At 40.5% G+C, this 288,358-nt stretch overlaps 14 protein-coding genes across 20 annotated transcripts in view; 8 read left to right on the forward strand and 6 right to left on the reverse strand.

The window, feature by feature from the left end:
• Positions 1–14,623: 14,623 nt before the first annotated feature.
• Positions 14,624–23,096, forward strand: LOC138628847 (cilia- and flagella-associated protein 100-like). Its single transcript, XM_069712147.1, has 16 exons — positions 14,624–14,679; positions 15,772–15,829; positions 15,923–15,994; positions 16,098–16,195; positions 16,341–16,557; positions 16,662–16,726; positions 17,611–17,774; positions 17,925–18,005; positions 18,168–18,352; positions 18,477–18,561; positions 19,355–19,397; positions 19,522–19,676; positions 19,848–19,977; positions 20,136–20,338; positions 22,447–22,540; positions 22,782–23,096. The coding sequence occupies exons 2-16, from the start codon at positions 15,811–15,813 to the stop codon at positions 22,905–22,907; spliced, it is 1,737 nt and encodes a 578-aa protein (XP_069568248.1). The 5' UTR covers positions 14,624–14,679; positions 15,772–15,810; the 3' UTR covers positions 22,908–23,096.
• A 206-nt stretch (positions 23,097–23,302) lies between these two features.
• On the forward strand, positions 23,303–34,465 carry ap1ar (adaptor related protein complex 1 associated regulatory protein). Of its 2 annotated transcripts, XM_069712161.1 has the most exons (10): positions 23,303–23,503; positions 25,143–25,191; positions 25,281–25,307; positions 25,662–25,687; positions 25,794–25,890; positions 26,052–26,150; positions 27,645–27,706; positions 28,292–28,365; positions 29,019–29,141; positions 30,353–34,465. In XM_069712161.1, exons 1-10 carry the CDS (start codon positions 23,433–23,435, stop codon positions 30,622–30,624), a joined length of 900 nt encoding a protein of 299 aa, XP_069568262.1. In that variant the 5' UTR covers positions 23,303–23,432; the 3' UTR covers positions 30,625–34,465. The 2 variants fall into 2 exon arrangements, with proteins under 2 accessions (XP_069568262.1, XP_069568263.1); XM_069712162.1 differs by lacking the exon at positions 26,052–26,150.
• A 2,748-nt stretch (positions 34,466–37,213) lies between these two features.
• smad5 (SMAD family member 5) lies at positions 37,214–51,437 on the forward strand. Of its 2 annotated transcripts, none has more exons than XM_069712166.1 (7): positions 37,214–37,441; positions 41,149–42,162; positions 46,222–46,515; positions 47,692–47,799; positions 49,599–49,820; positions 49,937–50,193; positions 50,321–51,437. In XM_069712166.1, exons 2-7 carry the CDS (start codon positions 41,760–41,762, stop codon positions 50,462–50,464), a joined length of 1,428 nt encoding a protein of 475 aa, XP_069568267.1. In that variant the 5' UTR covers positions 37,214–37,441; positions 41,149–41,759; the 3' UTR covers positions 50,465–51,437. The 2 variants fall into 2 exon arrangements, with proteins under 2 accessions (XP_069568267.1, XP_069568266.1); XM_069712165.1 differs by lacking the exon at positions 37,214–37,441 and adding an exon at positions 37,897–38,033.
• A 1,012-nt stretch (positions 51,438–52,449) lies between these two features.
• On the forward strand, positions 52,450–64,539 carry syvn1 (synovial apoptosis inhibitor 1, synoviolin). The gene is made up of 16 exons (XM_069712204.1): positions 52,450–52,637; positions 55,387–55,539; positions 55,641–55,733; positions 55,905–56,057; positions 56,501–56,549; positions 57,076–57,179; positions 57,980–58,106; positions 58,576–58,675; positions 59,221–59,286; positions 59,662–59,778; positions 59,995–60,152; positions 60,711–60,860; positions 61,074–61,220; positions 62,675–62,858; positions 63,133–63,248; positions 63,617–64,539. Exons 2-16 carry the CDS (start codon positions 55,408–55,410, stop codon positions 63,817–63,819), a joined length of 1,899 nt encoding a protein of 632 aa, XP_069568305.1. The 5' UTR covers positions 52,450–52,637; positions 55,387–55,407; the 3' UTR covers positions 63,820–64,539.
• Positions 64,540–65,936: 1,397 nt separating this feature from the next.
• gpr137 (G protein-coupled receptor 137) lies at positions 65,937–69,800 on the reverse strand. Its single transcript, XM_069712209.1, has 7 exons — positions 69,289–69,800; positions 68,920–68,969; positions 68,524–68,764; positions 67,575–67,724; positions 67,287–67,412; positions 67,059–67,177; positions 65,937–66,902 (listed from the first exon to the last, which is right to left on the reverse strand). The coding sequence occupies exons 1-7, from the start codon at positions 69,667–69,669 to the stop codon at positions 66,806–66,808; spliced, it is 1,164 nt and encodes a 387-aa protein (XP_069568310.1). The 5' UTR covers positions 69,670–69,800; the 3' UTR covers positions 65,937–66,805.
• A 2,080-nt stretch (positions 69,801–71,880) lies between these two features.
• On the forward strand, positions 71,881–84,516 carry pld7 (phospholipase D family, member 7). 3 transcript variants are annotated; one of them, XM_069712172.1, is made up of 12 exons: positions 71,881–72,182; positions 72,670–72,774; positions 78,104–79,012; positions 79,228–79,409; positions 79,642–79,822; positions 79,912–80,026; positions 80,104–80,231; positions 81,335–81,538; positions 81,768–81,907; positions 82,470–82,635; positions 82,732–82,831; positions 83,507–84,516. In XM_069712172.1, exons 1-12 carry the CDS (start codon positions 72,096–72,098, stop codon positions 83,707–83,709), a joined length of 2,520 nt encoding a protein of 839 aa, XP_069568273.1. In that variant the 5' UTR covers positions 71,881–72,095; the 3' UTR covers positions 83,710–84,516. The 3 variants fall into 3 exon arrangements, with proteins under 3 accessions (XP_069568273.1, XP_069568275.1, XP_069568274.1); XM_069712173.1 differs by lacking the exon at positions 71,881–72,182 and adding an exon at positions 72,249–72,493; XM_069712174.1 differs by lacking the exon at positions 78,104–79,012.
• A 394-nt stretch (positions 84,517–84,910) lies between these two features.
• smim19 (small integral membrane protein 19) lies at positions 84,911–86,961 on the reverse strand. 2 transcript variants are annotated; one of them, XM_069712179.1, is made up of 3 exons: positions 86,691–86,961; positions 85,733–85,857; positions 84,911–85,359 (listed from the first exon to the last, which is right to left on the reverse strand). In XM_069712179.1, the coding sequence occupies exons 1-3, from the start codon at positions 86,810–86,812 to the stop codon at positions 85,304–85,306; spliced, it is 303 nt and encodes a 100-aa protein (XP_069568280.1). In that variant the 5' UTR covers positions 86,813–86,961; the 3' UTR covers positions 84,911–85,303. The 2 variants fall into 2 exon arrangements, with proteins under 2 accessions (XP_069568280.1, XP_069568279.1); XM_069712178.1 differs by having other exon boundaries at positions 86,679–86,955.
• Positions 86,962–87,598: 637 nt separating this feature from the next.
• Positions 87,599–95,948, reverse strand: fam199x (family with sequence similarity 199, X-linked). Its single transcript, XM_069712136.1, has 8 exons — positions 95,836–95,948; positions 94,667–94,835; positions 92,811–93,030; positions 92,407–92,565; positions 92,111–92,272; positions 91,226–91,409; positions 90,950–91,053; positions 87,599–90,012 (listed from the first exon to the last, which is right to left on the reverse strand). The coding sequence occupies exons 2-8, from the start codon at positions 94,831–94,833 to the stop codon at positions 89,839–89,841; spliced, it is 1,170 nt and encodes a 389-aa protein (XP_069568237.1). The 5' UTR covers positions 94,834–94,835; positions 95,836–95,948; the 3' UTR covers positions 87,599–89,838.
• A 25-nt stretch (positions 95,949–95,973) lies between these two features.
• commd5 (COMM domain containing 5) lies at positions 95,974–101,045 on the forward strand. The gene is made up of 7 exons (XM_069712137.1): positions 95,974–96,193; positions 96,568–96,728; positions 96,900–96,928; positions 97,021–97,071; positions 97,256–97,351; positions 97,651–97,726; positions 100,780–101,045. Exons 1-7 carry the CDS (start codon positions 96,073–96,075, stop codon positions 100,879–100,881), a joined length of 636 nt encoding a protein of 211 aa, XP_069568238.1. The 5' UTR covers positions 95,974–96,072; the 3' UTR covers positions 100,882–101,045.
• A 5,612-nt stretch (positions 101,046–106,657) lies between these two features.
• LOC138628855 (LON peptidase N-terminal domain and RING finger protein 3-like) lies at positions 106,658–117,059 on the forward strand. The gene is made up of 12 exons (XM_069712159.1): positions 106,658–107,463; positions 110,192–110,310; positions 110,409–110,531; positions 110,644–110,748; positions 110,864–111,059; positions 111,144–111,228; positions 111,556–111,670; positions 112,156–112,277; positions 112,768–112,926; positions 113,012–113,174; positions 113,299–113,448; positions 114,091–117,059. Exons 1-12 carry the CDS (start codon positions 106,764–106,766, stop codon positions 114,247–114,249), a joined length of 2,196 nt encoding a protein of 731 aa, XP_069568260.1. The 5' UTR covers positions 106,658–106,763; the 3' UTR covers positions 114,250–117,059.
• A 12,937-nt stretch (positions 117,060–129,996) lies between these two features.
• On the reverse strand, positions 129,997–183,914 carry LOC138628878 (capping protein-inhibiting regulator of actin dynamics). Its single transcript, XM_069712188.1, has 16 exons — positions 183,824–183,914; positions 158,027–158,109; positions 151,742–151,922; positions 149,710–149,836; positions 146,871–147,011; positions 146,706–146,765; positions 141,802–141,957; positions 140,323–140,428; positions 139,302–139,626; positions 138,716–139,202; positions 136,464–137,742; positions 136,233–136,336; positions 135,575–135,737; positions 135,292–135,410; positions 134,695–134,788; positions 129,997–132,225 (listed from the first exon to the last, which is right to left on the reverse strand). Exons 1-16 carry the CDS (start codon positions 183,886–183,888, stop codon positions 131,735–131,737), a joined length of 3,981 nt encoding a protein of 1,326 aa, XP_069568289.1. The 5' UTR covers positions 183,889–183,914; the 3' UTR covers positions 129,997–131,734.
• A 2,404-nt stretch (positions 183,915–186,318) lies between these two features.
• Positions 186,319–188,857, reverse strand: dcps (decapping enzyme, scavenger). Its single transcript, XM_069712180.1, has 6 exons — positions 188,637–188,857; positions 188,201–188,351; positions 187,949–188,094; positions 187,748–187,861; positions 187,155–187,265; positions 186,319–187,023 (listed from the first exon to the last, which is right to left on the reverse strand). The coding sequence occupies exons 1-6, from the start codon at positions 188,835–188,837 to the stop codon at positions 186,757–186,759; spliced, it is 990 nt and encodes a 329-aa protein (XP_069568281.1). The 5' UTR covers positions 188,838–188,857; the 3' UTR covers positions 186,319–186,756.
• A 294-nt stretch (positions 188,858–189,151) lies between these two features.
• On the forward strand, positions 189,152–201,466 carry ids (iduronate 2-sulfatase). Of its 2 annotated transcripts, none has more exons than XM_069712205.1 (13): positions 189,152–189,301; positions 189,806–189,942; positions 190,069–190,246; positions 190,429–190,517; positions 192,631–192,831; positions 195,940–196,110; positions 196,209–196,335; positions 196,865–197,035; positions 197,403–197,509; positions 198,728–198,835; positions 199,236–199,346; positions 199,558–199,680; positions 199,773–201,466. In XM_069712205.1, the coding sequence occupies exons 1-13, from the start codon at positions 189,226–189,228 to the stop codon at positions 199,851–199,853; spliced, it is 1,680 nt and encodes a 559-aa protein (XP_069568306.1). In that variant the 5' UTR covers positions 189,152–189,225; the 3' UTR covers positions 199,854–201,466. The 2 variants fall into 2 exon arrangements, with proteins under 2 accessions (XP_069568306.1, XP_069568307.1); XM_069712206.1 differs by having other exon boundaries at positions 189,836–189,942.
• Positions 201,467–212,197: 10,731 nt separating this feature from the next.
• The window catches only part of aff2 (AF4/FMR2 family, member 2), a 149,274-nt gene continuing 73,113 nt past the window's right edge, over positions 212,198–288,358 (reverse strand). Inside the window, exons 5-26 of the mRNA XM_069712187.1 lie at positions 284,569–284,613; positions 281,144–281,230; positions 279,807–279,843; positions 277,760–277,820; positions 272,570–272,624; positions 262,615–262,652; positions 244,706–244,823; positions 243,593–243,698; positions 243,335–243,485; positions 242,954–243,169; positions 241,650–241,854; positions 235,958–237,022; positions 235,761–235,876; positions 230,325–230,565; positions 229,742–229,875; positions 228,702–228,765; positions 227,997–228,133; positions 225,406–225,477; positions 223,898–223,991; positions 221,290–221,342; positions 219,145–219,365; positions 212,198–217,795 (exon numbers count right to left, since the gene is read on the reverse strand). Of these exons, the coding sequence (XP_069568288.1) occupies positions 217,674–217,795; positions 219,145–219,365; positions 221,290–221,342; positions 223,898–223,991; positions 225,406–225,477; positions 227,997–228,133; positions 228,702–228,765; positions 229,742–229,875; positions 230,325–230,565; positions 235,761–235,876; positions 235,958–237,022; positions 241,650–241,854; positions 242,954–243,169; positions 243,335–243,485; positions 243,593–243,698; positions 244,706–244,823; positions 262,615–262,652; positions 272,570–272,624; positions 277,760–277,820; positions 279,807–279,843; positions 281,144–281,230; positions 284,569–284,613 (3,438 nt within the window). The 3' untranslated portion in view covers positions 212,198–217,673. The remainder of the gene's footprint in view (positions 217,796–219,144; positions 219,366–221,289; positions 221,343–223,897; positions 223,992–225,405; positions 225,478–227,996; positions 228,134–228,701; positions 228,766–229,741; positions 229,876–230,324; positions 230,566–235,760; positions 235,877–235,957; positions 237,023–241,649; positions 241,855–242,953; positions 243,170–243,334; positions 243,486–243,592; positions 243,699–244,705; positions 244,824–262,614; positions 262,653–272,569; positions 272,625–277,759; positions 277,821–279,806; positions 279,844–281,143; positions 281,231–284,568; positions 284,614–288,358) is intronic.

The following is a 288,358-nucleotide window of genomic DNA, read 5'->3' on the forward strand; positions in this document are numbered from 1 at the left end:
TGGGATACTGATGTTGTTCTGGAGAATTACATGTAATTTCAGGAAATTTTAATTATGCCCACTTCAGTTTCACTTAACCAATATTATCATTTTTACCCTTCAGAGCAGCTCTGCCTCTGAGATACGTTTGTCGAACTGAACCTTCAAACTACTTGTTAATCCATTTTCCTCATGTTGAACTTTGGCTCACATTCATTAAGGGTGCGTTTATCCACAGCACCTCCATGCTCCACTTAGCACTTAGAATATTCCGCCTGATTTTGAATGTGCTCGAGCAAACATGAGCAAACGAACTTGCCCTTTATCTGGAAGACCAGGATGCTGTTTGGTATAGCTGACCATGACCTCTGACCTCCCTGTAGAGGCGGAGGCGGAGCCAAAAAGAGTCTCCCCTCAGGGTTCAAATGGCATAAAAATAGCTAAACACCTTCACTGACATACAAGCCTGTAAAAATAACTACAATTTCCAGTCATCCATGTTCAGAAGAAAAAATATTGACATAAATGTTTTCCTTCAGGGTTCTAGTTAACACCTCACAGCCCACATCGCTGTCGGGCTGTTCCTACTTTTATTAAGACTTTGTGCAAACAAATGGGGAGCAGTACCAAAAGGAAAGGAAAGGCTCGACACGAAACTCTGACCGCATTGAGACTCTGGAACTTCTATTCCAAAATTGTCCGCCGTGTGAAAGACCCTCCATTTGCCAAGAGGATTTAAGCGTGATCCTGAGGCACTGAAGAGTCCTCCAAGAACAAGATATATTCAGCCACATTCTGAAAACAGCTTAATATTTTATGTCTTGTGAAGTGCTTTTTCTTCATTGCCACTGCTGTCCACAGTCGGGGAAATTGAAGTCGCCCCATCCACCTGCAAAGGAAGCATCATCCTGAACCATTATCCACTTGTGAATGTGAGTGATTGGGAGTCATTTATGCTCTGCAGTGCCCCAGCGCCCTCTCATCGGCTTCGGTAAGCCTGCCCACCTATTACATGCAAGTACTTCACAACACTTGAGTGCCCTATGATGTACAGATGGCAAATTTCCCTCTTTCCAGACAATTCTCTGCTCTGTCACACTTACATGAAGTTTAGGTCTGGGCTGTTGAGCAAGGGAAAGTCAGCCAGAGAGGTGGGCGCAGAGTCTGTCTTTCTTTCAAAAGCCACATCAAAACTTTTGTATGAAAAGTAGAACTTTATTTTATTCTCTTGTGTCCTCAGTCAAATAAATGAAGTGACCATAATGCAGTGTCCACTTGATTACCTAATGTCCCACAACCCTGTTTTGTCTGACGTCCCAGCTGCTAAGTATAGGCATTTGCCCTCATTTTAAGGTATAGTTCAGTTTTGGGTGGACTGTGCTATTTTTTCCACTTACCTGGAGCGAAGCGAAGTCGTGGAGGCTTTTTTATGCTCCTGTGTGAAGGTGTGCTGAACAGTAAGACCAGCTTGTCTCAGCTCAGTTACTGGATAAAAACATAAATACACATCCAGCCAAAGGGTTTAATTTGTCTGTATCTATTCACTATTTTTCTTAATTGGTTCTCTGTATACAGGATGTTTGATATAACTGAATTTCTGTTTTAATGGTCAAACAAACAAGACCATAAATGTTTAATTTACCACATGTAAGTTAAACTGGAGGGGAATCCTGGAGATGTATTAAAGAGTACTCCCCCTGTCTTTGGAAGAAGCTTCACCAGGTCCCATAGAAAAGACTGTATTGTGTGTACTGAATGATGATTTGACATGGATTCTTAAGACTGCTTCGACATTTTGGAAAATATGCTAATTGGCTTTGTTTCACCCACTCTGAGAGTGTGATGCTGTCAGGAGGTGATTATATTAGCTTAGCACAAATACTGGAAGCAGCTGGCCCGGCACTCTTCAAAGCTCAGACATGTCTTCCAACACTCAGGCCAGAGATATTTTTGCTTTTAACTACGCCTTTATCTGTGCATGATGGCTGCCACACGTGTCCTGTAGCCATTTAAAACTTTGATTGGGCACGTCCTGTAGAAGCAGAGTGTGAATGTGACAGGGTCAAAAGACGCAGCAACAGCAATGGCAGGCATTTTGGAAGGCAAGTTAATAGACCAAATCCTCAATTACCTGCTGTAACAGATCTGTATTCCTCATCTTATCTAGGCATGTGTCAGAGTTTCAGCCTTCTTGTCATCTTCAGCATTCCCAGTTGCTTTTTATTCAACTGTTTTTTTCAAAATACTTTTCCTACCATGGGATACATATAACGATGCTGATATGATTAGATTACATCCTACATCAGAAAGATTGTCCAAATCTAATGTGGATTTAATGCAATACTGTTTTTTTTTAATCTGCAATATACTTAATGAAGGATTTTATATGAATACAAATAACTAAACTTAATTAAAACATTGATGTATTTATTCTTAGCACCAAAACACATGCACACACATGAGTATCCAGCATGCAGAGGAGCTGCCGTTGGCAGCAGTTTTTTTTTTTTTCATAAACACGTGGAAATGAGGCGATCACACATTTATAGATAATTTCTGGTGATGATTTTGAATCCGTCTGCAGGGGACGTGGCCGGTGGGAGATGCAAGAAGAGGCGTAAATGCTGGTGGGTGAATGTTTGCCCTGCAGCAAATGATGTGTGAGTGCACGTGTTTCTGTGCACAAGTGCATCTGCATGTGGTTTTCATGAAGATTTTACTTTTCCTGTGTAGAAAACAGCCTTTACATAAAGTTTTTAAAGCAAAATTATAAAATTAAAAAGTGGTTAAAAGCAAGATGTGATATGAAAAATACATTAAAAACTTATTAAAAAGGATCATGATTACCAACCTACCAGTGAAGGTGATAGTAAAATAAGATGGATTGACTGATTGTCATTTTGACTTCTCAAAAAGCACAAGTTCATCTGTCAATCTTCTTGACAAATTAACTTTCATTTTATTGATTTTAATCGTGGTTTGAATCCCTTCAATGACAACTTATTCTCTATGCAGTCAAAAAATTGAACAAATTCCAGTTCTCAGGATGAGGCACATAGCATTTCCTTGTGGAGGACATGATCGAAAATGTGGTCCCAGTTTGCTCCTGCTTCGCTTCCTCAGTCTTCTCCACAGCAGCACAGGCCCCCCACCAGCAGCAGCAGATGTAGCCACAACACTTTACTGAGCCGTTTTGCTGAGCTATGACAACTGCGACAGAAACAGGGTGACACCAGATAACCTTGGTGTCATTGACACCCAACATGCACACACACACAAGGACAAACTTAGCATGTCACTATGGCAACCGTGTGATCATTTTAATCTCTGCAGGCAGCATGAAGTCATGGGGCCGAGTGCGGGTGCCAGTTTTGGCGATAGTGTTCCATTATCTTGATGGCAACATTAATGCCCTTCCCAATAGTCCTGAAATAAAGCAGGTGAATGATACACGAAAGAAGTGAAATCATGTCAATATGCTATCATCATTGTTTTGCAAATACTAGATAATTTGTAGTTGTGCTTGTCCTGGCAGAAAGTCCCTTTATAAGGACATTTATACCTCAGCAAATCTTATGTTAAGAATCACAAGGCAGACTCTCCCAGCACCCCTGAGGAGTAGCCCGGAGCAAACATATTATCAGCCATTAGAGACTTCAGGATTCTTTCAAAAGGAGTGCTCCCAACCCAGAAGATGACACTAATGAATTCAGTGGCTGTGAAGGGATCCTTCCTCCAGTGTGCAAGTTTTAACTTTAAGCCAACACTTGTTTCCATGAGGTTTCATCTATTTTAAGGGGTGAGATCAAATTTATATTGTGACTGTTAGAAACAAATTACTAGCCTTGAGTAGACTACATGATTCTATTGTCACCATTTAAAAAAAATTAGTAAATGTAGTAAAACATTACGTTTTTGCAAATAAAAATCCTACTCTATTGCCTCACTCTATTCACCAGTTGAACAGAAACACTGTATTATCTTTACAAGAAGATTGGATGTCGATGTTGTGTTTACAGATTGTTTTGCTGTCGGCAAGTGGCAGCTCATAGTTTTTAGCAAGTGCCATACTTTGGTACAGAGGTTCCCAAACTTTAAAAACCATTTACCACCATGTACCAAACCACATTTCCTAAGTATAACTTTCCACTGCAGATTACAGAAAATAAAATTCACTGATTTAGCCTCAGAAAGGCTAAATAACAACAATGAGACTATTGTTTCTCTGAGTGTCCCTGTCTCTCATCAGAATTGAAAGGTTTGCCTGACTTCTCAAGTCGAGCATTGTCACTTGGCTTTCAACTGTTTTTTTGGATCTTGTAGCCATTTCAAACTTTCACTCATTCTGTTAAATTCAACAACTGAGGAGTCCGAACCCAACTTTGTCACGCCAACATTAGCATTATGCTAGGCCAGATGTGATGTCACGTCACCTTATTTCAACTTATTTCTAAATTATTTAGATGATGAAAGATTTTCTTTGATAAAATTATATGAAATAAAGATTTCTTTTCTATTTTTCCTTCCAGCCCAGCTCTTGTGAACCACCAGGTGGAGCCTCATGAGGGTCAGTAAAAAGTCCCAGTAGATAGTAGAACAGTAGTTAGCCCAGAGATTACATCTGGACTTTGACTCCTACATGGGAAACGTCTGTGTTGTAATGTTGCTCCCATCAGAGCGACACTTAAGATTCATTCCTCTGAGACAAAAAGTGTCGTGTTTTCATGTTTGCCCATTTCCCCCACAGGGTTTGTGCACATCACTGACACTGAATCACTTAAATCAGAGATAAACACTTAATCGATTAAGCATTTATTTGTGATATAAAATCTGAGATATTCCTTCAAAATATAAAATAAACAGGACATTCTCACAGTTGTGAGTGCTCTGTTAATCCTGTTTAAAATTAACCTCCCACTTATTAATATTGTCTACACATACATACATACACTACATAGGCCGGCTCCATAATTGGCTGTAAACTGCACAGTCTGGAAAAGGTGGTGGAGAGGAGGTCGCTGAAGAAACTGTTATCCATATTGGATAATCCGGACCACCCTCTCCACCACCTGCTGCAGGGACAGAGGAGCACTTTTTCCAATAGACTCCTCCAGCTCCGCTATCACAAGGACAGATACAGGAGATCATTCCTGATACAGGAGATCATTTCTGCCCACCACTATCAGACTGTATAATAAATCACCTCTGGTTAAATCCATCGCCTAACGATAACACCATTGGTTGTATGTTTGCTGCTTAAATCTTTTCACTTTTGTTAAGTTAGTTTAATTTAATATTATTCTATTTTATTGTATATATTGTGCATTTTCATATTTAATATTTAATATTTTTTACTCTGTTATTTTTATTTCTTTACCTGTGACTATAATGCTGCTGTAGCTGAAAAAAAATGTCCCCTTGTGGGATTAATAAAGTAACTATCTATCTATCTATCTATCTATCTATCTATCTATCTATCTATCTATCTATCTATCTATCTATCTATCTATCTATCTATCTATCTATCTATCTATCTATCTATCTATCTATCTATCTATCTATCTATCTATCTATCTATCTATCTATCTATCTATCTATCTATCTATCTATCTATCTATCTATCTATCTATCTATCTATCTATCTATCTATCTATCTATCTATCTATCTATCTATCTATCTATCTATCTATCTATCTATCTATCTATCTATCTATCTATCTATCTATCTATCTATCTATCTATCTATCTATCTATCTATCTATCTATCTATCTATCTATCTATCTATCTATCTATCTATCTACCTACCTACCTACCTACCTACCTACCTACCTATCTACCTATCTATCTACCTACCTACCTACCTATCTACCTATCTATCTATCTATCTATCTATCTATCTATCTATCTATCTATCTATCTATCTATCTATCTATCTATCTATCTATCTATCTATCTATCTATCTATCTATCTATCTATCTATCTATCTATCTATCTATCTATCTATCTATCTATCTATCTATCTATCTATCTATCTATCTATCTATCTATCTATCTATCTATCTATCTATCTATCTATCTATCTATCTATCTATCTATCTATCTATCTATCTACACATTCACTGTCACACTGTTACAAACATAAATGATGTAGTGTTGCATTGATGAACTTGATTCTGGGAGCTGTTGCAGTGCTGGAATAAGTTAATAATTGAAATTGGATGTTTTTCCATCGAAGCCCTCTCTTTACTGGCCTGATTGCTGGGAAGATCTTGCTTCATTTCGCCTCTCTATTGAGACAGGCGCTGTATAAATAGGCACACAGGAAATAGACTTTCACTCTCAAAGGAGCTTCTCAGGAGTGGGGCCTGGACCGATGGCCAGATTTCCAACACTGAAATATAGGCCAGAACATTACAGACATCTGGATTGTGTTTTGTGGAATCCCTTCACATTTTCAGAAGCAATAGTTGTAAGCAGAAGTTTAAAACCTTCCTTCAAGGAAACTAGACAAATTCTTAATGCAGTGAAGTTGTTTTAAAAATGTTTTTTTTTGTCCTGCAGTCAAAACATGTGTTCATTTACTATCCATTTGCTCTTCTCTGCCTCATTTACTGTGTATCATGTCGTCCATAGCTGTTATCCTCAGCAGTGTGCGCAGGTCTTCTCAGTCCCTGTGCAGCATAATGCTGTAGCAGTTATGTTGTGCATGAACAGACATGTTTTCCCCCCAAAGACGTCCATGTTATTTACGAGGCTCCAATGAATGACGATCTATCTCACAGTATCTTTCCAAATCTGATGACTGTGACGCTCCAGCATATAACTTTTTAACAAATTAAACGTTCTACATGAGACATCCTAAGAAACTTTCCTTCACTGGTTTACCTTTTCCTGGTTTTGGAGAACTACAGTATTGCATTTGAATAATGGATCTAAGAATAAACAATAAATTCTCTGATTCATTGCTCGTTAACATCTCACACTTAACGAGTACTCACTGATTGGTTTCTCATTTGTTCATCAGTATGTACTGAGGATTTAATATACCATTATTTAAACTTTTGTTAAAATTAAAACCTATAGTTCGAGACTGGTACATAAAAGAACATCCCTTCAAGCCTTTGCCAGATGAGTTCACACAATGCTGATAAAACCTATCTCTGCCACATGAATCTCACAGTATACAGTTTTTAAATGTGATTTCTGGGATGACATTCCCGGTTTGTGCCTGTGCTAGCTTGAATGGGGATACAATTATTTAATCATGCACTTCTTGTAGCGCTTCCAAATGTTACTGGACCAAATGGATAAAGTTCCAACAGATAATTGAGTCAGTTGCAGAAGTTGTGACGTCCTTTATTTGGTTTATGCACTATTTACCCTCAGTTTATAGGCACAATAGTAGCAACGGAGTAGGTGCAGCAGAATCTATCACAAAAGCATGTATGTTTTTATTTTAGAATTCCTCTCATTGGTAGACTGAAGTTTGACACTGCAAGTTTAAGGATTCAGTAAATTAATTAACCACTTTGGGCATAAAAGCCAGAAAATGTTCACTAGCTACTATTGCATTTAGTAATTAAACTTAAAACAGAAGAGATTTCTTTGGCCGCTTGAAGGCAGGTAGCATAACCAGTTTTAAACAACACAGTTGTGTTTCAGTTCTTTTTTTTTCACACTTTCTCGCTCTGCTTTGGTCTCCACCAACTCCTGACAAAAATTCCACCTACGGTCACTAGTTTCTCTTCAGTTTGTAGGTCATGTACACATTTTCTTTTACTGAAAATACTATGCTTATAAGAGCAAATGACAATGAAATTTAAGTTGAAAATATCTACAAAAATGTTCATGACGTTGACAGAAATCTCATTTTGGATTAGCCCTGTTTTTCTGAATGGAACAGGGTGATGTGTTTGGAAACACTAAGGCCATGTTTTCAGTATTTTACAATAAATGTCCCCTTTTGAAAGAAGCTTTCTAACACCTGTCCATGAGACAAAGAAACTCAGACAGTAATAACAACATTTACCGTCATGTCATGTCAAACTAATTCACACTACCACACACACAGAACATGTCCCCTCCAAAGTAATGATACTGGTAGAGGACCTTAGGCTTTTATTGTATGATTTGGTTGCAATTGTCAGCACCGTACTATTTTTTTTTAACAATTCTTTTATGCTTATCAAGTAATACATTTGTTTTAAAAAAATAAAAGGGGTCAGATTTAGCAGTGAATGGGTTAGCTGCATTATTATTCTGGCAGAAAGAGAGTGATGAAGAGGAAGAGCAAAAAAAAAATCTCAGAGGAGTAAAATGGCTGCCGAAAGGAATCTAACCCAAATCTTCCTCATTTTCTGTCCCTTGAGTGGCACAGCACTTCAAGGGAAAATAATTTGCATGCAATTGTCTTCTGATTAAATCCTAATCTATTTTTACACCTCAATGATGAAACATAAGTCCTCTTTTAAAGAGGTTTCAAGAGTACTTCCAACACCGGCACCAATGTTGACAGCCATTAACATACCACCTGATGAAACCTTAGATACTCACAAAATAAGCCCACCTGATATTCACAGCTTCAGTCTTGTCTGTGATTAAAGTCTGGAAACCCTGTTTGCATGAAGGTTTGCATAGCCACAAGAGCAAAATGAAGCAATATGAACGGTTTGAGGAAAATACTGATGAATTGAAGCTGGAGCAAGAACAAGGCCTAAAATTTAAAAACAAAAAGGTCTACATGTTGTTATGTACCAACATGGATTTACACTCTGCTCACATTGTGGAAGGGTCTCTGTTGTTTACAGCTTGAGTTTCAACACACAGCATACAGTATATGGTGGTCAATGCTCATTGGTTAAAGCGTGCTCCTATAGTTTTAAAATGAACCAAAGTCCATGGCACATCAGGATGCAACGACTGGAAACAATCTCCACTGGAGGATGGCCAAATCCTCTCGGGGCTGGTAATGCCAAGCGACCGTGAACAATGCAACCATTACAAACTGGAAGCTGGCACAAGTTCTTTGATACAGAAATCTGAGGTGGTAAAGTGCATTGATTATTTATTGTAGGTTGGTGTTTTAATGCCCTACTCCGCATCTCAATGTCTTTAAAACAACAGTGCTGAACTTCCCCAAAATGCTGCCTCAGTGACTTTTATCCTGCTTTACACTGTCCTGTGGTGACCCAACGTACCTCTGGACACATGAGCAATGGAGACAGTGGGCGGTAAATTGAGCTGAATGTCCAGAGGACACCAAAGTATCAAAGTCAGTCACATTATCTCTTTAACCCCACTGGAGGAAAAACAAATGTCAAAGTGTTGATGAAAGCATTAAAGACTATTAGTATCCTCCCAGTGTAAATTATTCCAGATTTGGAACAATTACTGGTTTTAAATGAAGGAAATTTGTGGGCCAAGGTGAAAGAGCTCATTATCCTTCGTCTTTAGGGGTTTAGTCAAAGAGGTGGATCCGATAATTCTCTGCTGTCTCAATGGCAATTAACTTTCCTGGGGTACAAAAGGTGGCAACGATACACTTAAACTGCTTTCTCATATGTTAAACTCAAGATGCCAACAGCGTTCATCAGGCAGAGACAACAGACAATATTGTAGAGTGTAGTCACAGGTCACAAAATAAAATACTGTTACATGTGCCCGACAATTGTCCCCACAATATGGCCAGAAGAAATACAAAAAGTTTCTTGTCTATTTCCTTTCAGCAGTTAATAATTTTCCTCTAAGATGTCCCTTTGTTGCCAAATAGTCACCCGGCTATCCAAATGCAGGCAGCCTTTTCTCCAGACAAGACCAGGCATCTGTCTGCTAACGAGTTTTTAATTATATGAGGATTAATTCTGCTGGGATCAAAGCCGACAAGCATGGACAAATTCCCCAAATATTCAGCTGTACATTCCCACTAACAGAAGTATGCATCATTCACAAGTTCTTAAGTTTGCAAATGGAAATGCAAATATAAAAAAGTATTAATGATTAGGGCTCACGGGACTAACAAAAAAAAGCTATTTTTATAGATAGATTGAAATATGGGTGAAGGTGTGTTATTCATGTCAGGCCTCAGCAACATGCTAAAGAAATAATTTATACAATTTCTCAGAGTGGTATGTGCTCAAATAAAGAAACAGGTGTTTTGCTTTAGGTTTCTGTTTGAAAGTTGGATTAATTGATTTCTTTACATGGTTAAAGAAGGACATCAAAACAAGCTAACAGACACACAACCATGACATCTTCCTGCCACAAATAGACATTCATCTGTAATAAGAAACATAAAATGAGACATTGTGGTTTAACAAGCAGAAGACTGACCATCAATGGCTGGTCAAAGAAACTGCACACATACACAGGCCGGAGATGTTGTTTTTATGTGTTTTCGCATGCCCATGATAACTGCCTCATGTATCCTGCATCCGTTAGGAGGGTTGTTGTGCAGGTGCAAATTAACACGTGTCCACAAGATGTGATTTATACATGAACGGCATGTCACTGCTCCTGCAAAGTGTGCCACATATGTTTGTCAGAATCGTTAGCGTGAGATCAGTAACATTTTTGAAGTTTGTGTAAAAATAAATGGAATCAAGTTCAAAACTATTACTCTCACATACATCAGAAAAATTTAGGAAAAATAGATCTGAGATGGTTTGTTACCCCGCCATCAGACAGCTGAGCGGGCTGAGCAACTTTTAACAGTAATTGGTTCATGGAGACCAATTTTCCACAGAACAATACATTAATGTCCCGATGTATCTTGTTTGCATCGTACAAATCCAGAAGTTCTATTTATCCACTCAGTTTTCTGCTTCGCACTCCAGCAGAATTTAGCAGTAACACGCAAAGGATATTGGCAAGAACGTGAACAGTTACATTCACAACACAGCCTGCTCTCGACACAGATGCATGGTTAAAGAGTAAGTGTATCTCCAGCTAGATACCCTCCAACTCTGAACACAGCTGTTACAATTAAACAAGGGAATGTCCCAAAAGACAACAGGCAGGTTGAATTAAGGAAAGACTTTTAATTACTCACTCTAAATACAAAACACTTGGGAGAAAAAACAAGCCGGTGGGCAAAAAAAAACAAAAAAAAACAGTTAAGAAGGTTTCAATCCAAGCAACACAAATAAATAAGACTTCCAGCGAAGGTTTGTGAAACAGATTCAACCACTTTACCTTCTCAGCACATGAGCAGCTAACACACCTTGAGCGCCATAACAACTGTATTAGAGAAAACAAAGATGTACTGTATCTATGCTCAGCCACAATATGGCCACCAACACTGGTTCTGGATGGCATGTTTGCATACTCAATACCTAAATAAATATTAGTGTTCAGTCTGACCACCTGACCTTTAGAAATATATTTAGTTCTTTTACTTGGGAGACTTTTCTCTTTACCAGTTAGTCGCTAACTTTGTTTTAATGTTCTGTGTACAGTTTTTCAGTAAAAACAGTTGCTGCTGGAAAAAACTCATCGTTAAATGTGCAATTTTTTAAATCAAAAACAATGAGCTGAAAGAGGACAAAAGGCCACATAGATCTGCAGATTTTGGTGATATTTACTAGCCACCACGATCCAACTCTATAACTTTGTATGTGTTAATTTATTTATTATCCACAAAAATCATGAGGGGTAATATCACAGTTTTACTGTCTTAATAGTGACAGTCACCACAAGTCAAAAAATAATAATGATGCCACACTTTTATAAAAGCTCTATATCCCTAAAATACACATTTTTAACTCATCCAAGTTCAAGGCATTGTGTATAAAATGAATGCTGTTCATTTTCATCAAAAGTTATATATATTTTTTATGATTGAGAAAAATGTAAATGTTAATGCTGTTACCTTTCATTAAACCTCCATTGCATGAAAAGAGAAGTATAAACTGAACTGGCTCTGCCGGTACAGACATTTGGAGGATTTGAATAATGTCTCAATTTCTGTGCTTTACGTCAAGCTGAAGCTTCACTCATTTCCACGGTAAATAATTATTCTGCGTAAACTGGCATTAGACATGCTTCTGAGTGCCCTATATTTAGAAAGTGCCTTTCCCAATTCACAGTGCAATAATTCATTCAATTAGACATATTGTTTGAGAGTACAAGCAAGGATAATCATAATACCAAATATAATCATTTGAGCATATTCATTCAATTTTGAGGCTTTGCCAATCATGTCCCTCCAAGTTTTATTAAATATTTACAAGTCATTCGAAATACAGTGCATCCGGAAAGTATTCACAGCACTTCACTTTTTCCACATTTTGTTATGTTACCCCATAATATCCCATAATGACAAAGTGAAAAAAGTTTGTTTAAAATTTTTGCAAATCTATTAAAAATAAAAGAACGAAAATATAGCACGTACATAAGTATTCATGGCCTTTTCTCAATACTTTGTTGAAGCACCTTTGGCAGAAATTACAGCCTCAAGTCTTTTTGATTATGATGCTACAAGCTTACATCTCTAACTTCTAATTTTGTTAAGACTCTTCTTACGAACAAGAATACACAATTTTACAAAATCATGAAAAACAAATGATCACATTTTCAATTCACTCACTTTTTCCTGACAGCTTTCTATCACACCCCAGACCTTCAGTCAGGTGAGCTCAGAACTTTAGCCACATGATAACAACTGGTTATACATGAATGGTAAAAGGTGGTCCACAAAGTTAATGTGATGACCCAAGTAAATTCCTGTGTTTGATTCACTGAAGAAGACTGTGGGGTGTGGTTGAAAGTTATTGGAAAAAAGAGACCTTGAATTGAGATAATTTTAAAACAAATAAACTGTGTTCACAATGACAAGACTGAATCTTCATGTACAAATTATTAAAAGTATTGTCAGTTATCAGTGTGAACATAGTTCATGCCATGTGCCCGTAATGATGTGTATAGAGGACAAGTATTCAGGGGCCTTACTTAGTAATCATTTGATACTAAGAGGTATTGGTTATTAATAACAGGATTTTATAACTACAAAGCCCATCGATTAATGACAAACTTTGATTTGTGCTTTTATAATGTGACCAGAAGCTTTGCAAACTGCTGTAAAAATTGCTTATTGATTCTGGGAAGAAAAAAAAAACAATCCCTGAGATTTTAAAATAAATTAAGTTCAGGGAGATATACAAAAACAGCCACACGTCATAAAATGCTGTCTGAGTTTGAAGCTGTGCAATCCACTCATATGGACTCAGCAGCTGCCTGCGTGGCAGCTCCAACTCAGCTTCAATGTTTGTTTCAAGACGGGGGGGTCAGGGCTGTTGTTTCACTCAGCCACCTCAACCTACTGCAAGACCTGAGGGAGGGAGGCAGCTTTTAAAAAAAAACATTAATTTCACATTTATTCTCAAGAAGTGTATTGTTTTCTGTGTATTCATTGATCTGGTCATTTCCTTTTTTTTTTTAATCTTCAAAGGTTAACTGAAGGTGGCGTTGTAAATTATTTTTAAAGACAATCTGTTTGTTTCATCATCCATAAAGGGCTGAATGTTCACCTCTTATATAATACCAAATATCCACCATCTTTGGGCTGCATAGGCGGAGGAGGTAAAAGCAATCTGTAATGCTCAAACAACTGATGCAATGCTATATAAGAAACCAGCTGTATTCACAGCATCTTCATGGTACAGTAATCAGTATTATCTATAATGTAAAGCGGTGATAAACAAAACAACTTTCTGAGCAACTGTGCCGGAGAACAGTCTTTGTAAACTTTGTTTCATTTACATTGCTGGAAATGCAAAGAAAGTATTTGTGCCTGTGCTTGCTGTAGGTTTCCTATCCAAGTGGCTCATGAAGCTGTTCCTTCAAAACTGAATAAAACACTGTTCCTCCTTTCTTACACAACATGCCCTTTTCTGTTGAGTGAGCCAACACTCCTCCATGTGTTTGCATTACTTTAACCCAACAATCTGACACTGGGATTTCCTACAAGCAAGTGTTGTGTGTGGGCTGCTTTGTTGAGCTGAGATGTGCAGGGTCATGTGTGGATGCGTGGGAGTGAATGTACAGTATCAGCTTCTAAGTTTATTCACTGGTATAAACAATGAACTAAAAGAAGTGTTGGCAATCAAGTCCAGTTAACTTCGGAAGAAATGATCACTGACACAGATTCTACTTACAAATACAATCTATGTTTTTCAAAAGCATTTCTTTTAATCTGGAAATCGGGGTTTCTCTTATGAAGACATCCGTACAGTAAACACAATATATTGAGTTTAGCCTGAGATAGATTTTATGACCTGCCTATGCCATCTAGTGGAGAATTGATATGGTCCTGAAGATCACTCACTGTAACTACAAGTTAACTGTGTTAGTAATAAATAATATGAGGGAATTAAAGCCTTCTGCTTACTTTCTTTGATGTAGCCTGTTTTACACTTTTAGTTGCTAAAATACCAATGAAAATGGATATATGCTGATGTGATGATAATAATAATACATATTCATATATAAATTAAAATATATATAGCCTGAAGAAACAATTACAAGTAAATAATTCATACAAACTATAATGCATAAAAGCCAGGAAGTTAAACGAGGCAGTGACGACGAACATTATTAGGAGACCGTGAAGGTAACAGTTACCATGACAACAGTACACAAACCCAGTTGTTGTTGATCTGGGAGAAGAAAGCTCTGTTGTGATTATGGACAGCATTATCAGACGGTAGGTTGACTTCCCCCGACACCAAACTGAAGAAGTGTTCAAAACAGTTTATTCTATGATAACCTGCAGAGCAGCTCGGCCCAGTTTGTTTATCCTGGTAAAGACGGGGCTGACTTGTTTGCAAGCAAACTGGCATAGCCTATTGAGAGGACTGTACTTTCTGTTCATCACATTTATCTTGTCAGAAACATCTGAAATTGTTTTTGTTTTTTTGTTGGTCAGAATTCAGAAAGTTGTCTGAACAACTTTTGAAAACGGAATTAATATACCAAATAACTAGCTTTAATTTAGAAGAAAAAATGTAGACTAAGTTAAATCATAAAAACTACAGGTCAGCCAACAAACGTGTTGTTTCCTCTGTCTCTATCCCAAGGTTTGATTTATGTGAGTTATTTTCTGGTAATTTCATTCAACATTATTTTATGGGGGGAATATGCAGCGTATAACCTCAATATAGACTACAATTTGCAAACATATTGAAAAAATAATAGACTTTGTACCTGGGTTACAAGAAAATACAAAGCCTCAAAGGCCGGACTGTTTGACACTTTCTATGGTATAGATGAAAACGCCTTTGCACCCAAACAAGATATATAAATAAAAAGGGCTATAACATTAGAGATGGAGGGGAGAATAAAGGAGTTAAAACTTTCTGATAAAATAAAAACCCTACGCACCTAGCCTCCCCCCACAGCTGTTTTCATGTTTGCTTGGTTGTGTCTCTTCTAACGACCTTCATAGTTCTGATAAGTGCAGTCAGATCACGTTTCCGTTCAACACAAGCCGAACTAAAAAAAACAGCAACACACATTTTGAGTGTGCAGAACTTTTAATGATAATAAATACATTTCAAATTGTCCGGTTTGTAAATTGGATGTTATTCCTTAGGAAAGGTTTTTACAGCTTAAAAATCAAAGTTAAGAAGCCTTGGCATCAATGGTTCAGTCACTTCGAGTCAACGTCTTCGAGGTAACAGCCAGGACTCCCTGCCAGAGGATGTCAGTCTGGCTTGTAATTTTCAGAAATGTAAAATGCTGTTTTGCCTTCGAAAACTTTGTTTGTTTGTTTTGTTTGTTTGTTTTACACATGCAGTCTAATTAAACGCTGAGCTGGTGCTGCTGTACCTCAAAGATGTCGTCAACGCAGCCGAGTAAGTTTCTGCTCTTATGCCATGTTTCACACATAAGTACAGTCAGTGGCTGAAGATGAATTTGTACCATTATTAAGAATATGTTTTCAACAGAAGGAGCAGGGGTTTCTTCAGGCAGCCTTGTTGTTTCAGCGACTAATGGTGCTGCCAAATCACCAAAAATAGGTATAGTGGGCAGAGTGATAAATCTGTATAAACTACAACTGTAGAAAGAGAAAAGAGATAACAGAAAACGTCATGCACTGTTCGTCTTCGTTTCCATGTGTAGGGCTGAGGAGGAGGAAGGCACAACTGAGCCCCTTCAAAGTGCCAGACAGTGACAGCATTTTTCTACTGAGTGTAAACGAAAGAGGGGCCCGAAAAGAGGTCAGTCTGTGTGTTTGAGTACAACTGTGTATGTACAAATGAAAGGTTTTCTCTCCACTGTATTATACTTTTATATCGGCATTTTCAGGGGGTAAAACATTGCTGTGTTGAATTCAAGCTGCTGTTTGTTTGCCTTTTTGCTCAGGAGATGCGTAAATTTCTGGCTCAGCCGATTGATCAGAAGACGACCCACGCTGCAAGAATGATGGCCAAGCTGAAGAATGAGCTGGTGGGAGAAGTGGAGGAGGAGGAGGAGGAGGAAAATGAAAAGATGAAGAATTTAAAACAAGTCAGGAGTAAGACAGTTCTCCCAAAACCAAGATCAGACAGACATGAGCTGAAAATGGTCACGATGAAACAACGTAAGTGGAGTCAAAATAAAGGCTCTTCATTTAGCTGTGTACGTTACTTGTAATAAAAATCTTGCTGATTTTGATGCCAACTACTGGCTGTGCTTTGTCCCCAGAAAATCTGACAAAGGACAGAAAACATGACTTAATCTCGATGGAGCGGCAGAAGGCAGTTTTGGAGGTAAAGGATTTCTGGAGTTTTTAAAATCTTAAAAGTCGTGGAGCCATTAAAACAATCTGGACTCATCGTCTGACTCAACTGTACCTGTGATGCTTTTTGAATGAGTGGTTTTACTTTGTCGCTGCTATCTAATCTTACTGAACCACAACCATCATCTAAACTCGGTGGATCTAAATCTTTGCCTGATCTGAAAAGGTGGATATTGTCTCACAGCACTCATCATGATTTAATTTTTATGATCTTCAGTTATATTTGATAGTTTCTCTGTTACTTTCAATCTTCCTTTAGACAAGTGCTGCTGTATGTACCAGATCTGTTGTTCCAACAGAATTAAAGGACTTTTCCTGTGATGTAAGATCGCATCTCCATGAGGTTTAGTGGTGTGCAAGAGACAAATTAAAAACGATGACATGCTGAAAACTGCTGAAATGTGGAGTCTTTTTTAACTTGATCTCCTGTACCATGGTCCGTTGTGAGTGTGAGGGTAAACTGTGGAGTTTGTTCCAACTAGAAGGCTTTCATCTTCACATTAATGTGTATGATTTACTCCTAAATGTTGCCCATGAATTAGAATAAGCAGATGACAACTGTTAGAAGTAATGGTGCAGCGCTGTTCTCTCTGACTAAAACTAAAATGTGTAATGAGCAGCACTGATTTCTGAAGTCATTGATCTCAGAGGTACTGAATAAGACAAAAAGTTCAAAGATAAGAGCAACAAATCGTCAAAAATACATGAAAATGGAAGCAGGAAACTGAAGAAGGATTTGTGAGATTTAAACTAAAATCCGACCAGGACGGTCAGAGATTGCAACTTAATATCTTCTTTTTATGTGTCTGACTTTGTCCTCTTCTCCTTAATTTACCCCCATTCTCCTTTCCTCAGTTATCTCTGATGACAAAGAGGTCTGAGATTTTGAAGATGGACAAGGCCATTGCTAAAGAGGAGAGGCAGCTGAAGCAACTCGAAAAGAGCATCGAGAGAGACAACCTCCACTTTGAACAGTTTCTCAGGGAGAACGAGAAGAAGTCTGTGGAGGCCCGAACGCTGTGAGATGAATCTACATACGTTGTTATTGTCACTGCACATGCTGTTCTTGCAATGGTGTTTTACTCTAAAATTACTCCTGGATGTAGACTTACTTTGGCGCTGACAAGAGGACATTTTTATGATGTGTAAACGGTTGTCTCTGTTGTCAGTTTTGAACGGGAGGCCAAGTCCAAACAGGAGAAGAACACTGAGATCAAGAGGCTAACTGGTGAAATAGGGACCATTAAAAGGTAGCATTCAAATACTCTGTGAGTGTGTACATTTCGCATGTTTTAGTGCATAAGAGTGTTTACCCAAAAGGTGCACTGAGAGGAACTATGAGTAAAAGTGAATGCATCTAAATGGACAGTGTTAAGTCTTGTGGTTTAAAATGTAGTCCTTCTTTTTCATAGTGAAGTTGCCAAGTTTGAAGAAATCCTGATCGACTACAAGAGATACAAGGAGCTTCTATTCAAGCTGTCTCCTCCAGAGTGGCAGGAGGCCCAGAGGACAACAGCTTTGAGAGTTAAAGTCCTTTCTGACAGAGACCCACAAGACAACCAGAACAGGGAGCCTGAAGAGATGGAGACCAGGAATGGCAAGTACTTTCCTTTAGTGCATGTTAAAACCAAGTAAATCAACACAAAATAGATCATCAGGATCAGCATCACGGTACTCTGCTATTATTTTTAAGGATTCTTCGATTACTTACATGCTCACAGGTTTGGAGAACAAGGTGTCCAGTCCAGGTAGAGAGCTGCCGTCCGTCACAGAGAGCAGACTGTCCTCAGCTCACAGCAACACTCTGTATGGAAGCATCAGCACACTTCAATCACAGCATCCTTTTGTTCTTGTGCACATCCAGTGTTTCTCTTGTAGACTCATTCATTTTGATGTGGTGGCAAATATGATTTGTCATCAATGTTTTCACTAAGTGTTCAGCAAAATGCATCGAAATACATAAAAGTCATTTTTAACATTTAAAGACCGAATTTTTATACTGTTATTTGATCTTGAATTAATAGAGTCAAACCCAGTTTGAGGCAAAAATGAAAATCGATTGCAGGATAGCTCTCCGCTTAGTGTATCAAATATACTTAACTTATTAACACACCAAAGGCCAGACTCACAACAGAAATGGCTACCTCTAGTCAGCAGATCATCACAAGCGCATTTTATATTCCAGCTGAAAATAATACTGCCAGTCAGGACTATCAAGTTTTTTGTGGGGCCGACGAAATATAAACCAAACTCCTTCCAAGCCCGGCCACCTCAATTTAAATGACACACCCCTCATTTGCATAATGAAGCAGAAATGCATTAGAAAATAATAAAAGAAATATATCTAAATAATTTAATTTAAAAACAAATCAATTAATGAATTAAATGTCCATGTTTACTAATGATATTGCTTTTGGTTCATTCAATTGCAAAAAATATTTCACACTATGCTTGTGTAATAAACATGCTGCAGAGGGTCATAAATACAGTTAACTGTTAGTAATAATTATCATAAATCATAAAAGCAATATTCAATACTTCCGTTAAATGCTACTGCAAACATTCTCACACTTCTAAAACTTTTACTTTGTCATTTCAGAGTCACAAATTCTAAACCGGACAATGACAGCTCAGAATATGAGGTCAGTGTTTGTAACTATAAATCATTTACAAAGTTAACGGAGCATCTACTTTCACTCTTGAATGTTTACTCGCAGTGTTCAGAGTGGCGTGTTTTACCCACCTTGTTGTGTCACTGCTGTGTAGGATGAGCCAGAGCTGTACTTCACTGATCCCCAGCAGCTACTGGATCTGTTAACACAGCTGACAGAGCAGAACCTGTCCCTCATCCAGAACTCTACGAGGGTGGAGGAGACACTGGAGGAGCTCCAACAGTCCACCGAGAGAACCAGGAAGAAGATGTAAGCACAAAGTGTCGAGGCTCTTCAAATAAATGAAGTGCTATTGTTCCATTTTCACCAGATACCGAAGTTTCTTTTGAATCTCAAACCTCTTATTACACTTTATCATTTACTATTGGTTCCTCTCTCCATGGTCACATCCCTGCACCCCTGATTTCTCTCTGTCTCAAGTGAAAAGGACGAAGAACAGATAGCTCTGCAGGTCAATGACATGAACCAGAGAATCGGCAAGGAGAAGGCGAGGAGTGCCAAGCTGGAACAGAAGGTTCAACTCCATGTGTCATTAAACACAGAAGACCAAGTAAGGAAACAGAATGCATGGTTTGACCACATCTTTACCAAAGATCAGCCTTTTGTAAATCTTTAAAGGAATGTCTGTTATCAACTTCCTAAAATCACAGAAGTGGTGTCCACAGCTTGTTAATGCTTACTGTCTGAGTGTGTTTCTCCTGCTTACAGGATGTGATGTTGGAAGCTCTCAGTGAAAAGGTGGCGGAGGTGCATCGCAGCTGCGTGGATGACAGGATGACCAACCTCAGCACTTTGGAGAAGCTGGCCAATATTGAGAAGCGCATTTCTGTACTGCTGCAGGGCCTCGAGAGCATCCCTGAGGAAAAGCTGGAGTTGATGAAAATGATCAAGGACAGCGAGAAGAGGAGCAGGTATGTGTCATGACTCTGTTCTGCTTACTTTGTCTGAACTCCTTGAGGCCTTGGCCATTTTCTGAAAAATATACCTGAAAAAACATTCAGTCAGTAACAGCTACAAAACTGAGGTCAGACTGATCACTCTTGGGCTCTATGGAGAAGACTTGTGGGACACTTTGAAATAAGTCTCGTTGTCCACATCACCAGGCCAGAGTAAGATCTGGAAATCTGCAACAAAGACTTTCAGTAAACACTGCTGGTACTGAATCTGTTGTAAAACATTCTCAACTGCATCTCTACCAAAGTTGATGTAACATACAGTAAATGCAGCACAACAAACATCCATGTTACGTCTACTTTAGTCGTAGTAGCAGGATGAGGCCTCTTCAGTGGATGTGCAACACTCTGCAACCTTCACAAAATGAAATATAACCGCCCGGTCCCAGTACAGGGACCTCCAGTGTGTACGGGGTTAACGACAGGAAAAAAAATAATAACAAATAATAATAACAATAATAATAAACTTTATTTGTATAGCACCTTTTATACAAGAAATGCAGCTCAAAGTGCTTCACAGCAAGAGCATTACATTCAGTGTTTCACATAAAAACAGAAATAAAGGAACATTTAATAGTATAGAAAAGAAATGAGATAAAACAGATCAAATGCATAAGAAACAGTTAAAAAGCATAAAATTAAATACAAGATTGATTTGGGTCGTTCTCTGGGATTCAATTTATGATATGAAGTAATGGAAAAAGCCGTTGTGGCAGTTGTACGTCTTGTGCACTTTTCTAGATCTAATATTATCCAGTAATACACTGGAGATTAAATCTCCTTTTCTGCTGTGGTCTTAGTAAATACTTTTAAGGGAGACTCGTCAGTGTACCTCCAGGTTTCTGCTCAACCTCGGTTAAAAGCTCACACGGGTCCAACCCGCTCGTACACTACTAAAATTCCCTTTTCACTTACATATGAGTCTTTTTAAGTTTTATCAAAAATATATAGTTAAAATATAAAATGAACAACATGCATTTTAAAGGCGCGGTAGTTCAAGTGCAAGACAGCTTCAAGAGTAGCTAGTTAAAGGTTATTGTAAAGATAATATATGTTTTGAGCTTTCTTTTGAAGGTATTAACTGAGCAGCTTCCCTGATATCTAACTGGTAGTTTGTTCCACAGCTTTGGAGCGTCGCTGACAAAAGCTGAATCCCCAATGTTCTTTCAACTGTTGCTGTGAACCTCCAATAAACCAGCAGCAGATGATCTCAGTGTTTTTGAAGACTCATAGTTCACCAGAGAGTTAGAGATGTAACTTGGTCCGAGCCCATTAAGAGCTTTGTATGTGAGGAGGAGGAGCTTAAAGTCAATCCTGTGTCTGACAGGTAAACCGTGCAGAGCAGCCAGAACTGGACTGATGTGTTCTCTGCTCTTGGTTCTGGTTAATACTTGAGCTGCAGAGTTTTGCATGAGCTGAAGTCTCTCTGTTGTTTTCTTTGGTCAGCCAGTAAAAAGTGCATGAAAGTGGTCCAGTTGGCTAGAAATGAAGGCATGAATCAACTTTTCACCATCTGTCTGATTTTTAAACCCTGGCTTTGTTCGTGAGGTGGAAAAAAATAAGTTTTTGTCACCTTATCAATGGCCTTGAAACTTAGATCAGAGTCTAAGATTACACCAAGACTAGTTACCTCTGATCGTACCCACGGAGTTAGTTGCCCCAGATCATTTTCTACGATTTCCCTTTTTGTTTTGGGGCCGACGAGGAGGATTTCTGTTTTATCCTCGTTTAATTTTAGGAAATTATTGCTCATCCATTTATTTATTGCTAAAAGACATTCAGTGATGGAGCGCGTAGCTGCATCATCATTGGTTCAGCAGCGATGTACAATTGTGTATCATCTGCATAACTGTGAAAACAAACATTGTGCTCTCTAAAACAAACATTGTGCTCTCTAAGTAAATATAGCCTCTTCTGAAAGTAATGGCAGTAATGTAAGTCCTGGGATGCATGGTACATAGGGAGTTTTTTTTTTTACTTCAAAACATTATTTCCAAACTGAATAAAAAAAAAAACATCAGAATCATTTTTTTTTTTTAAACCTGTCTTCCTGTACAATGTTGCAGGCAGCGTGAAGAAAAGCTGAAAGAGCAGAGAGAAAAACAAAAAGAAAGGATGAGGAGGTACTTGGAGAGATCCCTCGCTGACTCCAAGAAAATAGTAAGTCATTTGCCTTTTCTCCAAATTTGATTTTAGCACAAGTAAATATCTGAACTGAATATCTGGTCTGCATTTATAAGGGGTGACACTGAATGAAATCTGTTTAAATGTATTACAGCTTATTACAAAACCAAAAACAACTTCCTTCTTTTACACACTATTTTACATTATTCACCTTTAATGATTTAGACAATGAACGGCAGCTGATTCAACTGCACACTTTTCGACAATTGTCTTTCAGAGTGGGAGGAAGCTCATGCCCAGATGCATGCCTGTTGCCCAGAGAGTCAAAGTCAGCAATGTGGACAACATCCCTGCTGAAGAAGAGATCCAAGACTTCCTGTTTGGGCCTGAAGACACTGAGTAAAACAAAGGAAAAGAAAGTTATGCAACGGAAATCATTTGCAACAAATAATACAAATGGAATGAAGTCAATCAACACAACAGTTGAGGAGTGAACCCGTGTTATGTATCAGACAGCTGTTACTCCAGTCATCGTGGCATCAAATCAATAAATCAGCATCAGCTGAAAGGGTTTGTAGTGTAAAGTACAATAAAGCAGCCTGGTTGCAGTTTATTACTGTTTATTGTGTCCAAAATGATCATGTCAATTCATCAAACATCTTCCAATCATACACTTTTAAAATCTTGCCTCAGCTTGGGGTCGAAACGTGTTCACATGTTTGAAACACTTCCAGAACAAGACAGTAGGTGGTGCTGTTTCATTTTCAGCCCCCCGCCTGCTCCGTCATCAACCGGAGAGGAAGGAGGATGAGGAAGTGTCTGGAGCAGAGGACCCGACCTGGAGATGAAGCTGTCCACACTGATGCACCAGCAGCTGTCAGGAGATTGCTAGCTTGGCAGCTAGATAAGAATAATACTTGACAATGCGATGGGTAACTGCTGGGCATACTGCGCTGGGCTCTTCAGGAGGGAAGCCAACAGGATCCAGAGAGGAGGCGGGTACGTGACACATGGCACATTAGTTAGGTGTTGCTAACTAGCATCCTCTGAACCAGCGTATCCGGTTACTGCTAACGTTAGCTAACACCTCCGCTGGCAGAGCTGTTGCTGTCTGAAGACTTTCGGACAGCTTTGGGACTTCGTCCCGTAGCCGTGTTTCACCCGGGAGACGCAGGCCGAGCAGGCAGCCTGTGGACTCACCTGCAGCCCGACGGTGACAGCAGGACCCCACCCCTGTTTCAACAGCCTGGCCGTGGAGGCTAGCTGGTGTCCACTTCAATGCGAAGCACGAGCACACAGGACAGACTGAGCTGGAGTCTTTGAGCAGGACACAGTGACTGTGGACTAATAAGTGGACACGGTGACTGTGGACACAGTGACTGTGGACACGGTGGCTGTGGACTAATAAGTGGACACGGTGACTGTGGACACAGTGACTGTGGACACGGTGGCTGTGGACTAATAAGTGGACACGGTGACTGTGGACACAGTGACTGTGGACACGGTGGCTCAGTCCAGAGTCTCGTTCCTGACCAGATGCAGATCAGCTGTCTGATTCTTGCGTTAGTTGCAGGCTGTTGTGTCTCCAAACTGAATGTTAATAATTGATGCTTTCAGTCAGATTTGACCTTGTCCTTCAAGTGAAGAGAAGCTGTTCACACTCAGTTCCTGCCACATGTTTCCATGTTAGAGCTGACAGTAGTTTTAATAGTATAAGTCTGGAAACCTCATGATGACTACTTCCTCAGCAGACATGAGGTCACGTCCTGCTACGTAAAGTGAGGATCATTGTGACTGGACTAATAAACTGAAGATTACATTTACCTTATTTGGCATGAGGATGGAAATCTTAAATCAATATTAGTAAGGGAAATGAATAATAATGAATTCCTGTGATCTAAGGCAAAACAGCAGCTGTGACATCACTTATGCGTGTCATCATGCTGTAAGGATCCTGCTGAAAGATCACCGTTGTAAACATTAACATGAATTATAGCCTCATTTGTTTTATCCTGTTTCAGGGTCCTGGTATTGTGCGCACTGGATCATTGGCATCACTTAGTGTGTCAGTTAAGGACAATTAATTATCTGCCTAATTTAGTTTTAAATGAGACAAAATGTTGTGATTAGCGATCGAGGCACGAGTTTGGTTGTGTGAGATTGTGTTGATTGATATGCTTCAGACTAACACCTAAACATAATTCACAAAGTCACAGTCACTTATTTACAATAACCGATTTGTTCCAGGCTGTACGGTGTATAATATCGACTGTATACGAGGTAGTCGGTCTAATTGGGCCATGTTACCATGAGTGACATATTCAGGAGCGTCACTGTGATCTTCAATTGTGCATAATCCTGCAGTTCCCTCCTCGATTTCATTAAAAAAAAAAAATTGGTTGGTAAACAGGGATTTTCATGTCGGTGCTCTTACAGCAGACATCAACTTCAGACTACGGTGCCTTATATCTAACACTGGCGATATTCCTTCAACGGTTACTCCCTCATGTCAAATTTCAGTGTTTCAGAATACATATTGAAGATGTCGTTTACTCGTTTGTGATTGCAGCTAACTGTCACTCTGAAATAGGACTTTTAAAGTATTGTAAATTATGTGTGACCGTAATTATTCCTGCAGGTCGAAATACTTCCGCAGCAGCACCACAGGGGAGCATTATACAATAGAGGTAGGAGTTATACGTTATTCATTATGTTTTGTTAAATGATGTCTTATCTATAATGTTACATGGCTCATTGTGACTTTTAACTTTTGCAGTTTGAAAATCTGGTCGAAAGCGATGAGGTGAGTCTGGTTTCTATTTAAAAGCTTTCGATACCTAAATAAAGTATCGTGTTTTCTCTCAGCTCTGCTGATTAGGACCCGGTTGCACTGTAAAGGCCTGAGTAAGTGTTTTATAAGCCGCCCGGTCTAATTAAAAGCTGGATGATGCCGCTCCTCCCAGGATGTTAGCCATCAGACTTTCCCTGATAGCCAAGCTATAATGGATACAACATGATTGGGTGCACCCAGCTCTGTAATATGGCAGTAACTCGATTACCGTCCACACGGTCCCAGAGTAGAAGTACTTGAGTCAAACAGTGCAGCAGGGGACTATTCACTGCTGTCTAGTAAAATGTTGTGTTTGTTGTGTTGCAGGCTGAGAGTCCACAGTCCTGCCCGAGGTAAGAGATCTGGGCTGAATCTTAAAAAGAATCATTCTGAGTATTCTTTGACATGAAAACTTTGAATGAATATGTTTTCTTCTTCTCCTTCTTCTTCTTATATAAGGCCCATCAGTGAAGATGAGATTAAGCACCTCAGAGATCACCACTATGCTGCAATCTCAGACAACCAGATCCTGATAGACCAAAAAATCCAAGCGGAGGTGAGACTCAGTTTAAAGAGTTACAGTTAACAGCCCCCATTATTTCATTTTAAGTTTTAAACCTAGTTTGGCTTACTTTTCATTTGCTGCGTTGGTTTTTCTGTTTTATAATTTTCTGTTCTGTGTTTTGTGTTTGTTTCATTTTTGTTATTCCTGCTCAGTTAGAGGCACAAGAGGAGAAGTTAAGGCTAGAAGAGGAGGCTAGAAATGTCGCCCAGCGCGAGGCTGCCAGGCTGGCACGAGAACGAAAACTGAAGGAGGTGAGGCGGCACTGGGCGCTCCCTTCTGCTAGTTTACCTTTTATACTGCTTGGCTAACGTAACGTCTCCTCTGACCTACTGGCCCTTCGCAGAGGCTGCCCGGCATTTCAAGTCCTCGACTTCCAGTGTTTTAAAGGGTCACAGTAATATTCATTCTCTGTTCGGCCTTTTTTTTGTCCTCATTAACCTGCCTTTGTTTACCAGTTAGTGAAATTACCGTACGGCCCTGTTCACACCTGCTATTGTCATGCGTCTCTGGTGACCACTTGTGATCAGATCTAAATTCCCCACTCTATACGCAAATGAACACGTACATCACGTGAATAAGTAAGTAACTTGTACATGTAACGTGTGAATGCTTCTAAAAACGTGAGGCGAGAGAGGAGTCGAAGCAACTGGCAGTTCACAAAATGAGACACTGTTGCTCACTTTAGCCTCATTTCAATTTATTTTCAATTCGCCGGCTGACGACGTATTTCACGTTTGTAAATGTCTGAGCACTCGAGTTTGTAATTCGCAAGTTTATGAATGAAGTTTGCAAGCAGATGCAGGTTCTTCTACAGCTGCGGGTCTGATGTGTGTCGAGAATTACAGATGAGATAAACTGAAAAAAACAACAAGGCAGAGGTGCTTTGATGAAACAAGCATCAGCAGACAGCCTCTGTTTTCACTCATTAAAAAGCAGCTTTGCAGCCACCAGTTCAGTTTGCAGCACATCTCTCTAAGTTCTGCACAGTTCAGCTGCGCTTTGTAGAATCCGGATATTTTTGCTATTGGACATTCCTATTGCTTACACAGAGGATGTTAATTGAGTGGCCGGCCCAGGACGCATTAGTGTTCCCACTGGTCAATGAATGTGGCCATAAGAGTCTCAGACCACCTCTGAATGTGATCTGAGCAGATCTGATCTTAATGCGCCTTCATTGCGTCTTTAGTGCGTTGTGACTGGATCACCCCAAACCCACGTTACCAGGTGTGAACACGGCCTTCTTCTCAGTGCTTCAGTTACCTGACAAACCACTTGTTAGCATTGTTATCAAAGCTGCAATGGGTTATTGCTAAAGCAGTACAAGCAGTGACACGAAGGAGGAAGGCCACTGCAGACGCCCCAGTCACATCCTGCATAGAGAAATTTGGCCTCTTGGCATATAATAGTATCGACCAAAGAGTTTTGGTCACTATCACGGTTTCGTATTTCCTAACGGTTTCATTAAAAGGCCTGAAAATGACTTTTCTGCTCGTGTGATATAAAGAAAACGACACTCTCGTGAAAAGCATCAACGACTGCCGAGGCCGAGATTTCTTTGCTGCTTTTCATGCCACATTTGCACTGCTGCTCTGGTGTTTGCTATGTTGTGGTAAAAATATGGCTCCTGCGTTTCCTTTACGGTGCCAACATTTTTCAATGTTTTTAAATGAATTTAGTCTGCATTTTAATTGTGGGAAGATGTAATGGTGATCTTTTCTCTTGACCTGGGGTGTGTTTGTTATCAGCTGTTTGCCCAGAGGACACGGGGGAGAGTGGACGGCTCCGGGGGTGAAAGCCAGCAAAGAAAGTGAGTTATTCAGTTCATTAGACAACAGGAGGGTTGTTGGGCTGAAGACGCAGTGCGGTCATGAGGTTCTGCATATGTTTCGGTAGGTAATAAAGTGGACAGTAATGCTGCATGTTCAAGAGAGAAAGTCTTCCAGCATCTGGCAAAACAGCTGTTTAGTCATTTGTATGTATCGGACGTTTGAGGCTGGTGGAACGATTCTTCTACTGTATCTTTCTTTTCAAAGCTCTCAACGGGGACATTGATTTAATCATGTGAGCAGTCAGTTTCCTGCTGCAGTCACGCAGTGTGTAGGCTGCGGATCACATATTAAAGCACTATAAGGCATCCAGTCTCTGAATTCGATGCTTAACTAATTTCCACTGTGCCAGAAGGGAGCTATGAGCTCACAAATCCTCCGACTTTGCAGAGGTAATGAAAGAAGCCAGACAAAGCTGAGCACAGTATCAGCTTTCATTGCTTCCAAAAAAAAAAAAAAGTCTTAGGTTTTATTCAGGAAGATTTTTTTTGTTTGTTTGTTTTTTTGTTTTTTGCTTTGCTGTGAGTAAATTTCTCTTGTGTTGACTCTATCACGGCTCGTTTCAGACAAACCTCCGGGGAGGATTTTGACGTCTACCTCCAGACTGTGAAAGCCCAGTCCGAGGCTTTCAGGAGCAACAGTAAGTGAACCTTCATGCCTCAACCAGGCGCTTAATCAATTCAAAGTCAAACAGTCTCCACAATATTTGCGGGAGTTTGCAATTTTACAAAATTCTCTCCATTAAAGTTACTCAAACAGAAGCTCTGCTGAAGGTATTACGGCACAAAGTCAGTCTTTCCAAACAAATCCTGCCTTTTTAGCAAAAATAACTCCTCATTTACAGGCAGTAAGGCCCTTCATCCTCTTGTCATCAAAACAAACCACTTGCCTGTTGACCGGCAAAATGGGAAGCATCGAGGTTTATGGGAAATGAGGTCTTATGACGAGAATCAGGCTCCTAACCATCATACTTAACCTGCATCAGTCCAGTCATTCAGCGTGTGTTTAGTTACATGAATCTTATACAGCTTTACCGCATTCAGAAATTTAAAAAAAATATATATAATTTCAGCTACTTTGATATGCAGTGTGATTATTATCACAGAAAGGGATGACTTATGAAAAAGAATTCCCTAAACTCGCAATTTTTGTTAATTTCCCCAATTTTACCTAAAAGAAAATCGCATAAAACTATGCAAACTGCATTGCAAAGTAGAAAAACCAACAACGTATAATAAGACAAGAATAATAGATACATATTTTGTGTTATAATAACTGTGTGTGCGTTACCAGGACTTCCCTCTGACACAAACGTGGTGACTCCCAACACGGAGTGCAGCTGGGATTTCACCACAAAGACCCGCTCCACCAACGATGACGGGACCTCACTGGATCTGGAGTGGGAGGATGAGGAAGGTAAGAGGTTACACTTTTGTTAAGATTGAGAAGTTTTTCCTGGCACAAAAGTGTTGTGACCCAGTTGTGACTGGCAATGATACATAGCCAAATACATAGTTTGGGGAGTACAGACTCATCTGGGACTCGTCTTGGTCAAAGATCTTGTAATGTGTGGCTCCTCTCGCCGATCAGTCATGGAGTGAGCAAACCACAATGACTTCAAGATTCCCGATTGCAAGACAACAAGTTGCAGCGTGTGAACAGTTGTGACGACTTTGAGTGTCATCTAAGTGCGCCTGGCACAACCTGCAGCACATTCTTCTGTCACAAATCACTGATCCGTCAAAGATCCATGAAATATACTGACTGAGCTTTACAAGTTGGATTGACTAGTTTGGAGCCGTCTGTGCTTCAGCTGCAGCAGTGACGTTGTTCCACAGCCAGGACGGTTCACATTTTTGGTGGTGTTGCACCTGAAGAGAAGGCAGAAAAACAAATGTGTGCATAACCTGTATGTTTGCATATGTTCAGAGGTCCCGTGCAAACGTTTACAGCAAAGATGTGAAACAATTCTGTATGTAAGGGTTTCTGGTTGAAATTCTAATGACGCAAATAAGGATTATTTTCCATGTTAATTTATCTGCCTACTTTTATTGCAGTTGTCATTAGAAACATTAAAACATGAGTGTAATATTTCTCAGAGTGATTTTATCAAATTACTTTTTCACTGAAGCCCAAAGATCTTCAGAAAAACGTCTCGTGATGCTGGAACCATAAAATGTTTGACGTCTTTGCTTGAGAAATTACTTCAATCGATGCCAAAATAGTCGTCAGTTAATTTTCTGTTCATCATCAGCTCATCAATTCATCACCTAATTTTTGCCGTCCTAAACCGGAGATATATTGATTATATTCCAGACTGTAGAATGTACTGATTCTACAGTGTTTATTTCTAACAGCTGCGTTGCATTTATGCTCAGCCGGTGTACAGTATGTCTTCATAGTATAAATGATCTTGTTTGTGTAATATCTCACGCTGGTGCCCTGAAATAAACAAATACAGTGAAATGTGTCACTTCAGGTCTTCAGATCTGCTCAGAGTGTGTTGGAGCAGGTTTCAGAGTTGCGCCCCCGTGAGCCACCAGACTGCTGCCTGCAGCAGTTTGTGACTTCAGTACCCCCGCTAGCGCTCCGCTGTCAGAGTAAAAGCTCGTGTCCTTGCGTTGCAGGAATCAATCGTGCACTTCCAGCCTGGGAGAGGTCTCGGACGGAGGAGGACATCTTGCGAGCGGCCCTGAGGCCCGGCAGCAAGCAGATGGCCAGTGGACCGGCCTCGGCCTCCGAGGACTCCAATGCACTGGAGTGGGAGAATGATTTTGTGAGTACCCACCCAGAGGACAATGCAGACACTGAATTTGAAGGGTTTGTCAATCCCGTCCTGGACACGCCCTCTGAGGACGCCTCGGACCGCGGACTCAGGCCGGACAACCAGGACAGATAGTGTCCCGCATCAAAGGAGACGTTTGTCGCGCCCTCTTCCCGTTAAAGCTCACCAGCTTTTTGCCTCTTGAAGTGGAAATACATGCTCTTCATATTCTGTACTGAGACTGTGATGCTGCAGGAGTGCGTTGTGTGTCTGACACTTCACTTCACTACAGTGGAGTGATGTTTTTATCAAATACTCATTTTTTCAGTGCCTTCATTTGCTAAATTCACCGACCATTTAAAGCATTGTAACTGATCGATTACGTCCGTACACATTGTTCAATAAGTGCTTTTCTTCAGTACACAAACCATCATGTTGCCAAATTGCTCTGAGGTGAAACTTTACTGTTGTAGCAGATGGATGCTTTGACAGCTGTTTCTGGACTCATTTCACTGGTTGTGAAGAAAGTGGTCAAACAAGAATCATTTATCAATGTATACTTTTTAAATCCCAGTACAGGAATCACTTCTTTTCGTTTGACCTGTTCGAACTATTTAGCAGCGGTAGACAGTCAGAGCAGAACCCGGGGACCAAATGCAGTTCATGGGCCAGTGCCTCGCTCACTGGAAATGCCAGGAGAATTCCTTCATGTCTTTTGGGGATGGAAGAAACCCACAAAAGCACAAAATACACTCAGAAAACAATCCTCACTTTGCCTCCATCCATAAAGGCCTCTGTTTTCACATTTCGGTGCAGATTTTTGGGACAGGGCCCACGACTGATTTGTCGATTGGTTGGGTGGTTGATAATCATCAATAGTTCTTCGGAACTGAAGATTGATCACATGAAATAACGTGTTGGTACCTGTATGTCATTTCTATTTGTTTGATCGTGAGCGTTGATGAACAGCGTTCAGCAGCGTTCTCAAACAAGGCATGTATTTCATAATGTCATCGGTGCATGCACTCTGACAACAAAGTTCTGCTCATTGCAGTGAGCCCAAATCTGTTTTCTTGTATTGAAAGGTGATACGGTGTAATACTGCCAATATGGGATGCATCAAATGAAAAAAATGCTACAAAATTGTCAAATTATGTTTGTTTTTTGTTTTTTGTTTTTTTATAATTTGATAGATTGACAAATAAGAGAAATTATTTTCTTTTTTTTCTCCAATTTCGGCTCAATGCAGCTTTTCGTATAATTAAATCCAATCAACCTGCCGCAGACCTAAGAGCTCTGTATCAGCAAAAGTTACACAAAAAAGATTCCTGTTTCTCATATTTTTGATGAATCCCAATATATTTCCAGAATTTCTTCATCACAGTTTTTTGTTCCAGTATAATCACATGGATGTGGAGAAGCATGACCAAGGAAAGTGGAGCCCCTGTATATTGGCAGGATATCGCTGGACACTAAAGAGGGACGTTCCTGAGACCAAATATGCAAATATCATTTACAAAGCTTGTATATATTTCAAGACGACAACAACAGCCCTATTTATAAATGAGTAATATACAACCTGTCAATCAAAAACCATGTATGATAGAAAAATTTAAAACATGGGAACCTAACCGATACTTGATTTTTGGGGCAAATACCAATATTAGGAAGTAAAAAACAAAACAAATTGATACGAATATATCGGCCAAAATGTGGGTATCAAACACGTTTGACAAAGATATGTAATAGGGCAGAATATTTTACAGTTTCAAGCTTATTGTCCAAAATGACATCGGTGCACTGAAAACGTTCACTCTTTTAAAAAAAAAAAATAATAATAATCACTGATAGAATAATTTCTAAATTATTCTAAACACCTTTTTTTTTTGCGTTCTATAAAAAGAAGTTTTCATATCAAACAACACCTATGCCAATGTTTGAGATAACATTTGCCCGACTGATAAAATAGTCAGGTTCTGAAATTTGATTTGAATTTCAGTATTAAAATACTTTTAAGGTCAATTTTAGTTTGTGTGACAATAGAAGTTTACATTTACGTACAACCACCAATTGAATTGTCAATGGGGATAATTGGTCAGAAACGCAGTAGAATATTGGCAGAACGTGGAACATAACAGGAGATAATCTTCACCCAACCACAAATCCCTGATTTTAGCTGCTACAAACGGAGGTATCGAGGATTTCTGCTGATTCGGGTGACAAATTCTTTTTGAGTGTCATGAGTATGCAAATCAAAACCCGTTCCTTTGCGATTAAAAACATGCATATGTAGTAATCTGATTGATGTTGATTGCAAATAATGAAAGCAATATTTTTGGAGTGTCTGAGATTAGATTGAAAAAATCAATATGACCAAACATGCAGAGATGAGTCTGTGGTGAAAACTTTCTCATGTTCCTATGATTTATCCAATGCCGTGTACATTTTTCTAATTCTTGTGCATTACCTTTTTCAGATCCTGACCCATCACAGAGAGTTATGAGTTGGGACCATAGTTTTTCACATTGATCACTCAAAGGTCCCATATTTTACACTTTTCAGGTCTTTTATTCGTGGTTTTGATCCATTAAAAATATTTTTGTGGTTTCAGAAAAAAAAAAACAAAAAAAAACGTTGGTATAATTTTTCATATCCTCTTTTAAGCTGCTCTGGAGCTCCACCAACAACAGGCTTTTTTTGTGCCTGTGTCTTTGAGGCAGTGATATCAATGACCCTCTCTTCTGATTGGCTGACTCTTTTCTGAGAGACACGCCCAACCCACCTCAACCTTTCATTGATCTTGGTCTTCTCTTGCTCGCTCCGTGACAGAATGACCACTCGGCTTGTTTTCTCATGCACAAAAGGTTGGACAGTGGGCTGTGGTGAAGACAAGCATATGACATGAGTGTGACTTTGTGACATCACAAAATCTTATGAAAGTCCAAACAGCACAGTTGCTGAATACGGGCTGTGTATTTTTCTGTGGACGGGGTGTTTTTATGCTTTATATAGCATGTAGACCTGCTTTATAATCAAAAAAGAAATGGAAATCTGAATGTATATGATATGGGACCTTTTTAATTAGTTTGAATCATCACTAGTTTACACGTTGCACTCCAATGTGTGGATTTTATTCGATTTTTATTTTGATCAGCTTTTAAAAGACGTTCACTGAAATGATTCACTGGTGAGAAGAGTAAAGTGATTTTACAAATGTGCACTACCGTCGATGTGTAGACCAGACACTGGTTCATTTGCAGACATTTTACTTCTTAATATTTGAGTGTGTAATTTAAAAAATTGAATTTTTTTTTTGTCACATTTCAATATTATGTTTTGCTGTGATTATTATTATCTTTGATTAATCACTGTAAATTTCTGTACAAAAACAAAAAACAAAAACTACTCCTTGTCACACTGAGCTTAAGGAACAAAAAATAAAATCCCCCCCCAAAAAAGTGTTGGATATCACGTACATTCACTGTAGTGCACCAAACACAGCTGGGATTTGGTTCGTTGCAATGGACATTATTTAACAGAAACCATCATGAGTTTAACTCCTCTTGGTAGCTGCTACTGTAAGTACATTTTCATTTTTAAAGGGATATTTAACATTTTTCTATTTAAATTTACCCAAAATACGAGACTCAAGACTGACAAACCAAAGTAGTAAGAGCTTCAAGAGAACAGACGGCTCCAAAACCAATTCATTGTCATGCCTATTGTACATCACAATACAAATTATAAATCTTTTAGCCTTTTCAAATGTGAAAACATTAACTATGACTTTAACTAGAGCTAGTATGTATTGTCAGACAAGAGACAGGGCTTCGCTCTCTTTTCCGCAGTGCTGTGTGTGTTTCTTGGATTGAGTCGGCACCACTTTGGTTCAGTGGCTTGAGTCCCTTCGATTGAATTCATACTTGAAATTAAAATTCATCCACCAAAGGCTTTTTACTCTACACCAAAGCTTCTTCTTTTTTTTTTTTTATTTATAAATTGCTACTGCTGAAAAGTAGGTAGGTAGGTAGGTAGGTAGGTATATACTTTATTAATCCCCGAGGGGAAATTTTTTTCAACAAAAACAAACAACCAACAAACCTCCTCCTTAAAGGTGTGCTGCAAAATTGAAAGCATTCATTGCTTTGAATTAAATAAGAAAGAGAAGAATAATGCAAATAGGGAATTGAAGTAACTGGCTGTAAAGTAGCGTTTTCAGTATGTGCACAGTGATTGTGGAGTTTTTTAGTACGAAATTGACAGTTTTTACTTCACACAAGTCACAGTACATAAAGTACAGACTCATTTTATTAAGGTTTTATTTTGGGGACATTTCTGTCTTCATTTGATACAGAAAGAGAGAGAAACGAGGGAATGAGTTGCAGGGTCTGCCGGGAATCGAACCAGGGACCTGCTGCTCAAAGTATGTCCATCCTATCACTCACTGATTGGGTCGCCCCCACACAGACTCATCATGTCAGCAGATCCAGGATTTATTTCTGGATCCAGCAACACACAACCAGCAGCAGGACACATTCAAATCAGACTTTTCTTCTTCAACGTTTAACGCTCCCTGTGGAGCACTCTGTCGGTCATCCACAATCATCTTCCATCCGCGTTGCCTTTACAAAGGTTGCTTTCTCTTGTTCCTTCAACATGTAGGAATGATTGGCTGTCAAAACAAACCTCATACTTGCGCTCTGTGTCTTAAAAACATAGCAGTGCTTCAGCTTCCTGCCAGTTCACGAATGTGTTACTCACTGGCTGTTCTGAACATTATGTGCTTTGCTGAGAAAAATCCTTTGTGAACAGGAAGTGATGGATTGTATATTTCTGTGTTGTTGACGCGGGAAGAATCATGACGTTCACAGGTCCTGACAAAACACAACATCTGGAAAGCCAAAGAAGAGTGTGACACACAGCTATACAACTCGAACGATGTCAATATTACACACACACTAATCAAGCCCATCAGAACACTGATTATTTATGTCTTTAATCAGCTGTCAGTCAAACCGGTTAGACTGACGGCTGATCTCGGGAATGTTACCGAGTAAATATCACAATCATGTCAGCCAAGTGTTTGTTACCTCATAAGGGTTGAAAGGTGTGTAACAATACTAACGAATAACTTGTATAGTAAATTCAGTCTTTATAACAATAAAGACCAGTTAATGTAACATCAGCTTCTCATTGCATTTTAAGTGTGTTTTTCATTACCGATACAGGGGAAAAAAATGCATTAATATGTCTGTAATCACTTCCTGCAACTTGATGGAATGTATCAATAGAGTTTGTCATAAAATTGGACTAAATTGTGCACCTGATTAATGTGGATATAGATGTTAGGGTGGATATTCCTCCTAAGAATCCTGTAGGTTTCTCCTCCAGAGGCTGAATATCTTTACATGCTTTATTTGCAGGTTGGACTTTTCTGTAAATAAAAGTTGTTTTTGCATGTTTCTGTCTTCATGCCATCTTTTTACAACATGAGGGAGAAGCTTGTGACAATTGTTTTCGATTTTTCTTTTCTTTTTTTCCATAAATGGGTATTATTTGACTCTTGTGTATTTTGCATTTTGAAAGATGTGTTTATGTGTGAGTGCAACCTCCAGACTCAGCCAACATTGTGAATATTTAATTAGATCACTATAAACCCTAAGCTGCATTGCGGCAACCCTTTGGCACCGGGGTTATGTTGTAAAAATACCATCCAATCACTTCCTCTTCTGTTTATATGTGAACATGTTACTAGAGGTTTCTTTAACGGGGACATATTTAAAAGGTACAAACCGTTTCAGACGAGAAGAGGGAATGTAGCATTTTTCTTTTGCCATGGACTATAGGGGTTCAGACGTGACAAATTCTCACAGTTTACCGGTAACAAGCACAGATACCAATGAATTTCTCGTCATTATTGAGACAACGTTTTGATTATTATTCACAACAAGATGTGATTTGTCTTCTGGCATGCAGCATCTTGGCTTTTGTTTGACTGCAGTGAGTCCGGCTTCAAAATAAACCGGTACCTAAATGATTGGATGTCGTTTTTTTTTTTTTTTTTTTTTTACTGTATTACTTTTATCATGGATATGACGGAGTGTGATGACTGGTTATCTTGACTTGAGTAAAGGTTACTGATGCTCCGTATTCATAATTATGAGCAATCCCATAAATAATTGCATGTATTTCTTTTGCGTCAAAGCTCAGCCTGACATTAAGTTAACAGTAAACTTGTCTTTGTGTGTTCATATCTGGAATAGTGCTCATCTTCCTTTAAACAGTCTTCTGTGTCTTATCAGCAGGCAGGGCTCCTTCACAAGTTTAGAAAGCATGAATGCTATAAGTCAGTCTAGGTTTGTAAAATGCATGAAAATGTTTGTTCAGTAAACATACAACCATAATGTGGCCAGTATATACAATTTTAGGGATATCTTTCACAAACTTCATTACTTGATATCATCTAGAGTGACAATCAACCAAAATTAATCAGGAAACACTTCACCTTGCAAAAATATTGAATTTTCTTAATGAAGGCCTGGTAAACTTGAATGGAGGTCTGGTTACATCTCTGCCTCCATGAGGAAAGAGACAGAAAGAGAATAAAGTTGTATTAATCACACCAGTAAATAACTAGACCCTTTTTCAGGCTGCCAGTGGCCCACTAGTGGCTGAACATGAACACTGCAGCTAGTGTGGAACCCACAGACTGAATGGAGAGTCCGCACTCCCAACATTATCCTGTCAGAGAGTAGCGGTTCGTCTACGGAAATGGATGTGTAATAGTAACTGTGAGTCTGATTAATTAAAGATAAAGCGGTTAACAACGCGGGGACTGTTCCCGTCTCGAACAACTGAACACAAAGGACAACAATACACAACAAACCGCAGCGCTCCAGACTGAGTGGAGCCAGCAACTTGTGAGACGTCCCAGAGCCGCAGCACGACCACCGTAAGACTTCCCACTTCAAACATTGAAATGTAAATATATATATATATATATATATATATATATATGTATACGTAAAAGTGAGCACGTTTATTTTTTATTTTTACAAGTTTAGCTGCTCGTGTATTATTTGACATTTTCTCCGTGATAATGTGGCCGTAACTGTCAAAGATGGGGAGAAAAGTTTGTTGACTCGGAAACACACTGACCCACATGCGCCAGAAAAAAAACAATGAATATGTGGAGAAACAAATAAAATAAAATAAGCTATCGAATGTCATACTTTTGGAGCAAAATATAAAACGATGGTTTTACTTTGTGTTCATGCAGTGTGGTTCAGGGGATACGCGATTAAATCTCCCCTCGCTGTTAGCGCCGGAGCGAGCACTAGTTTGTCAGCACGGCGGAGTGATCTCGCTGCACGCCGCCTCTCCCAGTCGACTTATCTCCGGGACCCGGAGGACATGTCTCTGGGAGACGGAGGGAAGCAGCGGTGGGAAGCGAGACGAATCTGGACAACAAAGTAGGAAGTCGAGCCCCAAATGTTATCAAGAAAAAACAAATCCTCGGCGAGGCTCGGGTGCGTTGTTGACAGGTCTGTGACTTCACGGATGTTTGACGCTTTGAACGGAAAGTTGAAGTCCATCAGCGGTGCGCTGGGCTAGCGGCTAGCTTAGCTTAGCTTCAGTTGGGAGAAGTTCAAAAAGTTTGCGGAATGGAGGAAGGAGGAGGACGGGCGAAGTAACACATGTTAACCGACGGGAGGGACGCGACGACGGCTCATCAGGCTGGGTTTTTGAGTATGAAACATTATCCCGAGACGTTGGCCTCTAAAAGTAGATGTTGATGGACGTTACGAGGTGTCCGACCAGAACTTGTTCTGGTAAAGATAGCTCGGCTCGTTAGCACACTCCACGTTAGCCTGCTACGTACCAAAGTTAGCTAATGCCTCTCAATTAATTCATGATCACATGACCGTGTTTATATTTATGTTAAAGTTAGGTGAGAGCGGCATCTGGAGTTATTTTTACTACTGTTTGGGGAGTTGTGTAACATTAGATGCGTCTTTCTAAATCTCGTTACTCTCTTTCTGTGTGTGTGTGTGTGTGTGTGTGTGTGTGTGTGTGTGTGTGTGGAGGGGGGGTGCTTACTTCTCACTGAACTGTTTTTCCATATTGTCTTTTACTTGCACGTAAACTTGTCAAGTATTTTAGACAGATTCCACACAGTAAAGAAATGCAGTAGTTTTTTTTTTTTTTTTTTTTCTTTCGGTGTTCCAGTTTTTCCAGATTTTAAATGACGGTTCAAGTCAATTCAGTAGTTGAACTCTGAGGAGAAGAGTCCAAACTGTGATGAGCTCCTAATGCGGGATAATCCATCAGCGATTACGGGATGATCTCTATTATTTATCACCTCCAATCGGTTTCTCTTCCGATTTGAACGGAGTGGTTTGGGCCTTGAACGGAGCTCAAGAGGTGTATTGATTCCTTTCGTAAATCCTATATTATGATTTCTTGACATGTTATCGTTTGGAAACTTAAACAAAATGGCCCTCTTTTGGTCATGTCATTTCAATGTGTCAAAATAAAGAGGACTGCATTGTCCCATATACAGAATGGAGGTCATCTTCAGTGGAGTAAATTTCTATCACGTGTGCAGAAGTTCTTGATCGTTTTTGTGGGAATACAAATCTTCTTTGAAATGATGTAGTTAGGAATCGATCAGCAATCGGTGGTTTCAGTTCTGCTCCCATTTAGTTTTCAAAATGTGGCATTATAAAATGTGCATTTGGTCAAGACTGATTTGATTTCCAGCCTTTGATGGTGAAAACTAAATGAGTTATCAGAATGAACTGTTTTCAGGTTGTAAAGATGATCCGATTCATCTGAAGGGTTATTATTTAGATGCAATTAACACATTTTGTTTTGTGTGCTTTAGGTCTCCAGTCAAAGAAGTTAGGTTAAGAAGTGTTCAAATGACATGTTTGTGCTTGTTTGAGGCAGGTTGAATGTTGCGCTTGGCAATATTGTGTCCATATCAAAATATGAGACTAGATATTGTTTTAGATTTTAAATATTGTGATCTGTGTTCTCTTTTTCTGGTTTTAAAGAATGTGTTTCAGTAACATGGTCATTTTAATCGTGGTCGTTATATCCACATTACTGATGACGATGATTTATTTTAAAATCTCATTCTGTAAATATGTTGTGAAGGCATCAGAAATCATCCCTACAATGCTGTTGCAATATTAATTTAGATTTATGTGGTCAAAAATATTTATTTGGTTGTATCCATACTGTCCAGTAGTAACTGGATATGTCCTTAAATTGTAAATCTGTTACTTGTCTTTGCGAAGTCAACAATGAAGTGATTAAACCCTCCTTGTCGAGTGTAAACGAGGCCGGCTTGATCCAAATCTGATCAGCCTACGTTGAAACGACTGCTTTAACATTGCCTGTTGGAGCACCAGAAAAAGCCACAACATTTACAGGCTGCAAATTGTCGTTAATGCCTAAATGTCGTACTTTTAAGAGGTTTCCCTCCACTTTAATGTGCGTGTAGAACAATGAGCAGCGGCGCTGGGTGCAGCGCTGTTGGACAGCTGTGTGCTGGAAGGGAGGGATCGGGCAGAGATGGGATGAGGGAGGAAGCAGCTCTTTGTGGTTATATCCTTTCTGACCAGGCCAGTTTCACAAGCCCCCAAACAGCTGCTTCTGCTGCTACATGCTCCGTGTTTGACCCTCTGCTTACTTTTGCCTTTGCGATATGGATTGAAGTGTCATTTATCACGGCGTGGTTTGTTTCCCCAAGTGTAGTAGTACGTCAGGAACACATTCAAACACGCAGTATCCAGACATTAGTTGTAAACAGCAGTTTGTTGGGGACGTCGTTAGACATCTGATGCAATACTGCATTAATGATTATGATCAAGCATAAGCATTTATTCATTTTTTGGGTGAGTGCAGTGCAGAACTATAATAACATTATTGATAAAAGCGGAACTTAATTATTTAAAGGAGATGCTACTATCTCTGCTGGCAACCTCACTTTTGTATTTTTTTGCTTTTTGTAAAGTGTGCGCTCACTCAAACAGGATGTCGGTTTGTTGTTTCAGCTCACACATAAGTGTCATTTTACCCACTTGCAACATACTTAAAAAATGTCCCCCGAACATACAAATATATCAAACAGTTTATATACAATGCTTCTTTTCCCTGACTCGCCCCAGTTTCTTGATGGAAAATAGTTTGTACCAATCAATCACAGTTTAACTGACCATTTAAAGATGTTACCCGTTTTAATATTTTGAGATTAAGAACCTCCTTTCCATTTATTTTCCTCAATTTGTTTGGCTGTAAGTGTGACTGTCACAGTTATCTTTTCGTTTGCATGACATTCTGCAGAAAACACCTACCAGATAATTGAGTCATCAAGTTTCAGCAAGCCTGAGGCTTTTTTATGGAAATGATGTGTCAGATCAAAAAGAGGACAGAGGCGCTTTTGACTATTGTGTTGATTGAGAATAGTACTTGTCGCATGCCTTTCTGATATTAAGACTATTTATTGGCAGATTTTAAGAAAATCTTTTAATTGTGATATTATTTACAAATGTTAGGAAAGACTCGCTTATTAAACTAGTTACACGTAATTTAAAACAAATGATTGTGTTCCTGATTTGTACATAAATCTGCTTTCTTTTCTGTTTACAGACGGGTGACGGAGCAAAATACTGACTGCGCTGGTTGAAGTCGGTCTGGAGAGGAGCTGTGTGTTGCTGAGAAATGATCACTTCCCTTTAAGACGTGTGTCGAACTTGCGTGTGAGACTTGCTGCAGCGTGTCGGTTCAGCACAGGTCCTGATTTCAGCTCTAGCAGCCCGCACCCTCTCCACCCACCCCACCCCCCCGTTCCCCCTCCCCTCTCCCGTTCTCCCCCCTCCTCCTCCATCAGTGGTGGTGACCCAAGTCCGGACAGCTTGCTGGAGGGCCCTTCCTGAGCAGCAGCAGCTGCGTCCTGCTTGCTGACTCCCGTCCCTCCCCTGCTTCCTGTCCTTGGTCAGACAAGGCTAAAGCCTCCTCTCCTCTCCTCTCCTCTCCCCTCACCCCACCCCTCATCTCTCGGCCTCTCATACTCATACACACACATACACTTACATTCACACTCTGGAGTGGCTTCTTTTGTTGATCACACACTCACAAACTGTTTTAGGCCAAAACTCTCTTTGAAGATCATCAGCAGGTGGCTTGTAAACACCTTTGGACAGACTGAGTGACCATCCACCACAGAGTTCCTGCTTTTTACCTACACTACAGCCTGCAGAATGACCTCCATGTCCAGTCTCTTCTCCTTCACAAGCCCAGCAGTCAAACGCCTGCTTGGCTGGAAACAGGGAGACGAGGAGGAGAAATGGGCAGAAAAGGCGGTAGATGCGCTGGTGAAAAAGCTGAAGAAGAAGAAAGGCGCTATGGAGGACCTAGAGAAAGCCCTGAGCTGTCCCGGACAGCCCAGCAAGTGTGTTACCATTCCAAGATCACTGGACGGCCGGCTGCAGGTTTCCCACCGGAAAGGTCTTCCTCACGTTATCTACTGCAGAGTGTGGCGCTGGCCGGACCTCCAGTCCCACCATGAGCTCAAACCCCTGGAGGTGTGCGAGTACCCGTTTGGTTCCAAACAGAAGGAGGTCTGCATCAACCCATATCACTACAAGCGAGTGGAGAGCCCTGGTAGGTACCTGTGCCGTCTTCAAACAGCGTAGTCAAATAATGGCTTGAATGCATCTTCACTTTTGATACGGGAAGATTTGACACACTCTCTCAACGATTAAATTTTTTTTATTTGAATTAACATCTTGTGGGAATGTAAACAGATCTTTTGGCAGAAATGGGATAAAAATTTCATGATAATGTTAAAATTAAAACTACCACCACTGCAACAAAATTTAGAAACAAATCAATGTCAGCAGACTTAATCTTGCATTTTTAGAGTGTGATAATTAGTCCCTTCCCATCTTGTACACTTGTGTATATCAATCACAGCCCATTTTGTGTATCAATTTTTATCTTCAATAAATGTTCCAAAACTGCATGGTTAATCAAAAGTATCTAATTCCTTCCGAGTCGTCACGTAGACGTATTTTCTTAGTTGCTTTATTCTTAACAGTTACAAAGGAAAAAGTAAGGCATGATGGGAACATGCTAATGTTTTGGGGGTGAGTGGAGGGACCAAAACCATGCTCCCCGGTGATTTAGTGGTTAACAGTTGGTTTTTTTTATGATGTTGATGTGAGTCCTATAATCCGAGCCGCACCTTCATCACGGCAAAAGTAAAAGAGCCATGTGTGCATGAGCAGAACTAGTGTATGTTTTAATGTACAGCACATAATGAAGAATAGAGCAAATGAACGGACACCACCACCAGTAACACCACCACACCACCACCAGTAACACCGCTGTGCCAGAAACCTAAAATGAGACAAGACTCATTTTCATTCATTCTTTTATCATCTTTTTTTTTTTAATGTGGGCTATTTACCTCCATAGAATTTTTCATTTACATGTTTTGCAGCAGTGTATTTTCATCCAGTGGAGGAATCGTTGCGTTTGTATTTCATATTGATCACTGTCACATTTCACATGTAGCTTTGACTTACAAATGTATATTGCCCTCATTTTGTGGAAGATATCGAGATATATATTGTATATCACCATTCAGCCAAAATATATTGGGAGAAGACTTTTGTTCCGTTTTGCTGGACACTACTAGTCACACTGAGCACTAGTCACCGATTGTTTCGCCACCAGAGAAGCTAAGAACATTATTGCGAACAGGGTTTCCAGACTGTAAATGGTCTGTACTTGTATAGCACTTCATCACCTTCTGGTCTCAAAGCGTTTTCCCATTCACCCACTAATGAGACAGATCACCATGCAGGGTGCTGCCATCAGGAGAACATTCACACACACCAATGGCTCACCATCAGGAGAACATTCACACACACCAATGGCTCACCATCAGGAGAACATTCACACACACCAATGGCTCACCATCAAGAGAACATTCACACACACCAATGGCTCACCATCAAGAGAACATTCACATACACCAATGGCTCACCATCAGGAGAACATTCACACACCAATGGCTCACCATCAAGAGAACATTCACACACCAATGGCTCACCATCAGGAGAACATTCACACACACCAATGGCTCACCATCAGGAGAACATTCACACACACCAATGGCTCACCATCAGGAGAACATTCACACATACCAATGGCTCACCATCAGGAGAACATTCACACATACCAATGGCTCACCATCAGGAGAACATTCACACATACCAATGGCTCACCATCAGGAGAACATTCACACATACCAATGGCTCACCATCAGGAGAACATTCACACATACCAATGGCTCACCATCAAGAGAACATTCACACATACCAATGGCTCACCATCAAGAGAACATTCACACACACCAATGGCTCACCATCAGGAGAACATTCACACATACCAATGGCTCACCATCAAGAGAACATTCACACATACCAACGGCTCACCATCAAGAGAACATTCACACACACCAATGGCTCACCATCAGGAGAACATTCACACATACCAATGGCTCACCATCAAGAGAACATTCACACACACCAATGGCTCACCATCAAGAGAACATTCACACACACCAATGGCTCACCATCAAGAGAACACACACACCAACGGCTCACCATCAGGAGAACATTCACACACACCAATGGCTCACCATCAAGAGAACATTCACACACCAATGGCTCACCATCAAGAGAACATTCACACACATCAATGGCTCACCATCAAGAGAACATTCACACACACCAATGGCTCACCATCAAGAGAACACACACACACCAATGGCTCACCATCAAGAGAACATTCACACACCAATGGCTCACCATCAGGAGAACATTCACACACACCAATGGTACACCATCGGGCGCAACTTAGGGTTCAGTGTCTTGCTGAAGGACACTTAGGCGTGTTGACAGGCGGCGCTGGGGATCGAACCACCAACCTTCCGATTAGTGTGCAACCTGCTCTACCGACTGAGCCACAGCTTCCCTAACATGACTAATGACTGTAATCATAGCAAAGAAGACTGAAGCTGTTAGCGGTCGTCTGGAGGAACCAGATTATCCTTGATTGACCCTGATACTGATTTTTGAGATTGTTTTAGGACAGCACTACAATGATCCCTTCATATCCACGTAGGGAGCAGGTCCTCCTTCACGGGACATGCCATGTTTCTACAGTAGCCTAAAAGGGACAAACCAAACACTGGCTCCAGAGAGGGCTTGTTTACATTTTCCACAGACACTGCAGATTCTCTTTCATGCTTTGAAGGAGAAGAAGAGGCCGTTCAGATATCTGCAATATATCTTTTTTAAATGGAAATATAAACAGTCACGGCACACTTGTTGCCACTCGCACTACTTTTTAACATTTGCTTCTTAATGTTAAAAAAAATTATTTAAAATGTGTTTTGTAAGCGACAGTCTTTGAATTTGTAACTGGGAAAACAAGGATCGGTGTTTTCTGACTTGCGAATACAAGACGGATGAAACCAATGCGAAGCTGTGCACATCCCTTTGAGCTCTGAGTAAACTGTAGAGCTGGTAAACAAATCCACAAAGGTCAGGAGGCTGTCATCACACGGGCCTGTTCTACCCGCCCCCTCCATTTCACAGAAAATCAATATCACTAGCTCGAGGAGTCTTATTAGATTATATGCCTCAGGCACTCCAGATGGGGTGTGGCATCAGAGAGCCGCTTACTAAATGCATAAACCACTCAGACTAAACTTCCAGCACTTTCTCATCACTACTACTCCTCCCCTCCCTCTCTCTCTCTCTCTCTCTCTCTCTCTCTCTCTCTCTCTCTCTTTCTGTGTCTCCTACACTGCATCACATACACTCATGGATGACCCTGAGGGGACAGCCTGCTTTGGGATTGCCAGCTCTGTATTGACCAATGTGAAGATGTGGATCACATGTTGGTCAGGAGAGACGGCACGTCGTATCATTCAAAGCAAAGCCAAACGGGTAGTTTTGGGGGGTTAGCCTTGGAGACAGGACTTTTAAAGTCAGCCGGTGAAAATCAAGGCCAGGGAAACACACTATCCTTTTGGCAAATGTGGAGATAAAAATAAATATGAAGGGCCTTTGTGGCTGTATATCTACCAAGGTCTAAAGTAGCTTTTGAGGAATGTGTGATTGCTGGAGTTTGGCAGCAGTTTGTGTTTAATGTTACACATCAAGTCTCAGATTGGAGTTATATGAAGTCATTTCAAATTGGTGGATAGTAAAGTTTCCATTGTAGTTTGATTAACAGTAACATGTCTCTGCTGTCTACTGTCAGGAATACCATCATGCTGAAAGGATACAGTAATGCCCACAGTGACATGGCCATAAAACCATTCAAGTGTTTGTATGTATTAGAGCATATTATCAGTCATTTGCAATTAGTTGTTCAAGAGTTTAAGTCATTTATCGAGTACGAATGTCAACTTTTCTGTTTCCTGCTGTCGGTTTCTCTGATTCTTGTGTAATCTTCTGTGTTTCCATGGTAATGGGGGGGATACATTATTAAGAAGGAAAAGCCAAACTTCAATCAGATTCTCTGGTCAATGGCATATGGTAAACATGGGCTTCTTATTGATTGATGAGTATGTATGTGTGTTTGCTGAATTTTGGATTTTCAACTCATTGTCCTCCCTCCCTGTTTGGTTCCACCTTCCAGTGCTCCCTCCTGTCCTGGTACCGCGGCACAGCGAGTTCAACCCTCAGCACAGCTTGCTGGTACAGTTTCGCAACCTCACTCACAACGAGCCACACATGCCCCTGAACGCCACCTTTCCAGAGTCCTTCCAACAGCCACACAGTGGAGGCGGTGGAGGAGGAGGAGGAGGAGGAGGCGGCGGCGGCTCCTTTCCCATTTCTCCCAACTCTCCATATCCTTCTTCTCCAGCTAGCAGTGGTACTTATCCCAACTCTCCTGCCAGCTCGGGGCCCTCCAGTCCATTCCAGCTACCAGGTACACCAAACGCCCTCACGTACCTGACCCTGGGAAACATGCCAAACTATTGTGTTCTCTTAACTGTAGCTGGTCTCTGCTGATTTCTTTTTAAAGTGGCATAATGTAAGGGAAAAATGTTATTTGCAGTTAAGTGACGCAAAACTTGAGCCAAAGTTAAGGTGAATGAAGTTTGAGTTTTTCATCATGACCAACACTCTCAGTCCAGGGACATTTTTTTAATATTCAAAATATTATACAGTTACATCTTTATCCTTTCCTAATAGTTTTAAACCCATTCATGATGAACTCTAAACAGTACTCTTAACAGGTCAAATTATTATATTCATCCAAATCAAGCTACGCTACTAAATAAGAACAAAGGAATTGCTAACTCGGCAGTGTGCAGCAGAGCCAGGGCTGCTGGCTGCTGTCAAGCCACCAACTCAGTGGGCCATGCAGCTTTTCTGCCTCATTGTTACTGACTGAGGACACGACGGATACATCTAACATGACAAAACATCACTCAGCCGAGACCATACTTTCAGTCATTTTCAGTAGTCTCTGTATATTGTAGAAATATCATTGGCTGTTTGAATTATACTTGTGTTTGAGAGTGTGTGTGTGTGTGTGTGTGTGTGTGTGTGTGTGTGTGTGTGTGTGTGTGTGTGTGTGTGTGTGTGTGTGTGTGTGTGTTGACTAGTGCTCTATTCTGCTCCAGTCCAGATCTGCTGACACATCCGGTGGCTGCAGGCAGTCAGGCTTTTTAATAGCATTTTAGGATTTCAGGATTTTGAGTTTATTTGTTCTGTAAAGCCTCGGTCATCATTGTCTCCACGAGCACGCATCATAATCTGTGAAACATCCAAGTAGATGTTTTCTGCATTGTTTTTTCCCCCTGTATGCCTCAGTAAGGGCTCGAAAAGGCTCATATTGCATTTCTGTTGGGAATGGGTTAGCATGTGGCTTAGCAAGTGAGGGATACGTGTAATCTGACACCATTTCCGGGGTACAGATCCTGTGATGATTGTTGGAGTCTAGGGAGACTTTGTGTGTGTGTGTGTGTGTGTGTGTGTGTGTGTGTGTGTGTGTGTGTGTGTGTGCGTGCGTGCGTGCGTGCGTGCGCGTGCGTGCGTGACCATTTGCCAGCAGCAGCAACTGGTCTCATCCTCACTAACTGCTCTCTTAATGTCTCAGCTGACACCCCACCCCCGGCCTACATGCCCCCTGATGAGCAGCTGGGCCAGGAGAGCCAGTCCATGGAAACAAGCAGCAGCGTGGTGCCGCCGAACATGGCCAGAGGAGGTGAGGAGCGCGAACAGTTAGAGCAACGGCAGCACTGCACCCAAAAATGAAACAAAACAAAAAAATAACAATACAGGGAACCCACCAGTCAAAGGTTGAAACTTTAACCAGAAAGTCCACTCTGAAGGCTGCATGATTTGACTACAATGGAAAGTAACAGCAGTGGTTGTGTCTTCACCTTTGCATATAACTAAATACAGGATATTCCAGATAGGCCTGAACAGCTTTCTTTGCTGAAATGACTCATTTTTTGCTCTTTTCTGGGCTTGTGCTACCAAATTATACCCAATGAATTAAAATATTACAGGCCATTTGGGCCTGTAATAAACAAACATTGAATTTAGGATTTAACTTTGCGCCAAACCTTCTACAGACGGGTATTTCTCCTCCAAACGCCAAGATGGATCAGAGCCTCTCTCGCTCTCTCTCTCGCTTAAAGTACTTAAAGTAATGTAACAAGTCATTGTTGTCGGCAGGTAGGACAACATTATTTTCTCTTCACCTGTCTCTCCTGTGCTGTGTGAGTTGGGGGCGGAGCCCTTCATGAAACAGATCAAGGAAGAGAAACTAATGCAACTGTCTTTGACAACAAATCATATTAGAGACTCTGCACACTGAGCTGAAATGAAACGAGTACACAGAAGAGAGGTAAATAACAAAGTTACACCTTTGTTTGCTCCAACGCTGCTGTTTCTTCTATCCGTTTAAATTAAAATACTCCATTTCAAATTAAAAGCCCTTAAGCTTTTCATACGCAGTCCAGCCTGTGCTAGGTTTTGATGGAGGCTTGTGTTGTGTAGGTGGGTGGCGTTTCCCAATGGTTTGAGGAAACACTGCCTTTAGTTCAGAATATTGAGTCTTTAAGGTGTTTCTTATGCATCATGCAGGTGAAAAGTAAATTCAAAGTTACATGCTCACCAAATTCATAAAAATTTGCAAAGCCGTCTAGACTTGTTTGATGTCTTGGTAGCTCTGCAAGGAAAAAAAAGTAATCTTGCCGGATGGTTTTTTTCTTTAAGGGTTTCTGTATATTTTGTATTTGTATGGTATCTGAGGACTGTGATGGAGTTCAGTGCACTTTGCAGTTCCTGTGATTTAACAAAATTACAAAATCGAGGTCAAGATGAAAATAAATGTAAATTGTCAATCTTAGGCAGATAATCATTCACAGAAATCAGCATGATTTTATATTTCAATGCTGGAAGCATTGAGGAGCTGGTTAAAATGAATTTCTGTAATGTAAACTAGTCGACCAGTCTGTTTTCTCTCCAGACTGCGTCCATGTATCTGGTTTGATATGTGAATGACTGGGAGTGTATTGTTGATTACAACCCTGTGAGGTAAATTTGCACTGTATGAAATACTTTTTCCATAATAAGTTCAGTGAAGTTCATCCACTTAAACATTTTTACTTAATGAGTCCAGTACAGTTTTGCTTTAACTGCTCACAGTCCCATGGTGTCTCAATAGATTTAAAAAAAAAAAAAAAATCAAACAAACAAAACAGTTCTTAATATGATGCATCTTAATGTCCTGAGCAAATAAATGGTCTGTACTTGTATCTCAAAGCGCTTTAACATAGTTTTCCCATTCAGCCATTAATGAGACAGATCACCATGCAAGGTGCTGCCATTAGGAGCAACTTAGGGTTCAGTGTCTTGCTCAAGGACACTTAGGCATGTGGACAGGAGGAGCTGGGGATCGAACCACCAACCTTCCGATTAGTGTTCAACCCACTCTACCGCCTGAGCCACAGCCTCCCATAAGACACCCATTTTAATCTGACCTGTTGTTCTCAGATGTACAACCGGTGGAGTACGAGGAGCCGAGCCACTGGTGCTCCATCGTCTACTATGAACTTAACAATCGTGTAGGAGAGGCTTACCACGCCTCGTCAACCAGTGTGCTTGTGGACGGCTTCACCGACCCTTCAAACAACAAAAACCGCTTTTGCCTCGGGCTGCTGTCCAACGTCAACCGCAACTCTACAATCGAGAACACCCGCAGACACATTGGCAAAGGTAAACCCAGCAGCCACGTACCACGGCAGAAGAGAATAAGAAAGCACACATTTTGTTCTTGTGGGGAATTGTGATTCAAATATTCTTACAATCAGTTTTCTGTCTGTGTTTACCAGGAGTGCACCTGTACTACGTGGGAGGGGAGGTGTACGCCGAGTGCCTCAGTGACACCAGCATTTTTGTCCAGAGTCGTAACTGTAATTACCATCATGGCTTCCACCCCACCACCGTTTGCAAGATCCCCAGCGGATGCAGCCTCAAGATTTTTAACAACCAGGAGTTTGCTCAGCTTCTGGCTCAATCGGTCAACCACGGCTTTGAGGCCGTCTATGAGCTCACTAAGATGTGTACCATTAGGATGAGCTTTGTCAAGGTGAGGAGAATCTTAACACTTAAAAAAAAAAAAATGTAATTTAAAAAAATGTGGAATATCTTTTTTAATGACTGCCAACATCATTTATCATAGTCATCCTTTTACAATTTGCTCTACCTCTCCTCAGGGCTGGGGAGCTGAGTATCACCGACAGGATGTCACCAGCACCCCCTGCTGGATCGAGGTGCACCTGCATGGGCCCCTCCAGTGGCTGGACAAGGTGCTAACACAGATGGGTTCGCCTCTCAACCCGATCTCCTCTGTGTCCTAATAATGGACCTCTGGGAGCTTGGAAGAGCCTTTTCCTTTTTCTTTTTTTTTCTTTTTTTGTTGTTGTTGTTGTTGTTGTTCTTTTTTAAAAAAATGTTCTCCCCCTCAATGATTTATAATTTAAAGCAGTCTTAATGGCTGAACTGTTTACACTTACTTTGGGAAGGGATATTGAACTCTGGCTGGAAAATCAACAGCAGCCGCAGCCAGAATCCAGTTGAAACAATGCAACGTTGCAAGAGGCGAAAGAGGAGCGCCCAAGTAGCAGGAACAACATGGACACTACTGCTTGACAATGCTACAATGTGCAAAATTTGAGGGCTCCATTGTCAAGCTTGAATCTGTCAAATGTTAATTTTTGCATCAAGTTTATTGTTTTTGACAATTTTTTTTTCTTTTTTTCTCTGTGTAGTTTTTAATTAAGCAGAACTGTTTCACCGCTCTGCTTTGTCAGACAGACAATTGGAATTTTATGGAACACTTTTCTTACATCGTTGTCTCAATGTCAGATATTTACAATTAAGATATAGACACAATTATGTTTACCATTAGAATCAGATATAATAAATGCTTTTCTTTTTATAGTCTCTACTGCTAGAAATGAACACTGAGCTACTGCCTTTTAAGAAAGTTATGTATGCCAACCTGATAGTTTTTGATATGGGAGATCAATCACTGAACAAGTTTAACATGCCATAAGATAACAACATTGTGAATGTTACATCTATTGCAATAGAAGTAGTCATTTATGATATAATCAGAAAATGGACACCATCATTATTGATTCTTGTTTGTTCTCTCGAGTTCAAGTAAGAGTGACTGTATTTTCCATACTCACTGTATTAACAATATTGTGCACTCATGGATTTTGTGGAGGCATATTAAGTTTTGGCGTGGGTACCAAGGCATTATGTTGATAGATAATTTACTTCATTAGCTCAATGAAATAAACAGGTTATTTGGTAACAAAGGTTGCTGATTTTTCTGTGTTTCTGTTTGCCTCCTCACATTTTAGTAATGTTTGACAAGATTAAACATGATCTATCAACAGATGGTCCAGTGTTACAACAATAATACCAGGCAGGCATGCTGATGTAAACATAGTGGTTTATTCTGTTAATGAAAAAGTGATGATCAACGCATCACCCAGTTTTTTCCACTAAACCTATACACTTATAATTGTACTTGTTTGATTAGATTAAAAAAAAGTTGTTAAACAAGGTAATTAAAACACTGTGAACACAGATTTAGAAATGCACCACAGCAAAGAAACAACTGGGAATTTAAGGACTTGTTGAGTGCATGAAGCCTGCAGCTTATTTCTGTTTGCTGTAAAGCTTTTAGTGTGTAATAAATCTACTATGGCGTACAATAATAACCTTCTTTATGGTATTTAAATACATAAATAATTGACAGCTTGTCAGCACAGTTTTAGCTCATTTTTTGCAAATTAGGTAATATTACGGTGTAGAATTTATTATTTATTTTATTTTTTATTAAACAGGGCTGATTACTTAGTGTTTTGATGTCTGAAAGTCTTATATTGTTGTTTTCAAAATCACTACCGTGCATGAAGTGGGTGTTTTTTTTCTGTCTAATGTTTCGTTGGGTTGCTTTAAATCAGTGTTTTGAAACATCCAAGCTAAACATGAATTTCTCTAAATCTGAAATGCATGTTTCAGAGGTTCTCCTGAGTCTCGGATTAACAGCCAGAGAACCAGCCAGGCGGCTTCCTATTGGTCCACGTTGGTATTTACCGTAAATCCCCGTGAAGGTGTGCCACGTAATACACATTATCACGATGGATTTACAAACACTGCTCAGAAAATGGGAGATTTAACGCTAACATTAGATCTCGGTTAAAATGTGAGACTTCGTCTCGTGTCGAGCTGCGTTTCATACGAGCTGCCCGTCGTGAACCCGGTGGTGTCGGTAATGCATGAAAGTGCTCTGCGCCAAATTACCTTAATAACCGGATGTGAGGTGGCTCCCAAGGAGCAAGCCAAAGATAAACACGTAGACACGAACAGGGCGAAGAGAATACATATTTTCGAGAGGCAACGGAAAAATGGTCGCAATGGAGTAGCTGGTAAGAATATACAGGTTTTATCAGCCAAGGAGACGTCCGTCAAACAACCAAGGAACAAGGAACAAGTCTCCCGGACATCGAGTCGGTGAGTCCCGCGGAGCAGTGACAGCTGTAACGTTACCAGCTAGCGAGCTAGCAGCAGCTAACGAACTCGATTGTCTCTGTTTGACAGGTCGTCTGAAGAAGTAACGTTACTAGTGCAGATACGTGTGTGTGGAGCTGTTGGAGGGGGTGTAGCGGGGTCATGTTTGCAGAGTTAACTCCCACTAGGTCCCGGGAAGCTGTCACGAGGCCAGTCGGACTTCTGAGACACAATCGGTCCACGTTAGCTGTAAAGGTTAAAACCACGAAGTTCGCTAAAAGAGCAGCTTGTTCAACCGGAAGAAAACTCTTCACTTGGAAATGTTTACGTTAACATACTTTGACAAAAGTGGTTCTCCAGTACATCTGCTTTAAAGTCGAGAAACATCGTGAGGAAGGGAGTGAAGCGGGAAGTTAGCTGCAGCAGTGCACACAATGCTAACCAACTTCACTTCAACAGCAGCCAGTGGATCCATGACCCAGGAGGTTCCTCCTGAGGTTCCTCCTGAGGTTCCTCCTGACCCGGTGGATAAAACACACCCAGGAGGTTCCTCCTGAGGTTCCTCCTGACCCGGTGGATAAAACACACCCAGGAGGTTCCTCCTGAGGTTCCTCCTGACCCGGTGGATAAAACACACCCAGGAGGTTCCTCCTGCGGTTCATCCTGAGGTTCCTCCTGACCCGGTGGATAAAACACACCCAGGAGGTTCCTCCTGAGGTTCCTCCTGAGGTTCCTCCTGACCCGGTGGATAAAACACACCCAGGAGGTTCCTCCTGAGGTTCGTCCCGACCCGGTGGATAAAACACACCCAGGAGGTTCCTCCTGAGGTTCCTCCTGACCCGGTGGATAAAACACACCCAGGAGGTTCCTCCTGACCCGGTGGATAAAACACACCCAGGAGGTTCCTCCCGACCCGGTGGATAAAACACACCCAGGAGGTTCCTCCTGCGGTTCCTCCTGAGGTTCCTCCCGACCCGGTGGATAAAACACACCCAGGAGGTTCCTCCTGAGGTTCCTCCTGACCCGGTGGATAAAACACACCCAGGAGGTTCCTCCTGCGGTTCCTCCTGAGGTTCCTCCTGACCCGGTGGATAAAACACACCCAGGAGGTTCCTCCTGCGGTTCCTCCTGAGGTTCCTCCCGACCCGGTGGATAAAACACACCCAGGAGGTTCCTCCTGAGGTTCCTCCTGACCCGGTGGATAAAACACACCCAGGAGGTGGCCCGTTCAAGAGTTATTGTAATTCATTACTGTTTCTTGCATCACTTATTTTTGCTTTTGTAGAGCATATTTGATCTTGTCCTACCACACTCATGAGTAAATAATGGTCATTAAAATATCTTGGTTATTAAGGGTGTCAGGGATGGGAATCATAGGAGGCTCCATGATACCGTGTTATCGTGATATTTAAGTGATTTATGCAATAACATATATTGTAATTTATTCCGTTTTCCAACTGCAAATTGTGTCCCCAAAGGAAAACTTTGTCAACATCTTGTTTTCGTTTATTAATTGAATCACTTTATTGTAGCAAATTGGGATTGTTAAGAGGACAGACTCAAAGAAACAGTCCTAAATGTACCTTACGGATTGACATATTTATATAATAAAATATCTATATCGGTATCTGTGTAATATTAGCATACAACATAGCTCAAGACAATGCTGTATAATTTTTTTTCCTCTCCTATCTCACCCATTGTAAAGGGTTGATACTCGGGATCCAATCTTAAAATCAGCACTTTTGTCCAGTCAGGTTGGCGAGTCGTGTGTTTCATGTGTTTTCTCATCAGATCTCACTCAAACACTCCAAAATCAACATGTGCTTGAGAGCGAGTGGTGTCCTTGTAAAACTGGAGGAAATCCTTTCACTCGCATTTGAAACACAAGACAAGACAACTCGCGTTGACTCCCGTCAGCGATGCTGCCCTAAAAATACTGCTTTGGTTCAGTGAGATTTCCAGATGCTCAGTGGCTGTTACATCAGTGTTGTATGACATATGGACCATGGTACACGCACTCGGCAATGGAGGTCCGGCCTTTGGCTGGTCACCGTAAATTAAGACAAATTGTATCAGTGAGGTGTTTAATCTCTCCACGGACTTTTCAATCTGGGCGGTAGCATTTTAGATTCGGCTGATTAATAAAATGACCAGGAAATACCTCAGAGATCACCCTGATTAAAAATTAAAACCGTATGTAGGTTGACGTAGGCTTATTTTCTGAAGACGACATTAAGGATACAACAGTAATACAGGACGGGTAGCTGTGTCTCCTGGTTTGTTGTTCAACTACATTTATTATTTTGTGATAAATAAAATAATCAGATGCATAAATTATGATGCCGGATGAAGAAAGACGAAAGTAAAAAATTTCAGAGATTGTACAACAGATGTAAACGAATGATAGCCTTGGTTTTTTTTCAGTTCCTTAAAGTATTGCCTTTCTGGTGTAAAAGTGAGGAAGATGATGGCGTTGTCAGCCCTACAACGAATAGATGATGATCACATAGTTTCCTGACGGGCTACGGAAGCTTTGTGACCATATAGTGTACCCACAGTTTACAGTATCAAAATATTAACATTTAACTGTACATATAAGTAAAATGAAATAGCTTCAAGGTATCTGACCAAAACGATCACTTTCTAGCAAAGTGCTACTGCGTATTTGCATATTTCTCTGCTGCATCTGTCAGCTTTCACATCCAACAGCCTGCTTTTCTTTTCTCCCTCATCTGTTTCCCTTCCACAGTTTCTGTAGCTGAGATCCAAAATGGTGCGAGCACTCTTGGTGACGGCCACCAGTCTGGCATTGACTGGGGCTGTGGTGGCACACGCGTACATCCTCAAAAACCAGTTCTACCCGACTGTGGTCTACCTTACCAAGAGCAGCCCCAGCATGGCGGTAAGAGTCAAATCTCTGGATTCCATTTAAATTGTTTGAATACTTCACCTGTAATATTAGTGTGACATTATCAGCAATGAGCGTTTTCTTTCCGGCATCAGGTGTTGTACATTCAGGCATTCGTGCTGGTTTTCTTGCTGGGAAAGTTCATGAGGAAGGTCTTCTTCGGACAACTAAGGGCTGCAGAAATGGAGGTAGAGTTCTCTTTATATGATTGATGACTCGATTCATTATGACATATTCAATTTAGTATTTAATACCTGTATTTACCTGTACCTGTATTTACAACCCGAGTTGTGCTGTAGAAGAAAAGGATTAGCCTTTTTATTCATGTGCTTTAAAATGTCTTTTCTCACCACCATCAGCATCTGATCGAGCGCTCCTGGTACGCGGTGACCGAGACGTGCCTGGCTTTCACTGTGTTCAGGGATGACTTCTCCCCCCGGTTTGTTGCCCTCTTCACCCTCCTGCTCTTCCTCAAGTGCTTCCACTGGCTGGCTGAGGACCGGGTGGACTTTGTAAGTAATGAGCGAGAAACAGCCTCCATCTTACACAGTAGATCATAAAAACGTCTTACTTGCGCCGTTTAAAGGTAGAGAGGAAGCGAGGGACAGATGGCGGGCGGTTGAGGGTTTATCCAAGTGTAAAGTAAACATCAATTTAGATTTTGCAGCTGATAATTCAATTTGAATGTGCGGTGAATCATTTGAGTTTCAACTGAAACTGTTTGTGAAAACAATCGCTTGGCTGAGAAGGATGCTGCAACTGAGTGAGAGAGTTTTACCAAACTGCTTTTACAAGACAGCGAGCGTGAGGAATATCGAGCAAAGTGGAACATGTAGCAGGTTTGTGTGCTCCTGCATGTGGTGATCGTTGATACGGTGATCCTTCAGAAGCACAACTCGCCCCTCAGTCATTGAGTAGATGTGTAGCTTTGTGTGTTTTCTTCTGTTTTAAACAGATGGAACGGAGTCCCAACATATCATGGGTGTTTCACATGAGAGTATTATGTAAGTACACTTTATCCACCAGTCAGATAACATTCTTTCTACATGTCTTACTTTTCTCTTTCACTTCTCTCTGTGTCTCTTTTGGTTCCACTGTTTGAACTTATGAAGAAAGTATTTAGCAAAATGAAACTGAATGCAAAATGCAAATATTTCTGTATTGCGCATGAGGCCAGGTGCTCCACGCCTTAACACCCCAGAACGTCAGATTTGGTAACACTAACAGACCACCAAACACGTTTCTAGTCTAGACGTGTTTCAATGATCCTCTCGGCCATAATTAGCTGAGGAGGAGCTAAGGACCTATTTGATTTAATACAAACTCATCTAATTGAATACTGGACCTCTGGTAGCTGTCAAGGCGACGTGGTTATTCCCAGCTAGATTTCCAGAATCATATCGAGCCTATATTAACAAACTTATCTATCTTTTTCTTCATTTCTGCAAAACTTCTGCACGCAAACCCTCAGCCGAGAAATGAATATACCATTTAGCAAAACACCGAGAATATCATTTTTATTTTCTGCAGCTCTCATGGGGTTACTGGCTGTCATGGACTTCCTGTTTGTCAACCATGCCTGTCACAGCATCATCACCCGAGGAGCTTCAGTCCAGCTGGTTTTTGGATTTGAGGTTTGTCACACTTGGCTGATGTTGAATCTGAGTTCTATTTTGTTACCTGTCGACAAAAAGATAGTTTAACTCATCTCTGGTTATTTGACTCAGTCAGGCTGAGAGTCATATTTGCTCTCTTGGGATTTAAACCTGTGTTGTCTGGGTCGGAATCACACGATCATGTAAAACTCATTACTGTGAAGCTGTTTATAGGGGTGATGAGAATTTCTGCACATCATAGATATCGGCACACGAAGGCTTTTATCATCCGCTTTAAATGAACATTTCTGCCAATATGATAGGTCGATAAAATGATGTTTTAATTATGTCCAAGTGCTCGATGCCAGACTGACTTCTCAACACCATGTCCCTGGTGTGAGCAACAGTTCAGTATGTCTACGGTGTTTTTTTTTTTATATTTTTTTTTAAATTGACTGAAATGGATAGCAAAGATATTATCAGTAGATGTTGACATTCTCAGACACGCCTGTACTGGTTAGCTGTGACAGATTGAGTTGAACATGTGCTCATTTTGACGCAGCAGTCGGGTCTAGTTGAGCACACAGCTGTGTTTTCAACCCCTGGAAACATTCTCAACCACAGCTAAGTTAGTCCGATGCTACATGTTGGTGCAGCGGCATAATGAATAACTTGATGATGACAATCACTTGTACTTGGTCATGGTCCGATGCTTACCGAGTACCAGATTCCTTCTTATACTTCATTTCTGTGCCCTCTCACGATTGAAATTTAAAGATATCCCTCGCTGATTTACACACAACAATATTTACAATACTGTCCTGGTCCCCGCTCCTCAGTATGCCATCCTGCTGACCATGGTGCTGACGACCTTCATCAAGTATATTCTGCACACGGTTGACCTGCAGAGCGAGAATCCCTGGGACAACAAGGCTGTCTACATGCTCTACACCGAGCTCTTCACAGGTGCTGTATTCTACCGCAGTTCAAAATGTAATGAATTATAGAATATTTTTTTCTCTGATTGTTTTTTCCAGAAAACGTTTGTGTAGTTAGAGCCTACATCCACACTAATCTGTTTCCGTTTGAAAACACATTGCTTTTACTGCATGCACCAAACACACTTTACTTCGGATCAATTCACTGCACACACATCAAAAATTCAACAGCCACAGGATAAAATCGCTGAATACATCGACAGAAAGGGGAAATATTCTTTGCATGTACAAGCTTTGTGTGACTAAAAGTACTGTTTCATTGACTTTGTTGTTGTCTTCAGGTGCATTTGTGTGAATATAGATCCGTTTCAAAGGCTAAAACTTGAATATTTTTACTTTTGAATACTTACTTGAGCTTGCTCCTTTTTTCTTTTCTTTTTTTTTCCAACAAAACGTGGGAAGCCATACTGAAATGTTATTACACGTGTTAATTACAGGATTCATCAAAGTGCTCCTGTACATTGCCTTCATGACCATCATGATAAAGGTCCACACCTTCCCCCTGTTTGCCATCCGCCCCATGTATTTGGCTATGAGGTGAGCAGCTTCTGTGTTTGTATGAAGGCCAGAAGGTTCTTTGTGATTTTCTTACTTCCACTAGTGCCGTTTTTTGGTCAGTTTTTAAACACACTTCCGAGAGTTTTCATATAAAAAAAATTAAAAAAGAGTAATTTCTAAGTCTTGTTGTCTTTTAAAGATCCACTGAGAGATAAGATCAGTCATTGAGTTTTCTGATTGGTATTTTATTTTACATTATTTACTGTAAATGTTGTATTTTAAGATTATTGTCTGTGAGGAACTCAATGATAGCATTCATTAACAATATGATGCTTTCTGTTGAACAAGTTCATTTCCTCAGAGGACCTTTAGTCTGTATAGTTTAACGCCAATTCATTAGTAGAGGACTCTCTGCGTTCCCCTCACTGAAGAGTGTGACCAAAAAGTACTTAATTTTGACTCCTATTTTAAACAGTATTTCATTACTTGACAAGTTTGCATTCATTTTTAACATCACTTGATATTCTGAATGTTTATTTACGACATGTTTTAATTCTTTTGTTTATTGTTTGTTGTCCCCTCAGGCAGTTCAAAAAAGCTGTCACAGATGCTATAATGTCCCGGAGAGCCATCCGCAACATGAATACACTGTAAGTACACCTCTGGTCTGGATTTGATAAAACATAAAAACATTTTTTCCCATAAATGGTAAACTGCCAAAATATTGATCTTATTTTGACTTAATGACGAGGGCTATAGATGCAAATTAATGTCGGTTCTTGGTCACTGTTGGTGTGGATTAATGTTAATATTTAAGGAATGTCCCATTACAATACAATGTACACCATGATGAAAGACACATTGTGAGTGACAGCCCTCAGCATCGTGTACTTACTGCCAAGCCATGTGTAAACATGTGTGGTTAGTTTGTTTTTGTCTGGAAGCTTAATTAGTCAGTATTCAGTGGTGCTGGCAACAAGCAGAGAGACAGAATACAACATGGTGTCCTTTTTGTCCGTGTTCAGATATCCCGATGCGACTCCTGAAGATCTTCAGGCGTCAGACAACGTCTGCATCATCTGTCGGGAGGAAATGGTCACCGGAGCCAAGAAGCTACCTTGTAATCACATTTTCCACTCCAGGTACGTCCTGTGGTAAACGGTCCGAGTCAGCAGGAAAGATGGGAGGTTGCAAAGGAAAAACAAGCAATTCAACATAGTCAGCACTTAACATAGTATTTAAACATAAAAACGAATCAGTGTGGTAAATGAAAACGGACTTAAAGCAGGAACCCCGGCTGCCGCGTTGTGTTTGTTCTTTTTGCACTTCAAATAGCGTTGTCACTGTCCTCCCCACAGCTGCCTGCGCTCCTGGTTCCAGAGGCAGCAGACCTGCCCGACCTGTCGCATGGACGTCCTCCGAGCGTCAAACAACAACCAGACTCCGGCTGCGGCCCAGGCTCCGCCTCCTGCCCCGGCAGCCCCAGCCAACGCCCCCGCAGCCCCGCCTCCCAATGGTGAGAGTCAAACGCTGCTTTTCATGTCGCCGTCAGCTCTACATGAAGAATACCTACCGCCTGACGGTTGACAGTGCAGAGCGTCTGTGATGTGGGAGGCCCTCGGCTCTGAAGCAGCCATCGCTCAAGAATAAGTCACAGCAGAAACACGTTACAGAAACAAAACTGTATTTCACCTGGGTACATCGTTTTTTTGCAGACACAATGTATGAGTGATGGTAAGAAGACTGTTAAACCTACACAAATATTTTCATTCACAGGCTTAAATATACTCTGTTGAATTTTTATCGCAACTTATTATTCATTATTCAGACGGTACATCGTTTTATTTGTAGAGAAGTGAGAAAATCCTGGTGAAAAGTGTCACAGTGAGTCTTTAGTCTGCCTGAGTGTGTTTCCATATTACCACGGGGTTATTGTGTTGGAAACGCTGTGTTTCGAGTGGAGCTGCTCCACAAATGTTGCTTGTGTATGTTTCCTCTCTGTGGTATTTGGACCTGAGTTGGATGCGTTTCCAGGGTTTGTTTAGGATCTCTTTTGTTCTATGTTGCTCTCCAGTGGCTCCAGGCATGTTACCAGGCTTTCCTCCTGGCATCTTCCCCTTCTGGGGTCCCTTCCCTGCGGTGCCTCCTCCTGCCCCAGCGGCTGCAGCTCCAGCTCCCGGTACTGATACTTCACAAAGCAGCACGGAGGCGACGCAGACAGCCGGTGAGGACGCCTCAAACGACCTCATTAAATGCACCCAGTAAAAGCTATTCAGATCCTTCCGATTCCATGGAGGTAAAACGGATCAGCTGATTTGTAATGGTTGTGGCCGCATCGACAGCTCACAGTAATTATTGACGATCATAATTGTGTCTTCTCTGTGAGGGTTTAGCGTCTGCCCAGGAAGTTAATGTGTGATGTTCCTGTTCCCGCCAGGCACCACCCAGCCCACATCAGCTACTGCAGACTCTCCTACAGCAGCAGCTGCTCCAGGATCAGCAATCCCAGGCTTCCCCTTCTCTTTCCCCCCTCCTCCATTCCCCACTGCCCCGTGGCTGCCCATGCCGCCACCTCCTCCCTTTGGTAAGCATCAGCAGTTCTCCAAATACTTTCAGCTCAATACCTTTTTTTTATACGTCATAGTTGTCTGTTGATAGAAGATAACTTGTTGTTCATAACAACAAGTAGAAAGTACAGTGATGTTTCAGGTCTGGATGACAATACACACTATTTTATATACACGTGATAGTTTCTTTCTTTTGTCAGACTTGTTTAAAGAAATGCAGAACGTCACCACAGCAACACACTGTGTGCCAGACTCAGACCTTTCCGGCCAAACATCTAAAAGGGATAATCTCTGATGACATCATTGTCATCTCTGTCAAAATGTCTCATTTCTGTTGAAAATCTAACCTTTGAGTTGAGGTCACCTGAGATGGTTTTTAATGCCCAGCGACTCAGAGAGGCTCATTCAGTCCACACACCGATGACTCTCTGGGACTTCGGACCTCTCAGAGTTCCAGTAGATTGTTTTTGAATGTTTTTTATTGGATGTATCCAGTTTTTTGAGGCTCAGACAGTGTGAAATCTGAAAGTGACCCTTTAAATTACAGTGTCAATAAATAATGATATGCGATTCACAACGAGGTCAAACTGTTTCAAAACATTGTAGAGAAAAGTTGCAGCTCTGCAGAAACCACATTGTCAAGTCGTAAATGGGCCGTTTAAGAATGTAAGGAACCAGAGTTAGTGTGTTTCTGCTTGTTAGAGGAAACACCAACTCCTTTTGCAGAAGATGTTTCATTTATGCAGCACATTTTAAATACAACAAGAGTTTCCCAAAATGCTGCACAACATCAAACAAAGACATGAAGCCTTTAATAAAAAAAAAAATAAGAAGAAACAAGAAAAATACATGATCACTGCATAATGATCAGTAGTACTTAAAAATGAATTGGACCTAATCTGTAAATGCTCCCGAAAATAAATAAGTTTCTAATGGTGATTTGAAGACTGCCATGAAGTTGATCCGGAAGGGGAGGCTGGAGCTGCCCGGTCGGCCCTCAGAGCCAATCTGAATTTAGGAATAACAAAGAGCACCTGGTCCAATGATCTAAGCAGTTAAACTGTGGCTGCACCATTTAGTCACTTATACACGAATAATAAAATGTTCAAATGAATTCTATACTAAATGGGTAACTAATGTACAGAGGCCTCTTGGTTTTATTTATGTTTTCGCCATTTCATCACTGCCATAAACGCAGCTGTTGAAAGTAACTCTCCATCACTATCCTCATTCATGTTTCAAGACGATAGAAATGATCTCCATGTACAAAAAAGCCTGAAAAGACGTCGGTTAGAACAGAAGATGTCACAACGTCTCTTCTCGTTGCGCTGGTGTGAACCGGCAGCTTTCAGAGTCACAGACTGGACAAATGCGAGTTTTTAAATCTTCTAATTGTGAATCTTCGGTCGGAACTGGCCTTCAAACTTCAACACTTCCAAGAGTGTTAAAGTCAACTTTTCCTATCCTCCAGTGTCATCAATGCCGCCTCCACCGCCGTCTCTGTCCCGGCTGTCCGAAGAGGAGCTGACGGAGTTGGAGGCCGAGGGCCGGCGGGGCCTGGAGGCCAGACTCCAGTGTCTCCAAAACATCCACACCCTGCTGGACGCCGCCATGCTCAACATCCACCACTACCTCAGCACCGTCGCCACCCTCACGTAACTCGACCAGAAAGATTCTCCAACTTCTCGGAAATTCACCTGAATTTATTCACATTAGTCTCCGTTCTTCTGATTAACTTCATAGTTTTAAAATGTTCACTTTGTCTGAAAGTTTAAAGATAGAAAGGAGTGAATGCAGAAAGGGTCCCATTGTCTGGAGATCAAATCTAAAGCGCACACTGTCCGAAGGTCTCTTGTCTGTTATTTTCTCCACGTAATGTGATTTTCAGCTGAACGCTTCTTTGTCGTCCTGCTGCTGTTTCCTCCACAGTCCTCCTCGGGCTGAGGGCAGCGCTGGAGAAGCCAGTGGGACAAACCAAACACCGTCGGCTTCTACAGCGGGAAGCAACACGGAGAGTCCCAGCAAGGAGAAGGACTCATCCATCTGTAAGTAAATCACAACTCCCATCACCTCTTCAATGACTTTTTGATTTGTTCTTATGGTTGTTTTATACGATCGTTGTGTTGTTAAGACTTGTTAGAATTCACTTGTCGTTTTGTTTTAATGGCTTATTTTACTACGTGAAGCACTTTGACTGAAGTTTAGAAAAGTGCTTTACAAATAAAGGTTATTACTTATTATTATTATTATTATTATTATTATCTTAGCTGTAAAAAATAATTTACTTGTACAAAAACATTATTTCAGTGGTATTTTAAGGTCATTATTTGAAATGACATCCAAGCAGTGGAGAAGCAAAAGTTAAACGAGCTGAGAATGGAAGATCTTTTCTAACCGGTTCCCTTGTTTCCAGCTGATGAAGCGAGCGGAGCGACGGTCTCCTCTCAACCCGCTGACTCCACCTCCACCGCCTCCGACACAGAAAGGAAAGAACAGATGGACGAAGGAGCGGAGGAGAACGAGGACGGAGAACCCAGTGCTGCTGAGCTGAGGCGCCGCCGCCTCCGTAAGCTAGAGACATCGTCTTCATCTTCATCCCCCCCTCCGGACAACTGATCCGCGTGTTGCGGCTCAGACATATCGCTGTGGACCAACAGGAACTCTGAGCTGACACACGGTTGCTTTGGTTCTTCGTTGCCTCTCTTCCTCGTGGCTCTCGCCTTCCACAGGCTCAGGTTTCTAACTGTGCCGAGTTGGACTCAGGCTGTCGGAAGACGCTTCTGGACGATTTAGTGTCAGAAAGCAATAGCACCTCTGTTTTTTTTTTCTTTCTTTCGTTCTTTTTTTTCGTTTATTTGTTTTGATTTGATTTCACCACATTTCCTCCCCCCAAGAAGGACTACAGGGATAGAAGTACTGCAGGTGTCTGTAAGTTTGATGAAGCGGAGGAAGACTTATGAAGGATTGAGTTGTGGTTGGTCAGTGTGAGGGAGGCTGTGTTTGGATTTGTTTTTGCTAGTTTTGTTGTCGGTGACATCTTTGCCTGCACTTTTTGTTGAATTCAGCTGTCCTCAGTATAACAGTGGTCCCGCTCGCCACGTCAACATTGTTACGCAGCACGCGGATCGCTAACAGATCTGGTGAAGTTAAATGGAGGGAAACCCATCAGCTTTCTTTTCCTTTACCATCCATCGCTCCTATGTCTGGTTCTCAACATGTTGCCACTGCAGACACTGTAACATACTGATTTATTTGAATATGTACATATTGTATAAAGAGTTTTAATAGGATGATCTGTACATAATGCAGAATAAACTGACTGAAATGGCAGTGACAGCATGTATGTTGGTTTGAATGTTGGCAGGCTGATGGCACAGAGGTGGGATGTGTTACAGTGAAGCTCATCAACTGAAAGCTCTTTTCTTCAGGTCTTCTGTTGCAACTCTTCATTGTTGCCTTTGAGTGAAAATATCATGCTGTTAAATTAAAACTTACAACTTACCTGCATGATTAAAAGACATCACTTCTGTTCAAGGGAGCACATTCAGCATTTGACTCCCGACTCGTCTTACTCGAATGTGCTGAACGGTTGAATTTTAGTTTTCGTATAAGGCGCTCCTTTTGTTATTCGTGTGTAGCTACGTGACACGTTGGCTGTTTTTTTTGCAGTGTTGTAAAACGGCAAATTCTTGAAAAGGTGTTCATTTTATTTGGACCAAGTGTCAACAATTAAAAGCAATCGAGAAAACTGCACAATGTACAGAACACTGGGATTTAGACAAACCATGGTTGGATGAAAGTTTATTCCTAACCAAAACAATCTGACCACAAGATCCATTTAGAAGTTCTGCCACAAGATCTTCCTCAGCAGAGTAAGTGCTCTGAAAGAATGGAAATTTAAGAATCTACATTTTAATAACGGCTGGGCAACTTTATTTGCAGATGAAGTTCATGTGGTGTGACTGAAAGCACAAGAACAGCTACTAAACAGACCTCCTGTTTTATACTTCGGTGCACTAAGTCAGATCATTTTAACAGACCAGATTGGGCCACGTCCCTTTTTAAAATGGATCCATATCAGAATCTAGTGAGACTGTAATTAAAGCCAGATGAAGGTCTGAGTAAGACTTAGCTTCTATTTCATACACATCATTTTACAAAGACAGGTTGAGTCTCAGTAATTATAATGTCGGCTTTTCTCGCTGTCAGAATGTTATTGTTGCGACGTAATGCTTTATTGAACAGATCTGTTATTTCAGGAGTATCTCCCCTGCCGTTCCCTGGATAGAAGAGTGGAGTTTTGGTATTAATTATTACCGGGCTCTCTTTAAACTCAAATAAATAATAAGTCAGTTATAATTTTTTACTGGAAAATGCATTCACCATATTTCTTGAATTAGATGTTTTTATCCCTGCATTTTTCAGAATTATGTTTTATGTTCAGCTGGCGTGCGTAACAAATTATTTTGCACACAAGTTGTGCCGAACTTCCTCATAGACTTGGGAATTTATGCAGAAACGGCAAACCTGTAAAAATCAAAGCGTGACTGGTAATGCAGACTGAAAAAAGTAAATACATTTGTTCTCAAAAAGTACATTTCCACAACAAAAAGACAAAAATAAAAGTAGAGTTGATATTCACAGTATATAACATGCCTAATGAAGAAAATATTCTTTGTAGTAAAAGGGCTAAAACATATTAAACACCGGCGTAGATACAACACGTTCATGCATTTTCTGCTCTGCAACAAGCAAGTTTATTTGGATGTTTGCGTCAAATCATGCATCAAATCCACAGGTCAGTGACTCCAGGAAGATTCTTCCAGGAAACAATTAGAGGTTAAAACCGTAATCATAAAATAAGTTAAACTTGGATCAAAATGCAATCGTACAGGAAGGAACGAGAATCAAAATCAACTTAGAATTTTTTTAAATAATTACAATTTTTACAAATGCGGCGTGAACGCCAAAAGAACGAGATATAATAAAATAAAGGGGGAAAAAAAACCTGCAGCAACGTGTACTGTAAGTGAGGAAATAAAGAGTCTGCTGATGGAAAAGGAATCATTCATTACTTGTCAAAAAACACTACTGGTCTTCACAAACACTTCTCTAATGCCAAAAGAGACAGACGATGAGTCTGTATCATCAAGTGCTGGCACATGCTGATGAACTAATCAGCATCGCATGTTTTAAGGAATGTAATGAAGCTAAATGTGCCATTTTTAGGAATTGTCAGAGTTTGTTTACCTTTTATATCCACAACGGGACAATGACTTGTACAAAACAAGCTAACAACATGTGGCTACACCTCAGCTTTACCTTAATAAGGTGCTAACTGAGAACAGTTTTAGACTGTAAAAGTTTGGCAGGGATTCACCCACCAAGTTTGTTCCCTTTTAACCGAGAAATAGCAACGCATCTTAAATATCCTTTGTTCAACAACTATAAGGTGCATATTCACTCCTCAGAGATGATTTCCTCAGTTTTTCAGTGCAAATCTGCTCTCAGAGGGAGGTACGACTGGCTGGTAGCTGTGTGGCTGGTTTTTCCTTCAGTTCATGGAGGACACGACCATGAGAGATGCCTGAGAGGGGCTGGGTCAGTTCTGAGGGGTGGAGTAGAAAGAGTGGTGCTGGTGGTCCTGCCCGGGGGGGTTGCTGGCGAACAGGAGAGGAGCGGTCTCCGATCCGTACCAGCTGGAAAAGAAGAAGAAGAGGAAAAGATGAGTTCACCCTCCTGATCTTTTCTACATCAATCCAGTCTCTCTTAGCGTCTCGACCTCCTTTGATTGAATTAAGCGATGAATCGTTTCAGCTCTACGCGGGAGTCTGAGGTGTTTGTGCTGGTCGCACCTCGAGTGTGGATGTGAGCTGCGCGCCCACGGAACAGGTGAGTCCTCATCACTGCCTCGAGGGTCATCAAAGAAATATGGCCGAGGTAGGACCCTGTTGTTGACGGCCAGGCTGCTGATCTGTGAGGAGACGAGGCGCTGGTTAAAATGACTTCCTCTGCTTCAGATGTACAGATCCTGTCACGTGTGTAGACATCCGGTCCAGATGCGTGTGGGACGCGGGACTCACCTCCTGAGTAGGCTGGCGGACTCTGAAGATGAGGATGAGCAGGCCGGTTGGCAGCAGCTCCCATACGAAGAGGATGGCGCCGAAGGCCAAGTAGCCCTTATCGCCGAGTTCGCTCTGCAAGTCAGCCTAGCAACAAATACAGAGAGCTTCATCACGGAGTGACGTTTTATTGGTCATAGCTGTTAAGTTCATCATGATCAATCAGCAGGACTTCAATGTTCTGAAAAAGGAAAATACTGACAACGATAACAGCTAACGTGAGCCAGGTCTGGCTTCCCCATCAGATACCTGGTCAGAAACGTTGTACCAGTCAAAGTTGAAGGACTCGACTCGATGGTTCTGCGACAGCGCGAGGACGGTCAGGTTGTAACAGGCTCGGCTGGCAAACAAGAAGATCACTGCAGCTCCCAGTGCTGCTGTGCGGCACACTGTGGTCCCCTGGTCAGGTACAAAGGGCTCTGTTATCCCGGAGCACCATCACACTTCCATCAAATATGGGAACTCAGAAGAGTCGTATTTATAAAACAACGGTCAAAATAAATACAGCAGCAAATCAATTATATCACGAGGTTTCATCAGAAGTATTGCTCTAATAATGCTGGATCCTACAACTCGCATGATGCAACTCAAAACTACCTTGAATAATGCTGCCTTCAAATGTGGTCGCAATTATCGCGTTGACAATAATTTTGTAATATTCACAACCTCAGAGTTTTCTGAAAGCTGAGAGTTCTCGACTTGTGATGTTGTTGCTGACATTTTCAGAAGAGGACACTGAAGTTCATTTTTCAACAGATGGTAAGTTAATACGTTATAATTTTAGTTTAATGCAGTTTTTTCTTTATAATTAATAATACATTTGAGGATAACGTTGATGTTCCAACAGCCTCATCTTTTCATCTTGCCCTGCGAGCGGCTTTCTCACGACTTCACTTCCGGAACGTCTAGAAACACTTGAAGTGATGACTTCCATCTGAAGGCAGCATTAGACCCATCCAAGTCTTTCAAACTCCACACATCCACTTCATAATGCAGATCAGTTATACGTGTCGTCTCCCTGATGATGTCACAGCGATATCACTGGGGTCATTTTCTCAGACGTGACACGGCTCCTCCAGAACCACATTACATACCAGGAGGAGGCTAATCTTCCTGTGCAAAAAAAAATCGGTGAATTTCTCCTTTAGCTTGTGTTCATTGCTGTGTTTGAATTCTGCAGTAACAGCGCTCGGCTCGCCTTGCTGATCAGGATGTGGCTGGTGAAGCGCGAGTGCCGCGTCAGGAGCAGCAGCACGGCGGCCAGTAGCACAGCGTCCAGGATGAAGAGCAGGTCGTTGACGAGAACACGGACGAGGACCAGAGTCCAGGTGCGCTCCCCCGTCTGGCCGCCGCTGCCTCGGCCCCCGAGAGCTGCACACACCGCGTTGGCACCGAGGAAGATGATGCTCAGTGCGCCGTACAAACACCGTGCCAGACGCCTGAGGAAGACAGCGTGCGGACTGAATTAGTCGTAGTGATATTGTAGGATCTATAAGAGGCTCAATCAAAGATGACCAGGGTTCAAAACAGAAACTTGACTCAGCACTATTCTTGCTGAGTATTTTGTTATTTTTCGCAGTCGTGTGAAACTCACCATTCTTTCTCCACCTCTGAGCTGTAAGTCTCTCTTGCTTTGAGTAATGCCTGTGGAACAAGAGAGGCAAGTAAAGACAGGTGGCCTGAGTAAACAAACACAAAATAAAACTGAAAGCAAAAGAGATGTTCAATAGACAACTTGTTCTCAGTCTTTCTAAAACAATCACAAACTCCACCTTCATGTTGACAGATACTGAAAGGAACCCTTTGTTCAAAGACTACGTAAAGATCATTTTGCTCTAAAAGTTTAAGTGATCCTTGATTTTACTTTTTTTTTTTTTTTTTTTACATTTTATTGATAGTTTTATTCAGCATTCGTCTTCCACCAGACAGCTGGTGTGTCCGAGCCCCGTCCCATTCTCCTCACCTGAGTGAAATACAGGCTGATAAGGCTGAGAGTGAAAAACTGCAGACACACGGGGAAGCAATAGAGCAGCCAGTAGACCGCGACAGGCAGGTGGTTGGCCTGCAGGGTGTTATGGAAGTAAAAGGAGAAGAGGGTGGTGCGCAGGGCGGCCCAGAACAGGCAGAGGAACAGGAAGACGCTCTGGTAGCTCCATCGCTTGTGTCCGTAGAGGTAGAGAAGCCACAGCTGCACGTACACCGCCAGGAAGAGGCCGGCGTAGAGAGAGGTGTAGAGGATGGTGAAGCCGAGCTGGACGGACGGAGTGACGGCCGGAAGCAGGGGCACCGGCGGAGGTAGAGTGGAGGAGTTGGGAGGAGGGGCAGCCGTGACTGGAGCTTCCATTGGACTGCTGACGGGATTAATTAAATCTCATCGTCACACAGAAATTGACAAATTTGCCCGTCGCCGACTGAAGGGTTTACCTGGGAAACCTGAGGAGAGAATTCACCAGTGGTCAGCTGATCGTGAACACTGAGCACAAGAAGGAAATAACTTTACCTCTGTAACACTAGTGTGGTTAGATGACCACATAATGGTCGTCTAAATTATGCAGCAGTGTGATAAAGCCCCGTATTTCGTCAGTTGTGAATATGGTAATGACGCACAAAACTAGAGACATTTGGACACACCCACTCATTCCAGGGGTTTTCGTTATTTTTTACTTTTTCGTGCAATACTGGAATCATGTAGTGAGTGAAAAAGTGTAAACAAGTAAAACATGATTCCTTGAAGTGGCCACTCTGCCTTGATGACAGCTTTTCACACTAGTAAGAAGCAGCTGCATGAGGTCATCATCTGAGATGGTTTCTAGTTAACACGTTAGTTTTGTCAAAAGTTGGACGGTGGAATTTCTTGTCTTTGTGTTTGTGTGGAGGTAAAATCGTTACACAGCAAATAGACTTGTTTGACTACAGTAGTAATCTAGATTATGGCAAGAATCGCATAAGAGACAACAACAGTTAATCATTACTTCAAGACTTAAAGGTCGGTCAGTCCAGAACATTTTCTTGTGCATTCACAGAAATCAACAAACGCTGTGTTGAAACTGGCTCTCCTGTGGACCGTCCCAGGAAATGAAGACCAAGAGGTCCCTCTGCTGCAGAGGAGACGCTCATTAAAGTTACCAACACTTAATCCTGCAACAACACACCATCCCGTCTGGTCCGACTTTAGTGAGACTATCATTTGTTCTTCAACAGGACAATGATCAAAAACACACCTCCAGGCTCATTAAAGGCTGTTTGATCAAGAAGCAGAGTGATGAAGTGCTGCGTCACATGACCTGACCTCCACAATCACCCCTCCGAAACCCAGCTGACGTGAAAACAGCAGAAAGGTAGTCAGCATACTTTATACGGGAGTTCTTTTGAAACTGTTGGAAAAGCCTTGTTTCCTCTTTTTGAGCTTCCTACATAAATCCAGTTGCGTTATTTCATAGTTTTGATGTCTTCAGTTTTCTTCTACAATCTAGAAAATAAGTGTCTAAGCTTTTGATTAGCACTATATTTTACATAAACATGATGGAATAATGTATCCCTAAATTGAAAAAAAAAAAAATCTGAGCTCCTGAACCTACTTATCAAGAAGAAATGATCACTTTCAGGTATTTACAGCAAATATTGTAAGTCAATTCTGCAATATCCACAACGGCTCCAATATTGATATATATGACAGTAAATCTGCTTTACAACGTTATATTATGAATAAAAGTGTTAAATATCATAATATTTGTCCAGATGCTAATTTTCACATTTGACTTGTTGGTGACAGGAAATAAAAAATAAAAAAAAAAAAAAAAAAAAATCATTTTTAGGTGTATTTCTTCCGACTGTAAAAAAGGTTTATCGTTCATAACAATATTACGACATTGCAGTGATGTTATTGATCCATTATAATGATCTAAATTAAAGAAGGTTAGACCAGACATTATGCTGGATGGTTACCGACTATCACTGATCACAGCTGGATATAATCACATCAGGTGCCATACAGAACACACACCCTGTCAGATTCGACAGGTACATATATTAAAAACACATTTCTAACTTTCGTAATGTATGACATCATAACATCGCTATATTAGAGCGACCTTTGAAACTCAGCAGCTCTTTGGTCTTTAGTTTCGTCTTTGAAACGTAAACAACCCATTCAAGGCAGCTAGGCTAACTGAAACTAACCGTCAACTGATTAAGTATTAAGTATTTGTACTGTCAGCTGTCAGTCGTGCGCAGCTCGCTCATAAAAGTCATCGGATGTTTAAGATGTCAGAAGTAATTTAAGGAAAATACAGACCTTTTTTTTTTTTAGGTAAACAAGAAGCTCCGGGGATGTTCAGCCGCAGCCACAGCGGTAATCACTTGTTTCCGTATTGCGATCTGCGTATGGTCTTATGGGCGGAGCCAGAGTGAGCGGCCGCAGCGATGGGCGGAGCCAGAGTGAGCGGCCGCAGCGATGGGCGGAGCCACGGATTTGATTCCAACCGCCAATCAGCAATAACAGGAAACCGCGGTCTCTTCAAGTTGTTGTTTACGTATTTTTTTTGAAGGAAGGGGCATTAAAATTGTATTAAACGCACAAGTTGTTTTTTAACTCACCGAGAACAGTGTTTTAATAACCGTAGCAGCTGTTCAATGCAACTTTAGCCGACCGCACCTCGGCACACACCGTTTGTCACGGTGGGACATTAAAACCACGAACGTGAGCGCTGCCCCGCCGCGTCCGTTAGTCTCGTGCCACTAAAGGTGCTGCATTATTAAAAGCGGCCCAAGATGCCGATGGTACTGCGTGCTCGGCGAAGCACCGCGACAGCGGCGAAGCACAGAAGGTCGGTCCGCCGTCAGGGTAGAGCAAATGAGGTGGGTATTACTCAGCTTTTCCTCCTCCTCCTCCTCCTCTTCCTCTACTGCTGAAAACTTCAGTCGGCCACGTAGCTTGCGAGCTAACGTTAATGGTAGTGACGTTAGCTGGCTGACCCGAGAAATCTTCTGAAGGAAGGATTATAAAAAAGGACCATACTGCCACCTATTTATTGACGAAACCAATTCAACTGATTCAGTGTTTGCTTAACGTAACGGGTGAGCTTCAGCTAGCTGTTGGGAGCGAACCTTTAAACTGCACCGTGAGTGTGAAAGTTATTTAGCGGCACTCGGCGAGCCATTACGTCATGGTAAGATGTTTAAACGTGACAAAAGACTGTAAAACGGTTTATATTCTCCGTTTTCTTTACTGTACTCATGGTACAAAAGTACAGCCGACGCGTGTGTCTATTAGTCTGACATTGTACAATGTACCATGCTGTTTCCTTCATGCTAACTGGGATTGTAACCGAGCTGGTGTTTGCAGGAATCAGAGGAGTCCGACACGGAGCTCGAGCAGAGCCGAGTGATGGAGGAGCAGAGTCCTCAGGCTCAGCCGGAGGAGGAAGCTCCTGAGGAGGCAGATCTCACGGTAGGCTATAATTCACTGTCCAAACCCTCGACACACACACACACACACACACACACACACACACACACACACACACACACACACACACACACACACACACACACACACACACACACTGCTGTTCTGTTGAGGCAGGAAAAAGCAGAGTTACCAAGTAGGCATGGGTGTGGTGGAGCTCTTATTTGCACAGCCCTGCTTTAGGTAGGTAGGTAGTTAGTTAGATAGATAGATAGATAGATAGATAGATAGATAGATAGATAGATAGATAGATAGACAGGGACATTTTTTTCGCTACAGCAGCATTTATAGATACAGGAAAGCAATAAAATAACAGTAAAAAATATTAAATATAAAAATGCAGAGTATATACAATAATATAATAAAATAGAATAATTAAATTAAAACTAACTAAACAATAGTGCAAAGTTTTTTTTTTAAAATATATATTTAAACAAACAAGAAAAACAGACAACAGTGTTATTATTGTGTGATGGATTTTGCCAGAGGTGAGTTATTGTACAGTCTTATTGCAGTGGGCAGGAATGATCTCCTGTATCAGGAATGATCTCCTGTATCTGGTGATCTCAGGAATGATCTCCTGTATCCTGTATCTGGAATGATCTCTTGTATCAGGAATGATCTCCTGTATCTGGAATGATCTCCTGTATCGGGAATGATCTCCTGTATCGGGAATGATCTCCTGTATCTGGAATGATCTCCTGTATCGGGAATGATCTCCTGTATCTGGAATGATCTCCTGTATCAGGAATGATCTCCTGTATCAGGAATGATCTCCTGTATCTGGAATGATCTCCTGTATCTGGAATGATCTCCTGTATCAGGAATGATCTCCTGTATCTGGAATGATCTCCTGTATCTGTCCTTGTGACAACAGAGCTGGAGGAGTCTTTTGGAGAACGTCCTCCTCTGTCCCTGCAGCAGGTGGTGGAGAGGGTGGTCAGGATTATCCAATATGGATAATAGTTTCCTCAGCGTCCTCCTCTCCACCACCTTTTCCAGACACAAAGATCACAAGTATTTAGTAGTACTACCAAAAGAAAAAAAAAAAGTGCAGTGTTATTACTCACAACATTAAATGATCTTTTGTCTACTGGATCAAAAATTCAAATCCAATGATGGAGCCGGCCTTCTTAACCAGTTTGTTAAGTCTGTTGGTGTCGCCGGCTCCAATACTTAATAGAAATAATGCTTTGTGACTGTATGAGTGCAGCAGCATGTGGCCAGGCTAACGCGGAAGTGCCTTAATCCCTCATATATGAATCGAGCTGATTCCCCCATGTGAAACCTCTACATTAGCTATTTACCGAGTTTCTTATTTACTAATAAACAGGAGACCTCAGCCAATACTGAAGATTTTAGAACAAAGTCTAAATCAATTTGTTTGGGTTTTTATATTGGCTAATATGTGTCGTTGTTTTTTTATCATTATTCGTTGGAAAAATTACTCAGAGGCTTGGTTCAAAATCAAACATATCGGACATTTATTCTTGCAAGAAGGAGCAAATACATGCACCCTCAAAGAGAGGTGTCCAGCAGTGCTCCCCCCAGCAGTGACAACAACAAAAGAAGTTGTCTTACCCAGGTGTCCGATGTTTTGATGGTGAATCAGCCTTGTTCTAGGATCCCGTCACTCGTCCTCTCTCCAGTCAGTCCTGGTCTCACTAATGTCCAAACTGCTTCGATAAAGAAACAGGGCGGAGGTCTTTCCTCAGGAGTCCCAGACTCGGTTTCAGGATGTGTCCGGAGAGGCGAGGAGATGTTGGGATCCGGCTCGAAGGACCAATTATGTTGGAAAAATTACTCAGAGGCTTGGTTCAAAATCAAACACATCGGACATTATCACATTTACGTAAAATATCACAATTCCTTAAATTATGAGACGATTTTAAAAGTTAACTTAAATAACACGTATACATTTATTTGAAATACAGTGAACCCTCGTTTATCGCGGGGGTTACGTTCCAAATAGAGACCGTGATAGGTGAAATCCGTGAAGTAGTAACCTTTTTTTTTTTTACAATTATTATACAATGAAATACTCCATAATACATTGAAACCAAAGAACAAAACCTTTTTACAGGCCCAAGCATTTGTTTAACAAATAAAAGTACTGTATAAATGTTTTTTTTTACAAATAACTACTGTACTGTAAAATAATAATTTGAATCATCAATACGAACTGAAGGCTTCAAATTGCTGAGATCGGCACCGCCCCACTGCGACCCGAGTCACTGGATTAGAACGGGAGGAAATGAAAAATGATTATGAAAACAAATACAAAGTACAGTAGGACAAATAGTGACTCGTGTATTTCACGGCTCTTCTGACTGAGCCGCTGCATCCTGACTCCGCTCTGCAGCGGTTCTTTCTTCTAAAGCCGGCGGTGCAGGTGTGGTTTTTCGAGAGAAGAACATAGTTATCGGTAGTTGTTGTCGCTCTTTTTTCTTCTGGGCAAAAAGATTCTTATAAACCGACATGCCACCATCGATTATTTTTAATTTGGCAAGCTGTTTTACGTACGTGTACATATTAAACCGCAACGTTATTGACAAACAGGTAGAGAAGAAGCGGAGAGACTGTTTAGCCAATCAGAATGCAGAACACAATGCACGATGCAAATCCGTGAAGCAGCGAGACCGTGAAAGGTGAACCGCGTTATAGCGAGGGTTCACTGTAATATGAATAGATATTTGAAATAAATAACATTTGAATCTTATGAAATATGAATTTATTCCATTCCTCTTTAATTTCGCTGACATATCGGGAACAATATCCACCACCTTTAGATAAGTCGATCAGGCCATACGTTTATATATTCATATATAACCACTTTTAAAAGCAGACATCACAAAGTAGTTCCACTAATATACATGACTGAGCAAAGCCAAAAGGAGCGTATTGCAGGAATACTAGGCTGGCAAGAATTTGCAAACCAGAATTTCTCAAATAACTTAAAAGCAGAAAATAAAGTACATAGTTTGTTACAGAATTAGTTAATTGATTTTGACATTCTTCTTTCACTATACAGTGCATCCGGAAAGTATTCACAGCGCTTCACTTTTTCCACATTTTGTTATATTACAGCCTTATTCCAAAATGGATTAAATTCATTTTTTCCCTCAAAATTCTACACACAATATCCCATAATGACAACGTGAAATACAAATTTTTTGAAATTTTTGCAAATCTATTAAAAAAAAATTTTTTTTAAAAATCACATGTACATAAGTATTCACAGCCTTTGCCATGACACTCAAAATTGAGCTCAGGTGCATCCTGTTTCCACTGATCATCCTTGAGATGTTTCTACAACTTGATTGGAGTCCACCTGGTAAATTCAGTTGATTGGACATGATTTGGAAAGACACACACCGTCTATATAAGGTCCCACAGTTGACAGTGCATGTTAGAGCACAAACCAAGCCATGAAGTCCAAAGAATTGTCTGTAGACCTCCGAGACAGGATTGTATCGAGGCACAGATCTGGGGAAGGGTACGATGAGCACAGTGGCCTCCATCATCTGTAAATGGAAGAAGTTTGAACCACCAGGACTCTTCCTAGAGTCGGCCGCCCGGCCAAACTGAGCGATCGGGGGAGAAGGGCCTCAGTCAGGGAGGTGACCAAGAACCCGATGGTCATTCTGACAGAGCTCCAACGTTGCTCTGTGAAGAGAGGAGAACCTTCCAGAAGGACAACCATCTCTGCAGCACTCCACCAAGCAGGCCTGTATGGTAGAGTGGCCAGACGGAAGCCACTCCTCAGTAAAAGGCTCATGACAGCCCACCTGGAGTTTACCAAAAGGCACCTGAAGGACTGTCAGACCATGAGAAACTAAATTCTCTGGTCTGATGAAACAAAGATTGAACTCTTTGGCCTGAATGTCAAGCGTCATGTTTGGAGGAAACCAGGCACCGCTCATCACCTGACCAATACCATCTCTACGGTGAAGCATGGTGGTGGCAGCATCATGCTGTGGGGATGTTTTTCAGCGGCAGGAACTGGGAGACTAGTCAGGATGGAGGGAAAGGTGAATGCAGCAATGTACAGAGACATCCTTGATAAAAACCTTCTCCAGAGCGCTCTGGACCTCAGACTGGGGCGAAGGTTCATCTTCCAACAGGACAACGACCCGAAGCACACAGCCAAGATAACAAAGGAATGGCTTCAGGACAACTCTGTGAATGTCTTTGAGAGGCCCAGGCAGAGCCCAGACTTGAACCTGATTGAACATCTCTGGAGAGATCTGAAAATGGCTGTGCACCGACACTCCCCATCCAACCTGATGGAGCTTGAGAGGTCCTGCAAAGAAGAACGGGAGAAACTGCCCAAGAATAGGAGCCAAGCTTGTAGCATCATACTCAAAAAGACTTGAGGCTGTAATTTCTGCCAAAGGTGCTTCAACAAAGTATTGAGCAAAGGCTGTGAATACTTATGTACGTGTTATATTTTCATTCTTTATTTTGAATAGATTTGCAAAAATTTTAAACAAACTATTTTCACTTTGTCATTATGGGAAATTGTGTGTAGAATTTTGAGGACAAAAATGAATTTAATCCATTTTGGAATAAAACTGTAACAACAAAATGTGTAAAAAGTGAAGCGCTGTGAATACTTTCTGGATGCACTGTATATCTATCTATCTATAGATAGATGTATGCCTATGAATTTATGTTTATTGTGTTTTCAACTCATTTATATTTTAAAACAACCACTGGAGAGCAAAAAAAAAATATTGCATGTTAAAAGTTTTGGCAGACATACAGCTCCCTAAACATTTAATATAAAGTCAGTTTAGAAAAGCTGTTACATGTCAGTGTTTGGTGGCATAGATAGATAGATTTTGGGAACACTGAAGTTTGGTCGCCATGGAATATCGGTATTTTGAAAGTTAACATTGTAGCCAGAACTTGAAGCAGAAAGTTTGACTACCATCAACATGGAAAGTTGAGTGATGCTGTTGCCACAGTAACGCTCATGTCATGTTTATGGTCCAGTCGGGAGAGCTCATTTGAATAGGTGTGTCTATTGTACTCATTGCTGTGCTATGCTGGCCTCTCAGGGTAAATATACAGTGTTATAATGTTGCTGTTTACGGGCCTCAAGACAAGGAGCAAAAAGACTTGAGGATATCAAGGTTAGAAGTGTTTGTTAATGTTTTGCTGCAATCCTTTTAGATAGTCAAAGGTGTTGTGTGAATGAGTGTATTTCCATGAGGTGTTTCAAAGTCACTGGTTTAAACGTGTGCATATGATGAGAGCTGTATAGAAAAATGATATTCTCTTGAGATGCATGCTTTGTCCTCCACAGGGACTGAAGCTTTGTAGTGTTGTGCTCGACCGTCTCCAGGCTGACGACAACGCTGCAAAAAAAGAACTCGAGGAGAAAGAAGACATGAACCGCAAAGGTGGGAAAACCGTCTCTAGAATCCCTACTTTCCATAAACGACCCAGCGGAACCAATCAGAGCACGGAGTCGCCTGTTCCCAAAAAAGATCCTCCCGTCCAGGTAGCTCAGCCTCCTGAGAAAGCTGCAACTGCGGAGGCTTCGAAGTCCAAAACAGCCGAGGCCAGAGAAACGGCACTCCTCCTGCCGTCGGTCCAAACCTCTTCTGTGTTTAGCAGCACAGAACAAGCCGCTGCAACAGCACGCAAAAGCTGGAGTCTGTCCGAGTCCTTTCAGTTCCCTCTCATGACTGCGAGCCCCCGGCCTGCCCTCAGACCAGAGCGAGGAGCGCAGCATGACAAGAGCCAAACCTCAAAAGCTGAAGCTGATGTCATACCAGAAGGCCCCGTAGGTTGCCTTCCAAAAGAAGGCTCCCTCAGCCAGAAGCTGCAGGACGTCACTGCAGAGATATACCACACTGAGGTTCACGGTTGGACCGGCCGCGCTGCCTCCGGAGGCACCGAAAGGTCTTCAGAGATCGTTCACACAGATGAGATCAGCCTAGTGGAGGCCATCATGGACGAAGAACCCCCGTGGGAGGCGGAGCTGGTGAACATAGCTGAATTAAAGGACAGTGGATCTTCATCCGATGCTGAATGTGATGATGATTTGGCAGGGGAAAAGTCAAGCAGCCCCGCGTCAGGCGACATGCAGGAGAATCATGAAGCGCCGATGAGCCAAACAGAGTTTCCAAACCTCGAGAAGAAAAGAGCCTCTGTTGATGAATCCAGCTCTCCTGTAACACTGGCTAAAATGGCATCAACCAAGTCTGAGGTGAGTCGGGTTGCTGTTCTTGCACTCTTCCCCTGATAGCAGTCACTGTGTTTTCTTTGTTGTCTCATCCGAGTCAGTCATATAAAGGAATTTGACGCCAGCCTGCAGCAGCAGTGTTGGAATGCAACGCGGTCCTCAGCTGTGTTTTCATTAACTTGTGAGTGTGATCCAACTCATTTATCCACAAGTTAAACTTGTTTTGTCTTGTTTTCCAGAGATCAGGATGCTCCAGGTTTCTCTTCTTCTACTTCCTGCCCTTGTTGCTCCTCGGAGGTTTCGGTCACCATGTTTGGCACTACGGGCTTCCCATGTCTGTGTCTCACCTCGTGGCCCAGCTGGAGCTGCACAGACTGGAGGGATTTGGCTTGGTACCAGAACCTTGTAGCACCGACTGTCGGTAAGAAATATCAACACAGTATCCCTCTTTCTGACCCGTTTATTTCTTTATGATACAACAAAGAGTTTGTGATTCTGACCTCGAGGGACTCAACAAAAAAATTCTTCCAGCATAAGTCAAAATAAATCCTTAATCTTATTTTTAAAAAGTCATATGCAAGACATGTCTCGCCATGTCTTGTTGAATGTGGAGTGTAAGAGATGTAACTTGAGTTCCCCTCTCTCCTGTACAGAGTGCATCTGGTGGAAAGCATCCCCGCGGGCCTCCATCTATCTTCTCCCTCGTCCAGACGGAGCGTCACAGACAGCTGGCTGCATCTGCTCAACAAGGCCAACAGCTCGGTCCACATGGCTGCTTTTTACCTCTCCCTGCGGGACAGCGATTTGGAGTTGCTTGAATCCTCTGACTCTCAGGTCCGTTCAGTGGCCTGTGCGCCTCGCACGTTGTACATCGAGTGATCTGGCCTCTGATTGGTGCGGTCCTGTTTCTGCTTGTTTTGCAGGGCAGAAAGGTCTTTGAGCAGCTGAAGCAGCTTACATCCAAAGGTGTAAAACTCCAGATTGCTGTTAACGCCCCCCAGACGTCAACCCAAGACACAACAGAACTGGCTGCAATGGGTGAGCGTGTTATATTTGTATTTTAGGAGCAGCACATCTGTAGAGTTGTGGATAATGTCCCATGTTGTGTTTTCCAGGTGCAGAGGTCAGAGAGGTGGATCTCATGGCTGTAACTGGAGGCATCGTCCACACCAAGCTGTGGGTGGTTGACCAAAAGCACTTCTACCTGGGCAGCGCTAACATGGACTGGCGCTCTCTGACTCAGGTACAGCAGCTGTTGTTGGACAAAATGGAAAGAAAGAAAACGGCTTCTTTTTTCCTTTCTTTTTTTTTTTTTTTTTAAATGCATCCTCACTAAGTCTCTGTCGTCTTTAGCCCTTCAGCAGGCATCGCGTTGTGTTTAGTGGTGTCCACAACATCTAATGGAAGGAAGCGGCGCATCACTAAAGTACATCTCGGTCCAGTAGGTCTCAGAACTGATGTCTGGTTTAGTTCATAGCACGACCTTCACTCTCTGGGAAAACATCCTTCCTCCACAAAGGTTTTAAGACGGCTGCAGTCAGGCAGCAGGTTGTGGGTTCGCTTCAGACTGATGGTTGGGAAACTTTTGACTGCGTACAGTAGTGGTAACATAATGTACTGTTTATTAATTCCATCTTAAAGTAGCTTAATATCAGATCTTATTATGATGTGAATGCGAAAGCGAAGTATTGTCAGGTGTGAATTGAACTGGACGCGGGTCTGTGATATTGTTTTGTTCCGTTGTCTGCAGTTTCAAGCTCCACCAGGATTGTTTCACAGAAGGTTTGTCTGTTCTATTTTTGTTGATGTTTGTGCTTTTAGTGTGATTAAGTGCTATACACTCAAATGTTTTTGTTGTTGTTGTTTTGTGTTTATTGTTGTTATTTCCTATGTTTGTGCTGTAAGTCTACAGACAAAGTTAATACGGTCGAGTCCATTTATGAACAAAATGGATAAAAGCTTTATGGCAGTGGTTTTGTTGTTAAAGAAACATTCATCCTCATCATCGTTTTGTGTCTTTATGTCACGTATGGTGGCTGTTGGCACCATTTCCTCTCCTCCTATAAAGATGTGGACGTAGTCAGGAGATCAGGAGTCTGAACAGGGTGTTTTCTTTTTCAATTGTTCTGGACGCTGCGTCGTTCCTGCGTCTGACCGGCTGCTCGACACTTCCTTCAGACGCAGGTGGAATCCAGCCTGAAACTGTTCTGCTTTCAGGTCTGACGGGTTCCGGGTTGGACTCGCTTCAACGGGCCCCAGGCGATCCCGCCGCCGTGTGCGTACTAACACGGTCCGAATGCGGCTTCAGCAGAATCAATGCAATTCTGTGTGCTCTGTTGAACCAAGGTGAAAGAGGTGGGCCTGTCGGTGGAGGACTGCAGCTGCCTGGCTCAGGATGCCGTTCGGATCTTCGGGATGTACTGGAGCATCGGCGGCGTGAACAACGGCTCTCTGCCTCCGTACTGGCCCGCTCGACTCTCGGCCCTGTCCAGCTCCCAGAACCCCCTGCGTCTGAAGTTCAACGGCGTCCCAGCTCAGGTCTACTTATCTGTAAGTTCACTGGGACTTCACTTCCTTCAAGAGGAATGCTTTAAAAATCTGCTTTTTTTTGTTTGTTTTAATGAGGTTTGTTTTGTAGCATTGATTACTGTTTGTTTTTAAAGGCTCAAGCAAATATAAAGCCGCATATCATCATATAGATATATATCGATATAGTGATATATAGAAGGGTACACCGACTCCTCTTCCTCACTGCCTGTGTCGTGTCTGTTTCTTACAGAGTGCTCCTCCACAAATCTCCGCCCGCGGCCGCTCCGACGATCTCTCCACCATCTTGTCTGTCATCGATGACGCCCAGAAGTTCATTTACATCTCCGTCATGGACTATCTTCCACTGTCTCAGTTCACCGATCCAGTCAGGTACAGACTGCACATTTAACATCAGACACAGATCGATTCCCAAAACATGACGATGTCCCCTACGGATGTAACGCGGACTCATTAAAGGGGATTTATTGAAGCGACTGCCCCCCCAACACACACACACACACACACACACACACACACACACACACACACACACACACACACACACACACACACACACACACACACACACACACACACACCATCACCACCACGATGGGCTGACAAAGCACTTTTTCTCATTAAGATAAAAAGCTGACTGGAGACATTTGAACTAAAACCCGACACTTGGCTGACCAGAAGAGAGTCGTTCAGGGTAAAGCCAGCTGTTGTGCGATTTCTTTAACGGTGTCCACATTTGATCAGGTGTAGGTGTAGATCCCCCCCCGTACGCCGAGGACAGGGTACCGTATCGTTCTGTTGTGGCTCCTCTTTCGTCCCCTGCCGGCGAGCACAACAGACATTTTGCTGTCGACGGCGTAGGCGTGTCTCCTGGAAAACGTGCGTCCCCGAAGCCTTCTGAGTCCGCTGTGGTCTCCCTCCCTCCCTCCCTCAGGTTCTGGCCGGCCATCGACTCGAGGCTGCGAGCGGCCGCGTGCACCAGAGCGGTGCAGGTCCGGCTGCTGGTGAGCTGCTGGGAGCACTCGCCCGCCTCCATGTTCACCTTCCTGCAGTCTCTGCTGGTGCTCAACGCTCCTCCGCTCAGATGTGACGTTGAGGTGGTACGTTCGGAGAATTTAATTTCCTCCTTGATTAAAACATAATTACTGGAAATAGGATGGATCCTGAAGTCCTGTTTTGTTTTTTTGTCTCTGTAGAAAATCTTCAACGTGCCTTCAACAGCAGAGCAGATGAAGATCCCGTTCGCTCGTGTCAATCATGCCAAGTTCATGGTGACGGACCGAGTGCTCTACATCGGTACGCTGCCTCACTCACTGCAATTCTACAACTCATTCAATGCTGTGCTTTGTTCTCCAATACTTTATTATATTGATGTTATCATATATCTTTTGTGGATATTTTACTTACAAAAAACAACTTGGACAGAAGTGAAACTGAAAACAAATCTTCCGGCATTGCAGGAATATTTCAGATCAACTCGTTTCCTGAACGTTTTCAAAAGTTTACAAATTTCACAATGTCAAACAGTTTATTAAAATGAAAGTTAATTCATATTTTTGTAATGCTGCGCTGCAAAATAAGATTGTTGGGATTCAGTAACAGATAGACTTGTTTTTAGACAGTCGACGGCTCCACCTCGACCAACTGCAGAAAAATGCAGTGACAATAATCTTGAGAAAATATGACACGAGCTACAACAACAGTTGGAGACAACGAGTTTCCTCTCGTGCCGTTAAACTACAGCAGAGGAAGAGATGCGATCGTTTTCTTTTGCCCCGAAGACCCCGCAAACGACATATCACGCGAAAATGAGCATTTCCCAGCATGCCTTTTCCTCGGTAACTTTTCAGAATAAAGCGACCGAATGAATTAGGTTCTCAGTGATGGCGAGAAGTAATATATGTTCATAATACAACGTGCTGGTTAGCGACTGGCCTGCAGTCTGACCGCTGTAACTGATGATGTGCGCAGGGACGTCCAACTGGTCGGAGAACTACTTCACCCGCACCGCTGGTGTGGGCCTGGTGGTGAACCAGACGGGCTCTGTGGTGCAGCAGCACCAGGAGACTCTGCAGAGCCAAGCGGAGGAGCTGTTCCTCAGAGACTGGAAGTCGGCGTACGCCAGCGCGCTCTCTGTTGCCGACGTGCACGTGTGCTCCCGCGGCTGCCACTGACGGGCTGTCCTTCAATAAAGCGCATTGCATTGTAAGTGAGCAACTCGCTCGTTCCTGCTACTTGAACTTAATATTATTTGTGCCGGATCAGCTCGCCGGGAACACTCAGCCTGTTGTATCGCTGTTTGCCGCTTGGCTGCCTATTTCTGTATATAGTTGCATTTTTCATATTTGGTTTCCAGACGTGTTCTTTTTTGTCTTTTTTTTTTTTGTCTCATTAGTTGAATTGTTAAAGGGAACTCCCTGTGTACAGTTTGTTTTATGCCTGGAGCATTTTGTATATTTTTTTTTTTGTTCCTGGTCCTGAGCTTTAATAATTTAATGCAGGAAACCGTACATTTCCAAAGAGGTGCGTACGCCGCGGCCACGTTTACTCTGCTGTCGCTGTCAGCCGCTGATGTTTGTGTGGAATGAAACCATTCGATGTCATCTCAGTCCAGCAGTAAGATTCTTGTAAATGCGATCGATCCTCCGTTTGTAACTGAAGGCTGACTCGCACGCATTCAGATTGAACTGCAGGAAGAAAATAATTCACTCAAACTAGTGACAATGTTTTGTTGTTGATTTGAAAGAAACTTTTTTCTTGCCTGCTAATTGAATCTCTTCAATAATTACTGCACTGTTTCCCTAATCAGTCCATCACCATGGTGATCTGTTGTATGTTCGAGATCTCTTCCTGTCACGTGTTGGGTCATTTCAATCTGTTCGACGACTTCGTGCCTCTGAATGTAAGAAAGAACATTTCACTTGATCTCTGACCATCAGAGCAGCTTTCAGGATGGTTCACTACAAATTAAATCTGTTGCCTGGTCAGTGACCTTTGAGTTTCTTGAGTCATTTAGATTCTGTGAATTGTTTTTCTTACAGAACTTCTTCAACATGAAATAAAACCCTTGACATTTGATCAAACGCAGAGAAAGCTGCCAGTCGGGCAGGAATATCAACCCGATACGGACTTTACTATCTTTCATCTACAAATTATTTTGGATTGATTAGATTACAGAATAATAATGTTTAAGAGCTTCTAAAAGGTTTATTTTACTAAATATATTTGACCAAACTTCTTTTTACCTGATTCATACTGTTGTAACTATGCAGTTAGTTCTTGTTTGAAGATGTGCTACACAAATACTAAAGTGAATGGAATTTAGGGTGAAAACAAAGTTTAATCATCAAAATGTAAAAAAAGACAAACGAAAGCTTGTGCTTTTATTTTCACATTTTTTTATTTGACCAACCACTATCTAAACATATCTAACAAACCAGTACAAATAAATGGAACAAAAACATCTGGAGCTGATGTGGAAGATTTCGTTGTTGTTGATGAAAACACCTCGGTGACAACAACAACGAAATCAACGCTGAAACCTGCACGATGCCTCACTCCTCAAAGCGCCCCTGACTTTAATTCATTCATTCATTCATTCAACCCTGTCTGGTGATTAACTGATGAAGACGGGACAACAGACGGCGAGTGAGGAGACACGGTGTGGATAGAACATCCAAGTCCTCTCCAGTCCAGGCACGGAGGAGGAGGCTCGGAGACGCCGGAGTGTTTGCTCCGCCGGGGGAGGAGGTGAACGGCCTCCTGCTCTCATTCGATGGAGAGCTGCACGCTCTCCGTCTGACCCTGCTGCTCAAACTTCCTGGCTGGAAGACAACACAGAAGACAGGTTCACCTCAACGTGAGACAGACGCTGCTGCTTGCACAGTGTGATGAAGAGGATTTACATCGAAAGACCCTCCTCACGTTTAACCCAAACAATAATGTGTAGTAAACATGTTTAAAGTGACCGTTTTTACAGCCCTCTTTTGTGGAACATAAGAAAAGATGAAAGATGCATGTTTTGCCTTCGGAGCTTTAACCCGATGTGGATGTGGGAAGCTAAAAAAATAAAAATAAAAAGTCTGGTAATTTGAAAGAAGTCTCTATATTTGGGGAAACATTATGCAAACACTGCTGTCCAACACATCCCAGATCCAGCGGGCTCTTCCATCCTGCGTGAACCCCGCTGGTCCTCACCCAGAGAGTACATCTCCAGCTGCTGCCGCAGGCGGACCTTCTGCAGGCTGTCGTAGAAGTTGGGCTCCGGGCTGCTGCCGACGGCGGGAGGCAGCGCGAAGATCCGCATGATCTTCCTCTTGTTTCTAAATTGAACGTGAACAAACGGGGATAATAAGATCGCAAAGGCCCTCGGCAGTTTGATCTGCTTATTAAATAATGATAAATACCACAATGGAACTTCCGCAGCTGATTCACTACTTTGGACACTTTTGTGTTGTACGTTTTCTTACGTATTGTGTTTTAATATGCAAATGACATATTTTGTCATTAAATATGGGCTGATTTGTATTCATACTTCCAACAGAAAATACAGTCCACAACCACACAATAAATATTTTAGTCATGTTATATAACTATATAAATGATATCAGAACTGTAATCTATCATTTCCCTACTGACCTGTAGATATCCTGTTGTAATGTTGTTTATACTTGCCTTTTATGAGGCTATTTGTGAAACACTTCGCTATTCTGAAAATATACATGAAATGTGATTTACGTGTAAAACGAAAGGCCATTTTTTAAAAAAAGAGTTTTTGTTTCTGTCCAGTTTTAATCCATCTATATTTGTTCATGTCATGATGAATGTTTATTTTGGACGTTCCCCCCCCCCCCCATTAGTCCGATAGGAGTCACGATGGGGCGTGGAGGCACCAAGTCCGCACTCAATTGTAAACAATTAAGATTTGGAGAATTACATTTATAGACTGTTTATTATTTACAAATGAAGTGTCACGGATCTGAGACGGGAGCGTGTTACCGAGTAAATATTTCATTTTCCAAAGGAGTGACTTTAATCTGAGACACGACGGGAAGGAAGAAGAAGAAACGCCCGGATCACGCGCCGGAGCCTTTTGTAAGCTCGGTACCGTTAATGGAGGACCATGCACACAAACCGGTCTTACTTTCTGGCGTACATGAGCAGGCCGAAGCTGACCAGGATGACCAGCAGGTAGACGTTGGTGGCCTCGTTCCAGGCTTCATGCACCGAGTAGTCGATGGACTCCGGCTCGTTCCCCAGAACCCCGTGAGCACCCATCAAACACACGACCGCTGCGCCCAAACTCCGCAGGTCGATGTGTAATTACAATGAGAAAAGATGTGTTAAGTTGGCTTCATGAACTCGTGCTTCTTCCTCCAACAGAACTGCGCATTGTAAACACCATTACGTCACATCCGCGTTCTTCTTCTTCTTCGTCGTCTTTTCGTTTCGCTCCGGCGCGTGCTGCTGCCTCCTACAGGGCTGATGGCTCATAACCCTGAACCGCAGCAGGAGAACACGAACGTCCAAATGATTCTCTACAAAGTTCACGCTTCTCAAACCGACCAAGCAATTAAAACGTGTTGTATATATTTATGATGAAGGTCATTTTCAACAGCACACATCCCCGAATGAGAGAATGAAAGACGGTGAACCAAAGAGTCCAAACGGCCTCGTGTACACGAGCAGGACAAATATGAAGTTGCTCCGAGACGTAGACAAGCTGAAAGGGCATTTTGTGTGCACGTTTATTTAAATCACTAAACGAGCCATGTACCAAGCAGAGGAAGCCTGCGGGCCGAGGGAGGAAGCAGCCGGTGTGAGGGATGTGACGGTGACACCGAAGGTCAAGACAGACAAGACATCCTCTCTTCTGTCCAAGACTTCCTTTAGGAAGTGAGGAGTGAAATCAAGCTGGGAAAAAAAAGTCCAAACTCATCTGGTTCACTCGTCATCTGGTCCTCATCTCGTTGAAATAACAGCCACACGTCAAATATATTTTGGGATGCAACAGGGAATGTTTATTGGTCGTGTTCACAGTGAGAAGCAGTGAGTAGCCTGCGCTCAAGACATAAAGGACACGGTGTCCCAGGGTGGTTTATTAGGACCAAATACATGTAATAAAACTGTTGTCTGCTGTAATATATTAAGAGATGTAGTGATTTTCTCAATTAAAAAGTTCTGTTTACACCAGATCATCTTTTTTTTTTTTTAAGCATGTTTAATACCATTCATTTTCAGCAGTTACATGGTACCTTCATTTGCACAAAAAACTTTGTTGCATCACACTTGTTTTAATTTTTTTCTTCAAAATTATCTCATTTTTCAAAATAGAGTTTTACTAATTCATTGCTACAGAATACATAAAGCTGTTTTTTTGTTGTTTTTTGTTTTTTTAACATAATTGCTGTAATTAATAACTTTATACACAAGACATAGACGAGAGCCGGAGCTCAGTTCACGTGAAATATTAAAAACGACAGCAGGGTCCGTAACCGCAGTGGTTCATCGCGGTACAGCCGAGGAGCTGTGGGAGTGTTTCCATAACCAAGTCAACAGGAAAATAAACACAAAGAAACAAAATCTAGCAAATATGAAAACAGAAAAGTCGCTAAAACTCCAGAAAAAAATAGGTTTGGTGGAGTTTAAAAAAAACAACACTTTATTGTTGATGCGAAACATCTTAACGGCAAACTGAGCCCACCTCTGAAATCTGAGTTAATGGCTCCGTCTTGGATGCACACGCTTAAGAAACCAGCTCAAGTTTAGCGCCACAACCAAATCAGCCGTACAGTACGGTGGGATCTGAAAAAACTTCAAACGCTTCCAACGTCACAGTGAACAAATCATTCAAGTAGGAGAGCTCGCAGACAAAAAAAAAAAAAAAAATCAAAAAGGAATTTTCAAAAGGTCAGAATTCAAAAATGTCAGAGCCAACAACCATCAAAATAAGACTCCAAATATTGCAGCGTTCAAGTGAAAGCATTGAAGCTGTGATGACCAATCAGTTCACTGTGTTGTCATAATAGATACACACACACACACAAAAGGAAAAAAAAATAAACGTTTAAAACAAACCTTTATCACCAAGGAAAACTTGAAAGCAAGCAGTAAATAGGATGTTATTTCTCATTTATTTACAACACGGGTTAACTAGTTTAACAGGTGGATGCAAACCGTGACGCGAGCTGTTAGTTACTGGACCGCACGAGGAGTCGGTGTGGGTGACCGGTTAAACATGCAGTGTTTCAGTGTGTTTCAGTGTGTTTCGGTGTGTTTCAGTGCTCCCTCTGAGCCTTGAAGGTGAAATGGGACCACAGCACTCAGCGATAGAAAGACAGACCAGCTCACTTCCTTTTCACACCTAAAACCTTCTTGTTCGAGGAGGCGGAGGCTGTTCGCACGTTCGCAGATCCGCACGCGCTGAGCCGAGGCCGAGCTGTCGAGTTCCATCTTTAAACCGCAGTAAGAGCATTCGGGGACGGGGTGTTGGCTTTTCTTGGAAGAAAACTTGTAAAGAAGTCATTTTATGAACACTGGTGAATTTTAGTTTCCATCTACGCCAAGAGAAGAACTTTAAAAGTGCCGACGCTGATACTTTTCACTCGGACAACACTGAGGAATTTACTCTTCGCTGACGTCACCTGACACGCAGCAGTTTAAACGGGGGTTCGGCCAGTGGGGACGCCTCCCTGCAGACTACGGGTGTAGTTGTAGGCAGACGGGGGTATTGAATTAGCTAGAACAGCATCCGCTCAGTGGCGGTGGGAAAAAGACAAACTTCGCCGTCACTTGTTCGTCCCGGAGCAGCGTAATGTGTCCTAACCGCGTCCCCTGCCCGATCTGTCCTTCTGCCAGTGGTGCTTGTATTAGTAGCGGTGGATTTACGCTGCTTCAGCATCTACGAGCGCTCCTCTGTTTACCTGTTAAACTGAACTAAGCGTCATCAGTAGTGTTTGATCGGCAGCTTCCGGGCCGGTGGAGCGTTGGACTCTGGCTCCGACACCGAGGGCGGTGTCTTATCAAAGCGTTAGCAGTGGGTTTAGCATTCTCACTGTGACTAGCAGTACAGCTGGCGATTTAAGCACTGGCATGTTACATTAGTATAAGCAAGCAATATGTCACAGGCTACTAGAAGCTATTACTGCCTAGCACAGTATCTTACAAAATGCATTCTAAGCATGTTCGCCGACTCGGCGCTAATGCATGCGGCGGCGCGGGTTAGCGCGGTCGTTAAAGCTCTACGGCAGCGGCTGGGCGGTGAGGGAGCGGGCGTAGAGGGAGCACTGATTCGTTCACTGGTGTCACATCAGTATGTCCAGGTCGTCGCCGTGATCGTCCTCCTCCGTCACCCGTAGCGACAGCACCTCCTCGTTCAGGAACAGACCGCTCAGTCGCTCCTTCCGGGCCTGACGCTGCTCTTTGAGCTGCCGCTTGCGGAGAGCTTTCTGCTGGAGCTTACGCTGCTTCGAACGTTTCTGGAAGACAAGAGGACACGGAGGTTGGGGAGATAAGCAGCTGCTAAAGGGAGGATTTAAGTCGTAGGGGGAAAAAAAAAGAATAAAAAGTTTGCAGCTACGCACTGCAACTAAAAAGAAGAAGCAGCAGCACTGATTGGTTCCAGCAGAGACTACACGTATGTGGGAGAGGAGGATCAAAGGTTAGAAGTGAGGCTGCCGAAACACGCCTGTCCTCTCGGGGATTCTTTCCTGTGTGATGACCCGAGCTGATCCTCAGGATTCAGGCTCAAATACAACCAATCCGATCCTTTCTTTCCAGAACCCGACTGCGTGGCGTCTCTCGGGCCGATCCTGTTGCTGCACGGTTCCTCTCGTCAGCAGCCGGGTTCTACGCCGCCAACATTTCACTGCATGTCAGCGAGAATTACACCGGAAGAATATTCGTCGATTGACTGTTGTGACACCTGAGCAGCAAATTTGTCGAACCACTTAACTTACTGAAGACGGACCAATCAGGGAGCAGCTTCTCATTTTAGTCAACACGGATTTGTCACTTTCAATGTTTAAGAGTCATCGAGACTATTAACAGGGATTTCATGATTATAGATGACAAGCAAAAATAAGTCTCTGGTTTTGGGTTCATGTCTCTGCAGTTTGTATTCTGACAGAAATTGTAGCCGAGATAGAAGAAGCATCGACGTGGAAGTGGTTTCACTCCAACAGACTGACAAGACGTTTCTGTAGCTGACGGCATCACGTCAGTTTCAGGAGTCTCGTTCTTCCACTTCAAATCTCATATCAATAATTTCTCAATCAATAAAGCATATCCCCTTAAAAGGTTTGGATCGAGTAGCTTGTGAAAAATGAAGCGTGTCAAATACGTTATAGCTGTCGTTTCTGCGCGAAAGAAACATTTGAGGTAAACCAGCTTCGACTCCAAGTTCGTTTTTCTTACTTTAGAGTCTCGTATACGTTCAGCAGCGCTGGAGAGGTTGCCGTCGCTGTGAGCTCTGCTTATGTTGGCGACGCTGCTTCCACTACAGGCCGAGGCCGTTCCACCTAAAACACACGGTCGTACCAGAGTGTTACAAACAGGAAGTTCCCGCAATAACACAAGCTGAGCTGAAAATCCATCTTCCTACGTTTACATTTTTTTTTTTACATTTTATTTTTTTTTTGTATTATTTCAACAATTTGAGGGCCTTTCTGGTCAGCCGGGGGAGCGTCTCACCTGCGACAGAGTTGGAGGCCGTGGAGCCGGTGGAGGAGCTGGCGGAGCTGACCATGCTGGCGTTACTGCTGCTGGCTCCGCTGACCCCGCCGGTGCTGGCGCTGCTGTGGCTGCTCCTCTTCCAGCCCTCTCTGGTGCTGCTGGCCCGCTGCCGGGGGCCGTGCTCTCTGATGTAGTTACGCACCTGGCGACGTCACTCAGGTCAATACAAGAGAACTTCTGCACAACTCTGTGCAGCACTGCTCTTCAACACGCGACAAAGCCAACGGCTAAAACACGAGTCGGGTCAAGTGTGTCCTTTTGAACCCGCACGGCGCTTCAACAGATACACACAGTGACAGTGGTGTTTGAACGAATCATAAACTCCTTCATCAGTAGAACAGCTGATGCTACGCGTGGAATCTTTTACACACAGCGGCTTTGAAAAAAGAAAAAAAAAAAAAGTCTTTATATCTATGCTTAATCTGCATTTAAGCCATAAAATGGATAACAAACTCTAAAGGAACCAAAAAGTCTTGGTTTGCCATTTCCGAGGTGTTTTTTGTATCTCAGTTTGGTCAAGTGCTGCAACTAAAGCAGTTATTTTCACCCATGTTCCTGCCACGTGCTGATTATTCCCTCCGTTCGTTCACTGTTTTATGTATAAAATACAAAATATCAAAGGACGACTTCTATAAATTCTTTTGATTTCAGATATACAGTCACTTTGCTGTCACGCATGAAAACAAAATGATAAATTCTTTGCATTTGGGAATTCCTGCTTCAGAGAAAAGACTTAAACGATCATCAAAATGAATCAAGTCATCAACCAAACGTTAAAGCTCCAGTTCAACCACGTGTGAAGGAACTTCATCGTTTCTAGGTGGAGTTGTCTTTGTGTTTCACCTGTTTGAGTTTCTCGTCGGTGAGACAGTTGAGCTCGATGATGAACTCGCTGTCGGTGGGAGAAATCTGAGCGCAGGGATCGATGATCTTGATGATGTCCAGCTGCTCTCTCAGGCCCATCTCCGTGCTGACCTTCCGACTCAGGTACTCGATGTACTCCACCTGGAGGACCAAACACACACACGGACATTTGACTTTCGTTCCCTTTGAAGTCTCAGACTGAGCTTTTCAACTTTACCGCTGCTAACTCGGAGCACCCTGACAAAAGCACAAAGAGGTGCGTTTGTTTCGTTTACTTGTTCATCGTTGGTCATGGCGCTCCAGGGCAGTTCATCCAGGTTGCGATGTGGGTGGGGCTTCGGCTTCCTCTTGGAAAACAAACATGGCGAACTTGGCACACTCGGGATGATGTCAGAGAGGACGTCACTGCCGCTGGCGATGTCACTTCCTGGTAACTGGGAAAACAACAAAGGCAGTTGATCTCATCAACAATGAGGTGTTTCAACAACAAAGGAAGGCTGACTGATTAGAAATTACTGCCAGTAACAGTTTTAATTCAATAAAAAAAACATCTATCCACACTAAAACAAAAGATTTAACCAGGTTCTACTAATTAACAGCATATTACAGTATATATGAAGCACCTCCAGTATATTAAAATCAGCTGTGGGAATGGCCAACAGACTAGCTAATAATCTACCTGCCACTCAAATTCACTGTCAGACCAGTCCCAGTATGTGCTGATGGAGGACGAGACGTCGCTGCAAACGCTGCCCTCAGGAAACAAATCCAGTGATGTCAGTTCTTGGTCATCCAGGAGGGAGTAACAGTCGTCCTGATCCCCCACAGACACGGAGGAGAAAAGCTCCTCGCTGCACTCTGAGCTGGCAACACTGGTCCCACAGGAAGTGAGGTTCCACCTGGGGAGGACAGAGAGTGGCCGTCAAAGGAAATGTTGGGAGTAATTCATGGAAATAGCTACGATGTCTTTTTCAGAGGGTAAGTAATGTGCACACAAAATACAGAAGAGTAAATGCCTTTCATACAACTGAATCTTTATCAAACACATTACAAAGTCCATCTTAATAGGGGATACAGTGAACCCTCGTTTATCGCGGGGGTTACGTTCCAAATAGAGACCGTGATAGGTGAAATCCGTGAAGTAGTAACCTTTATTTTTTTTACAATTATTATACAATGAAATACTCCATAATACATTGAAACCAAAGAACAAAACCTTTTTACAGGCCCAAGCATTTGTTTAACAAATAAAAGTACTGTATAAATGTTTTTTTTTACAAATAACTACTGTACTGTAAAATAATAATTTGAATCATCAATACGAACTGAAGGCTTCAAATTGCTGAGATCGGCACCGCCCCACTGCGACCCGAGTCATTGGATTAGAACGGGAGGAAATGAAAAATGATTATGAAAACAAATACAAAGTACAGTAGGACAAATAGTGACTCGTGTATTTCACTGCTCTTCTGACTGAGCCGCTGCATCCTGACTCCGCTCTGCAGCGGTTCTTTCTTCTAAAGCCGGCGGTGCAGGTGTGGTTTTTCGAGAGAAGAACATAGTTATCGGTAGTTGTTGTCGCTCTTTTTTCTTCTGGGCAAAAAGATTCTTATAAACCGACATGCCACCATCGATTATTTTTAATTTGGCAAGCTGTTTTACGTACGTGTACATATTAAACCGCAACGTTATTGACAAACAGGTAGAGAAGAAGCGGAGAGACTGTTTAGCCAATCAGAATGCAGAACACAATGCACGATGCAAATCTGTGAAGCAGCGAGACCGTGAAAGGTGAACCGCGTTATAGCGAGGGTTCACTGTATACAAAAAACACATGTGCTTCTGCACAGTCCAGTGAGGATGAGATTTAGACCTCACTTTACTAACCCTTCAAAGAAAGAAAATCTTAAATTTGTACACTTTCTCTGATGGCAGCAATTTTCAGTGCCAGTTTCAGGCAGTAATCTGTAAATCTACACACACTGTGACTCGTGTTGATTCTCTTTCACTTGTCCGAACCCTTTAAATTGGGTCTTGGGGATTTCGAGGGAAATAACAATCATACACTTCTCTCCTGCTCCACAGACTTTGACCTGGTTCAGTTACTTTCATCAGAGTGCAGGTTCAACATCCCTAAAAGGGATTCTACTGTCCCTGTTGTTACATTTTTACCTATTGTGGTAACGTATGTGAGGATGTTTAGTGACTGAGCTGTTATGAGAAAATATGGAGCATGATATAGATTTACTCTACCCTACTCTAGTCTTTTCGAATAACAAGAGGCATGATGGAGTTCTGGGATATGTGGAAACCTGTAGTTTATAATCAGCGGCTGGAAAAAGTGTGCGTTAATATTGGCCACATGCTGTAGATCTGGATGTGAAAAACATACAATCATGATGGAAACACATCAGTACCACTGAACTACCACAGTACCGATCCATAAAATATGCAACTGCACAAGAACATCGGCATGTTTAGCAGTTTACCTCACAAGACAGGTGACACACATGTACAAACACACTCTCTACTTGCCTGTTACTGTGGAAACGGTGCAGAGGATCTGTTCTGTGACAGGATGACAGCTGACAGCCAAAGTCACTGACGTCCAGCGTTCCCACATCACTGAGGTTGGCCCGTTGGGAGAGGAGAGGGAAAGGCTCCTCCGGGGCCAAAAACTTCTCGTACAGAGATTCTGACATGGCTACACAAAGGAGACACACAACAACAAAACAGGATACCTTTTAACACAGCTACAACCGCAACACTTAACAGGATAGACAGATTTCTGTTGGTGAAGGTCACAGTGTCAACAAACTTCATCAAGCTAGCCAATTACAAGTCAACAAAAATGCAACAACAGCGCGTTAGTAATAAAGTTGTTCAAGTTTCTTTTCTTTCTTGCAAAGGAAATGCTCAAAAGTTTCAAGTTTAATAAGATATATTTTTCATCTATATTTATGATCAAATTTGTGTTTTGTTTTTGCTGCTGGTAGAGAAGATATGTAAATACATGTTCAACAGGAACATATGCACAATCATGTATCTGATGTGACATCTGTGTTTTGTGGGTTATAAACATATCTTTCTAACTCAGTTGTGATTCATCTTAAGACATCTTCACGTTCAGAAATTCAAAGGTACTTCTGTTCATGTTTTGTGAACAAGGAACAGGAATAAGTAAACATGTCTCACAATGTTTTTGAAGGGTTTTGTTTCATTTCACTTTAATATAAATAGCAACTACAAAAATGCCACACAGAAACACTCAGGGAAAAGTCTGTGATCAAAACATGAGTGAGAAGGATCATCAAGCTCATTCTCATTTCTGGGTCGAAATTCCCATTAGTGACGTCAGGAGCAAAGCCAGTAAAGCTATTTGCTCGTAATGTGTTCTTTTGATCTGAAAGGGATGTTAAAGGCGGTTAACTGTTTACACTCAGGGTGATGAGGCCAGCTACGTTAGCTCAGCTACAACTTACGTGAACCCGTATTGTGTTTACAAAAAGGCAAACGTGAAGCCCGAAACAACACAACACAAGCTAACACCGTTAGCCGGTTGCTAATGCTCCGAATTTCCACGTCGCGTTTACAAAGATACAAAACGACAGCTGACTAATATTTCCCCCACGATAACGAATACTGAGCGGTTCGTAAACCGGGGGAGGTTATAATTAAGAAGCTATCAACGTTAAAACACCAACCTTTTCTTCTCGTTTAAGGACCGACCACTTCTGCCACCTCCATTTGCAAATCCTTTCTTTACTAGCGACGAGCTAAATCGTCACCGCGAGACTCCCGGGAGAAAGGCGAGCGTCACGTGACATGAAGGCGGAAGCTGTCATAAACAGACAACTGTGTCAAGTAGTCAACACGGACGGTTGTACGTACATTTCTGATTTTGTTTTCTGTTTGAAGTGCATGTTGGTGCACGGCCGGGTATGTCTTCGAGCCATGCGAAGGACCCCAGTTTTCTGGGCGGCAGGATACCACCGGAGATCGAGTCAATGTCCAAAATGCTGAAGGATGTGGATCAAGAGTTGTTCAGAAAAACACTGAAAGGTAAACATTAAATCATCTTCGAGATGATATAGTCGTCAGTGTCTCTCCAAAACATCTATCTACCCTTAACAAATACATATCCCCGATATCTCTAATTATGGACCTGTGCCGTTGTTTTATAGCATGTTTATCTATTTAAACACGTGGTATGAACCGACCTCAAACTAAATTGAAAGTTGAGAACTGCTCAGCTAATACTATCGGTGAGAGTTTGAGGTCAAACCCTCCCAAATGAATGAATCTGCAGGAGTGTGGTGAACTGCCCGGGGTCACTGCCTGTGCATGCTGTGACACGATGCAGTCACTGAGACACAGAAACGAGTGCCAGCTGTTAAAAGTGAGTGTAATGTGCTTGTGAATGATTGTCTGTCCAGCTGTGGTCAGCGCCCTGGAGGGGAAGGACTGCAGAGACGTGATGAAGTCGATAGTGGAGAGCAGTGTGGTCCCACAGGAGAGGCTCAGTCACATCATAGCTGGGATGCACAGAGTGCTGTCTGAGGCCATCCGCATCCCCACACCATTACTTAAACAGGAGGTGAGCCGATGTGAAAACAATGAAAGTGTTATACTCCTGAGCAGAGACTTTGCGTGGTCACCCAGGGCAACAACTACTGATTGCGCTCCTTTTTAAATGACGATATTCACATTTTACAATGTAAATCTCCGGTCGAATATTCCTCAACACTTTGTTTGTGTTCCTGTTCAGGCCTTTAAAGAAGACCTAAGAGAACTGAGGTAAGGCCCCCTCACTGTTTGTTTTATTCATTATTACTGACACAGTTTCGTTCACTAATGCTGGACTCGTTTCTGATTTATTTTGTTGTCAGGATACCTGAAGAATTCATCACAGACTTCGCAAGTGTGGTTTTTGGGAATCGGTATGTTAAATTTACAACCTGACAACTTACACGTTGGTGTATTTAGTCCCATGTAGCCAATTACAGTACAGGGAAAACTGGATAATGTTTCAACCCACTTCTGTATGTCTAGAATCCGTATTTCAGAACAGTGCTGCTTTCTGGAACAGTTTTCTGTACTTCCATCACTCTCTGTATCTTTTAGCCGCGCTGCTCTGGAGGCAGCTGCCTCACAGAAGGATCCTCACCTGCCCACAGTAGAGGAATTTAAATGGAGAGTGGATGTTGCCATCTCTACAAGGTAAGACACCGAAGGAATGAAGGGCAATTTCGATGAACATATTAATGGATATAACTTTTGTCATACATCTGCAAAATGTTCAAACTATGTTGAAATAGTTTGAATAACTGTGAGTGACTGATAGAGGTATCTAGTTCATTAAAACTTTTCTGCTTGTTTTTCTGGTAAATCTTTTCTGGAACAATATTTCTTTACTGTAATTTTAAAGTCTTTAAGGATGCTTAAGTACATCTTTTCAAGTAACTGTAATTTGAAACTTCATGTAACAATGAAGTCTGTGTCTTTCTGTATCTACCCAGTTCTTTGGCCAGAGCCCTGCAGCCTTCTGTTCTTATGCAGATGAAACTATCAGATGGAAGTTTTCAACGTTTTGAGGTACTTAAACAACTGACTTGTTTTTGATTGTGCATGCTGTCTTACAACCCTCTTTCCAAAAAAGTAAGGACCTTGTGTATAATGTAAATAAAAACAGAATGTGAACATTTAATGCAAATACACCGAAGCAAAGACAACATATCAAATGTTGAAACTGACACATTTTATTGTTTGAAGAAAGGAATGTGCTTATTTTGAATTTGAAGGAAGCAACACGTTTCAAAGATGTTGGGACAGGAGCATGTTTACCACTGTGTTGCATGACTTCTTTTTACAACACTCTGGAAACTTGGTCTGGAAAGATGGTCCCTCTCCTCTTGACGTGGCGTCCATTATTTCCAAAAAGAATCCTGAATTTTGATTTGTCAGAACACAGAACAGTTTTCTACTTGACCTCAGTCCATCTTAAAGGACCTCAGCGCCAGAGAAAATGCCATTGTTTCTGTTTATATCTGTTTTTTTCTTTATGTGGTAGAGTTTCAACCAGCATTTGTGGATGTAGTGATGAACTGTGTGTACAGACAATAGTTTGTAGGATTTTCTGATCCCATGCTGGCGTTTCCACTACAGAATTGTGTCTGTTTTTAATGCGGTGATGCCTGAAGGCCCGAAGATCACGGCCATCCAATATTGGTTTTCGACCCTGTCCCTTGTGCACTGAGATTTCTCTGGATTCTCTGAATCTTTTAACAATTTTAAGCAATGTAGATGATGAAATCCCCAAATTCTTTGCAATTTTACATTTTAGGTTTATGTCTTAATTCTTTGCACTATTTTCCTATGCAGTCTTCCACAGAGTGGTCTCTGGGATGTTTTTTTTTATACCCAATAATGTTACTGATCTGTTGCCAGTTAACCGTATTCATTGTAAGATGTTCCATGTAAGATGTGTTTTTTTTATTTTACCAATTTACAACTTTTCCAGTCTTTTGTTGCCCCTGTCCAAACTTTTTTGAGGCGTGTTGATGCCATTAAATGCAAAAAGAGCATTTTTCATAAAACACAAACATTTCTCAGTTTCAACATTTGATATGTTGTCTTTGGTCTATTTTCATTTGAATATGGGTTTACATGATTTGCAAATCATATTCTGTTTTTATTCACATTTTACACAGCGTCCCAACTTTTTTTGGAAACGGGGTTGTAGATTTTGCACACGTATGCAAATTTATTCCCAATTGCATTATCAAAGCCTTTTTTATTTGGGGCTTCCAGAAACCCAGAGATATCCGATTGTTTTTGTCCACATGACTGGCATTAGTTGTGCACTGTAGTTCCCAGTTTATCTTTAGCCTGTAGATTAAAGAACCTGGTAGTTTGCCAGTGGGCTAATGTAGGTCGGTCCCATTTGTTATGTAATCGGATTACAGTGAAATAATTGAAGTAACAGTTAATCAACTGCAGGATAACCTACAAACTGTCCTTGACCAAGTGATACAATTTGATCGTGTTGTTTCTTTGTTAAACTGCATGATTCTACACATATTGTAAAACATATTTCTGTATCTCTGTTTTGGCTGTCTACAGTCTTTAAACTGTCAACACAATCTTATTAGATGAAGCTACAATAGAGGAGACACAAATCACACAAATAATTGGAGTTTTAATCTGCCAGCAACTATAGCAGCTTCATTGCCACTATACTACTTTAATAATCTTTATAACTTGTATTGTAACACGTGTAGTAATAAGAAATGATAGAAAATCGTTAGAATTTACTTTTTAATACAAAGACTGGGCAAATAAAAGCAAGAAACTCAGCAGCAAAATGTTGAGCAACAACTTAATAGGAGACCTCATTCTGCAGGGGGCGCCATACTCCATACCTGCCTCATAATAACAGAATAGATATAATGCAGACTTCAGCCAAAACTGTTTTTACAGTAAGCTACTAATGTGGACAGAAGCAGGGGGAGGACTCCTACTATGGATGTGCAGTAATGTACCTAGTGCAGCGGTTACATAATCAGATTACAGCAGAATTAGAAGATTAGTCGCAGCAACATCCGATGTGCAGATCCTATTGATTGATGCACTTTATCTTCACCTGATACGTGCTTCTCAGAAATCATCTCTGCATACAACTGAAGACACTTCTCGCGCCTCTCTTGGAATTAGCAGATGTGTCTTCTCCAGATGGTTCACAGCTTGAACCTTTAACACACAGATGTGGGGGACATAAATTAGAGGAGTTAAAAATAACTGTGCTTGAGTAGTAGTTTACAATACATAGGTTTTCTATTCGTCCATCCGCACCATGTGGAAAGAAACTCAAGAAACCTTTAAAGGGAAATTAAAAATGTTCAAGAACTCTGCCAGTTGCCATTTGCATTTATAAATTCCAGATGCACACACAGCAAACAGGTGGTTAACAGTAATATTATTGTGTGTGCACACAATGGTGGGAAATAGCTAAGTACGTTTACGACAGCACTGTACTTGAGTACAATTTTAAGTGTTTCCATTTTATGCTAGTTTATTCTTCCGCTCCACTACATTTCAGAGGGAGATATTATGCTTTCTGGTGGCACCGTGGTGCAGTGATTAGCACTGTTGCCTCACAGCAAGAAGGTTCTGGGTTGGCATGTATGTTCTCTCTGTGCCTGTGTGGGCTTTCTTCAGGTTCTCATAAATCCTCCCAAAATCCAATGACGTGCGTTAGCTTAATCTGGGATTCTTAATCGGCCAAAGGTGTTAATAAGAGTAGTAATGGCTTGACTTTATGTGTTGGCTATGAGATTGACTGGCAACCAAAGTCTGCTGGGGTAGGCTCAATCCCCCATTTATTTGACAGCTTTAATTACTTTTTAAATGAGGATTTGCCACAATGGATGATACAACAGGCTTTTAGAGTACAACCTGTACTTTTACTTTAATACTTTAACTACATTTTGCTGTTAAAACATCTGGTCTAAGATTTTTCATGCAGGTCTTTTACATGTAATGCAGTATTTATACATTGCTGTATGGGTACTTTTACTTAATAAAAGGATCTGAATAGTTCTTCCACCACTGCTGTTACACTGTCAGTAAATTGTTGTTTTCTTGTCCAGGTGCCAATGTCTAAATTCCAGGAGCTCCGTTACAACGTGGCTCTGATTCTCAAAGAGATGAACGATCTGGAGAAGAGGAGCATCCTCAAGATCCAAGACTGAAACACCATCCAGGACTGTTATTTAAATCAACCGTCACCTCTGCTTAGTTTTTGAGATCAACTGGAGTTTTGTACATTTTATTTAGTAATTTCAAATGTGATATTAAAAAAAGATGAAAATAATAACCTGCCCATCATGATCTTATGCTGTGATGGTGTGGCATCAAACATTTGGGTGCATGAGGGTGCATGTAGTTGCTCCTTCTTGCAAGAATAAATGTCCGATGTGTTTGATTTTGAACCAAGCCTCTGAGTAATTTTTCCAACAGTTGGTCAACTTGGGTGAAAATTCAGCTGGAAAAAGATTGAACAGCACTGAGTCTAAACCATAGACTGTATATAACAATGGACGCAGTCTCCAGGTCTGAAAATTTAATGTGAAAGTGCTTTAAAGTGTAATGCCACTTGGGGGCAGGCTGCAGTAATGTTTTTATATAGGTGGGCAGTTATAGTGTCATTGGATTCCTAAATCCGATCCTCCGCTACCTCAACTCTCTCATGTGGTCACTTCTGGCTCCAAAAAAACAAGATGGCGACGGCCAAAATGCCAGACTGATAGCTTCAAAACAGCAATTCGTCAACCATTAGGTGACGTCACGCTGGGTTGCCACTAAGCCATGCGGTCGGTGTTGCTGTAGCACCATCAGCACGTTGACACATTTGGCTCTTAGTGAAATGTCTTAACAACTATGGATTCCAGTGAAATTTTACACAGATCTTCATAGTTACCAGGTGATGAGTCCTAGTAAAAAAGTAAAATCAGCCTCCATCATTGTTTATTTCAAATTTAATAAGAATCTGAATTTGCTTTTGATATTTGATTTAACAGAATTTTTTTTAAATAATAAAACAAATGAAAATGACAAAATTGATTGGACCTTTACTCTAATAATTTATTGCACAACATTTAGAGGGAATTACTGAAAACAAAAGACTTCTGTAGCTCTCAGTGAGATTTCTGTACTGGTCCATAAGTAGTTCACTTTTCCAGAGCAAGCCATCGCAGGTTTGAGAAGTGCCTTCTTTAGACTACATGTTTCATTTTTTTACCATCAATGTTTGATAGGATTCAGATCAGGACTCATAGAAGGCCATTTCAGAATAGTCTAGTGTTTTGTTCTTAGTCATCCTGGGTGATTTTAGCTGAGTGTTTCGGGTCATCCTGTTGGAGAACCCATGCACTGAGACTGAGACACAGCTACTGGGTAGCACGTTTCACTCCAGAGTGCCTTGTGATTTCATTATACCCTGCACAGATTCAAGGTACCCTAAAACAGAACTGAACCTCCTCGATATCTCACAGTAGGGATGGTGTTCCTTTTTTGGGAAAAAAAAATTCTTTTTGTATGTGAACACAGAGCGGATGCGTGTCACCAAAAGTCTCCAGTTGGGTCTCATCTGTCCAAAGGAAGCTCTCTCAGAAGTATTGGTTTGTCAATGTGCATTTGACAAATTCCAGTCGTTCTCTTAAAGCTTTTCTTTTAACAGTGCAGTCCTTCCATGGATCCCTCTGCACAGAGATTGACACATGCACTGATGTATTAGACCTTGGGATTCAGCTTAAATCTACTCTCAAGTCTTCCTTTTCTTTTTTTCTACCATTCACAGCATCTTCCATTTTCCTCAGAGCTGCATCCAGGCAGTTTGACTTCAGTCCCATGGACCTTAAACGTATTAATAATATTTCCATTGTTACAGGAACATCAGGCTGCTTGCTGATGGTCTTCTAGCCATGAACTTTTCCATGCTTTTCCATAATTTTCTTTGTGATCTCAGACTAGTCTCTGCTTTGCTTTCTTGGCTCTATGTTCAGTGTGGTTCACACAATGATAACTAGCAGCGGAGCCACCATTTTTATTCATTTAAATAGGCTGAATGACCGATTACAAGATTGAAGATATGAGCGATACTAATCAAAGAAAACAGTTATTATGAAATATTACTATAATCCAGTTATTTGTCATTTTTTACTGGGGGTACCAACAAATCTGTTGAGGTAATTTAAGAATCATTTTAATAATGTATCTCTTTTTTACACTTTCTTTGCTTTATTTGATGACATACTGAAGAAATGCAAGTATTCATTAGAAAATTGCATTTAAGTAAATCATGTACCAAGAGGAATGACATTTTTTTTTCAGTGCGTTATTAAAGGTACCAACAAATTCATCCATTAATGTAGTTCCATCTGATCTAAATTTCCATTTGTCCTATTAAAAATTTAACCTCCTTATACTTTACATAATAGTTGCAAAATTAATATCTTCCCCAATGCTTAACTGCAAATATTAGCTAAGATACATTGTTATGTTAGTGCAGCTTCAAAAAGTAGTTAGCATGACTGCAAAAGTCTTTTTTTTATATTATTGTGTCAGATGTTAATCCTGTTTACCATCAGGAATCCTGACATAGATAAAATGTCAAGATGCCTCTCATCTGTGTTAGGAAGTTTTCTTTCAGGGAGCAGATATTCTCAAAAACATACATTTATTAATGTTAATCCAAAATATTCTGTGGCATTTAAAATTAATTAGATGTGAAATACCTAATTTCTTATTGAGGTGATGCACAAACACTAATAAAAACAAAATCGACACAAGGAGATAATCTTAATTATCTCTGTAATCAATAACTGACTATATTTTTCTGGCATGTGAAATATTTAATTGTATGGTTGAAAACAATCATTTTCTCTGTATAGTATTTGGATGTGAAATTATTCCTCACTGTAATATTGTAGCTCAACCTCCCTCCCATCATAAATGCTACTGTATATAATGAGATTTTAGATAAAAGGCTAGTTTTTAAACAGAACATTAATTATTTGAATGAGTAACAGACCTGATTTTGTCTACAACAACCAAACAGAAACCAGCATTAATCTGATTTTCCTCGTCTATCAAACCATAAAGGAAAAAAAATAATCAGCAAAGCAGCAAAACAAATATTTTCATGTTCATACAAGACTTCAGCTCACACAGTATCTCCAACTCACATTTTCAAGTTCAAATCTGATGTAAGACACTTGTTTTGTGTTACAGATGCTTCTGTCATGCCTCTCATTCCTCAATAGTTGTCCACATTCTTTCCTAAATTATTTCAGTGTGAAATTATGAACCTCAAATGATTTAGTGACACACAAGTGGGTGTCGTCTTCCATCACAACATCAATATCCATCTTTCTCTCCAGCCCAGTAAGACCTTGTATAATAGTGTTGTGGCTGACTTTAAAGATAACAGACCGTCCCAGCCCAGTATACAATATCCAGACAGTCTGTACTGGAAGAGCTGCCAACGCTGCATTGTTGGCCTATTTAGAAACACACACAACAAATTTTCAAGGTGTGAAGGTATAACAGTATCTTAAGAGTATTGTGTGTGTGTGTGTGTGTGTGTGTGTGTGTGTGTGTGTGTGTGTGTGTGTGTGTGTGTGTGTGTGTGTGTGTGTGTGTGTGTGTGTGTGACTGCCCGCCAATCAGCCAATGTGTGTTCATGTGCTTGCGTAATACTCTGCAAGTGTCCTCATTTGCATATATGTCAGTCTGTCTGTTTTTTTCAAAGTGTGTCATTCTGTCCGCTGCCGTGTTTATGTCAGTCAGCATTTGTGTCTGCGTGTGGGATTGAGTTCACGGGCCAGACCGGCCGACCTATATTATCAGCAACTGCTACTATCTAGATGGACGCTGATTTACTCACTGGCCTGTAATCCTCACTCACACACTCCAGACACCCTTCAGCAAACAGGTCTTATTTTGAGACTGCAGGAAATATAATAGGCTTCAGGTGAGGTTAATAATAACATGTAGCCTAGTATCAGAACCATTTGGAGGGCAATCCCTCAGCTGCAGTCATTAAACTCTAACCTTAACCATTACCTACTTCTAATTCTAGCCTTGTAGTGAGTTTTGAACCCCACCCACTTTGGCCTGAAGTCACAGTTACAGGATAACTTCAAACGCTAAAATGTAGCCAAGAAGTGCTGCACGTAGGAAGGAGATAGCAGGTCAAAAACTCACTCAGTAATGTTACTTGCCCTGAAATATCTATCTGATGTTAACCACCATAAGCTACTGGTCATTCCAGATCGAGTCCGGCTGCAGCAGCGAAGCACCTTCATGAGCAAAGATGAGTTTTATTCATTCATTCATTTGCAACATAGAGAATAGGTCACAGCATTAACTGTAAATTTAAATAATCCTGTCGTGCACTTGCAGTCAACAACGACTCCTTGTAAACTCACTCATACGTACAGGATCATAAAACAACAACGAGCAATATAGGTGACATATTTTGCTTTATACAATCTCACTTAACACAATTCTAGGTAAGTAGGTAAGTGTCCTTATGCAAACACTTTGATGCACTTTTAATGACTGGCTAAACTTCAAAGTTCTGAGGAGCTGTCGCAGTTATCAAACCGACACACATTCACAGTTTGATAACTGGAAATCTTACGTTGCTTCATCTGACACCCAGCGAAATGATCTCAGTGGCAGTGACAAGGAGCAATGACATCCCTCTGTGTTGTTACGGATGATTAAATGATTTGTTTTCAGATGTAAAATCTTTGTAAAATCTCCGAGACTGCATCTATACAAGTGCTCTTGAGCAGAAGCATTCAATTCCCCAATCTACACAACGACGATGTATATAAACTGCAATGATGTATGTAAACGGTCCTCAGAGCCCATGTGCGTGCCATAACTCTTTGTATAGCGTTTCCCGAGTTAGACCCATAAAAGACGTAATAATCCTATTGAGATTTTAAGATTGCCACTAAAAACCTTCTGCGAAGCAGTTTTGCAGTCACATAACAGAAACGTCACAGAGGCTGTCTGCATGTCACGCATTTGCTATTTTTCTTGTGTTAGCGGCATTAAAACAGGGGGACAATGTCCAAAACGGTGTTAATGACTTTGCCCCACCAGTTTTGAAAAAGAGCACCAGAACAGTTTTATAACCGAACCGACGAGTCCTTAATCCTTAATCCTACATTAAGAAATGTTACTGAAAAGACGTCTGCCACTGAAGCAATGTTGTACAACATCACCTGGCCATTTGTTTTCAGACTGTCTTAACATGCAAAGCAGGCTACAGCACTGACCACTGTTTGGTGTTCCTGCGGTTTGATTTCTGTCACCATGAATAGACGGTTTACTGATTTACATAAAATGTATGCAACCACAGACCAACAAACTCTGATTTTGTAAAAACAAATATAACATTTTCTACATATGACTTGCCACATAGTTGCACTATATTTCACTGATCTATCCACTTGGTAACTGTTAGGGGGGGGGGGGGGGGTCACAGTCCAGAGTACAGACGAGGAAACTCGTGTACAGACGAGGAAACTCGTGGTGAAGTGGGTCAGGATTACTTATTATTTCCCTGGAATAACTTTGAGAAATGTAATACCAGTAAATTTAATAATTATGTTGGAAACCCTCCAGCTCCTGCTCCTCCACGGCTGACCTCCATAGACTGTGTATAAAACTCCATAAAACCCCTGATGGCCCCCACCCGCGGTCCCACACTGACCCTCACTGTTTACTGGGCCATGAATGCAGGTCAGACAGGCTCCTGCCCCCTGCCCCGACACTCAAACTGTTACATGGCCGATTGTTTTGTAACAGTTTTTCTTAACTCGTCCAATGAGAACAGCTGGGCGCGGTCACATGACACAACTTTTACATAACAGTTTTTTTTTCCCTCCCCTTGCTCCATTGAGAATAATATCGGCACTTCCTGGACCCGACCACTAACGTGCAGTCAGCGTAGTCAGTACTTCCCGTCAGAGGATGCAAACGTGAACGGCAACTGTGGTCCTGAGCAGACATGCTCCACACGGATAGACTACAGACTACAAACAAGCTGCTCTGAATGGGGACCGAGAGTGAGAGTATGTTGCATCTTGCAGCAGAGGCTTTCCAGTCGAAAAACTTCGACCTGGCTGCGGATATCTACGAGTGCCAGCTGACGTGTCTCGGAGATCCACGAAGCCGGCAGGAGCTGATGGTGAAGCAGGCTGACGCGCTCGCGTATGGGGGCAAATTCTCCGAAGCTCTCGATGTGTACCGACACGCCTCGGAGATAGAGCTGCTGAGACCGGCTCACCTGGCCAACCTCATAGAGTACCTGTCGGGGAGCATCAGGAGGCAGGACGACGGGGACAGTCTACGCAGTAGCCCGAGGAGGGGAGAGGAGGCAGGGGCGGCGGTGGCAGCTGGATGCCCGGCTGTTGGTGCCACAGGTCGCGGTTATGAGGACTTCACCTGCCGGATATGCCTGAGCTTTCTGTTCGAGCCTGTGACTCTGTCGTGCGGACACTGCTTTTGTAAAAAGTGTCTGGAGAGGGAGCGGAAAGAGAAGGAGCGGCCGGTTAGGTGCAAGGAGTGCAGGGACAGCTCCAGAGTGGCCGACGTCCAGAGCTACAGGGTGAATGTGGTTCTCAGTAACTTGCTGGCCAAGTGGTTCCCCAGCCTGCACCAGGCCGGTCGGCTGAGGCGGGAGGGCAACGCACTTTACACCGAAAAGAGGATGGAGGCTGCGCTAGAGAAATATAACCAAGCCATACTGATAGGTAAGACACAAAACTACTATGTCTACTAAATGTATGGGTTGTGTTACAGAACATGCTTCCTTCAGCATACGTGTATAACTGGGCTGCTGTGCACAGTTTTGCAACTTGTTTTCAGTTGTTGTTCAGAACATGAGCCATGCCGGCTGTCTTGATATGAAACCACAATTAAATATTAAGGCACAGTTATAACATACTGTATAACTGACTTATGAGTTTCACAAGTGTGTCATATAACAGGAGCACGTCAAACAGGCCCTCTGCTGGCATCCGAGAGCCACATTACCATGTGTTGGATAACAGGGTTATGTAGGCTGGGCTACTGGACCAAACATTGCGTAAGCACATAACCCGCCTCCCTCAGCGCTCTCATTGTGTAACGTCAGACAATGAATCAGGCAAATGCGGGTCAAGGGTATTATTGCAGGTCACCACTAGGCACACCGATGCCAACAGCAAGACCAGAGGTTTATACCAGCAGAGTTTGTATGGTGATAAAACAGGTGAGCTGCGACCTTCAGACAGGGATTACAGCACTGAAGTCATTTCCATATGCTCTTCCAGACATCTTTAAATTAGAATAAAGTTGACCTCTGTAAGATAAATGACACATAAACATCTTTGTGCTGCTTTCTAGGGTTGACGTTTATTTGTTTCAGGATGGTTGCAGTGTTTGAACTAATTTGTGATAATAAAAGAGAAATTAATGAATCTGTGGTGCAGGCAGGCAAGTCTTCAGTGACTGGGATACTTGGCCTGATCTCATTTGACTTCACAGTGCTGTGCTGCTGCAGCTCAGTCACTTTATAGGCTGGTTGTGTAAGTTTAAAAGTAGGGCTGGGCTACATGGACAAAACCAAGTATCATGATGCTTTGGACCAAATACCTCTACAACTATAGTATAGGAATTAATGCTTTCACAAATTATTTGCAATATATGATTTTCGATATATAGTCATCAATAATGTGGATGTAATGACTAAGAGGTTAAAGGCAAATAACAGAAGAGCTAGATCAGTGTGGTAAGTTGAGAAAATGACATAATTTTACTGTAATGAAGCCTTTAAAACCAAAAAAGACAACAATTATGCTATATGGCAGTATTACAATATAAACAATCACAAGACAATATGTAGTCTCGTATGACAGTAGGACAGTGATATATTGCCCAGCTCTATCTCAGATAGTGTGGCATTGTAGCTGCTCAGAGGCCTCACTGTTGTTGAGTCCAGTTGCTCCCACAGTACTAGACTGTGATTGTCCCGGGCTGTTTTGAGGTCTTGAGTGTGCACCCCCATGTTATTCAAAGTGATTCGGCAAAAGTGTTTATATCAATCATGATCAACAAAGAATAACATAAAGGTCACTGCCCCATGAACTGTATTTGCACAAAAGCTCAGCACTGGCTGTTTTGCAAAATTAGTTTGTGAGCTGGATTTAGGCATAGTATTTTTCCTGTGTGTGTGTGTGTGTGTGTGTGTGTGTGTGTGTGTGTGTGTGTGTGTGTGTGTGTGTGTGTGTGTGTGTGTGGCACGTGTAATAAAGCTGCTTGCAGTAAGCACAGTGCTTAACAATGGTTTTTTTTGTCCTACTTGTCCAGATATTATGTGTGATTATTGCATGTTACATCTCCAACCTGTAGTTCAGCTAATATCATTTTGTCATATAAAGTAATATCCTCCATTTCCATTTGACTGTCATCTCTGTCGGTGCTTTACTTCCTCCACCCGGACATAAGCCTGGAAAATATTTCCCTCTGATTCCCATAGGGCTAACTGCGACATTTGCATAAGTTTTTGTAGTTACGAAACCTGGAATGTGGGTGACCTTGATAGTGCTGCATGGTTTTGTAAGGCAGCAATTCTTTTTCATAACACGTTTTGTAATGTGGAAAATGATCCATCTTAAACATTCCTTGTGTCATACGTAAATCATGAGACCTTATATCACCAGCAGATTCAGTTTTATAAGACATTTGAAAAAAAAAAAAAGACCAGTAGTGGCCATGTTTCTTTTTTTCAGTTCTGCAGTAGGTTGTGAAACAGTAGTCTCAGTTTAGAGGTAAGGAGTCTTACAGTGTATCTTTAGGTTTTTGCTTCTGGAAAGGGAGCTGAAACAGATAATTAATAATAGACAGATATATTATTAGTTGGTCAAATTGTATTTTGATAAAAGATTAATTGTACAATTTATTTAATAAAGCAAAAAATGCAGATAATTGCTGGTTGCTGTTACTCAAATGTGAAATACCTGATGCTTGTCTGTTTTACTCCAATGTAATTAAAATATTATGTAGATTTTAGACTGTTTAGACAAAATGAACAATTTGAAGATGTGACTTTTGGGCTCTGGAAAATCCTGATAGACATCGCTCACTATTTTCTGGTATTGTTTAGACTAATAATTAATTATTGATTCATAAATTATTGACAGATCAATCAATAACCATGTCTTTATCTTTTCTGCGGTATTCCTTTTAGGCCTGCAACTAGAACATATTTCCATTTATCAATTAATCTTCCATTTATTTTCCCAATTAATTGTATGAAATACTAGATAAAACAAACAATTCATCCCTCTGGGCTTAGGGGGAAAGAATTGCCTTTTTTTTTTTTAAATTTTTTTTTACTTTAAAAAAAACCTTGCAACCTTATTCTTATTATTTAACACTCACCTCCTCACTAACTAACTAACTAACTAACTAACTAACTTTCCCTCTTGTTCTCCTCAGCACCCTTGGACCACATACTGTTCAGTAACCGCTCTCAGATCCACTCCAGCCTGAAGCGCTATGAAAAGGCTCTGAGAGATGCTGAGATGGCCTGCAGACTGATGCCTCACTGGTCCAAGGTATGGGAGAGGGACAAACAGACAGCTGACAGACAATTTGTCATTTCTATTATCAGTAAATTGTGAAAATATAGCATACATTTTCCCTCTGCCTGCAGGGCCATGTTCGTAAGGCCCAGGCTCTGGTGACGCTGGGCAGGACGGAGGAGGCTCTCAGAGAGTACCTGGGCTGTCTGTCCATAGAGCCTGACTGTAGGCTGGCGAAGACTGAGGCTCACAAGGTAAACAAGACAGCTGTTGCTCTGTGACACACCGCCTCACAGCAACTCATCATAGTTGTTCATTAAAAAAAAAAAAAAAAAGATCTCATCATTGCTTGTTGTCTTCTCTCAGCTCCTCTGTGATCTTCTGGCTCCGGTCACAGATCAGGTCCCTGAACACATCTCAGACTATTCCAACATACTGTCTTCCAGAGCACACATCAAAAACTCCTTCCAGGTGAGACATGCTCCACCTCTGACAGTCAGCACAATCCAAATCAAAGTGTGACATCAAACTAAAGTTTCTTCTCTCCTTACTTTTTTTTCTCTTCACTGTCCCCCTCTTCCCTCAGAGCCTCAGTCCCGGCTCGTCGTCTTCAGAGTCCGGTCTCATCTCCGCTCTCTCTGCACCCGAGTGGTCTGAGGGGAATCCAGAGGTACGAAGGCTCGACAACTGCTTCCTCCTCAAACGGAAACGGAGGAGCACGAAGGAGGAGGTGGAGGAGGAAGGACAGGAGAGGACTGAGGATCACAAGAGATCCAAATCTGGTGAGCTTACAGCTGCGCACAAACACACACTCCTTGTCTACAGCATCTGTGTCTTATTCATTGTCTGATAACGTCTGCATTTAGAGCCAACAGAGGAGTCGGATTCTTTGAGTTCTGCGGTGGGTGACCTCTTGGACCCGGCAGATCTGGAGTGTTCTCTGTGTATGAGGTGAGATTTACTTGATTTACACAACTGACACAACAGCTCTGCTCTGCAGTCTATCTAGAACTTAAAACACTCCAAAAAATACCTTGTTCTCTTTGACTTTAGTCTAAGTGAAACTTTAGAAGAACCACACCATCTTATAAATTAATTAGCAATTGTGTGAGGTTTCATAAACTGCCACTGACAGTGATGCAGCCTGCAATGAAAAGATATGATACACAAAATCTTACCGTGCAGTACAAAGTTTCTTCAGCGTTAGTGTGTTGTGTTGCTTGTACTTTTGTGTCCACGGTTTTTGCAGTGTTGTGTATTTGTGTGTTTCCCACCCAGACTGTTCTACGAGCCAGTGACGACGGCGTGCGGTCACACTTTCTGTCTTCAGTGTCTGGAAAGGTGTCTGGACCACAACGCAAAGTGTCCACTCTGTAAAGAGGAGCTGTCGGAGGTACAAAACTCCACTGAAGCACTGCAGTTTTACACCTAACAGTCCACTCAGTATAAACTTAAGGGAATCCAGTGTAGATCCATCCTTTTCTCTTTCGATACACATCCGATATCAGTGTGCTCTCTTTTTTCATTAAAAAAATTCATACCACACTGTGAGGAACTCATATTTATGAAAGCCAACTGAATGGCAGAGCTATAAAGCCACAAGACTGGATGACTGTAACTACAAATGCTGAATTTCAAAATTATATTATGTTTATTTTACGTAGTTCTAATCCTGCTCTCGTAATGAGCTCACTATCAGCCCTGATATCGAACCATGTCTTTGATTTCTGGATGTAGAATCCAGGTGGACAAACATGATGTTTTGGGACAAACATACAGCGGGCTGTTAACATGAATGTCATGAAAAATGAAAACTGGGAACTCCCTGATTCCTTGCATCTGATAACGTGTTTATTCTCTGTCTGTGTTTGTTTCCAGTACCTGGTCCAGAGGCAATACTGTAAGACGGTACTTATGGAGAACCTGATCTCTAAGTATCTTCCCTCTGAGCTCATGGAAAGACAGAAAATCCACCAGGAGGAGATGGCTGAGCTCTCCAAGTAAGTTTGTGCTACACTGTCTTACTGTCGGTTCTCACTCGTTCTCTCTGCTTTGTTTTTGTCTTTTTTCTCTCATCAGATCTTCTCACAGATTATAGTTTCTGTCTGACATTAATAATCGGAATATCCCGCCCTTTTGTTTGACCTACTGACCTACAGTAGATAGCACATGCATCTGACACACTGACCTCTTAGCGTACGTCATGTCAGGCATCAGGTATCACTTTCCTGGAGGCCGATGCAAACTTGTGTTGTCTAACTGCTCTTAAACTGATGCACTCACAGCAGCCAGCCGTCCTGAAGGTCAGCTGCAGGTGTAGGGGGACGTTTTTGGGAAATAAAATTGATACATTTAGATTTGATTCATATTGGCTAGAAAGTTGGGATTGGGACATATGAGAAATATATGAAAATAATCAAATTGTTTAGATTTCTTTGAGCTATAACTCATCGAAATAAACACTTTCTTCTTTTTCTTGTGTCTTTTTAGTCTCAACAAGAATGTGCCTATATTTGTGTGCACCATGGCCTTCCCCACTGTGCCATGTCCCCTCCATATCTTCGAGCCCTGCTACAGACTGATGATTCGCCGATGCATGGAGACGGGAACCAACTGCTTTGGCATGTGTTTGGGAGACAACCTCAAAGGGTGAGTGCAAGACTGTGTGTTTTATTTTGAGAAGATGACTCCAGGAAACTAAATATTGTGCCCTTTTCCTCCTTCCTGCCTCCAGGTTCGCTGACTATGGATGTCTGTTGGAGATTCGTGCTGTCAAGTTCTTCTCCGACGGCCGCTCAGTGGTGGACACGATCGGTAGGCGGAGGTTTAAAGTCATTCAGCACAGCGAGAGGGACGGATACAACACGGCTGATATAGAGTACCTGGAAGATGTGAAGGTAGGAGTTCATGGAGAGCTAGTCAGAGAACGATGGTGGACTGGACAAGTAATGGCTTTATAGAGATTTACCAGATGTTATAGCTCAAGAGTGTGTGTGTGTGTGTGTGTGTGTGTGTGTGCAGGTGGAGGGTGTAGCAGAGCGTGAGCTTCAGTCTCTCCATGATGCAGTGTATGACCAGGCCCTGGTTTGGGTCAACTCTCTAAAGGCTGAGCAGAAGGAACGCATTGAAGGACACTTTGGACCGATGCCAGAGAAAGACTCTGAACTTCAGGTATACACGTTTTTCTTTGTCTTTCTAATCTGTCTAATGTTTCTTTGTAAATTGCATTTACATATAATGGGACTTTGGGGAATTTTTCAGAAAACTATGGTGATTTTTATGAGTTACAATATTTATACCCATCAACAACTGGTAAATGTACATGGATCAGGAAATGGAAAATACATGGAATCACTGTAAAATTCTGATATTTGTAATCTGAGTCTGACAAGGGATCATACTGACTTTGCATTTGGCTACCAACTGGAAACATAGTCTTTCGCAAACCATCAAATCTTGTTAATGACTGATATAAGGCAAAACAGAAATTAGCCACCTGGATTAGCCATGGTTGCTAACTTTAGCATCTTTTGGAGCCACTTGCTGGCTTTGCAAACTAGCTATTTGATCATCTGCTGTCAGAAGCCAACTTTTGAAAGGACTGATTTATTGGACATCTTTGGGAGGCTTGTATATTTTGCCACAGTCACCATTTGTGAGCCTCTACCACAGATGTCAGAAGTTAGCATTGCCCACACTCGGACAGCAGATATGAAAAATAAGATCCAGTTTAAAAACTACCAGAATTCTTTTCCCTTAATTTAGTCTTTAAACCCCTCTCATTGTTCTCTCCACCTTTCTGTCTCCTTGCAGGCCAGTCCTAACGGCCCATCGTGGTGTTGGTGGCTACTAGCCGTTCTACCTTTAGAGGGCCGAGCCCAGCTACCCTTCCTGGCCCTCACCTCGCTGAAAGACCGTCTCAGCGGCATCCGCAAGGTGCTGCTCTTCATGGCGCAGAACAGGCACCGATGACGGGGACAAATGCAGTAACCACATGCCCCTCACACACCGTCCCCAAAGCAGCAGTTGAACTGTTGCTCTTCCTTTTGATGCACAAAGAACTGACATGGATTTGGTTGCATCTTCCCTGTTGTAGCTCAGATTTCATCGACACATCAACAGCCAACTTAAAATAAAAATCAACAACAACGATAATGTAGATCTGAATAGATAAACATCTTTAATGCATTATATTCCCTTCACATCATACAGAGAAGCACGCTAGCAGACATAAGCTACGTTCAGACAGCAGAGAAATCTGATTTCTTAAACTGTCTTTATAATTTTCGAGTGTGTCGAAATGTGGGTGTAAACAAAATCATCATGTTCTGTTACAACTTTGTATTTCACTGCAACAAAGCTAATGCGCACATGCTAAGTTTGTCGAACAACTGTGTCTTCATCTGTCCAGATCCCACTTTTGCCTTTCTGGCTCTTTTCCATGTTTGCAGTTCTCTGCTCTTCTTCTTGCATTTCTTGCTACACTTTGCAGTTTGAGCTGAGTGGTGAGACTTCTTAGAAAAACAAAAGTACAGACATTTATCACCCACCTCCCTCCACCCCCCCAACTAAACTGAGCTTCCTGTCTGAACTTAGTTTTAAATCAAAGCAAATATCCGCAGTTTAAAAGCATCAAGTTCATCTACTGCAAAGAGCAACTGCTATTAAAGCAACCAATCATGTCCCCTACTGTATGTCTTTAAATGTAAATATAAATTCTGCAAGAGACCAAACTATACATCTGCCTTTTTGTGTAAATGCACTCAATACAATTGAGTGAATGATGATAATAATAATAATAATGATAATAATATGCATTAAATATTATTATTTTCATTTTAGAAATTAATTCATCCTTTGAATGAAAACCTATTTACAGATAAACCTGAGTGTTTACTCATTTGTGAGGTATTTTGTAATAATCAGTTTTGACAGCTCCTCTGTCTTCCTTCTTCTTTCCTTAATCACTTCCTTCCATTTCTCTCTTTTTCTCATCCAACTGAATAAGAATGGACTGAACCTTTACATTGGCTTGCTTTAAGGCTCGTGTTCTTGTGTTTTATTCATTCATTTTTTATGTTTTCGATTTTTTTTTCATTATTTATTTTGTCATTATTTATGCATGCAGTGACATTGTTTACATTTTGCAATGAGAGAGATGCTGAGTTGCTCATTTTCCAAAGGCTTTTTTTGCTTAAAAATCTGACCCTTCCTGTCACCAATAACTCACAAAAACATAATTTACACAACCAGAATGGGGGAACATAATGGAGCCAACATGGCTGCCACTGAAGACTGCACAGGAGAAACTTTGGGAACTCATGTTGCATGCAGATTCCTTCCCAGAACATATATTATTAGACCATTGGTGACCCAAATCTACGTGGTGCTTTTATTGGTCATTATCCGAGCCATGTTGACTTAAACATATTTGGATTCCCGAGCTGGCAGTAACCTTTGAGATGCTTGTACAGGCATAAAGAGACACTATCAGCTACTAGCAGTGGAATTATTCCCACCAACATTTGGATTTCTGATGCCATTATCTGTTAAGTGTATTTATTCAGTATTTATTCTGACTTAGTTTGCACTTCCATTTAAGTAAGGGAAATAAACAGCACGACATGCCTCAGTATGTTGTAGTCTGAATACGAAAGACTTTGGATTACCACACAGCTAAATGCTCTGGTGGTTTGAATTACTGTGGTAAACATCGTCCCTAAAGTGTGATGTAACCTACCTGCATGTTGTAGCAGGCCGACACAACAGCAAAAGATCTCCATTCATGGGAGTGTTGCTGAAGTATGTTATGAGTAAAGGCCAGTGCCTTCTATCTACATCTATCTATCTACCTATTTACATGCAAGGCTCATTTATCCCCTTTTATGGAAAGTTGTTCATTCAAAACTCATTTTTCACAACAGTATACATTGAAAAAAACAACAACAACAGAAGCCCCTTTTGAGAAGACCTGCAAACATATTTTTGAGGAAAAATATGCTAATGGTAAAATATTGAGGCCTTGCTGATGTCTGTGACATGACTATTTTTAAGTGGCAAAAGCTGATCTCTGAAAAATTTAAAGAGATTGTTGCTTTGCTTTTCAATATTTTTTTTATTTTATATTCATGTTTGATTTGACATGTTTCTATGTTAATCAGCTTCTTTGTATTTTATGATTTTCTTCAGTTTTTGCTGTATTTGTCTCTCCTGATTTCATGTGTAATAGTACAGCGAGTATCATGTCAAACCATCCACCTTTCTTGTTTTGTAAAGGGCCAAAGCCATGTCAAGCTGGAAATAATTTGTTAATATGGTATTAATACACTATTTCAGTTTTTCACTGCAGTCCGATGGTTGCAATATGACATGGAGTCAAACAGCAATACTGTACCATTTACTGCAAATATGGCATTATAATCTATTTTGTAATTCCCCAAGTGTTAAATTGTAACGCGATATGTTTGTCTTAATAGGCGTTTGTAGTAACTAACAAGTATTCCTGAAAATTAAATAACTGCCACCATAATGTTTGCCAATATTATAAACTGTTAAAAAGTTATGACGAGTCAGCTCAAACTGGACAGGAAAGGGAACAGCAATTACATTTAAACGTACATCAGAGTAAAAGCATATCACTTTCATAAATTTCAGTTTCATAGAACAATCTATATCCTGATCGATGTAAAGCAGTTGAAGTAAAGGGAAAATTCACATAAAATGTAATTCTATATGCTCTCATTTTCACAATGTGTCAACATGAGTTAAAGTTCCCAACGAAACAGTAATGAGGAGTTTTTCCCAGAAGCCCCCCACCCCTATAAGCAAAAAAAAGATGAAGTATCACTTCACATGTATTGGATTTTGCATTAAGACTGATATCCGAGATTTATTGTTCATTTGTGACAGCAGTTCTAGTGCCTTAAGTCGGACTTCTTCCATTTTCATGTTAACTGCAATGGAAATTATGATAAGGTAGTGTGTGATAATCTCGGGTTAAACATCAAATATCAAAAACATTACGTTATTTCTTAGGGCTATTTTAACTTTTGGGGATTTTTTTTAATTTGCTTCCTTGCCAGGATGAAGATGAGACCAATTCCGTAGCCTAGCAGCACGTAAACCTACTTAAAACCACAATTTGTCATTTTTTCTTTCTTTCTCTTTTCTACTTTGAGTTGTTAAATAAATAAGGAATAACATGTTAATTAATGACCTTTAGAGATTTTTAACCAGGAGACTGTTTCCTCTGCTTCCAGTGTTCATTTTAACATAAACTAAGCTGCTGCTGGCTGAATATTTAGCATACAAACAAACTTCCCACCTAACTCCTGGCAGGAAAGCAAATATACTTCCCAAAATGTAAAAATGTGCTTAATTAGACTTCCTTAATGTAAAGGAGTTCATAGAACAAGAATACACAACTGATGGTTTCAATTAATCGGTGTGATATTATCAAAGCTAATCACTTCGCTAATATACTGTCACAATATTCCAAAACCAGTGAGATTCAAATAATTGTTTCACACGCTGGCAAACAACATGATTGCGCATATTTATTTATTTTCTTTTGTGTGTGTTTTTTTCAAATATAATAAAATGGGAGAATAGTTTTGCCATTGAAGAGATTCTGTAGGCTCAGAGGTGATTTCAGAAGCAAAGTATTTTGTAGCACTCCAATCTCATAACTGTGATCATGCTGACGACCTGCCACGAACATTTCCTTCATTGTTTTTTAGTGCTGGCCTAACAGAGCATCCTACGTCCCTGCTTCCAGTTTGTTCAGTGACTGAAACAAACAACAGTGCAGAAGAAATTGGATCTATTAGATCTTCGCACATCTAGCTATGCATTAACTCTTGGATGAATGTCTGTTGACCAGTGACATCTTGACCTTTAAGGATTCAACCACTGACCTTTTAGGAAGTGTAACTACCTCTGGCATCCTCCTTGAGAACTTCCAAAAAAAGAAAAAGAAAAATGATGCTTCCGATTTTTTATTTTTTTTCCCTGTGATTGTTGTTTCAACTGTGTACATAACTGAGAGTCTAAACAATGTATATCATCAGAGTTCTCTCAGTACTCAAATGTAAATATAAATTTACATCTTCAGTTTTAAACACGTCACACTTATTAATATGTCACTTTGAGCAGCGTCTTAGAAACAAACTCAATGACAGGCCTCTGTTGAAGTGATTAAAGGAGTGTCTGAGGCTAAGTGCTGCGTTCAGGGGCAGTAACTGTCTTGCCTAAACCTGCTCTGATAAAACATTCTGGGTAACTTCTAGAAATCTTCATCTTTATTTACAGAAAAACACCAAGCGCTCCCGATATTGTCAAATATTTGCTTTGACTTCCGTTACTAAATGGCCTGCCTCCTTTAAAGGTTGTTCAACTCCCCCAGAACTTCATGGCCTCTAAATGCGTCCAGGTGTATTCACACAAGATGAATGTATGTGTGTCTTGACATCTTTGATGTTGTCTGTTCATGTCTGTTTTTGACAGTAAAACTTTAGTATGCGTTCGTTTGCAAATGTACAGTCTGAAGCTACAACTTGTGAATAAACCAAAAGGTTTGTGTTCTCGATCCTGTTTGGGATTCTGAACGAACTGGAGTGGACATGAGTCTGACGTCTCCTTTCTTTCTGTTCTTCAGGGTCGGCTGTGTTAGAATGTAGCAGTTCAGATTACTTGTTACATGACTGAGTTTGTGTTCAATAATTCACAATGAATCATGTGCTTCATCTCAAATGAATACTTTCAAAACACAAGTCTATGAGTGTCGCCGTTTTCAGTGAGTCAGCGTTTTCAATAAAATTTTGAAACAAAAATTTCGCCGGATTTTCATACAGGGATAGGTGGCAGGTTTCAAAACAATACAGCCTTTCTTTAAAACTGTTATGATGGACTTACCTAAGAGAGCCATAAAAAAAAGATTACACTCTCCACTAAAGGATCGTAAATGTTTCCAAGTGCCTCAAACCTTCAAAGGAATAGGTCAACATTTGGGAAAATGTGCTTATCTGGTTTCTTAAAGGTTCATTGTGTAGGTTTTAGGGGGCTCTGTATAGTATACAATCACATGAAAGAAGAATTGATGTGGTATAATGAGCCCCTCATATCTACATAGTCCTCTTTCATGTTACACTGCCATTCTTCAGTAAAGCAGCCACGAGGGAAACAACAAGCCTCGCTATGTCCAAACAAAATCTTCCAAGCAGCACCTCTAAAGTTCAATAATTCAATGGTTAACAGTTTATGAGACAGTGGACTTGAAGAGGTTAAACTGTAGTTGTAGACAGTCAGAGTGGAGGAATGAAGTAGGTTAACATTTGATGGATATAGATGATTGCAACTCTGACTCACATGTTCACATGTTGGCTATGTTACCACACACCAGGACTACTTTAATGAGGAATCACTCTTCAACATTATTCCATATTATTAGTTTAGCTGTTGGCGTAACATGAGCTGAACCAAACCCAAATGGTCGATACAGTAAGTCTGCACAACATGCTCATGACATCAGTTTGGGTCAGGAAAACATTAAGGGTCTCTGGAGTGAAGGCAGCAAACCAAGGAAGAAGAGGGTGGGGTGGAAGGTGCTGGTTTGTGCATATGTGTGTGTGTGTGTGTGTGTGTGTGTGTGTGTGTGTGTGTGTGTGTGTGTGTGTGTGTGTGTGTGTGTGTGTGTGTGTGTGTGTGTGTGTGTGTGTGTGTGTGTGTATAAGGCGGAATAGACAAGTTTGAGAATCCAAGAAAAAAAATTGTTGACGAGAACAAAACTGAGAGAAAGAAAATTCCCCGATACAAATAATGTGTGTGAGAATGTGTGAAAGAATACACGGCGATGTTAGAGACCAAGCACAGAGTGAGAGGGGGTGGGGGCGGTCAAGCTTTAGAAAATTTTAACCACAAGCGGTTAAAGTGTCAGCTTGTCTTCTTACATACATACATCTTGGAGCTGCAGAGAATAAATACGCAGAGTATTCATGTTCAGCTGAAGGACAGAGAGAGGGGGGGAGCTGGACCAACAGGAAGACAGATCATTATACAAGCACTGCCAATGTAGGTCAGTCTGTCAGAGTCAGAAACTTAGAGACAGAAAACAAGACAAACACCGTAAAAGAAGCAGAAATGGAGGACCAATCTAACAAAATTAGCCCGTCCATTTTTGGCTCACTCTTTCTTCTGATTCTCAGTATAATGACACAACAGGTTAGCAAATTTAGTTTATTCAGATTCAGATTCAACTTTATTGTCATTGCACAGAGTACAAGTACTAGGACAACGAAAAGCAGTTTTAGCGTCTAACCAGAAGTGCAAAAGAAAGCAATAAAAGTGCAGTGCAGTGTGTTAGATAAACAAAGTATAAAAAGTATAAACGGTATGGACAGATATATACAGTCATATATACATATATGCAGATATATACAGTCTATATATATATATATATATATATATATATATACAGTGGTGTGAAAAAGTGTTTGCCCCCTTCCTGATTTCTTATTTTTTTGCATGTTTGTCACACTTAAATGTTTCAGATCATCAAACAAATTTAAATATCAGTCAAAGATAACACAAGTAAACACAAAATTCAGTTTTTAAATGAAGGTTTTTATTATAAAGGGAGAAAAAAAGTCCAAACCCACATGGCCCTGTGTGAAAAAGTGTTTGCCCCCTAAACCTAATAACTGGTTGGGCCACCCTTAGCAGCAACAACTGCAATCAAGCGTTGGCGATAACTTGCAATGAGTCTTTTCCAGCTGTGGAGGAATTTTGGCCGACTCATCTTTGTAGAGTTGTTGTAATTCATCCACATTGGAGGGTTTTCCAGCACCAACCTCCTTTTTAAGGTCATGCCACAGCATCTCAATAGGATTCAGGTCAGGACTTTGACTAGGCCACTCCAAAGTCTTCATTTTGTTTTTCTTCAGCCATTCAGAGGTGGACTTGCTGGTGTGTTTTGGATCATTGTGCTGCTGCAGAACCCAAGTTCGCTTCAGCTTGAGGTCACGAACAGATGGCCGGACATTCTCCTTCAGGATTTTTTTGGTAGACAGTAGAATTCATGGTTCCATTTATCACAGCAAGTCTTCCAGGTCCTGAAGCAGCAAAACAGCCCCAGACCATCACACTACCACCACCATATTTTACTGTTGGTATGATGTTCTTTTTCTGAAATGCGGTGTTACTTTTACGCCAGATGTAATGGGACACACCTTCCAAAAAGTTAAACTTTTGTCTCGTCAGTCCACAGAGTATTTTCCCAAAAGTCTTGGGGATCATCAAGATATTTTCTGGAAAAAATGAGACGAGCCTTAATGTTGTTTTTGCTCAGCGGTGGTTTTGGTCTTGGAACTCTGCCATGCAGCCATTTTTGCCCAGCTTCTTTCTTATGGTGGAGTCATGAACACTGACCTTAACTCAGGCAAGTGAGGCCTGTAGTTCTTTGGATGGTGTCGTGGGGTCTTTTGTGACCTCTGGATGAGTCGTCTCTGCTCTCTCGGGGTAATTTTGGTCAGCCGGCCACTCCTGGGAAGGTTCACCACTGTTCCATGTTTTCTCCATTTGTGGATAATGGTTCTCACTGTGGTTCGCTGGAGTCCCAAAGCTTTAGAAATGGCTTTAGAACCTTTTCCAGACTGATAGATCTCAATTACTTTCTTTCTCATTTGTTCCTGAATTTCTTTGGATCTCGGCATGATGTCTATCTTTTGAGGATCGTTTGGTCTACTTCACTTTGTCAGGCAGGTCCTATTGAAGTGATTTCTTGATTGAGAACAGGTGTGGCAGTAATCAGGCCTGGGTGTGGCTAGAGAAATTGAACTCAGGTGTGATAAACCACAGTTAAGTTATGTTTTAACAGGAGGGGGCAAACATTTTTTCACACAGGGCCATGTGGATTTGGATTTTTTTTTTCTCCTTTAATAATAAAAACCTTCATTTAAAAACTGCATTTTGTGTTTACTTGTGTTATCTTTGACTAATATTTAAATTTGTTTGATGATCTGAAACATTTAAGTGTGACAGACATGCAAAAAAATAAGAAATCAGGAAGGGGGCAAACACTTTTTCACACCACTGTATATAGTATAAACAGTATGTGTGTATAGTCATTGGAGGAAGGTGTCTGGTGTGTGTGTGGGAGGGGAGGTGTTGTTGTTGTTGGTGGTGGTGGGGCTATCACTGTGGTGCAGAGTTAAGAGTGTTGACTGCTGAGGGGAAGAAACTGTTCCTGAGCACAGCTGGTCCTGGAACGGAGATTCCTATAGCGCCTCCCAGAGGGAAGAAGGGCAAACAGTCTATAGCTGGGGTGTGTGGTGTCCCTGACGATGTTGCGCGCCCGCAGCAGGCAGCGCTTGAGGTGGATGGTCTCGATGGCAGGGAGTGGTGTAGGTGTTGAGGGCAAGGTTGTTGTTGGCGCGCCACACCGCCAGGTGCCGGACCTCCTCCCTGTAGGCCGACTCATCGTTGTTGTTGATGAGGCCCACCACCGTCGTGTCGTCTGCAAACTTGATCATGGTCTTGGAACCATGTACAGGCGTGCAGTCATAGGTGAACAGGGAGTAGAGGAGAGGACTCAGTACACAGCCCTGTGGAACGCCAGTGTTCAGGGTGAGGGTGGAGGAGCTGTGATTGCCTAATCTAACATACTGGGGTCTGTTGGTTAGGAAATCCAGTATCCAGCTCCAGAGGGAGGTGTTGATGCTAAGGTCACCCTGTTTGGTATTCAGTTTGGACAGGATGATGGTGTTGAATGCTGAACTGAAATCGATGAACAGCATTCTCACATAGGTGGTGTTGTTGTCCAGGTGGGAGAGGGCGGAGTGAAGTGCTGTGGAGATGGCGTCCTCTGTACACCTGTTCTGGCGGTAGGCGAATTGGAGGGGGTCCAGTGTGGGTGGTAGGCAGGTTTTGAGATGAGCCAGGACCAGCCTCTCGAAGCACTTCATGATGATGGGGGTAAGTGCAACAGGGCGGAAGTCGTTTAGGCTCGCTGCAGTGGATTGTTCAGGTTAAAGATGTCAGTCAGGAGCCTAGTCAGCTGCCCAGCACAGGCCTTGAGCACGCATCCGGGGATGCCATCAGGGCCAGCAGCCTTACATGCATTGATCCTGCTCAGCACAGTGCACACGTCGGTGGGGGAGAGGGTGAGGGCCTGGTGGTCTGCAGGGGGAACAGTCTTCATGGCCGCCTCCTGGTTGTCCCTGTCAAAGAGAGTGTAAAAGTTGTTAAGCTCATCAGGGAGGGAGGCGTCGCTGGATGGAGGGGTGGTGTTGGAGGGTTTGTAATCCGTAATGGCCTGGATGCCTTGCCACGTGCGTCAGGGGTCGGAGTTGTTGTTAAAGTACTCCTCAGTCCTTAGCTTGTGGCTGTGCTTGGCCCTCTTGATGCCCCTCTTCAGGTTGGCTCTGGATGAGCTGTAGGCTTGCGCATCACCTGATCTGAAGGCGGTGTCTCGTGCCTTCAGTAGTAAGCGGACCTCTCTGCTCATCCACGGCTTCTGATTTGGGAACGTTGTAATGTGTTTGAGGAAGGAGACACTATTGGTGTTGGTGCTGATGTAGTCCAGAACGGAGGAGGCAAAAGAGTCTATGTCCGTGTGGTAGTCCAAGGTGGCCTGAGTGGCAAACATACTCCAGTCCGTGTGTTGAAACCGGTGCTGTAGTGTAGAGTCTGCTCCCTCTGGCCACACTTCAACTGTTCTCACTGCTGGTTTCTCACGTTTGATGAGTGATGTGTACTTGGGGAGTAGAAACAATGAGAGATGGTCCGACTGTCCCAGGTGGGGGAGGGGAATGGCTTTGTAGGCCTCAGCCATGATGGTGTAAACATGGTCCAAGATCTTGTCTCCTCTAGTGGGGCAGGAGACATGTTGGTAAAATTTGGGGAGTACAGACTTCAGGTTGGAGTGGTTGAAGTCACCCGCAACAATAAAGGCTGCCTCCGGGTGTTTAGCAATCACATAAGGACTCTTAGCGGGTTAAAGGCCCACTTCTGTCAATCCCAGTGCACAGAAGTTTTAATGAGACCACCATATTGAATACTGTACATTTCCTGTATCAACACCTGTACTCAGTGTATAGCATCTAACCTCATAACCAATATAAACTAAAACTTGATGCTTAAAACCAAATATTCATCACATTCTCAGGGTCATAGTGAAAAACAGCAACAAGCCCCAAAGGTTATTTTGAAATGTCTAAATTAAAACAAAGAATGTCAAAAATACAGTATGTTAAATAACAATTATTTTGCTTTTTGTCTCATTCAGTGAATGAAGTGTTTTCATTGTGACATTAAAAGTAGTCTGAGTGATTGGCTGTAGAATGTGGTTGCAAACCTACCATTGGCCAACTATTCCAGTCAGTGTTTTACTCCCCTCACAATATTTTTGTATTTCCGTTTTTGAAATCTCATTCGCTACGGTAAACGACATCGACTCCTGTTATTGACATACTCGCTGAATGTGATTGGTCTTCATGGTTCTTTTTGGCCTTTGCAATGACTTAGACAGTTTTATGCCAGGGATCGTCTCCCCAAGTTATTATTGTATTTATTTCATGGTGAATGTGTTTGATCTGTTATTTTATTTGTGTCTCTAAGTTTGAAAATATAAGTGAGACTAAGATAGATAGATAGATAGATAGATAGATAGATAGATAGATAGATAGATAGATAGATAGATAGATAGATAGATAGATAGATAGATAGATAGATAGATAGATAGATAGATAGATAGATATTTTATTAATCCCTCAGAGGAAAATTTTTATGTTACAGCAGCATAAAAAAACACTTGAATTGTCACAGTGAATGATTAGAGATCATTAGGCGTGAAAAATGATTTATTGAGTTAATGACAGTTTGACCTTTAAACTTTTTGGCGATTAGACTGCGACAATGATTGGCCACATCACAGAGCGATGTCCCAAATTTAAGTAAAGATTCCCAGGAAAACCAGACGGATCAGGTGGTGATGAGGAGGAGGTGAGTTGAGCATCAGGAGGTCTGATAGGCAGAGTGGCAGAATTCCGATGATATTTACAGAACTGGGATGAAAAACTGTTTGGCTCAAAAGCGCAGACAGAAATATCATCGGGCAAATATGGGGATGATAGAATTATGAATGAGTGATTTGACAGCATTGGAAAGTGGAAGTGACGGAGAAGATAGCACAGCAAGATTAATTCACCGAAGAAGTAAACCATGACACGAGGTTACTGATGATTATGTATAAACTTCATTTAAAGTCGCATCATAAACTTTGACACGTTCGTTTTCACTTTCTAACTCCACACAGAGCAACTGCTAATAAATGGAAGCACAACATGATCACAGATTAGGAAGTGCATCACTGTAACTAACAATCTTGTCATGTCTATATATTGTATAAAGCTGTTTGTGCAAATAACAATCACTCAGAGAACCTGTCACAGTTTTGCATGTGATAAAATGAGAATGAAAAACAAGAGCGAAGTGTAGGATAAATCTGGCTTGAATGTGGTCAGAGGACCAGTAAAATGTCTGTCACTGTAAACATGATAACCTCCTCATCGATTGCACCGTCCATAAATATCTCACTGGAAACAGACAGTTCACTGATGGGAGGAGAGGTCAGCTTTCCCTGCGAGTGTAAACCAGCCAGGGTTGTCATTGTTGTGTTAATTGAAATTTACTGTCACAGTGGCGATCAGATAGTCAGCTGTAACATCACTGTAGACAATGACTGTTTGAGAAGTCCACCTCGCCTGGTCCACAGGGTCACTCCAGTTCGCACACAAAGGTCAGTGAGGTCCTTTGCTATAAAAGCACAGCTTGTCCTTTGCTGTCAGAGCAATGCTGGATCTCATGTCCAGAAATATAGAGAAACTCTGGCAGCCTGTATCCGACAATCAGACAGAAAACGAGTCTCAAAACGTCACCTCAAACTGGTAACAGCCAGTATTCATACCTTACAGCTCCTCTGCAGATTCTTAAAGCTGCACATATCTGTAATTTGAGAGAAAAACCAAACCACATGCCTGCGTGTAAGTGATTACAGTGATGAATGGTCTGACAATTATCAACTCATTCTGCAGTTTCAGAATCTTTATAGAAAGCCAGAATATTTTTTTGTGTCTTTTCATTGCTTGTTTTGAGTTCTATGGACTAACCACAGCCATAGGTGTTGTTAGCTTCGTTTCTTTGAAAAGAGGCAAGCGAGCTCAGGAACAGACTGTACCTGTTCAGCACTGAACCGCAGACAAAGGAAGCCACTAGGTGGATATAGAGGAGCGTTATGCTGTAAGAGAGACAGATATTTTGCTCAGGAGTTAGTGCAGTGTTTTGGAATTCATTCATCAGAAACTGAACACGTCAGCCAACTTTTTATGGTGATTTCATGGCAGTGCTGTATTTACAGGGTTTTTTCAATGTGGTCCAATGAAGTCAGGTAAAGCAGGTTTAAAAATGTTTCTCCCATAAAGCAGGTGTAAGTACTTCCAGAATATAAACTGAGCTGTTTACACTTTTCTGCTCTGCTGTTGAGAGATCAACTTGATCAAATTACAGTACATCAAGTCACATCAGTAAATAAAAATGTCTATGTTGTCTTCATGAAAGCTTCTCGTGATATTCATCACTGCTTTGGGTATAAAGGCTTAATGCTTTGAATTTCATCAGACATGGATTAGCGATAACTTAATTTCAACACAGATGGGCACTGTGATTACTTTTGATGTCAACTCAAGCATGATTATTAGCTCCTTTAGTTTATAAAATTCTCATGTGAAACTTTCTGTGATTTCTGACTGACATTAGTGCACCAAGTCGACATCAATACCCCTCCTCACCTCTTTGCTTCCGATTCCTGCCAAGTTTGTTAGTTATATAACCTGGAAATGAGAAGGTCAGCACCCAGCAATCATCACCATGGTTACTTGGCACGGACACACACACACACACACACACACACACACACACACACACACACACACACACACACACACACACACACACACACACACACACACACACACACACATCTTGGCTGGTCCACTTTGGAGCTACATGTGTGTGTGTGATAGTGTGTGTATCAGAAGTAGGGCAGCAGCAGCGTTACCTAACTCACCCAGAAAAGACATCTGGGGAGTTTAAGCAGCCCTCTCACTGATTACAGCTTCCTGCGCGCAAACGCACTTCAACCATCAATCAGACACATGCAAACATTGGCTCATGATCTACAGCTATTTACGCAAAGGCATACAGTGCATCCGGAAAGTATTCACAGCGCTTCACTTTTTCCACATTTTGTTATATTACAGCCTTATTCCAAAATGGATTAAATTAATTTTTTCCCTCAAAATTCTACACACAATACCCCATAATGACAATGTGAAATACAAATTTTTGAAATTTTTGCAAATCTATTAAAAATCAAAAATGAAAAAAAAAAAAAATCACATGTACATAAGTATTCACAGCCTTTGCCATGACACTTAAAATTGATCTCAGGTGCATCCTGTTTCCACTGATCATCCTTGAGATGTTTCTACAACTTGATTGGAGTCCACCTGTGGTAAATTCAGTTGATTGGACATGATTTGGAAAGACACACACCGTCTATATAAGGTCCCACAGTTGACAGTGCATGTTAGAGCACAAACCAAGCCATGAAGTCCAAGGAATTGTCTGTAGACCTCCGAGACAGGATTGTATCGAGGCACAGATCTGGGGAAGGGTACAGAAACATTTCTGCAGCATTGAAGGTCCCAATGAGCACAGTGGCCTCCATCATCTGTAAATGGAAGAAGTTTGAACCACCAGGACTCTTCCTAGAGTCGGCCGCCCGGCCAAACTGAGTGATCGGGGGAGAAGGGCCTCAGTCAGGGAGGTGACCAAGAACCCGATGGTCACTCTGACAGACCTCCAACGTTGCTCTGTGAAGAGAGAAGAACCTTCCAGAAGGACAACCATCTCTGCAGCACTCCACCAAGCAGGCCTGTATGGTAGAGTGGCCAGACGGAAGCCACTCCTCAGTAAAAGGCTCATGACAGCCCACCTGGAGTTTACCAAAAGGCACCTGAAGGACTGTCAGACCATGAGAAACTAAATTCTCTGGTCTGATGAAACAAAGATTGAACTCTTTGGCCTGAATGTCAAGCGTCATGTTTGTAGGAAACCAGGCACCGCTCATCACCTGACCAATACCATCTCTACGGTGAAGCATGGTGGTGGCAGCATCATGCTGTGGGGATGTTTTTCAGCGGCAGGAACTGGGAGACTAGTCAGGATGGAGGGAAAGATGAATGCAGCAATGTACAGAGACATCCTTGATGAAAACCTTCTCCAGAGCGCTCTGGACCTCAGACTGGGGCGAAGGTTCATCTTCCAACAGGACAACGACCCGAAGCACACAGCCAAGATAACAAAGGAATGTCTTCGGGACAACTCTGTGAATGTCTTTGAGAGGCCCAGGCAGAGCCCAGACTTGAACCCGATTGAACATCTCTGGAGAGATCTGTAAGTGGCTGTGCACCGACGCTCCCCATCCAACCTGATGGAGCTTGAGAGGTCCTGCAAAGAAGAATGGGAGAAACTGCCCAAGAATAGGTGCCAAGCTTGTAGCATCGTACTCAAAAAGACTTGAGGCTGTAATTTCTGCCAAAGGAGCTTCAACAAAGTATTGAGCAAAGGCTGTGAATACTTATGTACGTGTTATAGTTGCGTTCTTTATTTTTGATAGATTTGCAAAAATTTTAAACAAACTATTTTCACTTTGTCATTATGGGATATTGCATGTAGAATTTTGAGGAAAAAAATGAATTTAATCCATTTTGGAATAAAACTGTAACATAATGTGTAAAAAGTGAAGCGCTGTGAATACTTTCCGGATGCACTGTACGTGCACATACACTCCCCCCCCACACACACAGCAGACACATGAGCACATGCCAAGACTGTACAGTGACTGTAGACAAGTTTTAATGTCACATCATTTATTACTTTTACAGTTAATTCACCAAAGTATCATGAGACACAACGATGTAAAATCTGTTCAGTGACACTGATCAAAAGTAAAAGAATAAATATCATTTGAATGTTTTAGTGGATTTAGATTAATCAATTTTTAGCATAAAGCTCGAGATATTGTCATTAGACCTGAGAACCTGAAGATCCTTTGAATCAATTCTCAAAACACATGTTTTTAAAAAGCCTTTAATAATGATAGCACACGGTCTTATTTCTAACATGGTTTCTTACCTGGTTTATTTTTACTGTTGTTCAGGCTAAAGCTTGTATAGATAATAGATGGATGGATGTCTTTTGGATGGATTTTTGCTTTGCATTATTTTCATAGTCTGATTTTATTTGCTTCCATCTTTAAACGCTTTAGTCTTGGCTCTTCTATGTAAGGCACTTTGTAACTTGTTTTAAAAAAGTGCTGTATAAATAAAGTTTATTTTTATAATTAGCCTTTTAGATACTTAACTTGAATGCAGCTTGATTGCACTTCAGTTTTTTTCAGTCCATCCTGCAATAAATTTGCCCACAGTGGGTTCATTGTTTGACTAGAATTAATTATTTCACCAATTTCCTCACTGTAATGGGGATGGGCAATTACTTGGATAATGTATCTAAGCTACATAATAATGTACAACTATTTTCACACCAAAGAATATATTTTATTTCATCAGATGCCCACAGGAAACAATCTAAAAGCCTGAAATGTTAGGAATGATAATTTATTGCAGAAACAGAGTTAAATATTACTTATTGGTTGGCCTACCTACCAGTTGCCCATTTTTTTTTTTTTTATCTATTTATTGTCAAATTACTGGAGCCAGAAAATAAAGTATCCTCCAAATGTCAGTTTTAAATCATACAAAGTAAAATGATCCAAAGTTTCTAAAATGCCAAAATTCCTGTAAAAATATAGACATGATCTCAGCTGAACCAGTGTTGGCTGCAGAACAGGAACTGCTGGAGACAAACATGAAGGAACAATAAAAATGATTTACTTGGTGAAGTAAAACATAAAACACATGTATGCTGATGTTTACCTCGGAGTGATTTACTGCACATTAAAAGGTGTTTTGACTTTTAAACTCAAAGAGCTGGACTTTGTTGTTTCATGTACTAGAATATTTACATTTCCAATTCAACTCCACTGCTAATATTGTGCATGAACAAAAAACAAATTTAGAAAATAAACACAGAAAAAAAGTGGTCATTTGTTTTTTACTGCACATTTTATGTACAAGACAAATTCTCAAAAGGCAATACAAAATAAAACAAAAAGTACAAGATGGTTATTGTAAGACAGATTATTAATTGATACAAAGAAAATGTTCAGCTGTGACATTTTCTCTCCTTCAGTGATGCTTTGCATCCTGCAGGAAACCAAACTCCGAGTGACTCAATAGCTCTCTTATGATTTAGGTTTATTTGTCATGATCCACAACACTCTGCAACATTATGATGCATTGAAAACGTATTAAAAACAGATGTAAGTCAATGTGACGATAGTTTAAACTGATTCCTGAATTTACTTACTGGAGAGATCAGACTTTTTGTAGGACGATTATGGATTATCTGTAGATGTGTATTCAAAATATCCAAAAATAATTCAAAAATATCAAAAGAGAAAATTAAAAATATACTTTACATTGACAGCCAGAAACACATGGGACACACAGCACACGCTAACACGACAAACATCATTACTTTAGCGTCTGTGGATCACGTTAAGAAGAAATGTGCTTCTCTAAAGCATCTGATACATTAACTGGAGTTACAGGACAAGTGGATCAGATATTTTGCTGAAACTCCAGACCAGCAGCTGCAGTTAAATTGGATGTTAACCCATTTTACAGAGAAGATTTTTCACATTCTTCAAAATCTGAGCATGTATGGCAGAAATATACTGGATCATCATATTCATTCATTCTTATGATGGAACAAATGAATTGCTAATCCCAAAATGTATTCTGTCTCTTGATCCTCATTAAATTTATGTCAATAAAATATTGTCTCTATAAAACACTGTCTCCTTTCCTGAAATGTTTGGTGATATGAAATGGATCAGAGTTAGATAAAAGTTCATACCCACTGCTGTGAGACTACATGTATGTTCTCTCATTCAGGCACCCCATAAGACTATGAGGTCTAAGACCGGTGAAAAAATATGGATCCCCTTCAGGTAGGACGCATTATCTTTTAGGGTCCTACGCTGTCACTTAGAAAAACACTTAATACAACTGTACAAGATGAGGACGTAAAGAAAGGAGTTAAACAGAACCTGTCTTTAGCTGTTCGATTGGCGGTTTTACACCAATCAGAAGCCTGAAGGCAGGAGAGTAAGAATGTTGTGTGCAAATGTATCCTGGTCCATCCAGACCCTTTAGATCTGACCCACCTGGGCTCGTTTTGTGCCAACTTGTACCAGACCTTACGTAAACATGGCCGGTCACTGGACTATCTGGGGCATCTCGCTCCAGGCTTTGGCCTTCTTCTTGGCCAGCGCCATCCAGGGGGGCTCGTCCTGGGGCAGGGCTGCGGGAGGCAGGCCTCGCTGGGAGGACACGGTCTGACCAGAGGGTCCTGGAGCTCGTGAAGCTGGCTTCTCCAGGCTGGGTCTCGATGAGAAGGGAGGGGAGGTGATGGGGGGTGACTTGGATGAAATGGCAGGTTTGGAGAGAGCTGGTGTTAGGCTTGTGCAAGAAGGAGATTTTTGGGGAACAGCCGGGACCGGAGTGGGGTGTGACAGGGATCTTTGGGGCGGGTTCGGTTGTGATGGATGTTTTGCTGCAGCAGCGGGGAGCTGGGGTTTGGGAGAAACAGGGCAGGGGAGCAGCTGGGATTTTGAAGGCTGAGGTGGCACTGGAGTTGGAGGAGAGAGAGCCTTCGTAGCCTCCTTTTCTGGAGATGTTGGCAGTTTATTGATCTCTGGCTGACTCACTGGAAGAAAAAAATAAAATAAAATAAAATAAAACACCCACTCCGAAGTAAACAAAACTAAAAGAGACTTGCATTGAGGAAATGTGACAGATAGTGATTGGCAAGATTTTCGGATGACATAATCATATTTAAAAGGTACAAAGTTAGAAATGAAATGTGAATAAATGGGGGCTTTAAAATCTTTGCATTAGACATTACAGCACATAATTCATCAACTGTACGTAAATGATATAAATTCAAATAACTATTAAATAATTTTTTTTAAGCTGATGTGGAGACAGTGCTATGTTTAGATAATAAGTAAAGTGGGGCTGAATAGGCATCATGTATGACATATAGTAAATTATAACAGGGTTTTCACTGTATAGTGGCTGGGTATATAAATACAGTGCATCCGGAAAGTATTCACAGCGCTTCACTTTTTACACATTATGTTACAGTTTTATTCCAAAATGGATTAAATTCATTTTTTTCCCTCAAAGTTCTGCACACAATATCCCATAATGACAAAGTGAAAATAGTTTGTTTAAAATTTTTGCAAATCTATTAAAAATAAAGAACGCAAATATAACGCGTACATAAGTATTCACAGCCTTTGCTCAATACTTTGTTGAAGCACCTTTGGCAGAAATTACAGCCTCAAGTCTTTTTGAGTATGATGCTACAAGCTTGTCTCCTATTCTTGGGCAGTTTCTCCCGTTCTTCTTTGCAGGACCTCTCAAGCTCCATCAGGTTGGATGGGGAGCGTCAGTGCTCAGACATCTTCAGATCTCTCCAGAGATGTTCAATCGGGTTCAAGTCTGGGCTCTGCCTGGGCCTCTCAAAGACATTCACAGAGTTGTCCCGAAGCCATTCCTTTGTTATCTTGGCTGTGTGCTTCGGGTCGTTGTCCTGTTGGAAGATGAACCTTCGCCCCAGTCTGAGGTCCAGAGCGCTCTGAAGAAGGTTTTCATCAAGGATGTCTCTGTACATTGCTGCATTCATCTTTCCCTCCATCCTGACTAGTCTCCCAGTTCCTGCCGCTGAAAACCATCCCCACAGCATGATGCTGCCACCACCATGCTTCACCGTAGAGATGGTGTTGGCCAGGTGATGAGCGGTGCCTGGTTTCCTCCAAACATGACGCTTGACATTCAGGCCAAAGAGTTCAATCTTTGTTTCATCAGACCAGATAATTTAGTTTCTCATGGTCTGACAGTCCTTCAGGGGCCTTTTGGTAAACTCCAGGTGGGCTGTCATGAGCCTTTTACTGAGGAGTGTCTTCCGTCTGGCCACTCTACCATACAGGCCTGCTTGGTGGAGTGCTGCAGAGATGGTTGTCCTTCTGGAAGGTTCTCCTCTCTTCACAGAGCAACGTTGGAGGTCTGTCAGAGTGACCATCAGGTTCTTGGTCACCTCCCTGACTGAGGCCCTTCTCCCCCGATCGCTCAGTTTGGCCGGGCGGCCGACTCTAGGAAGAGTCCTGGTGGTTCCAAACTTCTTCCATTTACGGATGATGGAGGCCACTGTGCTCATTGGGACCTTCAATGCTGCAGAAATGTTTCTGTACCCTTCCCCAGATCTGTGCCTTGATACAATCCTGTCTCGGAGGTCTACAGACAATTCTTTGGACTTCATGGTTTGGTTTGTGCTCTGACATGCACTGTCAACTGTGGGACCTTATATAGACGGTGTGTGTCTTTCCAAATCATGTCCAACCAACTAAATTTACCAGGTGGACTCCAATCAAGTTGTAGAAACATCTCAAGGATGATCAGTGGAAACAGGATGCACCTGAGCTCAATTTTGAGTATCATGGCAAAGGCTGTGAATACTTATGTACATGTGATCTTTTCATTTTTTATTTTTAATAGATTTGCAAAAATTTCAAAAAAACTTTTTTCATGTCATCATTATGGGGTATTGTGTGTAGAATTTTGAGGACAATTTTTTATTTAATCCATTTTGGAATAAGGCTGTAACATAACAGAATGTGGAAAAAGTGAAGCACTGTGAATACTTTCCAGATGCACTGTACAATGGATGTCTATGCAGTTGGTTTTGAATATACAGTATCACAACCTTCTGTTAAGATGCTGCAGTAGCTAAGTTTGACCAGATGAGGGCAGCATTGCAACAGTGAAAAATGAAATTGCATAAAGTTCAGTTGCTGCACAAATAGTAGTAACAAAGTGTTTTGAGTACTTGAACCACATCTGAGGTCATTACTGCAGTTCCTGTTTTTAAGCAGATCACATTTAAATTCAAATCACAAGAAGATTTAACAAAATAACGCTGACTAAAACACGGCCATGCTGCAGCTGATGAGTCCTTTGTGACCGAGTTTTGGCCATACAAAATCTTTTGCAGGTTCAAATGGCCACGTGTGTGTGTGTGTGTGTGTGTGTGTGTGTGTGTGTGTGTGTGTGTGTGTGTGTGTGTGTGTGTGTGTGTGTGAGAGAGAGAGAGAGTGTGAGAACCTTTGCTGACCTTTGCCATTAGATTCAGTTGTTTTGTTGCTATGCTCCTTGTTTGAAGCTGAGCTGACATACATCGGCAGTGAAGACTTTCTCTGTTGTTCCTCCTGACGACACAAAGCAGCAGGACAACAGAAAATTATACAGATTATGTGGTGGTGAACTAAACACACATGAAAGCAAGGTAAACAATTCTCCCTTTCACTTCCATCTGAACCATGTATATTCAGCATGCTGGAGAACTATATCTAAACATATGAATGTTATTTGCAGTCTAGCTTTTTCAACTTCATCATCCTGCTGTAAAAAAAAATAAAAATCCATGTATTGCATTCATACTATTGTATGATGACAGTGACAAAATAGTGATACGGTATATGAGCTTTTCTCCAGTAACACCTCTGTACATTATGACCACCACAGTGATAATTGTCCATTTTTGTCACTCAAACAAAACTTGTTCCTTAGCGACTAGTGCTCACCCCCCTTCCCCCCTATACACACACACACACACACACACACACACACACACACACACACACACACACACACACACACACACACACACACACACACACACACACACACACACACACACACAGCAGATTACCTTCTTGACAGTCACCTCTTCCAGTGAGTTTTCTTTATAGATCTTCTGTTTCTGTTTGGCCACAGAGATCCAGCTGGGAGAGTCTGATGCAGCGGCGACACCGCGGCCTGCAGCTGGGTCTGAGTCGATAACACAGCAGATACACTGTTACAACACGGACTGCATCAGAGCCTTTTCTTACTTTACGTCAACAAGTTTAAGACTGCTACACCTGAGTGGATTATTATAGCTTTGTGAAATTAAGAAAAGGGTCGGTATGTGATTTGTGAATGTGAACACACACCTGAGATGCGCTTCAGTTTCCCTCCACCGTCTCCGTGTACTTCTGGTTTCTTCGGGAGGGCAGGCTTGTTGCTGATTGGCTGACATACGGAGGGCTTAATGCTGACTGGCTGTGGTGAGTCAACTTTAAAGTTTGTTGGCTGAGTTGGTGACTCAATTGGAGGCTAAAAAAAATGATAAAAAAAGAAATTTTTCAAAACTCTTAAAATTGAATTAAACCATGTTTTTGGCCACTTGGAGGCAGCACAGAGCAGCTATACACACTAAACATGTTGAAGTTGTTGGTGAACAGTTGCCTATTTATCTATCCAGCAGAAAGCATTAAGTTCAAGCCCAATATTCACTCTTCTTCTAGCTCTGGGTTTATGGTAGTCTTTTAGAGCGTTTTCGTAGAAAGAAGCTGGAACAGAAAACAAAAAAGTTTGAGCACTAAAACGCTCCATGAGCCCCACTTGTCTCACAAAAGTACCAATTTCATCTACGGATGATATAAGAGTTTTGGTTGCAGCTTCTTTAAATTCCTTAGATGAAGGATTTAATCCTAAATCTCAGTTTTCCTGCATTATGTTTCAAAGATAAGAAACTGTAGAAAGCTTCAAAGCTGAGCATCTGCACTGCTTTTAAAGATTGAAAGGTTAGTTTCAGTCTGGGTTTATCACCTCTGTGTTTTCCTCCTCTGAGCTGAAGCGGAGCAGAACTGACGTCTTCCTGAGCCGAACTCCAAATGGATTGTCGGGCTTTCCCGCCACGATGATGGAGCTCTCTGCAGGTGGGAAGGTGGAAAAGGTTTCTGGTGACTAATTTTGGCTCCAACAGTAAACTCACTGATTTAGATTAAGTCACGTAATCTTCATTAACTTCTTCAGAACATTCATGTTCAGTGTCCTTACCTCCTGTGCTTGCAGCAGCCGAGGTCTGAGGTTTAACCGGAGCCGGCGTTGCATTGTTCTGTAGTTTGGCGGTGGTGCTCTCTGTATTCTTCAATCTACTGGGGCTCAACAGCGATTCAACTTTCGGTGAACTCACTGGCTCTGTTTTCACAGATGGATCCATCTTCGCTGGAGCCTCCAGCTCCTCACCTGTAGGTCCTGTCACAGCGGAAGAAGAAGAGATGCAGGGAGGTGGGGAAGGAGGAGGGCTCAGACTTTGTGATCTCTGCCAGGCGGGGGCGATGGTGAAGTGGACTTTATTCTGATCCGAACTGCAGGGAGGCTGGCTGACCGTTTCCTCCGCAGACTCAGGAGGTGTATCTCCGTGTTCCTGGGTGACCTGTTCTGTTTCTTCCACAGTGGGAACTACATCATGAGAAGGTGACTCTGTGGCACTTTGACTGAGATCTGCAGCAGCTGGAGGCAGCTGAAATAAAGATGGGGCTTTTTCTGAGCTGGGAGAGTGCAGATTTATCTGGATGGTGGAAGTGCTGGTCTTACTGGGAGAGATGACTCCACTCTCTTCTGAATGAGTCTCATGTTGTGACTCTGGGAGACACAAAGATGAAGGCCTGGGCGAAACTGTGTCTTGTTCTGTGGCGTCAGCTGGATTCTTTTCCACGCGTTTCATGTCTAAATGTGGCGTTTCCTGCTCCAGGACCTGGTTAGCTGGATCTGCCTCAGACCGGTATGCATCCATGTCTTCTTGATCCGAGTCTTGTTCCACGGAGTTGATGTCTTCGCCCTCCTCTGCTCCCTCCAGCCCCACGTCTCCAGAGCTCTGGTTGAAGCTGCTTTGCCCCTCCTGCAGCATGTCGAGTGCCTGATCACACAGCTCTGCAGGGATTCCACCAACATTTGTGTGTTTTGTGGAGACGCTGTCATTTCCGAGTGCCACAACTTCACCTGGCTCCTGCATCGACGTGGCAATTTGAACTTCATCCCACACATCAGAAAACATCTCTGAAATCTCTTTTGCTTCGCTCTTGTCATCTTCCATTGCTTCCTCTACTCTCCTCACCTCCACCTCCCTGTCGTCAGCCTCTTCCCTCTTCTCCTGCCCATCACCATCCCCCTCTGGCACCTTCTCCAGCTCTATTGTCTCCTCCTCTTCCTCACTCTCCTCCTCCTCCTCTTCTTCCTCCCCTCCTGCTTGGCTGATAGTTTGTCTGGTAAGCATATGGTTTTCTTCCTCAGGTTGGATTTCCACTGCCTCATCTTTCTCTCCTTCCTCTTCATGCTGAAAGACAAATAAGTGAAGGAAAAAGAAGAGAACAAAAGTGAGTTCAATTTCTCACACACACACACACACACACACACACACACACACACACACACACACACACACACACACACACACACACACACACACACACACACACACAGAAACTTCTTGTATGTGTCAAGTACAAACTAAATTAATGAGAGGTGCAGACAGTCAGGAACAAATATATGTGTATCATATTATATGTGCAAGGGAACCGTTTATTAATAATTCCAGAGATAAACCTGTTGGAGCGTTATAGAAACTTTCAGCTGTTTTGGTTTTCTAGCCTTCTGCCTGCTAATATAAATATTTCTACTTTAACAGTGGGTCAACTAAACATCAGACTTTAACATGGGAGACAGTTGATGTTTTCCTGTTTCTATCACAGTCATTACTGTCTTTTGTCTTGGTCAAGAACAATTGTTGCATTACCTTAACCACAGTTACTACTGAAACCATGACGACCACAGTACCCTAAAATAAAATGCTCAAACATGTGTCACAGGATCTTAATGGATAATTGCTGCTCAGCAACGTCCTCTGTTGCACCACACAGTTCAGATACACCGCTAATGAAATATGTTCTCACTATTCACATTCCTTCTACTGTCTTTAATTTTAGTCATGGACCACTTTTGCATTTGTTACTTGACAAACCATCCCGTCTTTATTTCTGCCTCTGTGCAATGACAGCACTCACATCTGTGGGGATATTTTTTACTGACAATGACAGTTATTTTTGTCTGCCGATTTCTGACAGCAGGACTTTCATCTCTGTGGTGTGAAATTCTTCAGCTGTTCTGAGGTTGCCTAATATAGAGACCCTTTGGTGCTTCACATTAAACAGTAAGAGAAGTTTAAAGTTGTGTGAGGCCTCGTGTTTTGTAGAAAATCAGTTCAAAAGGTTACAAATACACAGTTCTAACAAATAATAAAAAATACATACTTCTTGTTGAATGAATCGCTCCACAACTAGATCTTCCTCTTCCTCTTCTTCTTCTGCTTTGTCTTCCTCCTCTTCTTCAACAGCAACCTCTTCTTCTTGCCAGGAAGGAGTGACAACCTCCTCCTCTTCCTCTGTGGTGTCATCGGACAGGACGGAGCACGAGGTAGCAGCCTGATAACTGACAGGCTCATCTACCTCTTCCTCCTCTTTCTTCCCCTGCTCATCTTCTACTGCCAACTCTTCTTTCTCCATTTCCTCCGCTTCCTCCTTCATCTCCAGGGCAACACGCTCAGTCTCCATGTCCAGCGAGCAAGACGCGAGGGGAGTTTTCAAGGAGCTTAGTACCTCCTGTAAGAAGGAGCTCTCCTCATCTATGCTCTCATGGACTCCATCTTCTTCTGCTGAAATCGAGTCACTTTCATCCTTGTTGTCCTCTGGAACGTCCAGCAGGAACTCCCTCGGACCAGTAGGGGGCTCTGGTGTGGCTCTGGAAGCAGAAATGAAGAGGTAAGATGGATAGAAGGAGAAAAACAAAACAAATCAGAGAGCTAGGAGGAGAAAATCAGGAGGAAATGATATGTCGCACCTGGGACTGTCCAGACAGGAGGGGGTTGAGCTGGGTTTGGAGGAGAGCGGCGGCCGGGCGTCCGAGGCTTCCTCCTCTGAGAGACTCAGCTCAGGAGGGCAGGAAGTGTCCAGGCCGTGAGAAACATCCTGTTCTGCTTCCGACTCATCCTCTTCCTCTTCCCTCTCCTCCTCTTCTCTCAACAGGGATCGTCTCGAATACTGGGGTTGCTCTTTCTCCTCCAAATCCTCCTCCTCTTCCTCTTCCTCTTCCTCTTCTTCCCCTTCTTCCTCCTCTTCCCCTTCTTCCATCTTCACTTTTGGTTTCAGCTGACCGTCATTTAGATCTGAATTACAGACATAAACAAAGGTCTCGTGTATTAATCTGATATGACACAAAGGGAGAAAGTCTATGGACGTATCTGGCAGCCAACGTAAAAATCGGCATGGCGTGTTACAAAATTAATATAAAAAAAATTACAATTTTCTTATTCAAAAATGAAGAATTTTTCAAAGTCAAAATAAAAATAATGATTGAAGTCTTAAACATGTTAGACTCTATTAAATGGGACATGAATTCTTCTGTTTCAAACTGGTGGATATTCTTCGGTATTCAAATACAAAACGTTTGGATTGGACTTTTAATTGTATATTCACAGGATTCTTCCAGACACAAAAATTATGAAGAAATTGAATCATTATAAAATTGAGACATAGTTTAATTACTGAAATTACATTTTCAAGTTTGGGTTGCAAACTGAAAATTTAAATTCCTCTGTCATTATAGGTCAGATGTAAAATGAAAATGATATGCATTGTTTATGATAGATTTGCAATTTGTATGTATTTTCAAATTATCTTTAATTATTTTAAAAATAACAAAAGTTTATTTTAGTTTTATTATGCCTTATGCACACTTAAATATAATTTACAATTTCACTTTGATTAAATGCTCTCATTTAAATATTGCCACTCAAAGACTTCCATACATTTAGACTCACTAAAAGATGCAACTGAGCTGAGCAGAAAAAAAGCGCTCTGACCTTCTGGTTCTTGTTGCTCCTTCAGAGCGTCCGTTTCTGCTTCTGGTGTGTAGGTTGTCAGCACCTCCTTCGTGAAAGAGTCTCCCTCTGTTTTCCCCTCCAGCCGCTGCACAGACACAAGACATTTGTGATGACATCAATATCCTCAGTTACCATTTACGTGGGCACGGTGACGCTGTGGTAAGACAGTCCTTTAACCAGAAGATGCAGATTAAAGCCAGAACATGGGCAAGTACAGAACCACAGTGCAGTGGGACAGGAGAGTTGTTTTATATCTGATGACCTTTGACATCATAACCAGAACTGAAACACTACATTTGATGCAAATGATGTTTGTGGAGGAACTGAACCACTGCCGGAACAACACTTATTTTAGCAACAGATGCAATGAATCTGAGAAAAGAACATTTGCAGAAGATTAAAAGATAAATCCTCTTTTATACAACTTAGGTCTTTGTTTTGTAGTGTTGACCATTATATCTATTGCCAGTAATAATAATAATAATAATAACAACACTAATAATAATATTAGTAATAATCCACTCACCAAGTTCATTACTAATATGTAAGAATAATCAACTTTGTTAAGAAGACGTCAGAATAGGAAACCTGCAGTCAGCAGTCATGATCATCATGCAAGTTTGAAAAACTTGGAGGAGGAGAAGTAAAGAGTAAAATATCCTCAAACTGTTTGCTGTCAGCAGATTTCTTTGTCAACTTGACCAACTGTATTTGTAATTATTACAACATTTGGGTTGCTCTCACTTCCACCGTTAAATAAAGGTGTTAAGGTCATCCAGATAAACTGCTGGCTTTTTCAATGTAGACTTTGGGTTTAAACATGCCTTTGACTAAATATTTTAGTCGACATGCTCCTCCTCTTCCACTATCTGCGTGTTACCAATTTTAAAAATCCCAGTTGCTACAGGAAACAATGAGAGCAGCCTCAGAGCTAACTGAAAATGGCAAGTTTTGATGAAGATTTGATCATTTGATCAAGCCTGCTTTTTTTTGTATTGTTGTTGTTTTTTTGGTCTTTTGTGGGGATCGAATACCACGGCCCGCCTCCCTGCATGCAAATCTTCAACCAAAGCAAGTTTCTCCTGACACCATTTTGCACGGGCACTATTGCTGCGTACTGGGGTAGTGCTGCCCAAGACAAATGAGATTCATTTAAAGATGCAAACCAGGCAGAACTGTTTTCCCCCCTATAGCAGAATGATTTGCAGGCAGGCCATTCTCAAACACCATCACAGGATGGTGGCGACAGGTCTGACTAAGCGAGACTACACAGTATGTGTTTTATAAGAGACTTTTTACAGCTCAGCATTTACTTTGCTGAGTCTAGTTTTATAAACAACAAAAACAAGATCCAAAACTGTGAAAGTATGACCCAAGTTGTAGTAAAGATAGTTTAAGGCACACGCAATGAGAGTATTAGTGTGTGTGCTCATGCTGGTGTTTTTGCACGTGTCTTACGCTGGCAGGCTTCCTCTTGTTGCAGGCTTTGTGTCTCAGGCCCAGTTTGTGTTTGGCAGCAGAATTATCCAGCACACTGAAAGGACTGGCCGGCTGACTGAAGTCTCCTGGAACCACCAGGGGGCTCACTGCTCTACTGGAGGCTGCACAGGACAGCTGGGAAGAGAAGGAGACACAAACATAAGGTTTCATTAAACGTTTCTCTGATAACTCGTTAACAGGGGAAACACTCCTCAGGCATTTGTGAATACAAGTAAACTAACTCCCTGCAACATTTGGACTCCAAAGAACCAAAACTGAAATCTGGAAAGACCTTCGGGGAAGCCTCACTGGCAAGGATGAGGAAAAGGCACACACATGCCACTGTATCTACAAAGTCTGCCGCCAACTGTGTCCCAGTGGATCAGCTCCAGACAGAGCTGGTCACCTCGCAGACTTGACTCTTGTTCCCGTCTTTGAGAAACTCACCCAACTGTTTAAAGGGGAGATGAATAGTGTGTGTGGATTATGACAAAAGGTGGAATTTCACTTCAATCATGAGGGCAGCAGATAAAGAAAGCAGAGGAAACAGACCGACAGAGAGAGGGAGAGTCCAGCTGTATAAACATTAGCTGTCCTTATCTGCAGGACCAACACTTACTCTGTCACCACTGGAGGAGTTTCCCGCTCTCACATTTGGACTTATTTCAACAGAAAGTGAAAGATGCGCCGCAAAGTCTGCGAGTTATCCTGAGAAGTTTTGTTGCTTTTCAGTTTGTCAAATATAATTTTCAACCGTGCAGCTGTGTTCAACCGAGTTCTATTTTATTTCTATATTTTTGGGATCATTGGTCATCATTCTTTAAAGAAACCCTCACAGCCTCCTTGTCACCAATGATCCCCAAAAATATGAAAATAAAATAGAACTTGGTTGAACACAGCTGCGGGTCATTTTGACCAGAGGACAACGGGAGGGTTAATGACATATAGGTTTACTGAGTCTGTGTATGCGTGTGTATGCGTGTCTTTCTGTGTGTGTGTGTGTGTGTGTGTGTGTGTGTGTGTGTGTGTGTGTGTGTGTGTGTGTGTGTGTGTGTGTGTGTGTGTGTGTGTGTGTGTGTGTGTGAGAGGGGTTGGGGGGGTGGGGTGTGGAGAGGCGGGTCGAGGCAGACTCTGAATACTATAACTACAAGCAGACATGCTGACTGCCAAAGAAACCATTGGAATGCACTGTGAACACACACACAGTAGGTCAGTGGAATAACATGTACAGGACTGTGGCTGCACAAAAGAGAAAGAAGGTCAGAAAAACAGAGAGAAGGAAAGACAGAAAGAGGCTTACAGAGGAAGAGGGGGTCTAACTGAAGACTACCATTTAAGGTTTGAAGAGCAACTTGAGGATTGGTTATGACCACACCCACCAATACACACACACACACACACACACACACACACACACACACACACACACACACACACACACACACACACACACACACACACACACACACAAAGTCCATCTTCAAGCCTCACAACAAAGCACAGATATACATTTGTGTTTTGAAATGAATGTATGAACTGAAAATGAAGAAGTTATTTAAATCAATCCTCAGATGGAAATCTAACATACATCTGATTTAAGAAGGATCCAAAAATCCAACGAATCTATTTATATCCTAAAAGAATAAAAAAGACCAAAAACATCAATACTGACAGACAGCTATATTTAAAGGACTGCTTCTTTCTGATACTTCACTCACAGCCTCCCAAACTGATGTTGACTGAATTAAAAGCTCAATGTAACCTCGGTTAACCTGCAATAACTGATTATTTTAAGCGAAAACACAATGTTAACATATTATCATCCCATACAGGTGAAAGAGTTGTATCTCTGGCCATGTATGAAAGTCCAATATTTAATCTCTTATCTCTATTTTGTTTGCAGCTCTTAACAGCTGATGCTAATGAGATGAAGGTGTCTATGTTTACAGATAATTGCTGGCTGTGTTGTTTTTTTTTGTTGTTTGTTTTTTTGTTGTTAAAAGCAGCTAAATGATGCTGATGAGAGCGTGAGAGTGAACCGAAACACAGTGATTAGAGATGGTGAAGAGTTTAAAGATGCTAAACTGCTCTGCAGACCTGAGGGGAACAGCAGACTTAAGTGATAATTCTCTGTGGGTTTGTTACTCATTTGCCTTACACATGCTTATTTCAGCCATAAAATAAAAATATTGAATAGTGCAGCTTTAAGTGAATGAATCTCTAAAGCTCAGATAACCCAGGAGCTAAACTCCTTCCATTTTGCACAATTCAAGAGCAACAAACTCATAACTTGTGGGGTAAAGCAGTGATTCCAACACTGTGGCCCGTGTACCACCAGTTGCACGTGAGGAGCCACCTGGTGATATGCAGGAGACTCACTGAAATGATTAATAATTTCACTCTAATAGGTCCAAACCCCCAAATTTAGTTTTTTTAAATATTTTATCTAATTTATTACAGACAAAAGTTATTAAATATACACATCGCAGTATGATGCTTTAAAAATGACTTGTTGAAATAAAATGTGCCTGTGCTTCCCCATGTAGGCTGACGTCACGTCCGACACAGTCAGATTTGGACTCCTCGTTGTTGATTAACAAGCGCAGTGGAAATCTGAAATTGCTACAAGGTCCAAAAAAGGTCAAAAGGAAAGTGACACCTGACAGGTCAGATGAACCTCTCAAAGCTGAAGAGGAGTCGGAGTCGACGAGTGACACCACTTCTAGCAAGAGATGGAAATGTATGCTTTGGTTTTGAAACAGCAGCTTTATGTTGTTATTATTTAGACTTAACAAGGATATTGCCTTGTTATATTTGGTTTGTTACAAAGTGGTAGAGACTGGTCTGAACAGTTTGGGAACTCTGCTCTAAAGTGTATGTCGACAGGTGACAAAGCCTTCACTCTTTTCACTGGGTTTACACTAAATATAAGACTGACCTCCACCCGAGTGCCCAGGATGATCGTAAGCTGATATGAACACGTGTAAAACACATAGAAAGCTTCAAGTGCCACAATGACATCAACTTCCTCTTTAGAAGTTAAATAGAAAAAAATGAAACATTCTGTGTCTCCATGAAGTCTGTCGTGAGTGAATGGAAAAACTCCAGAAAGTGCCACTGCGACTGCAATTCATAAGTCACTACTGTCCTCCTTGACTGCACTTTAAAGGGGATATTTTATGTTTTTGTATGAATGTCTTTGTAGCTGGCCGTTTGTGGCGTTTCCAGTGGGAAAATGACCGGCCATAACCCTTCCGAAATTGCTAAAACTACACTATCATTAAATGCTCATTTGTCATACTTTGCTGACTGTGCTTTTGGCCCACATTACAACCAGAGAGACTAAATGGATAATTGAGGTTTTCAGGACATTTGTCTTATCATGAACTGGCACTCAACATCCTCTCCATCCAAAAGTAGTCATTTTAAATTGTTTAAACTGACAGTGTTGTTGGGGAGCAAATGGGACATTTTAAGTCACGTGCGCTAAAACCACAGACATTCATACAGTAGGTCAGGAAATAAGGACATAAAAGGATAAAGTGATAGATGGTAAAAGAGCGAACAACATATGGAGAAGAGAGCAATAAAGGGGAAAAACAGAAAGAGGTCAATTTGCTTGAAGGGATTCTTTTATAATGAGAAGTGTTTTAGTGATTAGAGAGGATCATGAGATGTTTTCACCATCGTAGTCACATGAAGACAAATGTCACAATCACATAAAGCTCCACACTCATTCAGCCTGAAGGATCCTCCTGGCTTTTACAAATCACATATCATACGAGATCATACGGAGTTCACCTGAGATCACTTGAATGGTTGTTAAGCTGTTGAAGGGGCAATCTAATCACAACACTACGTCCATGATGCCCATTTTGAAATAGCATCACGTACAGAGGTTTAGTGGATTCAGTCTTGATTAGCAACCAGGAAGTTATACTGTCAGTAAATTTGTCAATTTAAACAAATTTCAAATTGTTCCCGTCAGTATTTATGAACCCAAAGCTAAAACTGCCTTTACAGCACGAACGCAGATTCCCTGTTGAGGGGTTTCATTGTGTTGAGGGTGACATTTGAGTCTGACTTCTTTCTGCATTTTTGAAAAACCATGAAAAAGTATGACATGTTTATAGACAAGAAATTGTGCATAAGTGGGTCAAGCTGCTTTCCAACCTTGAAAGACAGAGGATCTGGATGAAACTGAAGACCTGCCTATCACATTTTCTTTGCAAACAATTAAAAGTCCAAATATAATGTCAACAGATTGTTCACAGTGCTGAACCTAAAAAGACTTATAATCAAACTCTGTGGGTTTACGGAGCTTTTTAACAACCTTTAGCTTGTTAATTTGGTTTTATGGCCAGACTGTGAAATTTGAGAAAAACTGATCTGTAACTGCTGAATATTTGTTTACTAACAAGTTAGACAGAACAACTTTACAAAGTAATAATGAAAAATGATCTCCACCCACCGCAAAATCTGTTTACAGGTGTGGGGAAATATCACAGCTTAGATGCATGGAATTTAATAATTGTACTCAAGTGATGTCATTTGATCCAGCATGAGCTGAGGTTGAAGATTACGCGTTTGAAATGGAACAAACAAATTTAGGCTTGAATAAAGACAGAAGTGAGTTTACAAGTCACCACCTGAGTGCCCCTCAGTGGCTCAGAGTTACATTAGTCAGACCAAAGTTATAAGTACTGCGGTTATTGTAGGTGTGTTCGGTTTCAAAGGAAAGAAGAATGCAGGGAATAAACAAGGAAATTATCTCTGGTTTTGCAGCATTGATGTTGATAGTTATTTTTAAGCTATCCATTGTGAGACTGACATTGTTTTTAGTGTGCAATGATAAACTGTTTGAGTGTTCGGTGTTTGTTTACCTGGTCGTCATCGCTGTCTATTCCCTCCAGACTGATGGAACTGTTCCTCTGAGCCTGATTCTGAGAGACACACAATGAATGAGTAAGACGATGATCAATGCAATCCACAGCAACCAGCGTTCAGGTGGACCACAGAGGAAACACAGCGTTGAATATATATGTTACCATGGCTGCATGAAGTGTGGTGTATTCAGGTGGACTGCAGGGTAGACCGTTGTCCTCAGACATGGTTCCAGCATCTTCTGTCCTCTTCACACACATCAGGGAAGGAGGAGAGCCCAGTCTCATGGCCTGCTTCAGCTGGAGCTGCAGAAAAATAACACACATTTACATTGAGGCAGACAGAGTTTGTATGCGTACTTGTCATGTATGTTTTCACCTTCCTGTAAGAGTGAGAAATTTCAAACATGGATGTAGATATTATAGAAGGAAGAGAAGGTGTTTTGTGTGTATGATTACTTTGAGATGATGAAGCATCAAATCTTATACTAAATCATAAACTACAGCTTTATAAAAAGGGGGAAAAAAAAAAAAGAAAGGTGTGTCAGTATGCATTCTTGTTGCTACTAAGTATCACTGTTTTTAGAGTCTGGAAATTCCTACCAGTGACGAGTGAGACTGACACAGGGTGACTTGTGAGTTAGCTGGCACTCAAGAGAGAAAGTGTGTGTGTGTGTGTGTGTGTGTGTGTGTGTGTGTGTGTGTGTGTGTGTGTGTGTGTGTGTGTGTGTGTGTGTGTGTGTGTGTGTGTGTGTGTGTGTGTGTGTGTGTGTGTGTGTGTGTGTGTGTGTGTGTTATCACAGAAACTCAAACAGGGTTGTTATCTGCATGTTGCCCTGTAACAGTCACTTAAGGACTCGGGTGCCAAGCAAACACCGAACAATACACCTTTTCTTTGGCCGGGCTGGCACACGCTGACACACACAGGACACAATGTTGATATTTAAACATCGTTACAACTGGAGGAGCTCCCACTATAGCTTATCGCTCTGCTTACATTTGTAATAGGAAGCTCAAATTAATCTGAAAGAGTTTATTGCTAAATTTGAATTTAAATGTGTTTGATAAAGTACAAATGGTTGTTTTATCTACACATATCTTTATTTTTTGGTTCTGTGATAGCTGCACATTTATGACTTCATTTAAGATTTAAAAAGACTATGTCAAAACCTACTATATAACTGTGAATAAAACCACAGTTTAAGATGGGAGAAGCAGCAGCAGTAATATGGTTGCTGTCCCAGACTGTTGTGGTGAAGACGAAGCTGAACCATGAGGCAAAGCTCTCTATTTCCTGGTCAGTCTACATCCCTACCCTCACCTGGTCATGAACTCCGGGTAATGACCGAGAGAATAACATGACAGATATAGAGAGGCTGAAATGAGCTTTTCTGTGCAGGCCAGAAGACCTCACAATCGGTGACAGGCTGAAATCAGGAAGTCGGTCAACTATTGGAACAACTTTGGGGACAGAAATGTGCCTTTAGGGCTGGTCCTGCTGTTGTGGTCCAGCTAAAGATGTGCTACTGGTGCAAGTGTGTGGCAAAAGACCAAAAAAACTGCCACGTCAGCATCCAATCTTTTTTCATGTTAAACTCAGTTTCTTACTTCAGTTTTGAAAAGACTGAAATATCATTCCCTCTTTCTTTTTTCTTGCCTTTCTTTTTTAACTGTGTGATGTTCCTTTTTTATGCCAACTGTTCAGTTTGGTTCAGTGAATATCTCAGCTCTGCATAATATGCTTGCAAAGCCATTAGCCTGTCAGTACTTTACCTTTGACGATACTGCATATAAACTACTTTCTGGTATTTTTAGTCCACATTCTGAAGTCAAAAATAACTTAAAGGGATTTGGTGTGTCTCCATCAGAATTATATCCTGGCTCTATGGAGAGGGCTTTGAAACATTTGGACGGTTTTATAGGGCAATAAATACATTAAAAACAATGTTTCTTAATCATTTTAATTTACATTGTACTTGCAAATAGTAAGAAAATAATACAGATGTCAAACATATCCTGGGATGGTTTTGCTTTTAACAGGTTTGGACTCATGATCTTCATGACAGAAGCACAACCCTGTTTGAAATCTCTCCAAAATAACACTTTGGTCATTACGTGACCAAGTTAGATGCACCGCAGTGTTGTACTGTGCATTATGTTCTAATACCTGTGCACCTCGTAACATATCGATCCTTACATAATGTGTTTATATTTGGCTCCAGGACGACCTCTTTCTGCTTATCAAACAGGCAGCTGAGCTCAGAGCGAGGATTAAGGTCAGGAAATCTCCATCAGACTGTTTTTCACTATAAACTCACTTTATGCAAATCAATGTATTAGCAGCTTCTGTCTAGGATCCTGTCTCATCTGCAAACAGGCTCAAATCAAACACTTCCTCAAGAGAAAGTTTTCCCTTTTAGCAAAAACCCCGTAAAGCGCTGTTTAATTCTCACTCCCCTGCAGTTTAGTGGAGGTCAGTCTGTCCGTTTGGGTCTCATGTCTTCCTGTTTTTGCCCATTGTTGTGACAGATATTTGTTCCATCTGTCTGCTTTTCTTATTGTCGTGCAATCCTTTCATTTTGCGGTGACAGGGCTCTCATCTCTCTGTCATACACATCAGTTCTGCCCGTTTGAACTGTCGTGTTTACCACACTACACTTAAGTATGGATCTACAAAGTGGTTTTTAAATAAAAGTGTAACCTTATGGGATGCTACCTGTTCTACTCAGTCCTACGGTGTAACTGCACGACTTAAATATACTCTGTCTGATGAACACTGTTTACAACTGTGAGCAGCACAGGATCAGACATCATCCCTCCAAAAGACACAAAAACTAGCATCAGACATGAATCTTAACTTGTTTATTATTCCGTATAAATCCCTGCAGTAAAGTCCTCCTTTCTCAGCATTACATCCTAAACCTGGGAGGGATTTACTTTATGCTTGGCTTAGCTTAACTTTGATCCAGTGGTTGAACATTATCCTGCTCTATTTGTATTTTACCTGCAGTGATTTGACTTTCCCATGGATGCTGTCCTGAGAGGCCCTGAGAGCCTCGTTGGCCTCCAATGAGTCCGAAACAAAGACAGAGTCATGTGACAAGGCTTTGCTGCCAAGACTGATCTTTGACCTTTGGGGAACAGGAAGACAAAGAAATAAATAAAGCACAAAGTGATGTTTCACAGCTTTAAAATGAAAACAAATAATGTGAAATGAACTGGATGAAAGCTCAGAGGCTTAAAATAAATACCATAAACATAAACTTACAATGTAGAGGGTTTAAAAGTCATTCACCTTACTTGAGTCATTTATCTTCTCGAATTTAGAAAATAATTATCCATCAAACTGATATTTTGCTTTTTCTAGTATGGTTTGTTGCCCCTTAATGATGATTAACTGGATATATCCTGTGACACAGATGAAGAGCAGACGAGGCAGGAAGTGGCACTGCTTAGAAAAACAAAAGAAATTCAGGACTCGTCCACAGGAAGAGACATTCCACTACCTCTTACAAAAACAGGAAGCCACGAGCCTGAGGTGAGTTCACCAGAACAGGAGATGAATGTTAAAACATGATCTTCCTCTCTTAAAGAGAAGATGTTTATCTGACTTGGCAGATGGACACCAAACATAGTGGATAAAAACACAGTATGGGATACAAATCCTTACTGGTATCTACTATGAGTATATTGGATTCATCTTTTGCAGGAATGAATCAACACACATATGTAAGCTGGTACTACCCTAAAAATCACTTCATCAATCTTGGTTTCACTTTTAGTGTCCTACAATGTTCTGAGTGCTATTTTAGATGCATTTCCACCTTCATAGAAAAACATGTAAGAGGGAAACACTGATGTACAGTACCAGTCAAAAGTTTGGACACACCTTCTCATTCAATGGTTTTTCTTTATTTTTTTCTACATTGTAGATTAATATTGAAGACATCCAAACTATGAAGGAACACGTATGGAATTATGTGGTAAACAAAACATGGCATGTCGCTGCAGAATGCTGTGGTAGCCATGCTGGTTAAGTATGCCTTGAAATTTGAATAAATCACCAACAGTGTCACCAGCAAAGCCCCCCACACCATTACACCTCATGCCATCCCATCTGGTTTGCGCTTAGTGGGACCAGCATTTGTATTTCAACAGGACAATGACCACAAACACACCTCCAGGCTACGTAAGGGCTATTTGACCAAGAAGGAGAGTGATGGAGTGCTGAGTCAGATGACCTGGCCTCCACCATCACCCGACCTAAACCCAATTGAGATGGTCTGGGATGAGTTGGACCGCAGAGTGAAGGCAAAGCAGCCAAAAAGTGCTCAGCACCTCTGGGAACTCCTTCAAGACTGTTGGAAAACCATTCCAGGTGACGACCTCATGAAGCTGATTGAAAGAATGCCATGAGTGTGCAAAGCTGTCATCAAAGCAAAAGGTGGCTACTTTGAAGAATCTAAAATATAAACCATATTCTGGTTTGTTTAACACTTTTTTTGTTTACCACATAATTCCATATATGTTCCTTCATAGTTTTGATGTCTTCAATATTAATCTGCAATGTAGAAAAAAATAAATATAAAGAAAAACCATTGAATGAGAAGGTGTCCAAACCTTTGACTGGTACTGTATTTACAGTAAAAACTAATATTAGGATTTTGTCTGAGACAAATATGATGTAAATAAAAATTAAAACGCAAGAAAAAAGTGCAATGCTAGTGCTGTAGAAGTAATTGAAGAACTCAATCACTTTCATAACAGCGCAGAATTAGGATGACACTTAAATGCTACAATAAATCTAACCTTTCAGCTCATAAAAAGTGCAAAAAGTTCTGTCTTTTGAGATGCAGATTTGAGCATTTAACCAACCATTAATGAAACATGTCTCCATTAAACAACACAGAAAACTTGCAGTTTTTTTTTTTTTTTCCCATACAGAAACAGATATCAGGCCTGTTGATGGGAACTCACAGTCTGTGTCTGTACTGTCGTGTGCGTGTTGCAGTCACAGTGAACACGTGTTATCTTACCCAGAGCCCTTATCCTTATCCTTCTCTGCCCGAGTGAGTGCGTTCTTCTCTGATGTTTTGCTGACATTGTCGCTGGATTGGCTGGATTTAAGGCCCGCGTCTGCTCCGGCAGCTGACGGCTCCTTTCTCTTCTTCCTGGCGAATAATTTTTTAAACGTCTGGAACTTGGACTTCTTCTTTCCTGAGAGGACAGAAGTCCGAATCGTTACGACCGACTGCACAGTGGTGCACAGTGATATATTAATGAGAAAATTACAGCCACGGCATCTTTACACACTACCCCAGTTAAAGAGCAATTAGCCCTGTGTTGGCTGTAAAGGCGCAGGTAGGCAGCCCAGGAGGAACCACACACCAAGACAGAGACATACACACACGCATAAACTGATGCTTGTAAACCCTCCCCCACAGTGAGTCCACGTCCATTAACACCACAGTGGAAAAACTCAACAGCTCTTTTATATCTCCTTAAACAGCTACAAACGGCTTTCATTGCTGTTAGTCACCAAGGCAATCATCAACAGCTTGAAATGCCCACTGGTCCGCTCTGTGGCCTGCAGGCAGCAGGGCTGTGGGCTGCCTCTGCATCTGTATACTACAGGTTTCTGTTCAAATCAAGCAGTAGTATACAGAGTGTGGGACCGCAGCCCTGCTGGCACTTCAGTGAGGCTTACTGAAGTGCAATCGTGCTTTGAGCTAAATGCTACATACTGTATATTGTGACAATACCAACATACTGATATTTAGCAAAGTTAAAAAAAAAAAAAAAAAAATTGGGAGTGTGGCTACATTTGCCATGGCTAGGATAACCAAAGACTCTATATAATAGTGGGCGTCGCTTCTGGGTCTGAAAAATGAGGCCAATGCGGAAAGTGCCTTAAGCTGAAATACCACCGACTGCCACTAGAGGTTGGCTCCAAAAAGCCTCTTGTTAGGTTAGGTTAGGTAGTTACTTTATTAATCCCCGAGGGGACATTTTTTTGTTTTGTTTTTGTTGTCTTCTTGCTTCATCATGTTATTTCAGTGTTTCCAGCTAAAGTCAGTCCTTCTTATGAGTTTTCTGGTGGTCCATCTCAATATAATTTTATTAATTAGAAAAATTAGCCTCAAAAAGCTGTGCTTTTTGGGGAGCATGACTGTTTGATTGACACTCTCGTGGTGCAATCAGGTTACGGCTATCAGTGGGCGGGACATAGTATCCAGGTTTCCAATCAAATCGAGTCAGCTTGTCCAAAAATGGTTACTACCAGCTCCAAACCGCTCCCAACTATCAAGAAGGCGTTAGCATAAATCTGAACTTGAGGCCACATGATAGCCGTTCACAAACCAATGGGTGACGTCACTGTTTGTTACTGCTGGAGCATAACACACTGGAATTGATTGAGTTGCATTGTGGGTAATGTAGGTTCCAGGTTTTGATAAGGAATATGAATGTATGTAAAACAAATTGAAGATGAAATATTTAAAAAAGTACTTCTCCAAAAATATCCACCAAGACATGGTACATAGATACAAAGTATCCCAGAACTGCATTAGACTGGTTCAAATCAAACTTATCAGATAGATTCCAGTTTGTTCATGTCAACAATGAGTCTTCCAGACAAACAAGAGTTAGTTATGGAGTTCCACAAGGCTCAGTGTTAGGCCCAATACTTTTTAAATGCTTCCATTAGGAGATGTCATCAGGAAGCAAAGTATAAACTTCCATTGTTATGCAGATGACAATCAGCTATATCTTTCTATAAAACCAGATGAAACAAATCAGTTAGTAAAACTTGAAGCCTGTCTAAAAGACATAAAGGCCTGAATGACCAAAAACTTCCTGCTTCTAAATTCAGACAAAACAGAAGTTATTGTACTTGGTCCTACACACCTCAGAAACTCTTTCTCTAATCACTTAGTTTTGCTGGAGGCCAAGACAACGTCATCCAGAGTAACTGAGGAACCTTGGAATCATATTTGATGAGGACTTGTCCTTTAGCCACCAGATAAAGCAAATCTCCAGAACTGCCTTCTTTCATCTACGTAATGTTAATACAATCAGGAAAATCCTTCCTCAGCGTGATGCAGAAAAGCTAATTCATCCGTTTGTTACTTCCAGGCTGCATTATTGTAATTCCTTGCTGTTAGGATGTCCAAATTATTCATTAAAAACCTTGCAGCTGATCCAAAATGCTGCAGCAAGAGCACTGAGGGGATTTAGCAAGAGAGATCATATTTCTCCAGTTTTAGCTTCTCTTCACTGGCTTCCTGTTAAATCAAGAATACAATTTAAAATTCGCTTGATGACTTACAAAGCCCTACATGACCAGGCTCCATCATATCTTAGAGATCTTATAGAACCATGTAATCCTAGCAGAGCACTTCGCTCTCAGTACGCTGGTCTACTTGTGGTTCCTAGAGTTTACAGAAGTAGAATGGGAGGCAGACCCTTCAGTTTTCAGGCTCCTCTCCTGTGGAACCAGCTCCCAGTTTGTGTTTGAGGAGCAGAAACCCTCTCTAGCTTCAAGGTTAGACTCAAAACTCTCCTTTTTGATAAAGCTTATAGTTAGGGCTGGCTCAGGTAGACCTGAACCAACCCTTAGTTATGCTGTTATAGGCCAATGCTGCTGGGGGACCTCGTTTATACACTGAGCTTGTTTCCTCTCACTCTTTAACTGTCTGTAGACTCATGTCTCAACATCACATCTCATTAACTTCATGCTTTTTCTCTCCCATAGTTTCTGCTTCTCGTCTGTTGTCTCTCTCTATTCAGTCCCCTCGTTCGCGTCGTTTCTGTTCTTTCTTTTGTAGATGTCCCACCATGGAGCTGCATGTCTCTGCTCTGTGATTGTCAGGCCCACCAACAGTTCTTCTCTTCTATCTCTATGCTGTCCTTGTCTCTCTCTGCTCTCCTCTCACCCCAACCGGTCGAGGCAGATGGCTGCCCACCTCTGAGCCTGGTTCTGTCGGAGGTTTCTTCCTATTAAAAGGGAGTTTTTTCTTCCCTCTGTTGGAGGTTTTTCTCCCTTAAAGAGGAGGTTTTTTTTCCCTCCTAGCTTATGTGGGAATTGTTGAATTGTTGGGTTTGTCTATATAATATTGTAAAGTTCTGCTGTAAGGACTTTAATGTGTTAAGTGCCATGAAATAACCTATGTTGTGATTTGGCGCTGTATAAATAAAGTTGAATTGAATTGAATTGAACTGTGCGGAGATAAAAAAAAAATAAAAAAAAATAGAGGGAAACATGGCACGGACTAAGGAGTAGCCAAGACAAAAACAGAACAGCTGTGGTCAAACTATTTTGACAATTCACATCCCTGGGCCATCTATAAAAACATTTTGGAACAGACTTTAAAAAAAACCATACATTCTTTATTTATATGAGCTGTCATTTTTGTGTCCTTGTGGGGAATCCTTGAGCATTCCTTCTTGTCTAAATATCAGATTTTAGGTTGGCGCTAAGTCACAACTGAAAAATGTTTGGTATCTAAACCTGGTGCAGGGTCCAAGATGCTTTAAATTTATGGGTAATTTACTTAAGAAGCATTTGACTTTTTATAGCACATATCTTTTCTTTTGAAACCTTGCGTGCGTCACATTGTTTTTTTTGTTTTTTTTAAATCGCAACAACTACAAGTTACAGTTAAACTGCAGCAACAAACTGTTTTATTTTTCCAGCATGGAGTACTAAACATAGCATCTTGATGAGTTGCAATTAAACCACACTGAATATAATGTAGTTTTTCATTCAATTCTGCAATGATATGCTGGATGGATATTCTCTCCTCTTTTGTTTGACACCACAATGTGAACTTCTACATTTACTTGAGGAGCTTTCAACTTGCTTTCAACTTGCTTTTTGAGGAAGCTTCAGAGGCCTTTCTGCAGGGCCAAGATGAAATATCAAGGGGAAGCACCACCCCACAGTGCCATTTATTCTGCTATTTTAGGCACAATACACTATTAAGCTAAAGGTCTGCACTCATAGAGAGCTGAAAAAGGCCACTGATTCAGTGGAAGGTCAGTGTAGCTCTGTGGTCATTGCAGAACAAAGATATTATAATTTCCCAATATACGTTCTTTCAGTCACTAACATAACTACTGACACATACTCAGAAAAGAGGTGTGGGAATTTCAATGCTGTCTAAGGTCAATATTAGGGAGAACTGATCTCAGCTTACACACTGAGAGGATGGTGACCTTTGAAAGGGAAACATGGACAGGAGAAGGGACCAAAGGCACCTTACTTATTTTCCTGTATTATGAAAAATGAGGGAGGCTGGCCAGCTTTATTTATTTATTGGCTCTCGTTGTGGTGATGGAGAATGACCAGTTAATCTTCCCAGCAACGCTCCCTGTGGTCCACAGCACCAAACTACTTTTAGTGCCTATCTCTGTGATCCAGCACAGTCATCATAAAAACAGTAAAAAGAGCTAGAATTACTGCATCCTGTAGTGAAGACTTTGAAGGAATCCTTGTATGTGTTCACATGCTTGGCCAATAACTGAGAGGACAAAGTTGTAGTCATGAGCCAAATATGGATGTTGCTGCAAAAATGCTACAGATTCTAAAACATAAACGCTTCACACACGTCTTCAACCTGCAAGCACAGAAGATCTGTACAATCACCACATCCACGATTAGTGCAATTCAGTATCCGAACAAACGTTATGGCGTTGAATAATGGCCAGAAAATGTTTTTTTGCAGAACATTATGTTACTGTGAAGTTGACCCTTGGTATATATTATTTTATACTAATAGACATCTGTGTGAAATTCAATTGTAATTTGCATATGAATTCTGACGTTATGGCCATAAACGTGTTTTGTGAGGTCACAGAGGCATGTTTGATGATTTACTGAGATATTTTGTTCGTGAGAATGGGACTGATGGACAGATGGACGATTGGACAGATGGCAGTTGTCGTCCGTGTGGAGGCATAAAAATACGACAAATTTGAAATCAACTTTCAATTTAAGTCTCTTAAATTATAATAAAACAGAAGGACAGGAAGAAGAAAGCTGGTTCAACCTTGTATTGCTATACAGAGACTTCAGCATATCCAATTAAAACACAGCACATACTCTGTCACCAATCAGAGATAAGCTGTCTGTCTTGCACTGTCACTGGCTTAACATCAACATATTGAGATGGACATGGCTGGCAGACTCCATGTTCTGTGGAGTCCCGCTTGATGGTCCACTGTCCTATATGTAGAAGTCAAATTGAAGTGATTCATTAAATTGAGAACTAATGGCCTGTTTCCTGTAACTAACTTCATAAGATCGTTTTTCACTGAAATGTCAGAATCTAAAGAGGACTTAGTTCAGGTCTACACTAAAGCTTGGCATGAAATACTGTTTCCACTGAGCATGTTGTGCTCATACTGTGTTCACAAAATCCAAGAAGCTTCAGTTCCCACACCCACACAGACACCTCTCTGACCTCCAAATACATCTCTTCCTGCTTCCCATTCTGTAGCATATGTACTGCTGTCCATCTGTTTTTGTGTGTGTGTGTGTGTGTGTGTGTGTGTGTGTGTGTGTGTGTGTGTGTGTGTGTGTGTGTGTGTGTGTCTGTATATGAGCATTTGGTGATGTGTGTTCCTTCATTTCCTGCCACCAGCTGCAACTAGATTAAGATTTTTAAAGCTGATCTTTGCTGGGAGTGTGTGTACACATTGTGTGGAGCTGTCAAAATCAAATCAAAACAAGGGCAAATAGTTTTGTGTTTGTGCAGTTTTACAATTGTTTGCAGAAGGTTTTTATACTGTATATGATACTGCTAAAATATTTAAATTGCCTGGGTATCACAAGCAGATGCATCCCTGTACTTGGAAACACAAGCTAATAATCTTGTTTTTGTTGTCCCTAAAATTAAAATTCAGACACTGAAAACATTTACTTTTGTCAAGAAACTCTGTGAGCTGTTTCACCTTCAGGATGAATAAAAACTGCCTTCATTGCTGCAGTCACATTGGTCACAGCTTTAATGGTTAGTAGCAGGGCAGAGCAAATAGGATTTATTTTTTAACGATGTAACTCAATAACCATAGAAACTGAGAAGTTGTATGCAATTTGTTATCTGCTGAATAGGAACAGTTCATACAAAATCCATAAAAGGCTTTTTTCACACTTCCTGCATGTTGGATGACCTTGTTAAATCCCAATTCAAGATGAAAAGAAAAGGCTAACAATTGGAGACAAAACGTTTTTGTGGGATTTCACTGAAGAAACACACTGTGAATATGTAATGATTAGATATTCAGTCAATTATTAAGCTAACATCTAATCAAATTGTTACCTGAGCACTCTTCCTGGACCTCAGCAGGCTCCTGATTGGTCATCACGTCTGGAGGTCCTGACGCCATGGCAGCACTGTCACTGCTGGGAGACAGAGAGATACAGAAGATGAGCACAACTGTTTCTCATTATTTAATGATTGTAAGTACAATCAGATGAGTTCCACAAATAGATCAAGGAAAGGCTGGATACTCAGATCATTCACTGGGTCATACAAAATAACTTTAAATTAAAATATATATATTTTTTTGCAGTCATCATCTGTGCAACAACATTTGGTCAAACAAAAAACAATGAGATTATATTATTACAACTGCATTTCTGTTATAGATTATTATTATTATCGTAATAATCTACCTCCATCTCCTTATTTTGCTCATGTGGCAGCCACTACTTGTAATGTGAGCAAAATCACTGGATGGAAGTGATTAAAGTCAAACTCGGGAGTGTCGTGACTACTAATAAAAGGACAGGTGGCAAACACTGTGGCATCACAAAGGACAGACACATTCATTCAAACCCTTTATATAACCCCTGAATGCATTAATGATAATCTAGTTCTTCCTTCCTTAAAAGGTCCCATATTTTACTCTTTTCCAGTTTTTATTTACAGCCTTGATATTCATAGGAATATATGTTTGTGGTTTTAAGCACGATAAACAATCTCAGTATAGTTTTACATCTTCTCCCCTAAGCTTCTCTCTGGAGCTCTGCCAAGAACAGGCTGTTTTGTGTCGGTGTCTTTAAGGTTAATTTATGTCAATGAAGCTCTTCTGATCAGCTGACTCTTTTCTGAGTGACACACAGCCAGATCAAACACAGGTCTGCTTTGGTCTTGTAGCAATGAAATGACCACTTGGTGTTTTCTTCGCATAAAATGTTGGGCAGTGGGCTGTGCTGAGGGTCGACATGTGATATGAGCATGAGTTTGCAACATCACAAATTTACTGCAACATCACAAATTTAAGAAAGTCCAAAAGGCTCGTCCAAACAAGACAGTTGCTGAATACATGCTGTGTGCATTCCTCAGTGGACTGAAGGTTTTGACACTTTGATGTATTTAGCACCTAAACCGGCTTTATTATCAAAAACGAAATGGAAATATGGGACCTTTAAAAGCTGAACATGCGTAGTGTGTCTTGAAATGCACTTTGACTTGTTATTTAAACTTGTGTATCAGTCCAAGGCGCTGTGTTACACTGCAGTCCAATATAAATCCAATCTCCAGTCCGATCCCTCACTACAATCCAAACAGCCTCAACAGAGGCATCTCAGGTATGTTTCCAGTGCTCTGCTCTGCCAACCATTTCGATTGACTAAAATGTCCACTGCCCAGCAACATCCAACACAAACTCAAACAGACACTAAATCCCATTATAAAGTGGTATCTTGTTTTTTGCTCTCACTGTGCAGCAGCATGGAGTGCATCACATTCAGGCTGTTAAGGGAACCTTTACTGTAAAGACAACAGTATGTTCACTTACAAGTCCTCATCTGGTTACTTTTCAGTTTTCAAACACTTATTTCACTGAATTTCACCGGGCTGAGCTCTCCCCAGCAGACAGGAAGTTCAAGGTCATGTGAGAGTGCAGCTCTAGCATGCTGAACCAGTTAGTTCATCTCTCATATAGAGGGATCATTAATTCACCAAGTTCTACATGACTCCCTATTCTAGTCTCAAACTTAATTAGCTATGCACTGTGCTGCATGAACAATATTTCCTGTGCAGTTTGATGGGAAGCTGAGTCATTACTGATATAGTTTTCAGTAAACTGATATATCAAAGTAATTGTGACCATCAGTTTTGGTGCAGTCATGCTCCCAGAGTCTGTGGAGGTCATGAGAATAAGATCAGGGAGAGAAAAATAATTCAGCTTATCTTGGCACAATTTCTTTCATTTACAGCAGATAACAATAAGCTTGAAACCTGTCGAGCTGCATGTGCAGGACCACGAAGTCTACAGTAGAGTGGTAGCGGGTGAAATGGACAGCGAGACCATCTAAACCAAAACTGGCCTGCCCTGTTTACCACTGCTCTGGCTGAGATAATCTAATTGCTTATTCTCATGTCAGTTGGGACTGAAATATCTCAACACATATTGGATGTATCGCCATGAAAGTTCATAAAGATGTTTATGGTACCGAGAGGGTGAATCCTGCTGGTTTTTGAGATGCCCTGACTTTCCCAGAGGCACCATCATGAGGTCAGTGAAATGCCATAACAGCTATTGGATAGATTGACAATAATTTTTTAGGCTCGTGTTCCAGTCAGAATGACCTCTGGTGATCCTGCAGCACTATTACCTGATCAAGATTACAAATACTTTGGTTTATAACTAAACTAAAGAACAGGACCAGCCTCAGCTGAACTTTGTTTTGTGCTAACAAGCAGAAGGTAGCATGCTAACAACCTCTGCTAACATGGTGACCACAACAAACGTTACACCTGCTAATCAGCATGTCAATATTGTCATTGCTGGCATGTTGACTAAAGTGAGTCTTGATCAAGAGGAAACAAACTGTGCATCACATACTATTCACCAGTCCCCTTTCCTCCATGATTTGTTAACAGTGTCCTGTCTATCTATATCTATACTGTATATAACTATTTGGAATATCTCAAACATTTGTGGGCAGTGAGGAACTTTACAAAGAGAACATAAAACACATCTCTTTAACAAAACTGAATAACAGATTGACTTCAAGTTAAAATACAGGATTTTAAAGGGCACTGCTAAACACTATAAAACACAGTGGCTAGTTATCAGATATTTTTTAAATTCATCATTTTCTTATGTTTTGCAGATAAAGATTAAACCAGATTTCCTGTCCTTTCAGAACCTCTTTATTTTGTTGTATAACCTTAGACTAAGTAGTAAATAAAAGATAACCGTTCGATGAAACATAAAAACAAGGCATATTTTTAAATTCAAGTATATTCAGGATTTATAAACTGTTATCAAAACAAATTCTTTATCTATAACACTGAAGAAATAGCAGAGCACATATTGATTAGTTACCATGTAAAGTGACTAACATGTAACCATAACATTGGCATTCATTTGATTTCTCATTAGTTAAATAACTGAAATCCTCAGATGAGTCCAACCACAAACATAGTTTACTTAACTGGAAGCCTAAACAAATGAGAAGTCCTTAAAGTACCATTAATACAATCATAACAGCCACTTAGCTCTTTTATCAACAGACCTGTCTCCATGACAAATGAGCAAACGGCATCTGCAAATGAAGATTGTGCAATATGGTTGATAGCTGAAAAAAAAAAGCTACTAAGTCGACCGTGAGTTGGGAGGTTTTTGGGGAAAATAAAACATGTTTTATTATGGTGGAGGATGATTCCTTTTCAATGGGACGGCCATATTTATCATGTTTGCTGTTGGTGTGAATGGGCCTCTTCTCCGTGTTTGGGAAGCAGCTGGAGAACTTCATGTCAACTGTGTTTATAGTGCGTTCTGTATTATAGAAACAAACGGAACATACCAGAGGGTTTGTTGACGTGCCGAGAGCGTTTCATCAGTACTACCATCACGTAATCATGAGCTAATATCATCGTTTTAACCCTCGGCAAAGTCAGGAGAATCATCATTATAGTCGCCACCTTTTCCTTAATCAGAAAAGGAAGATGAGACAGAGACATAAACAAAGGAATTCAATTATATTGTAAGACTGAAGAAGCACTCAGCACTTCTTCAGACCAGAATCTGTGGTATCTATTATTTTAAATGGTGCATCACATGGCCATAAACAGACACAAGCTGTTTTTGTTATGGGCTGATCATGCTGAGCTGATACATTTCCTGTCTGATATCACAGAGAGACACTACAGCCAAGGGTTCACCACACACACACACACACACACACACACACACACACACACACACACACACACACACACACACACACACACACACACACACACACACACACACACACACACACACACACACACACTAACATCTATAAGAAACAGATACGGACTCTGGAACAGTGAGGAACACAGGCAGTCATATAACATGCTGTATGAAGTACTAGGGAGAGATGAGAAACCATAACACCACAGGCTTAGCATTTGATAACAATGGATGGGAGAATGAACATACCACAATAAATAGATGAAGGCCAAATTAATAGTATTTGCCTTATATTTAGAAATAAAAAAATTCAACCAGTGCACATCTAAAATAGCAAAATAGGCCTATTTTATGGTTTTACAGTGTGTGAGTAAGAAATGCTAAATGTCACAGCCTAAAAACAGCCCTCAGAGTGTACAGACCTCTGTCAAGGCCAATAGTCAACTCTTCTATCATTTGCAAATCTGTCTGGATTATTAAGTATTTGAATAATGTCAAAATATGCTTGTGCCTAGCAGAAGCCTCACAACTCAGCTGATGTGCTGGTTACAGTTCTTCCCCCCATGAGACCAGGTCCCCGACTGCTTGTTGTACTAAGTTTGAGAAATACATGTGTATCCCAGAGGATTACTGGTACCAGTGTATGTGTATTGTGATATGAATCATGTTTTGTCACAGTTTATCATCTGGATTTTCAGATATATTTAGTGAGCCAAAGGCCCAATCTCTCCATGCTGTGAAAATTTAGGTCTGGATCTGCACAGACAATTTTTCCAAAATGTAATATTTTCCAAATATTGAATTGGATATTTCCCTAAATCTAATGTGTTCTGCTTTGATCCATGCTACACGGTTACAAGTTAAATGAAAATCAGGCAGTTTTTCATCATCCTGCTGACGTACTAACAGACACACTGCACCGCAAACATCCTCCTTAGCGGAGATTATATAAATAATAAACTGACATAACTGATACTGTTGTTAAACAAACAGTTCAACATATATTACTCCTACTTGCTGTCTTGCCTTTAAACAGATGAAAAGATGAAAACTCCTCTCATGTCTCAGCATTAAGCACAAAGCTGAATCCAGGAGGCGGGTAGCATGAGAGAAAAAAAGCTACCTTGGCTCTCTCCAAATAAAAAAATAAAAAATACACCTACTTATAAGCACCAAAGCTCACAATCCCATCAGTATCCCATTGTTCATTCAATAAGTAAATAGAAAAACTGATGTTTTCTGTTTTATGAGCAGTCACGGGCTGAAACTATTCACTACTCGCTAAGCTCGGTTACAGAAGGCTAATTAAATCCATCAGGATAGTGAATAAGTGTATTTTCTAAAATGGTTAGCTGTGTTTTGAAGGTCGACTGTCATTTTATGACGGTGCAACTGGGCTTTTGAGTTGATTTTTATATCGTGGACAAATGTTCAGCTCAAGGGTCAGGGGTCAAAGTGACTGACCTGCGCCCAAAGCTGGCTCCCCATGGTGACATCCTCCGCTTCATCTACGAGCAGGACGGAGAGGAAGGAAGGAAAAACAGAAAGACAGGCAGAAAGATGACTTTAAAGACAGAAAATTACAGATGTGAAAGAACACAAAAATAAAAAGTGAGGGGGAGTGAGAGAACAGGAGGGACAAACACAAGACAGAGGGAGGGAAAGGGGTCAGAGAGAAGGGTTGTGGGAACGAGCAGCATGAAAGGAAAGAAGAGTCGTTAGATAAACAGAAAGAATATTGAGACGAAGAGAGACAAAATGGAAAACAGTCGTACAGTAAACACAGAGGCCTTCCAGTGCAAAGCAGTGGTGAGGTTTGAAACCAAAGATGGTAAGAGGAGCTTAGTAAAATGATTTTCTTCACTCTAATATATTAAATGAATAAACAAATTGCAAGAAAAAAATTTGATGAAGAAGAGAAAATATATGTAGTAGATCTTGACCCTCATGCAAGCACCTTCATATTCTCTGACCGAAATTTGCAAACAATTACCTTTTTAGTTAATTTTCCAAAAATATTTCGTAACTGTGTGCAAGAGTCATTAGTTAACTCTGGTTGCTAACGCCTGATTTCAAACTTTGCAATTAGTCCACCAACTGAATCATCAGAAAATGTGAACCTGGTAAATAGTTTACTCACTTTAAAGCTGGTCCGTTTTGTAATTTATCAGGGTTTTATGTGATGGAAACCGAGCAGTGTAGCTAACAAACTCTGTACATGGATGTGTACGCATTCTTGCATGTATCCACACAAGTTGCATGAGGTATGTTTTGTACAATATATCATACCTGAAAAAATTGTTAAATACAGTCTCAAAGAGTTTATGTCACCAGCAGAGATGTGATCGAATCATTTATTGTGGACCAAAGTCAGTTTTCCATATTTTTCTTACATAGCAAACATACAGTGAAGAAAAATACCTTGAAACTGTGACGTTGAATTTGTTCTATTATTATACCAGCAACGTTCGTGACATTTCTGTAATTTTCTAGTGTAAATGAGACAGAATAACAACACTCCTTTAGCCAACATTATTCATTTTATGGCACAGAAATAACATAATCTTGCAGTCTGACATATTAAAGAGGGTGTGAGGAACGTTATAAATCTGCAGCGAGTCTGTTCTCATTGCAGTAAAACTATATTTCAGGCACAGCAATGTTTACATAGCAGGAGTACTTAATATGCCGACATATTTTTGTAAATGGGAACTCTATAAAATGTCAAACCACAAGAGACATTTTGAGACCTCAATTGCTTCTTTCTGTCTGCTTATTGGAAGCATTGTTTTCTTTTACACCACTTATAAAAAAAAGTTTGCATTTCTCTGACAGCATTCATGAACTTTGTCTTATTTTTAGATACTAATCTGTTTGCAGCATTACTTTTACATGCAGTGTAAACTCTCAAGCACATCATTAGCTGTATTTGTCCATGTGTGTGTACATGAGAGAATGAGCGTGTGTGCGTGTATATCAGCCTCATTACATAACAAGATTAGTAGCAGGTAGAGGTATTCAGACCAGTGGGGGGGGGGGGGTTGCCTTCATTAGACAGTTGAAATAGACTCATTAACACACACACACACACACACACACACACACACACACACACACACACACACACACACACACACACACACACACACACACACACACACACACACACACACACACACACACACACACTTCAGTGCCATGCCATCTGCTGCCAGTTAAGTCTTGTCCAGCTGATGTCGACAGAACACCGTCCAAATCCCGACCACACAGATCCATCATGACTGGACTGAAGCTACGTGGAGAAACTCACAAACTCAGAATGATGGCTACAGAAGTGAACGGTGAGCTCTTCTGACACTGATGACTTTATCTTTGTCCACGGGGGTTTCTGCTCTTGTGACGTAAAGCAAATCCAATCTAGTCCAGTCTAATCTCTCAATGGAACCAGTGATGCCAGATTCAGTGCACCACAGGCTTACGGTGATGACTAATTGGCTATACTGCCCACACCGACATGTGGATGTCTGACATGATGTTTGACTGGTAGCTCTGGAGATCCGGAATTTACCGATACGTGACTCAGAAAATAATCCTTTAATACAGTTAATAAACCTACTTATGATTCTAAAATAATTTCTCTGAGTAAAGCCTCTTATCTATCTAAAAGGAACAATAAGTAACATATTGCAGGTCCCATATTGGACAACACAAATCCACTCCACTGCAGTGCTAATTGTTCTGTACGACCAGCTAAACGAGGCTAATATCGACCTGATTACATTACAACAGCAATTAGGGACTGCAGAGTGAAGGGCTTACATCGCCTCAGCAGCAGTGACGGAGACCAAGAGCTTAGCAAAGTATAGTGAATGACAGAAGTATTTCACTATTTGTGATTAAAACATGAATGAAATCCAGCCTCCATCGCTGCCACTGTGACTGGTTAAAGAAACCTTGTAATGCCTTCTCGTTTAGATAACGTGATTAAGGCCCGCTACTGATATTCCATCAGGCTCAAGCAGAACAAACCCCTCAGCTGTGTGGTTGTACACAAGCAGAGCTAAACTCAGGTCATGTGAGGGCTGTTTGTGCTGAACGAGCCAACAGTGTTTGAATTAAATTTTTGTTTTCTGCCTTATTCAATTTCCTGGTGTAAACCTGCTCATTATCAGATGATCAGTGAAGGTTTTAAATGTAGAATTTAGTTGCTCTGAGTGTTTTGCATTTTTTTTTAAAACACACAAATCCTTGCTACAGAAAAAAAAAAAAAAAAAAAGTGTTAAAAAAAACAACTTCCTGATGGAGATGCTGCACATGACCATCACTGATCTACACTCTTTCACTACAATATTTAGCCTCTAATTTCGGTAGCAGCAAGGTTCACCACCAACAACAGCAAAGAAGTTAAAAAAACAACAACGATTCCCTATTTCCTAAGTCTTAGGAGAAGATGAGAGGCTGAGCAGAGGAAGTTGGCCCGGGTAATATGATGTTAGTGGGTCCATGACAAGCCGAAAGCCTTCAATTTCCACAGAGAGAAAAGAGAGTCGCATAAATGAATCAAGACAGAACAGCGAGGGAGGAGACGGAAATTTCCAGGCAGCTCAAATGATAAACTGGGCTGAACCACTCCGTACAGCTGTCGACAGGCATGTTGTATGTCCAGACAGCAGCATCATGAAAGTCAACTTCCAAGTGTATACACAATGCTAAATATGTAGGCTACCATATGCAATCTCAGGTTGGTTACTCGTTTTCAGCACGCCATCATCATGTTTGAGACAACCTGAGATTCTGCTGACGAGAATTATATTCAAACTGAAATCAGGCTAATGACCTTGGCTGAATCTCATTCTCCGTCTCTGATTGTCTCTCCCCTCTTTATCCATCATTTTCTCGAGTGTGCACGTGAAATGAATCATACAGGGATTAGCCCACCAACAGCATGCACTTTGACAAAGTCCTATTCAGACTTCATTTGCAAGCTCCTTTTGCTTTAAATGCAGCACAATTATCGGGCCAAATCAGAGATGGAGAAAAGCTTTTATTATTATTTTTTAATTGTTAACAGCTGAAGTCAATTTCAGAAAAAAAAAAAAAAAAAAAAAAAAAAAGGCACTGAAAAATCAAGATGCATTTTGGGACTGAGTACTGAGTACACAAAATACACAGTAACTATGTAGGCAGGCTTCACATAAGGGTTTGTTATTTTGCTCTATAAACAGCACACATTGTCATCTTGTATCAGCACTATTAGTGACAAACCAAGCACATCCACTCCCAACAAAAATCAGCATTTATCTCAGTTTTCTAATACAGAGCAATGGCCTCTAAAAGACAACATGATGAAACCAACAAAGGACGTGAAGAACAGTCTTAACAGGAAATGCTGCACATCATCTTTTTATGAAAACAACAAATTGTTGAACCAGATCTATGATGAGAACTGTTATCCTGATTTGAGGTATTTGGCCTATTTGTCTTGTGCAGAAAATGTGATCAAGTAAAACCAAAATCTATTCAAGTGTCTGATCTCAATCAAACTGAATACTTTTGATTGAAGTGCTAAAACAATGCATTCACAAAGACCAGCAAATCTTCCATGATGAAAAGATGGAATAGTTTAAAAAATATATATTTTGAGAAATAAACTAAATGAGTTTCTTGGTGAGTCAGATGAGAAGATCATGTAGATATGAAGCTAGCGGGTGGTTAGCTTAGCTTAGCTTAGCACAAAGATGGAACCTTAAAACAGTCGGCCTGGCTGTATATGCACAGCCTCTAAAATTCAGTTACCATGCTGTATATACACGTTCTAGTTTACAGAGAGCTATCTGCTTCAACTATTTTTGCAGGGACTTCTTGTCAATCCAGTTTATATGCTTAAAATAAGCTGCATGTTCTAGTATTCAGCATAGATAAATGTAATGTAGAGACACAAAGGTGGTACAGCATCAGTTTTGACATCTATCTTATGAATTCGTGAAGTTCAGCCAAAGTATTTGTTGAGCAGAGCAGACATATCAGGGCTTCAGACTTTGTAATGTATTTACACAACAGATAGAGGAATAGTTTATTTTGATGCACCTCATTGGTGCTATTCCTTGATCCTCCATCTACACTGCACAAGGTCCAGTCTGTTTAATCTATAATCTTGTCACATCCTCTCTCCATGTCACTCAATAAAAAATGAATGGGGAACAGCAGGTAAAAAAAAAAAAAGTGTCCTAGCAGGATAAACATCTTCCACTCGCCCATTACTCTCTTCCCAAATGTTTAAAAGCTTTTACATGACTTTTGTTATTGTCTAACCCATCTCCATTACTTGAAGGAACTTAATTTGAGCCGAAGCACCATAAAAGGAAATGAGAAATATATAAAGAATGCACCCAGATAACAGAGCTCCACACCAACATGTCTTTATTCCAGCCTCCCCTCCATCTTTTTACCTCCTGTCTCATTATCTCACCATCCCTCCTCTCTCTTTGTGTGTTACTCTGTCTCTCGTCCAGCTGCACATACCTAGCTGAGAACATGGCCTTTAGAGCCGTGCTATTTCTTGACCCATTCAACCATCCCACACCTGCATGGTCAGCAGGAGAAGGTGACCAACAAGGAAATTACTCATTACATGTCAGTCCTAAACTCTCAAGAATGTCACAGTGACTTTACCATGCAATGTAAAGCAAAAAAAGATAAACGTATTGGAGACTTTCTGAGAACTGTACTGACTAATAGTAGTTGAATTTCTTGTAGGGTTTTTCTCTCTTTTAAATATACTGGTATTTTCTGAGCCTTTAACACATTCTGCTGAGTGATTACACATTTCGGTATTTGCATATAGTCTCAGGTTAGCAATATCATTGCTACAAGCTGCTGTTTCCAACTCCACATATCAAGTCAGCTACCAAGACCTGACGTGGTAGAAAATCTTGAAAATGCAAGGACCAGCGCTGCATACAAATGCACCTTTAAACAGCATTTTGACAGGTTCTCAGCACATTGTTTCATTTCTAAATACAGAATTCTGCCAGTGTGTTTCCTTTGTCCTGCCGCTGGTTGTTTATAAAAGAGAAACCTGAGTACACATAAAATATCCAACTTACTTTTCCCTGATACATGAACCTTGAAATTCCCAGCATTGCATCAAGCAGTCATGATTTAATCCCATTGAGCATTACAACGTTTCAGTGAACTACAATAACCTTTAATTTCAACATGATGCAGCACATTCCTGCTTGCTCAAATCACAGTGCATCAGCACCAATAAAATATCTAAAATTGTAAGTTTATATTTGACTGAAAGACTAAGCTTGAAAAATCCTCTATTCAATGGTGGTGAGGTAAACTGACAATCCGTGGATATTATAAAAATTGGTTTGTTTTGAGGTCAATATGTGCCAAGTCAAAGGAGGAAAATGGGAAACACCACACGACAACAGAAGCAACAGAGTGCCTGAAATAAAACCAATTCAGAGTCCCAGATTATAGAGAATAGAGAGTGGATCTTCTTAGTCCAGCACGCCTGACTATATTAATCTGATCTGTAGTAATCCATCAGAACACAGTGAAGCAACATGGTAATTGGCCACGACCTCGAGTCTTATAAATGTTCCGACAGTCAGTGTTGAGTAAGTAAAGCTTGACAAGTTTCATTGAAAACACATCAAGGTCAAGAATTTGTTGTAATCAAATGGTTTTCATTGATATTCCTCAAATTCTCATTTGGGGTATCAGAAAATATTGAATCACTTGAGTATCACAATACTATGTTTTGTCCTGTACAGTGAACCCTCATTTTTCGCGGGGGTTACGTTCCAAATAGAAACCGTGATAGGCGAAATCCGTGAAGTAGTAACCTTTATTTTACAATTGAAATAGATAGAACTGGACATTAAATATATCTACGTTACATATAGTCGTAATGTGATTTCAATGCACGATGCAAATCCGTGAAGCAGCGAGACCGTGAAAGGTGAACCGCGTTATAGCGAGGGTTCACTGTATTCGCAAAAACACGAATGCTTTTTAATTAATCGTTTACATTCATGCAAAGATTCATTTCTCTATAATGTTGGATGTTACAGTTACTGTGATACATGTAAACACAGATCCCAAAGCTCTGATAGCATGTAAAGAGTATTTATTTTTACTCCGATGTTATGCTTATGGTGGTGTGTTCTCTATACTATAACACTTTTCCTAAAAGAAAAAAAGAAAATCACAATTTATTTAATCATCACCCTATGTCATAATATATATCATCAGATTCTTGCCAATACACAGTATCATTGTCATTACCTGCGGACACCAATGGATGTGATAGATTAGTTTATATCAAGTGAGTCTTTGGAGCTTTTGTCAAACAGATCTAGATGAATCTATTTAATGACAACTCTGATCCTTTTTATTTACTATTTTCAACTGAATGAACTTTTGAACAGTGTTAAACTGAGCTGAAATCCAGATCAAGTCAAATTCAGATTTAGAATTACTCTTGAAAACAGCATTTTTGTCCAAAAAGCCCCAAAATGTTTTTCACTCCTGAGGTTTGGCTGCGATTGAGAAACCATTCTGTCGGGTTTGGGGGTTCCTGTTGTCCTCCAACTCTTCTTCCTTTGCCACATTCCCTCCCTGGTCTCCTTTCCCTTCCTGTTTAAAGGGCTCTTAGCAACAAGCCTTACATGGACTCAAGACAGAAACTGACCAAACACTTCCATCAGTCACTTGGTACAGTCTACATTCATTTACAGCTGCATCACCATTCCTGCTGTACAAACTCAACCTACTGTGGTTACATAATGACTCTTGGATCAGAAAAACACACTGGGGCCTGGTGAGAAAGAGAGAAGACATACTTGTCCTCAGCTCTAGTGCCGGACTTTTACATATACATGAATGTTTGTTACGTTTCAGCCAAACTCATCCACACAATGCTGATTAACCCAGTCACCACCAGCGATTTTTTTTTTTTTGGGGGGGGGGGGTGTGTGTGTGTGTGTGTGTGTGTGTGTGTGTGTGTGTGTGTGTGTGTGTGGGTGGGAGGGGGTGTTCTTGAGTGGATATGCTTTATAAAAATAGAGCCTCAGCATTGAGAGGAAAAACTATTAAAAAAAAACAGGGAGCAGTGAACAGCAGGCACAAACACAGATGGTCATTGGTGGGCCTTTTTGTGTTGGAGCGAAGCGAAAGGAATGAGGGCAGACACAGAGGACATATTATTGCTCTCGAACAGGTTGATATTTGTAAAATAGCACATTATGTAGCAATGAAACATTTTTTGCAATACTCTCACTGCCGTAAGGGGTCAAAAACAGTACCACTCTGCAGGTTTAATATCTGTAATGTGGAGTGCTGCTGCACTGCTGCTGAGCTGAAACTAAGCTGAAGTTTGCAAAAACTATATTAAGACAAACACAAAGAGTGAAAATGACTTCCATTACTGATTGGCTCGTAGAAAATTCAGCCTTTTCTTTGCCTTGTGCTTATTCACTGTTATTATGCCTCTTAAGCTTTTCATTTTTGTGTGGCACTTGGAGTTTACAGTGATCAGAGAGGCATATTTCCACTCAATATTTTTGAGTGGAAATATGAGTGAGAAAATAACAGGCTTAATATGTTTAGCAAGCAACCATAATTTTCATCGGATGAAAGGACAACTAACCAGAGGAGATCTTTAGCTGTTAAACTAGCATCAGAGTTGGCTGAAAACTGACTTCAGCTGACTAGTTTTAAAAAAAAGTAATCATTAGATTCATGCTTTATTGTTTATATTTTGAAACAATTTGTTTCAATTAACCCTCCAAATACGTTTGGAAATCATAAAGTTATCACACATAGCTTAGCCGGGCTTCCTTAAATCCACCAAGGAGCAGAACACATCTGATACTCTTACCTGCATTTTGTAGTGGCATCCAAACAGTCAGACAAAATAATTTTGTTAGCTAATGACAATTGTCTCAGACTTAGAAGTAATGCTACCTTAGCCTTGTAAATGTAACTAGTAAGCTCGTTGGCCTGGCATGCTAACGTTTGCAGCTTACATTAGAGTAGATACAAACAATTATATTTATTTGTTCCATTTTTGCGCATGTGGGGTTTTGAAAAGGCTAAAAACCACCTCCAACTTTTTCTGTATCGCTCTGACTATGGCCTCATGAATGAAACTGTGGCATGTTGTGATATCCGAGGCTTTTAGTAACAAGTTATGACCGCTCAACCGTGAAGATCTGCTGGTCAAGGACAGGATTTAAAGAAAGGTAAATAGCATTGGCCTTAAAAAAAAACTGTGCAAACATGAAGGAGCAGCAGCATCGATGTATTAACCAGGCTGGATACGGTGCAGCCTCAGCCTTGCTGCTAATATTACCACGTGGCCATTTGCAGTACTGCAGGAGAGAACACACTGTTGTGGCCCAAATTTTCCCAACAGACAAACATTGAAAGAAACACCAGACAATATTCCAATGAATACAGTACTTTTGTATGTTACCAAACTAAAATGCTCTGCCAATGGTAAATACCAAGCATATCAACTACTTGGCTTCCCCTGCGGAAATTACAACCTCATGAGTTCAATTTCAAGGCAGCCCTGGTCTTAATTTTGCACATTTTGCCAGCTTGTAGTAAGAAGTGAATGAAGTTACCTTCAGTAGGCTATGGTTCAACACAGTTGTGGTTCTTTATTTGTGTGCAGCTGTCTTGCAGCTCATCTCCTCTCCTCTCCTTATAATTCACTTTCTTTCGGTGTGTCCCACACACACAAACATAATGTTTGTCTAAGTCAACTCTGCTGAGTGGGCCATAAAAGCTTGCATTGTTGTCCTGCCATGAGACTGAAAGGACAAACACAAAGACATTGGAAGGGGTATCAGTGCGAGCAACACCACATCTACTCAGTTCTGGTACAAAAAAAGATACTTTACTGTAGTCAAAAAGCTAAAGGCACTCATTATGCTAACCCTCTGTGGTCTGATTGCACTGCCAAGCCCAGAGTCCTATATTTAGACAATTCAAAGCATTAAAATCACTGAGGACTTCCATCAGCAAGAACAGGAACATGCACTCAAATCTTATTAAGAAAAAAGTTTGATATATCCACAGCTATCAAGTATCAAGCTTTTTATTGAGCAACAGCATGACTTGATCCTGTGCCAGGGAAATTTACAGGAAATCATGCTCATCCTTCTGAATCTCCTGCGTAACACCTAAAACAAAAGCAACTTTCGTTCAGGGATTTTCTGACTAATCATTCACTCCCAATTAAACTCAGTCTCTTGAATCAGCTCTGAGACATACAGCTAATTGTTAGAGTCAACAACAAGCCATCAATTGAATAAGTAATAAAGAGTAACAACAGTTTGATTAGACCGCCGCAAAGAGAAGACTCTGGTAAAATAATCAAGAAGCAAATGAAGATCCCTGCACTCTAAGAAAAGATTTATTTCTGTGTGCACTCGTAGAAATATTGTGGGCAGCTTGTTTTAAAATAAATAGTTGCAGTAACAGAGTGCATTGCTGTGAACACATGCTGTGGTACAAGTGGCAGTCAGTGGTGTATTAAGAAAGAATTATGTATTGAAGATGATGAATCCTTTTAAAGAGCCAAATTACACCCACGTCCTGTGAGACAGAGCTTTACAGATTGTGTTCATGATGATATGAAGGAGCAGTTCCATGAAGCAATAGTGATGAGCAATACTGTGTTTTCCCATGACATGTTAGCATGGGTTGTTGAAATCTTCAGGTAATATTTCATGATTGAGACTTACTTCCGGCCCTTAAAGCAGCCATACATCCCAGCCATGGCCGAACGATGAGGTGAAGCAAAAACTTTCCCCTAAAATAGAAGATGATCCTCTTTCGTTTCGATGGTCTGTGATGATAAAACTCTCAAATCCAACACCTTCAGGTTTTCTTCTTCTTTTTCCTCTGCTGTAAACTGATGACTTCTCTCTTTGCCACAGAGAAGATGCCACTCCACGAGAGAAGATCGCCTTCTTTTCAAAGTCAAACCATCCTCTGAGGTTCCTCCTCCTTTAGAGCTCTACTAAAGTCAAATTTCATACAGAACTCCCCTCTTCCAGAATTTGGCAGCAGAGTCACAACAGCAAGCCAATGTTAACCACTCCAGTGCTCACATACAACAGCAGCCAAAGTGGGATTATAACAGGATCAGATTATTATATAGAAGGCACAAAAATAAAGGAGGTAAATTAGAAAAAAAATTAAAAAACAGTCTCCTTTTCAAATGATTCAGGATTTTATGAGTCGCCAAAAACAGGAAAATGTCTTTTCCTGCAAAACCACGTCTCACAAAAGAAGTATGGTACAAATCCTTGGAGTGGCACAATACGGTGCTGAAAACAATGGACTAAATGAGTGACTGGCTGCTGCATGTCTCGCTCCTCTCCTCCCAGTCACCAGGACTGGTAATGCTGCAGACGGAGGGAGGGAGGAAGATAAAGAGGGAGGAGTGAGGGAGGGAGGAGGCATGTGCGAACAAGATACTCCCCCCCCATCAACTTCACTCTGCTCTGTCTTCTGTCTCTTCCCTCTGTTTAGTTGTGTTATAGTTATCCATTGTGAGATCAATTATTGGCTTTAAACAGATGCAAAGTTACACAAGGTTTCACCTTGTGTAACTTTGGCGGCCATATTGGAGAACTCTTTACACCACCAGCTAATAGCAACTGATAACACAGACAAACTGACTTTGTAATGTTTTGAAATGCTATTCTGTATACATTTACTTAGTATGAAGGCATGTTTAGTTCAATAATATCTGTTATATGTTTGGATAATGTTAACATATATGTAAATATTAAACTGTTGACATTAACATTGGTTCCTGTGATAATTGAACTTCATAATTATAGATTTTAGATATCTTTCTTTTTAACTGTCGTCCTAAGCTTTCAATGGCTATTGCAGCAAAAGAAGTGTGCTGTAATTTGCAGCAAAAATATACAATAAAATGTAGGATCCTCTTTAGAGTTAACCCTGAAGATGAAAGAGTATTATAAAGTTCACCATAAATTCTGATTTTAGATGAGACAAAACTTTGAGTGGTGAGAAAAAAAAATCAATGCCACTCTCCTATCTGTCCAATATGAAGATGGAGGCGGCTGGCCTGGCTCTCTCCAAAGGTAACAAAGTCCACCTGCCAGCACCACCAATGCTCATTAGTTAACATGTTAATTCGGACAGACAGAAATGTAATAATGTTGTGACTCATACATGCTGTCAACTGTTGCTGTGCTGCTCCAACCTAATAGTGAAAAACACTCTAAGACGTCACCAGCCAAAATAACTCCAACACATATCCAAATTTAATTTTTTAAATGGATTAAATTAACTAGAGATAATGTTACTGAGGTTTTAGGCAGATTTATTCATTTTTGCCTTTGGACAGACGCAGGTTACACATTTCCCCTCACCTCCAGTCTTTATACTATGCTAGGCTAATTTTCTGCTGTTTTAATCATTAACATACAAAGTGGTAACAATCTAACAATTCCTTTAAATTGCATCAGGTTGTCATATATAACCCACAAAGATATATTAGATTGTGGAAGTGCTAAGCATCCAGTCACTAGTGGACTACATACTGTCAAACTCTCCTTTTCATTGATGTAATGGGTTTGCATTTTCTACATTAATATAGCCCTGGATGGTGATGACATTCATTTTCTCACTTGAAATGGGACTTCAATAACAGAGGCAGTTGTTTTTCTCTTTCACAAAGCATGTACAGTATACAATACATCACTACCAAGAGAACCTATTCAGCTACACACATGTGCAGCTTCTTTAGTTTAACACTGAAGTGGCCACGTCAGTCTTTGAAAGCTCAAACATGGAGCTTCACGTTAATCATTCCCCCCCCCCCCCCCCCCCCCCCCCCCCCCCCCCCCCCCCCCCCCCCCCCCCCCCCCCCCCCCCCCCCCCCCCCCCCCCCCCCCCCCCCCCCCCCCCCCCCCCCCCCCCCCCCCCCCCCCCCCCCCCCCCCCCCCCCCCCCCCCCCCCCCCCCCCCCCCCCCCCCCCCCCCCCCCCCCCCCCCCCCCCCCCCCCCCCCCCCCCCCCCCCCCCCCCCCCCCCCCCCCCCCCCCCCCCCCCCCCCCCCCCCCCCCCCCCCCCCCCCCTATCTGTCGCTGTAGGGAGCCGAGCGGTCGCGCAACAGCCTGTCGCAGCTAATCACTATAAGTAGGGAGCTTAACTATACCACGACAGCTCACAGTGCTTACACTACTATATGTGTGAGTGGCTGTGAGGTGACACAGGGGTTGATCCTGAGATTCCCTGCTCTTAGATCCTCTCAGACACACACAATCAAGAGAAGGAGTCAATTTGAGCTAAGTGGCCAATTTACTTAAAGAATCACTTTAAGATCATTCGATAAAAACAAGCTGGATTTTTATGTTGTCATTTATGACAGGGCTGCTGTTTAGATTTCAAGTGTGATTTACTTTTTGGAAAAATGCTTTGTCACCCAATAGATCCTCTGAACTGAATCCTACCGAACAAATACAGAAAGTATAATCTTAGTTCTGAAGAAACTGCAGGAAATGTTCCAGAAGGAAGTGACAAATAAATACAATTCACATTAATCATTCACAGAAGAATGGCGTTCCTGGAATGAATTTCTCAATCTCAACATGCCCAGACTGAATGTTGTCTGTGTGATTCAGTTTTCATTCTAGACATGTTGAGGCTTTCCAAGTCACAAGTGTGTGTGTGTGTGTGTGTGTGTGTGTGTGTGTGTGTGTGTGTGTGTGTGTGTGTGTGTGTGTGTGTGTGTGTGTGTGTGTGTGTGTGTGTGTGTCAGTGTAAACAAAGACAGTCGGTCTGTATCAGTTCCAGAGCTCAGCAGCTCCATTTCAACAGCATAATAAACAAACACAAAGTCACCAAGATCAGTTTTGGCACACTGAGATGAAGAAATTTCTTCACACAAACAGCGTTGAGTCATGACACTGCCAACAAAGCATCAGGAAGGACTCTCTCAGGCTGAAGTAGTGTTGACAGAGGATAGTAACCTATGGGTTAATCAGTGTTTCCGCCAATACATTCAGTGCCACATTGGCTTTGCTTGGATCAAGGATCCTGGGTTTTCCCATTCTGAATCTCTCATTCCTCTCTGTGATCTCCAATTTAAGACACTCAGGGAAAAAAGACTAAATGAGTCACAAACATATACACAGTGTATATGTTCTCAAATAACACGCATTGCTTTAAATTACTTACACATTCGTGTTGAAAGTGAAATCTAATGAGAGCAGTCACTGCTTTAGATGTTAAAAAGATGATGAAAAAAATGAAATAATTCCAACAAATCCTTATTTTGCTAACTCCAATGAAGTCTCTTGAGGATGTCAAAGGACTCCTGGATGATTCAGTAATGAAATTCTATTCACAAACAAAAAAACTTCAAAATCAGGACGAGTGAAACACACCCAGTCTTCTTTCTCTCGCATAAAACTGGGTCAAACCAATTAGACAAGTTGAGTTGGTGCTTGGCTGCCAGACAACGAGAAGGCAGTGATGGAGCGGTGAGGCGCCGACCTCGGGTTATTTTAAACAATTGTAACGATCTTTAACCTCTAAGCACGGACCAATATGATGCATGTTGTGCCCCGAAAGTCACCAAGCTGTACACAACAGAGACCCCCCTCCAGTGTGAGCAGTGTCAGTAAATAACTTTTGCAGAGTTTGCAGACTCCGGCTTCACTTCCTCGACATTTGCTACAACAGTTCATATTGGTTCATCTTGCTCTAACACTGCTGCTACTGTTGGAACTACAGTTAGAAACAAATGCTTGACTTCAACGTCATCACACTTAGCCACCCCCACAGGTCGCTGATTGTTCCGCCCTTCAGAGTGGCTGAGCAAACCTTGATGTGAACAGTTTTCAGACTATAATCACAGCGAAGACTAAATCTGTGGGCAACAGGTAGGAGGAGTCAGCTACCTTCTGCGGTGAGTGTGAACCAAAACATTTCAGTTACAGGCTGTAAAACCAAAACATTGAGCTGAAAGATGCCAAATCCCTGAGGGGGAGTGGATCAGTTTCAGTAGGTTTGTCACTACAGACAATACCTTTCACATAACATTTGATCCACTGTGAAAATATTGATTAGTGCAACTTGTGCAATCCGTCTTTTTCTAGATATCAGGAACAACACACCCAAGCCAGGCATGTTGTTGCTGCTAAAAATTAACTTGACTCCAAGTCTTTTGCAAAGGAATCTAAATACACCCCTGCTGAGGGAGATTTATGACCTCCATTTCAGTATGAACCACCTGGCTCCTCACTCTCTTTACCTCCCAAAAATCTACAGGAGGAATTTTTCAAAACACGGCTATCCATTGTCTCCATGTATAATTTCCTTAATACTGGCCATTTCAAAACAGATCCAAGGGCCTTGCGCAACTGTTTATGATATCTATAAGTGTGCATGAGTGTGCGTGTATCTATGTGTGTATGCATGTATCAATCATATGACTTTTTTGTTTATAGAGCAAAGAGGAATGTCGGTCAGCTTCCCTTCGCAGAAAAAAAGTGGATGTTGGTATTTCCTGAAACGACCCTGAGTCTGGACCCATAGAAGGAGAGGGAGAGAGAGAGAGAGAGAGGTTTCTAACCGAGAACAAATATTTACTGAATCTAAAAAATTCACAAGAAAAATATTCTCAAATAACTTCAATAACTTCTCAAAACATTTCTGAGAAATGACTTATGAGTAAACAATTTGACAAAGTGGTTGAGTTGTAAATTCAAGTTGTGTCATGTACAGTTTATTAAAATACACAGTTTATTTCATTTTCAGTTCATCTCAATACAAAATAATGTTAGGCTTTTTCACTTAATCATTCAGGCTATTTAATTAACCAAAGGGCCAACTATTTGCTGGTTCCAGCATCTTAAGGGTTAAGGATGTAAACTTTTAGGTCCTCTATCAGCAGAAAGGGAACATTCCGTTCATAATTAGTGTATAATCCCCTGAAACTAAGGGTCATTGTGTTTTTGTTGCCACAATGAGCCTTTATATCTACATAGAGAGCAGGTCCTCTTTTACAGAGCAAACCATGTTGCACCCAAGCGGCAACCAACAATGACGTCACCCGTTGGTTTGTGAACGGCCGTCACAAAGCCTCGAGTTTGGATATTGGCCGGCGGCATCTTGCTAGTTCGGAGCAGTTTTGAGCCGGTAGTGACCATATTTGGACAAACTGAGGAGGAGCAAGTGGTGAATCTGACTGATCTGATGGAGAAACCTGACAATACTACGTCGCGCCCACCGATGGCCGTAACCTGACTGCACCACAGGCCTGTCAATCAAACAGATACGCCCCAAAAACACTGCTTTTTGTGGCCTATTTTATAATTAATGGTGGGATTATTTTCAGATGAATCGCCACAAAACTAATGAGAAGGAGCAATTTAAGCTAGCAAAACAAAAATAACTCATTGAAAAAATGTATTGACTTCAGATTTCCTGAGAAGTTGAATGGGTGTCTGTGGGGCCGGAGGCTTTTTGGAGCCAACCTCTAGAGGCACTGGGTGGTATTGCATCTTAAGGCAGTTACGCATCATCTTAATTCTTCCAACCCAGAACGTACGTCCACTTTTATATATAGTCTATGGTTGCATTGGCATCTTTCCACGGCAGCCCAGGAGGGACAAACCAAACACTGCTTTGGGGATTTTTTTTTTTCTTTTTTCGCGAGTTTCAAAGTACCCTCAGATTCTCTCGCATGCTTGAAAGGGGAAAATTAAAAAATTGTTTTTTACTTAAAACAGAAATAATGTAAAAAAAAAACAACCTCAACTGATTGGTTGATAATAACAATAGCTGTGGTGGCCTGTAAACCATTCACATTTTTGTGTACTCTAGCAGGGATTTGGGTTTGGACCGTTTTGATTGACTAACACATAACATTGCTAGATTATGTCACACTAAAACAGTAAATTGCTGAGCCATGGTAAATTGTTTTTAATGGGAAGTGTCATTCATTTTGCTGGAGCCATGTGCAACAGGACTCCCTCTGTAACAACACCGTGCTATCATTGAAATGTAATGCTGGTCTGTCTTACCAGGACACTCGAACAGCTTCCACTGAGCTCAACTTCCCCCAGTTAGACCTCTGGACTTGTGGTCAACCAGGAGGCCCTGATTTTCTCCTCTATTCTTTTCATCCCCTTCCTCATCTTCACTTCTTTCCCCTGTGCTGGCTGCACCTCCTCTCGCTCACCCCTGCAGTGCAACGCCTTCTCCTTCTCTTTTTGTGGTTTTTCTCTGTCTCCTAGTCTCTCTATCACAACACGCACAGGCTGATCCACATCTCTCTGAACAGAGGAAAGGGAAGGGAGTCGCTCCGCAGCGCTCCGAATTCCACCTCACATCTGGAAAACATCTCTCTCTCTTTGCTAATCTCTCTCCCCCTTCCCTGTCGCTCTATGCTGTAATGTAAATAGCTCTGTAATCATACTGTGCTCTAAGCCTGCCGCGTTGGGTGGTGTGTGTGTGTGTGTGTGTGTGTGTGTGTGTGTGTGTGTGTGTGTGTGTGTGTGTGTGTGTGTGTGTGTGTGTGAGTGTGTGTGAGTGTGTGTGTGAGAGAGAAGTCTTACAAAGAGCACACTCCTCCAACTAACTGAGATCTCTTCTTCTTTCTCTCCATCTCAGGTCCCAGCTGAGGTTTATGGGGCAATAAAAAGAAAAGAGTTTTCTTCAACTTTACTTGCTCACTCACTCATCTATTGAATGTGTTTTAAAGCAACAGGAGGCACACGAGCAACTGATTGTTTAAGTGAATGACAGTGACCTAATAACCTGAAACTGAAGCTTTAGAGAGTCAGCACACGAACGATGCATCTAATTGTGCCATTATAGCATTTGTAAAATCAAACTGATTGGCCGACTTGAAGTGGGGACAGAGACACTGCTGATCAAAAGAAATGATGAGGGACACGTTGTTGTTGTGTTTTCTTAAAAAAAAAGAAAAAAAGAAAAAGAACAAAAACACTGACTTGCTGCGTTGAACCGTCATGGTAACTGGACAGTTGTGCCTCCTTGTCTCCCTGAAGATGTGATTTTGTAGCATAAGTTCATCCTGGCAAATTCATAAACAAGAGTGTGTTAACCTCATCCGAGAGGCTGCAGAAAGAAAAACCACAGCAGTCAGAAATTGGGTAGCAAAAAGACAATGAAGCCTCTATCAGTATGAGAAGTGTACGTATATAGAGGGAGACTGAAATGGTGACAACAAAACGAACAAATGATATCCCCTCTTCAAGGAAAGTTCCACCAATTGCTGTTCAGATACTGTACTCTCTAATAGTTTTATTGGACAATAATTGACAAAGACAAAATACTGCTGAATGCTCAGCAGGTAAAAATACACATCTAAAAATCAGCCTAAATAACAAAGCACAAAAGAGAGGGACCAGGATGTTGATTCGAAAAATATAAAAAAGTTACAAATGCAAATTTTCCCAAAGCAAGGTCCGAAACATTTCTTTAATCAGCATTACCATTCAAAAGAGAGCTGGACTTTCCAACAAAACTAAACTTCTCCAGCACTCATTGAAGGTAGAGTCACATCACACTCCTGACCTGCTAATATTGGCACCCGAGACGGAGACGGAGACGGAGCCAACACAGCAGACACACATCAGGCGTGTGTTACCAGTCGTAGCGTGATCTCTGACGGCTCCGGCAGACGTCCGGTTCAGAGTTCACTTTACTTCAACACAGACCCTGATCACCACTTACATGAACAACCCACCCAGACATGACACAAACTAAATACTGCTGAATGCTTGGCAATGTAGATATTAACTATAGATATTCAAAATGATAATGATGAACTATGATGTAATTGGAATTTATTTCATCACCATGTTTAGGACTCCATTACACCACCAGACTACATAAATTGCATTCAAAATTCCCTGGCTGTTTGGTATAGCACTGCCATAATGTTGGGCCAGATATTAAAGAGTCAAAAAAATGCCCACAATTCACCCACAAATACCAATCTCTCTTGATAAATGCCCCCCAGAAAATCAGTGGATTGGCCCTTTAGTAATGTAAGACACCATGTAGGGTTTCAGTCATGCAGCAGTCCAATAGGTTTACAGATAGGAGTTAATTCCTGATACATTTTGCTTTAAAGTCTAGTTGACACTGATTTGTTTTCTCCTGTTTTAAATGAACAGGACGGCAGCTGAAACAATGCAAAATAACGGATTATTGTTTTCTCCCCAATCGGACCATCACTAGCAAGAGACAACTCTCACTACGGCAGCACAGGATGCAAGACGTGAAGCACAAGCGGCCATCCAGTCACACACACTGAGCAGGACAACAGTGACAGCGACATGACTGATTGTCTAATTACATCTCAGTGAATTATCATGACAGTGTTCGTTTCCTCACAGAGAGGAACAGTGAACAGGACGTCTCTGTAAAACCTCAGGGGGTTTGTTCAGTGACCCAGTGACAGATGACCTGATCAGCCCTCTAATCAGCCAGGCAGTGACAGTTGACAGGCCACACACAGACACACACTCGCAGAGGCATATTTATCAGGCTTTTCAGTCAGATTACCAGCGCTGATGCCCTTAAGCTCATGTATCCTCGTCCAGTGGGATAATGCTAACTCAATTTATTGCCAGTAACCAGTGTCACATCATCATTTATCAGGGCTAGGGAGGCTCTACAGCGGATCAGGTGTTTGCTTTGTTGTCGTTTACAGCACAAAGAAACGCTGCAATCAGTTGTCTATATGATTTTACAGCACGTCCTTGTGAGGATCAGATCAGCTGATCCAGGATCAATAGAGTCTTTGATGCTGACACACAACACAACTCTATTCTGAATCAGTCAGTGTCTGTGTTCAGGATTACAGTGGTTCCCACACAGTGAAAGATAACAGTTTAATCTGGACTGTCCTTGACCTGGCCCTAACAAACACTGAGCTCACATGCACAATGCTACACTGAGAATGTGTGTGTGTGTGTGTGTGTGTGTGTGTGTGTGTGTGTGTGTGTGTGTGTGTGTGTGTGTGTGTGTGTGTGTGTGTGTGTTGGGATGAAATCACAGCTCTGACTGCATCACAGAGCTGTGAAGAACAACAGAAAAAGCTGGAATCTGCCTTTAAATATGAGTCTATGATTGAAAAGTAAAGCATATGAAACATTTGCATGAGAGTTGGTAGTTGATCTTTAAACATGCAGTCATTGTGCAATGTACACCTAGTGAGCTACTTGAGGAGAAAGTAAAAAAAGGAGTAAGTGGATTTTAACTCGGGTCCTATTGACAGATTGACTAATTTAAAATAGTTCAGTCTAAATCTACTTGTGGAATAAATTTGAACCTGAAATACAATTTAAAGGCCCAAATTCAAACAGAATAAACATAAACATAAACATTTATGTTGGGAATGAATCCTGTCATGGAAAAAGCAAAGCTTGTCTGAGAGGAAAGCTTATTATTTTTCTGGCAAAGTTTTATATAATAAACAACAACCTTTTATAGTTTAACAAACGTTTGAAACTGATGAACGGAACACTGTGAAGTGTTCTTGAATATAGGCTATATTAGTAGCCAGGAAATGTCGTAAATAAAATCCTTAGAAACTCACTGCAGGACTTCAAGAACTACATAAACAAATTTAAAGCCCACCTCCACGGCCCCTTTTATAGCCAACAAATCAGGACCCAAACGGAAAACACACGTTTCCTCCATAAACTACTTCAATTCACGTACAAACAAAAGCAGAGCACTGTATCAGCCACATGTATCGATTACCAATCAAACATCCCCACTAACTCCTCTCCGCGTGAAAACAAAGCCAAAGTTGCCCGCTGTCACAGACATGTTGGCCTGGAAGGATGATGAAACCGGCGGGGAAACTCACCGTGTCTGCTGGATCTCAAACGGTCTCAGTGTGAACTCATCCCTCAGAGACTGGAACCAAGACATCAACTCTGGTAGTGGACTAATGATTGGGTTATGAGTCTCGGTCCTGAACTGGCGTCCTCAGCTCTGTGATGGTGCGTTCAAGGGACTGCACGGAAAGTCGTCGGTCCGTTAGTGTAAATTCAAAGAAATAAAAATGGCCACAATCCCTCTTTCTCAATTCATTGTTTATGGACCAGACTTTGTAACGTTGATGCCATGCATCGTATTTTCATTTTATATGACATTTGATAGTGGCATAATATCCCAACACCACAGCCATCTTCGAGTGTGTTGCTGTGTATGGGGGAAAAAAAACCCGCGATAACTATTAAAAAAATGTAATAATTCTGTGTTTACTTCTAACATATAACATTTGAAATTGAGTCACACAAAACAAAAACAACAACAACAACAACAACACCTTCACAGGAGTACCACATTTCTGTTTTGTGGTTATCAAAGTCAAAACTAAATCCAGCATAACCCAATAAATCCTAATCATAAGAACCCACTTTCAAAAACTTTTCAAGTGGGCTGTCCAATGATTAAATGTTGTTTTCTATGTTTTCCCCAACTTAAGGCTCACATAACCTGGACATTTAACCAGCTTCCCTCCTTCAGTTTGAAATGAACTTCTTACGGTTCAACAAACCACTGAACGCTTCTTGACGATTAGTAAGAAACATACAATCATATCACAATCGGCTCCTGTGCATTATTCTTAATTGACTTACATATTTACGAGGGACACTGGAACGCACCTTAAGCCCAAAGCGAAGCACCGCCCAACCGACTTCTGATGAGATAAGAAATGCTGCAAAAACATTCCTTTTTGACAAACACTTTATTCCTCTATCAGGTCCGAGCATATAAAGAAGCCAAAAGCAGAACAATTAAATATCCAAACTACCATAAATATCATCTGAGAGTCAGTTTATTTGTTTCGTAGATTTTATTGTCTGTCATCTTCACTGGAGGACTGTTTGTGGATGTCGGTGGGAACCTCTGGCATCGCGGGTACCAATCTAATTTAATGTGGTACCTCGGCACCAAAAGTATGTAAGCAGTCTTGGGTTAAGTATAGTTTGGTAAAAACTGATGACTTTGTGTTTACATGACCTGCATAAATGTAGTACACAACACACTCTCTGCTCTCTTTTATATAGAAAAGAGACAAACAGCAGCCCGGCATGTTATTCACAGACTGGAAAGTTTGTTTAGTTTTACAGTTTGACGAACAAAATACAAAAAAAAAAACTTCTTAGGATCAACACTGCCATCCAGTGTTGTAGATGACGTAATGGGAGTACTTCACTGAATATTTAAATACGTTTAAATATGAAAGTTGATGGTGTAATAGGAGTTTGAATGACCTCTGTGTTTAAAAGGTACCATGTCATACCTTATCATGAATCCACCATTATATTTTAGCACTGTGATGACAAGTTGGTGTGTTGGTACCAAAAACCTTCATACATTATCTACAGGTATTTCTAGAAGACACAGCCAGTGCACTGATTTTAAGTTTGTTGTTTCCATCCCAAGCATTCAAAACATGTTGTCACACTAATGAAGAAATGTCTGTGGTGATTATCGGTCTTCCAGGACATGATCTGTCCAAGTGTTATGGTCATTGAGACGAGCAAAGATAACCAAACATTAAGAGGCCAACTAAATGAGAATTTTACTGGAGCAAGCTGATGACACAGCAGGTTTCACAACTTTATTAGAACCATGTCTATCTTCAAGGAATCGCTAAAGCCAACATTTTAAACAAAATCAATATACAGTAGACAGAGACCTCTGCCAAGGTCAATGATCCACTCTTCCAAAGATATGTAGATCTGAAACCCCGGCCACTATGTGTCTGAATATGTCTATAACTGTAATTTCATAATTGTACGAGTTCCTGTTCACCCCTGTCAAACCACTGTCCCAGAGGTCCACAGCGGTGGACCGGCCGCCCTGGAGGACCGCTGCATCAGTTGGTCCGTGGACCGTCGAAAACTATAATAATAAAGTTTGTCTGTCTTTTTACCAGGCCGGGTGAGCATGTCAGTGTGCTGGAGGTAGTCTGGTCCCAGCTGATAACGCCATAATGAACGCCTGCTGTATTAAGTTTAAGAAGTACTTATGTATCCCTGAGGATGACTGATAGGCTACCAATGACAGTTGATTATGATATGAAGTCTTTTGTATTTCTTGAATATTCTGGATGGGATGGTTTTGTCATTATTGAACTTTACTACCAGCTACTGGATTCTAAGATGTTAATGAAAGTAAAAAATAATGATTGGAGCTTCCTTGTGATTCGGATCCACTCCAGATTTGAATGGGTTCTTCCTCCACCCATGATACACCCTTCAAACACGTTTCATGAAACTCAGATCGTCGTCTTTTTTTTTTTTTTTAGTCCTGCTGGCAAACACACAAACAAACAGAGAACATGACCTTCTTGGTGCAGGTAATGGACGAGTTCAATGGGAAAAATGACTTCAATAAGTTGATAACATTCAGTCAGACAACACATTAAAAACGGACTAAAAAACACTGGTCTGTCATATTCTCATAACAATACAAACATGAGTAGAGAAACATGTCAAACTTGTACAAAGTATGAAGCCAAATATGTTTAAAAAACATTGAGGTGTTAAATACACCAGTAATAAAATTGTTTCGAACATTTTTAATGTAGCTGTAAAACGACATTAATAGGACAACCCCTTTCACAGAGATAATATTTGTAGCTAAATACCTAACCAGCACACCTCGTATGGACAGGACTAACACTTCCAGTAATAACAAAAGAGATTCTTGGTCGTGTGTAAAAGCCCACTTTGGATGGAAATCTGCAGAAAGACGGATGACTGTGTTGTATTCTTCTGTCCGTTACAGCCTCTCTGCCTCCTTGAACTTGCTGAGCAGTCCGTCGTCTGCCCTCAGGGGGAAGTACAGCGTCCGGGTTGAGTAGTACCGCGGGTCAGACCACAGGTTTTGGATGACGTCTGCAAGCAGGTGGGCGCGCTCCACGCCGCAGCCCGGCGCCTCGTAGCCCAGCTTGGTGAAGTGGACGTGGAGGTGGTAGTAAGAGGGCTGGTAGTGCAGGTAGACTCTCAGCTTACTGGCTGGGAGGGCGTAGCGCTGCAGGATGGCCTCCTAAAATCACAATCACACAAGTATAATCATCCTTTTTGTTTTACTGTTTAACATTTCTGTAACTTTACATTACTGTTCTTTTCCTCCAACAAGATCTCCTCCGCTAAATCCAAGGATCATTGAAAACTCACCTTTCCTTTCTGGAAGATGTTCTGCAGCAGCGGTAGATGCTCTGACGTCAGATCTCTCAGACTTTTGATGTCTCTCTTCTGTACTATTGCAATCAGGTATAAATCATCCACCTGAAAGAGAAGGACACGTATTTAGAGAATATTTAGTGGCCTAAAAATACAAAAGCTCATCTTCCAGTAATTTAGTTCTATCTCAGTCACACTGTATGATAGGAGCTGTTAACTGTTTAAAACACTGTCAAAATTCTCATGCAGTTTACTTTTTCCGTGGTCAGATTTGGAACCATTGTGTGTTTTCATCACATTAAAAGCAGTTATTTTCGAGTGCAGTTTAAAAAAAAAAGACATTTCTCAAAGGAAAGAAGAATAGCGTTTGAAAATGTTTCCTACATTATTATCTGTATTGAAAATGAGAACCGCTGGATGAGGAAGGAATTTTTGAACTGATAATTCATATGTTCATTTCTGTCTCTTAATTATGGAAGTGCAAAAGTTGTCTGTGCCTCCTAACAACACGTGTAAGCTCGAAGGTCATGTGACCAGCAAGGAAGTTTTCCACTGCTTTCAGATGGTCAGTATTTCTGGTCTCTCACCTGCTTTTGGTCCCATTTGAAATCGGGAAGAAGGACAAAGCCAACATCTGGATCGGGATCTTCATAAACTATCCTCTCAGCCTCTGCCTTCTTCTCCAGGATGTTGTAAACCCACTGAACGGGTGGAAATGAAGGCAAAAGTTATTTTTGTACACTCCAAAGTGTGCACTGTAGCAGAGGAAGTGATTTCAGGGCCCTGACCTGCACGCTGAAACTCTGCTGCTGAATGTAGGGGAGAGTGATGAACCGGTAGTCTTCTCCTGTCTCCTCCACCAGAAAACTCTCCTTACGCTGGTATTTCTTGACGTGTTTCTCTGTGGCTGGACACACCACTGTGGTCTTAATCTCTGGATATCAGAAACACAAAAGGTTATCTTACTTTCCTCCAGCCAGGACAACGCGACCGCTGAGTTTAAAGAATATTCTGTCAGTTTATGTGTGCGGGAACCGAACCATTCAGCTGAGGGGGGGCCTGGAGTCGATATGTGCAGTAAATGTCATTTCTCATCTCCAGCTTGAGCGTGGAACCGCTGAGGAGCTCAGCCAGAGAGTCTTCTCTGATGGGAGTCTTCTCCAGGATAACCACAGCATCCTGATCTGCAATCTGGAGATGACAAGTTCAACATGCCTGGGTTTTCAGGAAAATAACTGCGCTACTGTCCTTTCGTAAACTCTATGAAATGAATCTTAACAACAATACACTATCAAGCAGACAATTATTTTGAAATATAAAACCGGAAGTGAATGTTGTCTTTTCCTTTTCAAAGAACATTAACAATATAAATCTTTCCCTCTTCAAACAACTGCTATAGCTCCATAACCACAGTTAGTATTAGCCAAACACCTTCTGGAAACTATACAGAGTTGTCTAACTTTGCAACAGCAGTACCTTTCCATGGATAAAGATGTTCTTTTCCCGGGCTGAATCACTCAAGACTTTGGATGTTTTAAACCCAGACAAAATATTTTCACATCCAGATTCCTGTTCAGCTCCCCGACCATTCTCATCTTCAGCTTTCGCTCTCTTTACTTGCTGTATTTCCTCATTTACCGGTTTTTCAATTTCCCGTTTAGCCGCGGTGTCTGCCATGTTCTGTGTTGTTGCTGTCGAGACCAAAGATCGTCTACAGCAGGAAGGATGTCTCACTCAAAATATTACTCAAATCCAGTCACCAATTGTCGACCTGGAACTTCGCGGTCAAGTAATTTTCCCCATCGTAAACTGATGTGTATTAGTTTCAACAATTATCATCATATGGAGATCATCTAATATTTTTTTTACGACACTGTAAATATTACAATTTTATTTTTTTAATGGCTAATGAACGGACCAATGAAAATGCAGCAGTCTGGTGACGTCTTAATCAGGAAGTTTTTTTTTTTTTTTTTAAAGACAGTTGGAAAGAAGATTATACTGGGGAAGACTTGCCCGTGGATCGTGTGTGATTCCTGTCTTTAGTCATCTGAGAAAAACAAAAATGTACACAGTTCTCCGGAGATGGCTTCTCCTTCTGGTCCTCCACACGCTAACACTTGCTGTTGTTGGCACAAAAGGTAGTTTAAGTTTCTACTAAAGGGGAAATGAATTTGCTAGACAGACTTCACAGGCTTTGTGATGAATTGCACGCTGGTTTTGTTTGTATTTATTTTGATTTGTTGTGCTAATATGAAGGGTTTGGGTCAGGTTTGGCTGAACAGTAAATGTCTGTAACTAAGTTAGCAGACATTAGCGTTAATGGGTGCTTTAATTTGTTTATTTAGTGGAGTTAGCTATGAAGTTGATTTAGTTGACCTACTGAAAGATGCTTTGTTTTATGTGTTTTACTTGCAGGCGTTTTGTGTTGAGAGAAGCTGCAGTAAAAGCTGTTAGTTTCTGTTCAGTTTAATTTCAGGTTCCTTTCCTCCCATCACTTCCATGTTATTCAGGACTTAGTTCTGTTTACTAGATTAATGTTACCTCCATCTGGTATTAGACTCCCCCTGCAAGCCAACTGGAAGATAAGCCTGAACTAATTTGGTAGAAAAACACACCTAATCTGTGGGTGTGTCTCACTTCAGAGAGGAGAAATGTCCTTTTCATCATGGCAGATGATTTGCGGACATCACTGGGCTGCTACGGGGACTCTTTGGTAAAATCGCCAAACATCGACCAGCTGGCATCCAAAAGTCAAGTATTTCTCAACGCATACGCACAGGTCAGTCAGTTTTGGTGATATTTTCTGTCTGAAATTGTTAAATCGGTTCAGTCAGTTTGTGAGACTATGATTGGATTGTGAAACCCTACTGAAGTGTTTGAATGTGTGTTTCTCTTCCTCTCTCAGCAAGCTGTTTGTGCTCCCAGTCGCACATCCATGTTAACTAGTCGCAGACCAGACACGACCAGGCTCTACGACTTCAACTCCTACTGGAGAGTCCATTCTGGGAACTTCACAACTCTGCCACAGTACTTTAAATCTAACGGGTACTACACCATGTCTGTGGGCAAGATATTTCATCCAGGTAAGGGTATCAACATGTATGTTTTTTAAGAAACATTTGTGTTATGGGGTAAAGCACAGTCCGCACATATTTGATGATGAGTCAGTGCTGTGTTTCTGAGAAGAATGCAGTCTGCCTTAATTTACTGTTTATTTGCGATTGTGTTGCTGTAACAATGGTTGTGTTGTATTGTGTTTGTGCAGGCATCGCCTCTAACCACACTGATGACTACCCCTATAGCTGGTCCATCCCTGCCTACCACCCAGCTTCCTTTAGATTTGAGAAAGAAAAGGTATTCAGGAGGAACTATTTCTCCCACACTTTAAGTATTAAGTCACTGAGTATGATTACATGCGCTCTATTATATGAAGTGTACATGAACATGGCTATTCATATCTGAGTATGCAGGTTCCTGATCATCAGTGTTCAGATGTGTCCTGTGTTTACATTGGACATTACTTACATTGGAGTTAATCCAAAACCAGGATGAGACATAAACCACGTTTCCAAAACCAAGTTAGGATGTATCCATGTGCAACATAACCAGGATACACATGCTCATATAAAAATGCTCTGTAGTTTAGAGTGAGGGAGGCCTACTGGGCTCAGCAGCTGGTGATAAGATTTGTGTTTAGCTTTTTTTCAGTCAGTTTTCACCTTTAAACACAACACAGACATCTAAATTCCTGAAGAATTTGTTGGACTGTCAAACTTTCATGAATTCTCATTTCTCCCCGTCATGAGAAAGGAGGAATGTCTGCCTCCTTGTCTGCTGCCAGGTGCACTTGGCTGACAGGTGTAAAGTGTTTCAGGACTGTAAAATGTGAATATATTCCTGGTATAAATTGAGCAGGAATAGTGAAAGGAAAGTGATTCCTAGTGCGCATGTTTAGAAAGATCGGGCAGCCGGCGCAGATTGCAAATTGACATTCACAACCACATTCTGATACAGTCTGCCCAAACCAATTTATGAATATGGACATTAGCTTTCAGAGTCAGAACATGAAAAAAATAGAATAAAATATCAGCACAAAGCTGCATCACAAAGAATAAGAATCACAGATTTTCATCTTTTTATTTGACTTACCAATGAACACAATGATTAGATAGATAGATAGATAGATAGATAGATAGATAGATAGATAGATAGATAGATAGATAGATAGATATAGATAGATAGATAGATAGATAGATAGATAGATAGATAGATAGATAGATAGATAGATAGATACTTTATTAATCCCTCAGAGGGAAATTTTTATGTTATCAATTTAGAAATGGAAAACCAGTAAAAAAAAAAAAAAAAAAAGACAAAACAGAAAAAACTCTGTGGCCTGATGTAGATGTAACCAATCGATCTGATTCCCTCATGTTGTGGTAGGCAGAAACAAACTGTGCTGAATCAATACAACTATCCATTATTTCCCCCATTAACACGATGACTACCCTGTGGGAATGTAAATCATTTGTTAATACTCTTGTACTGTGAGAGTGGGTTAATGAATCTTTCATAATAATAAATAAATAAAGAATGAAGCTATTGTATGAAAGTGTGAGAGGGGTCACTCGTAGTGATGAACCTGAGAATCGGCATCAAAATCTGTAGCTTTCCTTTGCTTTAGGAATCTTTACAGGGAGTTTTAGCTCATTGTTTATCTGCCCGGTCCATAAGTTTACTATTTAGGTTCACTCTCTGCTCCTAATGTTGTTTTCAGCCAAACAAGGCAGCTGCTTTCATCAAAACAGATCTAAAAGCCCACTGTAGTCTAAATTGGCAGCTAAAGAGACAGATATTTCCCTCAAGAATTAATAGAGACTGTAGTGCAGCAAACAGAACTGGTAACTGAGGTGTGATGAAAATGTTCACAGACAGCACAGCAGTGTAATGTGCATGGAGCAGAGGGAGGCGATAACCTTCAAGATTAAGTGTTCCAAGTCGCTTGATCAACATCGGCACCGGAGTTACATGTGAGCTTGTGACCAATAGTGTGTGTGTATGTGTGATTTCACCATGGACCTGCAACAACACAGTCGTTGCTCCCCTCCACCCCTGCGTGACAGATTTGGCTCCCTGTGACTTCTTTCTGCTCCCCAACAATTTGACACAAAATGTGATGTGTGCTCTCTGATCAAGTTTCAAGTCCATGTTGAAATTGCACGAGCGTACATCCAAGTGGTCCCAAAAACACGAATAACAGGTGCTGATGTTGATCAAGTGACGTTACTCTAAATACTTGCGCTCAGAGGTTTTTGCTTCCCCCTCTGTGTGCATTACTGTGCTGCGCTCTGCTCATGCTCAACAGGAAACAGTCTCTGAACTTTCTGATTGCACCTTGTTGTAGATATTCAAATATATTTAATAATTTATATATATATATATATATATAAAAAAACCTTGTTTTCAGATGTGTAAAGGAGAGGATGGGAAACTCCACGCCAACTTGCTGTGTGCAGTGAACGTGAGCGAACAGCCTGGAGGAACCCTTCCTGACCTGGAGAGCACAGACGAGGCAGTGAGGTTACTGAAGAGTCGGGTCAACTGTGACGTTCCTTTCTTCTTGGCTGTGGGCTTTCATAAACCCCACATACCTTTTAGGATACCAAAGGTACCTTACCTACAAATATAATGTACATATTAGTTTGATAATAGTCAAATCAATACAGTTATTAACAGTATTGTGTTTGTGTTTCAGTTCAATCCGAGTTCATGTTGGCAGGTTTCATGTAGCTCAGGAGTTTTTGACCTTCAGCAAGTTTCTTGGTGACTACTTGATAATATAACAAAACAATTATAATAACAATGAATGTTAGAACTTAAAATTTGAATACACATACATTTTATGGGTTAAAAGCGCTTTATATTGCCACTCTCGTGGACATGGACGTATTCAGACACAGTACAGAGTTGTAAGTCACCTACATTTTCCAGCCCAATACATAATCACTTTTGATCACTACAGTTAACAGGCTCAAAGCCGTGGACTGCATATGAAAATGGCCATTATGTCCGGGTCTGAAAAGTGAAGTCAATATTTAAGCTCTGTAAAATGCATTACCACCGAGGGCCACTAAGGACTGGCTTTAAAAACCTCTGGGTCCAATAAACTTCTATTTAAAAAGCATCAACTTCTCTCATTAAATACAAAGTCGATCATTTTTTTTTCAGTCATTCTGGTGTCAGTAGCTAACATCATTCTCACGTCAGTGGTCCCTCTGAAAAGTAATCTACGATTATTAGATATTAGGCTTCAAAGAACACCCAAACACACAACTGTTTGGGTGTGTACCTGGTTTGATTGAGTGTGCAGTCAGGTTTCCAGTATAGTTGGGTGAGCAAAGTGTCCTCAGGTTCTCTGTCAGATTCACCCCTCAGTCCTCACCAGCTTGTTCTAATGTAATCACTTCTGGCTCCATAAACTTTGCGACATCCAAAATGCCAGACTGAAGGCTTTAAAACTGCACCTCACAAACCAGTGGGTGACCTCATGGTGGTTTGACACTTGCTTGAAGCACCAAAATGTGCTCTGGAGTGTATTTTAAAATGCGAGTCGAACATGGCCTGTGTAGACAGCTGGATTGATTAAAACCCAATCATACGTGTTCCATCAGACACGGACAACAGGGAAAACAGTTCTGTAACAATTTACTGGCAAGCTGTCAAGGGAATCTATTTCTCATTCAAGCAGTTTTTGAAACATGATCTGAATTCAAGTCCTTAAATGGACCAGTTCGAACACATGTTGTTGTTGATGAGGAACTTCAGTTTTGCTCACGTTGAGCTGGATAAACTGATGTGATTACAACATGCAAAACAAGTTCATCTGTTAATATAGATTTTGAATCAACCAGGGGGGATGCTTCTCATCTCTGTGACAGCCCACTGAGAGTGTAGTTTTACACTGCTGAAAGAGCAATCCATGACGGTATCATTCTCCTGTCAGATGATCACATTCTTTAGTTGCATGATTTTCAGGGCAGAAACAGCCCCCCTCCTCAGTACCCTCAGTAACATGTCTCTTTAATGTCCAGGCTGTTTGTTACACTTTAGTCATCTTAAAAGAAATGTGACTCTGACTGGATAAACTTTCATTGATTACTGTGAATACGCTATAACGCTTTCACCCTGGACTGAGTTCTAGTTCATAACCTGACTAATCATTTGTTTTAGTTTTTTAGGCAGATACACAAATTTGATCGTAGTATATTATTCAATATTATTAAAACATTTTTAAGAATTGTGACCACCGTGTGCATTTGGCAGAATATTTTACTCACACTGATATATCAAATAAACTAATATTGCAAACCCATAGATGGGATACTACAAGTATGCTAACACTATGTTTCTCATTATCTGCACTTCATTCTATGCAACTATTGTTGCGTATCTACTGTAAATTGCACAGAACAAAGACAGACATTCACTTACTGAGGTATATGGAACAAATCAGTCACTTCCCTGCCCCCTAAACGAACAGTTCATCACTGGCATAAATATGTCTGAGTGTGAGTGGGGAAAGTGAAAATCTTTGTCCAGCTGCATGAAGCAATTTTGCTTAAAGGTGCAATATGTAAGATTTAAGACTGAACTTGTAATACCACTTTGTACCGGAGGGGCAATTGTGAGTCACTGTAGTTGTCTGGCTCTCAGACATTTTGCAGTTAGTCGAGTTTGGCATATTCTTGCTCTGTCATTAGTTAATAATTAGCTTAATAAATAACTTTTTTAATTTTTTTTATTTGATAATTTATGATTATAAAGTCTAATTGTTTGGATCCAGCCTTGAATTGGTTAAAAAATGGCAATCAATTTGGCCCCATAGATTACATTTGGGCTTGCTATCTCTATTTTGAGCAAGAAAATAGTATCAAGAAAGCAACCATAGAAAAACAACACATTGACGCCGTTTGGAATGTTTTTCGGTTCAGATTTCTTCACAATCTGTGGATAATTTGTCAATTTTAATATTTTTTAAATACATTTTATTATTATGATATTGTGAGCTATATATTTTTCATATTGCACCTTTACCAATGTTCCTTTGGAACCAAGGACTGGGTGAACACTGCCAGGGTGTGAGGTGGATAATGGTATTAACATGGAGGAGACGGCATGTGGAAACGAGAACAGAACAGAACAGAAAGAAGTGAGGAAGAATTGTCATTTGGAAAAAGTGTTGAGTCTGGATGAAGAGAAGCAACAGCAAGTTCCCGGAGAATTCGGTTCTCTTTGAGCCAGTGGAAAAGAAAAGCAGTGATGCTTTAAAAATAACATAAGTTTTATAGGAAATACCCAAAGTTACACCCATCAAGGCATGCAAGCTTCAATTGTTGGAAGTAGAATAAAGAAAGAAGCGTTGGGTCGAGAGGTACAAGCTGTAGAGTTCAAAGTCCGTCGGAGTTAAGACCAGGCATCCGAGTGATCGTAGTAATGCCCAGTGGGCTCCTGGATCTGTTGTTCTGCAGTGTTGCTTAGTTGGAAAAATCTCAACTGAGTGAGTGATTCACATGGAATTGAAGGTCCAGGCTGGGATCAGGCGTAATCCCAAGGGGCTTTTTTTTTTTTTACACTTGTTTTATTTTTGAAAATGAGCCAATTAGATTTGACTAATTATACAAAGCAGAATTTGTTTTGTTGTAATGAAAATGCAGCTCTTTGTATGCTTTTGTTTTTTGTACCTGGCATCCCTATAAATCTTGTTTATGTATTACAGGAGTACTTGAGCCTATATCCCCTCGATCAAATGACTCTGGCCCCTGACCCCGATGTCCCCAAACTCCTCCCTCCTGTGGCCTACAACCCCTGGATGGATGTAAGGAAGAGAGACGATGTCCAAAAACTCAACATTAGTTTCCCATATGGACCAATTCCTAAAGACTTCCAGGTTTGAACTGACTCCTCTCAGCACTGATAATTTGGTTCCACGTTTCCTCTTCTTGAAACCAGAAGTAAAACGCCCGTGTTCTGGATCATGTCTTGTAGCTGCGTATTCGTCAGCACTACTTCGCTGCTGTGTCGTATATGGATGCTCAGGTCGGACGGCTGCTCGGTGCACTAGATGATCTGGGACTGACTAACAGCACCGTGGTGGTGTTCACTTCTGATCATGGTTGGTACACACAGGCTTTGAATGAAGAACTAGTAATATTAAAACATTAACATGGCTGTGTCTCTTTACAGTGTTTAGTAGAATAAATAAAACATCAGTCATCAGGTTCTCAGTCCACATTGTTTAGAAAGTGATGTGGTCTTCACAAGTTTTTCCAAACAAATACCTTTGCTGCCCATGTCTGTGACCACCAGATGGCAGTGTTGTAACAGCAAACATCTTCACACAATGTTCCTGAACTCCAAACCCCAGCTCTGTTTTCTTTTTAAAACTTTGTGTCTTCTAAACTCACTTTGTTTTAATGTCTCCTTCAGTGGAGGATGGAAGACTGAATCCTGTGCCATTATTTTCAAATATAAAACAACTTGGAAAAACATCAGTGAAATGGATTGCCTCAGATTTATACCCTTTATTTAAAAAAAATATTTGTGTTATATAGCGTCATTGATTCATTTCTGATTACTTCTCCCAACTGCTTTAGTTTTGTTTTTGGTCTTTTATCTCTTTTTTTTTTTCCTCCCTGTGTTAGGTTGGTCATTAGGTGAGCACGGCGAATGGGCCAAATACTCAAATTTTGACGTGTCAACCCGCGTCCCCCTCATGTTGTTCGATCCTGAAGTCACAACAATCCGTGATTGGCTGAAAGAGTCGACCTTCCCGTTTGTAGATGTGTTTACCCAATCAGAGCACAGCTTCAACAGTAAGCCCCCTCCATGACAACAAAATAATTAGCATTGATAACATGTAGTGTGCAAAAGGGAACTGAAGTTTGATTTAAATATTTACATATATATTTAATTGGTCTTATAAACCTTGTTAAAACATTTATTAATATGCCAACTTGACTTTAATTAATTCTTTGATATACAGAGATCTGCAAAAGTATTTAGACGGGGATACACTTTGATTTTTTTGCCTCTGGACAGTTTTTACTTCAAATACATGTGGTGCAATGATGATGAAATTTAAGAGCAGGATGCTTAGCACATTTTAGAGGATATCTGGACTGCTTTGTCCGAGTGGGTCAATCCAACTCAGCAACTGGATGACCCTACTCTCTGTCATAGGTGACACAGTTAGAGAAAATATAGTGGAGCTGGTGGATGTCTTTCCTACCGTCTCCTACCTGGCTGGCCTTGGAGCACCTAAACTCTGCCCTGATGAGTCACTCAAGGTAAGAAGACGAATGCTCTGACTTTTCCTCGAGCGTTAACATGAGGTTGACATTTGCAGATTTGGATGACTTTTTTTTTTTTTAATTTTTTTTTTTTTTACTTGTATGGATTACGATGAAATTTGGTACATGCTCCTCTCAGCATGACTTGTAATAACTGGTGATCGCCTGCGGTTTCCTTCAGCACCATCAACAGGTCAAAAGTTTAATTTGTCCAATGCTTTGAAGACCAAATTACATGGAAAACTAATAATATTCCCATCAGACTCACCTCTACCTGGTGATGATGAGCAATTGTTAGCATGCTAAAATAAAATGGAAATCATGGTACCGTATCTGTTAAATAGCAGCAGGGTACAATTTGCATTGTGAGCATAGCATTGAGCTCATAGCACTGCTGGGGCTCTGTAGTAACACATGATCACTCAAGTGGGAATAAGTGTCCATGTCAGCCTCCAACTTGGATTTCAAAGTAAGATATAAGGACTTTCCTTTCACTCTGTGAAGTGTGACAGAATGTCATCACTGGCAATTTAGATAAAATCAAAATAAAAACTTGTTTTATTTCTAACAGAGCCTTTTTAAATACGCTGCATTTTAATGCAGCGTATTTAAAAAGGCGTTTTTCAAAAATTATTTGCATTTTTAACAAACTGCTTGTACCACAAAAATAAAATAATCGAGGTAATAGTGCATAACTGTGCTAACATCAGCATAATAGCATTGTCATTGTGAGGATATTAGCATTTAGCTTAAAGCAGCATTGTGCCTACGTGCAGCTTGACAGAACTGCTAATGTGGCTGCAGACTCCAGGCTTGTGGTATTTATTTCAGTGACAGTAACTAGTGAAATGAACTTGTTATTTGAAGGTTCAAAGAAAAAAAAAGAAGTGGGATTCAAAAATCAAGCTCAACAGAATTAAGTCTGGACTTTGTGTGTTGTAATCAGCTTCCCTTTGGCTTGAAATCAGGTTTTTTGGTTGTTTCAAATCCCATTCTCTGCACATTGAATCAGAACAGAACTGATATTTGCAATTTCACATGTTTTGTTTCAGGACCCTCTGAGTTCAAAGGACACCGCATTAACATGGCCAAACAAAATCAATGGAGACGTACAACCGCTCCATAAATAGGCCCAAACATACCTGACATGAATGTGATCTGATTGGCACTGACATCTGTCTCCTTCACTCTTTGGTCTGTTTTCTTTGCTTTCAGGAAGAGCTGTGTACAGAAGGACGCAACCAGGCCTTTCAACACGGAGATGAATACTCTGAGGAGCACATAGCTTTCAGCCAATACCCTCGACCTGCTGATACACCTCAGGTAGTGTTTTTAAATAGCTTTCATGAGCTGGTTAAAGGGTAAATCATAGTTGTTGTTGTTTTGTTTTTGTTTTTGTTTTTCTATCAGTAGGGAGGAAGGTATGTTTTTAATTCAAAAATATCACACTGGTACTTTTATTTTATCGACTATAAACTATTATTTAAAATGTCACCTGCTTGACTGTAAATTTGACTCGCTCTTCGACCCTCCACCTCGCTTAAATATTTGGATTCAAGTATCCAGATGAGCATTGCACCTGCTGCAGGTCAATCTCTGTACGCAACAGTTTGGCAGCCTTGACATGAGCTCATCAGCCAGCTCGCATGATGAGTTGGCAGCTGCAAAGTTTGGAGGGTTCCTCAATTTTAAGATGGCTTTTAATTCCAAGTTCTTCTTCTAGGTGAATTCTGACCTCCCTGACCTTAAAGACATAAAGGTTATGGGTTACTCTATGCGAAATTGGGACTACAGATACACGCTGTGGCTGGGCTTCAATCCCAAAACATTTCAGGTAGGTGTTTGACAAACCTGCGCTGCATGACAATCATCTCTCTTTTATCTGCCTCTGTCTTCTTCTTCTCTGTGTGAATGTATTAGATTGGAGCTGGGGGAGTTGAGCGTGATTAATCCATCCATCTTGTTTCACACAACATATTGGAGACATTTTCCACGACAGAAACAGATTATATTTGTCTGTGTCATCCATCTGTCTCTGTATCCAGGTGAATACATCAGAAGTCTACGCTGGAGAGTTGTACATGTCAGCAGATGACCCCGGTCAGGACAAGAACCTCTATAATGACACTGACCACAGTGTGATAAAGAAGATGGCCAGCCTTTCTCCCGTAAGTTTGAATTCATCTTAGAACCAGTTCCACCTCAATCAAACATTCATTTTTCTTGTTTACTTGTTTCCTGACTCGTGGTCGTCGTCCAGACGGTGAGTCTGCAAATGAGATTGAAGCTGCAGTTGAACCTCGTCACAGCAGGGATGAAGACGAGTAGAGGGAAGGTGTGATGACAAGAATGAAACACAACAGATGGACAGATGGGGAACAAGTACAAAGGGAAGATGGATGGCTGGAAGGGAAACGGGCAGCAATGCTGTTTTTACTAATCCTAACATGATTCAGTATCATGTGGCATCCATATTCATTATTTGGACCTGGTTGTTGAAGTTAATGTTCCATGTTTAGAACTCATTGGCAGGCAGAGCACATGAGCGAAAGTGTATAAAAAAAACCCACTTGTTTTTCTAAGAAAACATTTCTCTCAGTGGTCTTCATGCTTTGCAAAGAATTAGTTTTGATTCTGACCAAAAAAAAAACGCGTGCATGTAGAAACATAATTCATCTTCCTTTTGCTAAACACACTTCCAGTGTTTTTATTGTCTGGCCTCTTCACATCTGCTGGTCATGTCTGTGTAAGCTTGACCATCAACTTGTGTGGAGGATGATCCATCCCAAGTTTAGCAGTAGACACATTTCTGATTATCTACAGTAGCTACAGGAGCAGTCAGTCTTTTTGTTAGAAGGTTTGATGAAGCTCAGTAACCTCAAATTTCTTTAAGCTAAATTGGACAAGCTTAGCATAAATACTGGGAGCAGGCTATCGCAGCTCTCTTCATCGTTGATAAAAACCGTGTCTTTAAAGCTCACTTAACTTATTTAGTCATTCGCGTCGTCTGTACAAAGAGAGAAATATAAAAAGTTGAATGAGTAGCTAAACTACCGACAATGTTTTTCTTAACACTTTTTTTTAGGGAGAATGAAATGTTAACGGGACAATTCTGATGAACTTTACTGACTCCTACATGAAAATGATCACATGTAGAAGTGAGGAAACCTGCAGAACCGTTGGTGGTCCAGTCTGCTTTAAGGAACCTTCTACGTGTCATCTCTCACTTTGTACCACAACAGCTAACAGGGACTTCCACAGTTTTGTACTGTGGTGTTAAACAATATGACATTTCTATTTGCGCTTGATGTCACTTGCAGCTATTTGCCCGCCCTACTTGTAAACAGTCAGTTCAGATCAATTCACAGACCTGAAATGAAATGAGTTACAGCCACCCATAATAATTCAATGCAAATGAAAGTAGAGCAGTAAATGTAGCTCCATTTTACTGTGGTTCCACTGTATGAGCATTTTGTGCTGCGGTAATTTAGAAGAAAGCAATTTTAGCTTGAATTTCAGGTCTAACAATAAATGGAAGGGATTTGGTCTGTCAACTTTTATTGTAGGCTGCACTGGCTTTCATGTTAATGGGATAGAAATGAAGCCTGAATCATCAGTGGGCTTCTATCATATGTTGGGATGTTGGAGAAATCCGTAGATGAAATTGAATTGGTTAATTTTTCCACATTTCCTTAGTGCTGTAATATGTTACAAGTCTCGGGAGCAGTAAGTTTAATCAGTATCTGTCCGTACAGACACCGACAAAGAAAAAATGAACTTAACCTTGAGTTTAGTTGCATTCGAGCATCCTTGAAATCTGAGCTGCAGCTTTCTAAAGGGAAAATAAAAGATAAATACTGCAGAAATAATTCAGGTCTCAGACTTGGCAAGGACACACTGCTAATATATTTATGTCTGTTTCGATTTGTTTAAAATAAAAATGTGTTGAACGCGAGCTGCAATAGTCGACTTCTAATCACGGCTCCTCTTTGTGTCTGTTTTCCTGTGTGTTTGCTGCCCGTCCACACACACCCCACCGCTCTGTTGGAAAGCATTTTGTGCTCACCCACAGCAGAAAGTGTAAAGCTGCAGAGTGGTGAAGGAGATCCTCGGGGACCTCTCCAGTCTACTCTGTTTTCTCTGCGTCCTCCCCTTCTGTCGTTTCTCTCCTCCGGAGTAGAACATACATACGCCGGCTCACCGGCACCGGAAGAATATGGCCCGAACCGAACGTTGGCTAATTTGCGCACGAGTCGATCTGCCCAGGCAACACAAAGGTTTAAAAGCCTTGTAATTGCATTTTAAAATATAGTATGAATTCAGTCTCAGGCCTTTGGAGTTTTTTTTTTTTTACATTTTCAATTTCTGAGCAATCATGCAGAACAATTTGTAGAACTCATTTTAAAGGGAAGTCTGTATGCCACAAATGAAAGTCATAAAATTTCCCAAAGACCAGGGAGGGGTTAGATATCTCTTCTCTGCCAGCTTCAACTCTTCTAATCATTTCTTCTCTTTTCATTTCATCTACCTCGCCTTTGAACACATCAGCCTTCGGTTTTGCTTTGTACATGCATTTCTTTATATTAACTCTTTTAACTTTGTTTTGGTCTCTAACAAGCACTGGATGAGATATCTAGCTCTTGAACTGCTAAACGCTCTACTTTCTTCACCACCTATCTGCTTTCTTTGGGCTGTATTTTAATGATCTAATTGCACTTGGCACAAGTATATTTTGGGCCTGTCGAATCCACTTTTGCTCATTTAGTGACGGATAACAGCGAATTGCAAAGTAAGGCAAATGGTTCAAAGGGATGGTACTTCATGATTAATTATCCTGCTGCGTCCGAAGCAGCTATACAAGACATAACTGAAACAAAAGGATGTGCTATAAAGCTCCGTTAGCCTGAGTGACACCACAGAGTCAGTGATATTTCTGTGTAGATTTGTCACTAAAAGGGACCCTTTTCACTTTACATATAGTCATTTCATTGCTTTAAGCAGAACGACCTAATTTAGTTTCACATTTCATTGGAGCAGTTTGTGGTTTGGTGTCTTGCCCATGGGCAGCTCCCAGCATCCTCCACCTTGAGTTTCATACTCATTTTGAAAGTGTGAGTCAGTGCAGCTGTAACCACTCTCTACTCTGCCTGTATTCATGTCAGCTCATATTTCTGCCTCAGTGGTTTTATCAGATCAATATTTATCATCACAAGCAGTGATCTCTGACCACGATCAAATTGATCTAATGGCAATTACATTACTGTTTACCTACTGTTTTTTTTTTCTCTCTCTACCTCTGCTGCTCTCTTTTTCTCACTCCATCTTACCTGCTCCTTCTCGCCACTCTGTCTTTGTCTCACTCTCATCGTCTATCATTATGTTTCATACACTGGTAATCGCATTACCGCTATGGGCTCATATTCTGGCAGGTCACACTGTGTTTCTGTTAACGCTGGTGACATACACAATTACATTAGAGAGAGGGAGAGTGTGTGTATGTGTGTAGAAAAAGCTTAGCTCAGCTGCATTAAGACTGGAGTTCGTCTCAAGGTGTGTGTGTGTGTGTGTGTGTGTGTGTGTGTGTGTGTGTGTGTGTGTGTGTGTTTACCATGTGTGAATGAATCCAGGAATAGTAAACAAACTACGCTGCCTTCCAAGGACTTGAAGAGTACTTCGTCAGAGGAGCTGTTTTTTCTCCAGAACTGCAGGCTAGTTAGCTAATTAGCTGCTCAGCTGCAGCACATTAAACAGCATGTAAATGTAGAAAGTCGCTAAGTTAGATGCTGGTGTGCTCCTTACTATTCAATACTGCTGCTAACAACACAGTCTGTTTATGATGTTCAGAGGACTGCCGCGAGTCACTTTACTTTGTCTCTCATTTCCTGTTGTGTAACACTGCTGGCAGCCTGCTGGTTGCTGTCAATCAAACTTAAATCAGAAAACGGAACATTTCTTACTTTCAGTAATATGAAACTGTAATTGGACTTAAAGGCTACTCCACCATTTTAAGGTTACAGTTTGAAAACAATGGCCACTTTAAAAAAAATGATTCAGTAGAAGCACATATATAATCTCTTCCCTGAATGGTTCTCCGCTTAAGACCAAATGGCATTCAACCGTGACATCACTCATTGATTGTGAACTGCTGTTCTGCCTAAAAAAACAGGTATATTTGGGGGAGTGTCCGTTTGATTGAGAGACATGTAGCAGTCAGGTATCAGCCAGAGGTGGGCAGGTTTAGTGTCCTCCGAAATCGAGTCGGATCCACCGATCGCTCCTCCTCAGCTCCTCCAAATGTGGTCATTTCTGACTCCAAAATAGAAGGATGGCAACGGCCAAAATACAGAGTTCGAGGCTTCAGAACGGCAGTTTACAAACCAGTGGGTGACGTCGTGGTTGACAGTCGCTTGGGCCTAATATCTAAATAATGATAGGATTATTTTCAGATGAACTGCTCCAATTTAATAAGAAGGAGTGACTTTAGCGAAGGACACTAAAGTGACTTGTGTAAATAATGGATTAAGTCTGTATTTCATGAGGGAACTTGAATGGGAGTCAATGGAGCAATAGCCTTTTGGAGCAAACCTCGAGTCACCGTTAGTGGAACTGCACTTCAGCACTGACCTCACTTTTTAGACTCGGAAGCTACATCCACTTTTATATGCAGTCTATAGTTAAAACCTGGCACCTGTACTATGAAAAAGGATTTGCGGTTTGCGAAGTAACTATAGGTTTAATTGCGGGTATTTTTAGTACTTTGAAGCTGGTTCACTTCTTACCGTGATACATTGCCGTGGTAACGTGGTAACTGCAGAACCTGCTCCACAGCAGTGCCCAATCAATCCTCTCGTCATCACCAATTGTAGAAGATTCCACGGAGCTCAGTACGCAGACTGAGACAGTCCTCTGTGGAGTGAGACAGTCCTCTGTGGAGTGAGACAGTCCTCTGTGGAGTGAGACAGTCCTCTGTGGAGGGCAGAATGTTCAGAGACCAACAAACCTTGTAATTTTTATATGAAATATAGATTCTATTTCATCGTATTTTTACTGATATCTTCCTACAACAGAGACTGGCTGAAGCTCTGAACCTTTGTACTTCTTGTACTTATGTAACAGTAAGCGAATTTACCGCTTGAAATCATGTTTTTATATTTATTTCTTATTTGCTCCCAAGTCCATTTTACTAAGCCTTTCAACTTGGCGAAGCATTCACACAGTCAGCGATTTATTTTTTTTACCAGCACATTCTTCTATCATACAGCAGCTGCAGCTGTACTCCTTTCAGCCTGGATTATGTCTTTAACTATCTCATGTTTTCTCAGTTTATTCCTCGTTTATGAAACATGTTGCTCTGCAGCCAGTCCTCTGGTCTGTGTTTGTGATTGGTGAGATGCTGCAAACACCTCCTCTTTTATGTGAACGCGCTCGTAGCTGGATTGAGAAACCCTGAGTTGACATGGCGAGTTGTTAACCAGCTTTGTGTGACAGTTTAGCGCGATCTTGTTTATCAGGGTTTTTTGAGCCAGATAACAGAAAGATATCGTGGGTTTGTTGAACCTACTTCATGGTACAGGCCTCAGGTGTGTTATGCTCGTAGCTGACTAGTAGTTGACTGACTTGACTCAGCTGACGCTAATTCAAGTGACATCACGTGAGGCAGTTTACGGGACTTCACACAACCCATAGAGTTCCCATAATTAACTAAAATGTTAGTTTAATGCAGGGGTGCTCAAATTATTTCAAAGGGCCCCAAAATTAATCTGGATAGAAGGCTGTGGGCCAAAAATATATGTTTATGTAGTGTTAAATTACATTTAATTAAAATGCAATATATTTTACATTTAAATTAAATTTAATTAAAATTAAATACATCTCAAACACTACTATTTAATCTACATAATAATATTTTTGTTTTTGTTTTTCAGCAATATTTGTCAAAAATGGTCGTTTCAAATTTTTCTCTTGTCTGTGTGCCACTGCCTCGATGTCTCATGTTGACTGTTAGCTAAAAGGACACGCTAATAGCACATGAGCTTTAGCAGGAAATAGATGAAACCATCGTTCTTCCTTAAAGACATCGGCCAATGTAATTTACTAAGGAGGCTTGACATTACCATGCTGTACATTCCTGTAAAACTCAGATCATGTCCCTCACAGTAAAAACACATACATTTTACATGTGCAAAAGATTCAGACCAAACTTGTTCATTGGGCCCTAAATTGCACTGCTCCGGTTTAATGATAAATTAGACTAAGCTTCAAGAAATGGTTCAATCTCATGTCTGCATAAACTACGAAGCCCCGAAATAACTCCGAGGGAGTTATTTCTTAAATCTCGGGGGCAATATCATCAGTGAACGGTCTAAAACTCATGGTACACGTGTATTTAGGGTTTGTCCAAATCCACTTTTGCTTGTTTACCTGTGGAAAATCTCAGCGCTATTTAAGAGGCTCGGTTCAAAGGGGTTTTACTTTGTCTATTAATTAATCGTATGTGTGTTTTGGGTGTATACGTGGAATAAACCAATCAGAGTGTTAACTCTCATTTCCTTTAAGAGCCAGCTGCTCTTGCAGCTGGCCGATTGCTCATATAGCAGTGGATTTGCCAAGTAGAAGCCAATAACTCCCTTTTACATGGGAAACCAATGCACATATTGAGCAGATGATGTTCACAACAATAATCTTTCACATTGTAAAAGATTATATCTATATATTTGTTATCATTTGCATATTTGTGCGCTGCTGATGTTCCTGTGTAACAAGCAGTATTTGCGTGTGATGCACCAGACTGTGTATTGAAGTACTGTCTCATTAATGGGCTCTCAGAATGACAGTAAAATGTTACATCATTGACTTGAGACCAAATTCCTGTTAGTCAATCGCTGTCTGCTGCTTTAAGATACAAAACACCAAGTATAGAACCTGACCAAACCTCATTTTTAGACCAACATGCTTAGATGAGCGCAAGTACGTTTGCCATTTAAACAAGGTGGGCACTGGACAGGAAATGGACAACTGTGTCAGTCTGAAATTAGTAAAGACACTTGTGTGGTACATGATGCTGCCGGGTGTAAGACGGAGCCTTGTTGTTTTCCGCCGCTTCCAGTCTTTATGCTAGGATAATCGATTCGAGTGTGATTCACCTCCCGGCTCGAGCTCACACTTAACACAGACATGAGATTGGTGACATCAAACTAAGAGAGAAAAAGTAGGTGTTGTGCTGTTGTAAAGTGTTGCTGGATTTTTAAAGCTTTTATTTTTTTTTTTAAAGCAAAACAGGACACAGAGAAAACCAAACTCGTAAAGTAGAATGCCATCGTCCACAGAGCAGTGTGATAATTTACACCTGAATTTTTACCAACAACCTTTTCATACATTTTTACCTGATGTGACATTTGTTTGTTTGACAATCCAGTCCTGAAAAATACAAGATGTCGTCATGTTTATTCGCAGAATATTGTGCATTTTCATCCTTTGCAATGTGCTGGTGTTTTCATATCTTCTTCGCTTCCACTGTCGTGTCTGACCCAGAATGTAGACATCTGTATCTCCAGAGCACACAGAGCATCACGGAAGCAGGCAATTAGAAGTCGGACACGATGCGATATGCTGCCTGTCAGTGTGAAGCTAGTCTAATCAGGAGTCATTCAATTAGAGCTGACGAGCTCTTACCTCGTTAGCGCCTCTGGAGCTGTGAACCACAGAGCTAAATAGAAAACTCCCTGTTTTAACAAAATCACTTGGCAAAGAATGAGGGGAGGGGCAATCTATTAAAACTGCCACTCTGCACGTCCAGACAGAGGGAATGGATTTCTGAGTGCGTTTCTTTTAATGAAGTTGAATGGCTGTAATCAACTCTTTGGTGGTAGCTGTTGAGGGAGGTCTGTGGTTTTGAAAATGGGGTGAAATGCAGTCTCAGTGAAATGTCGGGCTATTGTTTGGAGATTCAGACTAAAAAATATCACAGAAGTGGTGATGTTGAATAGAAGTGTGTTGTCTGCTTCAGTTTGTGCTTATGATATAACAAGAACATGATTTAATGTCATCGACTTGAAAGACTCCAAAAGTAACAGTCAAGACAATTTCATAAGGCCCTTCACATGTTAAATTGTCATCTTTTCCCATTTTCAATAAAAAAAAATCCCCTTAGTTTATATTTATCGCTTGAATTATGTATTTATTTGTACATTTATTTAGTGTATTTTAGGCTCATGAAGTCTTGGCCATCGCTCTGTCAGATTTACCACAGCACTCCAAAATGGCTAGGCTGATCAGATATACATTATTTATACAATGTGCTTTTCAAAAGTATTGTTTGTATCTACGCATAGCTACGAAACCCATACATGCACAAATGTGCCCTCTTGTAGGTTAAGGCTGACCTGCTGATCTTAACTACAAACACTGAGGAGAACAAAGCCTGCATTACTGGAGAAATTCAGATCATCCCAAACATGTTTTTTTTATTCTTCTAATCAAAACAAAATTGATGATTTGCTTTTGTTTGTCATTCAATTATTTTAAGAACTTCAAGCTGCTGTTTTATGTATAATGATAAGTTCATACAGTGCTCTGTGTAACGATTTGGGCCAGTTTTCTGTTTAGTATTAGTATGGCAGTGTATTTCTGCCACCATGACAAATGTTTTCGCTCAGTTTCTGATTCCAGTGAAAACATTTTCATGTTGTGATGAAATTATCAATGAGTTCCCTGTGAACTTATGAACGATTACTGGTTTCAATGGTGTGATTCAATTTCATTAATGTTTAAGTTGAGAGACACAACTAACCGGCCATCTATCGATCCCATCATCTATTCCACTCGCCTCTTGGAGGGCCTGGAGCCGAATCCAGTTGACATTGTGCAAGAGAAAGAGTGGGCTCTAATTACCCAACTTCCATTATACTACTAATATACAGTACATACAAGTAAAATGTCCTTGTTACAATGACAGCAGGATTCATTACATTTGCTAGAATATCTGTAGGTTGAATGAATGAAAAATGTCACAGGGATAATCAGTACTTCTGGCAACACTGGCTGTTAACATGCCGAACCGGCCTGTTACTGCTGGTAAACATAGTTTACTGTTTAATTTCAGCAATGCATACATTTGCTTTCAGTAGTATTTGTTCTAATCTCTGAAATGACAAATCTAAATCCAGACGTCCTTTTAAAAAGTCTGTATTTGATTTAAATATACTGTATATCCATTCCATGAGCTCTCTTCCTCTCAAAGTTAAGTCCAGCATGCTTTCATTTAAAAGCCCAACGTGGAGCTCTGTGTTCACACAGTCTGTAAGAGTGCAACACGGGAATGGATAATGAGCTTTTCACAACTTTAAAACTCTTGTCTGTGTGTTGGGACTGCTCATAAAGGGGGAAGACTAGTGCTCCGGCTGTCTTGATCACAGCGCCAGTCCACATGTAAAAGTCGATAACGGCAGTGTGCATCAGGGTTCCAGTGCTCATGCTCCATTAGCTGTGTCTCTAGCCAGCTGTCTCAACACACATCTGAAACATCCCAGAGAATAAATTCAGTGGGTTTTAGCTGAGTGGATACAGAGGAGCAGTTATACTGCACTTCAATACTTACAGTCAACACAGGCATTTTTAAAGGGGGATGTTTGAGTTAGCATGATCCTTGTCTTATATGCATTTTTGTATTCTACTCGGGTCAGATTGACCATTGCTGCTAATGGACACTTAATTCTGCTGTGTGTGTGTGTGTGTGTGTGTGTGTGTGTGTGTGTGTGTGTGTGTGTGTGTGTGTGTGTGTGTGTGTGTGTGTGTGTGTGTGTGTGTGTGTGTGTGTGTGTGTGTCCCACACTAAACCATATCTCAGAGCTTATTTGACTGCATGGTTACCTATGGCAATTAAACCTATAAATCTAAGCTGTCAGTGTGTTGTCTACACCAAGGACACACACACACACACACACACACACACACACACACACACACACACACACACACACACACACACACACACACACACACACACACACACACACACACACACACACAGTCTAACAGAGTGTAGTATATCTGAAGGCTTGCAAATGCTTTCCACCTCCTTACTCATTTATGGCAGCACTTAATTAGATGGGATTTATGTCTCCCAGAAAATACACTCTACTTTTGACTTACTTTCGACACAAGACTTCTCGTCTTTCTTCATTCTTCTCATTTCTCTCGCACACTCTGAAGTCCATCGCTCTTCTCCACAATCACACACTGCCCTCTTCTTCCCTCTTGAATTCTAATGTGCAGCTACATTCAATGAATTAATCATGCATGGTGAAGTAGGCTAATAGTTGCTATGATGTAGAAATAAGAGTTCATTAGTGCTAATAAGAGCACTAGCTTGGCTCTTATAATGCACATCAAGGCCACTCAAAGGCTTGGGTCTTATTTCATAAAAGAATCTTGTTGAGTGTAAAATTGTGCGGCTTTTATTCATTAAGGACAATCATGCTCCTATTGTAAGAGTGCACACTATGGTGTTCATATTATCGTTTTAACATGCTGGAAACTATACAGAATCTCTTGGCTCTCTTTTTGCCTTTACTAAATAGGAAACTCCATCATGCAATGTCAAAGTACATTTCAGCATATTCTTGTAGATGACTTAAAAACTTGATGTCTTTGCAAGACAGCATCATAATCCATTTAAAGAAACAGAAGTAAGATGGTGAATACTGCAGGATCACTGGTTCAAACAGATTTTAATCCATATTTCAGACACATTAAATATTTAAAAACAATGGAACTGCATCACAACTTTTGATCATCACATAGAACAACTTCATTATAAAAAGAACCATATAAAATGCCAAAAGATAGCACTGATAGAAACAGAAAAACAGCTGAAGTTGCGCAACACATTTTAAAAATACAATGCAATCCATGTTGGACAGATGTGTACTGGGGAGTCGTTTTGGGGAACTCTTTACAATGTTGCATTTAGCCAGTGATCTACATCACATCCAGGGGGGGGGGGGGGGGGGGGGGGGGGGGGGGGGGGGGGGGGGGGGGGGGGGGGGGGGGGGGGGGGGGGGGGGGGGGGGGGGGGGGGGGGGGGGGGGGGGGGGGGGGGGGGGGGGGGGGGGGGGGGGGGGGGGGGGGGGGGGGGGGGGGGGGGGGGGGGGGGGGGGGGGGGGGGGGGGGGGGGGGAGACAGACAGAGGTTTGTCTGGCTGGATCAGAGGCACCGTGTTGCTGCTTCACTCAAAACCACCAAAGTCTAGCATGAAATACGCAAATGTACCACGTTTCAGTGGTCGACACTTCACAGGTTCGCCTACTATTTTTAACCTACTAAATGCCCCGTGAATGTGGATTCTATTGTGTGTTTGCAGAAACCAAATCAGTCTATCCCCAGGACTACTATTAGCCTGTACACTGACTTAATTTGGCTGGAAATCAGCTGTATGTTTTATGGCACTAATCAGGAGGAGGGCACTATTCCTCCAACTCAAACAAGCTGAAGGAGAGGAAGGCTCAACAAGTCATTACATGTTACCACAATCCCAAGTTTAATTGTCATTCTCCCAATGAATCTTCAGGCATCTCACTATTATGGTTTAGTGTTAAAAACTGCTACATATCACATTTAAAAGATGAACTTGGACATTTTTAAGAGTTGTAGAGCAGAAACCAGATGAACAGATTTTAACTGCAGGGAACAGAATGAATGAAAGCCTTAACGAAACTTCCTGTTTAATGGTTCGGTTTCACTTGGACCGTTTTGATTTCCCACATGATTTAACTCTGTTACGTTCCAGGAGGGAAGCAAAATAGCAATCAGAGAAATGCTACACATGAGGCAGTGTAAACTTCATGGTAGACATGATTTCAAAAGGAATATTTCTGAACATTACCCTCATCGATGAACTTTGGATATTTTCCAAAGTACAACTTTCATGTCAGAGTAATAAATACAAAGCCAGAGTCAGGAGGCAATTAGCTTAGCTTATTTTAGCATAAAGACTAGAAGTGGGAGTAACAAGTAGCCTCGCTCTGTCGAGGAGGCTAAAAGTCTGACCACCATTGCCACTAAGCTAACTCGAAAAGAGACTTAGAGGAGTTCGATGGATAAACTGTTCAAATAGCCTACATGAGCGCACAGTATAGCTCCTTCTAAACCCACAAATGTGCGAATTAAAGAAACAAAAAAGACCCAACAAGTTAAATGTTTAAACTTTGAACAGAGTGTGTGAAACCCCTGGCTTTTTTAGCTTTATGCTAAGCTAAGATAATAGCCTTAATGTGTAGAGATTAACGTACTCATCTCCAACACAGGAAGTGATAAAGCACATTTAGGAAAATGCAGTTCTTTCGGTAACTTTTTTTTTTTTTTTTTATCATTCTGCAAACTAAAATAAAATCCGACATACAGCAGGATAAGTCGGTTACAGTGTTTATTTGGCATCGTGGTGAAATCTATCAAAACATTGTGTTAATTTTGACTCAGTAACAAATTGAAAGGGACTTAGGACATATTATGTAACATGTTATTTTCTATAAGTGGCCTGTATGGTGGTGAGAGCGTACTAATGTGGTCTCAACAAATAATCATTTATTGGACAGAGACGAGACTTCTGAATATGTATTTCTAACACTCTTGCATGACTCCGACAGTACAACTGAGTACAATCAAACGGAGCATTTAAAAAAAAAAAAATTTTATATAAAAAAGAAAGCCGGGTCTCTGCTGGATTACAGGAATTTGAAGAGAAAACAAACCTTTATTATCCTTATAAACACTGCTAGTTCATTACTCTGAGGCAGGTTTGCCAGTTTCCTAAGCGAAGTGTATGTGTGATTTTGTGAAATGTAAACAAATATTAGAGATGCTCATCACTACTGGAGAGATTATCCCTGTATTATCAGCTTGCTACCATCTGTTGTCAAAAACTAAATCAGTCTCTTCAGCACTATTGTAATCACAACAGCAGTGATGTTGTTTCTCTGTCACTGCTGCCTTCGATAAACAAGTTGACAACTGTGATAATGCAACAGGAGCTAATAGGGATATTTAATACGATGCCAGAAGAATAAAAGGCCATGCTGAGGAAGTCTATTTCCAAAATGTTTCACATACTGACATTGCATATAAAGGAACTTTTGCATGAATTCAACATTTACCGTAGCCGTCATTTGACATGTAGCATAGGAGGGATGAAACTGATTCCATGTCACCATTGCAATGTTTTTGTCTTTTTACAGCATATTATTGTATATTGTACCGCTGCATATAATCAAACTAAGGGACCACTCAGTGAAATTAACAAGAACCATAGTAACATCACTGTTTCACCATAAAACAAAACAACATCAAACATCATTGAGTTGGACTGAGCAACACTGGCGATCAACTATTGACTTGTGACTGAGAGAAACAGTTTGTGGGCTGTGTTTATTGGCAGTCACAGAAGTGCAGCGGTTCATTGGGACGCTCCTAATTTGGCTTCATGACTTCAAATTATTACAAAAGAAAAACAACTTTAAAGCATTTTTGTCAAACAGCAGGAAGCGGAGTTTGGACTGTCGGTCATCGGGAAACATTTTCAAGTGTTAAGATGAAGAACCATGAGTCCACGTTCAAAGAATAGTTTCACATTTTGGGAAACACTGCTATTAATTTTCTTGCAGATATTTAGATGAGAAGATTGACGCCGCTCTTGTGTCTGTGTGGTAAGGATGTCGCGACCCGAGCGTCCGCTTAGCTTAGCTTAGCTTAACATAACGACTTGACACTGGGCCAGCCTGGTTCTGTCCAAAGAAACTGGGACTACCTGCGTCTCCAGAGAAAAATGATGTCTTTTTTATTTAAGCTGTACAAAAAAAATGTATCGTGTACTGTCAAGTTAATGCACCAGAAACAGTCTGGCACCGAACCACATATAAAACATTTGCTTTTGCACTTATTAAAAATGTTTTTGTACACAATAAACAAAGTAGATCCAACATCTGTATTACTGAGCGGTAAGAGGGCAGATGTGTCACCTTTGGACAGACCCAGTCCCCATTTCCAATCTTTATGCTAAGCTAACTAGCCGCTGGTTGTAGCCTTATCTTTAATGTCGCCTACAAACAAACACGTATCCGTCTCACTCGTCATGTTACTATCAACAAGAATTAGCGCGATTCCCAAAATGTCTAATAAGGCTACTTCATGAAGCGTTGTTGTTGTTCTTGAGTGTTGTATTATCTCCTTCAGACTGTTCAAATTGTGCATTTGAAGCGGCTTTTCAGGTGATGTAGAACATTCACACTGTAAATGACTTATGCAACAAGAAATACACCCTTTTTTTTTTTTCTTTTTCGGGATGGACACAAGTAGTTCTTGGTCTGAAGCTATCATTTATTGCATGCGATGAGTTCAAAATTTCAGACATTTTAGACAAACCCATACTTGCTCAAATCATCAAGAAAAGAAAATACAGCAACTGATGCAAATTTGACATGTTAAATCACACGTTGTTTTTTTTCTTCTTAAAGCCAAACCCTGGTGTCATCATAAACGCCAGTAAATAGCTTATGGAAACATTTGATTTTACGAAAAACTATCTCATATTTATACCAATATGGTATGGAAAATCATTTAGATTCATTCTTTGTTTTTAAATAAATAGAGCAATTCCCACCGGACACAAATAGAGGCACTTGAGTTTTTTTTTTTTTTTTTTTTTTTTTTTTTGTCAAAGTGAAAATTACTTTTCACATCCCCGTTGTCTTTCATACACATTCAGAAATGGTCAAATGATCAAAAACTTAAAAACTCGTGCTTGATGTGCTGAATTTACAGAGACCATAATAAACCGATTTTAAGTCTTCATAGTACACGTGAAGACAGAAGAGAAACCTCTTTGGAGCAGTGTGGTCTATTGTCTTAAATGTACCACAAAGAGTTAAAAATCCTATTATGTTTGGTGCTGTGTAAATGCAGCTATAGCCTGTGTATGGACACACACTCTCTCTCACACACACACACACACACGCACACACGCACACACACACACACACATATATATAGATACCCTACTTTCTTGCTTCACTTCCTCATTCATTCACATTAAATCATTCACAAGACACTAAAAACAAAAACAAACACTGTTTTCAGGAGTCACAGTCTGTACATTATGGTACACTAACATCATTATTGTTCAGTCAGGTAATGATTTAAGTAGACTTGACAATCAGCTGTACACACTAACAACACAACACAACAAATGTCGGGAAAAGACCATAAGATACCCGGCAGCTGATTTGATCTCATTAAGTGCTGTACAAAGTCTCCGTTTTATTTTATTTTTTTGACATCAGGGCAAAAAAGCTGATGTGAGATTTTCACCCTGTTTACTTGCTCTGCACGTGGGTGGGGGCTTAATTAGAGCCAAATCATACTGAATCTTGTAGTCCCCCCCCCCTCTCCGTAAGAGTTTGACACCTTAGTGGGTGGGTTACTATGGGAACTAGAACTGAGTGAAATTTCACAAAAGCCCATAACCAGCAAGAGAGAAACCAGACGAATGCTTTATTTGATAGAAAAAACGCCCTCAATGGTAGGACCAATAAACTAAGTGCTTGTTCTGCTGATATGTTTAATCCCCAAACTGCAACTCGATGTGGTTCTACTTAAACAGCTCATGTGATTTGTTCTGATTATAATTGTATTTGAAGCTTCAAAAATGTCTGCGTCACCGTCCTAACCAAGAGCCCAGAGTAGTACCAACATGTTTGACCATATTTCTGATGTTGTTTACTTATTCTTTGATCAAATAGTTCCTGACTTCAATAAAATATCTGCCACTTTTAGACTGCAGTTTTAGGAAATCCAACGGCTGCCTGCTTGTGTTTACAAAATATTTAACCAACACGTCTTCATAGAAAAACGACACGACAGATCGATTTCCACTGAGAGCTGTGAGCGCCATCTTGATGACCAACACGTCCACACCTGGTAACAATAATGAACACCTGGTAATTATGTGAAATGTTCACAGTTTGGTTACATGTCGGCACCACAACTACCAACTACTTGATAAAGTTTAGGAAAAGATTTTGGTTTGTTTAAAATAGCCTTGATTAGTTTATAGGTTACGTTACCCATGCGATGTACGTTAAATACATCACGTGAGTTGAATTAAGTCAACGGTAACTTTTGAAAAGCAGTCTCCTGGTTGCAAGACTCTGAAACTACATCCTTCATGAACTTTATTATTCTTTGTCTGTCTCCTGACTTCCTCCATGATTACTGCGACCACTACAGGTCGCAATTAATAGTAAAGATGTTTTGTTTTTTAACCCCCTTCAACAACCGACCACTGCTGTCGTTTTCTGTTTGAAGCAGGGCTCCATCTAACATTTGGTAACTCTAACTTCCGTCATTAAATGAAAAAAAAAAAAAGACTTTGGTAATGCTTTTGATTAAAAAAAAAAAAAGACATGGCCACAAGAGGGTACAAAATATGTGTTTAGAAGGGGCCTGAAAATAAATTACACAAAGTACTTTTTAACCAACAGGTATAGACTACAAGTCTTAATAGCTATGTCATGAAAAGATACCACGTTTTCTATATCTGTTTTCATCATCTGATGGATATGACATAACATTACTGCTTCCCAGTGTATTATTATAATTTAAAAAGCAAACATAATTATCTTGTTTTTTTATTTATATTATGTATAATAAAGGCACACCTTCCCAGCAACAATAATAATAATCTCCACCACATTTTGCCTGTAAAGCATTTTTGAGTATTTTGAAAAGCCCTATATAAATAAAATGTATTATCATAATTTTATTATTTTCAATCAAAGCTGCCAAAGCTCATTTTATTATAACATCAGTTTTTCTACTTTGTTACCCAGTAACAATATTACTATACCCTGTCTGTCATTATTTAATATAAATGTAGTCATTAAAAACCAATTTTGCTTTCATATAATTTATCACAAAATTCTTGCTCCTCACTAACTTTTCTTCCTCTGTAATTACAGATTTGTCCCAGTAAAGGTTCCCAATAAGTATTTACTTACTACACCATAAAAAAAGCACTTACATTGTAATATGTGGGCCACAACCTAGAGAGTTCCTAAAAGTTTATATTTCTTACATTTATTGGTAATGAAGCTCAGCCATTGTATCAGCACTACAGCAGGATAAATGTAAACAATACCGAGCCTTATTAAGAGGCAGGTGAGGCTAACTGCACAGGTTAGGTATTTAAATAAACTGATGTTTCAACTTAATGTCATTGAATTAAGGATCTAATCCAGATGTCAACATTTTAAATTTGATAGATTTATGACTGCAGTTATAAATCAGAACTGAACTGTGTACCCCTGTGGACGCAAGCTTCGTGTTATACACAACACTGGCAGGTTCCAACTGCTGGTTGTTAGTTTGTTTTGGAGGATCCATCTCTGAAGACTAAAGGTGGACTGAAATAGAAGCAAAAGACTGACTTCAGCCTCCATTAATTCAGCGCTGCTCGTTGTTGCTGAGCCTCTTTCCTTTACTAGTGTGGTCCTTTTCTAATGTATTGGACCAGTACTTTTCCACTTGGATCAATATCAGCCCGAGGCTTTAATTCTAGTCCCAATCACTGACACATTTCTGGTGCACTGCTGGAGGAGAGGAACCTCTGTTGTGCTCTTTCCCTACATTCAGCCTCCAGAATCACATCAGCCTCTCACTTATCTTTTTTAAAATTATACTCTCTTAGTAAAGACATTGTTTACCTTTCCTCTCTTGTTTGGTTTCTATTCATGGACACAGAGGTTTGGAACATGTGTTGTACCTTCAAGAATCTAAGATACCTGCACTGATATACTGTTGCAGTCCCTCCAAAAGGCAGCATCAGCCAGATTTGTAATATGCAAATTTGTATTCTGTGATTCACACTTGAAATTCTTAAACTTAGTTGCCGTTCAGTCGTAACTACAGGTGAATTTTAGCCCAATTAAACCACCCACTATTTGCCATTACATCACTGTGTATGGTGCCGGGTCATTTGAAGGATCCCAGTGGGAGCTGAAGCATCGTCCTGGGTCTCATCTTGTGTGTTATCTCAGTTCTAGCTCCCAGGCCCATCTCTCTCTTTTTTTTTTTTTTTTTTTTTTTTTTTTAAACTTTGGCTCTGGTCCAGTCTTTACAGCAGGTGAGCCTCTATGCGAAGCCAGTGCAGTCCCTGCCTGATGTAGCGGACCAGCTCAGTCATGCTGCTCTGCTGACTCAACGGCTCCATCACCGAGTCCAGCTCCTGGAAGAAGTCTACAGGAAGGAGGGTGAGGGAGACAGAGTTACTGAAGGTTTCTGTATCTGCTGCTGCTGGTGCTCAAATGAAACAACGTTATCCACTTCAAGAGGTGAGCTATTTATTCATAACGGGACACAATCAAACCTTTCTGCACTTTGTACAAGTCATAAAACCCGGTATCACGCCAAAGCATGTAATATCCCTGTTAGACCGCTAGAGGATATCTTATCAGTTTTGTCTCGCCTGGTCGTAAAAAGTAAGGTGCCTCAGATTCTGTCACTGTTTGTCTGCCACCTGATGTCCTCCGACTACTACCGCCACTAGAGGTCAAAATAAAAGTACATACAGATTGTTTTAACACCTTTAAACAATCAACCATGTTTTTTATTTTTTTATTGTGAGGACAGACTCCATTTTTTGACCTCCATCAAATAACCTACCCTGATTCTACATGCGTATACTTTCCACATCTAGGCGAGGCAAAATGTGACACTGACACAGTATCCTCCAGCGGGTGTATTACATGCTTGGCGCGATAACGTTCTGACTCAGGCCTACCTTTTGTTGAACAGTATATTAATGAAAGGAAGAAAAGGAAGACATATTACTTTTGTTGTGAAAGATAAGATGATAATTTTGTTCACCCCAAAACCATTGATATACCTGAACAGTAAAGAATAAATATTCTCAACATAAAGAGTAAAATAAAAGGGACGTGCAAACATGAGAGTCCAGAGAATGGTTTTCTACATTTACAACAAAAAGCAATGACAAAGCAGTGCTAAAAGGTGTATCTATGTTACTATATACTATGTAAAAAATGTATATATAACATACAACATAATTCGTCTTCATTGTCCCCTCAACATGTGAGGTAAACTGTTTTAGCCTTTTAACAGGTATTTATACACGATTAAACTAAATCTGGAAATTGGGTTTAGCTCACAAACTTGGTGTTTTTCATACTTAGTGGTATGAATCTACAGCATTTGTTCAGACTTAAATATTCAGCTGCCTACTCGGTGACTGTGACCTATAGCCAGTTTATAAAGAAGCTTTTATATTTACTCTTCTAAATGTCTGCTGTCAGGTGGGTGTTTGAACACCTCTGGAGCATGGGCTTTAGTATTGCGGGAGAAGAGGTAGCAGTTTACTACAAGCAGTGAAACACACTATGGAAGAAAATGACAGCAACAATAGATCTTTGGTGAGTGTGCTGTGAAACCACCACTGAAAAAAAGATTTAGCACTAACAATGTTTCCAGATGTTAGAAACATGAACTCATGGACATGATAGCAGATGTTCGTATGCTGGCACTGATCAGAAAATACACACAGTCAAGTAAAGTCCCTGTCGTCTTACCTTGGCTGTCAGTGGCCAGTCTGTCAGCCGTCTCCCAGTGTTCATAGCTCCGCAGGATGTTGTTGGTGATGTTAACATGACTGGCAGCCATGTGGTGAATCCGCTGGGGAATAGCTACACTGCCCGATGACCCCGGTGCACCTCCTGATCCGCCTCCTGCTCCTCCTCCGCTGCTGGCAGGGGAGGGGCTGAGTGAGAGGGGCGATGGAGTCCCGTTGACCCTGAAAAAGCCAGACAGGCGGTAAGTCCCAGTAACATCATGGGAACTAAACGGGCTCTGTATGCTGGAGGGGCGTTTGAGCTGAATACTGTAAAGAGGAAGTGTTTAGTTGTTATAGGCGTAGCTATGTGCTGACTCAGACAACCTCATCTGGTGCTGCGTTTTCTCTGCCTTTGTTAGATTTGAATTTTAATTAGAAATGTAGCTTAAGGTAATATTTTTTCAATTCCAGGAAAGTGAGTAAATTTGTTTTATCTAATGCTATCTTACCTGCTAGTGGTAACTATCCAGAATGCAGTCAGAGCACTTTGGTTTTACATGTTTACATTTTTTATAGTTTTTGTAAATCATTTATATGCTATTCCCCCCCAAAACTGATTTTTTTTTTTGATGTTATATTAATTTCTTTGGAGAAGTAAGGAATCAACAAGTCAGATGCTGGTCTTAACTCAAAGTTGACCAAATATATAGTCACAGTGTAGACAAGCAGCTTTGCAGGAAAAGCAATCTTTTATCAGCACATACAGAACTGTACGGAGGTCAGTACACGAGATGAGGGGCTGATGGAGAAAAACATACTCATCCTGTTTTAAAATTAAACAAATTAACATGTTTGGAACATTAATAGAAAATGTGGTATTATCTTTCATTGTTTTGTTCTGGCCCCCAGGGGGCAGTCGTACAAGCCGTAAATGTCAATTGGCCTATTAACAGACATAATAACACACTTTTTAGTCCTGTGACCACCAAGCCAGACTTTTTACAAGCTAGTTGATAATTGTGTCCTTTTTTTTGTTTGCTGCTTGGCAAGACTGTTGATCTGAAAACTGGAAACAGCTGTCTGGTGTGGCTGGAAAAGATGCTGTTGATTGCAGTAAGGCTGAACTAAAACCAAAACAATAAGCTGAAAGACACTCTGCAGAGCTGATGGACATGAACATCTGGTGATTTCTCTGTGGGGTTTTCACTGTGACTGATATCTTTCACATCATTTATAGTCATTTAATCATTGTTTATATAAATACATTAATTAGTGCAATGATTGTTAGAGCAGGAAACATCACAGAAAAATGACAAAAAGGCTACAAACTGTTACAATTGCTTGATAAAAAAAAAGGTGAACAACAGCTAAATTAACAATGATACAGTACGTTAATCTTTATAATGCTGCACATTAATTATGGTGGAAATTTGGCAGATAAAATAACAGTCTATTCTTGTGGCTTTGACATCACATGTGACTACTTCAAATATGACAAAAGAGTTCTAATTTCAGGGCAATACAAATGTTAAATGTGAGAGGGGGTGTAGCATTTTTGATATTCACTGTACATGTTTGTACAAAATGCTCCCCTGTCTTCCACAGCTGAATGTGTGGCCCTGACTGTGATGTAATGTCTGTGATGTGGCCTTGACCCTCGCTGACCCAAAATGTGTGCCTGATTCAGTGACACACACACACACACACACACACACACACACACACACACACACACACACACACACACACACACACACACACACACACACACACACACACACACACACACACACACACACACACACACACACACACACACACACACACACACACACACACACACACTGAGCTCAAATCCTGCTGTTGTGCAGCGTCAGAGCTGTCCAAACTCATTAGCTTCACATCCTCAGCTCCTCCACGCCTCTCCTCCTCCATCTATCATCACTCCCTCCATCACTCCTCACCCGGCACTCAGCAGCCCCTCCAGTCTTCTCCTTCTCACACCTACAACAAATCAATCCCTCTATTTGCTTCCTGAGGGGTTTGTTTGAGCAAGTGGCTGTCAGGGGCGGTGTGGTATTCTGCAGCAGAGCTCCGGTGAATTATAAATTCTCAATTAACTAGGTGAATGAAGGGGGGTGATACTGCATGTGTCTGTACTCACTTCCCATTGGTCCTCCAGGGAGAAGGTGCTTGGTGGGAGCTCTTGGCAGAATTCTAGATCAGAAAAACACAAATGTATTAACCCATGTAAATGGATTACCCGTATTTCAAGTAAAATTCCTGCATTCAAAATATAAATTAAAAAGTAAATGTACATGAAAATTATCAGTAAAATCTTGCTTAAGTATTAAAATTCAAAGACCTTGGTTTCAGTGACTGCTGGGTAAGATTGCTTTTTTTGCTTTTTTCTATGTTACTCAAAACTTCATCTTTTGTTAAATACAGTTATTCACTGTAATTTAAACATCTCAAGGGTTTTTTTATTGTAAAGGATTTGTTCAGTTCTTTGATGTAAAATCTTATTTTGTAAAGTAACAAGTAGCTAAAAAGTACAACCTTTCCCTCTGATATACGGTGGAGTAGAATTATAAAGTAGCATAAAATCTAAATATGGAAATATATATATATACCTCAAAATTGCCTTTTGCTGCAGTACTTGATTAAAGTTACAGTGAGGTCACCAGAACTCATGGTTTACATTCAAAATAATTTTGAACCTTCTTGCTAGGAGCTGAATAGGAGAGTGAAAACTACTCTAATTTCCCCCATTTAAATATGAAGCAACAACAAGGAACTTAGCTTAGCACAGAGTCAAAATCTTGAAAGCTTACTAACTGTGAGGCGTTTGTTTAATCCAGAGGAACGCAAATGTGTAAAAAGTTATGGTTTCGGTAATTATATAAATGTTTGATAGAACGAGGCTAGCTGTTTGCCTTTACTTTTAATCTTGCGAGCATGTGTATGGCTATGCAAATAGCCTGCTGTCTCCAGCATCATATTGTGATACCACCTATAACTCTGACAGCAGGGAATGTGGATGTCATACTGTGTTGAATTTTTGAGGATACTGCTGCCTTTCTGTTGGTGAATTGGACCTATTAGTTGGAGGCTGTTTGATTTTCTGTTGTAATTATCACCTCGGCCAATGGTTATGTTTTTAGTGCAGCTTGTTTGTTTGTTTGTTTGTCAGCAGGATTACTGGAAAACTACTGGCCTGATTTTTCCTGAATCACGTGGCAGATCAACAACATATATTTACCTTTCATTAACATTGCAAAAAAAGCTAATTTGGCATCCTAAGTGCCTCCAATCTTAAACTGCATTGCATAGCAGTTGGGGTCATTGGTGACTTTGCGAATTGCGAATATATGAAGACATTTAAAGTTGCAGATAAGCAATATCATGGGAGGATGGACAATCGAACTTGGTGAAGGTCCGAGTGCCCTTTTACTTAATAATGCGAGGAATCCACCCTACTGCCTATAACTGATTAAAATAATCCCAGAGCTGAATATTTTGTTGTTTGGTTAATTGGGCCAAAACAAGGAGTGCCACCTTGCTCTTGTGAAGTTGACTTTGCTCTTATTTTGGCGGCTTGTGAATTAGCAGATCTTGCACCCAGCCACCATAAAACTCTTCCCAGTCTTTTAAGGATTCATCATTTTTAAACTAAGGAAAAGTGTATGCACTCAGTCCAAAAACAAATTGTCCAGGTCTGTGAGTGGAGGCGGTGCATCGGGCCTGTTATTCGGTCTTGGACTGCCAACGATCTATGTTGTTTATCACAAAACTTAAATTGTCCAAATACTGTTGTTTTGCAGTGTGTACCTTCACATTCCCTATAACACAGTAATGATTATTTCTCAAGAGGTTATACTCTCTAATTATAACTATCTATTTCCCTATTCATTTATTAGTTTACTTAACATGGACGGCACACTAATAAACATTGTTGTAAATGTGTCAGTCAGCCAAAAAGCTTGTTTTTATTCAAAAGTTACAAAGCTGAAATTTACGTTAAGGCTCAACTAGCTGATTTAATTTGACGTAATTAAACACTAGACACTATTTAATCATATTGAAAGTCAAAATTTATTTTGGATTGAAATACTTCAAAAGAACCATTGTAGACAAAAGCACCAGCCAAAATATTTACCTTCTGAACATTAAATAGGATGTAATATTATTCAGTGTCGAAAATTTAAGAGCCACATTAGTGTGTCTTGTGTTACAGAACTGGTTAGACAGGTTTTTTGTTTTTTTTAAATGATCTGCTCCGACTTTCTGTCAACATATACTGTATGTACACAGCCTGCGCACACATGAACAGCTAAACCCCAGTCAGTCGCTTCCCAGAAATCCAATCCCATCAATGCAAATGCAGCACTGTGATAATGACATCCTCAGTAATTAATTAAACTAAACATAATTAATCAAAACAAGCACATTAAACCCTAACAATCCACTGCGATGATTGATGGAGCTAATTAATACATTAATATCAAAGAGAAAGAATGGATTTTAATAACGCCATGCAAAATTAATGCACAGGCACCATGAAAATGAATATGAAATGTATTTGAGGGATTGTAATTGGCTTTGCGTGTTTGTCACAGAGGAAGAAAATGAGAGAGGAAGGAAATAAAGTCTGTGTCCAAGTGTGTGTGTGTGTGTGTGTGTGTGTGTGTGTGTGTGTGTGTGTGTGTGTGTGTGTGTGTGTGTGTGTGTGTGTGTGTGTGTGTGTGTGTGTGTGTGTGTGTGTGTGTTACCTTGAAGTACTCCATGAGCGACCGTGAGTACTTGACAGCGTGGTCTTTCTTCAGATAGAACATCCTCAGATACAGCAGAGACAGACAGCGGTTACTATGGAAACAAAAGCATTAGAAGGCAGATGAATCCTCTGTAGAAATTCCCTTTAAAGCTCTATCCTCAATATTATTTTCATGTCATCTGTACAAAATGCACCCGGACTTCAAACTCGCCCCACAAGTCCTGGTGGATTACGAAGAACTTCAGTTAAGTAACCAATGTGGGAAATCTTTAATACTATTATATAAAAGCACATTTTGTGTTTACAATGCTTGTGCATTGTGAATTAATTTAATCGCACACTCAAAATGTTTGTGGATCATTGTGGGTTTATAGTAAAATCAAATAATTCTACAAATAAAAAGCTGCTCATGTTGTGTATTTTATGGTCTGTCTCCTGTATATTCAGATTCAGTGGTCCTCATGGGGAACCACTTGCACAGATTTGTTCTCAAGTGGCATGAGCGAGTGATTTAAGAGAATTTGTCACATTAACAAATTTTCAATCATCTGTCATAAAAATAAAGGAACAAATGAAACTGGTGAGTGGTGCAGGGCTGTCGTTAAGTCATGTACAGGTTGTCTCTGAGTGAATGGGGAGTTTCTCACAGCAGCAGCATCCTCACAGTATTTACGCAGGTTTCCGTCACCGCTGTCAGGTCATTGCACCCAACAGCACACTGTCACCTGCTACAAGCCTATAATATTCTTATCCATCTCCATGACTGACAAATCCCCTTGACCTCCTGCCTAAGTCAAGGACCGCTTGGCTTTGGCAAGAACGATGTTTTTAGCATCCAACATCTTTTTCTGCTCATCTCTGTTACACCGCAGCCCTGCTTTGACTTATTGTTGTTTCAGGTCTCATAATAAAACGAGACACTTTTAGGCTACTGATTTGCTTGGGTTACATATTTGTAAATTAAATTTATCCAAACATGTACAGTAGTCTTATTCATCAGTTTTGCAGATTAGATGAAATGTCATGACAGCCCCAATGCTCTAACCTGAAACACCACAAATCCTTTTGAAACTGAAAACGTTCTTTTTTTAATTTTTGTATCCTTTGAAACTACATTCTTATTGTAAAATTGTGGTTATCATATTAATTATTATTTGCCTTTGATAGTAGAAAGATGACAGGAAATGAGAGGGAAGGTATGGGGTGTAACAAAACTCCCAGGCTAATTTAACAATTAACTTATAAATTAGATATATATATAAAATCAAAAAAAAAAAAATCAAAAAAAATAATCAAAACAGGTAGAAAAGACAGTTTGGAGAAATGTTTGGTGTCTGCACACACACACACACACACACACACACACACACACACACACACACACACACACACACACACACACACACACACACACACACACACACACACACACACACACACACACACACACACACACACACACACACACACACACACACACACACACAAAATGGAAGACAATCGTACCACAGCACAGCTAGTTTCTTCTCGGAGACGGTGGCTGAATGGCTGGTGAAGTTCTTCAACCTCATGGCATACCTGCAGCGGAGAGATGCTCATTAATCCTCTGCTCGTATTTCCAGAGATTTATAAGGGTTGAATGCAAACATACATGTTTTTTCCTCAAAAAGTGAATTCACGTACACTCAAAGTTTGTTTAAATGATAAAATCCTTCAAAGACACAGTTGGCAGTCTGATTAATTCCTTCAGCTCGCTGGCCGCCAATTGAACCCTGGCTAAAGTGGCCTCAGGCAGAACAAGCTCCAGTTTAGCTTTATCTGACCCTATGGAAGGATGGATTCTCCTCTGCTTATTTACAAAGAATTTCAAAGCATACTGTTGGGTCAGCTGTTGCCTCCTGCTCTCGGTGATCTAATCAGCCCTCTCTGCTTAGTGAGATGGTGAGATCTGTCTAAATGAAATTCAGCAGTGACTCGAGTTACGCCTTAATACTTTATTGATCTCTGAAGGAAAATCCCTGTCCTTCCCACTGCTCTCTCCTCAGTGAGGTCAGAGGTGAAAGCCACTGATCGGCAGCCCTGCAGCTAGCGATTCAGTGTCTTGCTCAAGGACACTTCAGCACGATGGATGAGTGCAGACTTGCGGATCTTGAACCTGAGCTCTTGAGTTAAAAGAGCGTGTGCCACTACACCACCCTGCTGTCAAGTTGCCAGCTTTCAGACACAGCAGTCATTTGTTATTCTCAGTTTGCTCTCCCGAAGTTGCACTTAGCGACTTCACACATTGGCAGCTCTCAAATGCTGAAAACCTGCAGAGACCCTGTAATGTAATGCTATTTGAATTACACTGATTAGCAACCTTGCAAGTTTGTGAGGCTGTGGATAAAAAAGGGCAAAATATTTTAAAGAGTCGAGCTGTTTGTGAATAGAGCACTGGCTTCACACTAATTTAGTTTTTATTCAAAAATGTCACGATTAAATTAAAAATTGTTTTGTTTTTTTGTTTTCTTGGGTTTAAGGTAAGATGTGATCAAAAGGTTCTGAGACTGTTTCCTGTAACTCACGAACAAAGAGCAGCACAGTAATGTGCATGGATAAAGGGGAGGCAATAATTATTGTTTTAATTTCAAGTCAAGTTGCATGACCAACATCAGCACCTGAATTCCACATGTTTTTGTGATCACTGTATGTGGGCATTTACGATATCGCCAAGTACCTGAAACTTTAGCAGCTAACGAACATCAACTGTTGATTTCCAAAATATGACATGCTTCAGAAAACCAATAGCACTAAAGCAAAGAGCCCGGCGAGATGCTTTGAGTGGTATTCATCTTTCAAGAAGGGCAGAGCGTCACAGTCTAAGACTGAAGAAGACGCATCAGCAGTGCAACTAAGGGCATGATGGTGGTTTTCTTTGACAATCGCTGGGTTGTGCGGTGAAATCGTCCCCCAGGATCAGACTGTCAACACCGAGTGGAGCTGTGATGTTCAGAGGCGTCTGAGGTGAAATATTCAGCACAAGTGACCTGAACTGTGGCGCGATGGCACTTGGTGTTCTCCAGCATGCCAATGCGCCCACTCAAAGCATGCTCAAAACATGCGAGCTTCTCACTCGCAACACAATCGTCACTGCTCATCACTGCTATTCCCTGGATTTGGATCCCTGTGACACTCTTTCTGTTCCCCAAAATGAAGTTCAAGCTGAAGGGTCACCGTTTTGACACGGTGGAGGAGGAATTGCCGATGGTGCTTGACACGCTTACGGAACGGGACTTCCTGTACAAGGGGAGTGCTTTGAAGGGGATGGCAGCCAGATTTAATCAGGCGCAGTCTTGCAACGTTGCCCACCGGTGTTAACAGAAGGAACAAATGTTTATTTTGCTTTTCTTTATCATCAAAATGTGTAGCATTTTAATGTATTAATATATCCTTTAAGAAAGTAATGCTTATTGATACATTCACAAAAGTCTTTCTATCATGCACACATAAGTTTTCAACTGGCCACGAATCAAAATAACCAAAAGAGACACAAGTGAGGTTTGTCAAATGTTTTGGAAATGAGCAAGAGTTAAAGTCCGGTACAATAATATACGATTATTATTACTCACTACTGCTCTGAAAACTTTGCATTTTTCTGCTATATTTCATGAGGAACTGCTGACAAGGTTGAAGTTCTTGCATAAGAGCACACACACTCACTGTTCCTCACACCTTCACACCTGAACACAGTTCAGTTTAACTGCAGCAGCTGCTTTAAAAACACGTTTCACTTTGCCTCCTTTTTTTTACTGTTTTCAATGGCTGTAGAGTATTGATATTAGGTCCTAACAGAAAGGACCAAAGCCATTTAACATAATTACTATACATCTTTATATACAGTAACCTTCTCTCAGCACCCCACACTCGGTTAACTTTACAATTAAGCATTGTCTTCATTTCCGCTATAATTAGTACCAAATGACACAATGCTTTGAAGGAACCTCCCCAGGAAATAATATAAATGATCTCTTTCAGTCTACAAACTCATCAGGAAAACAGAGAGTTGTAAAATGAAGCGTTTAGTGAATCCTGTTTGTTCATTTCCCATCCATCCCTACCTGATTAGCTCCACAGTCTCCGAGTACATCGTATACGGTGATTTGGCCTCGAGTGGGTCTCGCTCCATGGCATTTCCACACTCTATGAATGAGAGAGCGCCGTCTGCGTAGTTCACTGCTTTACCAAATTTGTCCACCTGCAGGTGGGAAAGGAAAAAGAAAGACAGAAGGAGAGGGACAGAGATGAAGATGAAAGAAATATAATAGAGAGTGAGAGAAGACATGAGTAAGCGGCGTCTTAACAGCATTATGGCAAAAGCACAGCCTTCTCCTTGAATAAGATGCAAATCCCCAGATAAATCTGAGGAAACAACGCGTAAACACAAGATAAATAACAAGTTAAATAAATCTCATTTCATTGTTCGGGGGGGGATCCGATAATTCTTTTGATATTGTATAATCTTGCCGACATCATCAGTCCTTGAATGCAATGTTCCCTTGGAGACAAATGGTGCAATAAATAACACAAATTATACAGTACGGAATAGATTTTCATTCTGCGGAGACTTACAGTGCACACATAATTAACAGTCTAGACTGTAGATGTTAACATGGTGTGTCTTCCTATCAGTTTTTGCTATCTGTGTGTATCCAACCATCTGTCTTCCCTTCGCTTCTTCTATGTGCTCGAGCACGTTGAGGGGAAATGTGTGCATCTTTCAGTGATTGATTGTCAGTGTGGTGTTGAGCCGCACTGCATCTTACCAAAGCATCAGCCTTGTGCTTCAGCCTCTTGGCCTCCTGCATGTAGTAGTCGGCGCTGTGGACTCTGGAAACAGCAGAGTGGAAGATAGAACATAAAGAGCACGTCTGCAGCAACAACATTCTGTTTAACAAAAATGAAAAAAACCCAACAAAAAAAAAACCCCATCCTGCGTGATATAGAGTGATTTACATAATCACTGACTACAAGTAGCTTGCAATGAGCTATACACAGTCGCCTACTTAGGTATACATACCTCAGGCTTAGTGTAACCTTAGTATAACAACAAAACATGTTGTTTCATGAATAATGCAGAACCCTTGTGGGACAAGTAAGAAAAATGTATCATCTTTCCAGGTTTCAACATAACTGGACAAATGTTTCGCTGTTTCAACCACCTACACTGACAAGCTGCTATTCAGGCCTTTCCTTAGAGTTACAGAAAAATAAGACAAGTTGTTTTAACACAGACAGGAGAATGTATAAGAGGTTCTCATGGGTCCACTCAGTTCATAATATTCAAATATTATTTGGCTGGGTCCACATATTATTAAGTTTAATCGGGCTGGCAGGTTTCAGGTGAATATGTCTCAGATGTGAGCGGGTTTGAGTGGACGTGCTAGAACCTGCAGAAAAGTCTATTTTTTTGATTGGACTGGTACATTATATCATTATGATTTAGCAGATGCCTCTTTCCAAAACAGTGTATTAAAACTGAACAAGAGCAAAAGCTCGATGAGAAGATGGATCTCTCTGAAACAACTAAAAGTTGAGAGCACAGTCTTGGATTTAGGAAAGATCAGTTCCAATCGCTGACCTGTTGCCAACCTCAGGTCTGTTTAAACTGAGTCTTGTGATTCATGCATGTTAAGTTTTCTTTCTTTTAATGGTCTTTTTTTTTTTTTTTTCTAAACGTACAATTAATTAAATGTGACAATAATATAAATCAAAACAACATATTTTGTTGAATAATCAGTATTATTCTTGTAACGAATCATTAGATGCATGAAAGGGCACATTCTGGTGTGTAATCTTTACGTACGTGTCACTAAACGACAGTCTCGGCCTGCGAGGTTCTGCAGGATCCATCAATGTTTCTGACCACGCTTCAGAGTCTGAATGGCCGTTGGCATGGTAACCGTCTCCACAGGGCTTCTCACCGTGGGAATCCATTTCCTGTAGTACAAAGGGAATTGAAATATGTGCTTTTAATTGTGTTAATTCGTTTTATAGTGTGTGGTTTTAAGTGAGCAGCTGCTTAAACTTTATTGTTGGCTTCTCATGCACAGTGATGGATTCACTTTGTGGCTGAATTACAGCTGTCAAGGTTTTGAGTAGAGGTTGATAGAAGGAGACGCGGTGAAAGAACCACATCAGCTACCTCATTCACATTAATTATTCTTTTTCATACTGAAATTTGCTTTTTAAGTCACTATGTAAATCCATGTCAGAGATAATACAACTGTACAGGTATGTCATGACCTCACATCAGTGTAACAGTTTCATAATAAGAACTCAGGACATGCGGCTTATTCTCACATGGATGTTCTCATCACTAAAATGGTATATTATTTAAATAACAACAGATTAGCTCATGTAAACGTTGACCTGTGACAAGCACTTACATTTCCATTTCTCACATGCGATGAGGCCTTTCCTTCACCCCTCCTGTGTCTGTGTGAGGAAGAGGAGGCAGACGTGGAGGAGGTGGGGCAGGGCAGCACGCCAGCGGCGCCGCCCTCCTGGCTGAGGGAGGAACTGCCGTCGCAGGTTCGTTTACGGGGGGGATCGTCAGAGAGGGGGGACAGGAGGGGTGGGAGTAGCTTCTCGTCACGCCGTCGAGACTGCTTCCTGTTTAGAGAGGTACTGAACACACACACACACACACACACACACACACACACACACACACACACACACACACACACACACACACACACAAGCACAGAAATGACAAAGCAGTGAGATGTTTATTTTGCATAAAGGTGCTGAATACTATCTTTTTACTGCAGGTTTTGTGCAGGATTTGTGCTGTAATTATTCTGTAATTATCTTGGAGAACAGAGGTTTGGAATGAATCGATGATCATGTGATACATGGCTCCCAATAATGCTGGTTTCTCTTGTGTTCAGCTCCTAAAGTCTGTGCTGTGTGACTGGTTTCTGTTATTTTAAAAGAGCCAGCCTACCTCCATCTCTCACACTATCCTGCCCCACGAAGCACTGCGACCCCCTCACCGACCCTCCGAGCTACCCCGTCTCCTCAACCTCCTTCCAGCCCTCTTTGAGCTGCTGCTGTTCTTTTTCAAGGACTCTCTTTCTGTGTAGAATATACACCGGATGTGTAGATCCGTCTGTCTTTTTGTTTTCATATTATATTTTGGATTGCGTCATAAATCTTTTGTTGATGTGACACACCGATACATGAGACAGAATTTAGGAGCTAGTTAACAGATTTATTGTGCTTAATTCATTTTTCTGTGTCCCCCATCTCTTTAGTTTATCAACATTTTTTGAAAAAATTATTTGTTTTTCTGGCAGCATGTAAAACTCTGCTTCTATAAGCTGAGCTAACAAGATTTAACTCCAGTATGTTGTTGCAAGTTCATTTGCAGCTGCTGAATGATATTTTCCTTCTAAAATTGTTGTAATTCTGCCTTCCCTGGTAGCACATCGATGATTATTCCCTCAGCCGCCTTATTGTAGCTCTTGTGACTCATATTGTTTGCAACACAACAGATAATATTTTTATGTTTTTCCTCTTGCTGGAAACTCTGGGGGTTTGATGCAGCGAGAAAGTTGCTGAGCTCGCAGAACAAGGCCCCAGGCTCCGACATTAGTGATAATATACCAAATCAGGGAGACAAAGACTAATTAGTTGCTGTGTGTGTGTGTGTGTGTGTGTGTGTGTGTGTGTGTGTGTGTGTGTGTGTGTGTGTGTGTGTGTGTGTGTGTGTGTGTGTGTGTGTGTGTGTGTGTGTGTGTGTGTGTGTGTGTGTGTGTGTGAATATATGAGCATGCGTCTGTGCTTTTGCATCTGTGCATGGCATAATTGATGTGTGTGAGGGTGTTTGTGTGTATGACTATGCTAATTTGCGTGTATTTGTGTGTGTGTCTGTCCTTAAGTTGATGCTGGTGTGTGTGTGTGTGTGTGTGTGTGTGTGTGTGTGTGTGTGTGTGTGTGTGTGTGTGTGTGTGTGTGTGTGTGTGTGTGTGTGTGTGTGTGTGTGTGTGTGTGTGTGTGTGTATGTGCAAGCAGGTGATAGTTATTTTACAGCCATAACAAGTTAAGAAATTGAGAGGCCCTTAGCATAAAATGACCACAGTATATCTGCCAAATATTCCTCTGTAATATATTTAAATGACTCAACAGTTACTTGGCCAAGTGGGAAGATTTCTGGTCCAACTGAAATTAAATATCAGGTTTTTTTTTGTCCGCTGCAGCATACACAGTATATCTGCTCTGTAAATCACTTGTTCTCCTTTGAGAAAAATAAAGAACCAAACAGCAGAAATTCCTGAAATTCATTGAGAAGTTTTGGTTTCCTTTCTTGTAGAAATATTTTTATGGAGAAATTATGTCAATACAGCCAAACAGATACTGAGTCCCAGAGCACCAGCAACACACAAGAACTACAGACTTTGAAAAAACAGCCTGCATTAGCTTCTCTGCTAAAGTCTCTTACAACCATGAACAAAAAAAGAGCGCTGCTGACGTCAGTCCGCTAATTAGCCGCTCAGCTGCAGCGCATTAAACAGCATGTAAATGTGCCTTCCCCTTCAATACCACTGCTAACTAAACTGAGCTGCAGCACAAGTTTGTTGACTTTTGGTGACTTGTCCTGCTGCTATAGCTCAACCTGCAGTCTGCTGTCAATCCAACACACACCGACACACTCCTTCATCCAGCTGAAATACCTCTGATATTTCACCCAAGAGTTGTTTTCTCTTCCTTTTAATAATGAAAACACACACACACACACACACACACACACACACACACACACATACACAAACACACACTAAAAATCACTGGGGTGGAGAGAGACTCAGTTTAGGACATTACCCCACCTATTTAATACTGAGTTAAATTCACTCTAAGTTGTTCTGGCTTAATTTTAATGTTAGTGATGGGTCAAACTAAAGTATGGTCGCAGAGAATTAGATGCATGTTTTACCTTAAAAGTACAAGATAATGTGAAATTTAAATCTGTAATGGATTCATATGTTATAACCAATCAGGATAAAATGTCAGTTTAAAAGGAGCTGAAAAGAGCTTACAACTATATTTTAGTATGGGGTGAAAAATAGATTAAAAAAAAACAAACAAAAAAAAAAATTCTATGAATTTAGTGATTTAACAAGACATCCAACACACTGAAATATTTTTTTTAACGGCAAAAAGGGTGACTAAATGTGATTTCAGTCTATTTATGGCCATAAATGACATTTCAAGACTTCGGTTTTTCCAGTTTTTAAATGCTGAACAACAAAAACAGCTAAAAGAGAACTTTCATTTGAATAGTTCATCGCTCTCTTGTGAAAATGTGACCCCACTGATTAACACAGCTAGAATAACTGTCAGAAGAAACTCTAGCTGGGTCTGAGCAGGATGCTCACACTACCCAGTTTACAGCCTCCATGAAAATCCTCCTGGATGCTAAACAGGCGACGACCACACTGTGTCACAGGTTCAACTCCAGGTTGCTCCCTCTTTTCTCCTCCACCTCTTGCTGCTTGTATGCTCTTTGATAACGCTGAGATGCTATAAAAAATATTTCCTCTGTAGCTGTCATGTTGAGGCTTATTTATAGCGACAGCCAGCTTAGTCTGTTTTTAATAATTCACAGGGAAAGCTGAAATTCACAGTTTGTCATTCCTGTGTCACAGTGTGAACTGAACTTGCCTGTCTAGTGGCTTCATCACTACATACAAATTTGTAAACCTTCCTAAAAAATTTCAGTTTCCAGTAAACTTGTCTAATTAGCTCAACCCGTGTCAATGCCAGTCACACGTGGATGTGGTGTTTCATAGTTGTATGAGAAGACGACTTTTTCAGTTCAAAGGAATTATTTAAATCCTTTTTTGGAAGGTGGGAACTTGAAACTTTCGATCACAATAAGCATGAATACGTCTCCACCCTGTTTCCTAACATGGTTTGGACATACTGTTACTGACAACACCGAAATAATCCTTGACAGTGTTTGTTTCTCCACAATCACTAAACTGCTCTGTAAAGGTGGATTGAAAATGACAGGGGAGGAAAGTAACTAAGTACATTTACTTAAGTACTGCACTTACATACAGTTTTGAGGTTCTTGTACTTAAGTGGAGTATCTCCATTTTTTGCTACTTTATACTTCCACCCCACTTCAGATTTCAGAGGTAAGTATTCTACTTTGTATTTCACTACATTTATTTGACAGCTTTAGTAACTTTTCAGATGAAGGTTTTAAACAATGGATAATAAAACAAACTTTCAAAATACATTGTTCAAGATTAAACCAGTGGTTTTCAACCTTTTTGTCTTCTGACATTTTCAAAGAGCAGTGTGTAGTCCGGTCACATTTCTGATGTCTGAGAGTTGTTAAAAGCTTCACCAAATAGCGATTGTTCCCTCTGAACTTCTAACATGGTTTCATTTCACTAAATGTTCAAATGATTCAATATCTCAAGAAAAACTGAAAACAGATTTGTGGAACAAAGATTTTGTTTTTTTTCCTCCAGTAATCATCTGACGACCCCTCACATTGATCTGCTGTTCTTGGATATGAAACTGTATATAAAGTAGTTCAAACCAGCTCCACCTGCAGCAGCTACAACACTAACATGCTGTTTATACACTGATGCTTCAGTCTCTATCTAATGATGTCATATGTAATAATATCAGTCAGAGGGATCTAACCAGTACTTCTACTTTAATACTTTAACTACATCTTGCTGCTAATACTTCTGTACTTTTATTTCAGTCGGATTTTTCATGCCGGGTTTTTACTTATAATAGAAAATGTTCACATTACTGTAATTATAATTTTACTAAAGTAAAGAATCTGAATACTTCTTCCACTACTGGCGAATGATTACCGTACCAGTGGTGAAGTGTCGAGAGAAATTTGTTTTGATGTAACAGATTTAAAAGTATCCTGTTGAGTTTTGGACCACAAGTATAACTAAGGAGGTCCTCCTGTTTCTTGTTTCTCAGTGTGATCTAAAGCTGCATTGTTTTCAGAGGAAGTATTCCCTCAGTTGAAGAAAGTAAAATGCACTTATATTCAACAGGCTAGACTGCTGTAATACTCTCCTGCTTGGTCTGCCTAAAAAAGTTCAAGATCACTTACAGCTGACTCTTCAGAGCTCTGCTGACCAGGACCAGAGTGAGAGAACACATTAAACAGATTTTAAAGTCCTTACATTAACGGCTGTCAGCAGTCTTTTCCTTGTCTTCTCATGGTCGTGCACCAACCTGACATGCCTCCATCTCTGAACCCGGGCGGTCTCTCAGGACTCTTAGTTGTTCCAAAGTGTAAGACAGTAACGTTTGGTGAGGCGGCTTTAAGTTTTCATTCTCTGATTGAGGATCTGAGAAGATCTCTAATCGTTGACATCTTTAAAATCAAATTTAAAACCTACTGTACACTGCTTTTGATTTGAACACTTTGTGGCAACAGTTTCATTTTATTTTGACCTTATCTTGTTTTGTCTCCTGTTTCCTTTAATTGGTTTTATTTCCCTTTGTTTTTTTAATCTATTTTATTTTAATAATTTAGTTTTACAATTATAGTTGTTGCTACATGGTAACGATTGATTGATAAATAATACCTTTCACAGGATGTCTTGAGTCTGCATTGCATTCTGGTCTATTGAGACTATGGTGGACTGTATATCAGCGCAGCAACCACCTCCTCTGATAGAATGTCTCCTGGACATCAGTCTTGTTGGTAGTGAGGGACGGATGCTGAGATCTGATCTATACACTGACTGTCCTTACTGTACTGTTTCCTCTTAATTCTCTTTTGTCCCTTCACAGAGCTAATCCTGTGAGTGTGTTTTGTTAATACTTACTCTGTGGAGCTGTTCTTGTGGTTGTGTATTGGAGAGATGCAGGGTGGGAGGAGCAGACAGTCTTTGTCCAATCGTAGCTTCTTATTGCAGTTGACTGATGACTCCCCGTGGTCAGACTGGGAAGACAGAAAACACAGAGATTAAAGAGAGTAAAACACAGATGAGGAGAATTTCAGGAGATAAATCCTGCTTCACACCTTGTGTTTCCTCTTGCTCTTGCTGGTGTGTTTCTCTGTTGGAACCACCATGTTTGCAGCTGCCTGCCTCCTGTGTTTGCCGCCGTTCTCTCCTCTCTCCGTCCTCCCAGCCAGTCTGGGATTACTCTGCTCTTGCGCTGGGGGGTTGTCCAGGACCTCCAGACCTTGGCATATCTTCTCTCTGTCCCTCGCTGTCGTCCTCTCCCCGAGTCCGAATCTGTCTCTGTCCTCTCTGTCCGTCTGCCTCTCTCTCTCCGTTAATCTGTCTCTGTCACCTTGCCTCTCTCTGTCCTGCACTAATCGCTCATTTTCCTCCTCCTGTCTCTCCCCCTTCGTTAGCTTCTGTCTCTCTCTCAGCCCTGGCCACTCTCTCTCGTCCTGTTTCTGTCTTTCTCTCTCTGCCACACCTATCCTCTCCCTCTCGCACTGTCTCTCTCTGTCTCTCCCTTCACTCCCATCCCTTCCAGCATCTCCCACCCGGGATCTCTCCCCCAGACCTTGGCCGGGCACCCTGCTGAGCAAACTCAGGTCGATTTTCACCCATAAATTCTGAATCTCATGGTACTCCCTCAAGGGTGAAAGAGGCACCTCATGTCCCATATTGGAAGGTGGTGACATGGACTCCAGGTCCTTGCTCTGCCCTCCTAACCCTCCAGGATCAGGAACAGATGTGCCAAATGAACCACTTATGTTGCTAATGCTGAGGGAGTTACAGCTACTGCTGCCATTACTGCCGCTGCTGATGCTACCATTACTACTGCTGCTACCATTAATGGTCACACTGCTACCATCTTTGACTCGAAGTCCCTTCCCTCCAAATGTTCCCAGACTCCCCACACCGCCAGCAGAGCTGAGGCACGGGGGAAGAGGCGTGTGTATGTGCGTGTTGGACAGAGTCTGTGTGTTAATCGCCGAACGTGTCATCTGAGGTGGCACAGCCGGGATTTTGATGGCTTCCTCTGTATCTGACTGGCATTCGGACGAGGAGGAGGAGGAATCTGTTTCGATGAATTCTCGGGACTTGGGTGTGATTTTGGTGCTAGGACCTCTGTGTTTCCTCTTGTCCTGTTATATATGAAAATATATGACAACAAAGGCCAAAGAAAAAGGAGATTAATTTAAATAAGTTGTAATTATTCATATGCACAGACCTAAAAGAAATACACACAAATGTGGAAAAGGCACATATAAAATACACATTGCTTGTATTTTCTCCACTTAGTCGAACCACTACAGCAATAAAAAGGAAGCTTTTTATCTACAGCTACCTACAGTCTCATAAATCTGGCTGATATACTGATGCACTTTTAACCCCCTGTAAAAAAAAAACCCCCTGCTGTAGTCAAACATTATAATCAAAGCAAAGCATAAACAGTGTTACTCAATGTGATAATGCCATGCAAATTAGGCAGCACAAGTTTCCAGCTTGTTCTACTGATCTGTGAAGTGAAATGAAACATGTCTCAGTGTCTAATTTTGAATGTCAGAGATATTCAGTGAACACAAGTCACACAGTTCAGTGCAGGCAATCTGTTTGTCACATGCAAATTAAAAGATGCATGTTGCATTTCTTCTTTTGAATCCTTTCTTAGATGGAATTGCACAGTTTCAAAAAGTTGGCAGAAAGTGCATCCTCATTGATGGCAGCAGTGATATTTGTTCCTGACTGCTGTGTTGTCAACATTAATACGTTTTAAAATATTTTTACTTGAGAAGAAGTGCAGCCAACATTCAGAAAAACAAGGGAAGCCAGTTTTCACACAGAAGTACTGAATGCTGAACACTCACAGTTCCATCTTAGAAATCAATTTTATGACTTCCATAGAAGTTTTTCTTTTTTCATTCACATTATTTAAAGAATGAATTTTTAACTTCCTCAGTCTGTCTGTTGAACTCAGTTTCAAGTTCAGCTCACTCCTACTGAAGTCATATATGTTCACAAACAGGTCACATATAGTTTAATGTTTTAAAAAGGTTACTTAATTTCTTGTTTGTTGTGTATTTATACACATTTGGTGTTTGTGAGTATTTACAGCAGAATGTCTGTGAGAGAGTAACAAAGTGATGCCATTGGTCAACCCAATGAATGCTGAAAGCTGCTTTCACATATGCTGCAACCCTGAACTTTTCTAGAAAGGAGCCGGAGGAGCTGTATGTCTGGATCTTTTGAACTGGACATTAAACAGATTTTATCCCGCAAGCTTCCTGGAACAATGTATGTATAATGTCCGACTATCCAAGTGTGTATAGAGCAGGTCATTGTCTGCAGAACTGACGGTGAACAAGATCACATCTCCTGTAAGCTCTAATCAGGCGTCACCTATCGCCTAAACCAAATGGAATATTCCCAAACCTTGTCTGATACAGACAATCTCCCTTTCTCTGATGCATATGTTTAAAGGTAACTCTGGACCCGGACTGATTCTCCCTCGATTGCCTGTTCATATAAGAAAACTGTTGAAGTCTTTGAATGCTGCGTTTTCCTGCATCTGTTTCAGTTTAAAAGCACTCATTTCAAATTAAAAGTCCACTAGCATTTAATACACTGTCCAGCCATATATTAAGTTTTGACCATGTCTCATAATAACAAAAATATGAAATATCACCTAATTTAATCTTTCCAGTGATGAAACTGATTCTGTCTCTTGTGCATCATTAATTCAACATCCTGTCAATTCTTTTTCTTCCATGAAGGATGTGTGCCAGGTAGCAGAAGCAGCCACAATCCCTTTTGTTTATTTTCTTCTACAAAAGCTATGTATACACCTACATCTCTGGCCTCGTCTTAATTGAATCAAAACTGACCCTTTGATGCTGAATGCCGATCAATTATCCTCGACTGAAACAAAGAGAAGCGAGCGAGGAGCAGCACTGTCTGTGCTACATCAACATTAGAAAGCTGCTACAGAGGCAGATGCAGTGAGGAAAACACCACTAATGTTCCCAGTCTTCAGCAAAACCCACTCACTTGGCAGACATGGAAATTGGAATCTTTCCAATGCATGTTGCCATCTGCAAAATCCATTCTCTGTAAATGCCATGTTGTGTTTTGTTGAAAGAGAAAAAAAAGGAGAAAACTGTCCCCAGTAAAATGCTTATTTACACTGCTGGCAAAAGCTTTTCTTTTCTTGAACAAAAGTCCTCAGCTCTGCTTTCTGGAAAGTTCACCTCTTCTCACTGTTGACATTAGCTGTCCTGCCAGCTGTTCAGCGCAGCTAACGTTGGCAGAGGATCAAACGATGTGACAGCACTCACAGCACAGGTTGCAGATGTGAGCACTCATCTGGATTTTCAGGTAATTTAGGTGAGGTTATATCTTTTAGCAACACAGGGGAATGTGCAGCTGTGTAGTCTCGGGTTGTCGTTGACAGGAGGCGTTGTGATGCACCTCGATAGGTATAGCATAAAATATTGTATAAAAAATGACAGCGTGTGATTTATTATATTTTTAACAGCTGGGATGGTCTGATAAGAGCATTATACATACATACATACCCAGTTAAGCTACTGGTATTTCAGAGCCATGGTCAAAGCCATTTATTCTAACTAGCACAATCCTCAGTCAGATAACAGATCAATGGGACTAGACAAACATATTCATGTTAGCAGTCCCTCTGCGCCGGCACTCTCTCTACCCTTGGGGGACAGAGAAGGAAGCGCTGCAGGTTAATAAGGGGGATGCAATTTGGTCATTTTGCAAACAAGGGGCAGGGCATCCCCCCTCATTCCTACCCATCCCTTAGTAATTAATCTCAAAACCATTACGCAATATTCTGTGTAATTTTGTGTCATGATTATTTCTGCATTTGCCTTCTAACCTAAAATAATGCACTTTTAAGTTGATACACATTAGGGGAGTTAAAGCCTCATGACTAGTGGGATAAGTGGAAAGATATTCTTTTATTTAGTTTTTCTGAGGCCAATTATCATTTCAAAAACAAACCAACATGTTTATAAGTAGGCAGCGGATAATTAATTATGTGTACTGTGAGAATGAAATAAGTTTGGGGCTCTGAGTGGCTGCTTTGTTGATTGAAGCTCAGACTGCTGATGATGTGTTGGCAGATATCAGGGTCACACATGTCATGCTGGGTCACTTTTCTAAGTCTTGTCCTATGTTATGACAGGACATGTTTGGATATGCTAGTTGTTGCAGTTTTCCTTGTTGCATTCTCATTGACTGCTGGCTCTCAGTCTGTAGGTTGTTCTTTTTGTCTCAGTGGGTGAAGAGTTTTTTAAGAGTATTTTCATCAAACTAGGAGCATAAAAATGGAGAGGAACATTTTGTTCAAGGCAAAAAAACAATAATGATGTGAATCACCAGTGTCATTTAGATGAAAAACAAAAAACAAAACAAATATGGCATTTCCTTAAAAGAATCCACAAAGCATTGTGTAATGCTGATGTTTTTGTTCTTCCAATTTTTTTTTTTTTATAAATTAAGTTTACTGCATTGTCTTGAAATTTAAATAATCAACATTTAAAGCATTTTTTATAACTCTGGACCAGTGTTGGGGAGTAACTAGTTACATGTAATTAAATTACACAATACATGTAATTCTAATCTGTCACAGTTACTGAGAATACTTTTTTTAAAAAAATTTTTTTTAGTCTATTTAAAAAAATGTGGTTGATAATAATCTATTCTTTTTGTTAAATATCTTATATAGAACGTAACATTCACTCTGTTGCTTTGCGTGCTTTTGCTTTCAAGGAAGCACTCAAATTCTGAGCACAGTTTTTGACTGGTTCTCTTGTTTGACTTTGCACCGCCTCTCATCTGCCAATCAAATCAATGTGCACTGCTGAGCGACCACACCGAGTCGGGTAAGATGAAGGGACATTTAAAAAGAATCATTCTGGAACCGGTGTCAAAAATTGTGAATTGTACAAACCCCATTTGAAAGTTCTACCATGACTCCGCATGAAATCAACCTGAATGTAGACTTGGTTTGAAGTTGTGGGAACATTTTTCCTTTACTGCTGTCTTGTCATTTGTTTTGTTGGTTGTACTTTAAAACCAAAACCTTCCAATCTTAGTTCAGTTTATATTGTAGAGCCTTTAATTTAAGTTTGACAGTAATCGGTATTGAGTACTGTTGTGACGTTTACATGGCCTAGTTTACATTTATTTTTTAGGACATTTCAGCTTAATCGCTCAGTTTAAAACATATGTTGCAGTAAGTTACCTTACTTTAAAGAAGTAATCCAAATAGTTACATTACTTCTTATATTTTTAACAGGGTAATAGTAATCTGTCACTTATTACATGTCATAAGTAACCATCAAACACTGCTCTGGACTCCTTTACATGCTGCTGTTTAAGCTTTAAACCACTGAAGTAAAGAAGAGCTCTATTTTCACATCCTGCATCCATTTCACTGCTATATTTGTTATAAAATCTTCCCTGTTCTTTTCTATATATGTCTTAGAGTGATTTTCTTTCTACCTTTTCTCAATGTTTTGCACTTTTGTCAAGTAATAATACATTTTCATGTTGTTGAGTTGTGTGACTGACAAATTATCTAGAGACTAAAATAAAGTGATCAGTACAGGATACATGGAAAATGTGTTCCATACAGTATGTGCAGGACTTGGTTTTGAACTGTATTCCAGATGTGTACAAGTGCAGGGAAATGGTCCGACTGTGCTTGAGTCATACACTCTAGTTGTCAAAACACACAAAACTAACCTGGTTTACACTGACAGCAGGCGCGGGCACAGGTGCTTGCTGTAGCGCTGCTGGTGGAGTGACTGTGTTGTTGTTGGAGGTGGTAGCACTGCGAGGTTCTTTCCTCGGAGCTGTTTTCCCACTGGGGGGTTTGCTTCGTGGCCTCGGGGGGTTCTGATGCTCCAGGGAGGGGGGAGGCAACAGGTCCTTCTCTCTCGCTGCAGGGCTGGCGGATGGAAATACAATAAGAGGACCTGAATTAGATTCACCCTTGAGCAAGGCACTGACGCCCAAGCTACGGATGTGCAGTTGTACACTGACAAACAGTCAGAGATAATGCTGGCTTTGACGAGCTCCAGGGGGTGAACGTGTGTTCAAATGAAAACATATAAGACAGCATGAAATAATTGAAAACAGCTTGCATTCAGATGAATTTGTTTGGATGTGGGAACCTTAAAATGGAAAGAAGGAGAGGAAGGAGTTTTTTTTCTTTTCTAATTTCTAATTAGCCTAACATCAAGACTGAGTTTGATGTGGTTTGCACTCAGTCTGAGCATTTTTCACCTCAGACATAGGAGGGACAGTCTTCAGGGGTTAGCTGCCAAAAAACTCTGAGATCCTCTGGAGCCTTTGTCAGCTCTCCATACTGTGGTAGTGTTAGGCAGGGTTCTACAGTACTTAAAAGTAATCGTAATAGTTATAATAATAACATGTATAATGGCAGTTATAATAGACAGCTACTAATCAGTAAATATGATGTTGCATTTGTCTTGTTCTCTTCAGAATCTCAGGCTGTAGTTGAAACGGAATGAGCAACTTCATCTTCTTGTTGTGTTTTTCTACAGATGTAGTTAAGACAAAAAGCATAACTAACTTCACTTTATTGATTAAAAGGGAGTTTTTTGTTTCATATATACACAATAAAGATGATGTCGTTTTACTGTTTAAAGTTATAAGCCATTCGTTTTCAGTGCCGCTTGTGGTTTAATCCTGTTTTAAAAGTAGATGTAAACTTTCTATTTCTAAAAATAGAATGTGAGGTTACCAAGGGGAGTGACCATTATTATTTTCATTGAAATACAATATATCCATGACTAAACATCTGCCATTTTTTATCCAGATAAATGAATAATTTTGCAGTGTTGATCTGTAGTAATAATTTAGGGAAATGTGACACTATCTCACATGAGAAACTGAGAAAACAGCCTGATCTTTTGTGTAAAGGAGGCCAAAAAGCTTTGCCAATAAATCAACATTCTTCATAATTCTGTTTGCTCTTTCATCCAAAACATAAAACAGCTGTAAGTTCCTCCCTTTCTTCGTACCTGTGCTGATTTGCTCTGCTCCATGTCTGGTTCTGATTATCCTCCACACTGTTTGACCTCTCGGTCCGTCTGGGCTGTTTTTTCCCTGTGGTGTTCCTCCTCGGAGTTGTGACCTCTGGCCCTGACAACAGGCCCGGCGACAGCCTCATCTTCGACCTCTGGCCCTCCCCTGAGAGCTTCTGGCTGAGCTTGGCCTTGGCCTTCTCTCTGCCCGGGCTGCACAGAGTAAACATGGATTTTTCTTTTATGGTTACAGACACATTTTTGTCAGTTGCAGCCAACAATTTATTCATCAATCTGTCAATGTTTCGTTCGTTCATTTATTCAACAGATCTTATTTAAAAAGTTACTCTGGCAGTCTTCCACACTTGTAGCACCTACCAGAAGGTGGTCCTCGTATCCTTGTGCTCCACTGTTGGTGCAGCTGGAACAGGGTTGCTGTTGGATCCACAGGGCTTGGTCTTGGCAGCTGTACCCACTCCTGCTGTTTCATTTCTTGGAGAGAAAGTCTCTGGACCCTGATTGATGGATCCTAAGCAGTGGACCGTTTGACCAGAGTAAGTATTTCTAATCAAACTGAAACATGTTCATCTAGTCCATCTGGTGTGTAGTTACTGAGAGACAAAGATATTTACTGACCTGAGCCATGATGTTCCTGCTGTGGGGGTACTAGGGGTTTGGTTTGAGCTTGGACTTTATTCAGCCAACTGTCCAACTGCCACTTGTTAGTAGAAGGGGGCTCTGGCTAGAGGAGGATAAAAACAACAAGTTGATAAATATTTCAGTAAATACATTCTACAACACCTATATCTTATTAGGACGTCATATCTGAAGTGTCAACATTTCACTTGGTCACAAACCCCTGAAAAACTCAAGGGAGGTTTGAAATGATGTTTTGAAAGGCTGCCAAAGTAATAAATCATTAAAAAGTGCTTCATTGATATTTAAAAACAACAATTTATTCTGTTTCTGTTTTGTGGATTATTGTGTCATAGCTGCCGCTGAGCTGTGCTGTATGCTAACCCTCGCATGTTTGGACCACCGTCACAATTTTCTTCCTCTTAATCTGTATTTTTCTCTGACTCTCTTCCAGTGTGTGTGACTGCATAAGCCTATTAAACCAGGAAGCGTAGAGTCATTAAAATAATGTGATAAATAATGTTATAATTTGTCTTTCTGCAGTTGGAGTTTTATGACATTCAGAAGACCATCGAGAGACTGTTTAATGCACAGACAGTCAGAGTCCCAGTGAATAATAGTGAATCAAGGGAGAGTAAAAAAGGCAATGAAAGTGCATCTGCCGCTTTACAAAATGTAAACAAAATTGGAGACACTTGTAAGAGATGAAGACACCCATGATATCAATATTTTTTTATCACTGAAATGATGAATGATTGTTAAAATGGAATTCTGCAGAGGAAGCTAATGCTAACTCTACCTTGGCAGAGTGGAAGCTGGCAAAACAAGATTTTGATAGCTGGCAAAAGTGAAACCTGTCATGATGACTCATGTACTGACTGATCTTCCCATTTATTTTACAGCACATTAAATCGAGTAGTTCTAGTTCTGGGACTATAATATTGTAGTTATAGTATGTTTTTCTCCCAAAAGAAAAATGTATTTGTTTGTTTGCCCAATTAACAACTTTGAGTTGAACTGCACTTAACCATTCCACATGATCATGTCATCCACTGTGCACACAGTTACTGCGAAGACGAATAGATACACACAAACACAGAGCTGTCATCCTACCTCCGGAGTGTTTGTGCGGGAGGCCTGATTATACTCGCTGTCACTGGAGCTGCTCTCTGACTCGTCTGTGTCAGACTCGGAGCTGCTCTCTGATTCACTGCTGCTCCCCGATGCACCGCTAAAAAAGAAAGAAAGACAGAAAGAAGGGAAGAAGGGGGAAGAGAAGCAACATGTCACAATACAACAAAACAAAAACAGTTTTACCAGACGCCGAGAAGCAGACCATTGGATGCTGTCACTTCCAATAGGTTTATATCAAAAAGTTTCACCACAAAGTTTCCCACTCTGTGGGACTAGACAGAGACGTCCACTTTCTCTTTTGCTGTTTGACATTAAATAAACCACCTGTTAACAGTGTCCGACAGAAACAAAAAGAATTCACATAGCAAATTCCAAACACAAGATTCCTCTTTATGCCGATGATGTTTGACTTTATCTTCAAGGGCCCACAGATTCACCAAAGGGAATAGTCAGCCTTATGAACCATTAAATAAAATACACCATAACACCATAAACAGGTCTAATCAGTCACACTTTCAATCTCACCACTATTCTCCTTCCATGAACTCTGTCAACCTGAATAAACAAATTCAAATCTGGAAAAAAAGGTGACAAGGTTTTAAAATTCTGGGCGAACCTCTTACTCTCCATCTCAAGTCTCTTATGTCTTGTTATTGATTCCAAACGTTGTGCAACCGAATAGACTTAAATGCTAAATTCACTTTTCTACTGGAAAAAATAAAAAATATTTGTTCACTAATTGTTTTTTTTCACACTCAACTTTGGATGGTGAAACAAAAAGCAAAAACATCTTAGAAATGCCCTGCATATGTTATTTTTATATACATGTATATAGACTGTATCTATACATGGTTCACAACCCTTAATGGACTTTAGCCTGATGGATTGTTTACAAATGTAAGTGGCATGTGTGGAAGTGTTTTCTTCACAGCTATTGAATGAAGCCCTGCAGTCCTCACTGACTCATTGCATTTTTTTTTTTAATTTTTTTTTTTTTTTACTCATCCTGCCAGGCAGTTTCTACTTCAGAAGTAGTCATAGATCAGTGTCAGAAGTTATTAGAGGTTCCCGCCAGGTCACAGCTTTCTGTCTTGCTCCTTTTTTGTTCGACGGCTTTGGTGTCACAATCTTAGCTCCCTAGTAGTCTAGTTTGAATAAGATGAGCTGTGAGCTGAGACTGTTTGCCATTCCAATGAAGTGGTAAGAAGAGCACTGGACAATTATCATATGTTTGGTGGAGACTTATACAGTACAGTCTCAGTTCACAACACCGTATGTTACTCTTACTAATGATCTTTGGTTAATTCTTGTGGGGAAATTTCCAGGTGGTGCAGTTGGATGTTCATTTCATTCTGCCTCGTCTTTGCATACATCCCGACTTAACACAACCACCAGGAACATAACAAATCTTCACCACAACTTTCAAAACAACACATTATTCTAATTTATGGATTTACTGTTAACGAAGATGGAAACATTTATCTTCAGTTACCAAAACAAGATAATAATCTCCTCCTCCTACTAACATAACATCATGCTCTTAAGAAAAGTAAAACTCTCCGAGCTGTATAAATTAATCTTTTTTCCTTTCTGTTTTTTTTTTTCATTTCAGCAGTTTTTAAGACAAGGATAATAATCAGAGAAGCCAACCACCTTGTAGCAGATTCACTAAACAGCATCAGACAGAGAATATAATAAAATGGCTATTAATAAACGCGTAAACACTGCGTTCTGAACCTGTTCAATTGTCTCATCTTCTCTGGTGCTTCGGCTGGCCTTGTGTTCATCCATCCTTCCACAGTGCTTTAAATGGCCTCCTGGAGGCAATACACCAGCTCGGCCGAACTTAAGAATACACACAAACGCACACGCACACACAGAAATTGCAATTATGTGTAGTTCTCTTTGTGGGTGTATGTGTGTGTGAGTGTGCACGTAATTTCAGTTCAAGGCTGCCATCACAGCAGGCACCAATCTGTGTGAGCAGTCAAGCAGCAAATCCATCAACTGTTCCTCAGGCAACACACACACACACACACACACACACACACACACACACACACACACACACACACACACACACACACACACACACACACACACACACACACACACACACACAGTGACAGATACTGTATGAATGCAGTCTCTGCCCTGTTTTTCTTCTTCTATCATTACTCATGTATTGTCTGTCTCCCCTTTCCTCTCTCTTTCAATTTCAATTAAATTTTCAACTCCGTTTGCTCTACTAGCATCCCAGTTGAAACAATATTGGCAAAGCGTTGAGTTAAATCCCTGTTTACATGTTTGTGTGTATGTGTGTCCTTATACTTTATGCATTCCCAGCCAGTTGTGTGTTTGTAAAACATTGAAGCAGTTTCAGAAAATATTTTGCACCAATACAAGAAAACTAGATATGTTTTTATTTTACTGAACAATGCAATACCTACAGAGAATAGCAATATGTTTTCTAAGTTTTTGTTTTGTCTTTCATTGCTTATGCCTGGCTGGTAAATCAGAATCAAAATAAAACAAGACATGAGTCAGCAATACAATTCCCCATTCAATAAATGTTTTCCTCAATCCATTCAGCTCTTCCTTTTAGCAGCATCATTTTAATTTCCTTCATCCACATTATTCCTGTGACCGGGGGAAAATGTATTGACGAGGCCAAGTGAATTCAGACAAAGATTCAGTCTGTATATCACTGCTGACAGGGCGAGGAGACACAACAGGAGTGCCAAAGACAACCCTGTACCATATTAAACAATGGTCATACCATCATCAGTGCAATTACTTAAGTTTTAAATATACAAAGTATTAACATATTTGTATTGACCACTTGGAGGCAGCATGATAAGCTGTGAACAAACAAGTTGACATGTTATCACATTAACAGTTGATATGGTGAACATGTCAACAAACAGTTGCCCATTAAAAACAACCAGCCTTAAGTCCTTCATTTTGATGATTTTAAGTCATCTTTTAACTGTATTTTTGGTCTCCACCCACTCCTGAAACAAATATTTGGCTCTTTTGATGCTAAATGCTCTGTTTTTTTCATGAGCTAATCTTCTCTGTTTGCCATTTGGTGCTGAAGGCAGGATGTGTATGGCGGCTTTGTCAGAGATTTTTAGTGGAGAATATCTGTCTGCTGCTCTTGAAAAGGAGGTGAAGGAGGAGAACTGGACAGTTCAGAGAGTGATCATTTTCTGCGGGGTTATCACCGAAAGTGACACCCTTCGCACATATTTCACAAGCACGTTATCAAAGTTACAAATATTAGCTAATGCAGCTTCAAACATACCATAGTGGATATAATACATACAGATATGATAGATTAGAGAGGAAGAATTTTAAAATTTGTACATTGAACTTCAGAAAAATCATTCACTCGTTAACTCATTCCCTACTCTCTATACAATAGACACTCTGTATCTTAGTCTATGATCGGCAGGAAATTAGGATTTCATAGCAATCAATTATTTTGTGTCAGCGCTGATTAATCAATTCAATGCCCCAACTGATAACTGTAGAGTCATACAATGATAATGTTTGCATCTATAAAATTGCAACGAATACTGTGCAGGGTGATGGACACTGTTTTCTTCACATTGGTGTGATTTTTAAATTGTGCATACATGACACACACAGTTGGTGATTAAAAATCAAATAATGAATCAGTCAATTGCCAGATAATTACTATTTTGATAACAAAATTATGTTTTTTATTTTCTTTAATTATATCTTTATCATCTGTTTTAATTTTTATAAATCTCAGAATTGTTATTGAATATTAATATTTTTAGGAAATGTCAAATATTTTCTATTATGAGCTTTTCGAATCGAGGATATTTGCCTTTTTTTAAGTAAACATAATAACACAAAATTGTTTAAATTTGTTCAGATGAAAGAAGGCATTTAAAGATGTCACTGTGGTCTGTGGGAAAGTATTAAAGGCAAGTTACATTTTTTCTGTTATTTCAGACAAAATAATCGATGAATTGAAAAATGTATCTGCAGATTCAGTTATAGTAAAAGTAATTGTTTATTGATACTCTTTCTCTTTCAACATATTCTCGGGTTTTCCTAGTTTTTCCACATATTGATGTTTTTGTTTGGCAGCAGGGTTGTTTCTGAAGTATCTGTTTATGTTGGACTGTCCTGTGTTCTGTCCATCAGCAGCTATGACAGTTTGTTAAGAAAATTAGGTGTAGTCTGACAAATTATGTGCTGAAATAACTGAGAAATGACATTCTTGGGTCAGGATTGTCAAACATTGTTTCATTCTCTTTTTAAATTTTTTTTTTTTTTTTTTTTTTCAAGAACAGTCTGTTTATGCATGAATTACTGGAGGACCGAGGTAGAAATGCCAGACAGATGGTGATAGCAGACATATCCCGGAGTAATGTCTAGGTCTCCTTTTTATGTCCCTTATTGGCTTTAAAGAATCTTTTGATGTGTAACTAAAGGGAACCAAGTGTCCTGTGTGTGAGTCAGCAGCAGCTCTCTCTTGCAGGGGAGGCTCATTAGTATTATTGGTTCGAATCCAAAAGATCCAGTCTGCGGTGCAACTGCAGTATTGGACTCTTTATTCATCTATCAAATGGACAAGTTTCTGGATGGACATATGAGGCAAACATCTAATCAAGTCTCTGTTGTTTTGAACAGCAGCAGACAGCGTAACATGAGGCTGCCACCTGCTCGACCTCCAAATGTCTTTACTTTGCAAAATAGGGCGGGAGCCATGATTTTAAGAATACCGAGTTCACAAGACAAAGAATCTGGTCACCAAAGTCTCGTTATTTTTCTTCTTTTAATCAGGGTTTTTTTTCTTTTTCGGGGGATTGGGGTGAGATGTTTCATAGGGAGCCCCCGAAGGGTTATGGTGATAATTTTGTGAGGACTACTTTTGTGTTACCTCACAATGCTTTTCTTCTTCCATTCACTCTGAGCCACGTGTCTGTTTGCATTCAGCTGGTCTGGTCCTTATGAAACAGTAGTGTGTTGGTCCATTTTAGCTGTAACCTGCTTCCAGTTAAAGGAAACACACATATTATGGGAAGGAGAGATGTTGTGACACATTGTGATGCTCTTTCATTTAAAAAGGCCGATGTCCGACAGTATTCGGCTTGTTGTGAGCAGAGCTGCAGCTGTTGTGCCCGCTGTGAGAGAAGGATATTGTTGGCTGGATATAGTTTGGACTTTGGCTGCTGCTGTGGTTCAATGTGGAGTGTTATGTACAAGTGAACGAAAGAAGAAAAGTATTGCGAGGTAACCCAAAACATATTGGGAGGGAACGCAAAAGTAGAGTAAAAATCTCGCCATGACCCTTCGGGGGCTCTGTAGGTTCATACTAGCTGCTCAGTTATATTTTCTACACGTTTATTTTAATTGGTTTCTTTTCAAGTCGACAGCGCTAACAAACTGAACATAAAACACTACTCCAAAGATTTTGTCTCTGTTTTCCCAGTAATTACTTTTAGTTACTAGTTGCTTACATAACCGTCTAAATGCTGTTTCATCGACCAATCTGCATAAAATTACACTGGAAAAAGTGCTGGATCTTAGAAAAAAAAAGTCTGATAACCGTATAGGTAATCCCCTGAGATTATTATAACCCCCAAAAATTCCAAAATATTACAGAAGACATGACCTCAGTATCCCCAACTGGATACTTATTTTTTTCAGACAAAAGCCGCTTAGAGAACAAAAGCTGGCATTTATTTTTCCTGGAGAATATTGATGAGACGGGATTCTCCCCCACTCGATTCAAATTGATTGAGAGTGGATGTGCAGAGAGTCTTCAGTTTATCACATATACAGTCTAACTGTTTCTCCTTTTGCCACAAAAAATAATACTATTTGGAGGACGCTTAAAACTAAAGCACCTTATTGTTTGATGAGTGCCTACATTGTAACTCAGGGAAACAAATCACTTCCCCTGGTGGGCTAGCTCACATTGTCGATAAAACATTTTGGCAAGAAATCAAGGCGAGAGCAAACATGAGCTGAGTGTCTGCTGTATAGATGTACACTGTTCTCACTTGTCATTAGTGCTGGATAAGAGAGGACTTCTGCGAGTGCCGAGCTTCGCTATGTATGAATCCGTCTGCGGCCTTAAGCAGTGCATAGAGGAATGAATGATTTAAGTCTGCCTGCATGACTTTTTTTATTCACTGTCTTGTTATTGGATGTTTACGACATGAAATGTCTCTTTTAAGCTCCAATAGAAAATCTGACAGACTGTACATGGTAGACAAAATAGTGCAAGGGGCATCTAATACATTTGATGGTTGGTTTTTTTATGGTGTTTCATTTCATCCCTTCATTTGCCAAAAGATAAAACTGACTGGAAGCATGAGGGGAGTTTATATTTCCCACACTGATAAGTTTGTCTTTATTGTCTAAGCAGCGCTGTGTGAAGTTAAAGGGAAGCGTGAGTGTCTCCTGCTCTCAATGGGATTTTCAGTTGAGCGCTCTCTTGCCTATTTTATTCTGGCAACACAAACAGTATGTGTTGGAGGAACGAGATGAAAGGAGATGAGTATGTGTGTGAAAGCATTACATCTGGCTCGCTTTCCTCCTCTATTCTCAGGAATCAGCCGTCAGCTGTCAAAAAAAAAATTATGTCGTAGTTGGTGCCAAATTAAAATGCAACACCACCTGGTGCAATCTGACAGATCGGCTTTAACTGGACATTTCGGGAACATTTCTAAGATGTTTAGCTGAAGTTAAGACATGTAAACTTCAGGCAGGAGTGAATTTAAATATCTTGATGAATGATTTGATGGACATCGAGTTACGATAGTGTTTGTTTTAAATACATTGTTCTTGTAGTCAGTTAGAAATGATAAAACATAATGCATTTGTGGTTGAAGTACAACAGTGAAGTGCAGCTCTTTATCCGAGACTTTCCTCCTCCAAAAAAACGACCTTTGGTTCAAGCAGCTTATTACAACCCACAATTCAACCATTCTGCTGAAGTTATTGTTACATTCAGCGGTTCTGCTTCAGAGTATTAACTTTTAATTACATTTTTTAATTCATCGCCTAACTTTACGATTTAAAGTTAAAAGACCTCAAGTGGTCACATAAATAAAAACAATGTGGTGTCTTGGAGAGGTGATGCATGCAGATGACTTCTTTCTATTGAGAGTTTTTCCTTGTCAGGAAGAAGAAAGTTTGATGATTGATTTGATACGAATGCGAACTTGAGTGCAGCAGTCGGGAGAGATTTTTAAAATCACCATGTTGTTGTCATGACAACAACGGTTGTGACCATTGTTACCTTTCCATTTCCAGGAGTCGGGATATTTTTTTGAAGTCACGTTTATTGTTGTCATGATGAAAAAGGTTGCACAGCGCTGGTTGCGAGATACTGGTGTTCGCTTTCCGTTTCCAACCACAAGTCAGGAGAGATTTTTAAATCTGTCTTTAATGTTGCCGTTGTGATGAAAGTTGCATAATTTTAAGTAACTTCAACTTAACACGTGGTTCAAGTCATCGTTTTAACCCAAATTATAATTTTTCCCAAATTCAAAGTTGTTTTTTTGCCACCCATGGAACTGCTCTGATACTATCTACTGCTGAAGTCCCTTGTCATTCAGTACCAAGTTTCGATATGTAGGCTAAATCCACACAAACGTGTTTTTGTTTTTAAACACATCACTTCTGCTGTATTAACACATGAGTAGATCTTATCAGCATCAGTGAGCCACAGGGGTTACCATACTTAGATAAAATCCCTCTTTTACCTTTGGTAAATCTTATATTAGAACACTTTATTTCATTGTTTTCATAGTTATTTTTGGCCACATATCTGTCCGAGTTACGCTCACTACAGTGAGTGGACAGTGGACAGTGTGCACAGCCAGCAGGGTACTATCTAATGTTGGGGACATTGGTAAACTGTCCACTGAAAAATAATTCATGCAATTATAAGCTTTTTCCGCCCCAATAGTGTAGAACATAAAGACCTATATATATATATGTATATATATATATAAATAACATTCAGAGTATAGTTGAGTTATATTAAAGGCATTTTCCTCTTCAGTGTTTGACATTGGTGACTTTCTGTTCTTTTCTGTATCTTATGCATCAAGCCTGTTGTGCTTATTTAGGACACAGAGCTCTCTATTTATTGTGTGTATGCCTGTGTCAATGTTGCATAAGTAACACAGATAAGACTTACAAAATAGCCTTTGTCAGATCTTCAGGCTCCAACAGAAGCTTTGGTGTCTGTCTGTTTGTTTGTGTGATAAAATCACAAGCACAACAGGGGAAATGAAAGCCTCACAGCCTTGACAAAATGATCTGTTGGTTTGATACGTCCAGTGGGCCTCACAAGATCCACATGACACCCACATACTTAAAGGCTGCTGCAGAGCTACGCTTATGTCTAGAGTGACTGCACGAAGCTGCCAGTATTTATGGTTGGAAACACAGAAAAGGTCAAGAGGGGAACTGGCTTACATCACACCTGAGACACAGTTCAGTTATGTCATCAGGTAAAAGGGCATCATCTTAAAGTTTCAAACTTTGACTGCTGAAACACTTTAAATGGATGCTTTTAGTGTTTGTCCCTTTGTTCCTGGTAACAATCAATGAATAAAACATTATAAACTGCAGCTCAAAATGTAACACTTGAAAGTTAATTTCTGACCTTGAAAACAACAATCAAAAATCATCTTACCTCAAAGTCTTAATCTAGCTTTTTCCAGAGCGTTTAACTACATGAGTGCACTTCTAAAAGCCCTTGAGTGGAGGGTTTTTGCTCTGTTGTCAGGGAGGATTATTGATAGCTGTTTTCATTAGGTTGCTAATTAGCTAGTAGCACAATTTAGCAAAGCAATAACTCTGTTTCCTAACATGGTGATGGTTAGAGAAATATCATGCCCTTGGTTAAATGTTGAAAACAGAATAAGTCGTGTTTACTGTGCTTTTTATGCTCATCAACAACGCTGACCACCTTTGTGCAACTGCTCTGCAATGCTGATAGCACCTTTTCAAACTGGAATAGGAATATAATTTATGTAGTAATCATAACACCTTGGTAAGGTACTTAGTGGCATATTTTGGCACATAACTGGGAAACTGCATTTGGGTTAAAAGATGTTGATAGTTATACAACACTGGGCCCCTGGGTGCAGACATGTGCACGCCCCTCCACCATCTCTACTACAGATGAGAAAGACCACCAGACTGAAAGAGACACAACACAACCACACACCACATAGCTGTGTTGTTTATAGCCGTTTTGTCTCAAAGTGTGTATCTTTCAGAGGTTTTGTAGTTGTTTCATGACTCTTTTGAGACAAATTGCATCTGGTTACAGCTAATTTGCATCTCTTTATATCTGTTTTGAGTATCTTTGTAACCTTTTACATCTCTTTGTGGTCGTATCATGATTTTGGTCATTTTGCATCCCCTTGTTGTCATTTTGTGTTTCATTTGTGTATTTTGTGTCCTTTTTTGGATATTTTGCTGGCACAGACCAGTAGCCCCCTGGGAACTTGGACACCTGGGCCTGTTCCCAGCAGGCACATTCAGTTCAGATTCATGGTTGGTCCTGATAAAGGATATGAGGAGCATTTTTCCTCTTTTCTTTGATGCTATGAATGTTCAACCATGACTTGAGTGAAGGTCTTTATTACCACCTGTATGTATTGATTGTGTCCTGAAGCCTCTTCTCTCCCTCTAAGACACTTCCGCCTCAACTGTCACTGCTCTTCTCTTAAAACTGTACTTCTGAAATATGTCTGACTTTATATTCCATCCAAGGTCATTGGAAACACATTTACAGGGTCGTCGAACATCTCTATTATTTTACTATTTATTTTAGATTATTTATTAAACTACCCTGACATCATTTTGTGAAAAGAATAAATCAACGAAAAAGGCAAAATTCAAGAAGGATTACGATAAAGAACTATTTTTCACTTTAGAAATTTATATTTTTAACAGTAGTGACAAATTACAGAAAACTCATGTTGGATTCATAAAGCAGATCTTCATTGTTTTTACACTATTTTACACAAAACAAAAACTGATATTAACGTTTGCAGAAATTGTTGCTTAATTAGTATCAAATTAGTTTTAGCAATATTGTTTTTGGTGGTATGTCCTATCCATGTATTGATTACCTGGACATTAATTATAGTTAATTATATTCAATCCTGTATACAGAGAGTTCTACTTCTCATACATGATTTTCAGAGAAGCGACACACTGTATTTTTCTACAATCATTATATTCTCCTCTTTGCTCTCTTCTAAATCCTCCGGGGTCGAACTGTGTAACACTGTTCAGTTTGGACTCTGTCACCGTTAATTAGGCAGCAGGAATTGAACATAAGGAGGACAATCACCATACAATACACAGTTGCAGATTTTTTTTTTAATGTTGCAATTGCTTCCACTGTGAAACCGAATTGATCAGCCTCTGTGGACAATGGAGCGGATGGCTTGGGGCCAGACAGGCCATGGCTCAGATAAACTGCAGCCAGTTGAGACAAAATGTAGCTGAGTGTGAGAAAGGGGGATCATGCTGAACAGGTAAATATAGCTACCTAAAATAACTGAAGAGCTGAGTGAAAATATGTAAAATTCTGACGGTGTTATTGGATTGTGAAGTGAAGATGTGGAGGCCATCTGGGCTCAGTTCATCTGTCATCTTATCATCTGCCTTCAGCTCACTGCTTCTGCCCTCCACTTGGCAGAGCTTCGTGCTGCACAGCTGGCTTTACAATCTCCCTCTGTCTGCCTCTCAATCATGTGTGTGTACACTCCAGCATGTGCGCTTGTGTGTTTATGTGCCTACTTGGATGTGTGCTTGTTTACCTTCCTCAGACCTGTGTGCAAACCTGTAATTTATGGAGCACTTCGACAGGATTTAAGAAAGTTAGTCTACTGCAGTAAACCAAGTGCATTAAACTATCTGACCCACTAACAAAACCCTGGTGCAAAATTGTATCAGTAGTGGCTGAGTACAATTCAGACACCAATCAATAATCACTGGAAGTTAAATTAACGATGTTGAGGAATATGGTTTATTATAAAGACGGATGGTAAGGAATATCCTTATCATCATCATTTTCATTGCAATCATTATTTTCGAGTTTATCACCCATATTATGAGCTGAAACTCTTCATTCAGTAACACACTCCTGAGTCTGTCACCTGCTGGAAACCCAATTTGAACTTAAATGTGGACATTTTCTGAATGTTATAAAGATGAGCATTTTTAAAGACAGACCTCTACAGTTTATAATGCCCAGTGCTACTTTCATTTTGGGCTATTTTTGATATTTACTTTTATATTGTCTTGTTTCTAATATATCCTTAAGGGAGTAAAAGTTTTATACTTTAAAACTGCAGGTAATGTAAAGATAATATATCTTATGTATGACTGTAATTATATTAACTATTATATTTTACTACTTGTATTTGTTACACATCTGCTATCTTTACTTCATCTGTCATTCAGGACTTTCCCAATACCTTTCATGAGTAACTATTCCAAGTTACGTAGCTTGATCAACACAAGCACCTGTGTTACACGTAGTTTTGTGACCACTGTTATGTGCACAGTTGCTATTTCACCGTGGACCTGAAACTTGAGCAGAGCTTACATCAAATTTTGTGTCACATTTTTGGTGGACAAAAGAATGGTGCCAAATCTGGCGAGTCCCCGACTCGCCAGATTTGGCACCATTCTTTTTGTGGGGACCAATGACTGTGTTGTTGTAAGACAGGAACTTGTGTGTTTTCAGTACGCTGTGAGGAGCCACTTTGTCATGTTGGACAATCCAATTGCCTTTGCGCCAAAGTTCAGGGTGTCGGCGCTAAATGTTTTTCCTCAGATCCCTCCGAATGTCTAATTCAGTTGGTGTAGACAGTCTGACGCTGAGGGATGAATTCACAGTGGTGTCCACCTGGTTGCGCTCCTGACCTGACGTGCCTTTTTCGGTCTTGGACAGTGATGTTCTGCTCCCCCTAAAATGCAAATGTCACTAAAAACACCTCGCCTGGCTCTCTAGAACAGCTCATTGCCGATGTTGAAATCACAAATGTGCATGTACCAGTGGTCATAGAAAGATGTGTAAAACCAGTACTGATGTTTATGAAGCGATGCACCTTGGAATACTTACTCATGAAGGTTATTGCACCCACCCCTGCTGTGTGCACATCACTGAGCTTTGCTCTGTTTGTGCAACAGTAACAGTCTTGGTTGTAAATGCATTAATTAGAGGAGACATTGGGGGGGGGGGGTATCTGCGTTTCAGGGCTGCACACGAGCTTGAGAACATGTTGGCTGGGAGGGAACATGCAGTGACTGTTCATGGTACCATGCAGGCACATACAAGCAGGATCTCTACCCTGCTGCTTTGTTTCTTTACAACTTTGAGGAGGTTGTGCTATTGACATTTCTGGTACCCTGAAATATAATGTTGAAACAACAAATTATCTTTCAGTGCACTTTGGTTCATTGAGTAATTATTCAAGTTAATACTTGGATTGGATCAGATAAAATCCTGCAGTACGTCTATATTAGATGGTTTCTTGTGTCAAATTCCAAATCAGAAAAATATAACTTTTTCACTTTTTCATGAGAACGTTTGCTGATGAGTTCAATCATTCAGCGTGTACGTCTGTGTTTGTGTTTGGTTGAGTGTGAGAGTGTTTGCCTGGGGCGCTACTGTGGGGAAGGCTATAATAGGTTTCCATTTCTACATATGTGGTGTAATGCTCCCTGGCAGCCATGAGAGTGACAGTGTTGAAAAGGTGTTTCACATTTGAACTCATGTCACCCTACATGCACCCGACTGGCAGGGTGCACCTACCCTGCTTAACCTGTCTGTTTGTAACCTTCCAACATGTTTGTATTATTGATCACGAATGGGAGTGCATTCATCTCTGATGAGTTACATTATAGGACAAGTGAAGTGAGACCACGGGTTTCTCTTTCAGCAGGTTTATGTTTCTGCAGTTTATTGCAGATAAATATCTGAGTATTACATTCTACAAAGGCATTCATTATAAGCTTCCATTTAGAAGTAAAGACTCTTGTTGTTTTAAGGTTATCACTACCGGCTTGGAAGAAGACAGAGATAGCCTTTTCTGATGTCAAAAGCCATTGATTTTACAAGGCCAAACAAACCAATTTCCAAAAATAAACACTGGAATGAAACAGAAAAACAAACAAACAAATAAACAAACCTGCTACCAGGGAATGTAACCTTAAGGGCCCCCGCATTTAATGGCGACATTTACGAGCAAACTAAGAGTGAATCAGTACATATCTTTTGCAAAGTTCAACTTTGGTGGTCTTTAACAAGTAAATTTACACCACTGACCAACAGCAAACCATCTCGACAGTGATGACCTACGAGGAAACAACGAGCCAAAGAGTCCAAAACAGGTCGCCAGTCCATCACAGGGCCAACACGTAGAGACAGATGGATACAAAGACCATTCACGCTCTCTTTCACACCTGAGGGCAATTTATAGAATCACCAATTAACCTGACCTGCATGTCTTTGGAAGGTGGGAGAAAGCCGCAGTACCCGGAGAGAATGTAATGGCACACATTCAATATATAATATGTATTAACTTATTGTCCTGTTGGCAACCAGCCGGACAGCTAGTATGCTAAGTAACAGTTTGCAACTGATGAGCACTTATTTGTTAGCTGTTAGCTTACCAGCTACAGTGTATTAAGTGTATCACCAAGCTTATTAGTGCTTATAAATGTTGCTGTGCTATTTAATGGTGTGATCAGGAGAAAAGCTGTAGCTTAAGCTGGCTGTTGCCAGGTCAATATATTTGACTGACCATGTGCGTCTGTGCTGACTGCACCAAGACTGGTTATCTCAAACTCAAAAAAGTTTGATTCTTTCTGGTTGTTATTTTCTCCATCTCCATCTCGTTTTCCTTTTTTCCTGGTACATTATTGAATGGATGTCATAAAACCTCAGAACAAGGACATCTTTTTCTGTGCATGTCAGAAGTTTTTAGGCTCACACTGTTCACCTCACTATACGGCCCGCAGAGAATTTGTGTCTATTTACGTCCATCTTTCTCCTGACTTGCAATCACGCTACCTCTTAAATGTGCTTGGTGTTCACTCTGAACACTTTCAGAGTAGTTTAGAAAGACAGTGCAGCAGCTATTAGTGGAATCTGGAGGAAGGTTTCTACTCAGCAACGAATAGAAAATGTAACTTTCAACTAGATTCTTCTCTACCCCAAAAGCATTCTGTTAAGTTTCCTGTTGGTGTACACAGCACAGGAAACAGGGACTCGGCAACCTGCAACAGCAACCTGTTTTTATCTTTGTTGAGTTTTACTGCATCAGCGTATTGATTTCCCCATGACGGAAAAGTTGCTCATCCCAGTAATGAATACACAGGACCTTTAAATCAAACAGCTCTCAGCCAACATCCATTTCAAACAAGTCACGGTAGCCTGAACTAACATTACCCATCCAGTAAGATGGTAATGGTAGTACTAGGATCACCAACCCCACAATTACAACAAGTACTTCTTTTACACTCCAGTGCCATTAATATTAAACAAAATTAGAATAAAAAGACAAATCCATATCATATCGTTATTTGCTCACCAAGGTGATGAATGATGCACAAAGAATATAATGGACAAAAAACAGAGGCAGACAGTACACAGATATTCAAGATTACAGAGCAGTAATATAAAAATGATATGATCTAATATACAATGTGGTGGGGTGATATGGTGGGTGGCTGCATGTGTGTGTGTGTGTGTGTGTGGCAGCAGAATAATGATTGGTGTGTGGATGAGTCTGTCAGAACAAGGATTAATATATATATATGTATATGTGTGTGTGTGTGTGTGTGTGTGTGTGTGTGTGTGTGTGTGTGTGTGTGTGTGTGTGTGTGTGTGTGTGTGTGTGTGTGTGTGTGTCTGTATGGAGGGTGCAAGAAGTGTGGGTGAGACAGTGTGTTGTTTTCCATGGGGGATACAGCCAGTAGATTGCTTGCAGCATCTCTAGTCCCAGCGTCACCGTGGATGTGTGTGTGTGTGTGTGTGTGTGTGTGTGTGTGTGTGTGTGTGTGTGTGTGTGTGTGTGTGTGTGTGTGTGTGTGTGTGTGTGTGTGTGTGTGTGTGTGTGTGTGTGTGTGTGTGTGTGTGTGTGTGTGAGAGAGAGAGAGAGAGGGAGAGCGAGAGTGTGCTGTATGTCTGTGTGTCTGTGTGTGCCCCAGGCCATGTGTTACTCTGCTACCGCTAATGAGCCCATTCACTCTGCAGCCCAATCTACTCAACACACACACACACACACACACACACATACACACATACACACACATACACACATACACACACGCGCACACACCGTCACTCCAGACTTGCATACTAATATCCTCAGATTGTGAACACAACGAGCCTCATTTATAAAAGATTCTTATATTCTCATGCAGCTGTCTGGGCTTTAAAACACATTCCAAGCTAAAGAAGAACTTATAAAAAATGTATCTCGGTGCCAAAATCAGCTGTTTACATGAATTCTCTCCAACGTTCTGTGATGTTACAAATGCAACTAACATTTTTTCTAATGATTAAGTAGGTGACATGTTCCCCTGAGATGTTAACACTGAACTAGAAGACAATAATATGTAGCCCACACAGCACTGAATGATGAATGAAACAATGTTTAAAGTAATGCAAATGGACTGTACCACCTCCAGAAAAGTTATTAGTCTTCCATCTGCATTGTCTCCTGCCAATTAGATTCACCATTAGTTCAAATTACAAATTAGCTCATACCTTAACCCATAGTCAGAATAAATTACATGAAATTAAAGAAAAAACAAAACACTCCTCCAGAGAAAGCTGGACTTTAGCAGTGATGACTAAAACATCTGAACATATTTGTGTAATCACGCCCTAAGCCTGTAATTCCGATATCAAAATACGGTTTATGTATTTATTATGAATTTTAAGTGTAAAAAATATGCCACTTATAATTGTTTTTTGTTGCTAAATTCCCAAGAAGTCCTCCAACCTGAACGACTGTATAGGTCATTTGTCCCTCCCCTCTAAATGCCACCCATAGGAGCGTTTCCTGAATTAGTGTGACTGCCGCTGGCATGAAACATAGCAAACATATTTTTACCTCTGTTTGAAAAGGTTTCTGCACAAAATTAAATGGTTTAGGGAAAGATTATGGTTTAGGCTTAAAAGTGGACCTTTGTTGTCACGGTCACAATGGTAAACACATGGTCAAGGTTATAAAGTGGTCAAGGTTAAAAGAAACATTTGGATTGGTTTGAGACAGAAAAAGAAGAGTTTGAACTTAGTCTAAGGCTGTAATAGATAAGTGACTGTTTTGACCCATCCATCCACCCCACATGGACTTTGTGGCTCTACAACTTCATCACTTCATTCTGCAGTTATAATTACTATAGCAGCTACATGGTGCTGTCTTAGTAAAGATTTATTTATGGGTCATAATAAGCTGCTCGCCCTAACAAACTTTAGGGTTTGTTTTTATGGTAGACAAGTATCTAAATTGTTCCAACGGCAGAAGCTCCGCCCTCTTGCTGGATAGGATTGTTTGACACTTTGTTTTATGATAAAAGGATATTCTGCAACTTCAAAAAAAAAAAAAAAAAATCAGATCTGTCACTGACCACCAGAAGTGGTAATTTATTACTCAAATCTTTCATCTTATTTAATTCATGAATAATTGGTGTTGAACAGCTGGACAACTGTAGCTTTTTACAACAAATCTAATATCAATACATAATAATTTTAAATTTCAGAATCAAATTCTCAGAAACAGCACAGACAGCCAAACACTAAGAGCAGGCAGTTTATTCAGTTCAAGATATTATATCGGATTACAGACTTATTATTAGCGATGCATTAACATTTAAAAATAATGTAATAATGGTCGAGATTGAGAAAACTAGTAAAGTTGTCTAATAAACATGGTTGCGTAAAAAGTTGTATTTTTAACTGAAATCTAGTAGAGCAGCTGTGTAAGGTTATATAAATTAAAGTAATACTCAGGAAGAAAAGTACAAGTATCTCACAATTGCACTTACGTACATTAACATAACACAGGATAACAAACAACCTAACAACACGCTCCTAAATGCTTCAAATATCTCACAGCAGTGTTAAAGAAAAAGGGCCCATGCGTGACAAATAGTATGTAGAGACAGACACTGGATGCCTAAATGTGAACGTTAGGTTTGGGTGTGTGAATGCAGCCTGAGGGTGTCATGTAGGCACCTGTTATCACTGATATGTTTCAGTGAAATAGAACCTCCAAAAGCCTTAATAGTGACTGTATTTACAAAAGCTTTCAAATATTACCAATCCTAAAATGAATCTCTGATGTTCACTGAAACCCTCAAACAGCCTCTGGTCACTCAAAATAATACATCTGTACATTCCCACTGAGGGTTCAGTGACTATCTGATACATCTGTACAGCCACTGAGGCGTCTTTGACCGTAACAGGGCTTTAAAAAAACAACAGAAATAAAAAGACCAAAGAATCATCTAACACTGGCCACAGCTACCTCACATGTAGAACATTCGTTTAAAGCCTGTTGTTGGCTTGATATTGAAAGTCACTGACTGCAATGACTTTATATACTCAACCAAAGGTATACTGGCCACCACACAGTACAGAAGGATGAGGCTTGAACTGCTTGTCCGAATGCAAACTATGTGTGGGTTTCACTTCACTTCATTTCTCTTGGCCAAAACGAGTGACAGATCTAACAAGCTACGATATTCAAAATGTGTACATCTTCGCTCCATATTTTTGGAACACAATGGAAATACAATTTGAGATGAATGAATTGTAATGTTACAAAGGCTATTTGTCTTACCTTAGGGCTGTGCCTCTGGCTTTGGGCTTCTCAGACACCTGTCAACACACATAAACATAGACTAAAGGTTATATTCATATTTTAATTCCGAGGACAATTTGTACAAATAACGGAGAGAAAAATGGAGAACATGTGATTCTGTGCAAGATCAAGAATATATCCAACACAGGATGAATGTCATGGCTTTGCTTCTTATCAGACTGGTCACGTTCTTGTTAGGCAACAATTGGAAACCTATTTTGTTTCTGAAAATACAAATAATAATAAAAAAAAAACACTATAGTGTGATTGATACAGTATTTCATAATCAACAGTGAGGATTAAAGTGATTCTATTGATCATCACAGCTTGATTCAAATCCATTCCTTGGACAGTGTCAGTTAATTGATCGATCCTTAGATTAGATTAAATTAAATTAAATTGCAGTAGCACTGTTTAAATAAATAATCAACAATATGTCAACCCAAGTATCTTAAGAACAGCTTTTAATGAGCATCAAAAACAGCTCAGATCATTCATTGGTTTGTTTAACCAACAGCACAGAAACATGTTCAGGTAAATCCTTCAGTTCATCAGAATAACTGACCAAACATGGAGATACATGGTATTTACAAGACAGCGCAAAAATGTGGGGATATCAAACCTACTCTGTCAACACCAGAGTCTGATATATAAACAATAACATATATGAAAATGTATGTGTTAAACTCTGCATATTGTGTGCTCCATACTTACAATTTCTATATATTAAATAACTTAGTGGATAATATTAATACTACTCGTAGTGTAAAACAATGCATTAGAAATTTGCACCTTAAGTTCAATTCAAGATCAATAGTGACCTGAGACGATATCATGGATAAGTAACCCCCACAAACACACATGCACACAAATATATAAAAGTCTATATTTTAAAAGTCATATAATTAGACTGACTGACTAACTGCAACTACAAATGATAGTAATATTTATTGAAATGATATATATACAGGCTGTTATAAAGAGGGTTTGTGAAGTATTTTACAGGGAATAAAAACTACAGAACAACTCAGACTTTACTTATTGCTGCAACTTAAAGCCAACATCTAGTTTTTCCTTTTCACTCTCTTCAACCTTCACTCCTCTTACCCTCACTTTTCTTTCCTCAATGAGCTCTATTCCTCTCTCCTCTCATCCATAAGTAGAAGAGCACTAAAATGACAAGGAAACCTCTCTATTTTCTCTTTATCTTCTCTTCCTTTATCCTCTCCTTCCCCTGTTTCCTCCCTGCCCTTTCTCTTCACCCCCACTCTGTGTTCACGCCTTTATTTCTATTCATACTTGTCCTCCTTTCAGTGAAAGAATGGGGTGATTAAGTTTGTCAGTGAAGCCTTTCCTAACCCCCACCCTTCTCCCTCATCCTATTTCCCCCCCTTTGTCAACTCCCAGTCAATTTTGTACATGACTACATCAATTACAATAACAAAACAAAAACTGTAAACTCAATTTCTGCAAATATCACCCATTAATTTCTCTCCAAGCACTGTAACCCAACAATTAAAATGAATTAGTCAAACAAAAAGAAGAGCTTTTCTTGCCTCTGGCTCCATGTTCTCTCTCTCTCTCTCTCTCTCTCTCTCTCTCTCTCTCTCTCTCTCTTTCTAGGAAAAAGGTGATTAACTGGACCAGAGAAGTTTCTGATAGATCGATGCAAAGCTGCAGGCTCGAACAACAAACCTCCTTAGATCTTTGGCTTTGCAGAGACTTGCAGGGCTCATGGAGAGGATCTATGTGTGAATATATTTAGCTAGCTGGTGGCTTTACTTGGATTTAAATAAAGAACAACCCAACCAGTGTTTATTCAATCTCAATCTCCAGTTACAACACAGCTCCAAGTGTTGTTCCTGACAAAGTGACCATAAAGTGTGGTTCCTAGAGTTTCCAGAAGTAAAATGGGAGGCAGAGCCTTCAGTTTTCAGGCTCCTCTCCTGTGGAACCAGCTCCCAGTTTGTGTTCGAGGGGCAGAAACCCTCTCTAGCTTTAAGATTAGACTCAAAACTTTCCTTTTTGATAAAGCCTATAGTTAGGGCTGGCTCAGGTAGACCTGAACCAACCCTTAGTTATGCTGTTATAGGCCGAGGCTGCTGGGGGACCTCGTTACATGCTGAGCTTCTTTTCTTTCCTCCTACTCTTTAACTGATTCACCTCACCATCTTTTTCTCTCCCATAGTTTTTGCTTATTGTCTGTTGTCTCCATTCAGTTCCCTCGCTCGGCGTAGTTTCTGTCCTTTCTTTTATATATGTCCTGTTTCTTCCTGTTAAGAGGGAGTTTTTCCTTCCCTTTGTTGGAGGTTTTTCTCCCTTAAAGAGGAGTTTTTTTCCCCCTCCTAGCTTATGTGGGAATTGTTGAATTGTTGGGTTTCTCTGTATAATATTGTAAACTCTTGCTGTAAGGACTTTAATGTGTTAAGTGCCATGAAATAACCTGTGTTGTGATTTGGCGCTATATAAATAAAATTGAATTGAATTGAATTGAAAAAGGACAAGCTGTTTTACCGAAAGACAGACAATTCAGACCTTAAAGCTTTTAGAGACGTATATGATTTTATTTCTAAAATCTCCATATCCTCTTCTCTCTTCTTTCTCATGTGGGTGCAAGACATCCAAATGTTTCACAGCATTCCCGGCAATACAGTTTTAACAAGGCTTTAAACACCCCCACACCATCTTGAACGGCAACTGAACAATGAATTCTTTGCTTGTCTTTACGATGTCGCTTTACTTTGCGTGAGAGACTTTGTAAAGCATTTCTAACACCTGAATGCCGAGTTGAAATTCCTGAATTTCTGATGCAACTCTCGCGCAGAGGTTGCATTGCTGAAAATAAAGCAGCTTCTGGATTTTCACTTGTGCAAAAACAAAGAAACTCCAGAGCCCGTATTTTAGCATCTTTCCATTGGTTGCCAGTTGGATTTGACACAGTTAGTCCACTGAAGAGTTTTACATCCTCAAAGACTTTTGATTGAGCTCACAAATATGATTGATCTTTAATCTGTCCTGGACGGTCATCCTCGCCTCTTTCCTGAGTCAGTTTGAGACATCCAATACCGATCATATACGGTGGGTAAAAGACAAAATGAACACGTTTTGGTTTCACACATGCTGTTAAGCCCATGTACTCACTTTAACCCCTTCCATTTACTCAGTAACCTTTTGAACTCATCGATCGATGCCTCTCCATACCTCACACACCCATGTTTGCTATAGTTTGTGCTGACTGTGTAGTTTGCGCTGGTTCTTTGTTACATGTTATCTCTTTTCTAAGATTTATCAGTAGCCTCTGCACTTTTTCTTTTTTTTTTTTTTCCCTGGATACATTATGCTGCTCTTAGCAGAACATAGTACAGATCCTACTGTATTGTGACAGACATAATTTGTGTGCATAATACAGAGTTCATGCCACTGGACATAATCGGAGCTCTGAGAAGCAATACCTATAATCACCCCAAGAGCAAACACATGATGAGGTGCGTGTTCTGCATCATAGCAGCAATTTAGCAAAACTGGTGATTATACAGACAATAAATCTTAACGGAAATTACCACAGCCAACAATAAGGATAATTATTCCAAAACTCAGGCTTGAGCTTCTTTAATTTAAGTCCCACTCCATGGAGTGTTTTGACCTTTGTTCTACCGCCCTTGTCTTCTCTACAAACATCCAATCAACACATTTCACATTTTTCTTTATTTATGATACATTTCTGCCGTTACAGTCGAACCAACCAAAACTGTGGTTTGGAGTCGGGCGATAACTATATACTTTAGACGGTGAACCGGTGAAAGGTCAGCCCTGCTCACCTCAATACCAAGAAACACTGTCAACAGTTACTCCAATCACCAGAATGCATTGTGTGGATAGCCTGTTATGACCAGACCAGGTCACTGTGGGAACATAAAGGTCAGTGGAGATTGGTTAATGGGCGTGGACCTCGGCTTAATTTTGAAACTGTTGGAGCAGTCTTCAACCAATCACGTTGTGCACTTGCTTTTTAGTGTCTACTAAAAGCAGAACGTAGCATTGTTGGGAAGTAACAAACCTCACAAATCTCAACAAGTTCAGACTAAGTAGAGACTAAAGGTGCGGTGCTGCTAGACCGAACCCGAACAGCACCTTGGTGCTTCTTTTCTCCAAATGAGGAAACAGCATGTTCACTGTTCCCATAATCAAATTAATTTACATGTTTTAAGAACTTGAAGACCCAATCACATCTAAAGCGTATGAAATGCAAGAGAGTCAATAAAAACAAATGGATTGGTCAATGTTGTCATACTGACATTTAAAGTGGATTGATTGATTCACATCAACTTGAAGCCTCGTTTTGACCCACACCTGCTTGTCTGTTAAAATTATTGCACCATTCAGTTACTACAAACTTAATACGTCCTGTATCCATTTCAAATTAAACACCGTAGCGTTCGGTAGACAAAAGCATTTTTAACAAGGCTTTTATTGCACGGACGTGTTGGGACTGATATTGGACAATAACACTTTGATGCGTAATCAAGGACAACTAATAAAAATGGCAGGAGTATATTTTGAACTTTTTTTTAAATTTACATTATCGATTATTGAAGGAACAGTATACAATCTTAAAATAGGAAGCCACAGCTTAACTGTGCACACTCCCGTGAGCGCACTCGTGTGCACGCTCGTTTACGTGCTCTGAACTAAATCCCTGGTGGAGACCAAGAGCCAAATCTGTCAACATCACTGCAATTTTGTAAGAAAAACTAAATGATCCACTGCATGACCCACCTGACTCACGTTTGGTAATCACTGCTTAGACTCACGTTTCATAGGACAAGTTCTACGACGTGTTGCAGTTAGAAGAGAATGTCTAGATTAAGGAAATAAAAATAAATCAGGTTTGCCTGATGAATAACATTTACCTGTTTCAGTATCCTGGAACTGATTATGCTGACTCACTGCCCCACTTGAACACAACAGAGCCATTGTTAATGTTTTACGTAACGTCTCTGCTTTTCCGATTGTGATAAGCCAAAATCTCTGACTATGTGTATCCAGTTGAAGTTGGTTTAAATTTTGTGTTGACTTGACGGACTTTTATCAACAGCAGTCCTAATTAGATGCGGTTGGATGAATACAGCACTTACCACCTTCGTCGACCACTTTCCTCAAGCACATCCTCGAGGCTATTATGTTTATTTCTTTAAGACTGATTTAATCCGTAGATGTATCTTGAACCTCCACAGCTGACATTTTCTCACATTTACGACATGTAACAGCACACATACGAATAATGTTTTCGCAGTTAGCCACGGTGTGTAGTCAACATGACCACGCTCCCCTTTCTGTGCTGGGCATTTGTACCAGCTGAAGCTGTGCTTTTATATAAAGATTGAACTTTTAAGCCTGACTTTGCTCTGACCAAGGTGATCTGTCATCACAAGCGTGCAGAGAGAAGAGAGAGAAATACAGCGAGATAGAGACAAAGGACACTCCTGCAGTGGTAATGGGGTTGCTGTTTTTCTGTCACTTTCTAAAGTCATTAGGAACATCTCTCTTTCCTGCTATCACTCGTTTCCTCTCCTCTTCTCTCCTCTCTCCTCCACCTCCCTCTTCCTCTGTTCTTTCTCTCCATTCCCTCCTCTCCTCTGTCTCTTTCGCTCTGTGCCAAAAACATATTCATCATACTCCTCTGCTGCCCTCACAGCGTTGTGCCACAGCATACTAATGACAGTGTGCATCTGTGTGTGCAATGTGTGTGTGTGTGAGAGAGAGAGAGAGAGAGAGAGAGAGAGAGAGAGAGAGAGAGGGAGAGGGAGAGAGAAAGAGAGAGACACTGTCAGCATGTGTTTATATTTATGCCTTTGCTGGCGTAAATGCTTGTGAGTATAAGTATACACTGTATGTGCTTGTCTGTGTGTGAGGGTGTGTTTGATTATGAATGTGTGTGTGTGTGTGTAGTGTTTTACTTCAGGCTATAAAAGCTTGATAATACACCATGCACTCATTTGCTATAAGCCTGTTAACAGCATGCACAGGAAAATGCCACTGAATTCATTCTCTCTCTCTCTCTCTCTCTCTCTCTCTCTCTCTCTCTCTCTCTCTCTCTCTCTCTCTCTCTCTCTCTCTCTCTCTCTCCACCTCTTGCAGAGCCTCTCGCTCAGTCTTCTGGTTTTCCTTCCATCTCTCTTTCTCTTTATCTTTGCCTTTTGTCTGTGTTGTTATCAGTCTGTCTCGTCTGTCTTTGTCTCTGTCTCCCTCACTGTCCCACTAACTTCTTTACTTCTTTCTTTCTCACTTCCCTCTCTGTTTATGTAAATCACTCTGCATGTCTGTGCTGCACAGAGATGGACCAGAAGATAAAAATACACAGTGGAAAAAAATGTGTGGTGAAGATTTAAGAGAATATTTCAACATTTTTGGGAGACACTCTGATCCCCGTAGTGAAATAGAAAATACTCTTTTCCAAGATCCACTCCTGCCTCCTTGTAGTTACCTCCTGGCATATAACAAGTATGTTCTTTATTTTTATTCCAAAATCTCTATTTTCCCTTTATCATAAAACTATTTGAAAGGTGTATGTGTACATTTTTCCAATCAAATGTGATCTGAGGCAATTACCTAATGCAATGATGAGGAGGCACACCAACACCCTTACATTTTAGCTTACTGGTGTGGTGTTAAGAAGTTGAATTGCTATTATTTTGTTGTTTGAATAGTTTTTTTTTATTTTATTTAATCAATCTTTGAGTGCAGTGACAACATATAGAAGTCTTGTCAACACAGTACGATTTCCAGATATCATTCCTTCACACACACACCAAAAGCTGTGCTCACCAATTACTTGGCAACACTGGAATAGCGATTAATGTGAGGTTTCTAAACCCGTTACAGTCTGAATGTTTTATAATCATACTGTGTCAAATGACAATTATGTAATATGAGAGCTGTCATTCATAGTGATGTTTTATTGGGAAGTTTCAGCTCATTATGTAGCTGTCTGACCTGTAATTTATCTGTTTTGGTTCACTCTCACTGCTGCTGTAAATAAAATGCTTTCAATTAAAAAGCTCTAAAACCGCTTCACAAACAGGCTTTCATTAGATGCTAGCTTGTTGGCTGAACACAGAGAGGCCTCCAGTTACTGCAGCACATGAAACTCAGGCCAAAAACTAGTTAGAAACAAGTAAAAATAAGGTGTTCTACTGTAAGATTGACCTCAGTTGAAACTGAGTGAGTTTACTGATGACAAGATTTACTCCTATGTAAATGTAACAATATGTTTAGAAATGAACATGTATTAGTATGGATGTAACCTGAGTATTGAAATTTGGTGCAGAGCAACAAGTCATTTTTGACAGTAGATAGAATCAAAATACTTTGATCAGTACCATGATGATATCAAACCGAGCCCTACTTGTTTACAACCTGTCTGATTATCTGCAGTTTGTGTCCCCAGTTGGATCTGTTTATAATGTTATCAATGTATTCCCACACTTTAGTCCTTTAAAGTCCCAACAAAAAAAAGTGTACAAATTTGAGCTCAACCGCATTGTTTGGAAATGGAAACTAAGATTTTACCAACTGACATCCAAACACATACCTCTTACTACAGCATGGTATTACTAAGCCAGCGACTACAACGTGCAACCCAAATCATACAGTGATACAGCAAGAAATAAAGGAAAAATTATGTTTTTCAGACAGAAAAGTGAAATACAGACAAAGAAGAAACATTATTGTATGTATCCTATTTTATCCTGTCTATTCATCCGAATACTAAGAGTAATCATGTACTGTATAAACCCTGTGATTAAGGAGGCCACTACAATTCTGAAAGCACACTAACTGTAATTAACAGATCTACCTTCAGCATAATTATAATAACTAAAACCACTATAAATGACCTGCCATCATTTGTAATTATAATATCTACCATCATGGTGATTATAAAATCAGAAGGCCAGTTAAAATGGGATAAGAGGAATCGGTATCTCTTCATTAACACAAAATATCTCGCAGACTCTTTGATGAGCGCTGATATCTGTCTGCACAGTGGGGGAGGGGGCAGCAGCACGACCCCCACTGACTGCTTTGAACTCATATCTGGCATCATTAGTGCATGATGACAGTGATTAGCTGAGAAAGGGCCACCATGCCAATTTTCATACAGAAAAACAAGACAAGAAGAGCAGGACCACTGCACAGCTCATGTGCAAAGTGCCCCAGAGTGACAACCTCTTTAGTCAGTGGACACTGAATAAGCATTGTGATACACCCCCCTCTGAATAAAACGCAACAGGATGCATCATTGCTCCAAGATCTGTAAACATGAGGTCGTGCAGCAGAATTTTTACCTTTAAATAAAACGCTAAGTTTTTTAGGGGGATTTTTTTGCATCCAAAATGACTGTACAGTGTGCCACCACATCACTTACTGACTTACTGTATTCAATTATAATCATTTAATTAATTGATCCACATAAAAAGCTATCATAAATTGATTAATTCAATTAGCATTTCAATTATGCGTTAAAACATAAAGCAAGAAATATGAGATCATTAAATTCCCTTAATCTCTCTTTAGATTATTAGTCAATAATTACATTTAAAAGTATTACAACGCTTTTGAAATCATTTTTTATCTTGATGCACATCACATTTGATGTCACTTTTCTGCATGTTTATGTACAGCTTTAATATTTACAGTTTCCATTTCATAATCACTTTTTAATTGCAAGAACAATCTCACCACAACGTCCATTAAGTAGCTTTGATGTCGCATGATCATCATCCAAAAATGGAGTTTACACAACGTTATAAGCAACTATGGTCAAACAATCCTTAAAGTACTCAGAGAAACTGTGAATTTAAACTTCTACTATTCCATGATAACTGCAACTTCATATGCAGAAGAAGGTCATGTGATCTGAGTGAAAGCTCCAGAAACACTGCCAAATGGACCTGCCGTTCTCAAGGTCGAAAACTTTGAACTTCATGTTTGGACTTTTTTTTTTAAACTTGTTTACTTTTTAGTGCATCATATTAATGACATTTTATGTAATAATTTTCAATAGCTTTTTCTGAATACGTATTTGATTATAATTTTAAATGCTGTAAAACTTATCATTATTTTGGTGACGTACACATTACATCACCCTTCCACGTCTGACATCAGACCAGTGGTGCCTTTCACATGAGGCACATGGTAAAACTTGTGTATGGATAACAATAATCTGTCCTTACTGCCATACATAACTAGTTCTTTGCAACAAATCAAACAAAGATAATCTGATTCGAGGGAATGTGCTTTGTGTGACACTTGTCAGCGGGTAATGGAAACCACTTTCAGTGGGAACCAAAACACGTCAGCTCAGTCCTTTCTGACTACACAGTCATGTATAATTCCTCTGTTCTTAAAAAAAAGTGAATTTATGGAAATGTGTCACTTTGCTACAAAGTAAACACTTCAACCCAATCTCAGCCCTACAAGATAGTTCCAGAAAATGATGGGGAGCTGAAAGACAGCCCTTCCTAACAGTATTTACACGGTAACATTTGCATCATAATTATTTTATAGTTTAAGTATAAACATCTAAGTTCTGGGTAGTTTTTTGTTTCTTGGCTGTTTTTTTTTTAATGTTCTTCGGTTGTTCCTGCAATGATTTAATAACTTCCACTTAGAGTTGACATCACAACATTTTAATTGCAAATAGTGTTCTTGTCTGTACATTCCTGTTCACGACCTGAGGCAGGTCATTCGTGTGAAGCATCTTCTCATTCATTTAGAATAAAATAAAGATTTAGCTGATTATTGACACGCAGCACCAGTGTCAGTAAATGTCACAGTTGAATTTCATGTAAAGTATGTTAGTAGATATATAAATAAAGGAAAAGCCAGAATGAGCGATAATGCAATAATGAGATGGAGTGCAAAGGGAGCTCACCTGTTGTTCGGCATCTTCCTCATCACTGCTGATCTTCAGGTCATCCTCCAACATTCTGCAGAGAGACAAAGGGACGTGTTATTGCAGCCATGACCTCCTGTCTGCTTGTATTAGGTCAGATATGGCAAGTTGTGATCTGCAATTCCCTTTGAAGAGCCTTTCTAGTGAATGTATTAATTACACAGCAAAAGGAGCGCTGGTGGTTCATGTTGGGGGATGAAGAAGCAGACATTCACCTCTGAAATACCCACCAGATGTTTGACTTTGAGAGCTGGGAGAAAAGAGCCAGATTGTTTTTTCACCTGGAAACTTTCTGTCTGACAACTGCTGACCTACAGCCAAGAATTCCTTGGAAACAAGGACGACGTGGTCGGCCGAGATTTGGCCGTACATCAGGATTGTGCACTGATGTTTTAAGAGGCTTTTAATTGGAAAAAGAACCTGGTCATTCCTTCTATTAGTTGGGTTTGTTTTACTCTCCATGCTACAGATCAAATTCCGACAGTATAAATGTACAGTGTGCTGCAAAATGATAAACAAGGCACAGTCGATAACTTGACCACCCTCGTTCCATCACCTGTTCCTTACCGCACAAATTATTCAGTATTTATGTGCTGTGCATTGGCATCTTCCCATGTTTTATTGCTTTATATAAACCCTCCGCACAAACTACTGTTATTTTAAGCTGGCACTGCTATTGTTATGACAGGGGAATCCCCTAAAGGGATTTTTACTGCCTCACGAACCACTCTTGTCAGTGCTTGCACCGCTAAAAAACACTCCCCAGTGTTGTGGTGTTTTCAGATGGGGCCGTACGAGTCGTGAATAACTGAAGCACAATAAGAAAAAGCTTTGCAGATAAGGGGCACGGTGCAGCACACGGCGATGATAGATATGTTTGAATGAATGAATAATGGATTCATATTTTATTTCATAAGAAGGGACAGATGGAGAGAGGGAGATAGTGAGTGAGATGGAGATGGAGATGGAGATGATAATGATGAGGAAGTGAAGGGGAGCGAGTGGCAGGATGAGGAGAGGGAGAGGAAGAAGAGCACGGCAGGGAAATGAATAAAATGCACAAGGGAGAAGAAGCATGTACGAGGAAGGAACCAGTCAGATATAAATGAGTTATGGACTGACGAATCTATGACCTCCAGAGCTTCGAAAGCACAACATCAAAGTTCAACTAGGTGCAGATGCTCTTAATTACCTTTATAAAATGGAGTCTTTTATTACTAAAAGTAAAGTGCTGGTAGAGCTCCACTTCTTGTGGAAGTTTGTCTGAGAGGATGTTAATATTTTCCGAAGCCAAATCAAAGCCACACTCTGCTAATGACTAATTGCTCGACACTCCACTGTGAAGAACTTTAGATGCACATCTACTCTGGCTGCAAAAATCAAATGTATGCATGAACTGGCTGGCTTAGAGGACAAACTAAAGCTGAAGAAGCAGCTCACAGCATCTCTGCTTCTTCTCCTACTGTGCTTAACATGTATCATCCTTTCATTTAAAAAAAAAAAAAAAAAAAATTAAACTCTGTTTTGGTGCTCAGGAATCATTGCTATATTGAACATTTCCCCTTTAACCATCTTTGAATAACTTATGAGTATCTGTAATTGGCATCACTGCTAATGCAATCTGCTCAGGTCAAAGAATATAGAATAAAATACATACAGTATATCATCTCTGTGCCAGAATGTTTTTCTGGGAAACAGTTTGATCCCTTGTTGCGGTCTCGCTGTTCTGATTAACCCGGTATCCTGTTGCCTGTTGTTTTTTTTGTTTTAAAAAAACATTATTTTGATAAGCCACTACCTGCCTGGAATCACAGAGCACCAATAGCAGACAGACACAGTTAGCGACTATAGCTGGTGAATACAGTGGAGCATTTAGCAGCTCGAGAGCCAGTTATTTCCCTCAGAGACCAAAACAGTGCAAGAAGGGGAGTGAAAATAGGACATTATATATAGGCAATGGTCTGCTAACATGTTCGCCATTTCAACTTTATAAGTAATGAGTCAGTGTTGACTTTATATCCTGTTGAGCTGCTCTAAGTGGGAATAAAAATATCATAATGAGGTGACAACAAAATGACACTCTAGCAACCAACTTCATGTTTTCCTCTTACCAGTCATCTGTTTCTCAGGAGTACGTATTTAACAGCAGTCTTAACACCCTAAAAAGACCACAGGCAATTGGACCTATAACCCTGGCATTGATAGTGCCTTGCTGTATATATGGTCCTCCACAGTACAGGGTCCTGCTTCGACATATTGTTTCAGGAGCTGGACCAACATGGGAAACAACTTCAGCACTACGTTAGAGCCCTTTGTGTTAATAAAACAAAGAAGTGACACATTTTCTGGGTTTCTATGGCAGTAAGACTCAAAAACTGACTTCACCAGGAGAGTTTTACTCACTTCTTCCGCTGTGTTTTGTACATGCACTTGTCTGAACTTCATGTGACTGGATCACAGTGTAATGAAACTCTTCAAGTAGATTTTTGTTTTTTTCATTACTCTAATAAAATAAAATAAATAATAAAAAAAAACAAACAGCAAAAGTTTCTTTGTTTTTCCTGTATAGAGCCTAGTTGAGAGGGATTACTGTTGGATGAGTTTTCTGTAATGCCGGACATAGGAAACACTCAGCAAAGAATACAGCAATTAGCCTCAACAGCTCAATTATTCTTGAATAAAACAAGGTAGGCCTATTCATTATCTAGAACATTTTATGCTTCTGAGCCTCACAGTAAAAACAGAATTGTCTAATGGATGCAGTAAACCAGGCATTGTTTTTAACCAATAACAATAATTTCACCCCAGTAAACAAGGCAGCATTTATGTTTATATACAAGATGGAGAAAAAATACACCTCAGGACATGAAATCAACAGAATCGACTTATCAGCTTTGGAGGCAAAATAGTGTAATAACGCACAAAAAGCACTACAGCTCCGACAGACATCCTAATAGAGATATAATTAACTATTCAACAAAGTGGAGAAAATGAGAATTTACATTCTGACCTGTAATTTTAATCAAACCTTCCAGCTGAATTACAGCTAACTTCTAAGATTGCCTTGACTTTTTCTTAACTTGCAGCATGTTTGCATCATCTTTTGACTTTTAAAAACCTGTTTTTTGACACCACACTCCCCACGTATTCTTTACTACTGTTTTTAAATTAGCCTTTTAACGAACCGTACTAATAATGCATTGCACTTAGCACTTGAGGACTATCAATTGATGTAGTAACACAGGAGTTCTCATATTGTACTAATATGACACATAATATGGCAGCAGACAGGGTAAAAATCCTCTTCCAGAGATAAAGAAATTAACCTAAAAGAGGCACATCATTTGTTGGAAGCCAACCAAAAGGTAATGTTTGAAGTCATAACATTGAATTTAGATAATAGTCTGATAGTGCAACAAGATACAAGTCTCCAGTTTAGGTCAAATTTGTATCCTTTCAAACCCAGAGCACTTTGTGTTATTTGGATAAAGGACTGTTTGCTAACCTCATCCTATTTATTGTTGCTGTTTGTGCCTGCCAAGAGTTTCTGTTCTCACACAGCACATCAAATTTACAGTGGCAGAGCTTTTATCAGCGGTAGCTAGCTAGTTAGCTAAATAGCTTGCTGGAAAATAGCAAATCATGCGTTCAGACAGCTGAAAATTGGAAGAGTTCCCATTTTGGAACAGCACCCAGAAAATGTGCCTTATTTCTTCTGTCAGGGCACAGAAAAGTGAGAAACAATCTTGTCATCATCCATACAGTTTATGGTAGTTTGGTAATGGTGTTACTTGTTTCCATTTGTATTTTCATATAGAACTTTATTCAGTTGTTTTCATGTCCATCTAAACCAAGACTCCCAGGTAGAAGACATATTGTATCTCAATGGGACCCTTTCTAGTTAGGTAAAGGATAAATACATCAAAAATATGTAAAAAAAAAAAAAAAATTTAAGACAACTATATGTTTTTTTGTTCTAACATCAGCAGGGTTTGAGAAAAACTTGAAGCATAAGGACCAGCCAGTATGTCTGGCAAAAGTATTGCTATCTTGAATATGTTTCAGGTGTGTTTGGCTGGAGTTGTTGAAATGTCAACTTCACCAAATTCAAATATGCCTGTGTACTGACAAGAATGTGGGGATACAAGACATATCATAATGGGTTGTGATATATTGGAGTCCCGTAAGCAATGTGATTTTTTTTTTCTTTTATAAAATTTGGGAAAACTGTCGTAGTATGTAGCACTTGATTAACACTATTTCCTGTCTTAGTTTACATTGGTATGCTTGTGTGGAAATGTCAATTGTAAAACTGCTAGTGGTCTGAGTTTAACAGCACAAAACAAAGCACTGTCTGCCACAAATCTTTACCTGTAAACTATACATTTAAAATTGATACAGTGTTTTTGAGAATTAATGCAAAAAACATGATATCACAATACTCAAGAGATAAATATTTCCTTACAACCCTAAATCCAAATCAACCAAAGGACAGATGTTAGCCTAGATGTTACTTGATGTTAATGTATTTTTAGTAGCGCTGATAGCAGGCAGGGTTGTGGCTCCCACGCAGTGTGACGTGACTTTTAGCAGTCAGTCAGATAGCAGGAAAAATGCTCTGGTCTGTCTGTATTTCACTTTTTCTCTTGCGTTTTTGGTTTTACAAAATATAATGTCCTGTGGTGCTTCGTTACAGTTCCTAAACTCTGATTAGATAATTCCTGTTAAAGGTGTCGACAATATCTACAACAAAATCATCAAGCTTGCTATAGTCAAGCACAGAAAAAGTCTTTACAAGGACTTATTCTTAGTCTTTACAAGCCAAGATTTCTGCATCTCCAGTCTCATTCTGCCATGACTCCTGCTGTACTGCTCTGTGAGTGATGTGGAGTGGGCTGCTGCCAGAGATGTTGCAATACGCTCCTGGCTCACGTTAAATTAATGTAGCTACACTTTCCCGCTCTGATCCACACAATCTTCTTTTTCCTCCTACCACCAGTGAATTTCATCCAAGAGTCAAGTTTAATTTTACCTTGAGGCAAGAAATTCTCAGTTTATGTGTGTGTGTGTGTGTGTGTGTGTGTGTGTGTGTGTGTGTGTGTGTGTGTGTGTGTGTGTGTGTGTGTGTGTGTGTGTGTGTGTCAGGGAGAGAGAGATAGAAATACTCACGACTTCTGTGGTGCAGTTGGAGGTTTAGCAGCAGGCTTGTTAGCTGATACAGTGCATCGCTCTGCAACACAACAGAGGACATTCAATCACCGTATCACTGTTTTGCATGTGCTGTGGTTTGTGTGTGTGTGTGTGTGTGTGTGTGTGTGTGTGTGTGTGTGTGTGTGTGTGTGTGTGTGTGTGTGTGTGTGTGTGTGTGTGTGTGTGTGTGTGTGTGTGTGGTTACTGTTTGACATGAAGCCAAACTCACATCACTGTAGACTTGTAGTATTATTACATTGGAAAATATGACAATCCGCTCCAGTGTTATTTAATGACTGTGTGCAGTTTTTTGCTTTGGTAGCAGGATTTTAAGTAAAAACACCACATAAATGTCCGTTTGCAATCAAATTCAAACTGAATAACATTGTCTAACAAAAACTTGAGGATTAATTTTCTTAGTGGAAATGAAGACTTTTAGAATATAACCCTTTGGACTGTATTTTATATTCTAGTCTGTATTATTTCTTCTTTTCATACAAGTGATAAAAGTCTGCCAGTGGGGAAATATTTGAACTTTATATACACAGCACAAACATCTGAAAACACAACAGGGTGGGTTTAACAAAGATCAATAACTTTAGAAAGGCTGTTGATGATCTTATCCCAACTGATATAATTACATGTATATATATCAAAAGACAAAAGAGATTCTACCAGTTGGTCTAGATTTATTATACACATATGCATGTTTAGATAGTTACCCCTTATGGCTTGAGAGGAGTTTGTTTTCACTGAATTACCAGAATGTTGGCCACACATGCACTTCTAGCGCAAATAACTTGCCCTTTAGCTCTTTTATTCATTAAAGGGTAAAGTCCCCAAATCTGTAAAACTTCACTTTCTACCTTTTTTTCCACATAATCTTGATTCACATTATACCATCAGGGGTTATCTGTGCTTGGGCTCAGAGACAAAAGTCACTAGTTTGAAAAAAGTCTACGAGAAATGGAAATTTGACAATTCACCAGGGAGGAAGGGACAAATGAAAAGAGCTGAGCACGTCCCAGACCAATGTCATAATATTCACATAAATATATACATATACCTCATTGGCCACTGCTGATTGTTGCAGTGATATGTCAACATGGCTGTCATATTGGTTCATGAAAGTTTTGACTCCAAAAACATTTATGTTTATTCTCCACAATAAAGGACTCTCAAACTCTCTGAATTTTTTTTCCATCTGTTTGGTTTGTTTAAAACATCAGATATGTATCAGTGATACATGATACTTACAAATTAACACATACAAATTTACTCTTCAAATGACACATCACTTACAGAAATTATATATAGAGTGTATAATGTAACAGAAAATAATTTTCTGTTTATCTCTGAAATTTAATTTCTTTTTGCTTAGTTTTGGCAGTTTTTTCATTATCATATCCAAAAGCAGCACGCAAGTTGTTTTTTTTGGACCATTTGAACTGACCAAAGCCATGCTGTAATATGGCACATCCCACAAAGGTGATACGGTATCTGCATGTACATTCTCAATCTGTGAGTACTAAGGACTATTTACAGCAAGTATTGCCGTGTGAATTGTATATGGATACATTATCTACATAATGACATCTGATCTATGGGCTTCTGCTGAGGTTTTAGGTTTATCCAGATGTGTGTGTATTTGTTAAACGTGTAAATGGAGTCTAAAAAAAACAAAGACTATACGTTTTCAACAAAAAAAGCTTCCTTATAAGGGTTTAATGTTCTAAAATAACATATACTGTAACAGAATATTTTATCCATATTGCCCAATTCTAACTGAAGCTGATCAACAGTCTGCGCTCCACTCGCCACTTAATCATGTTTGTTGGATGACTTGTTCAGATGAACACAGAAAGATAAAAGCAAAGGTTTTCTGATGATCATTCCCCAATGGCTATGAATTAATTTGAACATCAGCAGCTTTCTCACATTTCTTCTGGGTGGTGTTGCCTTTATGGCCTCTCTAGTGTTAATTATCGTTGAGCTTGTATGTGAGTGTTTACGCTGGGAAACTTACTCTGGGTGTTGTAGCCTGAGGTCACATGCTGTGACTCCTACAGAGAGCGAGAGAGGAGAGAAAGCCAGAGGGAGATGAGTTGAATGAATAAACCAACAGATGTCATTATTGATTTCACAGCGGTACAAAGACGCTATTACACAGAGTTCAGATCTTCTCATCTCCCCGCGTCGACGCTCCACCTCATTCTTAAAAATCACTGGCAGGATTAGTGTGACGCTGGGGGCTGAAAGCGCCACAACAGTCCTTCCTAATTCATTAACAACTGGGTCAGATTTACTGCCTCTGTGTCACCACCAATGAGTCGTTTTACATATTAAAAGTGATTCATAAAAGCGCACAGCAGTGGAAAATGTATCACCTGCTGTTTCACTCAGAATATTATTGGCATTTCAGGTAGAACTGTTGAATGTGACACTTCTGCTGGTTTTAATTTGACAAATATCCCCATTATTTGCATTACAAGGCATCATAAAACATTTTTGGTTTCGTTTGTAGGAGCAGGTGAACATTTTCTTACATCCACGGTCTGAATTGTTAAGTCTCTGCTTTTATTGTGATTCAGTTGTTGTTTCTGAACTTCACTTCTGAAACATCACCGGAGGAACAAACTGCGTGGGTGATAATACAATATCATTTCCTTGCAATTTCTGGTGAGGAAATTTTGTCTTTCTCCAAATGACTTTCAGCTCTAGCTGTTATTACAATTCACTTATTTTTAATTTTTTTATGACCAGGAAATCATTCTTGCATGGCACAGGGACCAATACCAAGAGTTTCAAGTAGAAAATGGAAAGGCCTTAATAAACTGTTTTTGGTGATGACTGAAAAGAGTCAAACATGGCGCAGCATTTTTAATAAGATACTTTTTATACTGAAGGCCTGGTCACAATAACATTTACAATGGCTTTAATGTGAAAACAATTTATTCCAATGGAAATGCCAACATTTTTTGATTTGCTTGTAGGCGTAAAGCAAACCTGCACAATTAAAATTTCTCTGATACATTAATTTCTTACTTTTGCAATGCTGTAGCAATGCTATATATTAGTTGATTGATGAGAATCTCAATCGACCATTAAGTGTCGAAGTTTAAGGAAACATTTTCAACTGGGTCCTATCTTTATCCACCACTCACTGACTCGCACACAAATACAAGAAAATATGTCAGAGCCCAACAACATGAAGAGCATGACAACAACATTTAAGAAAGCACACATTACGAGGCCTGTGATCCATAATGAACATGCTCTATTAAGGCTTAATGTGAACAGACACAATGCTTTTACTTTGGTGACTAAAGGTGTTTGGAGTGGGGCAGGAAAGTGAATACTAACCTTGTTTGGGATGGGAAACTTGGTCTGATCAGCTTTCCCCGGAGTGTGTATGGCTGTGAGCGGTGGAGGCCAGGAGTGGGTCATCTCCTGAACACACAAACATATGCTTTTACATTATTATAAACAATTCATAATAAGTAGAATAATGATAGAATTTCTTTCATTGTAGCTAGAGAAATAAAGGTTATAAATCATAGTAAATGTAAGTTTGCTCTTGTGTTGCATGTACCTGGTGAATAACAAAGATGATTAAACTTAAGCAAATTTGAGCAAAGGGTTGCTTACGCAACATCTTTGGTGCAGAGGAGGGAAGTCAGCATTCAATCAAGGTTGTGCTGCAACATCCCCATCAGAGCCAACCTTAATATAACTTATTGTATAAACTGAGAGGTGCATGGGGAGTTAGTGGCACACCAGGGATCAGTCTACTGAGGGCGAATTAAGTGTAGAGCTGTTGAATTATCGAAATAAAAGCTGACTTCAGTCAGCCGCATTACCACCAAGCAGCAGCAGCAGCAGTAGCAGCATCCCCTTTCACACAATCATCTCAGTTGAATTCCAGTCTCAATATGTAAAAGCTTTAATTAGTTAACAAGATAAGCAGGCATGAGTGTGTATATGTCTGTCAGGTATTGGCTGTTCCTCTTTCTCACACACTGGAGAGGAACTGCACATCAAGGGAAATGTGCTCACAAAGCGAAGTGTTGATATGAAAAATTACCTGGTCATCTTTCATAAAAGCACTTTATCACTTCCTTCTCTCTGTGTCACGCACACAAACTCTGACACATTGTAACTGGCATATTTGTAAACTGATTTGTCATTACAGCTATTTAGTCCATGTTGTATTTTGTCCTGTTTAACACACATTTACACTCACACGACTGCCTTACAGCAGGTCACTAGGTCAAAGGGATTGAATTTCCCATCATGCATCTCTTCCTCCCTCTGGAGTGGATGACTCATATTCCTCAGATGACGCATGTTTTCCTTTATGCAAGAAACTGTGTGTGTGTGTGTGTGCGTGCGTGCGTGTGTGTGTGTGTGTGTGTCTGTGTGGAGAGAGGAAGGAGGGTTAGGGTGCTTGTATAAGTGAGTTCAACATTAGTATGCGTCTATGTGTGTTTTCCCTCTGTGTTTCCCTTGTAATGCACTAGGCCTGACGACATAAGGTGTGTTGCTAAGCAACTGCTCTCTGACATCATTATGTAGCTGCTTGAAGAGTTCCTGTGATTTGAAAAACGTGAATCCTGATTACTCCTGAACGTGTGTGTGTGTGTGTGCATGGGTGCGCGTGTGTGTGTCTACAGCTGTTGTATGAGTATAACTCAGTCTGTCACATTTACACAGACGTCACTGTGGTTTTCCTGTTATAATCTATTAGTCATACAATCCATTATTTACCATCTATTACACCTTACAGTTCAAATATTTGAGACAGCTCAAAGTTGATTTGCTTTTTTAACAAAAGTTAATGAAACTGTCTGTAATCATAATAACAATACAGTGGGACCCAAACCAAAACCGGCTACAGCTAAACTTTAAAACAGAGGTGCTGAAATTCTTTCGTATGATCGGCCAAAAATGTATCTGGATGTTTATGTTATTTGAAATATAATTTCATTGAAATTGAATTGAATTAAAAACTGGGCTACTTTGCGCTAAAGGATTTCTTTCCATTCCATTTACCCCCATTACATCCATTCTCCTTCCCAGGGCATCAAATACCACCATATTGTCAAAGTCACTGTCATCGTCACCATGACGACCCAGGTTAGAGAAGGGGGTCATGTCATGAACCACAAAGGGTAGTAAAGTCCACTTGGGGACAAGATAGTTGGTGATTGGATAGAACAAACGTAAGACTTCCACCCAGAAAGCCGGTGTTCAAGTCCGTGAGAGAACAAAAGTCACCTGGCTTTGTTTTAAGTAGCGATAGGTTTGAAGTTACTCAAGTTACATAACGTACGTACAGTAACCTATATGGCGTCTGTCATAAAACTACTTATTGTAGCCACAAACCATGATCTTTTCCTAACCATGTGTTTTTCAGTGGCTCAACAGAAGGCAACTTGTGTGTATCTCTGTGACGCCAGCGGACTGTGATAAAAAAGGAGTATTTGACACCCTGGGATGAGAATGAATTGACTGTACTGGGGTTGTAACAGAAACAGAACTGTTTAAATACAATCTTTCTTTTCTTTCTTATGTTATGTAGAGACTCTAAGTATAAAAATGATCATTTGCTTATTTCTTTGGATTGCTAATGTTTTGTGTTTGCAGTTCAGGCATTGCTACTCATTTAAAGTGGACATACAGTTATAAAATCCCCATGGGTACATGTATTTACAGGAGACAGGGAGAAGATGTGTGTCTCGCATCATAAGGCTGTCCAAATGATCCAAACACAGTAAAAAAGTCAATATGGTCTTTAGAAGGTTTGACACAATCTCTCTGATACACACTGTTACCCCGAAATGAGAAAACATCCGGAACAACAATGTTCCCGTGACAACTGCCTTGTAGCCGTGCCGTCACAGAAAGAGAAAAATGAACAGCGGACCCCCACTCCGATTCACCTCACCTCACATTTTGAACTCCGTAATCTTTCCACTTGACACAGCTAAAAACCACAGACTGAATTCAATAGTGCACCGATATTATTGACAAAGGCTTTTCATGCAGCTCACAGCAGACTATCTGTCACAGACTGTTGACCAGCATATTGATTTGTGAAAGGGAGAGAGAGGTGAATGACAGAGGGCAGAGAGGGATGAGAGGAGGCAGGCAGACAGGGAAAAGAGAGAGATTGCACAGTGCATGAATCTAAGAGAGAGAGGGAAAGAGGTAACTTGGCATAAAGCAGCCAAAGACAGTTCTCGTCTTCAGAGCTGCAAATCTTTTGACTGGTGAGGGGAGATAAATGGGAAAACATTTCTGTTTAAACATCACTCTGAAGGAGCCCAGTAACAAAACAGAAAGACAGGAGAGGGAAGAAGAGCAATTGTGGAAAAAATGTGTTCCTTGATGTCATTTTGATGACATGCAGATAGAGATGGAGAAGAAAGGAGCTGGTAAAGGAGAGAGGAAAGCTGTGGAAAAGATTTCTGCATGTTGTCATGCAACAAAAACACTAAACTTGTATAATCATTGACCTGAGCCAACATATCTCTTTCTTTTCTCTCCCTCTGCCTTCTAGTCCCTCTGTTTCTCATCCCCCCCCCCCCCCTCTTCTTTCTTCTTAAAATCAGACTCTCTGGAGAGGGACCAAGGTCTTTGTGAGCAAACAGAAAACAGCTGATAATCAGTGCAATTACTGTTTGTGTGTGTGTGTGTGTGTGTGTGTGTGTGTGTGTGTGTGTGTGTGTGTGTGTGTGTGTGTGTGTGTGTGTGTGTGTGTGTGTGTGTGTACCCAGGCAACATACCCGCAAAATCTCTTCAACGCAGCTGGAGTCATTTGGTAGGCTGACCTGGAGAAAACAAAGGAGACAGACAGAGAGGCTGACTTCACTATTTATAGCTGCATTACATTAAATGAAAAACAGAAAGAACAGAGTTTTAAAATACAAAAAAAACAAAACATTAATCTACAATCATTACTGACTGACGACTCGCACGGCACATGATGCATATGTTTTCCAAAACTGTTAAAATCTCTGTTAAAAAGTTTTATGTTTTATGATGTGACAATGCTGTGGTTGAGGTCTGGTTAGGTTCAGGCACAAAAAACACTTGGTTAGGGTAGGGTTTGGGAACTATCATGATTTGGGTTCAAATGATCATTTGAAATATGGTGTGGGTTAAAGTTACTACTTCATTAAAGTTAGGCAATCCTCATCGTCATAGCAACTAAAACCACATTTTGTCCCAACTCATGGATAGAAAGGGGTCTTCTGCATCTATGTCTACTTTTGAATGAGTTCCAGCTGCCAAACTCATCCTAATATGCACATTTGTCACATTATATAGATGTCGTCTGATCTACGTCATTTTTCCAGGTCATATTTGTGGGGCTATCACGACGAAAGATGCTAATTGACTTTCCATTGGTATTGTTTTTGTCGTAACAGCTTGTAATATGTTAAATTACCTGCAACCACCATGTAACGAGGTGTTAAGAGGTCTCAGTCATTGTATGTATTTCTGTGAGAATGGGTCAATCACAGAGGTATTTGTGCGTCGAAAAGTTATATTTATTTGTATTACTCATTGTATTTGAAGAGTTTATGATCTGAACTGAAACATAAAGGTTGGTTGAACGAAGGAAATACTAACATCAGTGAGCTGCACGCTGCATAAACAACCCCCCCTGTGTAAACTATTTTGGCTCATGCACCAGGTGAAGAGTTTTCATTCATTTCACAGAGAAGGCGCCATATTTGAGTCCGGTTCGCTTTCATACAACCCTGAGTAAACACCACAGATGACATGAAATACTCAGTCACATGATTGACATCAGTCCTACTCTGCAGTATGTGCACTGATGCGTATCTGTGACTATTTTTAGGTTAGCGTTTGGTAAATTCTCCTGCCCAGAGGTGGATATTTGCTATTTAACTGTGTATTTGCACTACGACACCTCTGGATGCAACCAAGTTATTTCCAGTGATTATTATAGTCCAGCCCGATGCATCTGAAGCCCAACAGGCATGACCGGCGTGATGATGGTCGCTCCACCCGGTCAAAGCGTTCACTTAAACCTGTCTAATTACTGTTGTGATGTTGTAAACTTATATGAACACATTGAAAGTCAAAACATTTGTGCGCTGTTTGCCTGACGATGTAATGCAGTCAGAATCGTGATCCCCCTCCTCGTTACATCTTTGAGTGACTGATAAACACTGGTTTGTGCATGTGGACAGAGACATGTTGTAATGGAGGGGCATTTAGAAAGCTGAGATATTTCAGTTTTCAAATTTAAAAACAGCCATGACATGCCTGTGGTTTGGCCTGTTGTCGTGTTAACCACAGAGCCATTTCAGCGCTGCAATTCATGGGACTGCCGGGCGTTTTAATTGAGGAGAAAGAAAGAGGCTGTTTGAGCTTAGACATATGCAACTACTCTGATTAACCAGTTCAGTGGCTGCACGCTGCTAATCTGTGTTAACATGTGCCATTGTCAATAACGTCTTCCTTTGTGAACATTAGTAATCTGTCGTGGTTACTGAAGCAACATTACAGCAGATGCATGGGCTATCAATTCAGACAAGCAATTTAGAACGTCCGTAGAAGGTCGAATGTCAAACTACAAAAATCTCAACCGTGAAAAAATGTTTTTAAACACACATGGCCAGAAAATGAGGTTTGATGTAGCTGGAAGTCTTTGCTTTGTCAGTTCAGCCAAAGTACATATTGCTGCTCATTCTAAGTACAGAGTTGTTCTATTTATCCCAAACAAATCGTTACTGACACAGCTGGAAACACATGACTTTCCTCACTAAGACCTAGCAAGACACAAGAATAAATGTCCATTGCCAAATTGTCGCTTCCAAAAAGTAATTGAAAACAAAATAAAGCAATTCGCTGGGTCAGATCTTGGCTTGGATCAGTCCAACAAACAGGCTCATTAAGAAGAAAGAGACCGAGGACCAGCTCGAGAAAGGAAAAAACACTGAGACTTTTGGGACAAATTCACTGTAGAACTCATGTCTAACATATTATAGCAACATAACCTCGGTTACACACCATTACTAATAGCAGCAACATGAACAGAGGAGCAATTTAGTAACTATGATGGGGAGGATGACATCATATGCAGCCTTAAATCACAGACTGTTAAAACAACAAAAGGAATTCTAGCCAGTGTGTGTGTGTGTGTGTGTGTGTGTGTGTGTGTGTGCGTGTTTGAGTCAAAAGGGCTTGAAATCACCAACAAGACATCCATCTGTGTGTTTTCTAGACATGAACTGTTTTTCCACACGAGCGTGTTATTCTACATCACCATATTAATTAGACAGTGAATCAACAGGAAACCAGACTGAGAGGATGAAGACATGTCCTTCCCATCCAAAGACCCGAGGGGACTTTCAGCCAAAACAATTCTTACAGACTTTTGCTCTGGGTTATGATGAAAGAACACAGACATGCCACATTTGTATCGTGATAATGAATCAACACCTGGGTATTTAGTTAATAAAAGAATAACATTATCGTTCCAGGCTGAACACATGAGGTTTGAGTTTAGCTGAGACAATTGACACCAGATATCATTTAAATCTACAGAGCAACACACATAAAGCATGTACACTGTAAAATCTGACAAGTTCATCTTACTTTAAAAAAGGAACTGATTGCCTTAAAAGAGGTGATATTATAACTATTAGTCTTTCAATTATGTTGACTTTTGATGTTTGTTGTATTGACAAAGGTTTGTGACATTATCAATGTAAAAAGTGCAATTGAAGCGAAATTAACTTTTTAGTTGAAGACACATATATTAGTCTGAGCCCGGTTTTAGTAAAACTGTTCCATTGTTACTCCAAAAATATTACAATAGTAGTACAATAAAATGTACTATCAAGCACTGTTTATATTTCTTTCATGGTTATGTGTCACAAAACAGGAAAGAACTTCATAAGTAAGAGAAGATGATTGAAAGAAGGAAAAACATGATATGATATGATATGATAAAAATGACCTTTTTACGGTTCATGATCAGTGATGAAGGATTTGCTGTGATAGCACCTGGATTATACAGTTACATATTCCAGTGGTTTCAAATCCTGAAAATGATTAGGTCCCTTTTGCCTGAATTGTAAATTTCAAACAACTAAATAATTGTCAATTAGTTACTTACTTGACTACTCCTTAGATGTAATACTTTGCAATTCTATAAACTTCTCTGGGAACTATTATTTACACATTATTCATTGTACATTTTAAATTGCACAACATAAAACATAAATTATTAATTGTAAATTTGTATATTTAAGTGTATAGTTGTATATTTATACATTATATTCATACATTGTAAAGTCACAACAATACAATTACATTCATATAAAGCAATTCATTATAGTTGGGTCATAATCCTAAAAGACATTTATTTGACAGTATGCATTTTTGAAACCTACTACAAACTGTTTTTTTCATTATTATTGTTTTTTTTATGCTTACTTGTGAGACAAGAATGTAGCATGAACCAAAGCTACATTCCACAGCATTTATAACCTAAAGGATACTTTGCAATGTTTCTTCCTACATTAGATGAGCTTT

Source organism: Brachyistius frenatus, unplaced genomic scaffold (genome assembly GCF_029030835.1).
Source record: "Brachyistius frenatus isolate BFR_SWC_R1_liver_20210118 unplaced genomic scaffold, ASM2903083v1 Contig_107, whole genome shotgun sequence".
Classification (NCBI taxonomy): Eukaryota; Metazoa; Chordata; class Actinopteri; family Embiotocidae; genus Brachyistius; species Brachyistius frenatus.

Bases quoted from the DNA above. Each gene is read 5' to 3' on its own strand.
- pld7 (XM_069712172.1), top strand. From the start codon at position 72,096: ATGCCGATGGTACTGCGTGCTCGGCGAAGCACCGCGACAGCGGCGAAG. The intron at 80,232-81,334 runs GTACAGCAGCTG...TGTTGAACCAAG, and splicing joins ACTGGCGCTCTCTGACTCAG to GTGAAAGAGGTGGGCCTGTC. The intron at 82,636-82,731 runs GTACGTTCGGAG...TTGTCTCTGTAG, and splicing joins TCAGATGTGACGTTGAGGTG to AAAATCTTCAACGTGCCTTC.
- gpr137 (XM_069712209.1), bottom strand. From the start codon at position 69,669: ATGGAAGCTCCAGTCACGGCTGCCCCTCCTCCCAACTCCTCCACTCTA. The intron at 67,725-68,523 runs GCGAGCCGAGCG...GTACCTGACCAG, and splicing joins GCCACATCCTGATCAGCAAG to GGGACCACAGTGTGCCGCAC. The intron at 66,903-67,058 runs GTGCGACCAGCA...CTTCTTTTCCAG, and splicing joins AGCTCACATCCACACTCGAG to CTGGTACGGATCGGAGACCG.
- LOC138628847 (XM_069712147.1), top strand. The intron at 15,995-16,097 runs GTATAGTGGGCA...TTCCATGTGTAG, and splicing joins TGCCAAATCACCAAAAATAG to GGCTGAGGAGGAGGAAGGCA. The intron at 20,339-22,446 runs GTATGTGTCATG...ACAATGTTGCAG, and splicing joins GACAGCGAGAAGAGGAGCAG to GCAGCGTGAAGAAAAGCTGA.
- smad5 (XM_069712166.1), top strand. From the start codon at position 41,760: ATGACCTCCATGTCCAGTCTCTTCTCCTTCACAAGCCCAGCAGTCAAA. The intron at 42,163-46,221 runs GTAGGTACCTGT...TCCACCTTCCAG, and splicing joins CAAGCGAGTGGAGAGCCCTG to TGCTCCCTCCTGTCCTGGTA. The intron at 50,194-50,320 runs GTGAGGAGAATC...ACCTCTCCTCAG, and splicing joins TTAGGATGAGCTTTGTCAAG to GGCTGGGGAGCTGAGTATCA.
- LOC138628855 (XM_069712159.1), top strand. From the start codon at position 106,764: ATGGGGACCGAGAGTGAGAGTATGTTGCATCTTGCAGCAGAGGCTTTC. The intron at 110,749-110,863 runs GTGAGACATGCT...CTCTTCCCTCAG, and splicing joins ACATCAAAAACTCCTTCCAG to AGCCTCAGTCCCGGCTCGTC. The intron at 112,278-112,767 runs GTAAGTTTGTGC...GTGTCTTTTTAG, and splicing joins GAGATGGCTGAGCTCTCCAA to TCTCAACAAGAATGTGCCTA.
- smim19 (XM_069712178.1), bottom strand. From the start codon at position 86,812: ATGGGTGCTCACGGGGTTCTGGGGAACGAGCCGGAGTCCATCGACTAC. The intron at 85,858-86,678 runs GTAAGACCGGTT...CGTTCAATTTAG, and splicing joins CTGCTCATGTACGCCAGAAA to AAACAAGAGGAAGATCATGC. The intron at 85,360-85,732 runs GTGAGGACCAGC...GTTGTCTTCCAG, and splicing joins GCTGGAGATGTACTCTCTGG to CCAGGAAGTTTGAGCAGCAG.
- fam199x (XM_069712136.1), bottom strand. From the start codon at position 94,833: ATGTCAGAATCTCTGTACGAGAAGTTTTTGGCCCCGGAGGAGCCTTTC. The intron at 91,054-91,225 runs GTGAGACGCTCC...CGTGTGTTTTAG, and splicing joins GGCCTCCAACTCTGTCGCAG to GTGGAACGGCCTCGGCCTGT. The intron at 90,013-90,949 runs GTAAGAAAAACG...CTTGTCTTCCAG, and splicing joins AACGTATACGAGACTCTAAA to AAACGTTCGAAGCAGCGTAA.
- commd5 (XM_069712137.1), top strand. From the start codon at position 96,073: ATGTCTTCGAGCCATGCGAAGGACCCCAGTTTTCTGGGCGGCAGGATA. The intron at 96,729-96,899 runs GTGAGCCGATGT...GTTCCTGTTCAG, and splicing joins CACCATTACTTAAACAGGAG to GCCTTTAAAGAAGACCTAAG. The intron at 96,929-97,020 runs GTAAGGCCCCCT...TTTTGTTGTCAG, and splicing joins GAAGACCTAAGAGAACTGAG to GATACCTGAAGAATTCATCA.
- ap1ar (XM_069712161.1), top strand. From the start codon at position 23,433: ATGGGTAACTGCTGGGCATACTGCGCTGGGCTCTTCAGGAGGGAAGCC. The intron at 25,192-25,280 runs GTAGGAGTTATA...TAACTTTTGCAG, and splicing joins GGGAGCATTATACAATAGAG to TTTGAAAATCTGGTCGAAAG. The intron at 29,142-30,352 runs GTAAGAGGTTAC...CTTGCGTTGCAG, and splicing joins GGAGTGGGAGGATGAGGAAG to GAATCAATCGTGCACTTCCA.
- LOC138628878 (XM_069712188.1), bottom strand. From the start codon at position 183,888: ATGTCTTGGTTCCAGTCTCTGAGGGATGAGTTCACACTGAGACCGTTT. The intron at 151,923-158,026 runs GTAACAATTTGA...CTGTCCTCTCAG, and splicing joins GGTCCAGGAAGAGTGCTCAG to GAAAGAAGAAGTCCAAGTTC. The intron at 146,766-146,870 runs GTAACATATATA...TGTGTCTCTCAG, and splicing joins CCACACTTCATGCAGCCATG to AATCAGGCTCAGAGGAACAG.
- ids (XM_069712205.1), top strand. From the start codon at position 189,226: ATGTACACAGTTCTCCGGAGATGGCTTCTCCTTCTGGTCCTCCACACG. The intron at 196,111-196,208 runs GTTTGAACTGAC...CATGTCTTGTAG, and splicing joins CAATTCCTAAAGACTTCCAG to CTGCGTATTCGTCAGCACTA. The intron at 197,510-198,727 runs GTAAGAAGACGA...CTTTGCTTTCAG, and splicing joins GCCCTGATGAGTCACTCAAG to GAAGAGCTGTGTACAGAAGG.
- syvn1 (XM_069712204.1), top strand. From the start codon at position 55,408: ATGGTGCGAGCACTCTTGGTGACGGCCACCAGTCTGGCATTGACTGGG. The intron at 55,734-55,904 runs GTAGAGTTCTCT...CACCACCATCAG, and splicing joins TAAGGGCTGCAGAAATGGAG to CATCTGATCGAGCGCTCCTG. The intron at 59,287-59,661 runs GTAAGTACACCT...GTCCGTGTTCAG, and splicing joins ATCCGCAACATGAATACACT to ATATCCCGATGCGACTCCTG.
- dcps (XM_069712180.1), bottom strand. From the start codon at position 188,837: ATGGCAGACACCGCGGCTAAACGGGAAATTGAAAAACCGGTAAATGAG. The intron at 187,266-187,747 runs GTGAGAGACCAG...CTTCTCTTTCAG, and splicing joins TCAAATGGGACCAAAAGCAG to GTGGATGATTTATACCTGAT. The intron at 187,024-187,154 runs GTGAGTTTTCAA...TTGTGATTTTAG, and splicing joins ACATCTTCCAGAAAGGAAAG to GAGGCCATCCTGCAGCGCTA.